Source organism: Anabrus simplex, chromosome 1, assembly GCF_040414725.1.
Source record: "Anabrus simplex isolate iqAnaSimp1 chromosome 1, ASM4041472v1, whole genome shotgun sequence".
Classification (NCBI taxonomy): domain Eukaryota; kingdom Metazoa; phylum Arthropoda; class Insecta; order Orthoptera; family Tettigoniidae; genus Anabrus; species Anabrus simplex.
The window spans coordinates 811,147,400-811,435,757 of NC_090265.1; the positions used below are offsets into that span (position 1 = coordinate 811,147,400).

At 39.0% G+C, this 288,358-nt stretch overlaps 1 protein-coding gene and 2 long non-coding RNA genes across 8 annotated transcripts; 2 read left to right on the forward strand and 1 right to left on the reverse strand.

Annotated features, from left to right (window-relative positions):
• Positions 1–13,521: 13,521 nt before the first annotated feature.
• bur (GMP synthase burgundy) lies at positions 13,522–203,966 on the forward strand. Of its 6 annotated transcripts, none has more exons than XM_067136338.2 (15): positions 13,522–13,617; positions 14,622–14,709; positions 50,387–50,595; positions 50,857–50,951; positions 59,840–59,957; positions 60,038–60,191; positions 65,651–65,794; positions 65,871–66,036; positions 98,558–98,709; positions 140,455–140,670; positions 160,229–160,408; positions 167,668–167,793; positions 185,047–185,277; positions 200,940–201,128; positions 202,737–203,966. In XM_067136338.2, the coding sequence occupies exons 3-15, from the start codon at positions 50,408–50,410 to the stop codon at positions 202,836–202,838; spliced, it is 2,061 nt and encodes a 686-aa protein (XP_066992439.1). In that variant the 5' UTR covers positions 13,522–13,617; positions 14,622–14,709; positions 50,387–50,407; the 3' UTR covers positions 202,839–203,966. The 6 variants fall into 6 exon arrangements, with proteins under 6 accessions (XP_066992439.1, XP_066992440.1, XP_066992441.1 ...); XM_067136339.2 differs by lacking the exon at positions 13,522–13,617 and adding an exon at positions 13,652–13,669; XM_067136340.2 differs by lacking the exon at positions 13,522–13,617 and adding an exon at positions 13,942–13,960.
• LOC137500915 (uncharacterized) lies at positions 138,423–139,911 on the forward strand. Its single transcript, XR_011018264.1, has 3 exons — positions 138,423–138,675; positions 138,997–139,062; positions 139,146–139,911. It is a non-coding gene; the product is annotated as an uncharacterized lncRNA (long non-coding RNA).
• A 32,239-nt stretch (positions 203,967–236,205) lies between the features above and the next one.
• LOC136873748 (uncharacterized) lies at positions 236,206–257,806 on the reverse strand. The gene is made up of 2 exons (XR_010860168.2): positions 257,541–257,806; positions 236,206–236,813 (listed from the first exon to the last, which is right to left on the reverse strand). It is a non-coding gene; the product is annotated as an uncharacterized lncRNA (long non-coding RNA).
• Between the last annotated feature and the right edge of the window lie 30,552 nt (positions 257,807–288,358).

Below are 288,358 nucleotides of genomic sequence, written 5' to 3' on the forward strand. Positions count from 1 at the left end.
AAACCATATGAAGTGTTTCTTGCAGTTAAATAGGTTTGGGCGTTCAAGGATCGACCACGAGCTGGATGAACAGAAACGCATCAGTGACCAACTTCATAATGAAAAGGTAAAGAAAAATCGTGACATACTTAACCGACTGATCGATGCAGTGTGTTTTTTTAGCAAAACAGGAGCTACCATTTTGCGGACATGACAAGTCTGCAACTTCCGTAAACAGAGGGAATTACATCGAACTTCCACAAATTATAAGTGAATATGATCCTCTTCTGGCAGCTCATTTGAAAGACTCCACCATTCTTAGAGGGACGTCGTCTGCAATCCAAAATGATTTAATAGCAGAAATAAGTTCAGTAATTGTGAGAAGAATAAAAGAGGAGCTTAAACAAGCAACTTTTGTGGCAATGATGTTGGAGGAAATGTCCGATATTATTAGTAAGTCACAACTCTCTACTTTACTCCGTTTTGTAGACGAAAGTGATGACATTCAAAAGAGGTTTCTTGGTTTTGCTGACGTTAGTAAAGATCGCATTGCTGGATCCTCTTAAATCATGTTCGTGCTATTTTAAGGAAAAGATTGTGGCTCAAACATATGACTGTGCTGCTATCTTAGCCGGTCATGTGAATGGGCTTAATGAACTACTTCAAGACCAGTATCCATATGCGACATTGGTGCATTGTTATAGCCACCTATTGAATTTAACACTACAGAAATCTGCTTCAAATATCAAAGATTGTACAATTTTCTTCCAAACAATGTCAGGACTTGCTGCTTTTTCTCAAAGTCTACAAAAAGAACAGCTGCTCTTCGAGATTTTGTTCAGAAGAAGTTGCCAGCAGTAGCACCAACGAGATGGAATTTTGCTTCACGTCTTATTAATACTGTGAAGGAATATTATGATACGCTGGTGAAATTCTTTCAACATGTACAGGATACTTCAGACGACTGGGATGAAGACACTACATTTAAAGCACAAGGATTTTTCTTCTTCTTACTTAAGTTCAACACTAGATTTCTGCTGGCAGTGTTCTCCAAGATTTTTTCATTCTCCGATACTGTGTTCAATATTTTACAAACAAAAAGTCTGGATATTCAGTACTGTGGCAAGAAGGTTGAGGAGCTCTTTTTAAATATCCAGTCTATGAGAGATGAAGATTTTGATAGTTTGTATGGAAATGTTGATACTGAAATTGACGTTTATGGAGGACAGCCGTGCTCTAAAAATCGAAGAATTAGTGATGAACCAGAAAAATCAAAATACAAACGTCTATTCAATGAAATTATTGACAATGTACTTCTCCAAATAGGAGAGCGTTTTAAATGCATAAAGAAATTTGTGTTCTTCGCGCTGTTGGATTGTGATTTGTTTGAGAAGCACAGAAATAGGTTTCCAGACACTAATGCTACTGCCTAGAAAAGACCTATGGGTCATTTTTCGATATTGTTCGCTTAAAAACCGAATTAAGTGTGATGTATTCATTTTCTGATTTTAAAGAGAAAAGTGTTTCAGACTTAATGCAGTTTATGCATACTAATAAATTGTACATGGGTATGCCAGAAATTTTCAAGCTCATCAAACTTGTAGCAACAATTCCTGCTACTACATCCTCTGCAGAACGTTCTTTTTCAACACTGAGAGGCATTAATATATATTGCAGATCGACTCAAGGTCAGGAGAGGCTATCCTCATTAGCTATGTTGTCGATTGAAAAAGGATTGCTTGAAAAAATTAGATTACAGTCCTCTTTCTATGATTAAGTTATTGATGGTTTTGTAAAGAGAAGCCGCAGAGTAGAGTTTGTTTTCAAGTAGGAGGATCTAATAAATAGTTGCAATTTTTCTGTGTATATAGTTTGACGTTTACTTGTTTAAATTATATAATCACTGGCTTGTCATGATTTGTTAATGATTATAAAATGTGTCTGTTTGTTATTCTTTTGGCCATTCTTGAAGGTGTGACGTAACCAGTTTGAATGCATGTTCATGTGATTTAGCGATTATTGGGTTTATAAATTTTATTCATACAGAACTATGCATGTCCCACCCTACCAACTTTCACGAATGGAAGAGCAAGCCTGACTTTCATGACCAGCATTCGCCCCTGGTTTTCTGTAAATTTCGTATTCTATTGATGAAGGAAGTCTGTTCAATGTGAGATCCAGAAAATGTATGCTTCTGTTGGTCTCAGATTCTAGAGTGAACTTTATCTGCGGATCAATATTGTTTAAATTGCTAAGAGTGGTGGCTGCATCAGAAATTCTTTCGTCAAGGATAACGAGTGTATCATCCACAAATCTGGCCCAAAATTTTATGTTTGCAAAGTCACTGCTGTTGTTAATTGCTGTATGCTCTAAAAATTGAATAAAACCCATGCGTCAAAAACGAAACCACCACTTAACATTGGAAACCAAGATTATTCTGTAGAAAGGTAACAGATAATTAACCTCAAAAAGAAAATTAAAAATATGAATCTTATTGTCACTAGAGCAGATAAAGGGAACACGACAGTAATAATGGATAAAACTGATTACATTGAAAAACGGAAGAATTTTTCGAGAATAGCTCTTTTTCATTGATATAAAAAGTTCCGACCCAAAAATTACAACGTCTCCTGAAAGCAACCCTAAAGCTGGAATTACGGAAATTTGATGGTGATGTGAAACAATGGTTACAGTTCTGGGGACAATTTGAAAAGATAGATAAGGACCCAGACATTGTACCAGCGGATACATTCCGGTATCTAGTGCAAGCTACTGTTGAAGGTTCTCGTGCTAGGGAAGTGGTAGTGAGTTTTCCACCTACTGGCGAAAATTATATTAAAGCTGTTGAAAGCCTGAAACATAGATTTGGTAGAGATGATCTACTTGTAGAAGTGTGTGTTAGAGAATTGTTGACTTTATTTTTGAAGAATGCTTCCTCTTTTCCACTTCATTGTGCAGTCTATATGACAGTCTAGAATCACAAATTAGGTCACTTCAGATAAGTGTGCTGCTATGCTATATCCTCTGGTTGTATCATGCTTACCTGAGGAACTGCTGAGGGTATGGCAAAGAAGCAGTAATTTTGTAACCACAGGTGATGGTAAAGATAGGTTAGAAAACATGAAATTTCTGAAACTCGAAGTTGAATCTGAAGAAAGAATCAGGTTAGCAGTAGCAGGGTTTGGTATTCACGATAATGGTTACAATAATGCTCAGACAGTATTGTCATGTAATAAGCCTGCCACTGCTACTGAGTTGCTAATAAACAGCAGGGTAGAAGATAAAAGACAGGGTTGCATTTTTTGTGATGGCCGGCATGAGGCTTCAAGTTGTTTTAAGGCCCAGAAGCTCAGCCTAACAGATAAACAAAGGTTAGTGAAAGATAAGGGTGGTTGTTTTCGTTGTTTTAAGAAGGGTCATTGCATAAACAGATGTAAAATTGCTGGGAGATGCTTGGTTTGTAGCAATAATCACAATGTTTTAATGTGTCCTGATGCACCTAGTAACGGAAAGAAAGATTCTAAAAATAGTTCTGACTCACATAGTTCACACCACAAACATAAAGATCAAGCGAAAACAACCTCCCTAAGCAGTGCCACTAACCGCCAAGTTCTTTTACAGACCTTAATTGTAATTATTAAGGGTCCTAGATTTTCTGTCTCAGAACGAGCTCTGATTGATTCAGGATCACAGAGATCCTATGTCAGGAAAGAGATTATGGAAAAATTGGGTTGCACACCACTGAGGAATGAAACTACTAAACACAGCCTCTTTGGGGGTGTAAAAACTAACGTGAAAGAACATTTATGTTATAAAGTAGAATTACAAAATTTTCAGGGTGAATTTCAATGTAATTTTGAAGCTCTGGATCAGTCTGTCATATGTGATGGTATTCCTTCAGTCGAAGAAGGGACGTGGTTGACAGAGATTTCACAAGCTAATATTTCTTTAACTGATGTAGAAGGTGGGGATAGACCTGTCGACTTACTAATCGGAGCAGATGTAGTAAGTAAATTAATGGCAGGGAGGCTCAAAATGTTAGACTCGGGACTAGTGGCTATAGAAACCAAATTAGGTTGGAAGGTGATGGTTAAAGTATCGTGCCAATCGGCGAACAACTTAGCAGTAGAGGTTACCTCGCTGCTCATCAATGACGTCAGTGACCTCTGGAAGTTGGATACAATCGGTATCTCAGATTCGGCCATTCAGTAGTCCAAAGAAGAGAGAGAATTTGAGATCCAAACAAGTTTTCAAACGTGCATTGAAAAAACTGACGATGGACGCTATGAGATACCTTTGCTTTGGAAGGAGGAGCATTTACCTCTTTCAAATAACCGAGATTTGGCATTGAAGAGACTTGAGTCCACGACTCGAAAACTGCATAACCAGGAATTATTTAATCTCTATGATGATGTCCTAAGTGAGTGGGAACAGCTTGGAATAATCGAAGAAGTTCCTCCTCAGGTATCTATGGTTTATGGGCACTACTTACCACACCGGGCTGTAGTGAAGGAGAATAGCACCACTAGGGTGCGTCCTGTATTTGATGCCTCTGCCAGGAAGGGGACCTCACCCTCCCTCAATCAGTGTTTAGAAAGTGGACCTAATCTCATTGAATTCATTCCCTCTGTCTTGCTCAAATTTCGAGAAAGAAAGTTTGGTGTAAAAGCAGATATAGAAGAAGCTTTCCTGCAAATTAGTATTAGAAAAGAAGATAGAGATAATGTCCGCTTCTTCTGTTGGGCTAAAGAAGACAGAGAAAAGGTTAGAGTTTTTCGACACAAACGTGTGGTGTTTGGATTGAGATGTAGTTCATTCATCTTGGGAGCGGTTCTCAATTATCACATTAACGAAACAATGCAAAGCCCTCACTATAACGATGGAATCATGTTGAAACTGAAACAAAGCTTGTATGTTGACAATGTGGTCACTAGTGTTGAATGTGAGTCTGAATTAAAGCAGTTCATCAGTGAAGCCAGTGATACTATGAAACTTGGGAAATTTAATTTAAGGGGATGGCAGTCTAATCACTTCAGTTTTGATTCCACTGCAAAAGTTGGGGTGTTAGGAATGTATTGGGACACTGGTTCGGATACTCTGACTTTAAATTTAGAATGGATGGAAATTTTTTTAGTAGGTGAGGTGACGAAACGTACTATCCTTTCTGTTGCTCAAAAGATCTTCGACCCAATTGGTATAGCCAGTCCCGTATTAATAATTCCTAGGCTATGGTTGCAGAAACTTTGGAGGAATGGGGTGTTGTGGGACGAGGAGACTGATGCTTGTACTCGAACTGAATTTTTGACGTGGTACCAACATCCTTCACTTCTTAGGAACTTAAAGATACCACGTTGGTTCTTTTATGTAAGAAGGGACAGTAAAGTAAGTATCCACACCTTCTGTGATGCCAGTGGGCTAGCCTATGGAGCGGTTGTATTTATAAGAATACAGAATAATGATGAAGTGAAGGTATGTCTTCTAGCTGCCAAAGCACGAATAGCGCCTATTAAAGCTGTCTCCATTCCTCGATTGGAGTTGATTGCCGCGGTGGTAGGAGCCAGATTATGTAAATCAGTGCGAGATGGGCTTACATTGAAGGATATTGACTTTTATTTCTGGACAGATTCTTCCACGGTTTTGACCTGGATCCAAAAACAAGACAATTGGACAGTGTTTGTAAACAACCGAGTTTGGGAAATACGAAGGCTGACTCTCCCCGAATCCTGGAAACACGTGCCTGGTCACCAGAATCCAGCAGATCTTGTCTCGAGAGGGTGCCGGGCAGACAAACTGTTAAGTTTGAAATGGTGGGAGACACCAGATTGGCTGAAAGAACCTCTTCGAGATTGGCCTTCGGGAAAGATAGTTGTGAACGAGCAAGTGATTCGTCAAGAAATAGACGAGTCGACACAGGTGGTGAGCTGTCTTATGAAGGAATCGGTTGTCTGTGAATGGTGTCAAACGCCCAAGGAGACACACAACAATCAATGCAAATATCATGGTTTTAGCTGGTACTATAGCTATTTTTCAAGCTACGATAGAATCGTAGGAATGATTGCGTGGATGAGGAGGTTCATCCATAACTCACAGAAAACAGGATCAATGAGGAGGGGAGAATTATCAGGTAGAGAAATCCGTATGGGGGAAAAAGTAGTAATACGTCTGACACAAAAGAGTCGTTCATCTGAGAGGATGACAAATGCCTCGCTGCTTTAAAGGTATTTAAGGATGATGAAGGGATTCTGAGACTTAAAAACAAAACTAGTTAATAGGCAAGATAAGGAATATTTTTGTGCCGCTGCCAACCTCTCATCCAGTGGTTCACCGGTTAATTATGAGTGAACACAAGAAGAACTCGCATGTCGGAGTCCAAACGCTTATTAACATTTTGAGGGAACAGTTTTGGATCTTGAAAGCCAGGAAAGTCATCCGAAATGTATTCTCAAAATGTGTGGGACATAATCTGAATGCCCCTACAGCATCGCCGCCAATGGACCGAATTAAGGATTCAGCTGTATTTGAAGTGGTAGGAGTTGATCTTGCAGGGCCACTCTACCTGCAAGGTGCTACCAAAGCCTGGATTTGTTTAATCACATGTGCCATCTATAGGGCAGTACACCTTGAATTATTGTCTTCATTGTCAACAGAGAACTTTACGCTGGGGTTCAGACGATTCATTGCACGCCGGGGGAGACCCGCAATAATGTACTCTGATAATGGTCGGAACTTTACTGGAACTTCGAATGAGCTCAATGCAGTTGATTGGAATCGCAGTACAGTAGTGTTAGGAAAATTGAGTGGAAGTTTATTCCTCCAGCAGCCCCCTGGTGGGGGGGGATTTTTGGGAACGGTTGATTGGTGTGATGAAACAGATTCTCCGAAAAGTCCTACGCAGAGCCCTGCTTTCTTATGAAGATATGTGTACGGTTCTCTGAGACACAGAAGCGCTTTGAATTCCAGACCCTAACATATATTTCTGAGAATGATGGTGAACTTCTTCCCTTGTCACCCTCACTGTTTTTGCAGGATGTTAAAGAAACTCAAATGCCGGATTGTGATTTTATTGAAGAAACGTCTCTCAAGAGAAGACTGAAATGTCACCAGAAAGTACAGGCAGATTTACGTAAATGGTTTAGATCAGAGTATTTAGGTCTGTTAATCCTGAGGCCAGGAGTAAAGGAAGAAGAGAGCAACATCAAACAAGGAGACATAGTCCTTGTAGGGAGCGATAATGTCAAGCGTATAGATTGGCCCCTGGGACGAGTTATTGAACTTTTACCGGGTAAAGACAATGTCACTCGTTTAGTACGGTTGCAGACTGCAACATCTGTCTTACTTAGGCCCATTCAAAGGGTATACCCTCTATAAGTCTCGTCTGACTGGGTAGAGGAAGTTAGGTCATCAGATAAAACTGATGAATCCCAGGATCCTTCTGAGAGTGAAGGAATGCCAAGGACTAGCAGGAGTGGCAGGCAGATAAAGGTGCCTGAGAGATTAGATTTGTAATGGTTGAGCTTATTGTTCAGTAGGTTTTCATAGTATTGTATACACCCCTCATTTTTGTATGTATTCCGACTTGTGTGTATATACATTTTTACATGCGTTTTTTTGATTTGTTAACCACCAAATCAAGGTGGGAGGATGTTGTGTTTTCAATGTACATATGCTATGGTGGGATAAGTGTGGATGCACAGGGTTGGCAGCAGTGGCCAAGCCGCATCATGATGCGAGAGAGTAAAAAATGGCTTCCTATGTTTATGTTGTTATGGTGACGTGTTGTTCACATAGTTTGAATAAATATCGGTTGTAAGTGAAATGTGACTTATTATTTATGAACCTTCGTTTACTGATACGTGGTTAACGTAAAATTAACAGAGATATTCGTTAAGACACTGACGAACCAATTTCAGAGGTAATGCCATTAAATCATTATTAAATGTAAAATATTTCCTACGAATTTATCACGTATTACTTTCGAAACAAGGAACACTATATCCTAATTTGCACGAAGCACAGATCGCACATAAACACAGTCATCGGCCAGTAAAGGGAATGCACATTCCTGCAACATAACAATAATCAACACACGGTTTTAATTTATTAAACGATAAATTCCGAATTAAGTCACATCACATCTCATTTAAAATCACATGTTCAGGGACAGCTGATCCCCGTTTACCTACACCAGCGCTCCGTAGTGTAGGAACATATCAAACAGCAGAAGTCGCCACACTATGTACTTCTATTCTTCCTGCGCATGCTATCGCCAACTTCGACTATCGACTTCGACTAGCGATAATAGCAAATACAGTAGAGACATTACGCGACTCTTTCGGATTTAGCCTTGTTAAAATGGGAGACAAATACCAAGTGACGCTCCTAGTGCCGTGACATGAAAATTCGCGCCAAATTCAAATATCAATGGAAATGTATATACGGAAATGGATAAATAAATTACGTCTAGAAAGAAAGTGTTGCTAAAATATTAACTTCAATGTTGCTTAAGCAATTCTGGATACATGAATGAAGAATTATTTAACAGGTTATTATTTAAAGACAGAAATTAGACATATAATCAAGATGTGAAATTGACTGATGTGAAAGGGCTCGATCTTTCATTTATGCATTACTATTTTAGCTTTAGCGTACATGCCTGAACTTTCAACGGCTAGATTTGTCTTTTTTCTCACTTAAAAGCATTGTACACCACATTAGGACACTTGTCAATATAAATATCGGCACATTCCTTACACACGCGATTCAATTAACTTACATTTAAGAGCTGGACAATTTTCCTTTTAACTTGAAGCCTGCTAACAGAAAGTAAATCTATAAATTTAGCCGCAAAAACATTCAAAATTTCCCTATAAATAATACTTGCCATTACATTAGAGTAAAGCAAATTTGCATCATCATCACATTTCTTAAATCACCCATATTTTCTTCAGTGCCTGACAACACATTACGGCATTCCAAATGGGGTAACTTGGAACACAACCAGCCTCAGAAATTTAGCCGCAAACACATTCAAAATTTCCCTATAAGGATTACTTGCCATTACATTAAAGTAAAGCAAATTTGCATCATTATCATCATCATCATCATTACATCTCTTAAATCACCCATATTTTGTCAGTGCTTGACAACACATTACGGCATTCCAAATGGGATAACTTGGATTATAACCAGCCATACAGATATGCATATGCATTTTTCTGAATTAAATCAAAACCCACAGATCACACCTACACCAGCACATCGGTATTGAAGGTTAACTGCTGCACTAATACAATAAAATAGGCTAATTATATTTTAAGCCAGTTAAAATATTGGTCGTGCAGTTCAGATATTTAGGAAGTAGGCTTTCTAGAAAAATATCTTTGCAACTGGAAGAATATATATGCAAACACAGTTTTTACTTAAATTTTCTTGTCGCGAGGGAAACGGAAGAAAGACCGCGAATCCTTCTGCACTTCATAGTTACTGCAACCAAACGCATCACATATATTTCCACTCATATTGAGAGGAGATATAAAGGAATGACACGCGCTACTATTTACTTATGTCAACTTAATGCAAAAGCTTATATAAATCCAACAACTTCACAAACAAATACACGTGCTCTTATGACAGAATCAGTAACTCTCAGGTCACTCCGCTAGGTAGAGCTCTAATCGCTGTCCCTCGATATCTCGCAGAGTGTCGCGATTTGTCTCTACTGTATTTGATAATATACTAGTCAAAGACTACAGGTATTTAAAAATTTCAAACTGCAGCTGAAGTCAAAGGTTGTGGAATAAGCGAGTCTAAGTTTACGGAAATGGGTTTTCAGTTAGAAAAAGTTCATTTTAACATTATGAGACGAAAATACGGACAATCAGCAAATAATTAAGAAATAAATACGGACGCCAGGACAGACGCTAAAATAAGGGCATGTCCTGGTAAATACGGACGTCTGGTAACACTAGATAGTTGTAGCGTTTCTATTGTGCTGTATAGATATTCCGTCAAACCATTGTTTCTCTGTTCTGGTTTTTGTTCTAGATTGTATGGTTTGCTTCGTTAAGGTTGCTTTGTACCATTACCTCAGATATTAATGATTACACTAGCCAAAATGATTTGGCGGTAAAATAGAAAATATGTAATTCCTGTGGAAATCGCTGCCCTCATTCCGAAAAGGATGCTATTTTTTCCTATCACGTCTAGTTTTGACGCAATTCGGTGTTTTAATATCTGCATGAATTCGTAAGATGTAATGTTGAGGGATGTTCTCGCGCAACTTTTTTCAGAATACAATTATGTGATTTGATTTGTTAGTGTTTGCATTGTAATTATAGGTTTATTGCTGTCTAAATTTTCATTTTTAGTAAAGTAAAAACAAAATTAAATATCCGAATCTCTTGTCAGCTTTTCGACCAGTTTCTCATGGACCTGACATACCTGTACCTACTCCACCTACTCACTTGAGTGAGGAAAATAGCAGTTCATTGCAATCTGACGTTGACGAAATAGATTTCGAGCGACATCAATATGACACTCCATCATACCAATTCACGCAATCCGAATGGATGATCTTATAAGGGACTTAGAGCTAACCAAAGAAAGAAGTGAATTACTTGGTTCAACATTGCGTGAAAAGAATATGTTGGCACACGGTGTTACATTTTCCTGGTACGGAAATCATGACAACGAATTCCGAAAGTATTTTATTCAAGAAGATGTACTTGTATTTTTAACGGATGTTTCAAATCTTCTACGTCAATTGGGAGAGAAAGAGTATGGTCCTAGTAACTGGAGTTTTTTATTGACTCTTCCAAAAGATGTTTAAAGACTGTTTTGCTTCATAATACAAATGTTCTGGCATCTGTACCACTTGCACACTCCACAAAATTGTCTGAAACATATGGGACCTAAAAGTTGGTGCTTGAAAAAAGTAAATATCACGAGCATGGGTGGCAAATTTGCGGTAATTTGAAGATCATTGGATTGTTGCTGGGACAACAAACAGGCTATACAAAATTTCCCTGTTTCCTAAGCGAATGGGATAGCAGGTCACGGGATAAACATTGGGATACAGTGAATTGGCCAGAAAGGAAACAAATACAACCAGGATCCAATAATGTCTTGAATGTTAGTCTTATTGACCGCGAGAATATTATACTTCCACCCTTGCACATCAAATTAGGATTGATAAAACAGTACGTCAAGGCATTAGATAAAAGTAGCCTATGCTTCCAATATTTTTCCACTAAATTTCCCTCATTATCAGATGCAAAAATCAAGGAAGGCGTATTTGATTGACCACAGATTCGTAAACTGGTGAAGGATAAAACTTTCACTGACACGATGACCAAAATTGAGAAAGAAGCATGGAACGCATTGAAAGATGTAGTGACTAAATTCCTTGGCAACATTAAGGACCCTCAATACAAAGAAATTGTAAGGAAAATGTTGGTAAAGTTTAAGGAACTCGGTTGTAATATGAGCCTTAAACTTCATTTCTTAGCTTCGCATCTGGATTATTTCCCTCCAAATTTAGGACCTGTCTGTGAAGCACAAGGTGAAAGGTTTCACCAGGATCTCAAAGATGCAGAACGACGCTACCAGGGACGTTGAGATGTCAATATGATGGCCGATTACTGTTGGTCGATTGCACGAGACGACCCTTCTAGAGTTCATTCAAGAACTTCAAAAACCCGGAAATTCCACGGAAGACGGAAGAAAACGGAGGTGTGAGTCTAACCTACACGTAATGTAAGTAACAAAACTATGTATGTTTAACCATGCAATTTTTATTCAAGGTAAGGTTATGTTAATTTAAAAGCAACTGTACAGCCGAAACTAAATAAGCGCTTTATGCTTCATTTTCACGAATTTCAATATACATTAAAATATAATACAAACCATCTACTTGCTTGCAAAGCAGCATTTGTGTGTATTTAATGCATGCAAAATATGATTACATCTTGCAAGCTGAAATTTACATCAATATATCAAATTTAATCAATACTAAGTATCAACAATTTTACGTAAGAACAAAATAACATTTTGTAAAATTGCCACTAAACCAGACGTGATACGCCAGAACTAATTTTTTTCTCCTCGAATTTTACGTTAAGAAATTCAGAAAACCCACCTATTTTCGTTTTTACTGCACGAAAAAAGCTTTTTTTGCAGGCTAGTTTTATAACAGAAATGCTCACAATCTGCAAAGTACGTAAGTTAGTTTGGACGAAATTATGAGTTACAGTGTCACAGTTCTCTCTATACACTTTTCTACCTACAGTGTCACAGTTCTCTCTATGCACTTTTCTATTTGATATAGTTCACATGATCACTCAGCGAATAAACGGAACCATTATTCGGTGTGTTATTATGCTGTGGCAGAGCCGTGCGCCGCATTCCTGTCTGAGATTTACAGACATATTTCTGTTTTTAGTTCTTCTATATTCAATGGAGGAACGTAACGTTAACGTAAAGAGTACACAGCTGCCAATCAAAACACTGACATGTTATTTAGCACGGAAGTCGGGTTTTGGGCTATCTCGCAGTTTTATATTTCAATACCTCGATGGAATCAAAGAACGTGGTAGCGGAATTCACATTTCTTCAAACATATATTGCTTTGCTCCTGGGAGCTGTGTAGGCCTACGGTACCTGAGAAGGCGATCTAAGCAACGGTGCAGAAAATGGGTTCATCCCTTGAATCAAAGAAGGTTATCTCAGGGCGATTTCGGTAATCTACTGTAAGAAATGACCCTCATCAGTTCGTTTTGGACATGCGGATGAAACCTGAACTGTTCGCCTTTCTTACGATTCGCTTCCCATTTTCTAATAAAAAGTAATGTAAGGTCTCCTTTACCGACATCTATGACCCTATCTATCACACCCCGATGAGATATTTGGATCTATTTGTTTGGATGATGTCATTTTCGTAAACTAGTAGTGCGTCATAACGTTAAAATATACAGGGACACTGTTTTATTTATTATAGGGATTGTCTCGTCCGTTCGTCAGAGCTGCGAGCTTGTCTTCCCCCATTTACCGTCAGATTTCATTGCCAGAAGATATTTATTGCCACCTATTACTTTTTCGGTACAGCGTATTTGTAATTCTTTTTCCTTCTATCATACATACACTCAAAGATTATTTTGAAAGAGAAGTACAAGCGTTTCGTCGAAAGAACTCATTATATCGTTTACAACACGCAATGTTTACCTCTGCTCTGATTGGCTGGTTCTTAAAGTTTACGTGAAATTAACCGCAAGAGTTTGGAGTTTGCAATCCCTTAATTTTACGGACTCGCAGTTAAGTTTATAATAATTTATTTAACGCGCACAATGTGCGCAGTTAAGTTTACGTCGGCGCATTGCGAATGGTTCCATTAGATAAGATGGCCGCTAACTTCTAAGTTAACGTTAATTTTAAGTTTACGATACGTTACGTTTGCATTGCGATTTGGGCTTTAATGTCGATCCTCCTGGAATATCTTGTTATATGCTTCTTTGGTTGTTGTTCTTACTGCCCTCTGTCGGTAAAATTCGGTGGTGTCAGATAAGTGCCGTTCGGTGCCGTTGGTTGGATTGCTTTGCTAAACCAAAGAAGTTTTGTTTTCTGCTGGTCTGTCCGTTTTATTTCGTAAGTATGAATTAGGGAATGTAGAAGACCGAGAGAATGTGGAACTCCTTATGTTAGTGTTTCTTAACATCTATTCATAAATGTGTTGTTACAGTTACGCGCCCTTTAGATTTATTATATTGCCTGAAACGTGGACACAAGTCACTTCTTAATTTATAAATTATTTGTATTAGCATTAAGTGTATTAAGTAATCGATTTTCCTAAAATTATTGCCGGTTTGTTATGTGTTGAATATTAATATGTACGGGGTGTGATAATTCGTTACTTACTGCTGAAGAGTTTTATACAGTTTGAAAATAATGTTACAAAAGGACTGGCTGTTAATGAGGATTTCATTTATTTGTTTGTGGTTTTTTCAAAAATATTTACTAGTTGTTACGTGGTATTGAAGTACCTGTTACATTTTAACCACTTGACAGATCTCGGGGATTAGTGTTGTCCTTGTGTCATCTTTGTGGTTCTTTAACCTGTAACCTATTTTGAAGATTAAAAAAGAGGTCGTGTTACATTTCGACATTTCTTGTTTTAATTGTAATATTATTTGGCCTTTTGAGTGAAAGAAGTATTTTGCATTTGCCTATGAATTAGTGCGTCCTGTTCGATTTTTATATAATTGGATGCTTTTATGCATGTTACCACTTGATAAAATGTTTGTGTTAGCATTATTTTTTCAGTATAATGTTTGATTTTAAAGAAATTTTCCATTTTTTTCAAATTTAGGTAACTAGATGTCCTTACCAGATTCTTGCTCTTATGTAAGCAAAGTTGATAAACTTGCACAATAAGTTATCAGTGTTTTTGGTTGTTTTTTGTTTGCATATTTTTATGTGATAACCTTGCTTGAAAGATTGGAAGTCTTAATGTGTAACTATGTATGTAACAGCTCCTCATTAAAAGTATTTTCTCACCTTTCTTCTGATAAAATTAGGCTATGGATATATCTCAGCATATACAATGGTTGTTTTGTTACAGTAGCATTTATGGTACTGTTGATTGTTCATAGGTCTGGAAAACTGCCAACAGCTGTTTTACAAGTGATGTGATAAGAGTGGTATGGTGGTTCATGTTCAAAATTTCAAAGGATATTGAAGGTAATTCATTTAAAACATTTTTAATAGGACTATGCTTTATATTTAATCATCTTATTGTGATAAAGTAATGTTATGCGCATGTGTATGACGAGACTGGGTGATAATGTTGGTAGACTGTCTATTGATCGTAAAGAAGTTTCCTTTTACATCCTGTTGGTTTAAAATAAATGTAATTAGTAGTATATTGAGATAATTAATGGCAAACTACCTCACTATTCATCTTGCCTGGTATATTATCTGCACACTTTTTAGCGATAGATTTACACCCTAGTGCTGAATCGGTCGACTTCAGTTATCTTCAAGATTCGTATTGGCAACCTTTGAAATACAAACTAAGAATCGCTTATCATCGCTGTGCGACATGTGGTGTACACTTTAAGTACTCGTACTGTAGTTGTTTACACAGCAAAGCCAAACTATAGAATTCATGTTAGGAACATGTTTCGCATCGGGAAATGTTGTATAGCATTATATATTATGTGTGTGCACAGTTGTTGGCGTAAGATAATAAAGGTTTAGAAAATTCATATCGATCGATCATATTATTGATTCAGTTCATATTTCTTTTTCATTCAGTTGGCAGTACTACCGAAACCGGCAGTGCTCCCTTCTTACTCCACAACCGAGTACAAAAATCCATCACTAAAGAGTGTGCATACTATACCTCACTTTGGCGCCACCATTACTTATTGCAGTTTTCCTTCATCCGCATAACCTTTGGTGGTGCTAATTGAGGATCTGCCAGCCTCTGGGCTGATGACCTAACAGGCAGACATACTGTACATACAAATCTTGATGAATCTTTGTAAGTCATCAGTAATGTTGCAGCAATGTGAAAAGAAGTTCCGGTGATTCAATACAATGTATAATATGAAGAAAAGATATTCAAAATAGTTATTAAACACAGACTTTAGATTTTCCAAATCGACATACCGTACGCGCACCTTTTAGCGATACATGGACCACCCTAGTGCTGAATAGGTCGACCTCGAGTATCATCGAGATTCGTATTGGCAACCTTTGAAACACAAACTATGAATCGCTTATGCATCGCTGTGTGACATCTGGCGTACACTTTACGTACTAGTACTGTTGTTGTTTACACAGCAAAGCCAATCTATAGAATTCGTGCTGGGGACAAGATTCGCATCGAGAAATGTTATATTAATGTTATATAAAGTGTGTATGACACAGTTGTTGGCTTAAGATAATAAAGGTTTAGAAAATTCATATCGATCGATCATATTATCGATTCAATTCAGATTTCATTTTCATTCAGTTGGCAGTATTACCGGTACCATGAGAGCTCCCTCCTTACTCCACCCCCATACAAAGAAATATTGCTAAAAGGTGCACGGATTATACATACATCTGTAAAGTCTTTCAGCATTCAGTCTGCAAGTCTGTGAAAATACTGGCTCTCTCTGTGGATGAGTAGTAGTGTGTCGGCCTTTGAATTTCAATAGTGAGTTCATACCCAGCAGAGGTAGTTGAATTTTTGAAGGGTGGAAAAAATTCCATTTAATGCTATGTTGTACAATGTCGGCATGCAAAAGATCTCTGGTAACTCATTTGGTGTTTACCTGACAAAGTTTGTTAGAACTTAGCCAGAGATATCCAAGAGAGATTCGGTTTACTGTGCCATCTAGTAGGCGTAGAGTAAAATGGAATGTCAAAATTGATGACTAAACAGTAAGATGACGTCAAATTAAAATGCTACCAGGTGAGTTGGCCGTGCGGTTAGTCGCGCAGCTGTGAGCTTGCATCCGGGAGATAGCGAGTTCGAATCCCACTGTCGACAGCCCTGAAGATGGTTTTCCGTCGTTTCCCATTTTCACACCATCCAAATGCTGGGGCTGTACCTTAAGGCCACGGCCGCTTCTTTCCCAGTCCTAGGCCTTTCCTATCCTATCGTCGCCATAAGACCTCTCGGTGTCAGTGCAACGTAAAGCAAATAGCAATATAAAATGCTTGCACATGGTTGCTGGGTACAAACTTAGTGTCGGTACTTCAGGGAATAACACACATATTCGTGAGGAAATGTTTATGAATCATAGCTTAAAATCCTTATAGAAGAGAGATGTGCTCATTATGAATACCAGGGACCCACCAGCCTGCCCATAAGGGTAGCCTACATTTACTTATATAGCCTAATGAAACATTTTGCGCACCAGTGTCCATTAGCTACTAGCTATTAGCACTGCCATTGGCTGACACGACGTCATTCCCAGAATTCGTAACTCATAGCTTCTGTTACCAACCTGCGCAGAATAAAAAAACAAAAGGATTTGTTAGTGGATGTAAACTATCTTTGCAAATCCAGGCCAATCTTTCTCTCTGTCTCCCTTCGAGAGGCTTTATTCTATCGCTGCGGCAGATACTGCCCGCTTAGTTTATAACTTCAGGGTTGAATCTGTATTGACCTCCAATCAAATTAAATTGAGAGAGATTGTCCACCTATTAAATACTTTATTTGCCCTGCATTTTCGTAGGGCTAACACATATTACATTTTAGTACTGTTTCATCTTATATATGATATCTTCTGCTAATAATTCATTTAAAAATTGACACAGACCATTGATCCTATAAAAACTCTCTTTAAAAAGTTATTAAAACATTTAAATCACTGATGTTTGCTGCTTATTTGTAATGATTTGCAATTTCTTTTCTTCTAATTAAAAAAAAGTTCTTCTAGTTCTCACAGGTGTTGTAAAATGGTGTATTATGATCTATATTTAAGCTTGAAAACCTCTTAATATGTGTGCTACTGTTACTTATTTCACTTAAAGAACGTTGTAGTTGGCTGGGGAAACTCCTCTCTACCTTGGTTGATGTTTTTGTATTTTTCCTTATCTGCTGATAGGATCACTATCAAAGGGTAGAGAAATGTCCACCTATTCAATACCATTAGCCTAATACAGTGTGCTGTATAATTGGTACTAGTTTCGACTCTACATACATTGGATCATCTTCAGCCATGATCTAATTGGAAACATATGTTTACATACAACCAACAATAAAGAATACAATTTGGTATGTCTTAATCTAAAATGTAAGTCTAAAACATTTATTTATTTATTTATTTATTTATTTATTTATTTATTTATTTATTTATTTATTTATTTATTTATTCTTATCAGAAGCATACATTTTACATAACATAATGGAACTTAATGACATTCATATCAAATAGTGTCTGCCCAGAATTTTGCCAAATCACGGGCATTAGGTGTCGCAGCCATCAAGTTCTCTATTGTGCAACTTAAAGGACATTTACTACAGTTCATGAAATGGGCTGTGGTTTGGTCTTCACCACATTCACATTGTCTGGATGTGCCAGGAAAGCCCCACTTTACCATATTGATTCTTGATCTACCAACCCCAGTGCGAAGCCTGTTCAACGATTTCCACGTAGACCAATGTTCCTCGTGTCCTGGAGGGAGATGTTCAATTGGTAGCATCCAACCAGCAAGTTGAGGATTTCTAGTTCTCCATAATCTCAACCTTGTGGATTGAGCAGATTTGTTTAAATCTTCGGTTGTATTCAGGAAACTCCTCCTAGACCTCAATCTTCGGTGGGCAGGTTCATATCCATACAATGGGTGTGCACACGAGGCAAGTGCTTTAGTTCTCTCATTCATGGATGCAACTTCTTTTCTTATATCTGGTGGGGCGATTCTAGCCAAACAGTAGATTCTATCTCGGGTCTAAAACGTTGATAAAGTCAGACTACACATTTAAAATTGAAACTAAAATAACTCATTAAAATTGTGGTTGGTGTAGAACTATGTCAATGTCCTTATAGTACTGAGCTCGATAGCTGCAGTCGCTTAAGTGCGGCCAGTATCCAGTAATCGGGAGATAGTGGGTTGGAGCCCCACTGTCGGCAGCCCTGGTTTCGTAATTGATGAGTAAGATGACATCAAATTAAAATGCTACCGGGTGAGTTGGCCGTGCGGATAGTCGCGCAGCTGTGAGCTTGCATCCGGGAGATAGTGGGTTCGAATCCCACTGTCGACAGTCCTAAAGATGGTTTTCCGTCGTTTCCTATTTTCACACTAGGCAAATGGCGGGGCTGTACCTTAATTAAGGCCACGGCCGCTTCCTTCCACTTCCTAGGCTTTTCCTATCCCATCGTCGCAATAAGACCTATCTGTGTCGGTGCGACGTAAAGCAAATAGAAAAAAAAAGTGTCCTTATAGTAACGAAGTGTTCTTGAGTCGATCTTGGAGTTGGTATTCATTATCTGTATAGTTGACCCATTTGCTTTTATAAATTATGTCTTGTTGAATAGTAACATGAGTACTGGTTTATATGTAGCTTGAAGGGGACATTTACAACTTGAATAAGTGTTCCTTTTCATCAGATGAAGTGATCTATTGTTTAATTTGGTTTGAAGTGAATCGTAAATTGTGTGCACTCGGCACAGACACAACACCAGACTGACTGTCAGTAAACTATAGCCTACTCCTGCTCCCTCTTGACAGTCAGTCTGGTGTTGGTGCCTGTGTCAGATGCACACAATTTACGAGGAACATAGGCACATTCACTTCATACCGCTACTTATAAACCGTTACTCATGTTACTATTCAACAAGACATAAGTTATAAATCAAATGGGTTAACTATCGTCGGCTGTAACTTGATCAGAGTATATATAACTTCTTCCTGCATACATTGACCAGTACAACTCCAGTTTATGGATGTGTTTACTATAACTAAACAGACCAATTCTGGCATAAAACATACGCCCACACAAATCACACTGAATGGATGGAGGAGGGGGGGGGGTTTGTAATTACAGAGTTTTCTTGATGTCTGCGGCGTTCTCTTTCAAACAGGTTGACAGCGGTGGATGTAGTGTTCCGCCACACTGAGCGGTCCACAGCACATTCTTCCCATGTCTGTATATCTACAGTATACCAGTTGTCCTCATGATGTGTTTCAGCTTGTCCTTAAAACACTTGGGTTGGAATCCCACTGTCGGCAGCCCTGAAAATAGTTTTCAGTGGTTTCCGTTTTCACACTGGGGAAATGCTGGGGCTGTACCTTAATTAAGGCCACGACCGCTACCTTCCCAGTCTAGCCCTTTCTCATCTTTCATTGCTGAAAGTCTTTGATGTTTTACTGCGACTTTAAACAAGTATGAATAAAAAGTGAACAATATGAAGTGGCTGACTATATTCCTTGCCAGTGGCTAAAATCGAAATTTTTGTTATACGACCTAAAACAACTGGCGCTAAGTTATGTGGAGATTATAGAATGATAAGCCGTATGTGCCATTTGTTGAAACTTTCTTAAGGTCATTCACAGAAGAATACACAAGCTCTGCGAAGAACTAATTTTGCCTACACAGTTTTGATTCTGAAATGCATTTGGCACAGCATATAGGTACTACATAGCAATGCAGAGACATAAATTGGCATTTTTACCTGTTTTATTGAGTGTCAAAAGGCCTTTTGACAAAGTGCAACATCACAAGATGATTGAAATATTAAGAAGTATTGGCTTAGATGACAATGATCTGAGAATTATTGCCAACTTATACTGAAATCAGACTGCTTCTGTAAGGTTGGGAGTGGAGCATATGGGAGAGCAAAAGCTCTATCTACATGTCATCTTGTGAGTTAACATTGTCACAAAAGTGACTTCTTTGCTGCTGTGTGTTTTCTGTTCTCTACTATGTTGTTGAAATATACTTTAACAAAGGTGCTCAATAAAGGATGTTACCATCGTTTATGCAGAGCAGAGAGGAAAAGAAGTGTGAGGGGTGAATGGCTTGACAAAGCATGAACCAAAATTTAAGTTAGGATAACAAAAATTTACTGAAAATTTTATTACTTTCTTTTATCTTTAAAAAAATAAATAAAAAAAAATAAATAAATAAATTATGATGTAAACAATGGACAGGGGAAGCTTAAGGTTTAATAAATTTACACAAGAGGAGAAAGAACTCCCGTTTGTAAAATTTAACAAAAGTCAGACCAAGAGGTCTTATAAATTTGCAAGTTTTAGAGATAGGTTAGCCTTTACAATAGCAGGAGGTGGAAAAAAGGGGGTCAATCCAGTTCAGAGGAAGAAACCGTAGCTTCTAGAACAAAAATTACATAGGACGGGTCTCGAACCCTAAAGTATAATTTACAATTTGTAGCTTATATGCACCCTTTATGGGCCCAGGAGATTACATTCATGTTTATAGTCACGCACCTCTGACACTTGAAGCAGCAAATATATTCTGCTTTAAAAGCCTAAACAGCCAATACCATTGCTACCCTTATCAGATATAAAAGCCACTTTCAAAGCATAAATCGAAAGATCCAGAAAGTTCTACAGGGACCAAAGCTTATACTTCACGGCCATAAACAGAAAAGAAAAGAACGGAGGTTACAAGAAAGGCCAAGGCGTCTCCGAAGACCTTACAAAGTAGTTAGTGGGACGTAAAACAAATAACATTATTATAAGAAAGGCCAAGAATAAAATACGAACAATGGAGGCTGAATATACTAAGCATTCTGAGTACAGTACCAGAAATAACACCTAACAGTGCATAAGGCCCAAAGACTCAGTGGATAAGTCATACTACTTTTTGACTAAGAAAATTAAATCAAGTCCAAAGGAGGAAGCAGGAGAATTAAGAATATTAAACCTTACTTTACAAAGGTGAAAACCGTCAATACGGAATGATTCTAATATCTTGTAATATTAAACCTTAGTCGCCAGCAAACAAGAAGTAGCTAGGGAAACAAAGGTACACACTCGTTTGTTCATGCATTTTACAAGATCCCCATTAAGGGTGATTAACTGAAGTCCAAAGACTGCCAAGAAGACCTACATATTAAATTTGAATCAAGAAAACCCTACATTATAATCCAAGTAAACGCAGATCGACCTGGAGTCGTCCCTTAATTAAATGTAGAACAAATTCATGTAGTTAGATATAAGTTTTGCCTTTACAGCATGCCACCTCTTTACTCCAACCCCATCCTCAGCATCTCCCAAGGAAGACCTCAGTTACATTGCACCCTTTACAGTTGTGATTTGATATTTAGAAATTTCATCATGATCCGTATTGAAGTGGGATTACAATAATTGAAATTATTAGGAGTCCACCTATTCAATACAATGACATTTATTAGTGTGAATCACATGTTGTTTACATAAGGTACTAGTGTCGGCACTTATATCGTGCTATCATCAGCCGAAGAGTCAAATCAGGCAAACACAAACAGTCTTAAAACAATTTAAAACACATTATATCGCTTGCATAGATGAATGTTAAATAAAATTATGGTACAAGATGATATTGCACTCTAATATAAAATCCTTTTAAAAATGATGACTCCGTTTTATACACACACTGTATAGTCCAGCTTGTATATGTCTTTAATCTTGTTGCATATACACTGACGAATTTTATTGTCATGTGAGGTTGACACTTGTTTGAGCTGTGGTTTGGTGGTTCCGAAAGAATAAACAATCATGTGGTAGACTTAGTTTGATCCAAAAAAATTTGATTCCCACTTCAGTATGGAGTTTGGAACCTGAAGAAGAAATTAAAAGTCGAATTAGGCAGAAGGAAAGAACGAAAAGAAATGACTAGAGACAAACTCACCTTGAGCAGCCTGTTTGACCGGCAGACTGAGCAGGACTGATGGATGCGATCATAAGGTTAAGGGCCGTGGAGAAGGGGAGGGGCAACTGTCGGGGAGCTAGGGTGACCTAAGTTGACAGCAAGCCTGGCCGTTGTGGCTGAGGTCCGGTTTCGAGGGCCGGACCCCCGCCCCCCCCAAGTACCCTAAGATACCAGCCCCCAGTATAGTGAGATGTGGAGGCAAGGCACAGTCAAAGTCCATGGCAACTGACCGCATGTGAATAGGTTCCCTGGGTAAGGAAGCTGGGCGAATAACTTGTTGGTGCAGATGCACATACTGGACAGATCCGGAACAGAACTGCATATCACCACGCTGGATGTCGACAATGCCCATGGCATTGAAAAGGGGAACTGCAACATAGCACCACTCGACGTCCAAAAATATGTTTTTCCATAGATTTTATGGAAGTTAGACGTGGCTGCTTAGGTGGGAGGAGAGGCACCTTCAAGTGCCTAAAGTTTAATTTTAGGGCGGCTTGGCAGAAGAACAGGAAGATTTTATAAATTATAATTACTTTTAAATTGGGTGCACCCTGACTATGAAAATTTACAATGATCAAGAAATTTAGCACATAATTAAAGAGCAAAAAAGGGCTAAGAATGGCTTCAGTAGTAGAATATAAGGACGCATGAAGACAGCTACATTTAATTCAGATATACTTAACACTAGACTTACTGGCTGTGCATAAATAGGGTTCTTCTAAAGTCAGTAAAGAAAGTAGAATAGTGCAGTAAGAGAAGCAGTTGAACATAATGATGGCTCTACTGACAGTTTGCTTAGACAGAACGTGGCAGAAAAAGGTGCACATCTCTCATCATGGCATGGTTGCTGCAACATCTATGGACACTGGTAAAGTTATAGATATAGAGATCATGACCAAATACTGTCATATTTGTAAACAATCTGGTGATCAACATCATGCTGGTTGCAACAAAAATTTTGAAGGCGCCAGTGGAGGAGTGGAAGCAGCAGGTGCAGTTTGCATTTTCCAGAGGTCTTTAGTGAAAAGAGGGGTACGGTACAGTGAATATGTAGGGGATGGGGATAGTAAAGGATTTTTTGAGAGTGGTAGAAAGTGAACCATAGGGGGATGATGTACAGTAAATATTAAAAAAATTAGAATGCACAGGTAATGTGCAAAAAAAAGAATGGGTTCATAGTTGAGGAAATTAAAGAAAGATATGACTGGGAAAAACTGTCAGGTGGAAAAGGAATAGGTGGAGCAAACAGACTCACAGATGCCATGATTTAAAATTGCAGAACTTTTATGTTAATGCAAGTTGAGCCAATGTGCACGATCTTGAAAGCATGAGATGTGCACTGTGGGCTTGAAGTGTACAGCTTGAAGAACTGGATTCTATTCGTATAAATAAAGCAGACAGAATGGTGGAGGAAATCGAGAAGTGTTCAAGAAGGAAGAGAAGAAACGAGGATAAGGAGAGTATGGAGCAGGACAGTTTTAAAATTAAGATTTCTGTTGCAAGACTTTGAAGTCATTTTTCTCAGTTCAACGTTTTTCTAATTCTAGGTACAGATTTCTCCTACACTATTAATGCTACAGGAATTAAATTTGTACAGCTTGTTCCTACATTACAGAGCTACAAAAATAAGCCAATTTTCTTATAAAATGTATACTTTTAAAACTATGGTAATTTAAGTTTTTTGGAAAAAAATATGACTTCGGGGAAATATATCGTGGCAACTAATAAATATTTTAAAAACTGGTTATTATTCTTGTCAAGGAATGTTCAAGCTAAAGTTGGTAGGAGTTTAAAATAAATACCTTTGCTCAATTTCAAGAAAATTGTACCTGAAAATAGGAAAATTAACATAAAGCGAGATATGGCAGGCTTACTCCCCTTAGCGGGCTTAACTTGGAAAAGAACCCTGAAAATGTACCGATTTTAAATAGGCAATAATAAGGTAACGGCAACAAAAAAAAAAACCCACAAGATACAAGAGGCCCCAACTTGGGAGGTGCATTAACTGCAGGTAATCAGAAGCAGCCATAAAAAAATAAAAATAATAAAAAAAAAAACACAGGATGACTTAGCAATAAGTAGGCAGGCCTTCAAATCATGATAAACAGAAATATGAAAGCAAGAAAATAAATATGTTATGAAGAACTAAGAAGAGAATAACTGGCAGCAAACACAGGATAAACTGAAATAAAAGATCAGCAAATTGATGAAATCCTACCCGAAGATATTATGTAAACAATGTCAATATCGAAATGGGCACACTCCCAAGGAGTGATAATCTACTTACAGATCTCAGCTGATAAAGGATAAAAAGGCATAATAAGACCTCATACCAGAAGAGATGTCTGACGTAGGATCAGGATTCTTAAGATTTAATAAATTTACATGAGAGGAGAAAGAACTTGAGTTTGTACAATTCAGAGGCCTTTTAGATGTGACTTTACTGAAGGATGCTAAGAGTGTCGTGGACAGGTCATGTCTTAAATGCAGAGATCCTTCGAAGGATGAGAAAGGATAAGGAAATACTGATCCCTATAAAAAGGAGAAAGCTTCAATACCTCGGTAACATAAGGAATAGAAGCAGATACTATGTACTGCAAGAAATTCTGCTAGGTCATATACCCTGGCTAAAAAACACAGATTGGACTCTCAAGACATCAGCAGAGTTATTCCAAACAGCTCACAACAGAGAAAGCACAGCCAAGATGGTTGCTGACATCTGGGACAGATAGGGACTGGAAGAAGAATTAGCAAATTAATAGTGTATTAACATATATGTTTTGGTATTCAGTGATCAGTACCTTGATCACTTTTTTAGACCAACCTACACTGCCAATAGTGTTCATTATGAAGCTTCTCCTTCTTCACTACCTTATTTGACACAGCTGTTTTTGTCACGTTGAACTGGACCTGTTTGATAGACTGTTGAACCCTACCTTGATTGACCCCAAACAATTTGGAGGTACAAAACAATCTCAGATAAAACATATGAGCTTATGAAGTCAATTCAAGAAACTGCAGGTGATCAGTTAGACATGTCTTCAGAAAAGACAAAAGATTGTAAGAACAAGAAAGAGGTAATGGAACAATGGAGAGTTAACAAAAAGAAAAAAAGGTGGCGTGTCTTATGCAAATGTCCAAAGAGTTATTAGAAGAAGCAAAATAAGAATGGATATATGAAAAATGTAAAGTAAATAAATATAACAGACATGGCAGATTCAATCTGCATACAAGAGTGAAGGAAATAACACTTGCCAGCCAAAAATGAACGGCTGCGGAACTGGTAGATAGTGGCAATAAACTTATGGACAAGCAAAGGCAATTGGAAGAATGGAAGATCTCTTCAGAGATGACTGTTTAGGTCTTTGATGTTTGAGAGGAATTGAGAAGTTTAGGTATTCTCAAGAGTGACTGCGGAAAGCCTTAGCCTAAATGTAACCTGGTAAATCTGTTGTACCAGATCATATAAATGCAGAACTAAATTGATACATATGTATAATGATTTCTTTTTGAAACTTTTCAACCACTGGTAACACCCCTGTGGACTAGCTAAAATGCACCTTCCTCAGCCTCTATCACATTATGTTCTACATGGTGTAGTGATTACAAGTTGATAAGTCTAATGTGTCTTCCCTAAGTATGTTTTTAGAATTCTATACTCTCGATTATGAATAAATGAAAGCATAATTGAAATTCAGTTTGGCTTTATATACAGTCTAGGTACAAGGAACACCCTCCAGTCTTTGATATTTCTCAGCAATGTGCCATTTACGTTATGGAACAGTAAATGTGTGATATTAGTATGATGATGGAGAAATTAATTTGCTTATCAGTGAAGAAAGTTGACAACTCTGATGTCACATTGCTGAGAATTCACCACAGGTATGTTGTGTGGCTTGGTACTTAGATAGCCACCGTTGGAATTGTGGATCTTAATTTGATAGTAATGTGTTCATAAAATCTATTTTGAACTGAACATACAAATTTTACATTATATCTGTGATCAAGAATGTCTTGCTTATACTCTACATTGTTTGGTAGTATCTCTATACGTATAATTACAGGGTGTCTGCTTTGGAGTTAACAATATGTGCTTATGTTTTCTACTGAACATGTTTCTCAGATTCATCAATGGGGCTGTTAATCTCCTTGTTTTGCATGTTGAAATCATTTAACATTTTCAACATCAAAGGAGTCACAGGTTTACATGTTCCTTGTGATTCTAGGCTTCTCTATCAAAGGGTAGGAAGGGTCCACCTATTCAATACCATTAGAATGTATATTGCGTTATAAAACTGGGACTAGTTTCGACCCCATATGGATTGGGTCATCTTCAACCACGCTCCAGTTGGAAGACATAAGCACACATGTAACCAATAATAATATAAACACTCTGGTTATGACACAATTTACAGTCTTAATTTAAAACATTGATGAGGTCCGAACAACATACCCAAACTTGAAACTAAATGACCCTTCAAACCTGCTGTGGTTGATGCCGAACTATTTTGTCGTTCCTACAGCAACCAATGTTCTTGAGTTGATCTGGGAGTTGGTATCCTTATCTGTGTAGGCGAGCAACTTGATTGATAATTTATGTTTGTTCATTAGTAATATGGGTAATGACTTATGTAGCTTTAAGGGGAACATTCGTAATTTGAATAGGTATTCCTTTTCATCAGATGTAGTGATCCATTGTTTAATTTGTTTTGAAGGGATTGTCCTCATGTTCCTTGTAGGTTGCGTGCACTTGGTGTTTTACCAACAATGAAGTAATTTTAGTAACACCCTGTTATAACGAAGACAAAGTTTCGAGGATCTTACTATTTTCTGCTTCTAAGAATCTCAGCATAACAGTACGTATTGTTTGTTAAACCTCTTGACCTTCAGTGCTGTATTCTTAGAAGCTTCCCTACATACTTTGCGGGTTATGTATACCCAAGTTTGCAACTCTCAAAAAGTTGCGGAAAAATTTTTACACGCGAAAAACGTCTCTAGGAAAGAAAAGGTCCTCTCTTTGGCAACGCCTACAACCTCTATCAAGATCCACAAGAAGAGAGTCACTGTCGAGCCACTCACCATCTTCCAGCGCATGTGTATCATGAAACAGACGTACAGTTGATATTTTTGGACTTCTTTCAGATTCTGGTCTATATCTCCTAATCCATGCAATTTTCGTCGAAAGCTACTCTATACGTTTTTTAAGAACAAAATTTTGGTCAGATCTGTGGACTGGCTTGACTATTCAACACATATTGATGCGTTCAATGAAGAGCCAGGGTGGCCTAAGCCATGGCAGAGTTATCTCTACAAGTGTGCTCTCTCGTTGGACGGGCGGGATGGTATATATGCTGAATGTATGTGAAGAGGTAGAAAGGTATTGTGATATTTTCTCTACAACAAGTGAACAGCGTGTCTATATGCGACCTACGCAAATTGCACGAGATACCTCTGACATGAAAAAACTGAAAGAATGGTTCAATAACCATCCACTGTTCCTATCGATAGGTAAACTCGTATCCATTAGCAGTGGCACTGTAGGTGGTCCCACATAAATTGCCATACTGCCCAAGAAGTAGTACTGAAAGGGGTGAACCGAATTATTGGAAAAACTTGTGGGAATGTTAGCGTCTCTAGGAAAGAAAAAGTCCTCTCTTTGGCAACGCCTACAACCTCTATCAAGATCCACAAGAAGAGAGTCACTGTCAAGCCACTCACCATCTTCCAGCGCATGTGTATCATGAAACAGTAAGACGTACAGTTGAAGGCCCACTTCACATACGAGCTCGCTCCATATCCAGTGGCCCTATTTTCCGACGAAGGGATGTGTAAAGGCACAAAATCAGCTTTTTACGCTGCCTTCACTCAAGCCACAGTGAACGTCAGTGTGCCGGGAGAAATGTGTGTGTAGTCTTCGACGGGTATCCAGAGGATGGCGCCTAAAAGAGCACCAAATTTGCAGAGCGATCACGATGGTATTCTGCAGCATCAGCGGAAACTGTGTTTGACGCATCAACCATCATTACAGTCCCCCAAGAGAACATGCTCTCGAATGACAAAAACAAGGTATAGATAAGAAATGTGTTTTTCCACCAATCAGTACACAATTTATTTTAATAGATTAAACTAGTACCGGTTTCGGCTCTTTAACGGCCATCATCAGCTAGTACATAATTTGTTTTAGCCATTAGACAATTCGCAAGTTGTTGTTGTATTAGGCATCCGGGTGTCTAATGGGGGATGGAAATGTATACAATAGCATATAATTACTACTGATATTTTAATTATGTGTAAGGCATGACGGATGATGTGTAGGAAGTATTAGGTGTAACGGATGTGTACTCCAATCACTGGAAGGAGTAGGAAGTGCTATTTCAAACTTCCGTTTGTTGTGGAGTTATAGCTTGTTCATGCACTTTTCATATGGTCAGTTGTCTTCCCACACCCCTTTCCCCTGTGCACTGTGAAGAGAGATGCCAGCAAGACGGTAGAGTAAAAGCACTGAAAACTTATAACAGACTACTGAAACATTTTAACGGCTGTGTGCAACTCCGTTGTTTTAGCAGTTTTGGAACACTGAATTACATGATATATCCATATTTGTGCAAGACTGATAATGATTAGTATTCGAATGGGTTGAGGTGCTATGTGCTATTCTATATTGCCAAAAATACATTACAAGTCCAAAAGTTATTCACAGGGAAAAACATGCCAAGTCTTTTCTTTTCATGAACTGCCATGTGGTATGTAAATATTCCTTCTTATTGTGACATTTTTTCATCTTTATAAAGCCGTTGAATTTTAAATTACTGCTGAGTTTGTTTCCCATAGGGTGTATTATTTTATTTTATTAATATTAATAATACCCTCGCGGGAGCCAGTTAACCTCTAGAGGGCACGTCTCCAGATGGCGGATAGGGGGTCTAGAGCAGTGTGGGCTGGTGAAAATAATTCGGAAATGAACCTGCGGACCAACAGGCAGCCCAACTCCTGGGGGCTTCACAATACTGGCACACCCTCTGTCCAGGTTTCATAAATATGGGGGGCTCCTAACACAGGGTGATGTGTGAAGACCTCAATGACATCAACAGCAGAGAAGATAGACTTCGGTATGGTGGTGATGGCGGAAGCAGCAGCCCTGTACTTGGGGATTAATATGAGTACAACTGGTCAACGGCTTCCAAGGCGGAGGAAGATGTTAGTACCATCTCAACGGCAAGGAAGGCGGAAGAACCACAACGGGGAAGATGGTCTCCATAGCTAAGCAGGCAACTAATCTAAGGGAGTGGACCCTGAAATTAAACCCACTGGAGCTCACAACCTCGGTAGAAACATGATTAGGATGTAATAACCCTAATCCACCTAACACAGTTTCAAACTAAAGCATGGATGACAAACGGACGGAAATGATTACCCCAGGTGGTACCCGATCCACAGTCACTTTCATTGACGTTCGTGGGCCTTCGGATTCTGAGGAGCCCACACTGACATGCTACAAGGATGAGTCGGAGCATCCTGAAACCTCTTGGAACAAGATACAGCATAAACAGCCCAACTATTTTGCCACTTTGAATGTCAACTCCCTAATCAAGGTAGGTAAACTGAAACATCTAACAGACACTTTGACACAACACCAGATTCTGATCACAGCAATACAAGAAACCAGATATTCCAATGATCATGCATTTGAATCTTGGGATACTGGATCTTCAAGGGAAAAGTGGAGCGTTGGAAGGTAAAGAACATCAGTCATTTGGGGACTGGCTTCATTGTCAGCCACAAAATACTGTATTCAGTTATCGACTTCCACTCGCCCAATAGCAGAATATCTCTATAAAGATTTCGGTACACCAATAAGGTCTACACAGTTGTGAATATACATGCACCCATTAACCAGGACAAGTGAAAGAAATCCTGAGGACAGACAAGTTTTGGGAAGAACTTGAAGATACGATTAACAAGATTCCAGAGTGCCTTACAGTCATCTTATTGGGCGATTTTAACGCTTAGCTCGGAAAGGAGCTGAGGTATAAACACATAGTGGGGGAATACCCAGCTCACACGCAGACCAACAGTAATGGAGAACGACTTGTTGGACTCTGTAAGAACTTTAAATTAGTAATTAAATCAACGGGTTTTAAACGTCTGCCAAGAAACCAGAATATATGGATTTCACCAAACAAACTCCTTGGCGAATTTCAGATAGACCATGTGGCCATTTCAAGAAAGTCCTGCAGAGATATACAAAATGTCAGTTACAACTAGGACCAACTACGGGACAACTTAGAGTTACCACAGAAGTCGCCCCATTAATGAAACAAAAGAAACACACCTGGTGGACCAGTATCTGCGACCCGGCAGTCTCACAGAGACAGGTAGCTTCGATACGATGGAACTCACAAAAGTCCCAAGCAAATAGAGATAAGTTCATAGAGCAGCTTCGACTAACTGCCGGGATCATTTGACAGGTTAAGCGTCAATACACCCAGGACCAATTGGATGAAGACTTTAAGAAGAACAACTCCAGAAACTTCTACAAGACCTTCAAAGGGAACCTCAGACATGATACCCCACCCAGCCAACACTTCAGGGGACCAGATGGGAACTTAGCCTATAATGACAAAGACAACTGTCACCTACTGGCCAAATACTTTGAGAATCTCCTCAACTGTGAGTCCCCTAAGACTTCCTTTGTCTATCAAGACAGACCCAGACAACCAAACTCTCTTCCTCCAACAGAAGAAGAAGAAGTAACAAACATCATCCAATCTCTGAAAAATAACAATGCACCAGGAGAAGACGCAATAGTTGCCGGAGTATGGAAGTAGGCCGGGGACAAAGCAATTAGCAAATTGACAGAGATCCTATGGAACATCTCGGAAACTGAGAGGCTATCAGGTGACTGGACATCTGCTCTTATCGACCCCTTACACGAGAAGGGTGACTTGATTGACATGAACAACTATAGAGGGATCTCATTGATACCAGTTATCTACAAGATATTATCTAAGGTCTTATTGAACAGAGCCGAACTTCGATTGGATCCACAATTGGGCAAATACCAAGGTGGTTTCAGAAAAGGACGTTCTTATGCTGAACAGATCCTCCACTTGAAGTCGATACTAATGCAACTTAAACTAGCGGGCAAGAAGTATGTAATCACCTTTGTTGACTTTACGAAAGCATACAACTCAGAAAAGAGAACTACCATGAGAATTCTGCAGGAAATGGGCCTGGACCAGGAGACCCAGAGCCTTATTCAAAAGACCCTGAGTAATATTTGATGACGAGTGAAGTTCAGAAGGACACGTTCGGAAAGTTTTGAAATAAAAACAGGAGTTAGAGAGGGAGATGGACTTTACCGGTACCCCATTCTCTTCAGCTGTTCATTATACACGGTCATCAGAGAGTGGCGGAAAGAACTGCAAGAACAAAAGATACCAAGTGGTATTTACCTGGGACACAAACGGAAGGGGCTACTAGTTGACTGTTTGGCGATTGCAGATGACCTGGCACTTCTGGCGAACTCTGTAGAAGTAGCAGTGAAACAACTCAGTGCACTTAAACACCAGGCTGCCAAGATGAGATTACAGGTATCTCTAGAAAAGACAAAATACTTCACCAATTTCACTGATACTCCCACAAAACCAGTTGGAACGGGGCCAGATTGAGAAAGTCAACAGATTTAAGTACGTGGGAGAATGTCTGGAACCCAGCATGTCAGAAGGGATAGCACTAAAACCCGGACTAGAGTTAGAATATCGGCTGACCAAGAACATTTATAACAAGAAATGTGTCTCTCATAACACCAAATTGAGGCACTACCAGGCAGTTATACGCCACAGAATGCTTGATACTGAACAGGAAAGGATTGTTGGACAAACTGGAGGTCCAGGAGAGGAAGATCTTGAGAAAGATACTAGGACCGATCAAAGTAGATGGCGAGTGCAGAAGGTGACCAAACCAGGAGCTATACAGTTATACTGAAAAATAGACGTAGCCAGGAAGAGGCGTCTTGACGTTCTATGTACATGTTACGAGGATGAACCCAACTAGGATGACCTACTGGCTTCTCGACTACTGGGCAACGGTTGTGAAGAAAGACATACAGGAACTGGGAGTAACTGCAAACAAAATCAGAAACCGAGTACTTCTCAGAAGAATAATCAAACAAAAGAGGTTTCAGGACAGACCATCGTGTAAAAAAAAAAAAAGAGAGGCGCCCTTTGGCCAAAGAAAGAAGGGAGAAGCATAGCCAGAGAATGCGCGAGTATTGGGCGAATATAAAGTCCTTCTACAAGCAGAAAAGTGGAACATCGTGGTCCTTAGTTGGCCTATTTGACAAAAGAAGAAAAGTAATAATGATCTTTCTTCCTTCCTTTCTCAACCTGTTTACCCTCCAGTTTTGGTTTTCCCTCGGACTTAGCAAGGGATCCCACCTCTACCGCCTCAAGAGCGGTGTCCTGGAGCCTGAGACTGTGGCTTGAGGGGATTCGGTTGGGTAAGAGGACCAGTACCTCATCCAGGCAGCCTCACCTGCTATGCTGAACAGGGGCCTGTGGAAAGATTGGAAGTGATAGGAAAGGAAGCGGCCGTGGCCTTAAGTTAGGTACCCGGCATTTGCCTGGGGAAGTGGGAAACCATATAAAAACTTCAAGGATGGCTGAGGTGGAAGTTGACCTCGTGAAGCTTAGTGGACCCCGTTCCAGCCCTCGTACCACTTTTCAAATTTTATGGGAGAGCTGGGAATCGAACAGTTGCCTCCGGGGGTTGCAACTAATCACACTAACCGCTACATCACATAGGCGGCAATAATAATATATGTGCTCGTTGATGCCGAAATATAAATAGGCCTATTATATGCCAGAAAACTGAATCTTAATGAGGCTCATTACAGTTCAAGTTTCATTATGATACAGGTTCTCCACCAGTCAGATTTTAGAGTTTCATTATGATACAACTGTTTGAACATCGCACCTGCGCTCAATGCACTAGCTTTGCACTTGTTTCCAAAATCAAACCTGTCTGATGCACATATTAACATCAATGCACCTTTTACTTCCAATATTCCACAATCACATGGCACGTTCCCACAAATTCTCTTCACCAACTGTACAATAAACAGTTTGTATTTGAAATAAAGCTAGGTTATGATAACCTTCTATCAAAGCTTTGAAAACACGACATTGTCAAGGTCTCTGATCCACTCACGGAAAATCAAAAAAACGGAAAATTAGTACGTATTACCTATAAGAAGAATAAAAATTGAGATGAATTTTTTGATAATGTCCTTTTTACAGGTCTAAATTTTGATCGGCCCGAAATAAATTGTCGACAAGGCCTATTTTACAGTTCAGGTTTTGGGTTACATTTCAAGTGATTGGGGAATAAGTAAGTTGTTATAATTATGATTGTTCCATTTTTTGAACAGTAAATTCATGGTGTCAACGTCCTATTAATCTTCCACACTGTCTTCTTCATCCGTCTCAATTAATCTCTAATGGTTGATTTATTAGGCAGTCCAAGATATTCCTTTCGGCATCTTTCAGGTACGATCCCCTTAGTGCAAAGTCCTTTTAAGTCTCTGTACTTCTCCAATGAAATTGGCAATCTGGCATTATACAATCTGGTAGGATTAGGTTCCTGGCAATGCAATCTTGGTCGTCCTGTGGTCTTTGTTCCTATGATTACTTTATATTCTGGTTTAAAGTTAAGAACTTCATTTTGGTCCGTATTGAATTTAGATTTACACTATAAATTGAGGATAGTTATGTCCACCTTTTCAATACAAAAACAATGTGAGGTCATTAACACATCACATATTTATTACCTTTCAAACATTGGGACCGGTTTCGGCATTATTTGTATGCCATCATCAGCCATAGGAAACTTAGTGACAAGGCCTAAGTACAATATTAACATAACTTACAACATACATATATGTATATATAAAAATGAACATATTCTTACAATGCCTATTAAAAAATTTTTGTTGTACACCATAAAACCTTATATTAAAATTGGTAGCATATTTTATGCGATATATTATGACTTTATACAATTATTTGACTAAAGTTAAAGCTTATTGTCAGTTTTTCTAAATATTACCAAATGTTAAAAGAGTTCTTAACTTTAAATATTTGAAGAAAGTCGATGATAGAGGAGATGTAACTTCAATTGGTTTTTACTGCGACAACTGTCCTGGACAGAATAAGAACAGTTTTCTTTTTTTTTTTTCAAAATGATAATGCATTTTTTAAAGAATTCCATGCATGTGGAAAATGTAACTCTCACTTTCCTGTTATATGTTCATTCTTACATGCCTGCGGACTCAGTTCATGCAAATATTGAACGGCACGTAAGAAAGCAGTATGGTCACCATCTGAATGGCCAACATGGATTGAGAATTCTAGAATCTCGTCAAAGCCATACAAGGTTGAAGTGAGAACTTTTAAAGATTTTTTTTGGGGTGGGAGAATGTTAAGAACAGTTCATTCCCTAAGACAGTAACCATATATAAAGATGGCTCAAAATTATACATGAGCAAAATTATATGTGTATGTTTCAAAAAGCAGGACCCAATGGTGACAGGAATACAGACATGCCAACTTTCAAAAGTAAAAAAAAAAAAAAAAAAACAAACAACAGGAGAAATTTGGCAGCGAATCGCGACGTATTATGACACACCACTGATGGCAGAACATGTACTAATTCATTATAATTCAATATATTAACCTATTTGGCCTACATACAAATATTATTCATCATTCATATGTGAATACCAAATACTGGACATATCTGAACTGTAGGAATATGTGACTTCTCATCCTTCAACATGGTGATCACATTACGACTAACCGTTGTTCAACACACCAGTAGCTGGCTTAGCCCTCTTCAGAAACTCGGAACGGAATTTTTGCTCAAAGCACTTACCTTGCTGAACTGATTTCAAGGTTAAAAGTTTCTCTAAAGTTTGTTCAGACAGCAAGGATCTGAACTGTGATTTTGTCTTTGTGACTCTGCTAAAAATCCTTTCACATTCTGCATTGCTATGTGGAATGGATAAAATAGCAAGCATCACCTTAGAGCAGGGCCTCTCAAACGCCCAAACTCTCACGCGTGCAGAGCGAGGTGCATAGGCCCTGTGCACTGTGCATCGGTACGCTTCGCCTCAACTCGGATGGGGTAGTGTGCTGAGAGCGACGAAGCGTTTAGTGGTAAACGACGTGTTTATCAGTGAAATAGATAAGCGCACGACAACAACATAATAATGGAGCAACCTGTTTCGAAGAAAGCAAAGACTTCCGAAAGTCCATTTCAATCGAACTGGGAACTTTAGTATTTTTTTTTTTTGTTTGTTTGTTTGTCGTGACGATAACGCCAAATGCTTAATCTGTGGGACGATAATTACGTGCATAAGAAAATCGTCTATTGAAAGACACTACAACAGACTACATTCGGAAAATTATTGTGAAATCATAGGAGACGTCAGAGAGAAAGAATTAAGGAAGTTGAAACAGCTTGAAGAAGAGCATTCTATATCCACAAATGAGGTTTGTTCCAGTACTGTAGCATTTTCATTTTGGTTACGGGTTCTGCATTTTTTAAAATTATGTTTACATTCCTCTCAAACATGTATGTGTATTTCTAATTCACTTTTTAATTTTTTTTAATAACACTGGTAACCTTGTCCCATACAACTGTGCGTCTCCGCTCACCACACGTAAACATTTCGCAGTGGGGGAGAAACAGCAGTGAAGGTGAGGAACGCGGAGACAGGCCGAACGGGGAGACAGGTGTAGGAGAGAGGAGTGGGGGGGTCTGCACTCTGATCAACCAAGCGAAGTCGTCTTTTGCACCGTGCACAGTGCATGCACCACGCGCATGCACCCTGAGAGGCCCTGCCTTAGAGAGTCTGTCATATTTAAGTACCACCATCAGCTGATTTCATCTGACCTACCGATAATGCCCATTGAACATCAATTCTTTCTTTTGCCAGGTCTGTTTCTTCGAGCTTAAAATTACAGAACTGGGAGTGCAGAATATCAGTTTCACTAATCAAAATGTTCAGACACTTGTTAATGAAAAATCTAAGGCTAGAAAATGATGCCTTACTTATAGCAGAAATATTTGCAACTTCTACATTAATTAAAACTTCATCTTTGAATGGAAATTTGTGTACCATGTAGTCACAGGATGAAGAGAAATACTTTAACAGATTTAAAGAATATGCACTTTTCCTCAGACTTCAAGGTGTTCACTGAAACAAATACAGAGTTCCCTATCATCAGATCACTATCATCCTTTTGATTTACAGGAGTATGATCATCTACATCAAGGAGAGAGGAGGAGCTTTTAATAACGTGTGGTTTCACAAACCTTGCCATCAGATACTTTATTAGTTCTTCCAAAATTGACCTCAATAAGTGGATGTGTGGCATACTTCACTGAAGACCTACATTCTAAAAGATATCCATAAAACTTGAGAGAAAAAGGCAAAAAGATTTATGTAAATTTGATTAAAAAACATGAACAGTCGTTCTTCATGTGACAATGCAGTGTCATCAGTAGTTTCATTTTTTCATTTTTCATTTTTTTAGTGATACTGAAGACTGGGTTTTCCTTTTAATTGAGGAGTGAGGTGAAATGTTATGACAATCCTTCACCTTTTCAAACAAGACATATCTGCACTTAAACTGTGCTTAGGAATTTTGTAAGTCTTCAACAGTTCCCATCTGAGAATCCTTACTCACAATTTTGCTCCTGAATAAAGTAACCAAAGGGTCCCACTGCAGGAAAATCCTACCTAAACACCTTCTTAGTGATAACCAGAGTAGGCACATGCTTCAGAATTTTCCTGGTCTCTGTGTTGTGTAAAGTCCTGAAATTCTCTGAACTTTTCTTTCCTCTTTGCACTCCTTTCCAGATAATAGAATATATCAATTACTGGTATACTTTCATCTACATTTACGGGCACCCTTCTCTTCAGCAAGATTAATTAGGTGACGAGCAGCCTACAATGATTATGTTACTATTTTCCCGCTTCAAAAATCCTGCCACACCATTCTTTAATCCTACCATTACTGGAGCATTATCAGCACCAAGAGTTAGGCAGTTTTTTTATGGAATGCACGATTCCCGAAAAGATGAGAGCAAAAAATTGGCATCCCCTTCTAAATTAGGCACAGAGAGTAGACAACTATGAATTTCATTGAATTCAGGCCTAAGAAATGTTACAACAATAGGATATATTTTCAAGTCACTTTTATTGCTACCATCAGTAGCAACAGAAAATGCATTCACCTGCAAATGTGACACAATTTTCGCCCTTTCTTCCATGCATATTTCTGTAATGATAGCCAGTGTTTTCGGTCTAGCATACCCATATCGTTTAGCGATTTCCAAAACAGGAAACAATTTGCGAAACAAAGATCCCACATAATCAGCACAATTTACAGGCAGGTTATGTTTTACTATAAATGACGTAAATAACGCCTGGGCATTCGTCACAGGATTTACATCTTGGTTTTTACGTGAAAAGTTCAGTTTCTGGTTTCCTTCTACACACTGGACACTCTCCTTATGTTTTTTCGTTTGCATATGCTCGAGTATATCGCACATCCCGCCATGCGCAACTAAAAAAAAGACACCTACATACAGTACAGAATGTGAACGTTGGTCCCTTTCTTGATTCACTCAAACACGGAAACTCTTCCCTATAAGCACTTTTAAACACTGCATCATATTTCTTTTTGACATTTAGGCCAAAACAATAAGACACAACACAAGCACTTCTGCAGGTCTTGGCCCGGGTAGAAGAACTATGGTGTGCTACTTCTGAGGTTAGGTTACTCCAAAGAGAATGTTACTCGCTTGCAAAGAGAATGACTGTATTATAGACCAAAGAGGAGCACATGACTGGTCACCATGCCCCGTACTGCCATCTGGTATCATTATTAGATCTACTATCGACAGGCCATACTCAACCATATATAGACAGAATGAGGAAATCCGCGGGAGTTTAAAATAATATGAAAATTACTGATACTGCTCTGAAAATCGGGAGATCCGTCCCGGCGATCGGAAGGAACGATGAAAAATCGGGAGTCTCCCGCTTAAATCGGGAGACTTGGCACGTCTGTCCAGAATATGGAATGGAAATTTGTGTACCATGTAGTCACAGGATGAAGAGAAATACTTTAACAGATTTAAAGAATATGCACTTTTCCTCAGACTTCAAGGTGTTCACTGAAACAAATACAGAGTTCCCTATCATCAGATCACTATCATCCTTTTGATTTACAGGAGTATGATCATCTACATCAAATAGTCATAAAAATTGCTGGCAATTTCATTTCCTCCCCGTTTTCCACCACTTTTATCCCCCTACACATAAGAGTAAGCTTCCTTTGTGTTGCATTCATAGATTGTAAAATTGTAAACTGCATACTTCCTGGCGTAGTACAGCAGTTGGTTATCCCCATGGGGTGTATTTAAAACCTTCTGTAGATCGAAAGAACAACATAAAATCCATCATTGCCACTACATTTCTTATCAGCCAAAAAACAATCAAGAATGTATTTCTTCTCATTATCATGCTCATCATAAGCAAATACATCTTGCTCACTTCTTTCTTCAGCTGGTTTTTGCTCATACGCTAGGCATAAAACGCACTTACCTTTCTTTGGTAAGTGAACACAGTTGGTGAAGCACACTTAATACGTTTTTCCTGACATTCTTTCTTGTAAATTCTGTAAATGTTTTCATGAGACTTGAATTCTAATGGTTCATACTTCTTTAAAGTAGGTGAATTTCTGCTGTAATGTGATGGTACTGCAGGAAGGCCTTCAATGAATATTTCAACAGTTTTGTGAATTTCCTCTGGAGTTTTGTTTGCGGAGGGCTTTTTACCCCCTTCATCACTTTTTGAAGTTTCTATTGAGTTTTATTGTCCCATGTATACCGAAATAGCTTTCTGGATACGTCCAATGTTTTCACTAGAAACTGAAGGCAGACTTTATGCTGTATTTCATTAAGTCACAAAACAATGTTTAGTGCACCTTTGCTTGTCAGTATTTTTAGTAAACCTTCTTTCATTAGGTACACTTCGGATACATCTCAAGAGCCAATCTCTTTGCCTAGTAGGGTCACTTATAGACCAGTATTCATTCTTAAGCGACTCTCTTTCGTCTTCTCCTATTTTCGAACAACTGTTCGGACAACGCTTACCTAGACATGGATTCGGTTGCACCTTTTTCTCTAGTCTTAAGAGGCGTGTCGGTGACAACCTCTACGACACAGGGGCTTTCATCTTAACTTTCGATCTTGAGAAACTGCCCAAACGTATTAAGGTATCCATGTACACACTCGCTGTTCAACCATATTTTCCTTCTCCTATGAGGTGCTACAACTGCCAGGGGTTTGGCCACACTTCACCACGCTGCTAGGAATCAGCAATATGCGGGGCATGTGGAAAAGTGGCGCATGCCGGTGCGGAGTGCACACCACCACCAGTGTGTGTTAACTGCACTGGGGCGCATGCCCCTCAGTCTAAGGAATGCCCTACATTTAAACAGGAGAAAAAGATCCGTTAGATTATAGATTAAGACTCTGGATAAACTTTCTTATCCAGAGACATGGAAGAAGTATAAATCAATGGCTCCTCCAGAATTCTCAGTCTCCTTTGCAGAGAAGGCCGCTAGTGTACACATTTCTCCCGTAAGTTTTGAACCCTCTGTCCCACCATCAATTCTGCAAACATCAAGTACCCAGCAAGTAATCGTCAAACCACAGGTTCAACAGTCGGCAAGCACGTCATTGCTGAAGATGTCCGGGAAAAACTCTTCCCAGACACATTCCCCAACAAAGGCTGGAAAATCACCTTCCAGCCATCCTTCAACTGGCCCAAAAAAGGAGGAGAAAGGGAACTCCCAACAAGCTGAGATCAATTAAAGAAGACAACTACCATATGGCGGTCCTTTTTCTGACCTTCACGAAGAGAGGCCATAGTATTGTGTAGGCTGAGGATAAGTCATTTATGATCTAGCCATTATTATCTCCTAAAGAGGGAAGACCCCCCCCCTCGGTGTGTTCTTGTGGTGCCGACTTCACCGGGGCCCACATCCTCACAGAGTGCGCTGATCTCTCTGGCCTAAGACGGAGCCTCTGCCTGCAGGAAACTCATACTAGCCGATTATGCGATTACTGCTGATCTCGTCATCCGCTTTATGTGCGACAGTGGACTAATCATGGGTATATAAATTACTAGTGTACTGTCACTCAGGGATTGCAGGTTTCCGTTTGATTCGTTAGTAATTTTTTGGCCTAATTCAATAATTTTTTGTTTTATTTCGTACTGCATTTCCTAATTCCTTTGTTGAATAAATAATTTTGTTTTTATTTTAAACTTCTTTTCAACTAATTTCTTCAGAGAAGATGATTACCTCGTTGTACTTCCTCTTAAAACAAAAAATCACCACCACCACCTCGTCAACACTTTCACTGCCACTGCTCGAATAGTCCACAAGGGGTTTTGCAGGTATTTAACTCAATATCATAAAAATTGTTGTTAAGGCCCTTTTTACAAAACACCATCGATACATAATATCAGAATCATTGAGGGAGACTATTATAGCAAGTTTCTGCTGGTTTTAGTTTACCTATAATATTTGTCACATAATAATAATAATAATAATAATAATAATAATAATAATAATAATAATGAAATCTTATTCTGTAACCATTTATTGTCTTCAAGACCATCTCTCTCGAGTAAAAATTCATATTTTTTTTCATATGCACGGGTATTTTACCTGTAAGCGCATTAAGAAAAAATGACCCCTTTATTAAAAAAAAAAGTAATGAAAAACTGTCAGTAAAGCTCAGTTTTTCTCAGTTTCATGTTTTGTGTGACATAGCTCCCTTTCTCACTGGGTGCCTGAATTTTTGTCAGAGATCCTTAGTGTCTTTATTCTGCTGTTTAATTTCATTAAGTAAATGTCTTCCCGCAAAGAAATTATACGATCTTCGGTAATAGCCCGGAAAAAAAGAAAAGAAAAACACCACACTTCTGCATTATGGACTTGTGGAGTTGAGAATAGAAGTTTAACTACACATTATTGCTTGCAGGGTATTCATGGATAACATCTACATACTCACTATTGGAAAATATCCCTTTTATTCCATTTTCTTAGGTAGAAATGTTGTTTTGTACTGCCATGCGTAGCCATCCTCCAGCTGATTTTGGCATATGCTGCTGTGATGTATAAATAGCCTGCCTTGTGTGTCAGCTGCTTCATGCTAATTTTAGTAAGTTTTCTCAAGATACGTCTTGGAGAACTGACTGAAGTGTGTGAACATTAGAGATGGAGGTAGGAAGCAGTATTGTGCTGGGGCTTGCCTGATGAGGCTTGTAAGTAAGGAAATCACAAATAATAGATGGGACATTGTTGAATGTTCTGCAATGCTGTTGGACAGATGTGTGCTGCTGTTCGCAATTAGGACCAAACAGCATTCCTCTATACTCGTTAAGTATTGATCATCTTTGGCTGTTGACAGTTGAAAGTATAATTATTTGAAAGTGAATGTATAACTCTGTCCCTTCTCCAAGTAAGGTTTTACTATTTTGTTCAAGGAATCTAAGGGTCCAGTCAGTTGAATGGTGGCTTCTTTGGAAACTCTTTTTTCTCAAGGTTATTCAAGTCGCAGCTTTTCTGCTTTCAACATTGTGAGTTGTAATGTCAGTGACATATTTTTTTTGGAGGACAGATGAGATGGGATTGTGCTTAGCAATGCTGAATTATTATTTGTGGAACTTAGATATCCTTCATGGTAGTTGTGTATTGAGTTTATGCAAATATTTTATTATCTATGATGTATCAGATTTTTAATTAGTGATTGAAATATTGTTGTTAATGAAAATCAATACAAAAGTACCAGTTAATAATTAATGTGTGTGGAGTGATAAAATATGTATAGTTGAACTTCGCATGTAATAACTTAACTGGCTTATTAAGCAACTTTTTAAATACAAAAGTCTTTCAGCACAAAGAATCCTGTGCTGTACCTTTCTAATTTGAACACACATTGGAGGGTATTTTGAACATTTTTTCTAGTTTGACTCCATATTACCTGATTTTGTGGGGTTTTTTTTTTTTTTTACATAGTTTATGCCTCCATTGGAGCACTTTAATCAGTCATATACATTAAAAATATGGTAGTATTAGTCATCTTTTCAGCTTCTTCCACTCCCAAAACTTCTTCATCCTGTTGGACCTGGTTGCCCTTTGGTTGTCAATAATGGTGTACTTCCTTCGTTCAAATGTTATGAGTTTGAATCGCAAGTGTTTATTCCTTAGAATTCTCTTTTCTGCCTTCAATTTGGAGCATTGATAAATTTAATTCTTCTAAATCATTTATGATCTCTGTGAACCAAGTGGTGTTTATTTTGTTTTTCCAGAAGTAGCTAAATAACTGCTTCACCAGTTGGGTTTCTGGCAGTCTGAATACATGACAGAAAAGGCAGTTCTCCTTTTTCGCATTGTATCTATTATTGATTTGCTTTCACGATATACCACTTCATTAGGTAATAATCTCTTTTGGCCATCAACTTGGTGTTTCTTATTGATGATTGTCCTGATGATTCTTCTATATACTGGCTACAATTTATCGGTTGTTGATTTAGTGTTCAACTTGAAGAGTGTTTCACTAGCATAAGTTGCTTCGAGTTTAATAAGATATTAGTGATTTCATAGTTCATTGATGTATTATTTTAGCGGTGCATGTTTAAAGAGATGTGAGAGATGGGGTTGTGGTTAATAGTGTACAGATAAGGTAAATTAATTGTGTTAGGATCGAGCTCGATAGCTGCAGTCGCTTAAGTGTGGCCAGTATCCAGTATTTGGGAGATAGGTTCGAACCCCACTGTCGGTAGCCCTGAAGATGGTTTTCCGGAGTTTCCCATTTTCACACCAGGCAAATGCTGGGGCTGTACCTTAAGGCCACGGCCGCTTCCTTCCCATTCCTTCCCATCGTCGCCGTAAGACCTATCTGGGTCGGTGTGACGTTAAGCAACTAGCAGTAGCAATTGTGTTAGGAATTCAGCTGTGAATGATGCCTTGTTTGTGATATTACATATCTTTGTTAATAGTTCGAATATTATTTCTGATTTTTTTACTTTCCAAGGAAATTTCATTATTCTTTTAAGGATGCTGAATTGATCTTCATTGTAGGCCTAATCATGTTGTTTTTAAAATTCTCTATGTGTACTGATCTGTCAGTCCTAAAATATGGTTTATTCATTGCTAGATGCGATTGTTTCTTCCATACAGTATGGGAATTGAACTTTTGATTCGTCAGAAATATGAATTTATTGCAGTGTTTGGACTGGAAGAATAACAAAGTTCTGATATTGCGAGAAACAGTATTAGTTAGGGAAAGTTGGATACTTGAAGTAAACTTTCAGCAATTTTGTTATGTTCGGTACGTACAGTAAATGGTATGTATTGAAGAGATATTAAGTACAGAATGAAAATGCCAACCAGACACCAGTGGAATCTGAACCCACAACTTCCCGATTTTGCGTCAGCTGCTCTATACAATATAGCTATGGTAGGCCAGGTCAGACGAGAAAACGGCTGAAGAGAATTGAATGAAAATCAGTATGTAAAGTCGGGGAATAAGTCGATATAATCTGGGCTATAAATAACTTTATTCCTGCCGAATGAAATGGTAGTTTAGGGGAAGGCCTAAAATTTAATTCTCAAATATTTGTTATTAGTGGTCCTATTGATAAATACTACATAACTACAGTTATATAGAATTAAATTTTCGATCACTTATGTGTTACACATTTTTAGTCTACCGCCTATAACATTTTTTTCTTTTTTTACAGTTGGCTTTACATAGTACCGCCACAGATAGGTTTTATGGCGACGATGGGATAGGGAAGGCTTAGGAGTGGGAAGGAAGTGGCCGTAGCCTTAATTTAAGTAAAGCCTCAGTATTTGTGAAAATGGGAAACCGTGGAAAACCATCTTCAGGTCTGCCGAGAGTGGGGCTCGAACGCAAAGTGTGTAAACAGAATTTATTGAAAATCAGTATGTAAAGTTGGGGAATAAGAAACTGCAGCGCATGCTGTAAATAATCTTGTTCACCCTGGTTGAAATGGTAGTTTAAGGGAAGGTGCCTAAAAGTTAATTTTTAATTGATTTAGTCATGATTGTCTTAAGGTGTAAACACGTATAGTCATCAGTCCATATCGACAAGGAAAATTGTGAAGATGATTATAAAAGTGACAAGTCGTAAAGGAATGATAGCTTGAATAATAAGACAAGAGGGAGTCATGAAAGAAAGGACTCGCTTTAGATTAGATGCCCCAGTATCACAGAGTCAAAAGAAAACTAAATGTGAAGGTCTATAATATAGAAATTTTCTAAAATTGATCAACAATAACAATACATTGACCATTGTTTTTTGTTATGTGCTTTGTGTCTTCTGCTGCCACTTATCTCCGATAGATGGTATTACTGCTGCACACCGAGTGTAACAGTCTGACTGAAAATTGGTGGGAATTAGATGGAGAATTAGATAACTCTCTTCTTTAGCATGTCATTCCTCTGGTTCATAATTTTCTGATGCTACTGGTATGTAACTCACTGGTTCATCATAGTATTCCAGCTATTTGATTCCTACTCTGAGGCAACTTTACTTCTTAAAGAAGAATCCAAAGTATGGAAAGAGTAAAGTATTCTATAATGATAATTTGCATTCTCAAACTATGCAAAATGTAGTGTTAACTTATTACTGTAACACGATGAATCACAACACTGCATTTCTAGGAAGGACAAGTTCAGGAATGAAAAAGTTTGAGAGGAGGTGGGAATAGGAGACTCTCTACTGCAGATGATTCAGAAAGCAAGACTGAGGTTGTTCGTCCATATACGAGGGATGAGTGCAAGCAGGACTGCAAGAAGAGAATATGAAAGAGAAATAAAAGGAAAAAGACCAGTGGGCAGACCCCGAGAAAAATGGACTGATCTAGTGTAGAAAGATGTTGGGGAGAGAGGAGAAGATTGGGAGAAGGTTACGAGAGAATGGTGGTTCACGGACAAAGACGGAGGGAGCTCGTACACCACACCCGGGCAACTGGAGATGGTCAACGATGATGATTAATTTATGGGCATTTCCGTTTGCATAATTAGTAAAATAATTGAAACAGGGTATCTTAATCTTGATAAAAGAACTGCCTGTGTACAGTACATTTTAAAATCTTCTGGTGGTGGTGGTGATTATTGTCTGAAAGGGGAGAACAAGATAATTGTCCTCTCTGAATTCTAATTTGAAGAGAAGGAATAGACTTTCTTGAAGCTTGTTAAAACAAATGACTTCTTCTACTGTTGGGGTCGTTAGAGGGCAAGAGTTGACCAAGGGCAATTACATAGAGAAGAGTAACTTGAAAAGCCTGACACAAGTAAGTTGAATCAATATCAGATTCAGTTAGCAGTTCCTCTGGTTGCTAACACTCCAACACACACTCCCAAATTGAGAGCCCTAAAGGAATCTGACATTTCAGCCACATCTTATGTCTGAAATATGCACCAAATCAATGTTTGGCCCATTCTAAACATATTCATCCATGAACATTTTTCTTAAAAGAACATCATCAGATTCTATAAGGTCACACTCAAATATTTAGAAATAGTATTTATGTTTATCTCTGTTTAATACTTAGGAACTTGCCGGGCTGATTGGCTCAGACTGTTCAGGTGCTAGCCTTCTGACCCCAACTTGGCTGGTTTGATCCTGGCTCAGTCTGGTGGTATTTGAAGGTGCCCAAATACATCAACCTCGTGTTTGTACATTTACTGTCCCATAAAAGAACTCGTGTGGCACTAAATTCTGGCACTCAGCGTCTCCAAAAACCGTAAAAGTACACTCATCTTCATAAAAAAACAGAACACCGTGAAAGACTAGAGATAGGAAGTTCATATTCACAAGATGTTCATTGGTATGTTCTGCAGAAATGATTAGCATTTGTCACCTAGGTTCAGCATGTGTCATGTTGCATAGTAGGCACTGGGTCCTCCATCGGCACTGATAACTTGTTCCGTGTGTGACGCGTCTAAGGCGCGAATGACGTCCTGGGGTTATAGCCAGCCATGCTGCATTCACCTGGTTCCACGGTTCATCTTGGGTAGTTGGCATTGGGTTACAGCGCCGCACCTGTTGTTTCACCATATCCCACTCATTTTCAATTGGCGACAAGTCCGGTGATACAGCGGGCCAGGGCAACAGTCTAACATTCTGTGACAAGAAGGCACGTGTTCGTGCAGCAACATGTGGTAACGCATTGTCCTGCTGAAATATGACGTCTGGGGTATCGTGTAGAAAGGGCATGGCTACGGGTCGAAAGATATCGTTCACGTAGGTCAAACTGGTCACAGTGCTCTGGACATGCACAGACTGTGATTTGTGGTTGTACCCAATAGCACCCCACACCGTAAGGCCTTGAGTTGGTGGTGTATGTCTTGTACGAATGCAGTCATTGTGATGCCTCTCCCCCTGTCTGCGGCAAACCAAAATGCGGCCATCATTTTCAAATGAACAGAATCTGGATTTGTCTGAAAATACTATATTCTGCCATTCCTGTCCCCAGTGATGACGTTCCATACACCATTGCAGTCTAGTATATTTATGCACATTACTCAAAGATAGGCATAGAAGTGGACGATGCGCCGGTAACCCAGACCGCAATAAATGGCGACAGACTGTCACTCCTGATAGTGTAAGATGTGTTACACTGTTCCGCTGTTGTGCCAGAGCCGAGGAGGACGCAGATCTGTCCTGCAATGCCATTCGGGTGAGATGTCGATCTTCTTGGCAGGGTGGTCTGGGTGGTGCGGCCAGACCCATCTCGTCATGTTCTGCGGCCTTGTGTGAATCATTCTGTACACACCCGTTGCACTGCCGACACACTTCGTCCCACACAAGCAGCCATTTCCCGGATGGATGCATTATGTTCTCTCATGCCAATAATGCGCCCTCTTTCAAACTCACTCATTTGACGGTACGGTTCTCACGTAAGCTTCAAGGCATCCTGCACATCACCTCAAGTCACACTGATCCATTACCTTCGGTTTATAGCGACAACAAGAGCCGCAGGCGCATTTTACCAGTCGGTGGTGGTGCACCAAGATATCGATGTGGACCTTGAATCTTGAGGGCCAACATAGTTCAAATGCTAATCATTTCTTCAGAACATACTCATGCACATGTCCTGTGAATGTGAACTTCCTATCTCTAGCCTTTCAAGCTGTTCTGATTTTTATGAACATGAGTGTAGTTAGTGGGATGTAAAGCCAATAACGTTGTTATTAATTATTACTCCTTAGGAACGTATATTCTGGAACTTATCTTAATGATATCCTGCTTTGTCTCCACTCCAGCATTTACTGCGAGGTGTTTGGATAACCGTTGCTCTGTCATTGGTGTGGGTCCAATGTCTGTACTCCCTTGACCTACTTTCACCATGTCAAACCCCACTCTTTGCCACATAATTGACAAGCTGCTTTTTATTTTTAGTTTCTTGTTTTGTTATGCCCATTCATAGAGCGTGTTGGAACTTGTTCATTGACTGATGGCTTTCGCCTTCCTATTCTTCCAAAATCTCTTCATGAACTCACTGTGTTGCCTCTGCCGTTCTTCTCACCACTTTCTACCAGTCCTGCTGCTAGTTTTGACCACACGTGTGTTTATTTACTGAGGTCCTGAGGACTTTGTGCGATTTTTCATTAGTTCTATTATTATTATTATTATTATTATTATTATTATTATTATTATTTCAATTCCTTATGTAGACTATGTAAGGGTTCTTTAGAGGATGTAATTTATGTTTACGTGAATGGCTTTCGAGGAAATATATTAAATTAAATAAATTAAAAGAAAACTAGCAACCTGTTAAAAAAGCTCATTAGAATATCCCAAAATAAATCAATAAAATAAAATACATTTATGATAAAAAATTAAAATATAAATTTAGTTCCTCGAAAGCCATTCGTACTTGTTAAGATGCTCATTAAGAACCCTTGCATAGTTTACATAAAGAATTGAAATATGAGGAAATAATAATAACAATAACAACAAAAATAAAAAACAGTGTGTCAATGGCGTGGCAAGGAGAGGGGCATGATATGGTGAAAGTAGGTCAACGGACTACAACCATTGGACTCACGCCAATGACAGTGCAATGGTTATCCAAACATCTCGCAGTAAATGCTGAAGTGGAGACAAAACAGGAAATCATTCCAGAATTTAAGTTCCTGTGTACTGAACAGAGATAAACATAAATATTATTTCTCAATATTTGAGTGTGACTTGATAAAATCTAATGATCTTTTAAAAACGAAACATGTTATTCTTTGTTTAATAGTATGTTTTTATCCCTTGTTTAATAATGTGTTTTTTGCAGGTATGTTGTAGTATAATGTTTATATTTAACTTGTTTGTTCGACAGACTGAAGAGCCTTTAAGTTACACTTAACTGAGCCGACACTGGAAGGTATGGCTTCCTTCTAAACAAACAAAAGTGAAGAGTTGGCGTCGAATGACATAAGTAGAAGAATAGGCTTGAGTGGAGCTTTTAAAAGTAGAAAAGATCATAATATGCAGATAAAGTTTGGAATTCAAGAGGACAGATTGGGCCAAATATTAATAGGATGAGGAGTAAGGGATTGGAATAATTTATTAAGGAAAATTTCCAAGTTCTCTGCAGATATTTAAGAAAAAGCTAGGTAAACAATTAATAGGGAATCTGCCACCTGGGTGACAGCCCTAAATGCAGATCATTGATTGACTGATTAGCATGCAAAATTTTATATTTGAGTACTTATGTACTGGCAAGTGGCATGAATTGGAACTGTTTGTTCTCTTTCATCACCTGCTTATGTGAAGGACATATTTGTATACACATATAAACAGTATTAATAAGCTGGGAAGCCTTGATTCAGAATATAAACAGCTGCAACATTCTGAAACAGGAGGAGAACCGATATATTGAAGCTACCAGAAACATAGACGAAGAAATTAACAGATGTTTAACTGAGTTAAACGTAAATGGTAAAACTAACGATATGAAGAACGGACACAGTGAGTATGACGCCAAGAAACTCAGAAACAAACTACGAGAATCTGAATTTGAAAAATTGTGCCAGTTGAGAAGTAAAGGTCAGGGAGTGTGTCTGTACAAGCAGTTCCCTCCTGCAAACCACTGGGTTAGAAACCATGATGGCCTTTCTAGCACGGAGTGGAGAGATGCACTGAAAATGGCATGTAACGTTGCACTTGTAAGAGCTGTAACAGGAAGGTCCCTTGATGGTAGCCGCTGCAGAAGATGTAGTGAGACCGAAACATTACCTCACGTCTTGGGTTCCTGTGCCTTCGGTGAAGCTTTTCGAAACGCTAGACATCATAACGTCAGGTCATCCATAGCGCAGACGCTTCGTGAGAAAGGATATCAAGTGCATGAGGAAGTCCATGGCATCGGAGTAAATGGCAGCACAAGAAGGATTGATATGATCACAATCAAAGGGAAGAAAGGATATATATTAGACCCCACAGTAAGATTCGCAACACACACTGACCAACCAGACAAAGTGGACCAAGAAAAGAAGTCTATCTACCAGCCTACAGTGGTGTATTATAAGAACAAATACGAACTGGACGACATAGAAGTGAGGGGTCTCATGATCGGTGCAAGAGGGACAATCCCTAAGAAGACGATAGAACTGATGAAGACCTTTAACATCAGTACCAAGGAGTTCATCGACTGGGGGCTGAAAGCTCTAAGGGGTTCTCTTTTGATACTCAGACACCACCTATACTCACCAGATTGAGACATAATTTACTTATTTTATATTTGAACGAAATTGTTTGTGTATTCTTTGTCTTTGGCAGCCTCCAAGTGGAGGAAGATTTTGAAAATAAAAATAAATAATTCATGGTGATTTTCCAAAAGAAAATGTGTTAATTGAGATGTTTTATTTGCAGTGTTGCTGGGGCTCTGGCGAGATGCACAACACGAGTCCTGAGGGCCAGTACCGTGCCAATGGCGCACATAACCCAGAGCGTGTAGCTATTTTGGATGCTGGCGCTCAGTATGGTAAAGTGATTGACCGTAAGGTGCGAGAACTATGTGTAGAAAGTGAAATTTTGCCTCTCGATACACCTGCCTTCACTTTGAAAGAGAAAGGTTACAGGTAATATTTTCAATTTTGCAAATATATTGAATTAAAAATTCCAGTAGGGAGACAAAAATTGTACAGAATATAAATAATCATTACTTTTACTACATTTGTTTGTGGAATTTCCTTTCACTTCTGATGCATCATTGCTTTAGAAAAATTGGATTTATTTATTCACTTAGTTGGAATTCTATTTGTAAAATATGATGAAATTTATTATCTTCTTTTGTGAGTAAATTGCTTGCCTTTCTGCACTAATGTATCTCTGTTTTTTAGGGCTATCATTATATCAGGTGGGCCAAATTCAGTTTATGCAGAGGATGCTCCACGCTATGATGCAGATATATTCCGAATAGGCATTCCCGTCTTAGGTATGAATTCTTTTATAAAATGTGTTTTTTCCTTCAAAGTCCTGCCTGTTTATCTAGTGAGTGGCTTAGTTGATTACTTGCTTTCAGTGCTTGAGGTCATGAGTTTAGTCCCTGCTCACTATAGAAATTTTTGAAAAGTAATCCTGTGAAGCAGGAGAGGAAAAGGGCTGATCACTCTGCTTCTGACAAATCTGCTTCGGGAAGTTTTTTTGAGAGGATCCAACTGACCTTTGTGTTGTTGATTATGCTGACAAGATCTAACACTGCTTGAAGGAAGGTGAGCATAGATCAGTGATGTGGTCATTGCACACTGTATGATATGTGAATTGTAATCACATAAGAAATGGGGGAAATATTTTCTGTTTCAGTTGAGCCTGATAAAATTTGAGTGAATTGTCCTCATTGAATTGCTTTCTAGACTAACCACCTACTATTGTTATAGTAATCAGGTTACACTCCATCGTTGCTACAGTTAGCTGTTTATTCTAAATGTTTGTTTATATCTCAGAGTTTATTTCTCATTGACCAGTTACATAGTTCTGGTAATGTGATAAACCTAAGCCGATAATCAGTTTAATGATCACTTTCTGTTAGGTTGTTGAGGAAATTCTACCTTCAGTTAATTTTTCTTGCAAACAGGATAGCAAGGTTATTGGCTATGTATTGTTCAGCATTTGAGATCTTCTGAGTATCAGGAATATTTCAGAGGTACAGTTATTATAGTAGTTGAAGGTTTTGTATTTGTAAGTAATAGAATTGGGAAGTGTCCTCATAAAGTGATTTAACCACTCAGCTCATATCACAACTGTCTTGGTTTTGAATCTGGGCATTTCAGTTTGGGACTTCCTATGAACCAATGTTCACTAGAAGAGTCTGTTTTGGAACTTGTAGCTTAGTCCCAGATCATGTGGGTGTGCTATTAGTCCCATGCAAATGAATTATCAAAAGGATATTTAAATGAACCTTTGTACAGACATCCTTAAAGATATGTAATTTATTAGGAAATAACATGATTAATTATGATTTTTTTTTCTGTTTTTGTTTGTTTGACCGTTAAATTAAATGCCAGTCCATGTACTAGAAGAGACTGTGCATCAAGGAAAAAGAAAAACAGATTTGCAAGTCCTCATTTAAATGTTAGAGACCTAAGAAATTGTTGACATTACTGGATGCCTAAAAGTCATACCATTGAAATAGATTTATTATTTTAGCAATACTTGGTGAATGAGTGAAAAGACAACTACCTGGAATAAGACAGAAAGGCTTTTGGATTCTTCACCAGAACAGTGCTTAGCATACAACATATTTTGGCAAAGCACAAAATTTCCATGGTGGAGCTATCTTAGCATAGTCCCATGTAACTTCTTGTTTCCAAAGATCAAGTCTGCATTAAAAGGAACATATGTTGAGTCTATAGATACAGTGAAAGCCAAAGTGACAGACCTCATGCACAGCCTTTCTAATGAGATCTGCAGCATTCTTTCCAACAGTGTAAAATTTGCATGGGTTAGGATCTGAAGATGATTTTCCATGGTTTCCCATTTTCATACCAGGGGTTGTACCATGATGAATAGAAGAACCAAGTGTGATGACTCATTGAGTTAAAGCGTGCCCTGCCACGCAGCGCTAGAGTGTGATAGGTCTGGCGTACCTCAATTTCACAGCATCTTCCTGGTGCCTACGATGAGAAGTTATTGTCGTTTCAGCGTCACATACATCGGTTGCGGAAGGAAAATGCATATTTGCTTTCCCAAATTGGCAATGCAGATCAGACGCCAGTCTACTTTGAAATGCCAGGGGCAGGACTGTGAATATTAAGGGTGCGAAAAGTCTTACCATTAGAACAGGTGGTAATGAAAAACAACGGTGTTATGTATTCTTGCCGACGGAACCAAATTGCCGCCATACATTGTTCTCAAGCGAAAGACGCTTCCTAAAAATCTACCCGCTGGTGTTATCGTCAGATCTCAAAACTCCGGATGGATGGACAGTTCACTTGTGAAAGACTGGGTAAATTGTGTCTGGCAGCGTCGCCTTGGTGCATTATTGGGACAAAAGAGCTTGCTTGTTCTCGATAGTTAGCGCGGCCACACAACAAACGCTGTGTAGAAACATATCAAGGATGGGAAAACTGGGCGGGATGACTTCTGTGCTACAACCGCTGGATGTCTGCGTGAACCGTCCATTTAAAGCAGCCTTGAAACAGCTCTATACAGAATGGATGGTGGCTGATAATCGCACACTGACGTCAACTGGTCGCATTCAGCGCCCAGAAGTTCAGCTGCTGTGTTCGTGGATTTTGACGGCATGGAATCGTATCCCTGGAGACCTCATATGGAAGAGCTTCAGGAAATGTAGCATTTCTAATGCTATGGATGGCAGCGATGACCAAAGTTCCAAAGTTGTTACTGGTGGTGATGATGATAATGAATGAATGAACTCATTGGATATCGTTCTGGAAATGTTTGTTTCCTTTAATTTGTACTTTCTAATAATTTGATGTGTGGTAGCAAAGATTGTAAATAATTTTGACTTCGCTTCTTTTTAATTATTTTTTTTTTTAAAATAAGGGTGCGGGTCTTATTCGGTTGCGGGTGGTATTCAAGATTATACGGTGTATACACTGTCGTTTTTTTTTTTTAAAGTGAGAGATTGTAATTAAAATACCACGGCAGAGAACAATGGAAAAATATCATACACGGAAATAAGAGCTACGACCTTCATCACATGTTGCGAAAGGCACAAGTAACTCAAGTGTACATATACATAAATAACACATACTCCCAGCATATTAAAACAAACACCCATCAGCTATTTAAGGGTAATACTCTACTTACCAACTCAGTTTATCGGTTTATGGGCTTTGGCAGATTTTCGAGATTGTAAATCTCGCAGGATTTCTTTCATTCTGAAGAAAAATTGGCACATCAGATATTGATAAACAAGTCTGGGGATTACAGTATATCCATAACTTGTTGAAGACAACAGCCAGCTCTTGAAGGATCAACTGAAATTTTGTCTATAGAATCGATACAATAAAAAAAAATTTCACCCCACATTGATTTTGAGTTCAGTTTTTCATTAATTACTTTCTCGGCCTGGAAAAGAATGTCACATATACTTTTCAAAGGGCGTGTTAAAAACACTTCATTATTGCTTGAACCGTAGTCTGTTATTTCGAAGAGAACTGAAAATGTACTTTGATTATTGTCACGTAGAAAATGGGCACAGGGCGAACACTTAATGATTTTAGAAGGGTGATTAACAACGTACCCAGCCAAGGTCTGGAGAAATTGCTGAATTGTATGGACGGAATCTTGGGTAAGGCATACAATATTGTAAAAAAGTCTAAAACAAAAGTAATAGAGTGCAGTCATACCTAGCCAGGTGATGTAGGTAATATTCGATTAGGAATTTTTTTTTTGCTACGGGCTTTACGTCGCACCGACACAGATAGGTCTTATGGCGACGATGGGATAGGAAAGGCCTAGGAGTTGGAAGGAAGCGGCCGTGGCCTTAAGGTACAGCCCCAGCATTTGCCTGGTATGAAAATGGGAAACCACGGAAAACCATTTTCAGGGCTGCCGATAGTGGGATTCGAACCTACTATCTCCTGGATGTAAGCTCACAGCCGCGCGCCTCTACGCGCACGGCCAACTCGCCCGGTGATTAGGAAATTAAGCCTTATAGTAAGTAGATGAATATTGTTACTTGAGTAGTAAAATAAGTAACGATGGCAGAAGTAAGGACAAAATAACATGCAGACTAGCATGAGCAAGGAAGAGATATCTTACGAAAAGGAATTTACTCGCTTCGAACACTGCTATAGGTGAAAGGTGATGATTGTTGTTAAAAGGGGCCTAACAGCTAGGTCGTCGGCCCCTAATGGTACGAGGTGCAAGGAAATACAAATTAAAATTAAAACTTCAAAATGTATTGACTAGAATCTAAAATGAATGGTGATGAAAAGGCCTTTTCGGGATCAGAAAGCACACTAGAATAATAACCCAAATTTTGATCAACATTAGACTGACCTTTTAATTCTCCATTTGCTGATCCACTCCTGTCTTCAATCTTCTTTCTTCTTTTCAGTGTCTCCTGTTGGGAGTTTCATGGGACTTAATCTCACTTGAAAGGTATTTCGGCAAATTAGGGAAATCTGAGACGCTGCTCCTGGACGTAATTGCCTTCTCGCACGAGATATAACCACTTTTTCACCATTCACTATAAAATTATCTGATTTTACTATCAAATCATCAGAGAAATGAACTTGAAAAATTCTACTATTACGCGTTAACACAGTATCCTTTTGTGGAATAGCTCTGGCCCATTTTTCAAATTAATTTATATCCTTTGGTGGTGAAAAGAATCTTAATACCATTAACTACTCTACCATAGCCTGACTTACAGCCAGGCACAAAACAGTACGGCATGTTGAACTATTAATTTAATCAAGCCACATAACACAGCAAAGAAAATTCAACTTATTGACTTGAAATATCTCGCACAATAACGTCTCATGCACTTTCCTACACATGGCTTCCCGGCACTACTGGAGCACGTGTTGGACACCGTCGCTTGCAGCGGCGGGTCCACAAACTACCGTGCTATAACGGCTGAGTCATCACACTTGTTATTCTATTTGTCATGGTTGTACCTTAAGGCCATGGCCAGTTCCCATTTCTAGCCCTTTCCTATGGCATCGTCACGATAAGACGTATCTGGAATAGGAAAACTTAAAACGGTCCACCTTTTCAATTGAAGTTTTCCTATTCCATTCTCAGTTCAATACGGACAAAAATGAAATTCCTAGGTTTAAAAGACATATCTGTGTCTGTGCAACATAAAGAAACTTGTAAAAAAAAAAAAAAAAAAAAAAAAGTATTTGGATCAGGAAGGGTAACTACATTGAAGGTAGTATAACATGTCCATTGTTTCATCTCTGGAATACATATCCTGTTTATTTTAATAAAAAATAATAATGTTATTGGCTTTACATACCACTAACTACTTTAATGGTTTTCAGAGATGCTTAGGTTGCAGAATTTAGTCCCTCAGGAGTTCTTTACATTCCAGTAAATTTACTGATATGAGGTTGACGTATTTGAGCACCTTCAAATACCATCGGACTGAGTCAGGATCGAACCTGTCAAGTTGGGGTCAGAAGGCCAGTGCCCCAACTGTCTGAGCCACTCAGCCCTGTTTATTTTCTTCTCACTCCGAATGCCCAGTTTCATCAACAATTATTTATTTAATTAATTAATAATATTTATTTTCAGCACATATCACAAATAATAATAAAATAAGATTACCGTATAATCCTGAATACCACCCGCACTTTCTTTTTGAAAATATCCCTTCTAAAATTAGGTGTGGGTCTCATTCAAGCCTTTTATTTCGCGGTGCGATACTTCATGCGTCTTAGGTAATGTTATGTTTTTTTAGTGTATTTTGTTTTTAAGGGTTGGCACTGGATTCAACCACATACAGTGTTTATTTGAAAACAAGAAGTGGACGTGTGTACTGTATTGTTCTCCCTTACATATTTCATGTGATAATGGAGATTTGTTCTATAATAGAAATGTGCGTAAAACTTTGTTAAAAGTAGACTGTAATTTATAAGCTCAGTAAAATTTTTTCTAAGTATGGAACAACTCTAAAATAAACATTGGCACTCTCGTGGTCTTACGATATAGATGTTGATTCCCATCGCCGTGACTTGGCAACTGAGCTTCTCAGCGTGCGCTCCCCCAACTCCAAACACACTTTTACGCTTATTTTACCGTAAGAGCTCGTTGGCAGCCTGTCTACAGTCTCATATTCTTAGTGCTATGTGTAAACATGAATTCAACAAATTCTGATTAAGTAAAAGTGGAATAGCTGACAACAGTGCAAAATGAACCAGAGCTTGCTAATATAACAGGGTTTGCGCATGCCCATTGTGTCTAAATGTACATTAAGATACATATGATTTTAAAATAAGCTTTCTAGGTTCTTATGGACCTTCACCTTCATTTCTGTATCCTGAAATTCTTGATATATGGACTGTTGATATAAGAACACAAACAGATTTAACTTACTTTGCCACCCCAAGATGCACAGAAAGTAGTAAATCTTGCAAGCCAGTACTGAGATAAATCAAGACCTGTGACTATTTCCTATTCTGTATGTACCAAATCAGTAACAAACCTGCTGCTGTGAATAATTAGTGAAATTGTGTTCTGTATACTGTTATTATTTATATAAAAAATTATTTACCTAATTTATGTTTCCTGTGCCTGCTTGATATGGGTAATGATATATTAAGATATGATTAGTAAGTACACAAGAACCTCGATTATCCGGATTAAGTGGGATCGGAACTGATCCGAATTATCGAAAATCTGGATAATCCGAAAAACTAAAAAAAAACCAAATACAGTACATGTTATATAATATATTAACATAAGTGGTACAGTAATACCTTTTTTCAGTTGTAAAAAAAAATATAAGAACAGTTTTTGTACATTTTGTTTTATGCACTAAAATAATATGCGAGTTTTTTCTGCTTTATGTTTGTATAGAGTTTGCGCGCAGCACGATCATGAAGATGTTTAACTAACAGATCTGCCAGTGTGGTTTCACTCAAGGATTCTTAATAGGCCATCAGTTTGTCCAACTGCATTTTTGCCTCTCCATGAGTCATTGTTTCTTCTAATGGAGTGGCGGTTTCATTTTCAAATTCACCATCAGTGAATTAATAGTGCGTTCCATTCAGAAGAGCGTGGGTTCGAATCCCACCTCGGCTGTCGTGGAAATGGTTTTCCACGGTTTCCCATTCTCAACTCCAGGCGAATGCCGGGACAGTACCTTTGATAGACTGTGGCCGAATTACTTCCTTCCTGTCCTTAACTATCCTTGGCAGAACAGACATTCAAGAAGAGTTGTCGCCGTGAAAGAAATCCTGTACAATTGAAAATAAATGTTTATTATTTTCGATCGGAATAAACCGAAGATCTGGATTATTGAGGGCTGGGTAAAGAAGGTTCTTGCTTACACTGATGAGTAATGGAATTAGAGATAGCTACCATTTTGACGAAATAGTGCTGTGGTTGGCCCAGTGAATGTAATAATCAGTCAGTTGGCATTGATCTGCATTGAGGGCTATTGCCTAGGTGGCAGATTACCTGTCAGTTTTTTTACCTAGCCTTTTCATATATGATTTACCAGGCAAGTTGGCCGTGCGGTTAGGGGCGCACAGCTGTGGGCTTGCATCCGGGAGATAGTGGGTTCAAACCCCACTGTCAGCAGCCCTGAAGATGGTTTTCCGTGGTTTCCCATTTTCACACCAGGCAAATGCTGGGGCTGTACCTTAATGAAGGCCATGGCCACTTCCTTCCCACTCCTAGGCGTTTCCTATCCCGTTGTCGCCATAAGACCTATCTGTGTCGGTGCGACGTGAAGCAAATAATAATAATTTCTTATATGATTTGGTGTTCTACACGGCTGCTATGTCTTTGGACCTTGCATTGTCTGTGTGAGTAACAGGTGAGCACAGGGTGGGTAAGATATGAGATCTCAGTGCGCTTGTTTGCGGCCCGATTGTCGGTGCCACACGTATGGGCTATTCCATCTCTGAAGTTGTGGAAGCAGCGGGCCACCTGTGTCCACTGTGTACCTGGAGTACATAGATTCGGATGAAACCTCTTTAACCAGGGTCAGCTGCCATGAAGTATGTTTCGAAGAAGTCACCGTCGACTGACTTGAAAGATAAAAGTGGATAGATGGGCCACAGCTCAACAGATTGCCCTCAAATTCTGGTTAACTATAAAATGTAAACAGTCGTACCATCCAGGATGACTTCCTCACAATGAAGTACAGAAGCCATTGTCCCACTTGGATACCACTGCTCACTGCACATTACAAGGCATAAAGAATTTCATTGCCACAGGAGCACTCCCATTGAATTCTCAAAGCATAGATAAAGATTGCCTGGACAAATGAGTCATGGTACCAGATTGTACATGCCGATGGAAGGGTATGAGTGCGTCACTAAGCACTGAAGACAATGGATTCATTTGTCAGCAGTGTAGGGTTCAGGCTGGAAGTGGTTGTATCATCGTATGGTTGCTGTTCACATGGGATGAAATATGACACCTCACCAATATTTTACTCACCTCTGGATGGAACTGGACACCATATAGGCGCATCTTGTCATTTGCTATTCCAGCAGGGAATGAACCAGAGGCTGCACGTCCCTCACCAACGAATGATAGTCACTTTTTGTCAGGTCATGTCCACCCATTTTGACACCACCACCACCACACTGCAGGAGACCTGTACGTAGAGGACGACAGTGCACCATCCAATTGCTCCCAAATTATGGTTGATAGGTTCGATGAACATTCCTTGGACGTAAGGATACTTGCCTGGTTGCTAAGGTCACCCAACCTCAGTCCCATTGACTCAGACAGAGATGTGCATGTCATTGACGCAGCTCCAAACAATCTCCAATCATTATCGGAAGCTGTATAGTGATCATGCAACAGTATGACTTCCCTCTCTTCTGGTAGTTTGTGAGTCCGTCACGCCACTTTGTCATAGTGATTAGGGTGAAAGAGAGTGTTACATGCAACTAGCCAGGTGTCTCTAATCCAATTGCAATTGCTCATCAGTGTTTAGGTATAGCCTGTATTTTTCAAAATATTTTGAGGTGACAAGTTTTATGTAATTCATAAATCATATGACCTTGAAAGCTGAAAAATTTCAATCCTAGTTGTATTGCATGTAGAGTATGTAAGGTTGTGGACCGAGTGGTTTGGCATGGAATGGTTCTATTTTCCAATAAGTATTTTACTAGGTTTGTTCATGATTCTAATTGGTTGTTTTAAGATATTTTCTTCTTGCAGGCATTTGCTATGGTATGCAGATGATGAACAAAGAGTTTGGAGGTCAAGTTATACGGAAGGATGGAAGGGAAGATGGTCAGTTCAGTATAGAAGTGGATAGTCGGTGTTTATTATTCAAGTAAGAACCTCTTTTTCATATATCATTCTTACTACTTGGCATTGATAATGAATATGTAATTACTTTATTTCTGGCCATAGAGGTTTGGAGAAGGTGCAGCGAGTTTTGTTGACACATGGAGACAGTATCGAAAAAGTGGCAGACAGTTTTCGTATTGTTGCTGCCTCTGGTTCATTCCCTGCTGGAATAGCAAATGACAAAATGCGCCTATATGGTGTCCAGTTCCATCCAGAGGTGAGTAAAATATTTGTCATTCAGTGAATAACATTGTCCATAATACTCTTAGATACTATTCTTTCAGCTAAATATAATGATGATGATGATGATGCTTGTTGTTTAAAGGGGCCCAACATCTAGGTCATCGGCTCCGTTTCAGCTAAATAAAGAGTATATTTGATATTCTTTTTGATTTTTTTGACTAGCTGTGGTATGGCTGGTTAGATGCTCATTTCCTGAGTCCAAAAATATTTTTGGCTCAAATATTTGCATGTTGGTTTTCATATGAGAGTAATTAAATGCAAAACACGTATCACAAATTGTTGACTAGATGGTTAAGGAATTCCTGTAGGGCTAAAATCTTGCAGTCAGACATCTCTTTTTAAGGCCCATTACGCTCTTTATCGTCTGTAAATCACACTTACTTATGATTGAGATGCATTTGTTATATACCGCATAATCCTGAATACCACCTGCCACTGAATAAGACCCAGACCCTAAATTTGAGACGGCAAAATACGGAAAAATATAAAAAATCAAAGAACTTACGTACCTATTTAATTATCTTCAAATATACCACAAATATAAATTCAAACAGCTTACAACTAATAAAATCATCACAAAAATTGAAAATAAAATCTGTCCAATACTCGGATCATTCACAATTCACCGTCGTCATCTGAAGTTTCACCATAGGAACTTTCATCCCTGGCATCTTTCCACAAATAGTCGTCCTCACTATTGTCCACTGAATTTGAAATTCCACATTTCTCAAAGCTTTTGAACACTATATCGTTGGGAAGGCGCGCCCATGCGGTCTTGATCCAGCTGCATATTAGTCCCACTTCGGGCCTCTTCACTCCAGTTGGTGTTAACGCATGATCACCATCAGACATCCATTCAGTGTAAAACTGTTTCATTGCAGTTTTGAAAAGCCGGTTCACGCACACATCCAATGGCTGTAGAATAGAAGTGAGTCCTCCGGAAATTATCGCAAGATCTGTTTTACCTTTCCTCATCATTTTTTTTACGGTGTCGGTTGTATGTCCTCGGTAACTGTCCAACACAAACTTGTTTCATTTTTGTAACAAAGCTCCTGGGCAACGTTGCCAAATGCACTTCACCCAGCCCTCAAATAATGCACTGTCCATCCAGCCGGACTCACGTGTTTTAACAATAACACCTGACGGCAAGTTTCCTTTCAGAAGTCTTTCCCTGTTCAGAACCACATGTGGAGGGAGTTTGGTTCTATCTGCTAATACGCACAACATTACCGTGCATCGTTGCTTTTCGTTACCACCTGTTCTGATGGGTACACTTTTAGAACCCTTCGTATCCACTGTATTTTCCAATGGCATTTCAAAATGGACAGGTGTCTGGTCAGCATTCCCAATTTGCGATAGCAAATAAGAATTTTGCTTCCTCAAATGAATAATGTGACGCTGAAAGGCCGTTAATTTTTCTTCATACGCCCCAGGAGACGTGAAATAGGCGTACATCTCTGAATGCACAATCCCTTTCTCCAATAAAAGTTTCAGATCCATCCGCGGCTTGCAGTAAAACCCTGTTTTGAGTTCATTTGAGATCTCTAGTGCTTTCATTTGACACATTTCACTAGAAACACCATATCCTAACTCACGTTTTTCTATCACAAATTTGTGGAGTCGTCGTTCAATTTCCGGAAACACTGCGCTCCGCCCACGGAACGCTCTGCGATCACTGTTACTTTTTAGAATTTTTACCTTCTTCCGCTGATCATGAATACATGATTCATCAATATCGTACTTTCTTCCGTATATTTCAGCTTCGCTTATAACTTTAAGTTTTTCATGCCAGTAAATGACCGCAGGCACCGTTTTGAATCCATTGCTTACTATCGAGAGCACTTTCACTGGACAGATACGGAACTTGAATGTGAGCGAGGTAGACTTATGTAATCAACAGTCTTGACTTTTGCAAAGTACTATATCCCGCGAGATCAGCTATTCGCACACACTTGTGAAACAAATGGCGATCGAGCATTCGCAGCACCGGCTTTCATATTTACCGCATATTTACCCATATTTGATTTACTGTATTTCATTATATTTCGCGTTTACATGCCACTGTAACCTTATTGAGAGAAAATCAATCTTGTTTTCTAGAACGCAAGTAAAACACAATAAGACCTGAATGCCCATTTATATGTGGTATGTTGAGTACGGTAACTGTATTAAAATCTATTTCAAGACTCTTTGTGAACGTAGCAAATATTTACGAGAATGAACGGCTTGAATACGTCCCGCACTCAAGATTTAGAAGCAATATTTTGGGGAAGAAAGTGCGGGTGGTGGTCAGGATTATACATGTATGTGTGAATGTGTGTGTGTGTTTTTGACCCGTTTTGGTGTAATGTTTATCTTTGCTTCTCCCTCACGTCTCTCTAGCCTGTCATTTTTTTTTTTTTTTTCTCTGGTGTATGCAGTGATATGGGGCACTTTCTTCTCCCCACCCCCATCACAGGAAAATAAACTTAAATAGCTTAGGTACAGCTCCCTAATAGAAACAAAACTTCACAAAATCATTAACAACAGGCATACACTTCAGTAAATGAATACAAATAATAATTATTTTAATAATACTGTTACTTTCAATAATAATAATAATAATAATACTGCAATACCATGCTATTATTACGTAGCATAGAAAAAGAAGTTGCAGCTTTGCTGCTAGGCATTGAACTATCTCTCCCTTGTGGCATTTATATAGGCAAACTCCTACCCTGCAAACGACATGCAGTTCCTTGGGTGGTGGGGAAACTGTGATACATGGGCGACCAGTATCCAACATCATGAAGGTGGGCATAATCTATATTATGACCCTGACAGGAAAGGCAGATGAAATATTGAATTTTATGGATAAATAAAAATTATGGGATTGAGTGAAATTAAATGGAAGGCGAAAGGAAAGGATATACACAATACCAGGAGTGCAGAAATCTCTGGTGCCAGGTCACCACAACGACTGTGCTTTTGCTACTGCGCCTAGGTTTCGGCCCCTCTAGTAAGTCTATTGCCTGTTTTTTCATACTTACTTTCTTCTCCTACCCATCAATCTGATGATATTGAGGTAAAAGAGCTAGAAATTGTTGATTCCATGTGGTCTTAAGTGACACATTTGCGATTAATAATAATAATAATAATAATAATAATAATAATAATAATAATAATAATTTAGGAGGAAGTTGACAACCGTTAACTATTAATTTTATATCTTTTTCAAGTTTTTTTGTTTTTGTTTTTAGTACCCAGCCCAAAGCTGATTGTATCTGCAACAGCTCCACCATTAATTTTTATAGTTGGCCTAAGCATCACTGAAAAGGAATACTACGGAAATGAGGAGCGAGGTTTGTTTGCTGTTGCTTTTAGGCTGCTCATCCACTGGAAGAGACTACACATGATTACGAGATGAGGCGACTACAGGTGACTTTAATTCATGCGACTACACGTGACTGGGGTCGTCCACTGTAGGTGACTTCGCGCGGCTGTCAGTTGGCATCTGTACTCTGTACAGGCTTGCGTGTGTTTCCTTAGTAGACGCCAAGTTATTAAACGTATGAAATATTCTGTGAGATGGATGATGAGGATTTAGTTTACATTCTGGAGAGTCCCTACCGGATGAGGCGTTAGAGGAAAAATTGCAAAAGAAGACATCGGTGCTCGGTAAACCCAATACTAGCTAAAAGGCAGCCAATGGGAGAATTTCATCATCTGCACAATGATCTGGATCTGGACAAAGACCCCCAGAAGTTCTTTGATTATTATCGTACATGATACAAACCCCCAGTCCTCTGGCCAGGGATATTAATCATTTACAATTAAAAACCCCTGACACGGCTGGGAATCGAACCCGGGGTCGTCGGGTGACAGGCGGACACGTTGCCCTTTACACCACGGGGCCGGACTGTTTTCAATCATACTCTCTTAGGTACTGTTTCCACTTAAATTTGCTTTTTTTTCGTTTCCTTTTAATTTTATATTACAACAGGAACTGCATATGTTCCCGTATTGAAATTATAAAAATAATATATTATAAATAGTAATAGTTATTTGTTTTATGTACCGCTAACTACATTTTTATGGTTTTTGGAGACGCCGAGGTACGGGAATTTTGTCCTGCACGAGTTCTTTTACATCCCAGTAATTCTACCAACACGAGGGTGACGTATTTGAGCACCTTGAAATACCACAGGACTGAGCCAGGATCAAACCTGTCAAGTTGGGCTCAGAAGGTCAGCGCTCTACTGGCTGAGCTACTCAGTCCGGCATATTATATAAATAAATAATAATTTAATAAGAGTACTTACCATTATCAACACCCACTTCCTCTGCAACCTTTGACCATAGTTTGCGTTGTATATCTCGAAAATGATAGTGTTTATCTTGCATATTTCATTGTAGTGTTCTTTCACAAACTGCACTTATCAACTTTTTCACTATCTACATCCATAACAAATAGAGTATTGATAAAAATAATGTTGCATATGATGACAGACAACCAGATGCTTGCAGGAACCGTGGAGTACAGGAGACTACACGCGGCAAATCCCATTCGAGTAGGATCTGTAGCTTGTCGCCTATAATCGCTGCTCGAGGTCGCTTGCAGTGGACGCGGTTCGGTCACAATCTTCGCTTTGGGATCAGTCGCGCTAGTACGCTCGTAGTCGCCTGATCTTGTAATTGCACGTAGTCGCTTCCAGTGGACGAGCAGCCTTAGAGTTAGATGCTGATATTACAAATCAGTCTGCCAAGTCTACTAAAATGCACTTTACACACTGACCCTATGAGAGACATTTTCATATCATTCATAACAGGGACTAGGGGCCAATGACCTAGATGTTGGGCCCCTTTATGCAACAATCATCGTCGTCATAATTATAATCATCATAACAGGGACTGGCTGCATTAGGAATGGCATTTCTACCATCTGTCATACCTCAATCCCTTTCATATTGTCAAAGTCAAGGATGAGACTGAGACAGGTCAGTGAATTTAACAAATTTGTTCTAGTCCTTACCAGAGCTCATTGTATTGCGTCTCTCTGACAAGGGCAGGTTTTACGTATAAGGAACAAAAAATAAATCTGAATTCTGACACAAACCACATGTTGACTTACTGTGCTCAGTATATTATCTGACATATTTTATCAGTGACATACCAGTTGAGGGGAAACTGCATGTTATTGGAATTAGATGCTGTTATGATTTGTGCCTTAGAGAAGTATCTTATGCAGGTGAATCCATTTATGATAATGGTTAGTAAGATGTCTTACAATGATGTTTGATGCTAATCAGTATTGTCATGAATTACTTACAATATTTTGCTTGAATGAGGGTGTTCTCAATGAAAATTCTGTGGTACTTTCATTTGTTTGTCAAGACAGTTTACTTTGTTATACATTTGTTAATAATTTCCTACATTTTCGTTCAATTGAAACAGGTGGATCTGACCACTAATGGGAAGACAATGCTCCGTAACTTCTTATTTGACATAACAGGCTGTACGGGAAATTATACATTACAAGGCCGTGAAATAGAGTGCATCAAATATATAAAGGAGACAGTGGGCAACAGTAAAGTTTTGGTAAGTGGAACAAAAATCTGTTGTTAGAATCCCAGTGGGATTGTAGCCATTCTGTAACATATTGTTATTTGTGCAGTTATTGGTCAGTGGTGGTGTTGACTCCACGGTGTGTGCTGCTCTTCTTCATAAAGCCTTGCGCCAGGATCAGGTAATAGCAGTGCATATCGACAATGGCTTCATGCGGAAGACCGAAAGCCAACGAGTGGAGCAGTCATTGGAGAAACTTGGACTAAGGTTAAAGGGTATGTGTCCTTTGATTGTACATTAACTGAACAAACTATTGGACACAAAGCATAGGTCCTATTATCGTGATCATCATTGCAGCAAAATCTTGCTTCTTTGAAACCAACCTCCCCCTTCTCTCTCTCCAGCCTATTACAGGGTGAGGGTGACACACACACACACACACACACACACGCACACACACATACACCCACTCACTCTCTTTCTCACTCGCTTTCTCTCATGACACAACTACCTAGACCAGTGAGCAATGAAATGCATATGAGACAATTTTATATACAGTATAATAGAATGATTAGGTTTAAGTTCTGGTGAACTTCAAGTAGGTAGGAAGTGAATTCGTTCCTCATATTCTTAATTTCTTCCTTCTGAGTCCTGGTTCCAATTCATCATTCCTTAACACACCCCTGGGTCTCTTGCTTTCAGTCGCAGTTTCCTGCCATTTTCTTACTGTTCTGTGTGGTTCCAGCTCTTTGACATACCAAACCACCTTTTCCTGGCCTTTGACAAGGTTTCACTCGGTGACTGTTTAACATGGGCTTGTTGTATTATCACTTTCAAATCTTGGCATTTCTTGGTGTTGTTTTTATTCTTAAATATTTCATCTCCACAGCTTGGAGCTTACTGGCATCTCTGCTGGTTAGAGTGCAGGTTTCAAGGCTACAGTATATGTGATGATCAGTATCAAGAAACTGTTTTCATTTTTTATTTTATTTTAATTTGGGCATTCCGCAGGATTTTTTGCACATTTATAATTAAAATGTGTGCATTTTTGGATTAGACTGGTAATCTTAGCATGGGACTGATTGTCTTCCATAACCATACGGCCTAGATACTTGAAACGCTCTACTTGTAGCGTTTCCCAATCCAAAGTTATGTTCACTCCCCGGGGGGCTCATTTCCGACTCCTGCACTTTTCTTCCCACATAACATCGCCTCATGCTGACGTCACGTGGAGGGCTCCTGTCGGCAGCTGTTGTGGTGAACGATAAGGAACTCAGTGTAGGTCTACATTGTGACACACAGTCTTATAACATTTTCCTTATTTTGTAGATTGTTATCTTGAACATCAATGAGGATTCTAGATGTGGATTGTGAGAGTGGCTGCGCAGTTATTTTCCAGGTGCACAGCTCTGGCAGTGGAGTATTCTTTAACCTTTTAAGTCCTGAGCTACCAAGTTGACTGTTTGGTACCTCAGTGCTGAGTTTTTTCATTCGTACGTAAAAACATTTGTAGAAGCCTCAATTTTTAACTTATCAATGGGGTGATTAGCCTAAAATGTTTATAAATGTTGGTTGTTTATAAATCTAAATGCAAATGGAAAATCCTACACTTATATTCAATATTATTTTGAGAGAAAACAAAATTTCGCTTATGTGCTCATGCGTGCATTATCTTTATACAAAGTAAAGACCCCAAATTAATATTATTTCCTAAAATCTGTAGGCAACTAATACATGTAACTTCTTAGAAGTATATAAGTTGATATTTTAAAATACTTTCCAAACCTGGAAGGTGGTGATAGTTAAATGTTTTCTACTGGTTGTTTGTGATGCCGAATTGTTCAACTATCTGCACCAACTCCACTGGCACAAAAGTTTCCAAAAAATCAATGATTTTTGGGTTGTCATCAAACATTACTTAGCCCTCTGAGCCTGTCACAGTTACCTGAAATTCTGGTGAAGAAAAGTAATCCATCCGCCACAAAATTAGCGATAAAATAGCTTTCGTACTCCCTGTGTTTTTCTTCTTTCGTTTAGAGGGAGGCTCTGTTTCTCTCTCACATACAATATTTTCGGCATTCTCTCTATCACTCTCACTTTCAAAATCGCTTGACAATTCCTTAAAAATGATTATCTCCATCATCACTTTCCGCTGTGGTTAATAACTGAAAGATTCTGTGATCCGAAATAACATCGCTGCAAGAGCAAGTAAATTGTTGTTCCGCCATGTTTGTTTATATCACAGATGAACTCCACAGACGTCTACAAAAAGCTCTGTAAGTTACTTCCCGAAGCTATAGTCTCTGATCAGTTACTTCTAAATAATGTCCAACAGATGGCAGAACATGTCAGAGATCAAATTCGGACTCGAAAGTGAACCGGGAAACAAAAAAAATTAAAATTCTCGCGCACCGTCTATAGACGGGCGTAGCACTGGTGGACCAGCTGCGTCAGCCCCTCTATAGGCGGGCATAGCACTCATCGGGTTAAACAAGGATGTTGAAAGCAACTTCATTGAGCTACTCAGTTACACCTTCGACATGTTGAATTCCAGGGCCCCTAAATATGAAAAGAAGTGGATATGGCTTAAACTTAAAGAGCCAGGAAAATACTCTGAAGCACTTTCTGGAGGTAATAACACTTTATAAGTAAGTAATCTCAGTTTGTTCTGTACTGAAGATACAATAAGTAAACTTTCAAGAATAAAATTACTGTGTCCACCTATTCAATGCAATTATATTTTGTAGTGATTAAATCCTACTTGAATTATTAACACTAGTTAGGAACATGTTTTGCCCTAATTTTGGGCATCTTCAGCCTAATACTAATCTTAAGGTCAAGTCTTAAATCTATTAATCATTGGAAGTTATGAAATTTGCATAAACTTTCATCCATACAGTAGGAGAAATCCATATTACATTTTGGACGTTATCTAGACATTGTAAAGTAATTTAGTTGCTTCCTTGTTCACAAATACTGGCTTTTAATTAATGTACTTGTAAACTATGTAAATATCAACTTTCGTAAAAATATTTTTAGCATAAGACCATTGTATTTAGTATTGCACCCGTCCACCTCCCAAGTCCCAGACTAGCATTTATCTCAGGGGTGTCGGTTCATTATTTAAGTCATCAAATATAAATATAGCGGCATAATAGAACACGGGAATGAACGGAGCAATTTAAAATTAAAATGGGGAAAGCTCGAGTGTAAACTTGAATTTAAGGACTCCATGATAGGACTAGGAAGTGACTGTTAACTTTAAAAAGGGTACCATCTAACTACAATGAAAAGATTATGAGAATGGTTTCCTTTGAAATAATTGCCAGAAGGAGCAGTTTATTACGCCATCCGACGTACGAAACTTTGATACATTTGGCAATGATATTTAAATTTCCACACATGTTACATAAACAAATCACTTGCTATACCGCAAGTGGTATCAATATCTTGCTGGGTTGCTTCTGAAAGAAATTACAATTGGAGTATAACTTATGGGTCGATTCCATTTGAATCGAACCGTTGTTCAAGGATATAGCTTCCTTCTATCGGGAGCCCGAGCATAACCCATGTTACGGTCGGCTTCCCGATTTAACCAAGATGATGTACCCCGGCTATATACATTTTTCCGAGACCGGTACTCGGACTGGGTAATGTTTCTCGTGAATTACGAAAAATGGATTACACGGACAGTTCCTATCTTACGATGTCCAGCTGATGCCATACCACTGAATTAGCATTTATATTTTATTTACACATGATCTGAGATGTTACAAAGTAGCCTCAGTAGACTACTGCCGCAGATGAGATAATGAGAAGCGGTGGGAAAAACCGTGCCGATGACCCCCCTCGCATCGCGGGCGAAGTAAACAAACACACCAAGTATTACTGTAACTCGTCCCGTGCGGAAACCGTATGATAACGAGGTAACAAATGACTATAATATTTATCATTCTTATTATTCAAACATACGAATCGAGGGATGTTGTTACCAATTAATTAATTAATTCACTATCGTCAGAATATTCATTTATCCACGAAGTCATCATCATTGAAATTATTATTATTATTATTATTACTCAACGGTTCCTGGCACTGCCACGTTTGATTAATATCGTCATTATTATGTGGGACGCAAACACAAATGGTTATTAATATTATTATTATATCCCTCTTGTGGTTATTATTATTATTAAATAGGTGACTTAAGATATTATTATTATTATTCACGTCACTCAAGAGGTTATTATTATTTATGAACCGGTCACTTCCGCCAAAATATATTAAGATATCGGTCGCAATCACAATTATTTCACTGATCAACCAACGTCATCATTACTGTTATTATTATGACAATTATTACTAATTTGACCGCGGCGATTTGACATCGTCCTAACATTGTTACAATGATTATCGGTTGCATATTATTTAGATTCCCGTTTAACATTTTTATCAACGCTCATTTACTTAAGGCGGTCCAATCATTTATCTGCAATATTTATTATTATTATTATCACGACATCATGATTGTCATCGCTCGTCATTACAATGATTACAATATACGATCATTTATGTGGACTCTGAACTCTCATTATCCTTAGATCCGTAGTATCTCGACGAATAGCTGTGCAGTCTATTTATTTCGTACATGCTGTCACGGGTCCGAATTCTACCCGCTACGTAACTCAGTATTTCTCTGTGACACTGCCCGTACATTTTACACTCATTTCAATATCCTAAGTGTCTCTCGTACGGAATTTATATCCCTTTCTATCTCAATATTCCTTGATTCATTTATTTCTCACAGAATTATCAACTGACTTATTTATTCCACTTTTGACATCGTACGACCTTTTATTATCTGACTGCAGATTCTTTAACATTTTCTATCTCATTTTGATCTACGCTGTAGTTCATTCTCCACAAATAATCGTAACATCTTGAAATTATATTTACCAAAATTTGACAATCATGGTTTCGTAATATTAGTCCTACGTGTTCCGGCTACTGAATTGCAAATTTAAGACACGACATTTATACGTAAAAAATATTGGACCGTAATTTAAACCACACTTTCATTAACATGTACGGACTATTAGCACCGATCTACATTTCAATATTATTAATTTATCAAGTTAAATTACCACACACTTTAATTCCGAATTAAAAACGACCTCCCGTCATTAAATGATTCCCGATAAACTCAACACCTGATCACTTAAATTTATTATTACACACGGCTCACTAAAGTTCCAATATCACATGAATTATTATTATATCCAAATTTTAAAAAAAAATTCTTCTTCAAAAAAAGTAGTTTTATTTTTATTTATTATTAGTATTAATTTAAAAAAAATAATAATTTCCGCCTGTTACACGGTAGTCCACGTTTACTATGTTTAACGCATAACCCCTTTTACAATTTCGATTTATTCTGGCACTAATCAATCCAGATATGATTTACTTGGAATATTATTATTATTATCGCTTCTCACAAATTTTATCAACTTCACTTTGAAAATATGAACATACTAATCAACAACAAAACACAACTGGTATGACGAAGCTGGACTTTCCTTCAATGTCATTACATAGCTCGTTAAAATGACTAACAGAAAAGGACATATCGGGTCTATGTGACTAATATAACCAAAATCAAATGTAAAGAAAATTATTCTTGAATACAAAGAAAATAAGAATACATGCATGACTTAACGTACTACCCTATATCTACAAAATTTACATCTACAACAAACTGAATACATAAAAAGACCCGATTATTTACATTGTTATTATTTACTACTGTCCGTGCTACAAATTTAGGATGGGGTCGTTAAGCGACTCATCTTGTTACAGAAGGTAACCAAGTCTAATCAAATAATCCCCATTTTTCCCATCACGATAACATTTCCCAAGTATTATTTACATTATGTACTCATCTTAGTTTCTCGGTATTCCATTACAGCTTTGCAGATGAGAGGCTCCTTTCGGCCCCTCTCTGCATTTGACTCCTCCATTCTTGATGGCGTAGTTCCACAAAAGATTTCCTGGCACATTACCATTTTACACTAATACCTTAATTATCACAAAACTTCACCATTGACAACGTTAACACTGAACACTTTAACTTTTATACAACAAATTAATATCCTAGACCCAAAAATTTAATATTTTACACTATTTTAATCTTCGTCCAATTACCGCACAATGGGCCTGGACACGTACGACGAGGTGTCAAATTTTACGCCCGTCGCGATTTATGTCGTCCGACGCGATACGCCCGTTTCATACGGCCTTCTTGAAGTGTTCATGATAGCGGTTCGATATTGCAAAGTACAGGCTATTATTCCCTTAAAGTACTATTCGTCACACAGTCTGTTATTTATGTACTTATTGCGGTGCAATTTATATTACTCTCTTACAGTGCAATTAATTTACCTCACTGATATTTATAACTGACAAACACTGTCCTACGTTAACTATTTCCAGTTCATGTTGCTTGAGCGCGATCACATTTTATAAACACTTGGCGGATGCTCGCGCCATTAAATGTTGAGTTACTGTACGCCCGTAGAATTCTAAGTTAGCTGCGACCGACGGTTCAACTCCAGAGATTCATTTCAAGTGTGTCGGCGAGGATCCCTTGTCCCGTATATATGGATGAAGCTTTCCCTCGCGGATTCATTGACGTCATACCCCTGAGGGAGGGGGTGGATTTTTAATATCGGCATTTGCACTCCGAATTGGACGTTAAAATTTATATCAAATTAATCCACTCCGCTAGCATATTTGCTGGATTAAATATGAACTCCTAACGATCACAGATTTAGGAGATACGGGTGGATTTAGCTCCTCACGTTTCGCGCCTTTGGACGCGTCCCTTACAACGTGGTCTTCGTCCAGCCAATGACATTCAAGCTGTCTGGTTTCCAAGAAATCCAGCCTCCAATTTATTTAATTTGCCAATAATTATTGATTATTTTTCCATGCGTGACATCTAATAAATTCATTACATCGATCCGTGTACTCACAATAATTTATTACTGATTACTTTTGAAGTTACGAGAATATCTCATCCATCATTCCTTAACACGTTGAGTGCCGAGCCGATTGTAGCACACTATTCCACTGGTGCCAGGCATGTTTTTGAATTGCATTCCGCTGGTGCCAAAGCAATTGTACGCGTTGTAGACTGTTTATATAATCTTGGGATGTATTTATATGATGTACTAAGTAAATTTTATCTCACCATACCATGGTCATGCGTGACGCCATATGGTGTCACATCAATTTTTAGGAAAGATAAAATTTAGCGTGACGCCATATGGTGTCACAGAATTTTTTGACATGGAATGTTCAATACGAATTTCCAATACGGGATATTTATTTCCTAATTCAAATTAACGCAATATTTATGAAAACCTAGTAAAATGCAAAACAAGTACTTATATTGCATTACATATTGTTGTGAACAGTTTTCTGATAACTCTAAACAATGAAAATATGCGTCTCGGCATGCCCGAGTTCTTGTTACTCGTTGTAATTTTTCAAACCTTATTGGCATCGTTGTTCAAACATCGTCCTTTGTACACTTGTTTCATGTGCTGTTTTCATATTTACGTTTTGCACATCTGATCGGGAAGTTAAGGGAAACGCGCTAACTGTATGCTACCTGGGTGCTGGCGCAGCTCGACGCAGCCCGGTTGGTTCACGTCCGATGCTTCGCTCCTCCCTACCTCTCCGCCACACCCCGATACTCCCGTGGTACTTCTAATTTTATGACTATTTATTTGCTCAATTTTGGCGTTTAAACTTGCGCTGGGTACATGCAGTTTTCACCTTGGCATTCTACTGCCTCCCACGAATATTCCTACCAAATTTCAACCGAATCCGAGTGTAACACATGTATGTGTTCCCTCGTAAGATTATTACCAATATCTTCCATTTTTTATATTTGTGCACAACTATATAAACTGAGTGATAATACGTACGTAAACGAGGAATAAACAAAGCCTGGCGCGCTTTCACCTGTGACAAAGACCACTGGCCAGACAGTGGCTTCGGAAGAATACTGTGGCGCCACATGGTGGCATACAGTAAAAATACATAGCTGGAATAGACCCTGAAGTTCGCCCTTCACGTAGTACTAATTTTACGCGCATAGATGTCACAGCTGATTATCTACGGCGCATCGCCTGAAACTCAACTGTGCCGCCATATGGCGTCACGCCAACTCTGATTTTAAGAACGGTGTGCCGCCATATGGCGTCACGCCATCTCAAATTTGTAGACCACCGTGACGCCGTATGGCGGCACGTGGCACCCAACGTGTTAAGATGGTATCCCTGGGTCTTCCATCAAATTTTAGCGATTGGCCGGCAAATGGTCACGTGATTTAAATCTCCACCTGCCCGAACCTAGGCTAGCGAATGTCCTCGCAACCGCTGTAGCTTTCCATGACGTCACGGGAATCTCCGTCCTGCCAAAAATATCCCAGCGCATTACTCATGTTGCGAGCTTCCTTTGTGTCACCTGCCCCCTTCTCTTTCTGACCAAGACTTATTTGTGGACTTGTATTTCCCTGTTCGCCAACTAATGAGATCCCCTGCTGTGAAGTAGCTAAATGTTGTTGTGTCGAGCTAATCCGTCAGGCTCCAGTCTGTCGTCCTTCCTCGCTCATATTTCGACATTACACAGATGAAATATTTTCAACTACACTTCTGTATTTCAATAAATGTACCATATATTACTTTATCAATCAAATCATGACTGACTATGGACCTATGTCACTCGGGTTCAGTATTAAGTTCCAATGTTTAATAGATTTAAGACTTGCCTTAAGATTAGTATTAGGCTGAAGATGCCCAAAATTAGGGCGAAACATGTTCCTAACTATTGTTTATATTTCATGTAGGATTTAATCACTACAAAATATAATTGTATTGAATAGGTGGACACAGTAATTTTATTCTTGAAAGAATTTTACTTGATTACACTAGCGAGAGTTGGTAAATGGAAAACTTAACAACTTCATTTCAGAAGAGGTTCGTAATTTCTATAAACTCTCCCTTGGGACTGTTTGAAGGTATGTACAATACAAGTATGTCTTATATATTAACTGCTGGATTAAACCAAGTATTCTTGGAAGATTTTTTTTTTTTTTTCACGTGTCTGTGGCTAGGAATTTCTTATAGCAGTCTGTCCCTTTGAAGTTTACAACAGAATTTGGCTTCTATTACTTACAGGCAGGAATGAAATACCTCTCTCCAGCAGTGTGTCAGGGAAACTGAAAATAATTAATCGCAGAGTGATATGGGTAATTTTCATCCTCGGTTATATTTTGAACTTCGTAAGCAATGAATTGTGCATCAATGTTGTTGAGGGCCCCTTAACAACTGGACCCTTAGATGAACTGGAAGATGTGTCAGAGTTGTTCAGGAAGGAAGACTTGAGCCAGGATACGTTTAAATATTTTGCAGTCTACCTGGCATTCAAATGTCGCTCTCTTGATGACGGCTTGTGTAATAAACTGAGTATGGTCTCCGGAGAGGCCTGGTGCTGATTATCAGTCATTTCAAACGAAGGCCTTACTCGTCCCACCGAAGAACGGTGTCAAAAAGTTATGCAGTTTGAGGTACTGTTTGGCAGTTTTCATATGGGCTTTATATTTATAAACGTGAAAGAGGCAGAGTTTTACTTCTATACTTCAATCAGTATTTCCCGAACATGACGGGAATATTATCTTTCTGTACATCAGAACTAGGTCTTTCATTAGAATATGTCACCTCAACAAAAAAACAAAAAAAGCGTCGATTGTGCACAGCTTCAGCTTCTTCAACAACTTCCTAAATGAGTTCTAAATACAATTAAACTAACTACTAGTCCGGTTTTTCTGTGAATGCTTTGAACTTGCAGTCGGCTTTTAAGATGTAATATCTCAGAGGTTTTTCTATTGTTCATCATATGACTGACTGCAGGAGATATGTAAAGTACCATTTTATTTTAATAAGGCTAACCTTCTGATTATTTATTAAAAATTGAACTTATTTTTCTTAATTAGCAATGTTAATGCTGCATGCAATCGTGCACTCTTAACGCTCCAGTCTACGTTACGCGCGGTCGACCAATGTGAGCTCTGTGAGCGGGAATGGCCTACCTAATATACTCTACCTACCTTGTTCACTTGCATTCTTTGCTGACTGACTGACTGACTGGCTGGCTGGCTGGCTGGCTGGCTGGCTGGCTGACAGCACCACTGTTTTGGAATGACCAATTTTGGAGTCAAATTCGTAGAAGACATAATTCCAGACATTTAGTTTCTTCTGTGCTTCTGTTTCAGTTTTGCCCTATATTACTGCATCTGGGAAAATAAGTGAATTTAATTCATTGTTGGTGGTCCATTATTTGACCCTCTTCATTATTTCATCCATCACAGTGATACTGGTAAATAATAATGGGGTTAAAACACTTCATTGTTGACTCGAACTCTAGTCGTAAACCATTTTGAGCAACCATCAACTATTTGGATTCAACTCTGACAGTTTTTATACAGTATTTTCACTTTATTTTTTTAAGGATGATGACACATTTCTTTCTTTTAGGCATTCCCACACCTGTCCCTCTGTATACTGTCATAAGCCTTTTCATTGTCAAGGGAAATGAAGATAAGATCCTTTGCTTTCTCCCAATCAGTCAATCAATTAAATCAATCACTACTGATCTGGATTTGGGTTGTCGCCCAGGTGGCAGATTCCCTATCTGTTGTTTTCCTACCCTTTTCTTAAATGATTGCAAAGAAATTGGAAATTTATTGAACATCTCCCTTGGTAAGTTATTCCAATCCCTAACTGTCCTTACTATAAATAAATGTTTCTCCTTGATCATTCTAGCAGTAAAAATCAGGTCTATTGTTGCTCTGTTAGATCTGAAGTCTTACTGTTCTTCAAGCTGTGATTGAGTGATAGCCATTAGACGTTGTTCATGATGATCTTTGCAATGTTTAGTCTGTGTGACAAAAGTGTAATGCCCCTGGAGTTACTGCATTTTTGTCCGCTTCTTTTCTTCTGGGATTTTGTTTTCCTTCCAAATGGCATTCGTTAATCTATATAATCGCAGCAGGCCTTGGATTCCACCTGCTTTGATCATGTCGTCGCTCACTTCCTCAAACCCAGGTGACTAGGTTTTCTTTTCTGTTTTTTTTTTTCCGGAGTATTTTCAACTTCTGCCCATTTTAATGGGGATTTATCCCTTGCAAAACCTAGAGGCAGTGGAATTTCAGATGGCTTTAATTCATATAAGACAGAATTAACATTTACAGAAAGAACCTAGGACTTCTAGACACAAATTTCCAAGGTCCTTAAAATGGAACATCAGGTAGAAGGTTGCATTTACTTTTATTCCAAGACTATATAGCATCACTGTTTCTTGAAAAATCCTACTGTAAAGAACGCAGAGCACAGTAAAGAAGATAGGTGGGTTATAGGCAATAACACAATTAAATGAACAGGATTATGATTGAAATTTCATTCTTAGCTGTCTAACTGGATGGAATGTATCCCACTTTAAGCCCATCCAAACTACAAATACACTTTGGTACCATTGCAGGTAGTTCAGGCTTAATCTTTGTGAGGGTTGAAATGAATTCCAGTTTTTGTGTCGATATATAAAAGCTCTGACCTGATTTTCTTCCATTTCCTTTTTTGAGTGAGTGATATTTGTTCACTAGTAATCCTGTCTTCAACAGTCAAACTTTGTGTGAATTGTAATTGGAAATTTGAAACAAACATGTTAATGTATCTTATCCTCAGCTGAAGTTGGCATGAGAAAGAACATCCAGCCATAAAAATAAATAAAAAACATGCTGTATAAGTTCGTCTCGTCTGATCAGGAAGAGGGACTAATGGGGTGACATACCGTTCATACATGTTAATGTGTCTTATGAACTTGAACTTCCCACTTATGTACATGTCATTTCAATTGAATCATAATGGGCAGTATGGAATGAACCCAGTATGCAGAATTCTACTTTGTCTGAATCATTTCTTTACCATGGAAATATCTACAACGAAGCATCCACGACCAAAATTTGTTAATGTCACTTCTAAATCCTACCATTAAGAGTTCTATCTTGCACTTGTAGATGGAGTTAATGTAATTGCATACACCAGAATGGTGAAGATGATTGATTACTTCACTGAAAGAAGGTACTTTTCACTAAACGTTACAGGTATGATAGCCATCATTGTATTGTTCTTGTAATCATATCTATTGTAGTGTCAATTATACCCTTACAAAATATCTCATTTTCTCAGGTGACAACTGAGGGATGGACTCATGCCAATGGTTGGAGCAGTGTATGTCAGCATGGTTAATATGACACAATCACTTTGATGAAAGAAACTTATTTGACTTTAAACAGTACAAAAATTATGGTCGTGGGATGTTCTTTGTATTTTTAAAAAAAAATTTTTGTAAAGGGGAGATGCAAACCTACTATATCTGGTGCCAGTTTCAGCTGTTGAAATTTTCTCAATAACACCAGGTAAGACAGATGTGAGGATTTTATATACCGTATTTATGCAAATACTCCACACATATTTTTTCTGGAATATAGCAGGAAAAAACTTTGGTGCGTACATTATTTGAAAAAGTTGGTACTGCTTCGCTTCAAACAATGGATCCAGTTATTCTGTAACGTTGTCCAGCTTTGATCTGTATGGCGTCAGTAGCACATCAGAAGTGAAGTGTGAACCACATATTAAGTATGGCTAAAAGTTCTTGTAATCATTCGTTCACGGCAGTGGCGAGGGTCCAACAGAAGAAAAGAATTTCACCCTCCCCCAACCTCCACTCCTCAGCCCCCCACCCCTCCGCGGTCATTGTGCTGCACAAGAAAGTCTTTATTCTCTTCAGGGTTTGAGAACCACCTTTCTGCTTCCGATGTCATGGGAATAGTAATAACTATATTTAAAAGTTTTATGCTTTCGCCAAAGACACTCTGCAACTTATTTTCTAAAAGAAACTGCATCAAAGTCGTAGCCCCAGAAACCGTTTGAAAATAATTTCTCATGTGTAATATTTCAAGTTCGGTTCTCAGTTTTGGTTTGTCAAGAAATGGATTCACGCTTTGTACAAAAGTGAGTGGGGAAACTGCTCCTCGAAGCTGCCGAAATTCTCAGCATGAAACACGTTTGCTGCAAGAAGTTTGTTTGTGACTCCCAACGGATCTGAATTTCGCTTTTGTAGCTGACTGTATAAAATGTCCACATGAGGCACTATCTGCTGGAAAACAGCCAACCAGAACTGCTCCAATTTTAAACGCAAACCTCTTGCTTGCGATGTGGTGTTTGGCTATTGATGGCTGTTGAGAGGTAGTTTCCAGTTGATCCAGGCATTCGATGAGGGCATCTCTGTTCTCATAAACTACTTCAACAGTCATTGATTTAAAATTCCACCTTGTGTTCGAAGCATGAGGTACTCTTCTACCAACAACTTTGGTCAATACACCTGCTCGCTGTGTGGAATTATGAAAGAAGCTGGCGATTTCACTTAAATCTGCAAAAAATATGCGGACATCCGTATTCTGGCTTGTCGCATGTGCCATGACTAAGTTCAAAGAATGGGCATAAGGATGAACATAATGTGCATGTTTAAAATCTTCCCTGATGAGAGCTTGCACTCCAGAATGGCGACCACTCATTGGGTTTGCCCCATTGTAACAGTGTAACTTGTCGGGGTTATGCACAACTTCGCTCAGAGAAGTTTTAAATACTCTGCTATTGTCGTTGCATCACGACTAGCGGGTGAGAGGAAAACTTTCAACTGGCTTACTGTTGGGGAAGAATGTAGCGTAGTACAATAACTACCATATTTACTCGCGATTAGACCCACTTTTCCCCCACTTTTGCAGCCAAAAAAAGTAAAAGAAGGGTCCAATATGCAATAACCTCAAATTTTGTGCAGTGAACAGATGATTTCTAGGCTATAAGGAGCTATAAATTGTACATGTAAACATACTACACTATTCTTTAACAAACTTATGAATGTATTTGAGTTACACTGGCTATTTCTAATGGAAGGCAGTATTTCTAAATGTAAAAGGACAATAAATGGAGACATTTTCACATTAAATGGAGAACACGACCATTAGGCCTAGGCCTATATATAAAATAAAAATAGTCAGTTTTAATTATCACGTCATTCGTTACATCTCATTAATTCCCCTGATGAGGTTGTCGTCAGGAAGGGCATATGGTCATAAAAACTTGCTGCGAAGATTCGTCTCGCTTCATACTCGACACCATAGAGGAAAGGGATAAGGGTATCATGTCATGTTATGCAATATTAATACAAAATAACTTAATAGCCAGTCATTTGTCTCTGTGAGTTGAGCAGTAGGTTTACCACACAGTAAACCTGATCACTGCTTTCATTTGAATTATCACCTTGCGCATAGATATCAAGGATAATTATCACTTGTAATTATCACCTTGCGCCGGCAACTTTCCTGCTAGCGGCGTGTCATCGTTCTAAGTGATGTCGTCTTCACTGCCATCTCGTCAGCCATAGCAGCAGCAGTCCTGCAATCGAGAGCATTTGAGGTACCATCTTTTTGAACCTTTTTAAAAATAGTTTTGTTCCTGACTATAGAGTCCAAACATTGTGAATATATTCCCAAATGGTTTCTGGAGATTGTATCTTATATTCCCAGTTGGTGTAGGTGTGACAGAAACCACTCCTTTTTAATAAAGCTGTGCAGAAAGCATGCCAAACAACCAGCTGATAACTAGCGTATGTTAGGAATTGTACTTCTGAATTTAATATGTAGTGACTGAAAGCATTCTTTTGATAACTGGGGCTGTTGAAAGCCAGGCCCTTATTTTTAAGTATATTTCATGCTTGTTCTCTACATTTATCACATCAGGATTTACCTGAACAACTATAAATGAGATAAGAGAGACCGTAATGTTTAGGTTAGGTATGCTATTACCTGGATAGTGCCAAAAGTTCCAGGCGGAAAGAATAGATAACAGGAAAGTTTGCCGCATTTATGGGATATCTACAGGTGTGGTGGTAATGCGTTTTATCATCATGTTCAATTTTGTACGTTCATTGCCTCCATTTTTTGTGTGTTTTGTTTGGCGTCTCCGAAAATCGTTAAAAGTAAGTGGAAACTTAAAATTATTATTTATTTATTATTTGCTAATGGGCCAAGTAGGGACCACAGTAAGTTTCATTATACATTCTGGCGTTTACTCAGTTTTTGATAGATCCAGTAGGTTTTCATTAGCTCACTGTGTTGAGTACGGCGTTCATCCGACCACTTTGCACCAGTGTCCTCTTCACACCCCAGAAAGTCCCAAAAGTCACAATGCTTTTCCTGAAAAAGTCTTATTTGTGCGAGTCATTATTATTATTATTATTTGTTAGGTACATTACAGAGTAAAACAATCATTACGATTGGATAGTTTTTATCACGTTTTACACCTTCTCTCAAAAAAATACCTGTATTAGCCTGAGTTACGAGATATTAAACTATCACTTTGTTAATGATCTACTCGTTTCCTCATCCTGAGATGGTGCAGCTCTTTTTTTTTTTTTTAGACGCCCCAGGAGGAGGGGAGTTATATGTACAATTTTTACCGCATATCAACCTTCCTGGCATTCATAAATCTCTGGCAGTAGGGTACCAGGAATGAAACTCAGAATCCCGAGAACAGCAGTTAATTGTGCTAACTATCACACTGGTGGAATTTCTTAACCACAAGACACAGATATGACTGATACATGCCTGCAATGCGCGGGTTGGACACGAAACTATTAACATATTTGTGAGACGTCATCAGAGCTGCAGTATTCCTACGCTATGGAGTTGGACATTTCTTAACTATGAAACATGGATGTACCGCATGACTTCGCATGTTTTCATTGCGTGGGTCGTACGGACGAAACTCTTCACAAATTTGTGTGATGTCATTAGAGCTGCAATAAGACTTGTACCCGCTTCGAAGCGGAATTGTTGTTTTCTGACGAATTATGTTGGAGGGGGGTCTTGAATGCAAGATTTATTATTTTATTTTCTTAGTCTCGAAAAGCCGGGGAGGGGTTCTAATACGGTAACTGTGCTGTAATTGATATATCGGTGGTCTCGTCTGCGATTACCGAAATGAAGTGCGCTGTGGTGGTTTCCTTCTTTATTTTCTCACGACAGATTTCAAACATGCACATAAGCAATTCATTCTGAATGTCTTTCGAGATGTCTTAGAAAACAGTAGCTTTGGACATGTGGTCCCTTAATGCAACGTTAATTTTGGAACTAAAATTAACGAGGCCTTGAAATATACCAGGATTTGACAATTCACTTGTTTCGTCTTGCCCGCACAATGCCGATTCAAACGCGCCACAGAACTTTAAACAGTCGATAATTTTTGACAGCACATATTTTTCCGTACTTGATCGTTGTGTGTCTTTCTACAGACTGCCTGTAAGCACAGTCAAATTGCTGCTGGATGCGTCTTCCCAGAAGATCGAATTCTAACCAGGCAAGCATATGAGATTTAGAACTTTCATGTTTCTTTATTTTTTGGGACAAATGTCCTAAATCTACCACTCGGACTTTGTTCCAAGTTCCTTCTCTTTCATCACTTACGAAACATTAACAAGGAAATTTAAACAACCTGTTTGTAACATCGCACCCACAAACCACTCTGTTCTTTTGTATATGTCCATTCGAAATTTACGCACAATTTGTTTACTTTTACTTTTAATCTGCCTTGTTATATCAAGATCAGGCATTGGGCACCCGGCAATCTTAATCTCAAGTTTTCGCTCAAGAGACAGACAAGAAAAGTTTGTCTTCTTAAGTATCTGGACACTGCTCAAACTCATTATGTAGCTCCTTACCTTTCCCAGGCATAAAGATTGTGGGCACAACTACAATGCCCAAAAATACACATACGGACAAAAAATTGTAACTTCTTTATATCCTAAAAATGAGTTACTATGAGAACCCTTTTACTGATTCATCCGTTATTACAGACAAATTCAGGCATGTTAGTTTATATCCGTTATCAGTGTTCATACCCTCTACTCCAGCATTTATATTTAATGTGATCGATCATCTGCCGTATCGGTTCCTCGCTACGCACGAGCGAGTCGAATTGAACGGGACGGCTCACAACTCCGACTGGTGTAAACAAACATTAGCGCCCGAATGTTCACTTAGCCTTCCGGTCCTTAGCGCCCAAAAGCGTCCCGCTGCATTATCTGCACACGTCTGCGATCTGAGCGATAGTTATGTATTTTTTCGGCAGTGAAGTATTTATAAGGCTTTTGTGAACACTCACTACAATCTACAAGGCTAGTGAAATAAAAGAAGAGCAATTATCTCTCTTGACGTTACCTAGGCAACAGTCTTGAACTTCCGTGGGCACGGGTCAGCTGTTTCGTTCATAAACATGGCAGGATTGATTACCGCAGATGTTGAAACTGATCTGAATATAGGTGAAGAAAGTGACACAGAATCATTCAGTTGGGGTGGAGGTGAATTTTTAGTGAGTGAATAACATAAAAATGAAGATAATTTCAGTGATAACAGTGATATAAGTGAAGATTAATATTGAGAAATCGGACCTGATGGCGATGCCGCGGTAATTCAGGTAACACAATCATTTCGTTTAGTTACTCTGAATGATTATATGGACGATGTTGAACCTGTCCATAATTCGGAAAAAGTGTTACGAGAAACAGATTGTTTTCTTTACGTTAGGTCGAGACAAACTATTCAGTGATATAGCCTATTGCGTGTACAGTAGAAGTCTGATATAGCGAGTATGGCATATAACGAGAATCCCGTTATAGCGACAATATCTTTCTGTCCCTTAAAAATTCCTATATTAAACTGTGTATTATCCTTTGGTTACAGCGAGAGCTCTATCACTGACGCATCCGTTATTACGAGCGGTTAAGCGCGCACAAATTTTTCAGTTACCAATATTTATGCACCCCAGCGATTATGTTGCATTCGATTATCTTCCGTATCGTTTCCTCGCTATGTCTACTAGAGAGTTCTCTTGTCGACATTCGAAGGCAATGTCGGAGTCTATTAGTAATACCATTCGACTCCTGTTCCGTAGAGAAAATTTGAAATGAAAGAGAACATATTTTCGTAATAAATGCATTAATAACATGTCCGATAACAGTTAACTCGTTAAAAAAAAGGCTGACTAAACAATCGCTTAATTTTAATGCTAAATACTGCAATTAAGTAAAACCTGGGATACACCTCGAGATATGGCAGAGTGCATAATTGATTTCGCAGGATAGTTTGCATTTATCGCATCTGGTTAAGTTATGGAAAGGTTATCACTAAATTTATAGCGAGAAGGTTATCATTTCTCTGCTGGTGCTTGAAGTATGTTTTCATCATATGTAAAGTTCACAATTAAAATATCAAGGAAGGTTCAACCTTTTCAATACAAAACGTGTTGCATAAGATGTTCACAACATAATATTTATTAAATAGTTAGAACCGGTTTCGACGCTCATTGCGTCATCATCAGCTACAAAAATCACAATGGGCAAAGTACATGTCATAAAAATTGCATTAATAACTCTTGCATGGCTGAATACAAATGGTAGGCTGCTTTTTCTTAAAAGCTAGAAGAAATTGAGTAAAATATGATGTGATGTGATACGTAAAAGCATAGTAGTTTGATGGGTAAGTATTGTGCATAAAATTGAACTGGTGCTTTGAACATAAAAGTCTGAATATGATGATAAAACGATGTGGTAAAAACAAAGTAGTAAAATAGTCCACTCTTCTGATGTTCAATTCAGGCACAAAAGTCCAGGTCCGATGTTATATAGCAATACCAACAAAAAGATTTTGTCGAGGCCGGGACACCTGATGTTGGGCGATTGAATAAGGCTGATCTTCGAATTAGTCTCAGCTCAACAGGGTGGTGAGTCTTAAAAGAAAGGAAAGAAAAACTAAGTTAGTGAAATGGAAGTCTAAATGGAGTCGCGGCCAAGGATGATAGGATATGAGATTCACCTTGTTTGGCGTGCTGAGTGTGTGGTGTAAGAAGCTAAACAAGGTGAGTCTCATATCCTATCATCCTTGGCCGCGACTCCATTTAGACTTCCATTTCACTTAGTTTTTCTTTCCTTTCTTTTAAGACTCACCACCCTGTTGAGTTGAGACTAATTCGAAGATCAACCTTATTCAATCGCCCAACATCAGGTGTCCCGGCCTCGACAAAATCTTTTTGTTGGTATTGCTATAACATCGGACCTGGACTTTTGTGCCTGAATTGAACATCAGAAGAGTGGACTATTTTACTACTTTGCTTTTACCACATCGTTTTATCATCATATTCAGACTTTTATGTTCAAAGCACCAGTTCAATTTTATGCACAATACTTACCCATCAAACTACTATGCTTTTATGTGTCACATCACATCATATTTTACTCAAGTTCTTCTAGCTTTTAAGAAAAAGCAGCCTACCATTTGTATTCAGCCATGCAAGAGTTATTAATGCAATTTTTATGACATGTACTTTGCCCATTGTGATTTTTGTAGCTGATGATGATGCAATGAGCGTCGAAACCGGTTCTAACTATTTAATAAATATTATGTTGTGAACATCTTATGCAACACGTTTTGTATTGAAAAGGTTGAACCTTCCTTGATATTTTAATTGTGAATCTCAGTTCAATACGGGAAAATGAAGTTTTTAACTTATAATCATATGTAAAGTACGGTTAAGTTAGGATAGGTGATGCAGTTTGAATAAGGAAACTGAAACGTTAGCCACAAAATGCGATTGATCATCTTTGGTACGGTATAGTTTTCTCACTGTGCATTTGCGAGCTCTCTCATCGACTTTCGAAGACGATGTTGGAATCGATTAGTAATACCCGACTGCTGTTCTCTAAAGAATATTCGAAATGAAAGAGTATAACAAGTTTTCGTAACAAATGCGTAAATAACGTGGCTGAAGCAGTTATAACAGCTGAAGTAAACGATTTCTTAATTTTAATGTCATCATCATTATCATTCCGTGTCCGGTCAGCATTTCCAAAATGTAGCAACTCCGATGGCCTTGTTGTTCGCCTCGATCAGGTCCTGTGTAGTGCAGGGATGTTCTAGTAGGGGACAGATGAGCAGGTGGTTCGGATCTTGTGTTACACCACACTCGCAGGATGCGTGTCCATCAGCTGGAAGCATGGCCCATTTTTGCATGTTGGTCTTGCAAAGAGGTACGCCCACCCTATGGCGATTAAGTGATCTCCAAATAGGGTAGGGCAGGTAATTTCCTGGAGCTAGCTCTTCCTTTGCAGGAGTATCAGGCGGCAGCACGCTCTTCCACCTGGTGATGCGGTTAGACTCAGGTGTTCCTACCAGTGGTTGAGTCCTGGTGATGAAGCTCTTTCTCGACTTCAGTCGACAGGCTACAGCCTGGTGATCATGCAGTGGGTGGCGAGAATCATTAGTCTGCTTTGTCCTCTCTGCATCAGCAGCAACAGCCCTTCTGATAGCGGGGGGAGCTATTCCAACAATCGGGTAGAGTTTGTCAACTGGGGTTGGCTTCAGACATCCCGACAAGATACGTACAGTCTCGTTGATTGCAATGTCAACCTCCTTGGTGTGAGTGGATGCACTCCACACAGGTGAAGCGTGCAGTGGACACACACAAAGCAAGAGCAGAGGTTCTCAGGACGTGAGGGCTTGCTCCCCAGGTGGTGGCTGTGATCTTTCTCAAAAGATTGTTCCGTGAACTAACTTTCAGCCTGGTGTTGTGGCAATGTTTCTTGAAGGACAGTGTCCGGTCAAGAGTAACACCCAGATAGACAGGTGTTGGACAATGTTCTAGTCGTTTGCCTTGCCATATAATGTCCAGTTCCCGCCGAGCTTCTCTATTCCTTAAGTGAAATGCGCTCACCTGAGTCTTGTTGGGATTTGGCTTTAGATGATTGCCTTCATAGTAAGAGCCAAGAGTATCTAGTGCAGAAGTCAACTTTCCTCCACCTCTTCAAATGTCTCTCCTTGAGCAGCCACTGCAGTATCGTCGGCATAGATGAAAAGCCTGGTATGTTCCATTATGGGGTGATCATTAGTGTAAATGTTAAAGAGCACAGGGACTAGCACAATGCCTTGAGGTAAACCGTTCTTTTGTACGCGCCATCTGCTCTTCTTACCATGGAGAGAGACTTTGAATCTTCTATTCTGCAGGAGAATGCCAATAAGAGATGTTAGTTGATAATCATTAGTGATCTGGTAAATTTTCCTCATTAACTTCCTGTGGTTGATGGTGTCATAGGCAGCTGTTAAGTCAACAAAGGCAGCTCCAGTTACCTTACGCTGTTCGAAACCATCCTCGATGTGTTGAGTAAGGTTCAGGATTTGACTGCAGCACGACTTTCCAGGTCGAAAACCAGCTTGTTGAGGAATGAACTTTCCTTCGAGGATGCTACTAATTCGGTTAAGGATAAGGCGCTCGAAGATCTTGAAACAATGACATAACAATGATACTGGGTGAAAGTTTTTGGGATTGTTTGGCTCCTTACCGGGCTTAAGTAGTGCAACCACTCGAGCTTTCCTCCAGAGCTTGGGAATATAAAGCTTAGATACACACTCATTAATCATTGTAAGCAGACATTGCAGAGTAGTCCTGCCGAATTTCTTGATCTGTTCTACTCTGATATCATCCATGCCAGCAGCCTTATTTAATTTCAAGGTGGAGATGACAGACTCTAGTTCATTCAAGGTGAAAGGTTCTTGGAGATTATGGTTCTCACTTCCTGGGGTTCGTTCCAGTTGCTCCCGTGTACTTCGACCTTTAATCTTCCCGTTCATGAGTAACTGGGTTGCAATCTGGTCTGCTGTAATTGTGGTGAAGTTTCTAGGTTTTGTTGGGTCACCGCTGAGGTTTTTCAGGAGATTCCAGGCTCGCCTACTGTTCAACTTCATGTCCAGATTCTCTACCAGTGAGGTCCACTTAACTTTGCGATTTGCTGAGATAGTTTGCAGCAATTCCTCACCAACCTGGATAGTTTCATCAGCAAATGGGTCAGCCTCAAAAAGATCTTTGTAATGGTTCATCAGCTGTTTGCTGTCATCAGTCATTCCTGGTATGTAATTTGTTCTACAACCTCTTGGAATGGTCCTTCTAGAGGCTGTCTGGACGCATTTGACAAATGCCTCGTACATCTCAGGTTTCGGTGGGATCTTGGCAACTTCTATATCAAACTCGTTTGTGAATCTTTCCCAATTGGCCTTCTGAAAATTAAACCGCTTGAAAGGTACCTCCTCTGGCACTACCATGGCATTCACTTTGCAGATTACAGGTCTATGTTGGGTAGATGGGATGGGCTTACCCATCATCTTCACACAACTCCCAGCAACTTTTGATGACACAAAAATATTGTCAGGGTTGTAGCCTCTCTTCCACTGACCGCTATTGAAGGATGCTGGTAGCTTTGGATCATGAATTAGATGAAGAACATGATTCTCTGCCCAGGTTTCCAGTTTATCTCCATTGGTATCTGAATCTGGGTATCCCCAAAATGTGCTTCGGCAGTTGTAATCACCAAGGATGAAATTTACGCCCTGGTACTTAAAGTTAGTAGGTTCTTCAAACGTGAAGTCAACATTAGGAGGCTTGTATACAGAAGTAACGCTAAAGTGTGGCGTACATACAGAAAGAATCTCGATGTCATCCCTTTCAGTTAGTGAGGTTGATGTGATATTTAGGTTTGGTCTGGTGAAAATGGCACTACCGTATTTATCATGGGGCCTTTCCAGAACAAGCTCCATGCCTGCAATTTTGGGTCGATGGCTGTTGTAGCCCCGGTGAGTCTCTTGCACTAGAAGAATGTCACATTTACATTCCTTACACAAGTCAGCCAATAAGGTCTCTTTGGCACACGAAAAACCCTCAATGTTTATCGAGACTATAACAAGTGGTCTTAAAAAAGACCCTTTAGGAGGATTACTACCTCTGTGTTGACCGGTAGTGGAAGAATCCGCCGCTGCTAATTTGCAACGTTGCCCAGGGTGCGCCCGATTGTACTGATTTTTCATAGCGTAATTTATACAATCTTCGGGGAGGCTTCTTCCGTGCACCCCATTTTAATGTTATATACTGAAATTAAGTAGGAATGTGATAAACCTCAAGATATGGGAGAGTTCATATTTTCTCGTGTCTATTAAAATTTCGGAAAGGCTATTCACATGTAAATTTTTAGTGACGATAAGTCATTTCTCTATATGTGTTTCAAGTATGTCTTCATGACACATACGGTTAGGTTAGGTGATGCCATTTGAAGAAGAAAACTCTGGAGTGATACCGTATTTCTCTGAATCCAAGACGGCGGTTTTTCCTCAGAATCTCATGCGAAAAATCATGGGTCGTCTTGCATTCGCGGCCTAACAGTAATGAATACCACTCGTAACTCTCGCGGTAACCACGCTGCTTCTTTTCACCCACGCGCACACACAAAATTCGTTGACAATAACCGACCGCCTCTTTATTATACATCGCCAGCCGTGACAACCGGTTGTAGAGGGTCTGTGTGTAACGTCACTGGATTTTGGGAAATAGTGAAGATACAATGACATTCTTAGTGTCTACAAAAACGTTCTTCAAATCTGCAGAATGGCATCAAAACATGCGAGCCTTCGAATTCTTAGAAAGGCCACGGCTACTCAGTGGCAGAGTTATAGCGCATCTTCTGTACCTGACTCATAGTCAAATTTTTTATAGACAGCAAGAATATTATCGTGATGGATAGTTGTAAAGAAACGTGGAACAGGTATTGCCGGCAAATTTTCAACGGGTTCTCGTCAATATTATGATGCCACTTTTAAGTCAATGGTTATTAAATACTCGGAAATGTAGAATAATTGTGCAGCCGCAAGAAAATATGGCATAGGCTTAACTAAAGCCAATGTTTGGCGTCAGCGTGAAGACAAAGGTAGAACAGATGTAAGGCTTTTCAGGCGTTTGCTCTATTAACCAGCATTTTGTCTTAGGTCTGACACTAGACTCACCAGAGTGGGACGTGTCAGACCCTACCCGCTGACGCTGGGGTGCATGCAGGTGACATGCTCTATTGGTGAAAAATATCTAATTTCCTCCATGGGAACTTAGAATTTTCCATTAAGACAAAGATAGCTAAAAAATATATATACTGTACAAAAAATACATTGTGGTCCGCAACAAGGGTGCTTTAAAGAAGTCGAAGATGAAATTGTGAGGTATGTGCACGAAAAACGCAAGGGCGGAATGGCCCTACCATGGCGCAATAAACTCGTTCGTTGACCTTCAACGTCCGCGATTAGGCCTATACATTGCTAGCCGCTGAAGTTGGCCGAACGCAGCAGGCGAGACGTGCATGTAGCTGTAGCCGGTTATATCTGACGCTGAGAAAATGTACCATAACAGTTTTATAGATTAAGGGTTATAAATTTCATGTTCTTAGGATTTCGTCAAGAGTGATCTTTGCTTTGATGTGGCTGATGATGACCCCTTAGATGGGTCGAAACTAGTTCCATGTAATTTTAAAATATTGGGGGGAGATAGTAGGTTCGAACCCCACTGTCGGCAGCCCTGAAGATGGTTTTCCGTGGTTTCCCATTTTCACACCAGGCAAATGCTGGGGCTGTACCTTAATTCAGGCCACGGCCACTTCCTTCCCACTTCTAGCCCTTTCCTGTCCCATCGTCGCCATAAGACCTATCTGTGTCGGTGCGATGTAAAACAACTAGCAAAAAAAAAAATATATATATATATATATATTGTGAATATATTTTGTATTGAATAGGTGGAAACCTTTACTGTGTTGTTTCTCTTATGTTAGTTTTATAGATGTCAAGAATATTTTCCTGACGGATCGCCGTATTGTAGAAACACATAGAATACGTATTGCCATCAAATTTTCAACGGGTTCTCTTTGATACTATGATGCCAATTTTAAGTTAATGCTCATTAAACCCACGGAAATAAAGAATAATTATGCCGCCGCAAAAAATGCTGCGTAATGAAAGCCACGTACACTTTCACATATAATCGGATTTCAAAAAATAACACGTAAGCCGTAGTGTGGATATCATCCGCGGAAACGCAAGTTTTGAACAAACGGATTGCCATTTCATATCGGTTTTAATGTGTACGGGGGTTTTCCGACTTTAATAAAAGATGTAGGATGCTAAAAGGTTAGTTTTTTCCACCTATTCAATACATATAATATTTTATAAATTAGGAATTTATTATTGATTCCACTTGAGACATGTTTCGCCCTTCATTGAGGGCATCATCAGTCAAAATATCACCTCAAGGTAAAAAATCAGGTAACTGGTTAGTAGTTGACATGAACAAATTAATACATATTATTAATACAATTACAAAAATTAAGTATAGGAAATAGTTGTACAAAAGTGATGGTTGAACATATAGGTTTATAGATGAAAAGTCGGCACCAATGCCTAAAATTAACATAGTAGAGTTCGGCAGTGGTGCTCTGGAGAAACAGTTGACGCAATCATAGGAAAATAAAAAGTTAAAAAATATTTACATTAAAACAATTAAGGGAGAAAAGGTGTAGTGTTCGGCGTCAATGTTTGTAACCAAAAATTAATGTCAAAGGTTGATAACTATACAGTATTTACATTGTTCAATTGAACAGTAGAGATAAAGTTTTAAAAATATTTACATTATAACATTCAGCGTAAATGTTTGTAATAAAAACTAATGTCAATAGTTGGTAACTATATAGTAATTACATTATCTAATTGAATAGTTGAGAATTTACAAATATACATAATTACACAAGAGCAGCTGGTGTGCAAGGATAAAAAAAAATTTAGTACCAAGTGCGTCCTGATGTTTTAGAGGTTGGAAGAAGGAATTAATATTGACATTTCAGAAATATGTAGGGCAGTTTATTTTAGTTAAAATCACCGGGGGTAGGGAAATATTTCATAGGCAAATGAGGTTTTATAGGCATCAAGCTGGAAGTTTTTCAGTTGCAGTGCCGAGATCGGTACGGAGACTGATCAGTGTGGATGGAGATTCATGGGTATTCCGTGCGTTTGAACGGCAACAATGGTGACAGTTATTAGTGGGTAATTGCTAGTTATATGGGTAATTGCTAATTAGGAAAATGTTGCGGGTTGAAACTTTCGCTTATTCTTTTAGTTGACTTCTGTAGCATCGAATGTGATGTGAAGACATCGGTGTGAAATGCCGGTGAGACAAATTGATATTGTTCCGTGGAATAAAGTATGGCGGACTTCGGGATGAAGTTGTTGTTCTTTTCTGGTCTGGTGAGATAGAATAGAGTTGCTTGTGTTGTGAACTGCTGTGGAGAGATTAGAATGTATACGGCAACTGCAGAGTCAGAGCTTTAAAGCTGGGGTGAGGCATCTTCTCATTCTGACTGCGAAGAGGAGCCGTAGTGGCACGCCATACTTGTGCCGATATGCGCTGGGTTCCGGCGTGTTGTTGGAAGTTGTATTGTATGCAGTGGAAGTTATCTGATGTGTCGCTGAGAGGTAATTGATGAGTATTGGTGGACTAAGGAGGAGGCTCAGTCGCACATTGCTAACCGCTTTAAAGCTCTGACTGTCACCATTGTTGCCGTTCAAACGCACGGAATACCCATGAATCTCCATCCACACTGACCAGTCTCCGTACCGATCTCGGCACTGCAACTGAAAAACTTCCAGCTTGATGCCTATAAAACCTCATTTGCCTATGAAATATTTCCCTACCCCCAGTGATTTTAACTAAAATAAACTGCTCTACATATTTCTGAAATGTCAATACTAATTCCTTCTTCCAACCTCTAAAACATCAGGACGCACTTGGTACTAAATTTTTTTTTATCCTTGCACACCAGCTGCTCTTGTGTAATTATGTATATTTGTAAATTCTCAACTATTCAATTAGATAATGTAATTACTATATAGTTACCAACTATTGACATTAGATTTTATTACAAACATTTACGCTGAATGTTATAATGTAAATATTTTTAAAACTTTATCTCTACTGTTCAATTGAACAATGTAAATACTGTATAGTTACCAACCTTTGACATTAATTTTTGGTTACAAACATTGACGCCGAACACTACACCTTTTCTCCCTTAATTGTTTTAATGTAAATATTTTTTAACTTTTTATTTTCCTATGATTGCGTCAACTGTTTCTCCAGAGCACCACTGCCGAACTCTACTATGTTAATTTTAGGCATTGGTGCCGACTTTTCATCTATAAACCTATATGTTCAACCATCACTTTTGTACAACTATTTCCTATACTTAATTTTTGTAATTGTATTAATAATATGTATTAATTTGTTCATGTCAACTACTAACCAGTTACCTGATTTTTTACCTTGAGGTGATATTTTGACTGATGATGCCCTCAATGAAGGGCGAAACATGTCTCAAGTGGAATCAATAATAAATTCCTAATTTATAAAATATTATATGTATTGAATAGGTGGAAAAAACTAACCTTTTAGCATCCTACATTCAGTATCTTCAATACGGATAGCAATGATTTTTATCACTTTTAATAAAAGAATCGTATATAAGGGCAATCCGCTAAAGCGAGTAAATTTCCACTGTTGTGAATTCCCGCTATAACGGACTTCTACTGTATATCAATGCAGCCTTCAAACAGGCATATTCCGGTAAAATAGATACAGAATGGGAAGACATTTGCCCAGATGGAATAATATCTTATATACATGGGCATCATTTCACTTCCAAATCACGTGATTTTCGGTTTAGAGGGATTCAGACATGAGAATGTGACAAATGCAGCCTACCTCTGTGTCGAGTATCACCAGAAGGGGGCGGTTTGAACCAACCACCTTATGACTCTATGAATAGAGAAATGGATGTGATGCCAAATTTTCTAAAATTATTGAAAATTTGAATTCATTGTGATCAGTAGTTTTTACTATATTCAACTTTTTCTGAAACAATGTGGTCTGTTTCATTTGTTCCTAAAAAAGAATAGGTTGAAACCTGGGGATAAGAGGAGTGAAAATGTGGATGGGAAAGGATTAATTTTAATAGTATGCACTGAAATAAAATAAGGATGTGATATTTCTCATTCTCAAGATACAGTGTTGTGCATAACTAATTTCAGAGGTTAGGTTATGTACTTTCGTGTCTTGTTGAATTTCAGAAAGGCTGTTCCCATGTAAATTTATAGTGAAAATGTTATTATTCTACATGGAGCTTGAAATATGTTTTTATAATATATGCGTGGTAAACCTGGGTTAGCTGACGCTGTTTGATGTAAGAAAATAGAAATATTTGCCACAAGCCTCTGGAGTGATGCTATTACAGTTTTCAAGAATGAAACTGAATATGTGTGTTCAGAGTATTGTAATTAAAAAATACATGCTAATAAGTAAGCCGCTGCTTGGAAAATTTCCGTGAAGATGTTTAAATAAATGGATTGTTTCATTCCGATTTTAATGTGCTTTATGCGAGTTTGGTATTTTTCAATTTCTGTGAAACACTTTTCTGCCTTGTCAGTACCATACATTTTATTATAGTTATTTTGTCCTGCTGTTCTGTTTTATATCTAAATAAGTCTGGTACTTCCATATTGATTTTTGTACAATTTGTCTTTTTTCAATATTGCACTTCTCCAAAAACCTTACCTATTTCAGATATTCTCTTGTCATCCCTTCTCACTACTGTGTGATTGGCTTTGGAGTATAATTCATTAGATGTGCTTAAGCTAGAGCAAAATTTCAGCACTCTGGTATCTCTGAAGATGAAAAGTTGTTGAAGGAATTTTCAGCACATACCGTTGATTATAATTTCTCTCTGTGTGATTTGTACCTTACAGTAATTATCATCCCTTTTTACTTCAATATGCTATCTGTTTTTCAACTTAAGCAATTGAGAAATTTGCCATTCTAACTTCCAATCTTTGTACTAGTGCTTTGAAAATCAGCATTGTCAAAAATGTTGTCAGACCTAGAGGAATACAGGTAACTTTATAAGGCTAAAAACCATCAGAAATGTAGAAATATTTATTGCTTACCTTCAGTTGGGCAGGATAAATTTGAATTCTTAGGCTGCTTCTTCTTTTATGGCCTCATTGGACTGCTTCAGATTTAAGCTTACTCATTATTTTGTATGTATGTGCCATCTGAACTCCTTTCTTTTCTTTTTTTCTTTTCCATTGGTATGTATGTGTATATCTTTATTGTATTTCTCACCGAGCGAGTTGGATATGTGGTAGTAGGGATAAAAAGGGAATTCTGGGCCAGGGGCTAATGCGCAAGATGGCCGCCGCGCGCAATCTACCTCTAGGGCTACCGCGCAAGATGGCCGCCACGCGCAATCTACCTCTAGCTACGCGCTACGTCCTCGGGCATCTTCAGAAAATAGGATGTCGTTATCTTATGGAATACTGTCAAAAGAGGCTACTAAATGGGATACCTGACTTAAAAGAGCAAGTGTTAGCGAACTACGGGTCATTAGCTGAGCCTAGGAATGATGTATGCTAAGCTGTTGTGTATAACCTCCCTTGGCCAACTCCTGTAGGTCACTTTATTCCGAGGGGGGGGGGGGGTTGATCAGAGTAAAGCTCCTCCAGGGGCACCGAGCAACCTGTGCTGTTGTTGTGTCTGCAATGGCGAACTTAGGTTTTTTTACCTGAGTCTAGCTATGATGTGTGCTAAGCTGTCGTCTATTTAACCTCCTTGGCCAACTCTTGTAGGACACTTCATTCTGATGTGGTAAGGTTCCAGCAGAGTAGCTGTTAGCTTGTGGGAGATACAGTAAACCATCATAGTAACGAAAATCAGTTTAACGAAATGTTCAGAATAGCAAAATAATTTTAGGCCCCTTCCCTTTTCCCTATTTAACGTGTGTTAAAATATTTCAATGTAACAAATTTTGAACTTTCAGTATAATGAATTAAAATGTAGCCGTTTTCTTCAAAATATAATTTAAATTCACCCTGTTTTAATCGCCAGGTATTTCGCACAGCATGTCTCTATACAGCTGTGATGTTTGGAACATCACAGCATGTACTAAATTATTGATCTGGGTAATTAATTGAAAAGATATATATATTTAATCACTGGTAGGTCATTTTAAAATTATTATGTATATATATATGGTTTTAATCATCCATTTCACGTCATCACTTCATTTCATCGCGGCTATAACGTATTCTGAACGAACGACCTATTGTGTAAAGTATTGAGGTGCGCAGATTGGATTACAGTATTCACATTTACAGGATACAGTTCAGGTAGCGAATGCACTTCGGGAAGTGGTGAAAGGAGGAAGAAAAGGAGAAATAGTGAAGAAGTATGGAATCAGCCCTTGAACATTATCTACTTTTCTAAAATAGAAAATTAAGATAGAGCAGAATATTGATGCTGACGCCCTTGGCCCACAATAAATGAAGACGTGTACAGCAGGCTATGAGGAGGTGGACAAAGCCGTTCATACGTGGTTTGTCGAAATGCGGACCAGAAACATTCCTGTCAGTGGCCCACTGTTATGCAAGCGTGCACGATACTTTGCACGTTCGCTTGGAATTCTAGAATTTATGGGGAGTGCTGGTTGGCTTCATAGGTCCCGGGAATGATATAGATGGCATTTCCCTCAAGATTGTAAATGGTGGAGCGACCAGTGTCCCAAAGGAAGTTGCATTTTCTTTGTGGAAGGATACAAGGCCTTGATAGAATATTCGCCAACGGATATTTATAATGCAGACGAGACTGCATTATTCTACAAATTAATGCCAAACAAACCCTTGAATTCAAGGGAAATAAGTGTTTTGGGGGCAAAAGAGCAAAAGAACGGATAACGGCTCTTTTGTGCATCAACTCCACAGGTACGGATAAACTGAAGCCTCTCATAATTGGGAAGTTTGGGAAGCCAAGGTGCTTCAAGGGAGTACAACAAAAAAGCCAAGGTGCTTCAAGGGAGTACAACATCTGCCCTGTGAATATAGGCACAACAAGGCATGGATGACATCCGTGATCTTCGAAGAGTGGTTGTTGTGCCTGGAACGTTGGATGAAGTCTGAAAACAGGAGAATTCTTCTCATCTTAGACAATTGCTTTTCTTACAATTCTGTACCTCACCATTTGGAGCATTGTGAAAGTTTTACTTTTGCCTCCAAGTACTACCTCAATTCTGCAGCCACTGGTTCAGGTGATAATTCACATGGTGAAGCGGCATTACTGAGCTCGTGTTGTCCAGTGTATGCTATGTAACATTGCCTCGGAGAGAGACATTAATGTCAACTTATTGGAGGCAATGTAGGTGTTCATTGCTGCATGGAGTTCACTGAAAGAAGAGGTAATCAGAAATTGCTTTAGAAAAGCTGGAGTGGGTTATGGAGAGGACAACATCGCAGAAAATGAAGATTTGGATGCAGAAACAGAGGAGACTGGAAGCATTTGTGTGAAAAGTTGGATATGCCATCAAGTGTAAATCTGACTGATTATGTCAATGTGGACTGTGATGTGTTAATGGAAAAGCAAATCACTGAATAGGAGATTGTGGCAGATATTAATAAGTGATAGGAATCCGTATGATGATGAGGTGGAAGAGGAAGACGTGCCTCAAAGTTGACTCTTGTGCAGGCAACAAACATGGCATGTAGTCTTCAGGATTTTCTTCTGTCACGAAGTGATGTGCCAGAATCTGTGTTAAATTCAAATGCAGTGGTTGCTGACTATGTCGAATATTCTTTTGTGTCTGGGAGTGTTCAGAAGAAAATCACAGACTTTTTCAAAAATAAAGTCGAGGAGATAATGTACCAGTACAAGGTAAAATTTGAGATGTTCAAAACTTCTTGCAAGTACCTATACTTATATCATTACTTCATGTAAATATATGTATCCTAATTTTCCTGTCATTTAATAAATACAGTGTTAAAGTTTATGTCTCAATTCATGTTGAAATAATGTAGATTCTTCAACAGGCTTAGCAGTAAGAGAGTTCTTAAGAATTGACACATTTCAGTATAACAAAATTTCACTATAACAAATTAATTCTTTGTTGTAAATGGTGAAGCGACCTGCAGTGTTGTCTGGTATTTTACTGTAGTGGGTTTGGACCCCACTGGTGGCAGCTGTAAATATGGTTTCCCATTTTCACACCAGGCATATGCTGGGGCTGTAACTTAAGGCCATGGTTAGGTTGCTCCATTCTCAGTCCCATTATCGCCATAAAACCTGTGAGTTTTTATGTGATGTAAAACAAATAGTAAAAGATTGTTTCGTTGGATCATTTCCATACAGAATGCAAATATTTAACAACCTCAGTATATTAAATTATTCAGATCTAATTGGTACATGATGATAAAGGAGACAAATGAAAGCACACAACTTTAAGATGTGTTCTTCAATAAAATATATGTTTGCAATGAAATATTAACAAAATACAGTATAGCTATTACAAATGCATTCTTTTTTCCTTTTCCTTGGTAATTTTAGGTGCACATTTCTTTGTTCTTTCTTCCCTTTCCATCATTTTGATAACATTGAATATCCCCATTGTGTGTGTATTAAGTTGAGTGTAAAATATGTCAATCTGTGTGTACATTAAAAGACATGGTTTGACAGAATAGTAGGCTTTATAGCCTGAGTGATGCCATGTAAATAAAGGCATAAAAAATAATAAGAAATAGGCACATTCCTTACAGATACATTTAAAAGAATGAATATTTATTTATTATATTAATCTTGCTTCTAACTTACTGGAAATATTTCTTTATATTCACAGTTGTAAAAGCCAGTCACCAGTTTCTGCATGGGACTACCACTATTCCTATGGACAAGAGAGAACCAAACTCACGAACTCGGGTTACTAAAATGCTTTGTATGACATCCAACCCTGAGGAGAAGCGAAAAATAATTGGCGATGTCTTTGTAAAGGTATGTTATGATAAATCATTCTTCAACTCTAAAATTTCTGAGATCACAAGGAACATAATTTTATTGTCATGATATGAATTACAAATTCAGTGCATACTATTATTACATTTAAGTAATGTAGTTAACATAAACAATGCTATGTGGTACACTTCTTAAATCTATATATATAAAATAAGAGTTTTGTCTGTACATTGCTCAAAATTTGAAAAGGATTGTATTTCTGTATCAGTCATGTCCATAGTAACAAGGAAATGCATTTTTTAATTTTCTGCAATTTCTGTATGTATGTATGTATGTATGTATGTATGTATGTATGTATGTATGTATGTACACGCATCACGAGAAAACCGCTGAAGAGAATTTAATGAAAATCGGTATATAAAGTCCGGGAATAAGTCGCTACAATCTAGGCCATAAATAATTTTTTTCACTCTGAGAGAAATGGTAGTTTACGGGAAGGCCTAAAATTTAATTCTCAAATATTTATATTATTAGTGGTCCTATCTTAATGAAAACCGGTATGTAAAGTTCTAAAATAAGTCGCTACAATATAAACTATAAATAATCTTATTCACTCTGAAAGAAATGGTAGTTTAGGGAAGGCCTAAAATTTTATTCGCAGATATTTGTTATTAGTGGTCCTATCTTAATTAAAATAGGTATGCAAAGTCGGGGAATAAGTCACTACAATCTACGCCATAAATAATCTTATTCACGCTGAGAAAAATGGTAGTTTAGGGGAAGGTCTAAAATTTAATTCTCAAATATTTGTTATTAGTTGTCCCATCGTAAATAAAATCAGTATGCATAGTCGGGGAATAAGTCGCTACAATGTAGGCCATAAATAGCTTTATTCACGCTGAGCGAAATGGTAGTTTAGGGGAAGGCCCAAAATTTAATTCTCGAATATTTGTGTTATTAGTGGTCTTATTGACAATTACTATATAAATAAAGTTACATAGTATTAAATTTCCGATCATTTATGTCTTATACATTTTGACCGTACCGACTATGATAACGGAGATATTCATGAATATGGATTTTTGTTGCTAAGATCATATCAGCGCCGTCACGAGAAAATGGGTAAACAGAATTTTAATGAAAATCGGTATGTAAAGTCGGGGAATAAGGAACTACAGTCTACGCTATAATTAATTGCATAAGACGGCCTTATATTACAGAGTTGAAAGAAAATTGAATGTGAAGGCCTACAATAGGGCCTACAGAAAACTCATAACTAGAGTTTGTGATTTTTAGCATTTGCGATAAATGCGAAACGTGCCGAAACTTTGTCAGTGTATGTGCCTTCATCTTATATGACCTGTACGGGTGGTTTTTAGCGATTTCGAATTCGCGATAAAATGCGAATTTGGTTCAAAATGCGAAATAGATGCGAAATTCTCAGTTTTGTACGAAATAAACATATATTTTTAAAAACTATGCATTTTTCTTAAAAATAAGATATAAATGTTGTTATTTATTTCAGGAGAAATAATTATCACGGCGCCCATTGCGATCGTAAAGCGGTAACATGCTTTGACGGACACTTCCGTCTTGGTGCACGGAACATCTGTAAGTTCATTATCGCAGTTAGCTGGTCGGAGAGATTTATTCTCTTTGTTTTGTAGCCTAACCGATTGATGTCAAATGATACCTGAAGCTATTTTCTCTGTGTAAATAGTTACTCTGAGCTGAAATACGGAAAATAAAAAGCACCTCATTTTGCCGCTCGTTGTAAACAATCATGGCGGCATCCAAGCGCGGCATGGATGAGTTTATTCGTAACTGGCTTGAAAATAGTGATGTTGAAAGTGGAAAAGATTCTCTGGAGAGTGAAAATACTTCTTCAAATGACAGTGATGAAAGTGATTCCGATTTCAGTTCCGAGATAATAGTGCCAATTGAAACTACGTGACAAAATCAGAATGCAACAAGAGCGAGTGAGAAGTCTAGTTTTCCTTTTTTTTTACGTCGCACCGACGCAGATAGGTTTTACCGCGACGATGGGACAGGAAAGGCCTAGGAATGGGAAGGAAGCTATTTTTTTTTTGCTAGGGGCTTTACGTCACACCGACACAGGTAGGTCTTATGGTGACGATGGGACAGGAAAGGCCTAGGAGTTGGAAGGAAGCGGCCGTGGCCTTAATTAAGGTACAGCCCCAGCATTTGCCTGGTGTGAAAATGGGAAACCACGGAAAACCATCTTCAGGGCTGCCGATAGTGGGATTCGAACCTACTATCTCCCGGATGCAAGCTCACAGCCGCGCGCCTCTACGCGCACGGCCAACTCGCCCGGTGGGAAGGAAGCGGCCGTGGCCTTAATTACGATACAGTCCCAGCACTTGCCTGGTGTGAAAATGGGAAACCACGGAAAATCATCTTCAGGGCTGCCGACAGTGGGGTTCGAACCCACTATCTCCTGGATGCGAGCTCACAGCTGCACGCTCCTAAGCGCACGGCCAACTCGCCCGTTGAGAAGTCTAGTAAAATGATATTTGGAATTATGATCTTGTTGACAATAAGCCTCTTTCTGTAACGTGTAAACCAGTTTTGGAAATTCACTTTATAGTGAGGAGGGGGTTGGGTAATAATCCGAAAGAAATGGACTTAGGGAATGAATTTCTAACCCCACAGTTCTGGGATCACGTTACTAAGGAAACCAATACCTATCCCTCTACATTTCTTGCTAATTTATCTGCTTCCCTTGAAACCAGTAATACTTACGAACAAAAACATTGGTTTCCTGTTACTATAGACGAGCTAAAAGCTCATTTAGCTCTGTGTATTCTTATGTAGCCTATGTGATTAATCAAATTTATGTTAAAGTGACGAAAAATAAATAGTATGTAGGCCTAAGGGAATATTTCCTTTCACAAGTAATGGCAGGCCAAAGGGTTAAATCATTCAATGTGTGGAATTTCTTTCACTGACTAAAGAGCACTGCAAAGACCAGTCAATCAAACAGCAAATACACTTTCAAGCACCACGTTCATTCTCTTTGTGTGTTGACCCTTGATCTTAGTCGGTTATTCTTGACATTGGTGTTGAGTAGTAGTTCTGTTTAAAAGTACGGTAGCGATTTATTTTATTGTCTGTTAGCCATGGGTAGAAGCGAAGTGACGATCAAACAGCATGCCGAAAGTCACAAATCAGGACATTTTTATGTAAGGATACAGATGGCCTATATATTTATGTGCCGACTCTGCAATCAAAAACTTGAAGAAGAAAAAAAAGTTTTGCAAGCTTTCCTTTGCCTTGGCAGCACTTCTGTGCATTTGGGCCTCTACGGACAGTGTCAATGTAGAGGTTTGTTTTAGCAAGTACAACATAATTGTAACTGATAGGCGGTCTCAAATGAAGGAGGACACCTTTTAAATAATTGGCATGTTGTACTTAAATCATCATTGAAATTCCTCTTCCTTGTAGGTGTGTTGTACTGTGATAAATAAATACGTTCAGAATAGTATTTTTCACTTTGAAATTGTGTTTGTAAATTTGAAAATAAGCATATTCCTGTGTGTTCGTTAATACTTCTTGCAGTCTTATGTTGATGTTTGTCTTATTTTCCATAGTGAATTCAAAACTGCATGACGAGCAATGTGTGATTAAACAGTATGATTTTACTCCCAAGTGTTGTGTGTGCAATTTAGCAAATTATGCCTATTTTTAACCAATTTGCTACAAAATGCTAAATTTGAGAAGTTTAGATGCTACAAAACGCTAAATTTGAAAATCAAAACGCTAAATCACTGATTTTTAAATGCTATAAACCACGAACTCTACTCATAACATTGATCAACAGTAACATTACATTGACCATTGTTTGTTGTGATTTGCTTTGTGTCTCTGTTGCCATTCATCTCTGATAGATGGGATTACTGCTGTATACCGAGTTTTTTTTAAAATTTGCTTCACGTCGCGTCGACACACATAGGACTCATGGCGACGATGGGATACGAAAGGGCTAGGAATGGGAAGGAAGTAGCCCCTATGTAAATTAGGTTACAGCCACAGCACTTTCCTGGTGTGAAAATTGGAGACCACGGAAAACCATCTTCAGGGCTGTCGACAGTGGAGTTCGAACCCACTACCTCCCGGATCCAAGCTCACAGCTATGCGCCCCTGACCGCACAGCCACTCGGTCGTACCGAGTATAACAGCCTGCCTGAAAATTGGCGGGAAGTAGCTGGGGAGTTAGATAAATTTCTGATACTACTGATACGTAACAAACTGGTTCATCATAGCATTCGAGCTATTCAATTCCTACACTGAGGCACTGATTGGAATGAGCAGTGTGCATATTTAACAGAATAATGGCAGAGAAGTGTTCACGGCTGTCTGCGGTCTGGTCATTGCAGCACTGGGACTTTGGACTGTTAGATCAGCACCGTAGTATTGTTCGTTAGAAGTGAGAAAATTTGCGGTTTACTAATTTGATTATTTTATAAAACATTGGTTTTAATCACTACATTCCTTCTGACAACTTCAGGTAGGAAAACCACAAAGACAGTCTTTCTGAGAATCCTGTAGCGAAGCACGGGTACTTCAGCTGGTACTGTAATAAAAAACAATTGAAGTAAATACAGGATAGTCACAGCTGTAACATAGAGAAATGGAGGACAGGCATGGATTTCTTATGGAAAGAAGGCAAATATTTAACAACCCCAGAAAATTAAGTGATTCACATTTAAGTATTATATTATGATATAGTAGTCAAATGAAAGCACAAAATATAAAAATATGATCTTCAAGAAGATAATGGGTGCTGATAAAATGATCAAAGGTGCACTAAAAGAAATATTACAGATTCTATCCGTCACACCCGATCGTATGATGTCCACACATCAGAAGTTCAAGGGTTTGGGATTATTCAGAACAAGATGGTAACCTGCCCTTCGACAATTAAATGTACTGTGACATCTCAAGTACTCTCAAAACCTATACATCCAATCAACAATATAGATGATGAAACTGAACACTGTATGCAAACCCTTGATAAAACAACTGATCCAACCCTTCTCAATACAAGGCACAACTGCATTAATACAAAATAAATAAAAATAAATGTAGACGCCCTTACCAGGCACTCTCCCACTCCTCCTTGATAGGGGAATCATTCCCTACATCTGTGCGTTCCTCACGTAAGAGGAAAGCTCGCTACCGATGTTAATCACCTCATCTTCTGATGAGGGAATGGACATTGAACATTCATCTACGGCCACAGATATTGGTGTTTAAGTTTAAAGTGTTTTGATTCATTAAGCCATTCTGGATGTGTTACGAACTAAATATGTGAAGTAGCTTATAACCTGAAACTCTGAAAAAGTCCACATTATGGCACAGTTGCTGTGGAATTGTGACGGTTATGACAGGCATCGTACTGAGTTGCACCAGCTAATTAGTCAGTTCACGATGAGTATAGTCTGTATTCAAGAAACTAATCTCTGACCAGGTCATCATACGGTCTTTTGGATTACTCAAATTAACGAGATTGTGCTAACCGGGCTTCCAGTGGCATTCGTATTTTTGTTCGTTCTGATAATCTACAGCGAAGAGATTCCACTAAGAGCCCAGCTGGAGGCAGTAGTGGTGTGTGTTTCCTTGCCTGTCATAACTACACTTTGTAATGTTTATTTCCCACCAGGCCATCCTCTTAATACCAGTTATGTAATTGATCTTCACTTTCCGCTTCCCAATCTTGAAGCGATGAAAATCAATGACATTTTTGTTGAAATCGCTCGTCATTCTTTGGCATAATGATGTTCTTTGTTGAAGAGGAAGTAAATGTCTCTTCACAAAATTATTGTATTTCATCGCATTTCATACAAAAAATTTCAAAAATATTGTAGGGTGCGAACATTATGCAGAGAAATTTTTAATGCCAATGTTTTTATTACTCAAAAAATGTATTTGTAACTGAATTGTATTTGATACAAGTTGAAGTGTTACGTAATACGTATATACATCAAAATAATTAAAATAGTCCAAATCAAACTCATAAATAAATACTGCTATACATACGACACATGGCAATTAGAGTATGGTTCCAGTGTATGAGACCCTCATGAGGATTACTTGATTTGTGAACTGGAAAAACTCCAAAGAAAAGCAGTATGATTTGTAGTTTGACAATGTTGTCGCAAGACAATGTACAATTTATACACCAGTGATATTATGAGTTCTCATTTGAAATTCGTAAGGCTGTAAGCTATTGCTTGTCGGCAACGTCTCCGAGCAGTACCGGCACCTTACACTCTTCTTTTCTAGTACGGCTTTCAAGGCCTTGCAACTAGGGGTACAGTTGATCATAACATGTAGGCAAATGACATCAAAATGAGTCACTGAGAATCTAATTCACGAAAGAGGAGTTAATATTTGTTCTTATCACTGCTAAACATCGGAATGAATGTGTCCTTTTCTCATAACTGTCATGTAATTTATAAGTAGATACACCCCTGTTTGCAACACTTGTAAACACACAAGTGGGCCTCTTCATGTCCTGGAGGTACAGTGAAACCACGTTACTGCGTTCCTCATTAGCACGTTTTCCCCCTTAGCACGTCGGAATTTTGAAGTTCCGATTCTCTTTGTATTAAATCTGTATTAAAATGACCTCGCATATCATGTCACGAATTTTCACTATTGCCACTTAGTACAATCCCATTCCTAGACCTGAAAATGTTACTGTATTTGTCATCCCTTCTGAAAGAAACGTGATTTTTCAGCTTGGGTAACAGCTGTTACCACAGTGCTTGATTACGGGAAAAGTCCTTCCTGAACTTCAAAGGATAAGTTGCACTTTCAGAGAGCAAGCCGAGCCTCAGGAATGTTCAGTTTTGCTTGCCGGTTAGCAGCGAGATAGCTCAATAGCAGATTGAGTCTGTTTGTGCTTGTATTTTGTATTCCATTCAGAAGCTAGAAATGTATTTTGTGTTGAGTGGTACGTTGAAGAGTAGCTAATATTCCTTAATAATGAAGACAAAATTGAAATCTGTCAGAAAGTGGACTGGCATAAGTGCGGAGAGGTCGTGAATGTTGAAATTCGCATCTTCGAGTTTTGACTCGATCACTCAAGTTGATCAAAGTTTTTCGGTAGTTAGTAGCAAACCTAGCAAATGACTTATTACTAGTTACTAGTAGTACCACAGTACAAAACGTATAGGCTATTACTATCGATTTCAAACCGAATGAAAACTATCAAATGTTTTCATTCACAAGCCTCACAATCGGTAGTCTACCGATAGTTTGAATCATTTGATATTCCCATCACTAGTTCAAGAGGACACTAGTAAAAACTGCAGAGGAAGTTTGTGGGAGAATTATTGCCAGGAAAAGATGCAAGGAGACCCCATGGTAGAACGACAGAGCCAAAGCGGCAGTTAGGGAGAAGAATAAAGCTTTCAGAGTGCGGTTTCAACAGAGGACAACAGAGACAAAACAAGAATATAAGACGAAAAAGGTAGAAGCTATAAAGGTTGTAACAGAGGAGAAAAAATGGGTGGAAAAGTGGACTAGCATGATGAAAGAGGATAGCAACGGAAATAAAAAAGTACTGTGTGGAATGGTCAAAAGTAAGAGGAAAGGCATGAGGGAAGATGTTATAATGATAGACAAAAATGGAAATGAAGTTCAGGAAATGGAGAAACTCAAAGGAATGTGGAAGAAGTATTTTGAAGATTTACTGAACCCAGAAGGATACACTGATGAGGAAAGTAGAAGCAGGGAAGAAGTAAGAAATACGGAAGAAGAAAAAGACTTATCATGGGCAGAAGTGGAGCTAGCACTGGACAAGGTGAAAGGAGGGAAAGCCCCAGGGTTAAATGAGGTGAGTATTGAGATGGTGAAGGCAGCAGGAGAGGTAGGGAAACAGTGGCTTTATCGTATGTTGAAAGTAGTATGAAAGGAAAGGAAGACCCCCTGAAGATTGGAAGAAGGGGGTAATCATACCCATTTTCAAGAAGGGGAACAGAAAATAGTTTAAGAACTATCACATTGATATGCCACTGTGCAAAGGTGTATGAGAATTATTATTATTATTATTATTATTATTATTATTATTATTATTATTATTATTATTATTATTATTATTATTCTTTCTTTCTTCGTTTCGGCCTGCTGTGGACCACGTTATTTCAACCGTTTGCATCCTTGAGCTTTGATTCTTCCCCAGTACTCACGCATTCTCGTTCTGTGAGCCTCCTTCCTTTCATCAGTCCACTTCTTGCCTGTTTTCAACTTTGGCCTTTCTTGGAACCTCTTGTATCCCTGTAGCTTTTCCTGGAGAGGAGCACGTTTCTGGATGTCTTCGAGTGTGATTCCTATTTCTTGAAGGTCTTTTTCAACTTTGATAAACCAGGGTCCCTTGGTTTTCTTGTTAAGAAAGTAGGAAAAGATCCTATTGGTTTGTCTCTGTGTGCTCATGCGTGCTATATGGCCATAAAAATTAATCCTCCTTTTCCGAATCGTGTCCGTTATCCTCTCCATATGCTGGTACAGATCGCTGTTGTGTCGTCTCCTGTACTCACCATTTTCTTTGATTGGTCCAAGAATCTTTCTCAGGATTTTTCTTTCTTTAGCTTCTAGCTTCTCCATCAGACCTTTTCTGTTCATTGCAAGGCATTCTGCTGCGTACAGTGCTTCCGGGCGTACAACCGAACAATAATGCCTAAGCTTGGCGTTGATAGACACTGATCTTTTGTTGTAGACATTCCTAGACAGCTGATATGCCACCTCTATCTTGTTGATTCTGCATATGATTGCTTCTTTCTCAGAGTTGTTAGGTACTATCTACTCGCCTAAGTACTTAAACTTTTCCACCTGCTTGATTTTTCCCTGTTCCACAGTGAGCTCTCTGGGGGCTGGCTTGATGTTGGTTATAAACTCTGTTTTTTGGAAAGAGATTTGGAGGCCAGCTTTTGCTGCTTGGATTCTCAGTTGGTTAATTTGTTTTTCAGCAGTATCTAGGGAATCAGAAAAGATCGCTAGGTCATCTGCAAAAGCTAGGCAGTCTATGATAAGATCATCTTTCTTATATCCTATTCTAAGGCCATTCTCAACCTCTTCCTTGCACATCTCCTTGCGCCATTCCCGAATGATTTTCTCCAGAGCGCAGTTGAAGAGAAGCGGTGATAGTCCGTCCCCTTGCCTAACACCAGTCTTGATTTCAAAGACATTCGAAATTTCTCCCCTGGATTTCACCCTGGACGTAGTGCTGGTTAAGGTCTGTTGAATGATAGCTCTCGTTTTGTTGTCTAAGCCCATTTCCTTCAGAATGCGGAGGAGTGTGTGTCGGTCTATGGAGTCATAGGCTTTTTGGAAGTCAACAAAAGTAACTACAAAATTCTTATTCCTGGATTTTAGGTACGACAGGACAGACTTAAGGTTCATGATCTGCTCTGCACAAGATCGTCCTTTTCTAAAGCCTCCTTGGTATTCACCCAACTGTGAATCAAGTTGCTCTTCTGCCCGAGTTTGAAGGGCTTTGGAGAGAATTTTGTATGTTACTGCGAGAAGGGAGATGCCGCGATAGTTGTTTACATCTGTTTTGTCACCTTTCTTATGTAGTAGTATTTAACGTATGGCAACACATGGGAACATACAACAATATAAAAATCATATACTAAAATAACTAGGGCCTTATTACTATTAGACATGAAACAGAGTATACAATGACAATGTATGCACTTATATGGTGAGAGTCAATTTGCCTATCCATTTAACAACATCTGGAGTCAACGATAGAAAGTCCTTCAGATCTCCCGAGTATGACGAAATACTACAGGTGTTTGAGAAGATTCTGGAGAATAGAATCAGAAAGAGGGTGGATGAAAAGTTAAGAGAGGAGCAGTATGGTTTCAGATCAGGAAAGTCCCACAGTAGACCTTATATTCGCAGTACGTCAACTACAAGAGCGGGGGTAAGGATCTTGTGATGGCTTTCATGGACTTTGAGAAAGCTTATGTGTAGAAAACAAGGTATGGGAAGCCTTACAGAGAAAAGGTGTTGAGGAACAGACAATAGAAAGAGTGAAGGAGATGTACAATGGGAGTGTCAGTTGTGTGAAAATAGGAGAGAGAACAGACTGGTTTGAGCAAAAAGGTGGATTAAAACAAGGAAGTGGTCTGTCATCTTTGCTCTTCGTAGTAACAATGGACGAGATAATGACAAAAGTGGCAAGGAAAATTGGAGAAGGAAAAATGAAAGTGATGATATTTGCAGTTGACCTGTTAGTTTGGGGAGAAAGGGAAGGGGACATCCAGGAACAGTTCGTTGCTTGGATAGAGGGATATTGCTTGGAGGGGAACAGCTTAGGAAGGTGGAGAGTTTCAAGTACTTAAGAAGTATCATAGAGTAAAGTGGAAGAAATGATAAGGAAATAATCGAGCAGGGAAGACAAGCAGGAGCATTCCTGAAAAGTATCAGAAGCCTGGTTTGGAGCAAGGATGTCCCTCAGAGAAGCAAAAGGGTGATATACAGGATGTACTATATACCTATTCTGACGTATGCAGCTGAGACTTGGGTAATGAGGCAGAGAGTCGTGAATAGAATAAAGCAAGTGAAATGAAATTTCTGAGAAGCACGATAGGAGTGACAAGATGGGATATGATGAGAAATGAGAAGGTTCGAGATATAGTAAAAGAAGAGCCACTACAAAATAGGATAGAGGCATGGACACATGAAGAGAATGACAGAGGAAAGGATACCACAGAGGATGCACGAAATGGAGATAACAGGTAAATGGCCAAGAGGAAAACCAAGAGACAGGTGGATAAAAGGAGTGGAAGAGTGTGTACAGAGAAGAGGAGAGGACTGGGCAAGAGTGACTTGGGAGAAGTGGTGGGAAGACAAGAGGAGATGGAGAGGCTTGAAACATGCTACTGTAGCATGTTCTCTAAAATGATTTTACCCATGTTTCAATGAATATGTATCTGCCTTGCTTAAAGTGGCTTATGTACTTCTGCTTTCAATAGATAGAGGGCAACTCCCTCAGTCGCGAGTACGAAGGATCATTATTTCGGCGAGACTCTTTTAATATCATCTCCTTGGAGAGAATGATGATGTGTTTATGCATGCTAATTTAATCATGGAGCCCTCACACGCAGGAGCGGCGTTTTTACATTTCAAATGGGTGTTTAATAGATTTAAAGCTGTCCTAAGCTACCGCATCTTTATTATGCCTCGATGATTGATTTTGAAGGTACTGTAATAGTTTGAAATGATATTATTTCTGCATTCTCTGTTTTCTTTTTCCTTTTCTTCGTATAATGGCCGACCGATACTCATCTTTGTACTCGGGGCGAGAATGGTTGGTGTGTCAGTTGTGGACGTAATTGTGGTGCATCAATAGCTGGGTCTCTGTTTATTTTGATGAGCTTCACTATGAAATATTTGCCATCGTTTGGAGGTATGCCCTGCGTGTCGGCTAGGAGATCCATTCTGGTCGTACGAAGTGTGTATGTGATGGGTCTACGCGTGACCGTGGGGTCCTGCTGGCAATTGCCCTGGCTGAGCTAAGTATCTATAATTAATGTGAGACCTGTTTTGTGAAACGATGAGTTGCACTGTACGAGTTGTCTTGATTTATTTACTCGTACCAATCTGCTGGTATTGTTTGCCTAGGAGGGCAAAAAGTCGTATGTTTGAATGAATGTGATGACGTGTCGATCAGCTAAATTAATTTTTATTTATTCTTTACCGTGCTTTGTTATTTCTTGGGTGCGATGTCGTTTGTTTCGTATCCGTCCTGGTCGTTTGTGACCTAGAGAGCGTCATGTTATTTTGTTTCTTTCGTCTGCGTGCGCAGGCCCATGTTACTCTTTGAGATTGGCATTATATTCATTGCTCCAGAGAGCTTTCTCTCACCCTTCGATGAAATCTTCCTTGGTCGTACACTCTCTGGTTTAATTTATTATTATTATTATTTTATCTGCTCCTTGGTGTGGGGAATCTTTTAACGAGAGGAATTGTTGAAAAAATGGAAAAGATAACAGACGCCCACGCTTGGATTTAATTTTTTCTCGCTGATGGAATGATCAAATTAGCCCCGTGCAAAAGATATTAACATCACAGCATTATGTTGCGAGGTCACTGATTGTTCGATGGAAACATTATATGAATAACTATGCCTGGTGTTTAAAAGAATTGATGAGGTCACGTAATGTTGACACGTTCTCCATTTGGATCAACATCAAACATGTATGTATTGCCCTGTTTCAATGCTAGTATTTTCCCTTAATTGATTTATTTGATTTGCCTTATATTTCAATAAACCCTCATTTAGTATTTATATGGATTTTTACTCGTAGTATTAGTCATTAACTTGAATTGTGTTGATAAGAGGGACATGTCCAGTTCAGGGCTGCGTCGTTCGCCCTTCCTGGTCGGGGATCTACGCCTCATTTTTGTTTTCGATGCACGCATTTAAAAATGTATGTATAGTCTTTGGGGTTATACAGACTCAGGCTCAGGCTTATGTTCCAAGCAGACTCGGCCAACAGCTGGAAACTGCAGATGATGATGATGATTATGATGATATCATGTAAATAATATTACATTAGTCTTGGGACTAGTTTCAAGTGGCCATCATCATCATCATCATTTCCCTTTATCCAGCTGTAGCCGGGTAGGGGCAAATATGGTTCCTCTCCACTTTCTTCGGTCTTTCCACCACTCCTCCTCCAACACTGTGTCCCAGTCCAGGTTTCTTTCTATAATGCTGCATTGGATGGTATTCTTCCATCTCAATCGTGGTCGTCCACGGCCTCTCCTTCCTTGGATTTGCATTTCCATCACCTTTTTTGGCATTCTTTCGTCGCTCATTCGCTTTATGTGCCCAAACCATCTTAGTCGGCTCTTCTCTATTCTATCATTCATTTTTTTCACTCCAATTTCTTCCCAGATTTTCTCATTCCTTATTTTGTCTCTTCTACTCGTCTGTATCGTACTCCTCAAGAACTTCATTTCGGCTGCCTGTATTCGACTCTCATCCTTCTTTGTCATTGTCCGAGTTTCTGCTCCGTAAGTTGTTATGGGTACGTAATACATCTTGTAAATAGTATCCTTTGCTTCCGTTGGCACATCTTTGTCCCATAACATGTTTCTTACAAAATAAAATTGAACAGATTATGTGATAACTAAAACATATATCTACAAGTCAACGGCGCTGTTGCAGGAATAATTATAACATTAACATACATATAAAACAAATTACGGTTTTGATCTTGTCATAATATGATTGTCTTTAAGTAGAGTTAGGACCTCAGGCAATGAAGTAAATCTCTGTAGTGAAATGAACAGTATATCTGTCTGATGTGGAACACACACTGACATGCTGGAGGAATCAGGCAGGTTTTATATATATTTTAATGATATCATTATTTGTGCAACTTTGTCTTGTATACATACAGTTGTTGGAACGCAAAAATCATACTTCGAATTACATGATTTTGAATTAACCTCCAAATCGTAATTCAGAAATGCCAAACCTCGTGGCATCACAAAGTATTCTAAGACCTGTTACTACATGCAATTAACCTTGATTCACAGTTTAAACCTTTCAAATGCTATGGAAAATGTAAAAAAAGATTTCTAAAATGTATCCATCCAACAAGGTGTATTTACAGTATTCAAATAATGCACTTGGATAACTCACCGGCGAACATAACCTCACACAATGAAATTTAAAACAAAAAGAATAAATGATTCGAAGATGAGGAGAAATCTATACGGGCTCCCCTGTGCAAGTGCTTTATTCATTGGATTACTGTACTGTATGCATTTTACGAGGACGGTTTGAAAAGTTCTCGGAATCACCGCTACATGTCAGTGCTAGAGCGAGGTTCCCGCGCAATAATCACACATCCTTTGTGAGTGAACACGTGGCGTGTCAGTGCTCTAGCTGCAGGAGTGTGGTAGTGACGACTCTTTGTCGTTGTTCCCGCGTAGTGATTTGTGACAATGGAAAAAACTGAGATTCGAGCCGTGATTAAATACTTTGTAAAGAAAGGTATGAAAGCAAAGGAAATTCATGCCGACTTTCAGAACACACTGGGGACTCTACTCCTTCATTTTCATCTGTTGCCAAGTGAACCAGCGAGTTTAAATTTGGTCGGGAGAGCTTGGATGATGATCCGCGTAGTGGACGGCCAAAAAGTGTTACGACTCCAGAATTTATCACAAAAAATGCATAAAATGGTCATGGAGGATCGTCGACTGAAAGTGCGGAAGATTGCTGAAGCTGTAGGGATGTCTTCTGAACGGGTATATTATATTTTAACCGAAGAATTAGGTATGAAAAAATTATCCGCAAGATGGATGCCGCGGCTCTTGACATTGGACAATAAACGCGCCAGATTGGAAATGTCCGAACAAAGTCTGGCCCGTTTTCAGTACAACCAACAAGATTTTTTGCGCCGGTTTGTGACTACAGATGAAACTTGGGTCCACTACTATACCCCAGAGACAAAACAGCAGTCAAAGCAATGGAAACATGCTGATTCACCACCACCAAAGAAAGCAAAGGCCGGAAAGGTCATGGCCTCAGTTTTCTGGGATGCAAAAGGCATTCTGCTGATAGGTTATCTTCCTACTGGCCAAACAATTACAGAGATGCCAACTATTACGATTTAATCGTAATAATTACGACTTACCCATCTTAATTACGCCTTTACGAATCACACACCACAAATTACGATTTTTTGTTGATTTTTAAATCTAAGTGTATGAAGTGTTCAAAAGAATGCACAAGGCGGCTTGAATTCTCAGAATATTATTTTCGGATTTCTCAGTAATAATTTATACCCCTTTCCTGTCCCTCGTTTAAGAATATTTCGAGTTTTCACGCGCCGAACGCAGTGTACGCAGTGTGCTTCCAGTTCCGGAAATATAGGCACCTGTGAAGTGGTATATCTTGCGGAGTTGTTGTCTTTGTTCGTCACATAATCAGACTTCCATGCAAGTATGCGAGTTCTTTTGTCTTTGTTTTGGCGGTAAAGTGGTGACAAACTCCGTTTAATTGTGAATACTGTGTGCGTGACTGTTGAAGACGTATTTATTGCGATTTTGGTTGCCAAATTTACATATATTGCTCTTCTAGGATATATGCTATTCGTGTGTTACGAAATGCGAAATAATGAAATAATGAAGCGATTTCTTGTGCAGGAAAATACGTGTGATTACGTTACCGCGATTAGTGACGCTAGTAATAAATATAGTTGAAAAATTTAGGGAGGTATACTCGGAAGAATGGCATTGTTTAATGCATTCCTCAAAATCTCATTCACATGTGTTTTGTAGTGTGTTTCGGATGCGCATGATGAAGAAGAACAAGACTGAATTTCGTGCTAATATGAACTCCGAACTGTTAAGTGCTCTGTTAGTGCAGAGGATGCGCATGATATGAAAAGAAAAAGCATGTCACCAATGTACGTTTACCAAACAGGAACTACAAGCTTTAAATTAAATGATATGTAAGTTAGTAAGATTACGGAAAAAAAATATATATCTGCGACCGCCCCCCGCCCTAACGGCTGCATTACGAATTATCTTTCTTGAAAGTTGGCATCTCTGCAATTATGGGGCAATACTATGCAAACCTCCTAGACTAACTACAGGAAAAGATACGCGAAACAGTGCCTGGTTTGGCAAGGAAAAAGGTCATCTTTCATCAGGACAACGCTCCGCCGCACACAAGTGTTATCGCCATGGCAAAACTTCATGAACTGGGGTACGAATTGTTGCCACATCCACCTTATTGACCTGATTTGGCACCATCAGACTTTCATCTATTCCCCAAGCTGAAAATTTTCCTCGGTGGACGGAGATATTCTACAAGGGAAGAACTGACAGCCGAATTGAAGAGCTATTTTGCAGGCTTGGAGGAATCTCATTTTTGAGATGGGTTCAAGGCATTAGAACATTGCTGGACCAAATGCATTAGTTTACAGGGAGACTATGTTGAAAAATAAAAGCAGTTCCACTGAGAACTTTTCAAGCCACCTACGTAGATGCCTTGTACTTGCACGGAAAGTACCCAGTGCCCTTAAAACATCGTGGCTTATCAAACTTTCCTATGACGAGGAGAGAAAGTCTTTCGCTTCCGTCTGCATTACAATGTCCTTGTACGATTTCCCGCTATGGCGCTTGTCCATGGCCGCCTTGTCCCGTAATTTAGGAATAGCAACTCTTGCCGCATCGCGAAGTATTCTAAGACCCATTAATGCATGCAATCACCTTGATTCTCAGTTTAAGCCTTTCAAATGCCATGGAAAACACTATTTTCGAAATGTATCCAACAAGGTGCGTTTACATTAATCAAATAATGCACTTGGATAAAACACCGGCAAACATAACCTGACGCAACAAAAGAAAAAAATTCCAAGTTGAGGACAAATTATACTGGCTCTCCTGTGCAAATGCTTTATCTCTTGGATTACTGTACCATTTGCATATTTAGCTGCCTTGTACTTCTATGGAAAGTGCCTGACGCCTTAAAAAAAAACGTGGCTTATCGAACTTTCATATGGCAAGGGAAGAAAGTCTCGCGCTTCCGTGTGCATTGCAACACAGTACAGTGATCCGTCCCCTTGTACGATTTCCCGGCTGCACTTCTCTCCGTTAAAACCGAAAATCCGTTTGGGCTCAACATAAAAAAAATAAAAAATGCAGTTTCATCGACACTTTGGTGCGTATGAATTGATTATTTGAGCCATGGTTTTTCGCTGTCGACATCGTGATTGTTCATGGAGTATGTTTCTCCACACACTGCCTTCTATGTGATAGTTATTTATTTATTATTTTTTTATTTATTTATTATGCTTTTGTAGGTGGTGTTCCTTAAAACGCTGAACACAAAAGAATTCAGATTTCACTCAAACTTATCACATAAGAAGCACACTGTAGACCCACCAAAGTGAGTGAAAGTGCAGAAAGCTTCCCCTGCACATTCTGGAAGACAAGTTCGTTCATGGCGCGTGGAAATTTTGAACTTAAATTACTCTCTTTTTGTAAAATGTAAAGGCAGTTTTGAATTAAGTCTCAATTTTGGTAATGGGATTGACATTGTTCTTCAAATTACGAATTATCCGTATTTTGAATTAAACAATTTAAATAACATGCAAAACCGTACCTCATGTTTCCGGGAACGTGAGTTTCTTCGAATTATGTGAGATTTTGAATTAACCCATTTTGAATTACCGAAACAGACTTTCAACGTATTAGGTCGTGTTACGTACATATAGTACGTGTTGAAGAGATGTTAAGTACAGAACAAAAATGGCAAGCCGGACACCAGTGGGATCCGAACCCACAACACCTAGCAGCAGTGCCAGACCTGTAGCTCAGATCCTTTCAAACAGAACAAAGATGGCCTAGGCCACCATAGCTCAATTGGTAGAGCAACCGACGCGAAATTGAGAGGTTGTGGGTTTGGATCCCACTGGTGTCCGGCTGGCCATTTTTGTTCTGTACTTAACATCTCTTCAACACGTACTACATGTACGTAACACGACCTAATTGAAAGTCTGTGCGATTACAATGCGGTCGTGAAAATTCAATATTCTTTGAATTACCGAGGTTATACTGTAAGTTTTAGTTATCACATAATCTGTTTAGCCTCCATGGTTCAGGCGGCAGTGCGCCGGCCTCTCACTGCTGGACACCATGGTTCAAATCCCGGTCACTCCATGTGAGATGATTGAGATTTGTGCTGGAAAAAGCGGGAGCGGGACAGATCTTTCTCTGGGTCCTCTGGTTTTTCCTGTCATCTTTCATTCCAGCAACACTCCATTGACAGGCTTCGGCATCAGGCGCATTTCCTGTCCTCGCCGCTAGATAGTTGCTTCATTCATTTCGTTCCTGACCCAGTCGAATGACTGGAAACAGGCTGTGGATTTTTCATTTTCATAATCTGTTTACTTTTATTTTGACTGAAGATGGCTACGAATTGGCTGAAACTAGTCCCAAGACTGATGTATTATTATTTACTTGATACAGTAAAACCTCGTTAATTCGAAGTCGTTGGGATTAAAAAATCGGACTTTGAATTACGTGATTTCGAATTAACCGCCAATCCGCAATTCAGAAGTACCAACCCTTGCCGCGTTATAAAATATTCTAAGGCCCGTTACTGCATGCATTTAACCTTGATTCACAGTTTATACCTTTCAAATGCCAAGAAAAAAGAACTATTTCCAAAATGTATCGAAGAAGGTGCATTTACAGTATTCAAATAATACACTCGGATATCTCACGGGTAAACATAACCTCACGCAACGAAAGAAAGAAGAAAAAAGCATGATTCAAAGACAAGGAGAAATCTATGCTCGCTCCCATGTGCAAGTGCTTTATTAATTGGATTACTATAGTGTATGCATTTTAGATGCCTTGTATTTACACAGAAAGTACCCGATGCCCTAAAAATCGAACTTTCCTATGACTCTATCCTTGTACGATTTCCTGCCGTGGCACTTCTCTCGTACTTCAGAAATGTAAACACTTGCCGCGTCACGAAGTATTCTAAGACCCATTAATACATGCAATCACCTCGATTCACAGTTTAAACCTTTCTAATGCCATGGAAAAAACTATTTCCGAAATGTGTCCAACAAGGTGCATTTACAATGTTCAAATAATGCACTTGGATAAATCACTGACAAACGTAACCTCACGCTACGAAAGAAAAAATCGCACAATTCAAAGACGATAAATTATGCCGGTTCCCCTGTGCAAATGCATTATTTTTTGGATTTCATTACTGTTTGCATTTTTATTATACATGCTTTGTACTGGCATGGAAAGTGCCCGACGCTCTTAAAACATTGTGGCTTATCGAAGTTTCCTATGACGAGGGGATAAAGTATCTCGCTTCCATGTGCATTGCAACGCACTACTATGACCCCCATCCCTCACACTGTACGATTTCCCGGCTGGCAATTTCTCCTTTAAAACCATAAGACCGTTTGGGCTCGCATTAAAATAAAACAGTGCAGTTTCACCGGCAATGTTAATATTGTTCGGTGCCTACGAGTTTATTATATTTGCCACGTTTTTTCGTCAACTGTTGGCATCGCCAGTGTTCGCAGATTCTGTTTTCCCGCACACTGCATGTTGCGTGATATTACGGCGTTCCTTAAAAGGTTGAACTCAAAAGAATTCCGATTTCATTCAACTTAGCTATCGTGAAGCGCACTGTAGACCCATCGAAGTGAGTGTAAGTGCGGAAAGCCACCCCTCCACGATCCGGAACGCTCGTTCTATTATGACGCGGAACGGATACATTTCGAGTTGAAATTACTCTGTAACATACTATTGTTTTAAAATGTAAAGGCAGTTTCGAATTAAAAGTCTGAATTTCGGTAATGGGGCCGACATTGTACTTCGAATTACGAATTATCCGTATTTCGAATTAAACAATTGAAATAACATACAAAACTGTATCTCATGTTTCCGGGAACGAGAGCTTCTTCGAATTAGGCGGGATTTTGAATTAACCGATTTCGAATTATCGAGGTTCTACTGTATATTGTATTGAGAAGGTCTTCTCAATTTATTTCTTTATTAGGTGTTCTCGTGAATGTATCAACTGCTCTGGAATATACAGATGCGTTTGTTTGTGAGTAACGTGATTATTGTACTGTACACATGTTTGCATGAGAATTTAACCCAATCACTGCCAACCCTGTATATATACGTTATTGAGCACGTGCCACGTCCGCCAAACCCGTGTAAATACGTTTTGGTGCGGAATTGTCACTTCACCAATCTCACAAGTGAACACGATGTAATGTCATGCTTTGAGATACCGTGGAAATGCTCAAAGAAGTTCTGTACTGCAGATATACCACTTCATTTCGCGTGTTTTGAAAGCAATCTGGCTTTATTTCAGCTTCGTTGGAGTAGAACATCTTTCCCGCGTACGTGTAGCCATCATGGCGTCTTATTCATTATTTTCTCAACTGAGGTTTGCGTCGGGAAGGACATCCGGTCGTAAAATATGGTGCAAAATATAATCTTGCTTTATCCCCGACATCGTATTGGGCTGCAGGGCTAAGGGGACGATATGCATTCCATTAATAGTATCAGTAAATATGTATCTGTCAAAGTGCTTCTTCCTTAGAAAAAACCCGGCCCACAGGGCTCGGCTGGCCATCAAAACTCGCCAGTGAAAAGGTTAAGTTTTATTTTCTTTTTGGCGTGTGTGTAGAAATATTTTGTTTTTTAATACAATAATACTGTACTGAGCAGTTTCCAACAGTAATTTACATAGCAACACGTTGTGTGAAGCATTTACTTGTGACAGTAGGTAATTACGGAAACTGTTTTGCGGGTTTCAAGCCAAACGTAGTTGTCTTCACTGAATAACACGAAAACGAAGCTGAGGAAAGACTTTTACAGTGAGTGAAAAGTTGATGCATGACTGTCGAAAAACACAAACTAATGAAGATGGGCGTTTGTCAGCGGGAGTGGCACCTCTGTCTGATGTCATGTGATCATAGCTGTTCAACGTGGCAGGATCCCGGTCCTCTGAAGTAGTCTCCGCATTGTCGATGCCGATATATTTGGCGAAAGTTGTACCGATATCTCGCAAACGTGGCTGTGTTACTAAACTCGTCATAAGTCATAAACGTATTTTTATTGTGCTTTCATATGCAGTTTACATTGCAGTTCCATTTACCTTTCAAGCACCTTGAGGAATTAAATTTGAACATGCAACGATTATGCGATGAAATTTTAAAATCCAGTTTTTTCATTGAAAATGAAGAATGCGTCGATTATGCGGTGCTGACAATTGTGCGGTGAAATATGGTAATCATCCACCTAGAAATACAAGATACTCAGCCCATGCGCTTCAGCTATGCCTTGTCCTGTAAAATACAGCATTTCGTTGGAAACAGTATAGCCATGATTGTGTAACTAAATCACATTTCTGCAGATCCTCCTCTACTTTCTGAAACTTGCCGTCTTTTAGGCCAAGAAATGCTTTGCGAGACTTGTTGATTACTCAAAGTGGAGTTTTTTGTTTCTTTCGGTAGTGCACGTTGAATTCGGACACTGAATACTTGCGGTCCGCTGCCCTATTCCCATTTGTTTCGGTGTAACTGAGCACTGTGAATTTATACGTTTCAGTATTACTTAAATACTTGCTCATTGTGGATTAACAAACAGTATTGAGATCACAAAACACAATTGTACCTGAAACACTCGTAAAATATGTGCATACCAGACTGGACTAGAGCATCAATAGTCAGGGCTGTTCTGATTCACTCACTGAACTTGACATTTAAGAAGTAATAAAACATAGTGTTGGAAAATTGTGGCAAGGAATAGTTTCCATTTGCCAGAGTCAGAATTGCTTTCAGTATCAATGGTGGTTCGAAACCCACTGTCTGCAGCCCTGAAGATGGTCTTCTGTGGTTTCCCATTTTCACACCAGGCAAATGCTGAGGCTGTACCTTAATTAAGGCCACAACTGCCTCTTTCCCACTCCTAGGCCTTTCCTATCCCATCGTCGCCATAAGACGTATCTGTGTTGGTGTGACGTAAAGTAGAAAGAAAAAAAAGGTACCAATGGTATGTTTGCAAATAAGATAGTGAACCATGTGATGCACTCCACTTTGCACATTATTATATGATTTAATTTTTCTTGCATTTTTCTGTCATCCTTCTCTTTTCATGGTGGGAGTTTGCAAAGGACCGAGTGTGTGTTCATTCCTTATAGTATAGATTGTTCTGGCTGTTTCACTGACTACGCTACTCGCATTACTTCTCTTAAAAAAAAAATTCAGGAGACATTATAATAGTGTGTTCTTTCCCTTTGGGTTTACCTCAGGAACTCTCCCTCTTAATTTAAAGATCCATTGTACACTCTTATGTCTTCTTTGTTATTTGAACTAAGAATGCACAAGTACAAATTCACAAACTACACAGACACAATCCGCTTGTTCTCAAGAATTGTCCATTTATCACTGATTTTTATTTTATCAATATTATACTACCAATAAAATGTACAGTGCACTGCATGCATCTGTCTTAAGATTTAATTGCATACTGTTTATGAGATTCCTACTGGCAGTTCAGCCAGCTGAGTCATGGTGAAACCAACACTAAAGAGACGTTCTTCCTGTCGTCATAAATTATGAACTAAGCAAGATAAGAACGTGGGGTTTGTTTTAAAAATTACTTCCTTATCCGGGCCTCTGTTTGACCGTTTTTAGACTGTAGACGCCGAACACTGGCTTTAGTTATGCCGTATTTTTTGCGGCTGTAAATTATGCTTTATTTCATTGGGTTTAATAACCATTAACTTAAAATTGGCATCATAATATCGAAGGGAACTTGTGCAAAATTAGCCGGCAATACACATTCCATGCGTCTCTACAATACGATCCACCAGGAAAATATTTTTGCTTACTATAAAACTGTTACTTTCACTCAGCGTCAGATATAACTGGCTGCCGCTACACGCACGTCTTGCTTGCCAGATTCGGCCAACTTCAGCGGTAGCGATGTATAGGTCTTAATCGCGGACTTTGAAAGTCAACGAACGAGTTTATTGCGCCGCAGTATGGCAATTCCGCCCATGCATTTTTGTGCACATACCTCACAATTTCATCTTCAACTTCTTTAAAGCGTCCTTGTTGCGGGTCACTGAATGCATTTTTTGTGCAGTACGCATTTTTAAGCTATCTTTGTCTTCACGGTAACGTCGAATATGGGCTTTAATTAGGCTTATGCCGTATTTTCTTGCAGCTGCACAATTATTATACATTTCCGAGTGTTTAATAGCCATTAACTTAAAATTGGCATCATCACATCGACGAGAACCCGTTGAAAATTTTCTCGCAATACCTGTTCCACGTATCTTTACAATACGACGATCCATTACGAAAATATTCCTGCTGTCTATAAAATTTAATTTTACTAAGCGTCAGGTACAGCAGATGCGTTGTAACTCTGCTACTGATAGCCGTGGCCTTTCTAAGAAATCGAAGGCTCGCATGTTTTGATGCCATTCTGCAGATTTGAGAAAAGTTTTTGTAGAGGATAATAGAATGTCATTCTCTCTTCACTATTTTCCAAGATCCAGAGACGTTCACATAGGCACTGTACGACTGGTCGCCGTGGCTAGCGATGTAGGCCTATGATAAAGAGGCGGTCGTTTATTGTCAACGAGTTTTGTGTGTGCGCGCGGTAGGAGGGGGGAGGTGAAAGGAAACAGCGCGGTTACTGCGGTAGTTGCCAGTGAGGTTCATTACTATCAGGCCACGAATGCAAAATGACCCTTGATTTTTGACATGAGATTCTGAGAAAAAAAAGGTCATCTTGGATTCAAAGAAATACGGTATCACTCCAGAGGCTTCTGTGGCAAACATTTCAGTTTTCTTTTTCAAACAGCATCACCTAACCTAACCGTATATGTATCATGGAAACCTATTTGGAACGTATGTAGAGAAATGATGACCTCATCGATAACAACTGACATGGGAATAGCTTTCCGATATTTAATTAGACGCGAGAAAATATAAACTATCCTCAGAAATCAGTGATAGTACCCTGCCATATCTTGAGGTGTATCACTTTCTTACTTAATTTCAGTATACGGTATACTATTAAAATTAAGAGATCGTTTACTTCAGCCTTTATATTTAACAAGTTAACAACTGCTAACAGCCATGTTATTTACGCATTTATTACGAAAACGTTTTATCCTCTTTCATTTCAAATTTTCTTTTGAGAACAGGAGTCGACGGGTATTATTAATCGACTCCAATATCGCCTTCGAATGTTGACGTGAGAGCTCGCAAATGCACTTGGCGCGAAAACTATACTGTACCGAAGATGATCGATCGCATTTTATGGCGAACGTTTCAGTTTTGTTATTCAAATAGCGTCACATATCCTAACTTATCTGTACTACATGTATGATGAAAACATACTTCAAGCGGAAGTAGAGAAATTATAATCTTCTCGCTATAAATTTACATGATAATAGCCTTTCCGTAATTTAACGGACGCGAGAAAATATAAACGAACCTCGTAATCAATGACGCACTCTGCCATATCTTGAGGTGTAGGCCTATCTCATTCTTACTTAATTGCGGTATTTAGCATTAACATTAAGCAATCGTTTATTCAGCGTTTATCTTTAACGAGTTAACAACGGCTATCGGACACGTTATTTACGCATTTATTACGAAAATATGTTCTCCCTTTTCATTTTTCTCGTGGAAGAGCAGCCGACGGGTATTGCTAATCGACTCCGACACTGCCTTCGAATGTCGACGAGAGAGCTCGCTGGTGGGCATAGCGAGAAAACGATACGGTACCGAAGATGATCGATCGCATGCAGTATAATGACTGGGTGCATAAATATCGGCAATGGAAAAAGTCGAGCACGCATAATCGCTCGTAATAACGGATGCGTCAGTGATAGGGTCCTCGCTGTAACCGAAGGATAATACACAGTTTAATATAGGAATTTTGAAGGGACGGACAAAACGTATCGTTAAAACTGGGTTCTCGTTATATGCCATACTCGCTATAGCGGACTTCTACTGTACCTAGTAATGAATATAAAATAAAGGGTTATGGCATGATAAGTTCCATGCAATGAAGATTTTGCATTTGGCATAACTTTCCTGTTTATTAAAATTTTCACACTAATCATTTTTAACATTATTTTTGTTAATGGTATGAGATGTACCTTGAAATTGTGCACATAACTCCATATTTACCCATTTTAACAGTTGCCATTCAGATTTATGGACATTTGACAAATCCACTATATTAAAGAAGGGCAGCGCTAACCATAAATCTTGGGGGAAGGAAAGATGAATTATAATATTACTGCTGTACCACACTTAAAGGTCCGAATGCTCTGTAGCTGACTTCACTAGATTTAGTTTCCTAGTAAGTTCCTTCAATTTCTCCTTACTTCCACAACCATTTATAACTTTGTTTTGTTCCATCCTGCACAACCTCCTCATTCTCTTTACTTCTCTGTTAGAATATAGCAGGTTTTTACTATGTACATACCTCCTTTTACATTCCTCAGCAACTACTTTAAACCCATCCCACAGACTGTTTACACTTTTACCATTTTCCACTGATCATAATTATTTTTTAAATACTCCTTCATGCTTGTCTTATCAACTATATTGTACTACCCCATAGTCCTACTTTTACAACTTTTCTTTCTCTCGCATTTATTTTTAACTGTAACGAAGAGAACTTCGTGATCACCTATACCATCTATTACTTCAGTTTCTCTTGAGCTCACATACTTTTACCAGCACCATGTCCATAATATTCTCCCCTCTAGTTGGTTCCATCACTTTCTGATTCACCTGCTCTTTCCAAATTAACTTATTTGCCATTTGTTGGTCATATTTCCCGTCGTTCACATTATCTTCCCAATTAGCATTTGGTAAATTGAAATTACCCGCTACAGTCACTTCTCTTTGCATGTCATTTCCCACATAGCTGATTATCTTATAAAATTATTCCACATCAGTCACAGTGCCACCCTTTCTAGGTCTGTACAACCTGTATCAAGCTGCCTGATATCTTTAGAGATGATCCTTACACCTAGAATTTCATGTTTCTCATCCTTAACTTTTTCATAGCTTACAAATTCATCTTCCACCAGAATGAATACTGCCTATCTCTATGATAACCACTTCAATTCCATGAGAAAAGTTCATCCATAATTATCACCTCTCAGCCATGATTCAACTACAATGATATTATCTGCTAAATATATATGTACATAGGCAAGTCAATAAGTGTCTGCAGTTTTGTTCTAATTGTCTTTAGTGTGGGGTCTATGCGGCGTGTGCTCACCAGCCGCTAGATGGTACCGTTGTCTACGTCTGTGGTAGGTTTCAGCGTTATCAGATCAGTACAGCTTGCGCTTTTGCAACTCTCTATTTGCGCCATGGAAGAACAGCGTTCCATAATCCTTTTTTGTGGTCTGAGGGTGTACCAGGAGCAGAAATTCATAGATTTTCAGCATAATACGGGGACAATGTTTTACCACAGCGAATGTTTACCAGTGGATTGAACATTTCAAAAGAGGTTGCATGAGCGTGAAGGATGAGAAAAAATCCGGGCGTCCATCTGCAGTCGTAACTGATGCCAGTATTGAACAAGTGTGTGATATGATCCTGAATAACACACAAGTGACTGTTGATGACGTAGCAAACCATATGCACATTAGCCATGGTTCTGCATATGAAATCATGCATAACAGGCTTAACTTACCTTATTCACAAAGATGCACACATGCGATGCTGTGAATTGTGTACACTGTTTTATTTACAAATTATTTACACATTAAAGAACCTCCACCTTAAACTGATTAGAAGACGAAGAAGAAGACTGCAACATCAGCATGTCATCCAATTACCAACACAACAAAATCACATACTTGACTAACAATTTTCACTAACAACTCAAATACCCAAGACCGTCTCTTTAATATACCTTGCCAGGCCAGGCTTCTAAAAAGTATGACACAACATGCTTTCTTGTGTCTTCTTGAGTTTCCAATAACCTATGTACAAATGTATAGAAGATTCTATAAAACTCTAGTGGCAAAGATGCGTTGTTCAGGCTATTACCCTGTGTTGCACAACATTACATTGGATTTATACATCATATTTACAGGTAATAATAAATTAGAAGAAGAAGATAAATTGCAAATAGAAGAACTTGATAACATAGCAAGAAAAGTTGGATTGCAAATTTCATATGAAAAAACAGAAATAATGCCAACCTTCCCTGTTACAGCACCAACCATTACCTTAGCCAATACCAAACAAATTAAAATTGTGAATAAGTTTAAATATCTTGGTGGGAGTTCAGCCTAAGCCACTGGCGAGTGCAGACGTATTGGGTGGAGGGTCACTGGAGTGGGAGAAGGGAGTGTAGGTGCTGAGTGCAAGAAGGTAGTGAGGAGCTGACAGACAATGATTGGTGTGGAGCAATACAGGGCGATCATAGGAAGATGGCAGGGAAGAAAGAAGAAAGAAGTGAAGACAAAACGGTGTAAAATAGAAATGGAAACGAAAGGTGAATTAATGCTATCAGCTGTGGTGATTATGATGATGTTATGGATTGGGGGGGGGGGGGTAGAACTGAACCCAGGTCAGACTTCCAGTGGGAATATGAGCCGGGAAGCCATGGAAGCAATCAGAAAATTTGTAAAAGAGGTGGTTGTAGAAGTCTGCCCCTTTGAGCAACTCAAAAATATGATTCAAGAGCAAACGAGGGAGTTTGAAAAAATTAAGAGATGGTTCCGTGAAAGGGCAGAAGACACAGCATTGCAAGTAAGGAAAAATGCCGAAGAAGTTGCAGCATTAAGAGAAAAAATAGGACGATTAGAAGAGGAGTCGCTGAAACTGAGAGCAGAAGTGGAAGCCAACACTCTAAATCGTAGACAGAAATGTCTATTTATATATGGCGTGCCTGAGGAGAAGAGGGAGGATAAACTGCGTACTATAAAGTAGGGGAAAATGAAAATCAATTTTAATGAAGTGGACATAGATGATGTGCAGAGAGTGGGAAGAATTAGAGGCAACAGGCCTATCGATATTGTGGTCGGCAATGCTGGTAACATACAGAGTGAAAAAATATGGATCAAGAGGGACATAGGAACTGAAGCGGTGAGGAACCAAAAAGTTCTTAGAAAACATATGATATGAGCTAGACATCATGGGCTGAGAGCATTCATCAGAGGACAGGAACTAGTGATGTCAAGCAACAACTGGAGTAGAATCTGGTCTGTGAATGGACTGATGGACCTAGAAATGAAGATAAAACAAGACGAAGAGGCAGAGAGAAGTGTAGCGATTAGTGGGAAAGATAGGCAAGTGAAAGATAGTGATATGAGAGCAGAGGGGGAAGGCAGTAATGTTAGTACCAAAAGTAACAGTGTATTGTGTAATGAAAGTCAGGGAGAGGTGCCAAGTGAAAATGTGACCGTAAACAGTGAAGAGGAAAGGCGGGGAAGTGAAAGCAGTGAAGTAAGGGAAGCGCGGGGTAAAAAGGTAAGGGCAGAGGCAACCTGGGAGAGTCTCGATCTGAGTAGGAGCAGAGGGAGGAGCAGAAACTTTAGGGACATGTGGGGAGGTAAAAAAAGTGGTAACATAAAGCAAAAACTACAATAAAGTTAGTAAGTTAGTTATTAAGGGCATGGTTATCGAGACGTGTGTTTATGAGGTGGAGTTGGAGGTAGGTGTTGGTATAGGAAATTTGTCGATGGTGGTGGTAGTTTTGGTAGGGAAGGAAGTGTGCTTATTTATTAATGAAGTGTGTTTATTTATTGCTGAAATGTGGAGATGGAGAAGTGGTGTTATATGGAATGGCAGAATGTAAGTGTCGAGAGGGATAGAATTGAGAAGTGGTGTTCGTTTGTGAATTTTGGTTTGGCGGACGGGATGGCAAATTTAATGTGGAATATGGCTTGGTATTTAAATTGGTTAGGCATGGTTTGAATATGTAGGTAATGAAGTGTGTTTATTTATTGCTGAAATTTGGAGATGGGGAAGTGGTGGTACATGTAATAGCAGAATTTAAATGTGGAAAGGGATGAGAACTGAGAAGTGGTGTTCGTTTGAATAATTGTCTTGAGGTCTTTTATGAGGTGGAGTTGAAGTTGTAATTGGTGTCTCTGTATAGTGAACTTGATGGTGATGGTGGTATGTGTTGGTATAATAGGTATAGGGTAATAATGGAGTAAGTTGATGTTATTTGCATGTGAATCTGTGTTGGTATGATATAGGAACAAAAGGCGAATGTAAGGTACAAAGAAAATTGGTAAAGTAACTAGTGTATTGTTTATTGGATTCAGGAGAGAAGTATGGCAATTTTATGTAAATATGTGTTTGGTATGAATTGTGAATTGAAGGCTGAGAAAAGTGAATATTTGTTGCAATGTTATGTTATTCGTTGGTGATACATGTTTGCTATGAGCATTGAAATTGTAAGGTTGAGAAACACGTTTAGTTGGTGTAATGATGACGAAATCATGAAAGTAATTGATGGTGGAGAATTGAATCATTAGCGTAATGATAGATGTACATGTTAGATGATATTTGGTGCGTGATATGTGTTTGGTATATTATTAGAACAGATATATCAGATATAAGAGTATGGTATTAGAGTAAATAGAATAGTAAGTGTGGTATTAGGTAGAGGTGGATGGAGAAAATTATAGAGGCTAATATACCGTGATTTAAGGCAGATTTTGAGACTGATAAAATTGGTTTGTGATGTTATATGGTGGTTGTTATTGAAGAAGAAGGGGTGTAAGGTGATTGGGGGACATGTGTATACGATTATGGTAAGTAGGGGTATGCGTTTATTGGATTTACTCAGAGTTGCTATTAACTGCAGTATGGAACGCCAAACAGTGTAGTACTTGTGTGGTAACAGTGATAGTGCAGCGTAACTGATTAAGTAAGTGGATCAATGTCATTAAGGAATTTAAATGTTAGAGGACTGTCATGTGTAAACATAAGTCAGGACACTCAGCAGTAACGTGATCTTGCCTGGGTTTGCTAAGAGTGGAATTCTGTTACAGGCTAGCTTACTCAGGTAGACAAATATGGGGCATGGTTAATGTTGCGTAATCCCAGCGGCTGCGCAACATGGTCAAGTCAACCGATTACCAGCATTCGTCACTCATTTGATTTTAATTTAGCACCTCTCAGTGGCGCATTTCATTCCATTTTAATTTGTTCTATTGTATTTATGCCTTTTTTAGCATTTTAATTTGCCTGTTTATCCATTAAGGCCATTGGATCTCCGGTAAGGAGCTGTCAGTATATGTTGCTCATATTATTGTAGTTTAATCCTGGCTATAGGCTGGACATTGTTATTTTTCTCATTTATCAGATCAAATGGGTATTGTATACTGTAGGTCTGGAGAAAAAATAATAAATAAATACTATTACTAAATATCTTGGTGAAATTATAACTTGGAACTCCAATGAAAAATTATCAATAGAAAGCAGAACATAAAAAAAAAGCACATCGAATTACATGGCCAACATACAAGAAAAAATCTCTTTCAATAAATGCTAAACTTCAACATTACTGTTCCGTCATTAAACCTGAAGCGACTTATGCTTGTGAAACACTATTTAAATTGAACACCAAAGCAACAACTGATACACTGCAAAAGGTTGACCGAAGGATACTCAGAACAATCATTAATAAGAAACATCAGGTAGACGGACAATGGAGATTATTGCCTAATGCAGTGGTTTATAGGGAAAGTGAATCTATAATAGATACGATAAGAAAAAGAAGAATTGCCTTTTTCTGTCATCTTTCTAGATTAAATGATAATAGGATAATAAAACAACTATTTAATTACTTTTGGAAAAGTAAAACAAAAAATAATTGGTTTAAAGAAGTTCAGAATGATTTAGAAGAGCTGAATATTACAATGAAGCAAATTGAAAATAGAGAAGAAAAAAAAGGATTCTCAAGAACAAACAAATAAGATTGTCATTAAAAACTGTACAACACAAACAATATGTCATATCTGATGAAGAAAGGGCAGCTAGGTCAGCCAGAATGAAGAGGTTTTGGGAAAGGAAGAAGATGATGCAAGCTAAATCATCAGTTAATTCTTTGTTAACATAAATGTATTTGGGTTTGATTTAAGTGCTCCAATGTGGACGTAAACTATGTAAATAATAAATAAATAATAATATACATAGAGCAGATGTATCGTGACATAACCTCACATGTTTTGTTACACAAGACAGATCATACAACACACGAAATGAATGATACAACTACGATTGATACCCAATAAAGTCCGTACTGACAACCTGTCGTATATAACTACATAGATAATAATAGATGTAAACAACTTCATAGCCACACCTCACAAGTAATAATAATAGTAATAATAACACCTAATTGAGCTCAATATTTTCACTATCTACCCATGGTTTTTGAGAATTGTTTCCAAGTTAGTCCATTACACACTTGCATCAATATCCCCCCTATAACTTGAAACATTTTCAACAGTCTGTCCCACTCGTCGACTTTGCCTTTGTTGTAGATTATATCTTCTCTCTTCTTCGACGTCACTGAATGTGCTCTCCTCCTCTTGACCGGATCCTGCCGTGTTGGGGGTCTGTGTTGCCTTGCCGCCAGCCTCCTCCTCTGTGGTAGTCAATGTGTTCTCCTCCTCATGGCCAGATTGTGGTGAGTCATCAGTAGCCTCTCCTCTAGGTGGACCCGTGGCAGTACCAGGCTTACTCTGTATGTGCAGCGGTTGGCTGACTCGCCACAGGTCTGGTGCGTGGATCTTGACAGGAGGGTTGGTCTTTAGTAAGTGGACACCATGGCTCAGCTGCTTATCGACCTCGACAGGACCAACCCACTTTGGTGCGAGACCTGCGTGAAACCCTCCAATCTTATTACTGACTTGGTGGTTTCGTTGCAGTACTTCTTGGCCAGGAAGATCCGAGTCTCTTTCAATGCTTGCCTGTCCTTGATGTCTTACTACTGCTTATGCCGCCACTCTGCTAGGGTAACTGCTGCATCATCTTGACCAGAAGTGGGTGGTGGACGAATCTCAATCCCCGGTGCCATGTAACGGTCGACCAAGGAACAGCTCTACTGGGGAATAGCCAGTGACACAGTTGATGTGTCGTCGCAGGGCAAAGAGTGACTGGGGTATCTAACGGTCCTACAGTCGATGTTCCTTGTCTATTAAGTGGACCCGTAGCATCCTTTTTAGCTCCTGGTTCCATTGGATTGGTCCTTGAGTTGTATATAAGGGTGGTCCAGTGCTCCACACCCCTTTCGGTCATCATTTGCTGCCACTTCCTTGACGTGAACTGACTCCCGTTTTCTGATAGAATGCACCGTGAATAACTAGCGGCTGAATACCACATCATGTAGAAGACTGGTGATGCGTCTCATCGTGCCTTCTAGTTTCGGAAAGGCTTCAATCCATCTTCTGAAGAGCTCGGTGATTACTAGGAGTCCTGTTTTACTCTTTGGTGTTCTAGTGTAAGGACCCATCAAGTCCAGGGCTATGACCTCCCAAGGGCGTTGCGGCTGTCTTCCTCACTGACTGGAATCTGCCTTCCTGTTGCTCGCCTTGGTGCAGGCGCAGATGTAGCACCCTTTGACATAGTCAAGGATGTCTTTCTGCATGTTGACCCAGAAGAATCTTCGTCGGATGGACTTACATGTCTCTTCACCTCCTGGATGTCCGGCTTCGGTGCTGTCGTGGAACTTCTAGAGGATGTCCGTCGTGTACTGTCTAAGATTACCACTACTGCATGTGTGCCGCAGAGGTGCGATCTGTACATTAACACTTACACTGCTACGCACTTATACTGCTACGCCTGAGATATCTCGGGCACAATAGTATGTCACGTCCTTAATGCACCCGAGATATCTTGTCGGTAACTTTAGCTAAATTTCTGAAAAGGAAATAAATACCTTTGGAGTTTCCTCTGTGAGTGGCAAAAAGCTACATCTTTTAGCAGCATAATGGACCATCAGTCAAAACAGAGACTGCATTTTAACGCTATCTGCTGTCAAATATGTGAAATAATGCACTCAGCTCTAGTGTGCAACCTAGTTTGACAGTCCCGCAAAGCACCTGTGTCCAGGGTTTGTAAAAATTAGCGGACAGCGCGTTCTTTCAGAGTTCGAACTTATAGAAGCTGTGACTCTTGAATTGGAAGATGAGTACTCAGATATCAGTGATTTGGGTAGTGACAGTGGTGACAGTGATAGTGCTGAGCCTCAAATACCAGCTCCACAAACCGGGAAAAGAATTTGTTCCGAACCTGATACATTTCAATGGCGCACAGGTAATATGTTTAGTCCTGTATGATGACAGTTCATCGGGCACTCTGTGATTCATGATGAACCAGCGGCTTTAGACATATTTCAGTGCTCCTTTTCACATTCAAGGCTATAGAAATGAAGGGAAACCACACCTGAAGAACTGTACATTTTTTTCACCGTGACATTGCTTATGGCAAGAATGAAGGGACTTACAATTCTTGAATGCTGGTCAACTGTTCCTCTAATAATAACCCCGCAGTTCTCGGACTTCATGTCTAGACAGAGGTATCTCTTATTATTGCGGTTGTTACATTTCAATGACAACAACAGTCAGCTTGTAATTGACCATCTCGGAAACAAGTTCAGAGAAACGTTCACCCCGTTCGAAAATATTTGCATTGATGAATGTTTGACACTTTTGGAAGGCAGGCTTTCGTTAATTCAGTTCATCTCATCAAAGAGACACAGATTTGGAATAAAGACATCTGTTATCTGCGATTGTGAGACTGGATATGTGCTGGATTTTATTGTTTACACAGGGTCAACTACAGAAATAATTCCTGAACGTGAATTTGGGGTATGATGTGCAGTTGTCGACGCTAATTGAAAGGTACTTGGAGAAAGGACATACATTGTGGATAGATACCTAGTATTCAAGTCCACCACTGTACGATCACCCACACAAAAACGAAACCAACACATGTGGTACCGTCAGGAAAAACAGGAGGGGTATGCCGAAATTTACTACAAAATTGAAGAAAAGACAAACTGAATCAAAAGCGACAGATAACATGATTGCCATCAGGTGGTTTGATCGTAGAGAAGTTTGTATGCTGACCACATGCTATACTAACAACATAAGACCTACAGGGAAGACGGACAGACAAACGAGACCTTCTATAGAGAAACCCCATTGTGTTATTGACTGTAAGAAGTACATGGGTCCTGTTGACTGGTCAGACATGATGATCATTTCTATCGAGTGTGTGAGGAAGTCAATGAAATGGTACCGAAAGTTCTTTTTCCACCAGCTGGACATCACTGTTCTAAATTCTCATGCCCTCTTCAATGTCAAAACTGGACAGACCATATATCTAGCAGATATTCAGCTACAGCTTATAAGGGAACTCATCCAGAACTACGTTTCTAGACAAACTAGTAGAAGAGAATATCCTACATCTGGTGACCAACTATTCAGACTGACCGAGAGACATTTCCCGTCCCCTGTATAACTCATTCTAAAGAAGACATTTCCTACAAGATGCTGCCATGTCTGCTCCAACACAACTGGCGAAAAGAAGAGGTGAGAAAACCGGTACTCTTGTGTCAAATGTGGCGTGGCTCTCTGTGTTCACCCCTGCTTCGAAATATACCACACATTAGTGAAGTTTTGAAGACTGACACATTGGAGTGTCTGCTGTAAATAATGAAACAATTTGGTGTAAATTATGTGAGTTGATATTTTAGTACTTGGTGCTTTCTCTACATTTCTTATTTTGGTCAACCCTGACTTAAATTTAATTTTTGTTACACTATTAAATAATGAAATGTTCTTCGATTGCTTTTTATTAGGAAATAGATATACCCAATCTATTCAAGGTGATGGTCAGTGAGTACTTTGGCTGTCATGGACAACCCTGAAAATATCTCATATTCATAATTGTTGAAACAGAGCCAAACTTGTCCTCGGACACTCCGGCACTAAAAGCCATACGCCATTTCATTTCATTTTCAATTTCGTGAGAATTTAGCACTTGTGAAAGAGGAATACCGAACTTTTTATAGGAAAGAGTACTTTCGGCTCCAATGGACAACCCTGATTTTCTCTGTTCTTAATTTTTGTGGAGGAAAATAAAACTGAGAACTTTTCGGGAATTATTTTGCAGTTCATATGATATTTCGTATCATTTTTTCACACTTTTCATATATTTCATGTATTTTGAGGCATTATATTTTTTAAAAATAATTCAGCCCGGAAGGTTCTGATAGTTGCTCACAATATTAGCAGCAAAAAGGTTAAGAGTCCTCCGTCAGCCTTGAAGTTCTTGTAGCACATCTCGAATTCACTCAGGACGAGTCGACTATCGGTGTTCTGTCTCCTAATTCACTGCGTCATGGTCCTACAGGATTTGTCTTGTTCTTGCCTTTGCTTGATTACTCCCAAATCAAGTTTCTTCTTATTGATCATAAGAAAAGGCTCATTGGGTTTGCTGTGGTGTTTTTGTGGAAACTCCCTCTCGACAATGGTGCTCCTAACTTTGGTTCTCCATGCGGTTAGGGTGCACAGCTGTAAGCTTGCATCTGGGAGATAGTGGATTCAAATCCCACTGTCGGCAGCCCTGAAGATGGTTTTCCGTGGTTTCCCATTTTCACACCAGGCAAATGCTGGGGCTGTACCTTAATTAAGGCCATAGCCGCTTCCTTCCAACTTCTAGGCCTTTCCTGTCCTGTTTTCACCATGAGACCTACCTGTGTCGGTGCGACGTAAAGCCAGTAGTGCAAAAAAAACTTAGGTTCTAGGTTCAATCGCCGGGTGCCTAGATAAACTGCCTGCTCGCATGTTCGTCGGTCCTGGGACGTGACACACATCAAAATCAAATTCTGTGCTCAACAGAGCCCATCGCATCAGTTATGATTTTGAGTCAGAGACACAGTTAAACCATTTGAGAGCTGCGTTATCGATGTTCAGCTGGAACTTCCTTCCTTCCAAGAAGTCTCTGAATTTGCCCATGGCCCTCACCATGGCTAAGGCTTCCTTCTCGGCAGTGCAGTAGCGTTGTTCAGTGGGAGATAGCTTTCTGCTGGCATACTCGATGTCCCTCCCGCCATCACTCCTCTTCTGGAATAACATTGCTCCTAAGCCAGAGTCGCTAACATCCGTCTGCAGGCACATCTTCCGTTGAGGATTGTGATGGGCTAGACCAGGAGCGTTGCATATCACAGCCTTAATGCCTTGGAATGCTGCCTCTTCCTTGCTGGTCCATCGGAACGGGCGGTTGTTATGGTGTGGATCGATGAATGGTATTGCCTTCTCTTTAAAGTGTGGCACGAAACTGCTATACCATCCACACAAACCAAGGAACTGACGTACTTGTCGCTTGGTCCATGGGCGTTCAGCTTCTTCAATAGCTCGATTCTTCTCCGGTTGCCTTTCTAAACCTTCAGATGTTAGGGCATGGCCAAGATATTTTACGCGGGACTGGGCGAAGTGGCACTTCTCCAGCTGGCAGGTCAGTCCATGAATTTTCAGTCATTCCAGCACTTTCTTCAGATGTACAAGGTGTTCTTGAAAATTCTTGCTGTGGATTAAATTGTCGTCGAGATACACTTGGCAGAAATCTCCAACATATCCTGACAATACCTTATCCATCAGTCGCATGGAGATTGCAGGAGCATTCTTCAATCCAAAAGGCATTACTGGGATGAAGAGATTGAAAAGGTTATTTCAGACAAAAGAAATGCTTATAAAAATTTTTTGTCAACTGGCAAATTAGAAGATAAAATAGAGTATCACCACAAGAGAGCAATAGCAAAAAGGGAAGTGCGAAAAAAGCACAGAAAGAGTTGGGAAAACTTTGTTTCACAACTGGAGACTGATATAACAAGACCACAACCACAGACCTATAAAATACTCAAGAAACTAAATAATGATGTAAAAGAAGACATACGCATTAATGCAATACCTCTAACGGAGTGGCTCATTTATTTTTGGAACCTTTGGAGAGGTTCAAATATTGAGCCATTTCTTCTGCCAACATCTCTTAACAAGTCTTCGGAAATCATTACACTCGAAGAACTGGAGCTAATACTCAGAAAACTTAGAAATGGAAAAGCATCTGGAGAAGATTCAATAAATGCAGAATTATTCAAGTATTCCAGTGACACCTTCAAGCAAAGATTTCTCAAATTCATCAATTTAATTTGGAATGGCAACAGACCACCAGAGAATTGGCAAAAAGCTATAGTTATTCCTCTTCATAAGAAGGGCAGTGTGAAAGATTGTGGAAATTACAGAGGGATAAGTATACTCAACTCAGGTTACAAAATTTACTCAAATATTGTCAGAGAAAAATCATTCAGGTATTATGAAAATGTGATTGGAAATGAACAACATGGATTTCGAAAGGGACGCTCATGTGCTGATGCTTACTTTACCTTGAAAATCTTAGTCGAAAAACGCAGGGAATTTAACTTGGAAACTCACATAGCATTTGTTGATTTTAAGAAAGCCTTTGACCTAGTTAATAGGAACAGACTTCTTAATATCTTAGCAGAAGATAATGTCCCACAACAGTTAATAGATAACATATACAACATGTACAGTGACAACCTTATTGCAATAAAGTTAGGTAATCATCAGACTGAATGGAAACCGATCAGCAGAGGTGTGAGACAAGGTTGTGGACTTTCTCCTTTGTTGTTCATAATCTATATGAACAACATAATACAGGAATGGAGACATGAAAAGCATGGATCAATCCCAGTCAGCAGATATCTCACACATCTAGATGCCATACTCTTTGCTGATGATGTTGCATTGGTAGCATCATCAGAAGATGATCTTCAGTGGTCAGTATTTAATCTCCAGAAAGTCTCTTCAAAATTCGACATGATCATTTCACCACAAAAGAGCAAAATAATGGCCTTTAAGGGGAAGGACCCTATCCCAAGTAAAATCTGTTTAGATAATAAAATTTTGGAAAGAGTCAACGAATTCAATTATCTGGGATACAATTTATCTCACCAAGGGGAAATTGATATCTCTGCAAAAATAACCAAATTTACCAGAACAACAGGAATCATAAATCATATCATGAAGCCATCTCTTGTCCAAAAACACACTCGCTTACGTCTTTATAACACTTTAGCCAGACCAACGCTTTGCTACGGCAGTGAGGCATGGACAATAAGAACTCTAGACATTTCCAGAATTACAGCACGTGAAATGACATTCATGCGCAGAACAGCAGGCTATACGAAATGGGATCGTATAAGAAATGAAGATGTGCTTAAGGGACTGAATGTGAAATCAGTAATCAATTACATCTATGATTACCAAGAAAACTGGAAACGTCATGTTCAAAGGATGGAATCTGGAAGACTACCAAAGGAGATCCTACGCTATCAACCAAGAGGACAGAGATCTATAGGACGTCCAATGAAGCGATGGAAAGAAAATGCAAGACCATAACAGGCCACATGGCCCAGTACTTGGAAGGATGATGATGATGATTATGACATAACCTCTCCTGCCCAAACGCCAACCTCACCTTCCCGAGATGAAAAACCTGTTCCCAGCCCTGTTGACAGAGTCACGGCGGTATAACCGTTACATCCATTATGGAGGAAATGCTGTGATTTCAGCTAGTCCATTAGCTGAGAGGTGGCAGCCCCACCAATGGTCTTACTTCCTTCAGGCTAGCAACCCGTCGGAAGGACATTTGATTGCTTTCAAGTCTTGCAAAAAGTAAAATGCAAGACCGTAACGGGTCACATGGCCCAATACTTGGAAGGAAGATGATGATGACAATCCTCTTGGTGTCATTAAGGCGGTCAGTGGCCTAGAACGTTCCTTGACCTCCACTTGCCAGTATCCGGAGTTGAGATCCAGCTTGCTGAAAATCCTATATCCACTTACTTGTTTCAGTGAGTCTTTCAGGTCAGGCATGGGGTAGGCGTCACTAACGGTCTTCTCTCTCAACTTGCGGAAGTCCACAAACACTCCCCATTCTTCTTTGGTAGGACAATAGGCAAAGCCCAACAGGATATTAGAGTGTTCAGTGAGACCTTACCCTTCTATCTCTTGTATCTTCTGAATGAAGAAGTTGTGCTTATCTGGTTGATAGGATATGGGCGTTGCTTGATGGGTTAGGAAATGCTGCATTCAGAAGTTCTTTTCTTGGATGACGACGCATCCACATACCGCCGCCCACACCGCTCAAACTCTTCAAATGCTGTGTTTCGAGGTGTTGGAGCATACTGCGTACAGTCCCGATCTTGCCCCATTGGATTACCATCTGTTTGGTCTAGTTAAAAATGCTCTAAGAGGCCGTCGATTCAGCTCCGATCAGTGGTGAAGGAAGCGGTGCATATGTGGCTTGCTGCGCAACTAAAAACTTTTTTTGCAGAGGGTACAGAAAGCTTGTGAAACGGTGGACCATATGCATTGAAAAGCAGGGTGACTATGTTGAAAAATATCAATAAAAAGTGTGTAATTAATGATTGCATATATTTATTGACTTGCAGTCTCAATAAATTACTTAATTCTATTCCTTTCTGTACAATTCTTGTACAGTTGGCCCTACATTGTTGCTACCAACGTGAAAAACTGCCAGCTTCTACATATCCTCATCCTTCTCATCTGTTTTCTTCAACATCTACTTTAACCTGGATTACACTCTACCCCTGTTCCTTTCCCTCCACACTCTTTTCCCACATGCGTAACAGTGGAGTCCCCCATGACCTGAACTTCACCTTCTCCCATCTCATTTGATCCCCTCGCCTCTGTGTCTCCCATATCTTTCCTGATGGCTGCAGAACCTACTTTCTCCTCCTTTTTCTCCCTTCCATGACTTTGTTCCATCTCCCTTTACCTATCCTCTACTCTACATTTTCCTTTCCTACCTCTTCCTTCCCTCCTCTTTCCTCCTCTGCAACAGTTCCCTGTTCTTCTTCCCTCATCTGTTCTACCTGCAATGACTCACACCAATTTCTCACCAATACCTCTACTGAATTCTGCCTCTGAATAGAGCCCTCAGTTTTCTTCTCCTTTAATCATTGGCCCTCCTGTCTTCTATAATTTCCCCCTTCCCAATTTTCATATGAGTGGCTCAGCGCCATAGGTGCCTAACCCACAAATTTAAAAAATGCTGTAAATGTGCTATAATGGACTCCTAATAGTTGCCTCTATCAGGACCAGACTTGCCTACTACATTCCAGTAGCTTGATTGGTGCTGCCACCTGCAATTATGTTAGGCAACTTCCATAACCTTCAGTTCCTTTAGTGCCAGCTGTGCCTATCCAACATCAAGATGGCTGAAGAGAGCTGGATTGTGGAAATGGTCCTGGAGGATAATTACGATGGCAGTGGCAAGGACCAAGGTTATGAACGTAACTATGCTGATTTCAAATCCTCAGGTAATTTAGAATAGATACACATATTGATAATATTAGGTAATAAGTTGAATGGTTTGTGATTAATACGGAAAACATGTAGTTGGTTAGGCATTTCTAGCTCTGACTGAAGTAAATGAAATTGTATTGTGCTTAGGCATAACTGATTGATACTTCAATGGTGATTATGTTATGTATTAAATTTGGTACTAGTTCTAACATAATGAGTAACTGAAGAGGATAAGTTCTGGCTATAAAAATATTAATATAAGTAATTCAGAAAGTCCATTATAAATATTATGTTGGTTAGGCAATTCTGGCTCTGATCTACCGATGCATTTTCAGATGCAGGAAGACAAGATGGGCCTGCAGCTGTTACGTTTGTATGCGATTCTATTTCACAAACCTCAGGTAAAATTTCTTTATAACTATAAGTGCAGTGGAGATAATGTTCTAGAGACCTGTTGTTGAGAGTTAATGTAACTTGGTTACAGGTAACTCAGAACCACAAGTACGCACAAGGAAAACGTGGAATAGTTGAAGCTACGGTGGCTTAAGATACAGAGAGAGTACCCAAAGACCCTGTTTTATAGCTACAACAGCCATGGAGATATGATATTCCAGACAGCTGATCTCTCAAAGAAATCTGTTCGAGGCTGACCCATCCGCCAGTTACCAAGTTCTCTGGAGCTCTACCCCAAATGCAGGAAAATATCAAAAGGGAAATTAAAAGATTTATTGGATCTGATGAAATATATTCCACCACAACACCACCATTTCTACAGATCACTTAAAGAACAAGAACAAGAAGAAAGTGAAGTTGACGAAGATTGAAAATAATAAGGAGTTACCGTAGATTATGTATTGTCAAGAGCAGATTCAAATATTATTAATTTCTGTCATTTAAATTTCTTTAGAGGTAAATACTGAACTTATTTCAATAGTTCCTGCTGAAAATGAGCATTAAAAAGTTCCTTATATCTAAGTCCATTGTTGCCTAACCAGCAATTTTGTTTGTGAAGTGTGTTATAGTTCAGCGCCAAAACTGCCTATAAGTTTGTGATTTATTTTGGTTGGGGATAATTAGTGCCAATTTTTTTTATTGTTATGTATGTGAAAAAACAGTATTTGTACTAAGTAATGCAATAAAAAGTAATATTTAAGATGCACTTGTCATTTTTCAATCGTAGTCTAACTTTAACCTAAAATATCTCAAAATGAAGTAAATGTGGGTTAGGCAACTATGGCACTGAGCCACTCATATGTACCTACCGTATACTGAACATTGTTCGAGGGAGGCCTACCTTCCTTCCTGAGAATCCTGTTATCTCCCTTATACTCCTTAACATCTCACACCCACAGTCCCTGCACCTAGTGAGTTTAGTGAGATGTGCGAATCCAATGTAGAGAGACTATACTCATTTGCTCCTTTGAATTACAGCCACCTTTGGTTACCAGTGTACTATGGCCTTTCATGACTGATTTTTTTTCTCTTGAGCCTATGATGACAAAATATAAAAATATATTATTTATTTTTCTGTAGGAATGTTGGTGTTCTTTGAAACTACTACTTTCTCAGGTTGTCTGCTTTACATGTATTCTAGGAAGAAGGAAATAATTTTTGAGGTTGGGTGCAGAGTAGTCTTAAGATTGTCTTCTTTCTGCTGTGCTGTACTCACTTATGCCAACATTTCAAGTTGTCTAGATGGAAGCTCTTTTGTTTCTATATGAAACTTGATTTGTCAGTTGTTTGTTCCTTGCCGTTACTTACGTGTGTACATTTGTTTCATTTCTATTAATTAGGTTGCAAACGAAGTGATAGCAGAATTAAATTTAAAACCAGAGGAAGTGTTTCTTGGGCAAGGAACCTTGCGGCCTGATCTTATTGAGTCTGCTTCACACCTTGCCAGTGCAAAGGCTGATGTGATAAAGACGCATCACAATGATAGTGAACTTATTCGGCAGCTGCGCGATGAAGGTAGAGTGGTGGAACCACTGAAGGACTTCCACAAGGATGAGGTAGGTAGTGAATTATAAATCTCTATTAATGTTGTTTATTATCCAACATCTAAAGAAGGGTTACAGATGAATTTTAGGATTAAGAGTAACAATTTATCTGCTGATAAATTTTAAAAAAATCCAGCTGGTTATAAAATACACAGAAATATCATTGCCATGTTAATTACAAACAAATTTTCTTTCTAAGAAATGGGTACCAGGTTTACGGTCACTGTATGTGCACATGGCTGTACTTGCTGGATACCCTATCTAGTGCTGTGGAAGGGATAATTCCACAGAGGCCAAAAACCATCCCACTGAATACAGCATTTAAAAATACCCTAAATGAACATAGAATTAACTTGGCAGATTTAAATGGTTTAACTCCCAGCTGTACTGTTATCTGATTGACATGTAATCTCGTTGATCATTTCATCTGGTGAACTGGTCATATGTCCATTTATTTCATTGTGATTTAAACTTTCTAGTAGCAAGTTTCTAAATGCAGCAAAGTCATTGAGATCAATTTTTCAGTATGTGTGTTTGTTATTTTTTATGTTATTTTATTATATTATTTTGTCACCTCAGTATTCAATGTAATGCTTATAAATATCATATTCCGTTATAATTCCTCATGTTGAAGTTGGAAGGTCTGTTTAAAAGAATGAACAGTCTTAACCTACTATTGTATAGGCCATGCACAAACTTGAATTGTACAGCAGAGATAAATTGAAGTGAAATAAAAGCAAACTGTTATTTTGAATACTGCAGTAACGGTAAGATTGTTTCAAGGGCCAAAATCTGTCAATTTTAAGGCATTGAAAGGGATTGCTGAGTACATTCAGTGACAAATTCAAAGCAGTGGCATGGTGGTGAACCATGAAATGATACAAATGAAGGTTTGAGATATCCCTCCAGGTTATACAAAGGCAGATCAGAAAGTAACGCACAATCATTTTTCCCCAAAAATTTTAATATATACAAAACCAAACAAATCACACATTAACTTGCATCTTTGACCTACTTTTCCACATACAGTAGAAGTTCATTATAGCGAGAATTCATAACGGCAAAAAATTTACTTGCTATAGGCTCCATACGTATAGCAATGTGCTGCTGCGGGTGAAAATTACGAGAACTACTTAGAGGCACCTTCATGAACAGCTGACCAAGGAGCTGGAATGTGTGTGACGTTTACATACATATATTCAATCATTTTACATTGGCCCTCTATCGTTGAATCCATTTCTATGTTTTAGTCTGAAGCCATTGTTGATGCGGTCATGTTTGTGATGTGTATAGCCGCCGTGATGGATCAGACTGGCGTGAAGAGTAGAACCTTCTGTCCCTGTACATTCTCTATCCCTAGTTTTTTGGTTTTTTTTTTTTTTTTACACAGTATATAAGACCTACGTATGCTTTTTTCAGCTATTTTAATCCTTTCCCCCTTTTGCAATTAATATTTGTATATCATCCTTCATAGTTTTGGTTTTACTTGATAAAACGACTAGTAGCTGTGTACAACACAAAAGCAGAATTGAACCCAATAAATAAATTAATTAAAAAGAAGAATCATTTTACAATGTTTTCTTCAGATGATTATTTTTTTAATGGCATAACATTCGTGTAGAACTATATGCTTGTTGTTGGCTGCATTAATAGATACTGTGATACAACGGTTTCCTTCACCTCATGAAATGCATATGGAAAGACGGTGGATTATAGCAGTAAATTTCAAGAATACAAAATAACTTTGCAACTAGTATTTTAACCATTTTACAAATAGGTTGTCTAGCAGTGTCAGGATTCAAGCGCAGCGCAGCGGTGCATTTCTCCTATTAGCGCACGGAGCCTATAGCAGTTTATCGTTATATCCAAATGTTCGTAAAAATTGGGAAAATCCCTGAGGAAGGCAACCGGTAGCGCTAACCCTTATATCACAGAAGTGGACTTGATCATATAAATACAGACATAAATATAAATAATCTGTTATTGGCAACTTTAAGTTATTCTGAATTTTTCTTCTGATGTAGAATTTTTTATAGTGTACATACGGTTTCAATATCAGGAATTTCAAAACATCTAACATCAAGCCTCAGCCTTTTTATCAGAAAAAGTTCCTGTACTCTCTTCCCTCTGTTGTCGTTCTCTTTCCCTGCGTTTGAGATGCGAGGTCAAGACCATTCACAGGGTCGATCAGTACGCGAGGTGACATGTTCTGAACAAACTGCATAAATATTGGCTGAAGTATGCTTACATTTCATGGAAGCAGTTATCCACCTTCATGAAATAACAGTTGTTACCAAGGCCTTCCTCAGAAAACATGGTAATGTTTAAAATTTATTACAATTAAAATTTAAAATTAATCCCCCCCCCCGAACAGCATTAACCTACACTACCATGATATCACATTAGAAATGGACAAGGATATTTTTCTGAAGACAGCATTGTTGAATGTGTATATGAACATCTCATAATCACCACTTCTAATACCTAAATCAAAATGACTACCAGTACATTGCCTCTATTGTGAAATAGTAGGGTATCTAGTGATCCAATGTTTCTTTCTTATCACATTTGCAGTTATTGCTCTCTTGCTATTTCCTGCGAACTGTATTTCTTGTAAATTTAATACATAACCACTTTCGGCAAGTTTGGAAAAATGTGGCCAATTATTGTTGCATAAAACACTCTGAAATCCTGCTGTTATTTAGTCGGCCATGGCAGCACGCTGTGAGACGACAGCGGATATGTGCGCGGTGAAAGGTATTAACTTACAATGTTCGCCACTTGCAGCGCAGCGGTGCATTTCTCCTATTAGCGCACGGAGCCTATAGCAGTTTGTCGTTATATCCAAATGTTCGTAAAAATTGGGAAAATCCCCCATACACATTGGAATTGGTACAAAACGGCCGTCAGTTTGTTCAAAATTTGCTTTTTCACGGATGACATCCACACTGTGGCTTACTAGTTTATTTTTCAAAATCCGATACATGAAACTGTATGTTTCATTCTGAAAAAAATTATAGTATCTATTACCATATATGTATCGTGTGAACATATTTCAAGCGCACAAAGAGAAATGACAACCTCCTTGCTATAAATTTACATGGGAATAGCCTTTCCCAAAATATGCGAGGAAATGTAAACTATCCTCTGAAATCAGTGATGTACTCTGCCATACCTTGAGGTGTATCATATTCTTACTTAATTTCAGTATATAACTTTAAAAGTCAGCAATCTTTTATTTCAGCCTTTATTTCTAACGAGTTAGCAACTGCTATGAGCCACGTTATTTACGCGTTTATTATGAGAACCTGTTATCCTCTTTCATTTTGAATTTTCTTTTGGAGATCAGCAGTTAACGGGTGTTACAAATCGACTCCGACATCACCTTCAATTGATGATATAGATGTTGATTCCCATAGGGAAACAGAAATATTTTTCCCGAATGAGTAAATTTATAATCCCAGTATAAATGGTCTGTTATTGGACATTATAAATTTTCCAGCTAACTCATTCCTGGTTGCTGGCATTTAGCCCCAGTGTGCTAAGTTGGGCTCATCAGTTGGTAAATAGCACACCCACCAAGGCGCATGGCTAGTGCATACCGTGGGGGCCACTGCATAGGCTACTTGGAGCAATCGGCAGTGCCAAATATTTCGGGACAAATATTTGGTTTCCCTATGGGCATCAACATCTATATCATCTGATGGCCAGGCAGGCATCAATTTTTGGTAATGAGACATAGTGCATTGGCACTGTCGGTGGCTCCAAGTAGCCTACGCAGTGGCCTCCACGGCATGCACTAGCCATGCGTCTTGGTGGGTGTGCTATTTGCCAACTGATGAGCCCAACTTAGCACACTGGGGCGAAACGCTGGCAACCAGGAATGAGTTGGCTGGAAAATTTATAATGTCCAGTTACGAACCATTTATATTGGTATTATCGCCTTCGATTGTCAACGAGAGAGCTCGCAAGTGTACATAGCAAGAAAACAATATGGTACCGAAGATGATCAATTGCATTTTGTGGCAAATGTGGGTCAGCTAACCTAACTTAACCGTACTATTTGTGTCATTAAAACATATTCCAATCGCCAGTAGAGAAATGTTTTCTCGCTAAAAATTTACACGGGAATAGCCTCTCCGAAATTTAACCAGACGTGAGAAAATATAAACTAACCTCTGAAATCAGTGATACACTCTGCCATATCTCGAGGTGTATCATATTCTTACTTAATTTCAGTGTAGTGTATTAAAATGAAGCAATTGTTTACTTACCCTTTATATCTGACGAGTTAACTGCTATCGACCATATTACAGTGAAACCTCGTTAGGATGTTTCTGCAGGGGAAAAGGCAAAAGAACATGTTAAGCGAGAAAACGTACTAATGAATATACAAATAAAAACTATCCAACAGGTATATTGAAACACCAGATATGATTTTTTCCTACATGAGGGCATTTTACGTCATGTATCCGCGAGTACAGTAAAAACTATAGACCTCGTAATCTATAATCTTCATCTCTGTATTGAAGAACTACAAAATTAGAAATACACAACAAGCTCGCATATCAAACACAACTCAGCCACACCAATAACAATAATATAACATCACTGCACAGCTACAAATGGGAAAGGAGCCACTACTTTGAACCCAAAGCCACTCAAATTTTACGGACGTCATAGGACAACATGATTCGATTTTAACAAAGCTACAAGATTCAACACACAGCAGAGCTGAATATACATATTTTAGCCTAATTCTATCCATACGTCTGGCAGCCTTTTTTAAAATTGGAAAATATTTTATTCTAAGTATATACATAAAGACAAAATCTTTTATACATACGTGACAATTTTACAAGCAAATCATATCATTTGAACTCCAGAAACAGCAACCAAGTGTACACCAAATGTTCCACCTTTACAATACTAAGATTCTTTATTAACTAAATATTTACATGATTTTTAATTATATCGGGACATGTTTCGTCTACCTTGTAGACATCATCAGCCATAAAAACTTTTGAGAAAAAGCTACAAGGACAAGGACAAAGTAACACATTAAAATAATTCGGATAACCGAATATGTCATTTAAAATGGTGAAGAATTCAGAACTGTTTTGAGCACAGCACTTAAGAATACCGTTAACATTAAAATTAAAATTGTCCACATGGGATGATTCAGTAAAAACTTTGCGTTAAAATTCTTCCTTTTTGTGTGATGTGTTAATATATATAATATTCTGTTATAGATTCACAATTAAGTATTTATTTATTTTCCACCTAGTCGATACAATGATTGCTTAAGGCAATTTTTAATGGTCAAAAGTGGTACATGTTTCGTATATTATCAACATCTTCAGCCACATAACACTGTTTAGATGAAAAATATATAAAATTGACAAAGTAATGCTTTAGAGGAAGTGACCTTAAAATTAACACGTACCACTTTTGACCATTAAAAATTGCCTTAAGCAATCATTGTATCGACTAGGTGGAAAATAAATAAATACTTAATTGTGAATCTATTGAAGTGCGATACAGACCATGAAGCTGATTTTATGTAATATTCTGTTATGTCGTGAAGGCTTGATAATGAATTGCACAATGTTCATTCCAATAGGATAATAACGATTTATTTTATTTTATGTAATGAAGTGAACAACACTCAAGACATGAACGTTCATGTGCATGAAGTGTTCCTACATATATTGTATTTATCTTTTATATATATATATATATATTTATATATATAAGTTAGATTTTAGTAGAGATGTGTTTTATAAACTAATTTTAAGAACTAAAGCATATCATTATAGACATACAATTGCATTGTCGCACATAGTGACATACACGCCAGTTCCCGTTTCGACATGCCCCATTTGGATGTGACCAAATGTTTATCATCATATGGCATTCCCTAGACAATGCAATCGTAATCATAGCTTCATGATATCGATGTGAATGTATTGTTCAGCTGAAGATGACCCTATGTAGGGGGTCGAAACCAGTACTGTAAGCATAATAAGTGCAATAAATAAGTATTGATAGGTGGAAATCCTTTCCTATTTCTAAACTATAGACCTATCTACCATTTCTAAAGATGAGAGGAAAGTATTAAAAGGTGTGAAAAACTCGAGAGAACAAATATGAAAATCTTTTCCGGTGGGGATTATAACATAACAAGTACACTGAAAGTTATATAAAACACCAGACAACAAAATAATGTGAAAACGTGTTCACAGAGGCCAACAAAAATATTGAATTATTATTGCAGATCAAACTCTTTCTAAAACAAATGTTAGTAGAATCCTTTTATGATGGAGCAGTGGGTTATTTAACATTATTTTCTGGTCACACTCGTACACAATGAATTGGGGGTTACATTCAACCATGTGCAACTACAATGTGCAAAGAAAGTTTGGCCGCCATTTTGAATCGAACAAAACTTTGACCAAATTGAGTGATCGAGTCAAAACTCGAAGGTGCGAGTTTCAACATTTGCGACCGCTGCACGCTTATGTCAGTCTACTTTCTGACAGATTTTTATTTTGACTTCATTATTAAGGAATTTCACAATATTATCCGTATCCGTAACTGGGCTATCACAAGAGAAATGTGCATCACACTAGTCGATTTCATACGATTGTGTTCCTAGTCTACATATAGGCTACCATATCATGTGACAAATATTAACCACACTTCACTGCACCATTCAACACAAAATACAGCCTTCTGAATGGAATGCGAAATAAAAGCACGAACAGGCTCACTCTGCTATTCAGTGATCTCGCTGTTAACTGGCAAGCACAACCGAACATTCTTGAGGCTAACGGCTTGCTCCCCGAAAGTGCATCTTATCCTTTGAAGTTCAGGAAGGCCTTTTCCCGTAATCACGCAGCTTTTGCGAAGGCTCTTTCCCGAGTTGGAAATCACGTTGGGTTGATGACCTAGATGTTAGGCCTCTTTAAATATCAAGCAACACAAGGAAATCACATTTCTTTCACAAGAGATGTCCAATACAATAACATTTTCAGGTCTAAGAAAAATGCGATCGTACTAAGCGGTAATAGCGAAACTTTGTGACGCGATAAGTGAGGTATTTTTATGTAGTTTTAATACGGTAAGAATCGAGACTTTGAATTTATGACATGCTAACCGGGAAAACTTGTTAATGAGGAACACACGAGGTTTCACTGTATTTACATATTTACTACGAAAACACGTCCTCCTCTTCCATTTCTGATTTTCTTTATGGAACATTAGTTTGTTGACGTGTATTACTAATCGACACCAACATTGCGTTAAATATCGACGAGATAGCTTGCAAGTGCACATAGCGAGAAAACTATATCTTACGTAAGAAGATAAATCGCATTTTGTGACAAAATGTTTCAGTTTTCTTATTCAAACAGCATCAGCTAACCTAACTGTGCTGTATGTATTGTGAATACATATTTCAAGCACCAGTAGAGAAATAACCTTCTCGCTATAAATTTACATTATAGCCTTTCCAAAATTTAACTTATGCGAAAAAATATAAACTAGCCTCTGAAATCAATGATGCCCTCTGCCATATCTTGAGGTGTATCCGATTCTTACTTAATTCCAGTATTTAGCGTTAAAATTAAGTGATCGTTTACTTCAGCCTTTATTTTTAATGAGTAACAACCGCTATTGGATACGTTATGTACTCATTTATTTCGAAAACATGTTCGCCTCTTTCATTTCCATTTTTCTTTACGGAGCAGCAGTCGATGGCTATTACTACAGTAGAAGGCAGCCAGGAAGGCGGTTTGAAGAGGGTTGCACAGTAACATTTGCGCGTTTTGTAGTATGACGTGTTTTCCGCTGAGCCAATAGAATCATTTCAGTAAGAGGTGCATGTCACGAGTGAATGTTTAGAGTTTTATTTGTAAATATCATAATCAACGAATTTAGGGTATTATTTGCGTGTGTAAGATGGATCCAGGAAGAGCAAAAAAGACAAGCGAGACAGGCGAGGGAAATAGTATTTAGAGTGTATTTATATTTTGTAAGCATGTAGCAGCAGGGGTTCAGAGGCGAGGAAGGTGAGGAACGCGATGTTGCCACGGCTGAAAAGAAGACAGAGCTCGCATGTGGTATCGGCCTGCAAATAGTGCAGAGGATAACAAGCTACGGAAATAAAAATAAAACTAATGGAGTGTTCAGGTCGCCAGGGAAGAACGCTAAGAGGAAGACTCTAGTGACGGACCTGGACGATTTCAATAAAAATTGTCTTGTGTACAACAATATTTGATATGTATTAAAATGGCGAATATCCTATAGCATTGAAACTGGCCCGGGAAATGAAGGCAGCAGTGAGATTTAATCCGATGAGTGCTACGCCCACCTATAGACGGGCTGACGTGGCCGGTCCAGCACTGCTACACCCATCTATAGACGGTGCGCGAGAACTTTGATTTTTTTTTTTTTTTTTTTTTTAGTTTCCTGGTTCACTCTTGAGTGCCAATTTGATCACTGACATGTTCTGCCATCTGTTGGGCATTATGTAGAACTAATTGATCACAGATTATAATTTCGGGAAGTTACTTACAGAGCTTTTTGTAGACATCTGAGGAGTTCATCTGTGATGTAAACAAACATGACGGAACAACAATCTAATTGCTCTTGCTGCGATGTTATTTTGGATCAAAGAATCTTTCAGTTATTAACCGCAGCGGAAAGTGATGATGGAGATAATGATTTTAATGAATTGTTAAGCAATTTTCAAAGTGACAGTGCCGAAAATATTGTATGTGAGAGAGAAACAGAGTCGCCTCCTAAGCGAAGAAGAAAAACACGGTGAGTTCAAAAGCTATTTTATCACTATTTTCGTGGCGGACAGATTACTTTTCTCCACCAGACTTTCAAGTAACTCTGACAGACGCTGAGGGCCAGGTGGTGTTTGATGTCCCGAAAATCATTGATTTTTAAAAACTTTTGTGCCAGTGGAGTTGTTGCAGATAGTTGAACAAGTTGGCATCACAAACAACCAGTAGAAAACATTTAACTACCACCACATTCCAGGTTTGGAAAGTATTTTAAAATGTCAACTTATGTACTTCTAAGAAGTTGCATGTATTAGTAGCCTACAGATTTTTGGAAATATTATTTTGGGCTCTTTACTTCGTAATGAGATAATGCACGCATGGGCACAAAAGTGTAATTTTGTTTTTTCTCTAAATAATATTGAACATAAGTATAAGATTTTCCATTTGCATGTAGGTTTATAAAGAACCAACATTTATAAACATTTTAAGCTAATCACCCTGATGGGTTAAAAATTGAAGCTTCAAATTTTTTTATGTACGAATGAAAAAACTCAGCACTGAGGTACCAAACAGTCAGCTGCTAACTCAGCACTAAAAGGTTAAAGACAGTAAAGATTCTGTACTGCGGATTCTGAAAAAAATGCGTTTCTTCTTTAAGAAATACAATGATGGGAGGAAATTCCTGATGGAAAGGGTCGACATTGTTGCAGCTAGAATAACCTTGAGAACAATTCTTAAAATAAAAGAACCCGGGAAGTCTTTAATATTCCATCTAGACGAGACGTGGGTGAATCAGAATTGCACCAAAAGTGCCTCTTGGAAAATGAGTGATGGTTCTGGAGGATTGAGAGTACCAATTGGTAAGGGGGACACCTTATTGTGTGCCATGCCGGTTCATCTACTACTGGATTCATCCCGCAGTGCAAATTAGTATTCAGCTCAAAATCCAAGACATATTGAGACTACCATAAAGATATTAATTCTTTTCAACTCGACCAAGCTCCATGCACCAATACCCGGAAAGCTGATATACTGTCTTGGCTTTCGAGGCGCAATAATCCTTGAAATTCTTCCCAGACAAGAGAAGAATTACTCGCTGTGGTAAAATTATTTAAATCAAACACAGTATTTCAGGAAATAGACAGCATTGCCGAACAACATGGCCATCAAGTAGTTTGTGTCCCTCCCTACCACTGCCATTATAATCCAGTTGAGCTAATTTGGGCCCAAAGGAAATCATATGTTGCCGACAAAAACAGCACTTTTAAAATCACCGACGTTTAGAGACTGACACATGAGGCTAATGCAAGCATATCAACTGAAGCATGGGGAAGATGTGTACAGCACACTGAGGAATTACAAAAGGAAGATTATGCGCAAGAGATTCCTAGAGATAATGTAATGGAGCCCTTCATTATCAATATCCAAGATAGCAACGAAGAAAGTGGAAGTGAAGATGATGATGATGATGATGATGATGGAGATGACGATCTTGGCGGTATCTCTGCTTCTAGTTAATGCTCAGGTAATTTTGTATTTATCAATATATGTTTTAATTTTGTTTTAACATTTACTGTTTTCATTCTGTGTGGTTTTTTATTTATTTTTATATTTTCATCTGATAAAATTAGGACTTTAAAGCTTATCAATTTCAATATGGTATAGGTAAAGGTGTGTAGCTTACACATGTGTATTGTACCAGGAAAGCCTAGGTCCTGGCCCATATCAATCGAAAGAAACGTTATTCCAGCATAAAATATCCGTCCGGCGTACGAACAACTGAGCAGAGGAATGTTCCAGCATGTGCCAGACTCCACGAGTGCACTAGGCAAAGTCAAGTGACGTCACCTGTCGCTCGAAGCTCACCTCCCCTAGAGATATTTCTCGAAAAGAATTTTTCTTTTCGCAAGCTTTTCAACGGGACAAACGCTGAATTGTAGCAGACGTCATAAAAGTTAATCCCTGTGAATTTCGAATTAATCTATCCCATGGTTGTTGAGTTATAATAATTTAAAGTCTAAGAAGATTATGCACTCATGGTCACATGACCAAGAGAACCACCCCTCCCAGCGCCGGTATATATGTCAAGGCTAACAAGCAGAGCAGAGCAGTACAAGGACGAGTACACAGATGTGTGAGTGAGACAGAGGGGAGACCGACCCTCGTACAGTATGTCCGCGCAGTCACGGTGAAAGTACTTGCCGTCGCGTTTCCGGAATACGAAGTTATATCGCCGACAAAATTATAAAAACGTCGCACTGTATTTAGTATATCGTGTCACAACTACGGTCTAATTCTAAAGACAATTGAGAATACAATACGAGTGAACTTATTGAAGTGCAAATACCAAATATTTAACGTTCACAGAGTTTACCTCACATAATATTGAACTTCTACAATGAACAGAAATTAATGTGTAGAATTACCAGGACTCATTTCTTTTCGAGCATTGAACTGTGTTTCTTTATTCATGTAGTGTTCATGCCATATTAGTATACGACTTACAGTAGTAAACTGGGTGAATACTAAGAACTTTTTCTGAGGTAATGACATTATAATAACCAGATATACAGAAAATAATCCTTAGTGACTTAATGACCGTGTTCAAAGACTGTGATTATAGACTGTGATTTGCCTTTTTCAGGTGTGAACTGTGTAATTATGGATATTCTCAGTAACGACTTTAAATAGCATTTCATACAGAAAGGACTGTGATTATTCATTTAACGTCTTAAAGTTCAATTACGCCATAAACTGTGTTCGACAGTAAATGACAGTGTCAGTGATAACTACTCGCACTAAGTGAATTTTCCATGTGCGAAAAATCACCCTAACGAGCTGCAATTCTACACGATCCAGTTCCAGCAATCATCACCTCATCGAGGGACGTCAACATGGTGTGTTAATGGAACATCGCCGATCCTGATTCTCCACGGAACATTCCAGACGTCCGTCCTTCAACATTTGTAGCAACATTAATTTTTTCATTAATTTTGAACAGTGGAAACTTCAGTGCCGCGTGTGAACAAATATTTCAGAGTTCTCATAATTTCTCAGAAGTTCAGCTTTTGTGATTAATTTTCAAATTTAATTTTCATATCTCATAGAAGAACTTTATGCTTTTCAAGTGTGCTCTACATCAAGGTTTACAAACTGAAAAACTGAAAAACTTTCAACAAAAATTTAAATTCCTATGTCAATTTGCAATTACAAGTGTGTGCTCATATTTAGAAAGACTTTAGGTGGAAATCTAATACCTCGTATTCTCACATATGAAAGACTTTGGAATCGGTGATATTCATTTAATTTTCATGAACAGAAATCAAGAAGATTAAGTTTAAACTTTTAATTTCAATGCCAGATTTGAGTCCAATAATCATATTGCAGGGTGAAGAATCAATAAATTGTTTTAAAAAAAAAATTATAACCATCTATTATTCGCTCTGCGAGTCTATCCTACTCTGTATCGGCTCCAAAAACCAAGTTCCACTCCCTGAGGTCCTACTCATTCCCTTTACCCAAGAACTTTTCCTGGTACAGTATTTTCTACATTAGTTTCGTAATTGGATAGTGATTCATTTCTACACGGCTTGCATATCTACCGGCGTTTTGTTTCTGAACTCCAACTTGAACCCCCCTCGCAAACTCGGCCTGCTCAGTGATTTTGGGGAGTTTTCGAGTTTTCCAGTGATCGTAGATGTATCAGCTTCTCTATTAGCAAGTTTTTAAGTTTCTAAGGAGCTTGAAAATGCCTCAGTAATACATGTACTGTATCTACTGTATCTATATCTCTGCACTTCGCCTTTCATTTCTCTGTGTCCATTTACCTTCCTTAATATCTCGATAATTTCCCTCAACACTTTCTTGGGATTTGATATTAAAAATGAATTTGGACTTTCAGGAGACTTAAGCCCACGAAAAATATTGGTCATCACTTTGGAATTAAAGATATAAGTAATAATAATAATAACTTAAATGTTTCCACCTTTTCAATACAATATATTCACAAATTTACAAAATTATACGGTACTAGTTTCGACCCATCTAGGGGTTATCATCAGCCGTATTGGAGCAAAGATCATTTGTGGCGAAATCCTAAGACAATATTATTTTAAAGAATAACAAGTGAAATGAGATGATATGGTAATAGTTAATAATACAAGGAATATACATAATAAGAGGTTTTTAACAAAGAATAAAGTATAAATGGGGTGTTGTAAAAATTATAATCATGGAAATCAGTAAGTTCTTGTATTGAAATGAAATATGGCTTAGGAAGAGGGCTTAAGGTGGGGCTGAAGGGTGCGGGAGAAAGTGTAATTGTCTTGGAAAAGTACCTTTGATTAAATTTAGGATTGAGTTTAGGTTGGCTGCATTATTGTTTCTGAGGAAAGTGATAAATAGATCGAAGAGTATGTTGGGTTTCTCTGAGATTTCATTGAGATTGTGACTGGCATTAAAGTATTGGTCTAGGTGTATGTAGTAATTTTCCATTATGTTCAGTAAAGGGCCCTTGTTTGCTAATATGAGGATGTCCATGTCTTGTTCAATATTGGTGAAATTATGGTTATAATCTTGCATGTGTTGGCCGATGGCTGAAAACTTGTTGTATTTTATTGCGTTAGTGTGCTCGTGGTATCTGATAATGAAGTTTCTCCCGGTTTGCCCGATGTAGGTTTTTTTACAGGTGGTACATTTGATCCTATAAACTCCTGATTTTAAAGATATAACTGGATGAAAAAATGTTTACACTTTCGTGCTGGTATGAGTAGCCCAATTGGCATCACCGCACCTCATACTTCTGTCTTTCTCTGCGCAGTCGAAGATACGAATCCGCCTTCCCGGCGGCATTCTACTCTAATTGACTCAAACATCACCTTCGAATGTCAGTGAGAGAGGTCGCAAGTGGACATAGTGAGGAATTATACCAAAGATAATCAATCACGTGCAATACAATCGCTGGGTGCATAAATATTGGTAATGCTAAAAATCCTGCACGCTTAATCGCTCGTAATAACGGATGTGTCACTGATAGGGCTCTTGCTATAACCAAAGCATAATGCACAGTTTAATACAGGAATTTGAAGGGACAGACAAAAACTGTCGTTATAATGGAGTTCTCGTTATATGCCGTACTCACTATAGCGGACTTCTACTGTAGTCACCAAGTTTCTCAACACATTTCTCCCATCGTGGTACCAATTTCAATATGTCCTGCTTGTAGAAGTCTATTTGGTTGGAGTACAGCTATCTGCTGACTGCCGATTTCACTTACACATCTGTCGCAAAGTGTTGGCCGGCCAGGAATTTCTTCGTGGGACCAAACAGATGAAAGTCCGGACTGTATGGTGGATGCTGGAGCACCTTCCACCTAAATTTTGCGACTTTCTCACGAACAGGAACAGCAACATGGGGACGGGCATTTTCATGAGGAAGTTTGACACCGTTGGTATTAATGTTGCGGCGTTTGTCACAAGGGCACAACGGAACTTAAACTAAAGTTTGAATATAGGCTGCAGCATTCGCAGTGATCCTGTTTTGACAAAGACAACCTATAACACACCAAACATAACCCAGAACACTGTCACAAGCACTTTCATAGCAGATTGAGTCACTTCAAAATCTTTTCGTACCGGGTAACCAGCATGTTTCCACTCCAGAAGCCTGCTTGTATTCGGGCGTGTAGTGGTACACCCACAACTCATCACCAGCGACTATTCATTTCAGAAAGTCATGCCCGTCTGCAGCGTAACGTATTAAGTGATCCCTTTTTTGTCATCATTCGCTGGCCCTTGTGGTTGTCTGTCTGGTTCGTAGGCTCCCAGCTATACGGCATTTCAGCGAGTCATAAACAGTATCGTACACCGCAACATGGGAAATGTTGAACGTCTGCAGTAAGGTTTGCAGGTGCACACGCTGGTCGTTCAAAATTGCTGCCTCAATGGCGCGGGCATTCTACGGAGTTAAAGCTGTTACTGGCCGCCTGGGCTGTGGTGAATTTCTACGGTTCACACAGCCCTCATGGAAGAATGACACAACCTGGAGATATTGCTACGGTTCAGCCAGCCACACATGGATGACAGTAACATGCGCGCCATGTTTGTTACATAGTTCAGGCTTCTCTCGCTAGAGCTGCACATGAAAACAAAATACCCTCTGTTGTGCAAACTTCTAAGTATATCGTCGCGATATTTCAACATTCCAGCTGCAATACCAGGGGAGAAAAATTGTTATTGTGCGTTACTTTCCGATCTGCTCTCGTACTTATTCTTTAAGGCCCGGTTGTATAAAAACATCTGACCAGAGATCAATTTAGAACCTAGTTCTGGAAATGAACTGATATTAGAACTTTGTCGTGTTGTACAAAACTGAACTCAGTTTACACGTGTAGTTCAAATGTAATCGGAGTTCAGAAAAGTGGACATTTCAACACCGCGAAACAATGAAATATGAAATAGCTTTGCCCCTTGGATAATACTTAAACAATGGGATTTACTTTTCCGTGACTGTTGATAAATGAAATACGAAGTTGTTTTGCCACGTGACTGCCGATAATATTATGATCTCGTGGGGTAAACATGCTTTGTTTTGTAAACTTGAAAAATAAATAATTAATTAATGTAGTATTATAAAACTAAGTTTTAGCAACGTGTTGGTATTGCAGTAGGCTATTGTTTATGTGGTATACACTTAACCTCACTTGTGAAAAAAAATCCAGTGATCTTTAGTAATACTATTTAACTACTAGCATTTGACATATTTATAAGGGGCCGATGACCTTCGATGTTAGGCCCCTTTAAACAACAAGCATCATCATCACATATTTATAACTCACCTCAATATAACTAATGTATTCTTATGCAGATAAGATACAAGGAAATGATTCTTCAAGGCTTCTGGTCTAGTTCAATGTTTAATTTGAATGATGATGATCTAAGTTCAAGGAGATCAACCGATGAATATTTGGCATTAAGAAATATTAGGTTTATGCTCCACCCAATCAATACACATCACTTTACAAGTAAAAACTAGTTAATATAAAATCATATTAAACATATTTTGCGACATGTTTCGTATCTGTTTATGACTTCTTCAGCCATAAAATCACGTGGTAGAGTACAAAACTCATTGTTCAGAAATGGAAAAAATAGAAGAACCCAATGCCGTTTTAATAACTATTTGAGATACGCTAAAGATAAAACATACACATTATTTACACAAAATTGTCCTCATTTCTTGCAAAAACTTTTGTTAGCTTCAATGTTAGAATTTAAATATGACATGCCAGCCATAACGTCTTGTTATGGAATACATTGTTCATTGTTGATGTCTAGTAATTTAAAACGATTTATGAACTGCTGAGAAAACACTGAAGACAAAATATACACATTATTTAATAAAGAAGTTTAATACTTCTTGCAAATAATCTTTCGACAGTGTTAAATTTGAGCGACCTTATTTGAAAATGTTACAAGCAGTGTTGATATCTGGTAGTTTTAGTGTGTTGCCTGAGGAAGATTGAAATTCTATCGTCGGAGTAGGATTGGGACCAAATCCACATCAGAACATTTAAAAACTTTTAACTCGTATTGAAATTTCTTTCAAAATTAAACTATTCTGATAGTAGAAATCTGAAGCCTTTTGAGATGACCCGTCGTATGGCAATGATCAGCACTGCATGACTGCCATATTCATGGCTTAAATCTTATGAATATTCCTTTTGAAAAAGACAAGGTCTGGAAATAAGAGATATAAAAATTAATGGGTTTAAAACCCTTGGAAATTTAAGAAAAGATATTCTATCACAAAGCGTGACGTAAAAGTTTGCCATCAAATTTTGTGAAACTCCTTATAGCTGGTTCACAACTGAGCCTCGTTCTGACTTGCTTCTCGCCGCGCTACTGCACGTTATAATTGTTTTCTTTCACCCAGTTGAACTTGGCTGGGGCGGTAGGAGGGGTGGGAGCAGTGCTATTAGTGGGGGGGAAGGGGAAATAGCTTGGCCTATAGTTGAAGTGGGTGGGTGGGATGTTTGTTTTAGAGGAAGTGACTTCAAATTATTAATTTTACATTATGATAAAAGCGATGGTACCTGTTCATAAAACAGATTTTTGTTCTCTTGTACGTCATTCAAATTTTTGTTTGCGTTAATATTCTTGTCCAAACCTATGTAAATATTTTTGTAATTGCTCATCAGGTTCCCTTTGCTCATTTAAAAAAAAAATGGTCAAGTCTTTACAGAGATGCCAACTATTACGATTCAGTCGTAATAATTACGAATTACCCATCACAATTACGCCTTTACGAATCACATACCACAAATTACGATTTTTTGTTGATTTTTAAATCTAGGTGTATGAAGTGTTCAAAAGGATACACAAGGAATGCCATTACAGCTTGAGTTCTCAGAATATTATTTTGGGATTTCTCAATAATAAGTTATACCCCTTTCCTGTTCCTCGCTTAAGAATATTTCGAGTTTTCACGCGCCGAACGCAGTGTGTGCTTCCAGTACCGGAAAAATGGGCACCTGTGAAGTGGTATATCTTGCAGAGTTGTTGTCTTTGTTCGTCACATAACCGGAATTCCATGCAAGTATGCAAGTTCTTTTGTCTTTGTTTTGGCGGCAAAGTGGTGACAAACTCCGTTTCATTGTGGATACTGTGTGCGTGACTGTTGAAGTTTTTATTTCGATCTTTTTTGCCAAATGTACATATATTGCTCTTCTAGGATATATGCTAATCGTGTGTTACAAAATGCGAAAGGTTTGAAATAATGAAGCGATTTCATGTGCAGGAAAATACGTGTGGTGACGTTACCGTGATTAGTGACGGTAATAATTAACCAAAAATAGTTCAAAAATTTAAGAAGGAATACTCGAAAGAATGGCCCTGTTTACTGCGTCCCTCAAAATCTCATTCATACGTGTTTTGTAGTGTGTGTAGCCGGGATTTTTCAGTTGCGCATGGTGAGGAAGAACCAGAGTGAGTTCCGTTCTAATATGAACACCGAACTGTTAAGTGCTCTGTTAGTGCAGAGGATGCACATGATAGCAAAAGGAAAAGCATGTCACCAGTGTACGTTTACCAAACAGTAACTATTATCTGCGCACTTTTTAGCGATAGATTTACACCCTAGTGCTGAATCGGTCGACTTTGCTTATCTTTGAGATTCGTATTGGCAACCTTTGAAACACAAACTAAGAATTGCTTATCATCGCTGTGTGACATCTGGCGTACACTTTAAGTACTCGTACTGTTGTTGTTTACACAACAAAGCCAAACTATAGAATTCATGCTGGGAACACGTTTCGCATCGGGAATGTTATATAGTATTATATATTGTGTGTGTGACACAGTTGTTGGCGTAAGATAATAAAGGTTTAGAAAATTCATATCGATCGATCATATTATCGATTCAATTCAGATTTCATTTCCATTCAGTTGGCAGTATTACTGGAACAGGCAGTGCTCCCTTCTTACTCCTCAACCGAGTACAAAAATCTATCACTAAAAAGTGCGCATATAATACAAGCTGCTAAGGGGCACCTGCAGTACTCAGCAAAAGAAATGATCATTCAACCTCCACTCAGATATGTAGGCCTATTGCAGATCACCTGTTACTTTAGCAGGTAACAATCATATACTCTTTATATGCCAGTCTTTGAATATTTGGTTGAATTGTATGATGTTCATTTATTTCCAATGATACGTAAGTTAGTAAGATCTCGAAAAAAAAAGTCTACGGCTGCCGCACGTGTCCCTCCCCCTCCCCTCCCTTTGGGCCCGAACGGCTGCATTACGAATTACCTTTCTTGAAAGTTGGCATCTCTGTCTTTATTTATGTCTGTGTATTGGTGACCAGTATCTCCTCCTACCTGCTTGCCCCACGTACATGACTAAGCAATGATCACACTTAAGTTTATAGATTCCTGAACCTACGAGATCCTCTTTATCATAATTTGCACTATGATGGTTATGAAATATATGACCATTATTGTTCTTAGTTGAAAATGAGACTTGACAGTCTTGTTTCATAATAATTTTGTGAATTGAAAAACCCCTGGGTAAATGTAAAATTTGCGTATTTTGAACTCTTGCGATTCTCTGGTATTAATCTTATGTTGTTCTTTCGTTTTACTTTACTTATAATTTTGTTAATGGTATTAACACTGAACACATTGATAATGGCTGTCATCTGTATTTGAGTACCTGTACATGTTGAATGTTTTCACCTTCAAGCTTTTTCTGGCAACCAGAATCTTTCCTAATCATTTTCAAAGCAACTGTTTTTCTTGTACTAACTTTCATCTGATACTGTTTGAACTTGGTTACCCATTCATCCAGCCTAGTTTGTAACTCCTCTGTCTCTCCCCAGGTGGCTACATTGTCAGCAAACACCAATATGTGTAGTTCTCCATCTCATTCTCTTTTCAGGTGTTTAAGAATACTGTTCATGACAGTAAGAAATAGCAATGATGAGAGTGCGCTCCCTTGTTGAACACCCTGTGTGGTATTATACCATTCTGAATGGCCATTCCCAACACGCACACAGCAGCTACAGTTGCCTATGAGATATTCAGGAACTCCCAGTTCTCTGTCTAGCTTATCTTAAGTATTTGAATAAGAAATACTGTACTGGCCTAAAAATTGTCTTTTTGGTAGCAGTTATTACTTTCAATTTACTGGTTCTAAGACCATTTAAACAAATTTTCCCTAGCTTTCCAGTAGCTGTTTTTATTGTGCATTTATCTCTGTGTATTTTTATTATGACAGGTACGAATGCTTGGTAGAGAGCTTGGACTTCCGTCCGATTTAGTTATGCGGCACCCATTTCCTGGTCCTGGACTTGCTATACGTGTGTTATGTTCTGATGAGGCCTACATGGAACGAGATTTTTCTGAAACTCAAGTCGTCGTAAAGATAATAGCTGAATATGACCAAATGCTGCAGAAGGTAAGGAACATTCTATCTAGTGACTTGTTATTCATCATCATCTCTCTGTCTTATCCGTCAGAGCAGGGCAAATATGATTTACATTACATTACATTGGTTCTAATACTATAGAATTACATAAAACACATGGAGCACTACGTGGATCCACTAGGTGGATAAAAATTATCATGTGCAATCAACGAACATTGTAGATCACAGTATTTACTCGCGTAATAGACCCATTTTTCCAATACTTTTGCAGCCAAAAGAAGTAAAGGGGGTTCCAATATGCGATGACTCAAATTCTGTGCAGTGAACACATGACTTCTAGGTTATGAAGAGCTATAAATTGTACATGTAAACATTCTGCACTATTCTTTAACAAACTTATGAAAGCATTTGAGTTATACTGGCTATTTCCATTGGAAGACAGTATTTCTAAATGTGAACACGACTTATTGGCCTACATATAAAGTAAATGTAGTCGGTTTTAGTTACTCATATCACGTTAGTTTCATCTCATTAATTCCTCTGATGAGGTTGACGTCAGGAAGGGCATACGGTCATAAAAACTCGCTATGAGGATTCTTCTTACTTCATACTAGACCCCGTAGAGAAAAGGGATAAGGGTATCGTATTATCATATTATGCAATATTGATACAAAATAACTTAATGGCCCATCATTTGTTTCTGTCAGTTGAGCAGTAGGCCTAGCACACAGTAAACCTGATCACTGTTTGCATTTGAATTATCGTCTTGCGCCGCCAACTTCCCTGTTACCGGGCATGTTATCATGCCAAGTGACTTCGTCTTAACTGCCATTTCGTCAGCCATGTCCTACATTCAAGAACATTCGAAGTCCTGTCTTTTTGAATCTTTTAAAAATAGTTATGTTCCTGACTAGAGTTCAAACAGTGTGAATCTATTCCCAGATGGTTTCTGGAGATGGTCTCTGATATTCCCAGTTGGTGTATGTGTAGCAGAAGACACTTGTACCGAATAAAGCTGTGCTGTAGAAAGCTTTCCAAACCACCAGCTGATAACTAGCGTATGTTACGAGTTGTACTTCCGAATGTAATACAGTGGAACCTCGATTCTCCGTTTTCGGAGGGACCCCGGGGGAAAAAACCGTACAACACGGGAAAACAGAAAATCCGGGAACGAATGAACCATCAACAATTTGGCTCAACATCACAAAAATGAAATATGTATACCTACTTATAATCTTACAAATGCCCCTAAATCAAACCAAACTACAGCCCCAATGGGCCTTCCACTTACCAAGCGACTGCCTTCGGTGCGAAGGCCTGAAGATTACAAGACGCATGGTCAGTGTGACGAATCCTCTTGGCCGTTATTCCTCACCCTCTAGACCAGGGTCGCCATATCACCATTAAATAGCTCCTCAATTAAAGGTAATCGTAGAATGACTGAACCTGGAACCATCCCTCATATCCAGGTAAAAATGCCTGACATGGCCAGTAATAGAACCCGGGCCCTCCAGATGAGAGGCAGGCAAGTTAGACCATGAGGCTGGCTTCAAACGTTAATTACCGGTAAGCGACTTAAAAATCTCGACTTTACATTCCGTTTTACCGGGAACACGCCAGTTTCCTCTGGAAACTTCATCATATTTCTTTGAAAACTTCTTTCAATAGGAACTTTGAACAGCCAAGCTCTTCTTCGAAAAATCTAACCCATAACGCCAGGCCAAACAACAATCGACCACAAGTAGTTTTTTCATTTTCTAATCTAATAAAATTAAGCACATTAGATACAAAAACGTCCAACATGATGGCAAAATCTTTTTTTTTAAATCTTCCATTGTGATTTGGTCGCCGGTATACTGTTCCCAGTCAGTTTATGGAAATCTTGTACTATGTAAATTAGGCCTACATTGACTTTTAAAGGTTATGTTTAACTCGAGAATATGGTTTCGAAAGTATCGATCCTCAAGTTCTCGAATGCATTATACGGTATTTAGATCTGCACGTCACTAATCACAATCAGATTGGAAAGAGAAAACATATTATTAACAATTACGATTATTCGCGACCTTGAGCTCAGCTGGAAAGCGCGATCGCTGTAAGGTCGCTACGACTACGAAATGATACAAAGTTTTTAAATGTAACATGCGTAAATAAAACAACTGCAGCTTTTATAACATTTTAACCCAAAAACATGAAATTGCCAGTCTTATATTAGGCCGAAAACAGTAAGAGGCAATCCCAAAACCGCCCATGGCTTTATGTATGTAAGGTACAACATCTGTTCTGGTCTCGATAACATAATCGTATACAATAATATTAAAATACTAAATTTGTGTTACTTAAGAAGGAGCAATTTCGATTCCTGCCTGAAAGCTCAGTGGCTATACAGTGCCCTGAAGGAAATGCCGAAAACCTATTTGGCGACACACTCGAAAAAAGTAAAAAAATAAACATCTTGCCCTGGACATAATGTAGAATTTTTGCAGCGCAGTCGTGGCGTCAAAAATATTTTACCAAACGTTCATTATATGCCAGATGTTCTTGAGGAACAAAATTATCAGTGCACCTCTCTTTCATCATGTCCACCATAAAATGGATTTTCCAGGCCTTGTCATTTTTGTCAATTTCAGAGTTGTCTGCACAGTGCTGAAAATGACTGATATGAAGAAACCTATCTCTTTGCATGGCCTGAGAGATAGCTATGTTTTCCATGTCTTTGTTGGTTTCGAAGAGATTTCAATTTCTTTGATTTCTGGTGTTGCCCTGGATCAGGGTTATTGTTTACTGGTGGTATGTCTTGGAAAGGATATAGCGAAAGCTGTCTCTACCATTTCTTAGATGATATGAGAGGTGCAAAAAAACATGGAAGAACAATATGACAACCTTTTCCTCTGGAGATAATACTAATAATAATGTTATGTCTTTGATGCTTGCTCATCTGTATCCATACTAGGTTCTGGTGGCTCTATGAAAATATCAGTATCTTCTTCAATATCCTCATTGTATGTCAGTAAAGCCTCATTAAGATGTTTCTGCACAGAACAAGAAAAGAGAACAAGTTAAACGAGAAAACCTACTATTGAATAACCGGGCGAGTTGGCCATGCGGTTAGAAGCGCTCTGCTGTGAGCTTGCATCCAGGAGATAGTGGGTTCGAATCCCACTGTCGGCAGCCCTGAAGATGGTTTTCTGTGGTTTCCCATTTTCACACCAGGCAAATGCCTTAATTAAGGCCATGGCCGCTTCCTTCCAACTCCTAAGCCTTTCCTATCCCATCATCGCCATAAGGCCTATCTGTGTCGGTGTGACTTAAAGCCACTAGCAAAAAAAAAAAAAAAACCCTATTGAATACGTCAATTAACTATCTGAACTATGAAAATTGTATTGATTTGAAAACACTTCATATGTTTTTTTACATGCATGCATTTTATGTCTTGGAAAGGATATAGCGAAAGCTCTCTCCACCATTTCTTAGATGATATGAGAGGTGCAAAAAAACATGGAAGAACAATATGACATCCTTTTCCTCTGGAGATAATACTAATAATAATGTTATTTGGTTATGCCCCAATAACTACTTTTAAGGTTTTTGGAGACGCCGAAGTGCCAGAATTTAGTCCCGCATGAGTTCTTTTATGTGCCAGTAAATCTGCTAACACTAGGCTGATGTATTTGAGCACCTTCAGGTACCACCGGACTGAGCCAGGATCGAACCTGCCAAGTTGGGGTTAGAAGGCCAGCGCTTCAACCGTCTGAGCCACTCAGCCCATCTTCCTCTGGAGATGATAAAATAACGACAGTGTATTAACCCCTCAGCGCCGACCTCTATACGTGGTATAGACCCTCTTTTCTTCCGTAGCCGCAGACCTCTATACGTGGTATAGACCCATACATGGTTTCACATTTACGGCTATAGTGCGAAGAGTTTTGGAGTTATTGATATGCAAATTGTTTTGTTTCCAAGACGACATTTTCGGGTTTATCAGCGTTGTAAATAAGAATTGAAAAATCGTTATAATGTAGTTGTTTTTGCAAGGATAATTATTTGTCAAATAAGTCTGAGCACTAATCTCTTGCTTTTTAAAAAGTCTGTTTGCTTCATTCTTTCCCACAGAATAAAATAAAGAAATGATGATCTGAGAAGTTTGTCTTTTCGTGTGATGTTCTTTGCTCTATTTGTACACTGGGAGGGCGGTTTATTTATTATATTTGTCTTTATTTCTCAGCTTGTAATATTTTCGTAACTCTCCACGAGCACTCTGTGTAGGCATCAGTTAGTGCTGCTTTCTGTCATACGATGCGAGAACCAGTTGTTCGTGGTATATATCTCGTTTGAAAGACGTTGTCTCGACCTTTTATCTGAAATATGTATCAAGTTGGTTTGTTTCATCATAAATGTTATTCCCCTCATTCAGTTTCGTCCTGTTGCTGTCGGTCTCGCTGCAGCTTCATCAGTCCGTGTGTCGCGCTGCGCTCAGCCGTGGTATGACTGACAGTAATGTGCTTGAAATATTGTATAATTCAGATGAAAGTTTAGTTGGAAGTAGTAGTGACAGTATAAGCAGCAGTGATAATGAAATAGATGATGTAGCGGTGGTAAATGATGAGATTGACGATGAGGAGGAAACAGTACTTGGAAATTTCGTGTAAGAGACTATAGATAATTATACAGGTCAAAGAGAAGTTTTCAACGGTGAATTCTGATTGCTAAATTCTCTAATAATACTCACACAGGTCACAGAGACAAATATTGAGCAATTACCTTATCAGGTTCAGCTGGTGAAAGGTTTGTTTACAAAATACGCTCGCTCGGGAGGGAAACGAAATATTCAAGGCCGGCGCGCATCAGATAATACAGTCCCAAGGTTGCAGGAAAGACATTTTATCAGGAAATTAGCACCCAAGAGTTGGAAATCCAAACCTCAGAGACATTGTATCCTGTGTTCAAAACATGGCGAAAAGAAGACGTCAGTGTACTGTTTCCAGGAGTGTGACTTGAGTCCCTGTCTCAAAGAGTGCTTCAAACTCTATCACACGGAACTAAATTACTAAGGAAATGGGAAACAATTATGTAATTATCTGCATGTACATAGTTCTGTCATAAGGAATTCCAAATTTCATGAAAATCGGGCTACTCCTATACTTGTAGTAACGCTTTAAGTGAATCGATGTATTTGAGTCGCGCGTAGTTCAAATCTCATCCGGCCGCGGGGTAGGAAGCTATTTAAATGGCTGTGACGCTGAGGGGTTAAAAGGTGTGAAAAACATAACAAATATGAAAACATTTGCATTAGGACCCATACAATTATCAGTGTATTATTGCTAGTTGCTCTCTTTTCTATAATGAATGTAATATTGAATCAATTTTTTGAAGCCTTATATTTCAGACTACAGGGTTATTAAACATTTTCTTGTTACACTCTTTGATTACATCGATTATATATTATTCGGAGGTTATACTCGCCCATGTGTGAGAGAATGACTTTGGCTGCCATCTTGGACACACCACTACCTCGGCATTTGCGCCACCTCTACGTGGTTAAATATGCGGATGCCTGTCCACTTCCTAGAGGATTTTAATTTTGCCTTCATTAGGAAGCATATTCACAAGTTTTTCAGTTTCCATAACTAGACTGTTACAAGACAGATATTCACCTTACTTGTCAACTTCTAGTAATTATACTCATAATCCATAGTAGACTATCATATAACAAATATTCACTACCTTCATTATGCCTCTCAACAGAGAATATATTTCTAACGTCTAACTGGAATGCAAAATACAAGCACAATCATGTTCATTGGGTTGTTCAGCAATCTCACTGCTAACTGGCAAGCAAAATTGAACTTTCCTGGGGCTAACGGTTTGCTCCCCTATGAAATTCGGGAATTCTTGTCCTTTTCCCATCACCGCACAGCTTTCCCCGACCTGCCTGCTGTAGTGAGGGATCTTATCTGTGTTGGAAATCACGTTCCATTCACAAGGGATGACAAAGAACATGTTAAAAATGTGATTGTACTAAACGTTAATCGCAAAAATTAGTGACATGGTAAGTGAGGTATTTTTATATAGATTTAATATCATGGGATTTGGGATTTCAGATTTACAATGTCCTAAGCGAGAAAACATGTTAATGAGGAACACACAAGGTTTTACTGGAATATCCAAGTCTTCAGCAATTGAAAATCCTCTCCTGATGAAAAGAAATGCATCAATGTATATCACTGAATGTAAGCACCTAACATGTCCATATGACAACTCTAAAATAAAAATAGGCTTAGCTCAATTAGTTTGTTATAACTTACATATATTTCATCAGAGGATTACTGAAATGTCTTGAGTATAAATATAAAGATGAAACTACATACGTTAATAATTACATACTGATAACAGTGAACTTGCTCAAAACCTTCATCCATTTCAGAATAATTATTCACAACACTTGAAATTTAATCATGTGGTCATAACACCAAGAAGGAAAAAAATAAAACTGGGATGATTATGTAGTGTACACATCTCCACAGCAAACAATGCTCTTCACGTATCTCTAGTAGCTCATTGAACTTCAGTAGGCCTATTTGAAAATTTTACATTTACCTTGTCCATAAGGCAACCATAGGCACTAATGCATTAAGCTCAAAATGTGAAACTGGCAGTGTGTCTTATCCACTGACATCATATTGTATAAATTGTTAGCTCTGATAGAAGAAACCATTGTTTTAAAATGTAGATTAGGTTACTCTGTTTAGAGATTTCTAAAAAAGAAAACAGATGTAATATCAGAAATATATTTCCAGATTTGTTTAGGTTACATAAACATAACTTACTCCAGATTTTTTTCTGTGACACTCAGAATCTGTGGTATTTTATTAATTCTGATAATACAAAAATTGCTGAAGAAATGCACAAGTATATTAGACTTAATTTCTTATTGCAAAATAATTTTATTTTCTGTATGGTGCTTAAATTATCTTAAACTTAACAACTTAAACATCATAGGTTTCAGTTTACATTTTCATAATTTGATAGATTTCTTGTTTAATGCTTACGGTGAAAGAAGTTGGTTATTGTGGAGCAAAATACTAGTGTGAATAAGCACTGGAAAGTTACAAACAAGTCATATTGTATAGACTGTAGTTTGAATGAAAGCAGCATACTTTCAAGGTTGACTTAAGCTTGAACTTGTGATACTGGAAAAAGAAAAGACAGTTTTGAATAAGATACAGTTTTGTTCTCTGTATGTTATGTGCAACACAGTTGATACTATTCTTCTTTTTTTTCCCCCCCAGAAACATGCGTTATTAAACAGAGTGGAGAGTGTAACAACTGACGAAGAGAGGCTTGAACTTCGCAAAGCATCTAGCAAGCAACATCTATCTGCAACCCTTCTTCCTATTCGAAGTGTGGGTGTTCAGGTAAGTTATGTTTATCTCTTATATTTGTAGCAAAGGTAAGTTGTCTCTGCTTAGGCCATAGAGACTGCTGGAGGAGTGGAAGGTAAAGGCTTCCATTATCTGTAATCGTCCACAAAGTGTTATTGAGTGGTTAGTTCTCCTTTGGCTGCCTTTGCTCTTAAGGAATTCACCTACTACTCACTTCCAGTGTAGGCTGAGTGAACCTCGGGGCCATCTGCCTCTCCAAGATGTGGAATCTTGTTTGTAAAATTTTCATTTCCGTGACAGGGAATTAACGTCGGATCCTTCGAGGTAAGTCAAGCAATCCTTTGTCTCTGGTACAAATTTCATAACCTATGTTAAACATATTTCCACACATCATAATTTTTAAAATATTAATGCCGTCAGCTGGCTGACCATGTTTGTTGTAAAAACCACCTATAGTTCAAAAGCAGCATACTTTCAAGGTTAACTTCAACTTGACATAGGAGAAAAATGTTGTCATTCACTATTGTTTCTTCTCCCTCCCTCTCTCTCTGTTTTACCTTTGGGGTACTGCGTACTCAATTTGCACTACTTAAAATTAGATGCACTCTAAAAATTCTTACAATTTTTGAGCGATTTAGTTTAGGTGCTAAACTAAACACGTCAAACTATTACATATACGAGTTACACCCGCTGCTGCCGGGAAAGGCAGAGTGATGGTGGTGGTGCTGATCTTTGTTTTAAGAGGAAGTAAGTTACACTACCTGAACAGGTGTCAGTAGAGTTCTCTCTGGACAAATTAAGTGGTGACAAAAATTAAAATAAAGGCATTTATTCAATGGAGGAATATGAAAGTGAAATTAAAAAAAAAAAAAAAAAACTATTTTAATTAAGGCAGAAAAGATGCAAATGGATCAAAAGGGAAGTTAAGTTCTCTAAGTAATAGAACACTTGAAATTTATATACTTTTGATTATTCACACACACACACACACACACACACACACACACACACACACACACACATATATGCAAAACGAATGATGAGATCAGCAGTATTCTCATCGGCTAGTATGAGTTTGACTCTCTCCTGCAGTTTGAGGTTCCGTTTTAGGCCAGAGAGATTTGCACACACTATGAGGATGTGGGCCTCGGTGAATTTCTCACCACAAGAATACACTGGGAGGACTTGGGAAAGGCAGAGGCTAGACTAATTATGCAGATTAAAGCAGTTGTGAAATCTGTAGGTTTTACTAAGGATAGTATAAACAATTAATTTCCTAGCTTGTTTCAGCGTATCGCCCCTGCCATGTAAGCTTATTCACTAAGGGTACAACCTTACTCTTTCTCCCATGTTAATACTAAAGGTAGTGGTTTATAGTTATTGTCACCTAGCTCGATAGCTGCAGTTGCTTAAGTGCGGCCAGTATCCGGTATTTGGGAGATAGTGGGTTCGAATCCCACTGTCGGCAGCCCTGATGATTGTTTTCCATGGTTTCCCATTTTCACACCAGGCAAATGCTGGGGCTGTACCTTAAGGCCACGGCCGATTCCTTCCTACTCCTAGACCTTTCCTATCCCATCGTCACCATAAGACCTATCTGTGTTGGTGTGATGTAAAGCAACTTTTTAATTTGTTAAGATTGAAGCCATTTTCCATTGTTGACTTAGTTAAATGCAATAAAAACTTTTCAGTCTGTCAAACACACAGCAATTATAACACTATAAGCATACCTGTAAAATACACACTAATATACAAAGAATGACATGTTTCGTTCTACAAGAACATCCTCAGATTTTATCAAATCACTTAAAACAGGCTTATATATTTACAGTATTGTTTACGTTGTGTAAACTTGTCAGTGATAGAGAATTTAGTGATAACATGAATCAGTAATGACAAAAATAAAATAAATATATTAGTGTGTATTTTACAGGTATGTTTATAGTGTTATAATTTATATTGTAATTGCTGTGTGTTTGACAGACTGAAAAGTTTTTATTGCATGCAACTTATAATTTCAAAATTATAGTTATTGTCTAACTTAAAGAAATAAATCCTGACCTATGGTTGCAAAACATGGACCATGAGAAATAAAGATGTTAGTAGAATCCAGGCCACAGAAATGAGATTTGTCCGTAGCATGATTGGTAAAACACGGGGGGGACAGCGTCTGTAATGAGGAAATCCGCAAGCAGGCTCAAGTTGTAAGACTGCAGGACAGAATAACAGCGCAGCAACTAAGATGGTATGGACATATGCGATGCATGGAGATAACAGATTACCGAAACAAATGTATGATCAAAAACTTGAAGACAAAAGACCAAGAGGGCGACCAAGACTCAGGTACAAGCCCATGGTGAAGATTGACATTAAACAGTGAGGACATACTTTGGAGAGCATTGAAGAAGGAGAGAAGTTCAGAGACCGGAACTGGTGGAGAAGCCTCGTTCTCCAGCCCATCGCTTAAGATGGTACCACGTGGGATATGTGTATAACTGAATTAAAGCCATCAGGGCATGTGAAGTTCTGCCTCCGACAGTGAGCAAAGAAATTCTTCGAAGGAACGTGGAAGTCATGACCGTACTATCCACGACCTACCACACTAACTGAACTCGAGGATCGTTGCGCTGTGCTGTGGTGGTTAGGAGGAAAGTTACTGATTCACCGCCTTCTGTCGACAGTTTCTTGAGTGCGTCCCGCTATGTCATGGTGGTGTTATGCATGTATTTCTGCAGTACAGGTCTCCGTGTATTTGATAACTTGAAGCAGTCTTCCCTGTTGGTGTTATTTGGGCGCAGATCTATCTCTATGGCTTCTCTTACCAGTCGTGCATAGAAGTCTTTTACAGGCATGATGACCTTCGCCTTTTCAAAGAGGATTTCATGGTCTGTACTGTAGAAGTGTTCTGCTATGGCAGACTAGCTTATGGCATTCTCCATGGAGGATGAAAGCGTCTTTACCGACCTGATGTGTTCTTTCACCCTGGATCTAACAAGCCTTTTTGTCATGCCAATATATGAGCAACCACAACCACATGGAACATACACACCCGGTATTTCAAGATGTGGGTTTTCTTTGAATGGTCGAAACAGGGATTTGAGCTTCCAGTCTGTGGTGAAAACTGGAATTATATTGTACTTCCTATGAATGCGCCCTATTCTGTCAGTGATACCTGCCACGTAAGGAAGGAATACTTTTACTGTAGTCCTGGTTCAATGGGTTCACCTGTCACCAGTGGCTGCTAATATTTTTATGGAACACTTTAAGTCTGCTGCATTAACTACAGTGCCATTGAAACCTAAGTGCTTCTATCATTCCATGGATGACACACTTTTTGGTCTGGCCACATGGAAGGAAAACATTAAATGAATTTTTGGAGCATCTAAGTTCCATCAACAGTAAGATCAAGTTCACAATGGAAGTAGAAAATGAAGGTAAATTACCTTTTCCTGATGTGTTGGTATACAAGAAGAATGATGGTACACTAGGCCATGGAGTGTACAAGAAACCTACACATTCTGAAAGATACCTTCATAAGTCCTCACATAACCACCTCTGCCAAAAAGCAGCTCTCCTTCGAACATTATTTACTAGGGTGAATAACGTTGCAGACGCTGATAATTGCTCAAGTGCATTAAGAGAACTGACAACATCCATGAATAAAAATGGTTATACGTCAGGAGACATAGCACGAGCTGTGAAGATTAAGGAGCCTAACAGGGATAGTACCAACCAGGACTACAGTAAAAAGAAGAAAGTATTCCTTACGTTGCAGGTATAACTGACAGAATAGGTGCATTCTTAGGAAGTACAATATAATTCCAGTTTTCACCACAGACCGGAAGCTCAAATCCCTGTTTCGACCATTCAAAGAAAAACCATATCTTGAAACACCGGGCGTGTATGGAGTTCCATGTGGTTGTGGTTGCTCATATATTGGCATGACAAAAGGGCTTGTTAGCACCAAGGTGAAAGAACACATCAGGTCGGTAAAGAATGTCCCTCTTTCATCCTCCACGGAGAATGCCATAAGCCAGTCTGCCGTAGCAGAACATTTCTACAGTACAGACCATGAAATCCTCTTTGACCAGGCGAAGGTCATCGCGCCTGTAAGGCCCTTAACACACGAGTGTTTTTTTGTTGTCGTTATCGACTGCTATATCGTCAGAAGAAAGACTCGCAATAACTTTAAGGTAAGCTTTTATTTACACATTCTGTTACACTAAACTTAGTAAGTACAATAAACTTTCATTTTCACTTTCTTATCACTCTAGAATAAGTCCGTAATAATCGACTCCTGACTCTCTTGGCTCATCACAGGACTGGGATAAGGTGAAGTGTCTGATGGTGAACGCACTGAACAACTGGGTGATTGTGGCTCAATTGCGCTCGATTGAGTGTGCGGTAAATGAGTCTGGGACTGTGCAAATTGTGTTGAAGGACGGTCATACGTTGCCATGTATGAAGGCTTTATTGCAGGGACTTGGGGTGTTTGTGAGTGAGTGGGGGGAAGAAATAAGCCATGGTAGTCTTGATTTATGAAGTTCGTTGCATTCGGGAAGTTTTGTGCGCACACGGGAGAACTCAGCGTTTTGTATTTCTTTAATACTTGCAATATTTCACACTTAGCATCTGATTTAAGATCTCCTGAAATTTTCCTAAGATCACTTACTAATGACAAGCAGAAAAGTGTGTTTTCGTCTTGAGTGCTTGTACTTTCGTTGTGTTTCTTAACAAGTCTCTCCTGAAGTATTCGTTTTACTTCATCTTGATCTGCTTTTCTTTTGCTTGGCTTCTTACATTTTGTTTGCGAAATGTCTTCACGTGTCTCGTCTCCTACCACTGTCGACCTCGCCTCAGCATCTTCACTGTTCTGTAATGTGGAAGTGGTTTCCCTCGGTTGATGAAGCGGTTCATGAAAGGAGAACTGATCGAAATACAAGTATTTCTTCTTCTTGGATGCAGCTTGTCCTGTCTGCACCTTCTTCCCACTTTTAAGCTCCTCCTGATTGTAAGAGTCTCTGAGGCTTTTCCACTTCCTTTGGAGGCTTGTAGCTGAGAACAATAAAAACAAGAACGCAGTGATTACTTGTGCAATACTTGATGGGTTCCTACATGTTAGTTTGATTTCCCTGTAAATATTACAATCTGCCACATTTCTCATAGGATGAAGACGTGATTGGCATTAAGACAGGACCCTACTTAGTTTTTTATTTTGTGTAATTACCATCCGATTAATATGAAATTTTATGAGTGTCGTTATTATATTTCAGAATATTCCAAAACTTGTACCCGATTTAATGGTTAGTTTTAGAAGTATGGCAATTTTAGAGGAAGAGAAAATTGATTTTCAAAATATGCCAGGTGTAACAGTTTTACATTTTTATTTCAAAACCTTCCGTAATGTTATGAATGTTTGGTTAATAAACTGTAATATTATTTTAAACTCTGGTTAGTACTTCTATGATAAAGGGGCATTTCTTTAGTGTATGTATAAATCGTACAAAAATGTTAAGTTTTCCATGATATAGCACATCATAATTCACAAAGTTACCAACCATCTTCAAAGTGAATACTACAAATGATAAATACTATAAGACTGCATATGTGTGAGATATTTCAGATCTCTCCGATCAAACCTGTTGAACACTGAAGTAATACATTTAAGAAAAAGCTATTTCAGTTAGCTGACACATTTCAAATGAAGGTTCCTGCCTCAGTATTTGTCAGCACCATACAAATACCTTTTACTGGACTTTTTTCTCTCCTTTACTGAAGAAATGAGTATTATCACTATGTACTCTGAAGTCTATCCTAACAACTCTTCAAATTTTGGACCGCTTTTGGCTCCCTTTAAAGAATACTGGGACTAAATTACAGGGAAAAAAAGTGAAAACATTGATTTTCGTTTTTCACAATATTAATACACCTTTAATTCCCGTGCATCAATTGCCAGTGTTATTATCTGAAGAAGGGTGTCACCTGTGTTATAGGAGTTATAAAATGTTCAAACAAGATGAAACTTAGTAAATTAATTAGAAAATTGCTTTTATCTCTGTTTCACATCTTAAATCATTCAAAATGTTGTACGGGACACGAATCTTATGATATTGTTTTGAAAATATGCATAAATAATTTTCATTGCCTCAACTATTAACATAGGGATCAAGTTTCAGCTTGCTTTATAGGTGTATCTGCAAAATGTTCGTGAAATTAAAAGGTTAACATTTGATTTTCAGATTAAAACTTGGATAGCATAAAAAATATCTCAAAAGTTATTGATGCAGTACCAAATAGGATCCGCAGGTTTCTTCTAATAAGTAAAACGCACTAAAATTTTACCAGGAATGTACAGTACCTTGACTGATAAGATAAGACACTGCTGACCTGCACAACACTTAAAGATTTACGTATGTAATAAGACAAATCATTAATATCTGAAATAGAAATTAAGTTACAATGGTCAAAAATTTCGTAGGGCTTATTGTAATGATTTTTCACGTGAATAAAAATGTTCGACGTTGTGTCTCAATTTTACGTGAGTTTGAAACGGCTGTAAGTAAATTAAAGTAAAATAAATCGTTGTATTTCATTATTATTATTATTATTATTATTATTATTATTATTATTATTATTATTATTAATAGCTTTATTATTAGAAATCTTTGATTTACTGTAATTCCAGGTACTTGGGGACTGGTTGCTCCTTTATGGACATACATTTTGCCTTCAGATGTGGAGTTACAACAGCTACACAAATTGTGAAAGAAACCTGCCAAGCCATCTGGAATGAACTTCACAACAGGATAATTCCTACTCCCAACAAAGAAACATGGTTGAAAATTGCATCAGGTTTTGAAAAACGAGCCCATTTTCCTAATTGTCTTGGAGCTATTGACGGCAAACACGTTCGGGTAATAAAACCATCAGACAGTGGGTCATTGTATTTCAATTATAAACATTTCTTTTCCCTAACTATTTTAGCCGTATCCGATTAAAACTATAACTTTGTTTATGTTGACATAGGATCCTATGGGAGGTCCTCTGACTGAACAGTTTTTTCTAACAGTTCACTGCATCATAAAATGCAAAATAATGAACTTGATGTTCCAAACTCCAAACCACTTGCAGAAAATGGAATAGTTTTACCATTTGTTTTCATCGGGGACGAGGGATTTGCCCTTTCAAGTAATTTGTTACGTCCGTATGCAAGGAAGAATCTATCCACTAAGAAGAAGGTCTTTAACTATCGCTTGTCTAGAGCTAAGAGAACAGTAGAATGTACTTTTAGGATTCTAGCCAATAAGTGGAGAGTGTTTCATAGGCCATTAAATGTATCAATTAGTTTTGCTGAGGATATTGTTAAGGCATGCTGTGTGTTACATAATTTTGTTAGGCTTCGTGATGGGTACAATTACGACGACGCCCTCACTTGTGAAGGATTCCTGGACTTGAGAGACGGCCTCACTATAGGTGGAAGATCTGTGAACACTACACGAGAGGAATTTGCGAATTACTTTGTTTCTTCAGAAAGGCAAGTTGACTGGCAATGGAGAAGGATTTGAACACAATGCAGTTATCAGAAATGATTGGAATTAAGGTGGCACTGAGTTTATATGCCATGTATGTAAGAAGTTAACAATCATATTGTTACTATCTTTAAGCCTGCTAAGCACATGTGGGAATATATAAACATTTTGTAAATAAATATATGTAAATCTTACCTATTTCATTTTTTTCCTTCGTGCTTAAGTCCTGGAAGTTACTGTGAAAGACTTCACAGATCTTCTCCCGTGCTCTGACCTCAACTCGGTTGCTGTATGTATCACTAGCGTAGTTCCATATAGTGGGTTCGGCTTCAATCTCGGCAATGAACGTGTCGGTATCAAACGACTCCATCACGAATACTGACAGCGGGAACTTGTCGCCAGGATGTCGCCCGTGTGTAGAGGAATGCGCTGCAGTCGGCATGTGGTCGGTGGCTGCGATCGGCTACAGCTGGCGGCATGTGGTCAAGAAAACGCTCGTGTGTAAAGGGGAGCTATTCTTCCCATTGCATTGTATGGTAACGGCAAAGTGGCAACAGCCGGCCATACATGAACCACTTTTTGTGGTCGACAACGGCGACAAAAAAACGCTCGTGTGTAAGGGCCCTAAAAGACTTCTATGCTTGACTGGTAAGGGAAGCCATAGAGATAGAGCTGTATCCAAATAACATCAACAGGGAAGACTGCTTCAAGTTATCAAATACATGGAGGCCTGTACTGCAGAAATACATGCATAACACCACCATGACACAGCGGGACGCACTCAAGAAACTGTCGACAGAGGGCGATGAATAAGTAACTTCCCAACCACCACAGCACAGTGCAATGATCCTTGAGTCAGGTTAGTGGGGTAGGTCGTGGATAGTACGGTCATGACTTTCACGTTCCTTCGAAGAATTTATTTGCTCACTGTCGGAGGCAGAACTTCACTTGCCCTGATAAAGGCCAATGGAATTTGGCTGAAAGCTCAGCTTTGTTAAATAAATATACATAGTGGCTTTTATCCAGTTATACATTTATTTCTTTACGTTATTGCAATGAGCCACGAAAACCTACGTTCATTAATTATTGTCTAACTGTTGAGTTTGATTCAGTGTCACTAACCATACATTTTATGGACCCTACTTGCCGATACAACGTCTTACAGTTACTGTTTACTCTTAACAGGTTGGCACTATGTAGTCATGATTTTTCCAAAACTTGTGAGGTTATACATACTGCCAGTGTCGTATTGTGAAAATCACTACTGTTACATTTGCGGTGTAAGGAAAGCGTAGGCTTATTTTCTTTTTCTGTAGGATCGTAAATCTGTTTGGGTAATACCAGGTAAGTAGAATCATGGCAAGTTTGAATAATACATTTAATAATGTAGTTGGTGTTAAATGACAAATGCAGGAATTTATTAATATGGTCTTATTTCATCCAATTCGTATGTATAGAATTCAATTAGGATTTATAAGAAGCAAGAAAAATCTGCAAGAACTCCTAAAAGGAAAGCATAGAAGGAAATTTTGTTATCAACCTAACTTTACCTTGTCTTGTCACGACTTTTGTATGGTTTGCAGACGTAGCCTTTGTGTATTCTTATTGACTTACGGCATATGTACATGTAATACCGTATTTACGCGAATAATCCCCGCCACCAAATAATGCCCGCACCCTAATTTTAGGAAGGATCCTTTTTAAGAAATGAAATGAACTAAAATTCCTTGCATCGAAGGAGTAACATAGGCATAAACAAACATTGTATATCACTCCACGATTTATTAAGGCTTAAATAAAAGATATAAACAGTACATAAATTACGGTAGCAGATCATCATCATCATCATCATCATTTCCCTTTATCCAGCTGTAGCCGGGTAGGGGCAAATATGGTTCCTCTCCACTTTCTTCAGTCTTTCCACCACTCTTCCTCCAACACTGTGTCTCAGTCCAGGTTTCTTTCTATAATGCTGCGTTGGATGGTACGGTAGCAGATACAAATTATAAATAGTATATAAGTTAGCGAAGTGCAGAATTCACACACGCACACACACACAAAAAAAGAGAAAACATATTATACTACAATTGTAGCAGAAGCGTCCGGCATCCTGCAATAGAAAAACCGCATTGTAATTGTGTATCTTAAAATTGTGCAGAAATACACAATATAAATGAAATAAGGATACTGTACATTAATGCTCCCTTACCTGTAATCTTAGCATTCGTCATCACTGGCAGAATCGCTGTCTTTCCCGTCGTTGCAATCATCGTTCTCCCCCAGTACATCGTCCTCGGTTCCATCCAGCAAATTAGAGATCCCGCGTTTCTTGAAACTCTTCTCCACCAGTTGCAGAAGAATGAAATCCCAAGCACGTTTTAACCATTCGCAAATCTTCCTCACTTCTGGGCGCTTGATTTTACCAGTAGGCATATATTCGTACGCTTCGTCTGCCATCCAACGTGTGTACAGTTGTTTCACTGCCGCCTTAAGAGGCCAGTTAATGCACACGTCAAGTGGTTGGAGAACGTTTGTTAGACCTCCTGGAATTATTAACAAGTGTGTTCCACTTCTTGTCAAAACATCGTGAACTTCTTGTGTAGTGTGTCCGTGAAAACTAAAACGAGCCTGCTTCTGAGATTTAGTAATGCTCCAGGGCGCCGTTTGGGTTGCGCTTTTACGATAACGCTTTTCACGTTTATTTTTGGAACTGTTTTTCGTTTAAAAATGACATATGGGGCAGTTTTCTTCCATCTGTGGTTACACAAAGCATTGAAATAATAACATTAAGTTATTTATTAGACCACCTAATCAATACAAAATCGTCTTGGATGATTTACATAAATTTGTTAGCTAATAGTGGGACATGTTTCGCCTTCTCTGAAGGCATCATCAGCCATAGTCTTAACCTTAAATTAAAAATAAGCGTCTAAATAACATGTAGTGATGAATGAATTTTAAAATCTTGAAGAGATTTGAAGTAAAATAACATTAAAAATAACAATGATGGTTTGAAAATACAATGTGATGAGATACAATAGTGGAAGTATTAACAAAATTAACCTTAGAAGGCTGCTAAAATAAGTACAATGGAATAAAACAACAGATTGTTATACAACAAGTAGTAAGATTGCATAAAAGTAAAGTTGATAGTAATGGCGGTTATAATTAGACGATGGCGAAAAATCTTATGTAATCAAAGTAAAGAGGAGAGAGTAAAAGTCAAAGTTAGTCGAGAGATCCGAAGTTCATTATGATCTTGAAGATAAAGGATGAAAGTCAGATGCATATGGTGAAGTTGTAGAACACGTTGAGGATATGAAGTTGGTGAATAGAAGTTGAAGAACAGTTTCAAATAGGATCACTATGGACCATCTCAAAATTTGAAGTGATGTTCAAATGTTGTAAATTGTGAGTTTGTAGATATTCTAGTTGAAAAAGCATATACAAGTGGAATCTGTAAATGGAAGCAAGAAACGTAGAGTTAATTGTGTGAAAAGATATTTGAAAAATCTTGAAGTAGAATCGTATGCACTTACCACTTGACGGTGACAAAGATAGCTTGTAATATTATGAGTAAGAAGTCTACTGTTGCAAATACTTCTTACTCATAATATTACAAGCTATCTTTGTCACCGTCAAGTGGTAAGTGCATACGATTCTACTTCAAGATTTTTCAAATATCTTTTCACACAATTAACTCTACGTTTCTTGCTTCCATTTACAGATTCCACTTGTATATGCTTTTTCAACTAGAATATCTACAAACTCACAATTTACAACATTTGAACATCACTTCAAATTTTGAGATGGTCCATAGTGATCCTATTTGAAACTGTTCTTCAACTTCTATTCACCAACTTCATATCCTCAACGTGTTCTACAACTTCACCATATGCATCTGACTTTCATCCTTTATCTTCAAGATCATAATGAACTTCGGATCTCTCGACTAACTTTGACTTTTACTCTCTCCTCTTTACTTTGATTACATAAGATTTTTCGCCATCGTCTAATTATAACCGCCATTACTATCAACTTTACTTTTATGCAATCTTACTACTTGTTGTATAACAATCTGTTGTTTTATTCCATTGTACTTATTTTAGCAGCCTTCTAAGGTTAATTTTGTTAATACTTCCACTATTGTATCTCATCACATTGTATTTTCAAACCATCATTGTTATTTTTAATGTTATTTTACTTCAAATCTCTTCAAGATTTTAAAATTCATTCATCACTACATGTTATTTAGACGCTTATTTTTAATTTAAGGTTAAGACTATGGCTGATGATGCCTTCAGAGAAGGCGAAACATGTCCCACTATTAGCTAACAAATTTATGTAAATCATCCAAGACGATTTTGTATTGATTAGGTGGTCTAATAAATAACTTAATGTTATTATTTCAATCTACATCATCAATACGGACCAAAAATGATATTTATTACATGTAATACACAAAGCATAACTGTACATCTTTGCTTCACATTCCCGCCAGTTTTAACCATGACGTTGGACGCACCTTTTTTGTTTACAGTACAATCAAGCGGCATTTTGAAGAAAATTGGTGTCTGGTCTGCGTTGCCTATTTGTAAAAGTGTATAAAAGTTTTTCTTGCGTAAATTGATCACATATTGATGAAAAATCAGAATTTTATCTTCGTAATCTGTTGGAAGACTCTGCACGATGGTAGTTTTCTTCGAAAAGTTTAGCCGTGTCGAACATAAAATCGTGAAAGCCATCCACGGCTAGCTTTGAATCCCGTAACACCTAGTTCTTTTGCAGTCGATTGGGTTTTAAGTTGGCACATTTCACTTGTAACGGCACATTCGAATTGTCTCTTTTCGTCAATATACACACACAATCTTGCTTCAATCTCAGGAAACTTTGCTTTCTGTCCATGAAATGCCCTGCGATTACTACTAGTTTGCTGAACCCGTAATTTATTTTTTCACCAGTTACGAATACAGCTCTCGTCCACATCGTATTTTCTTCCTGCTGCACGATTTCCAACTTCTTCTGTGTCTTTTATAATCTGCAGCTTTTGTTTGGCCATGAAAGACCTATAACTTAAATTAGTTGCCATCTCGAACACGTGATTCAATTCAACTGACGCACACAGAAGAAGCACACTATGGCCCATGCAAGATAGGCGCATTCCACCCTTTCCAGATGCTTTGACATTCTAGACTGCGCAGCCTGGAGGGTAAAGGCCGGCTAGCAGCATGCCAGACAGGAAGTGCTGTCATCTGTTGACAGGTCACTGAGACAGCGACCATTCATGACATGTTTCTGGCAGAGGCAGCGGCCACCCTGTCATCTGAAGTAGAGCCGCGAAAAGTGAAACAGATGATTACACCGGAAAGACTCCAGTTTCCTAATTTCCTATTTTCAGCAAAATAAGAAATAAAGCCATGATGCATCATTATGCAGACTTTTTATTTTCATTAACATTAAAATATAAAGTCTTGTTTACTAAAGTAGAACGCAGCCTGGAAGGCGGTTTCGTATCTTCGCCTGCGCAGAGAGAGATAAGAGTATGAGGTGCGGTGATGCCAATTTGGCTACTCATGACAGCACGAAAGTGTAAACATTTTTTCATCCAGTTATATCTTTAATTCCAAAGCGATGACCTATATTTTTCGTGGGCTTAAAAGTTTCCTGAAAGTCCAAATAAATTTTTAACATCAAACCCCGAGAAAGTGTTGAGAGAAATTTTTGAGATATTAAAGAAGGTAAGTGGAAGTTGAGAGAAATGAAAGGCGAAGTGCAGAGAGCATAACAGCACGAAAGTGTAAAAATTTTTTCAGCCAGTTATATCTTGAATTCCAAAGCAATGACCTATATTTTTCGTGGGCTTAAATGTTTCGCACCGGGCGAGTTGGCCGTGCGCGTAGAGGCACGCGGCTGTGAGCTTGCATCCGGGAGATAGTAGGTTCGAATCCCACTATCGCCAGCCCTGAAAAGGTTTTCCGTGGTTTCCCATTTTCACACTAGGCAAATGCTGGGGCTGGACCTTAATTAAGGCCACGGCCGCTTCCTTCCAACTCCTAGGCCTTTCCTATCCCATCGTCGCCATAAGACCTTTCTGTGTCGGTGCGACGTAAAGCCCATAGCAAAAAAAAAAATGTTTCGCAAATAATTCCCTAAATTCGTTGGTTATGATATTTACTTATAAAACTCGAAACACTCACTCGTGACCTGCACAAACAGGCACTTCTTACTGAAACGATTCTATTGGGTCAGCGGAAAACACCTCATACTACAAAGCGCACGAATGTTACTGCGCTACCCTCTTCAAACCGCCTTCCCAGCTGCATTCTACTCTAATGTATATGTGGGGTTGTCAGTACTATACTGATAAACAAAATGGTATTTAATAGCAATGATATTTCCCGCTAGATTCGAGCTTGACACAAATAAAACCTGCACCCTAATTTCTTACCCCAATTTTTTTTTTAATGTGCAGGGATTATTCGCGTAAATATGGTATATTTGCGTGTGTGTATTATTACAGCATGGTTTCACTTCAGTCCAACAAGTACCGGTAATTGCAAATTTCAAAAAGGGAGCTGAATCATTTACACCAGGCAAACACCGAAGAATATGGTTATAGTAATGCATATATCAAAATAAAGGCAGAAATATATAACATTAAATTGAGTGAGGGTGAGTGTTTATTTCCTTAACTCCTCATTGAGTTAGAAAACAGACTCAATTGTAAATATCTTGATTGATCATTTACTTGGTTAAGGAAACCTCCATTATTGTTACTTACCTTGAGGTTAGTTTCTTGATGGTTATGTCTCATGATTTCAATATGTAACTAGTAAAGTTGTCAGCAGTAATTAGCCATTAAAAAAAATAACAGGATAGAGATATTTGCTTTTTAGTGTATAAACCTTAACGTGCTGAATACTGTAATGGTAGGATTCCTGAGAAATATAAAATGCAAATTATTTCTTATGACAAGCCATTCGCTATTTCTTCATCAAGACAGATTTCAATCCCAGTGCTTGATAAGGTCAAGGAAAGTCTCCAAAAGATGGTTGGTGAGGGTGTAATCTTTCTACGAGGGCTATTTTTTTTTCAAGGTCCGATTGGTCATGAAATGAAACAGCAGTACAAATTTGACACTTTTCTATTAGTAACACTTACTGATACATCACAGCTATTTTTCAACATAGTCGCCTCGCAGATTGAGACATTTGTCGTAGCGTGGTACCAACTTGTCAATGCCCTCTTGATAGAACGTCGCCGCCTGCGCCTGTAACCATCTTTGTACGCCGGTCTGCAGCGCCCCGTTGGTGTCAAAACGCTGTCCTCCTAGCCAGCATTTCATGTGAGCAAAGAGGTGAAAATCTGATGGAACCAGGTCCGGACTGTATGCTGGGTGATCGAAAACGTCCCACTGGAAACGCTGCAGGAGGTTCATGGTGGCAGCTGCAGTGTGCGGCCGAGCATTGTCATGGAGGAGGACAATGCCTGATGACAACATCCCTCTCCGCTTATTCTGAATTGCCCGTCGTAGACGTTGAACAGTCGCACAGTATGCGGCTGCAGTGATGGTGGAACCACGTTCCATGAATTCCACCAACAGAACTCCTTTTCGGTCCCAGAACACAGTAGCCATACACTTTCTGTTGGAGAATGTTCGCTTGAATTTCTTTGGCTTACTCGGAGAGTGCGATTGCATCCACTGTTTGGATTGCTCTTTTGTTTCTTCCGTTTCAAAATGAACCCATGTCTCGTCCCCTGTGACAATTTTGTTCAAAAAATCCGGTCCTTTATCATAGTAGCGCTGGAGAAACGCTAAAGCGGCGCCCATTCGCTGTGTTTTGTGACGGTCAGACAGCATCTTCGGAACCCATCTCGCACAAAGTTTACGGTACTGAAGTGTCTCACTCACAATTGTGTAGAGAGCTGACCTGGAAATTTCAGGAAACGAAGCACTCAATACAGACATTGTGAACCGACGATTTTCTCGAATTGCCTGATCCACACGCTGAACAAGATCATCGGTTGACACACGCTTCCTTCCCTGGCCGCCTGCATCATGGACGTCTGTACGCCCTGCTGTAAAGTTCCTGCACCATTGTTGCACTTTGCTGTCGCTCATGCACGTTTCACCATACACACGACTTATTCGGCGATGAATTTCGGCTGCATTGCACCCCTCAGCCTGAAGAAATCGAATTACACCGCGCACTTCACACTTGGCGGGCGAAGCAATCGTTGTAGCCATGTTTACGAGCGCGCTGCACGTTCACTACTGACGGGACTGAGGTGAGGCGCATAACGGTCATTTCAGAGACGTTGCGCAACACATCTGCGCAGCGGTTCAACATATATTCACGGGCGTTTGACTGTCGCGACCGATCGGACCTTGAAAAAAAAAAAGCCCTCGTAGTTGATGTCCGCACTAAATGATGCGGCATTTCCTAGTTGATTAATTCCCAAGATTATGTTTAAGAATGATCTAGAATATTGGTGATTAAATGTGTAACCAGATGAAACATAAAAGAAAAAGACTCCTTTATTACATTTCTCAAATTACTTACACGGTTTTGGAGATCCCAAGTTGCCAGAATGTTGTTCTTCATGAGTTCTTTTATGTGCCAGTAAATCTACTGACACGAGACTGGCATGTTTAAGCACCTTCAAATACCCCCGGACTGCGCCAGGATAGAATCACTTATCTTGAGTGTGAGATACGTAGCCCGGCACACTCCATACCTATTGAATTTACAACCAGTATGTTTTATATTGTGGCAGTGAAGGCCGGGGGGATGCTGGCAGTAATGCTAGTGAGAGATGATAATTGCGGCGCAGAGGCAGACAGTGTGGACGAGCAAAACAATAATGCCAGCAAACTGCTGTGCCACGTGATAAATAGCCTCCTGGCAGAGACTGGAAGCTGATTAACAATGGACCGGGCACCTAGAATGAGCTGGAATCTGAAATTGCTAGAATCTTCTGCAGGCCTTTATGAAGAGCTCAACTGGTGTACTCTGTCAGTCTGGAGTCAGTCTTGAGTACATCAATTGCAAGTGAAAGTAAGCTATACAAGACGGTCACAGGTTGCTGGTGTTCGAGTTTATGGTCATGAGTAAAAGCTGTGTTGAATGGAAAACTCAAAAACATGAGTGAATTTGTGATCAGTAATTGTAAATAGTAGTTGAGTAAATTTTGTAGATAGTAAAACATGTTACCTCTGTGTAGTAATATAAATATATATATATATTTTTTTTTAAGAATCACAATAACTCGTGACAGAATGCTAACTTGTGTAATTTGGAGAGCTGGGGGACTTTCTCATTGTTTTCCCCTATATCCACATCCTTACCTGCTCAGCAGTTCTCGTCATGGGGAGTGTGTTTTGCTGACCATAGGCCCTTCAACTGAATCTGACTTTGCATCCATTTATTTGTCAGACTCCTCACCTTCATCTTTGCTATTCAGTCTCCCTTGATCAATTCTTGTCCTCTTCCGATCCCAGCAATTTTAGGTTTGCAAGACTTGGTGCGTCTTTTATTTCTGTGCCATTTGCTGCTTTTTTCTTTCTTTTGTCGATACCCTCACTTCTTTGAAAGGGTTGGACTTCTTCCATTTTTCCGTTGATGAATGTTCAGAGAGAATAGTTACCCAGTTGTACTTCCTCTGAAAACACTAATCACCACCGTCCTTCTCATTCCTCAGAAAGATCTCTGTTTCATACGTATTGTGATTTATGTATTTGGTTTTCTTTTTTTAGGGTGACTGTCGCAGCTACAGCTATGTGGTGGGTATATCGAGTGAAAAGGATCCTGACTGGGAAGACTTAATGTTCTTGGCTCGTCTCATACCAAGAGTTTGCCACAATGTTAATCGGGTGTGTTATATATTTGGTGGATTGGTGCGTGATCAGGTGCTGGACATCACTCCCACCTTCCTGACCTCTAATGTGTTGAGCACCCTGCGCCAAGTGGACCATGTTGCTACACAGGTGAGCAAACATTCATTTGGCTGTACAAAGGATGTGCTGCTGTTGCAGTTTGTTTTTACACTAAGCACTTCATTTTACATTGACTGACTGACCAACTGACTGACCTACCTACCTTTCCCCAACTGGAAATTGCCCCTTGAGGACAAACTACACAGAAAAGCAGGGAGAATCTTAGAATCATTGTGAAGAGGTCTGAAATCTGAACAATCCAAATTGGTGATAACAACCTGCCATCAGTAACTGATCAAGTTAAACATTGGGTTTACTGATACTTATCGATGAGGTGAATGGAAGGATTGATATAGCCTATATGAATTGATAAATGATGTCAAGTGTTACCTGTGATTGGTAGATGAAAGACCACCTATCTATCACACCATTGTCTACTCTATTGCATACTATGTTACTAAATGTTGGTGGACTGCAAAATAGGGAAAAGTGCCCAAGAGTCAGGAAAGCTCATCCAGCGTCTCCAAATTGGATTTATTTCCATTATAGATATAAAACAATTATGCATCAGGCCATTTCAGAAAAGAATGCATGAAAATCGTGTACGATGGTTTGGACATGTACTGCGAGCAAAAGCAGGTATTGTTGTTGAGATTAATCTACACACTGAGAGTTGCCATTGCAAGGCCCAGTAGACAACTTAAACTCAACTTTGCAAAACAAATAAGCATAACCTTACCTCTATTGCCAGCACGCTACTACCGCGAGAACAGCTGATACGAGCGCAGTAAACAGACATCGTAAAATGTAATACCATACTCAGAAAAGCTAATGAATCGGGATTGAAAACAAATTCACAAAAATTACACATACTAACAACATCTGGCACTAAAAAAAAAATACATTGTTAAGAATAAAAGAGAATGAGGAAATAACACATCACTCACCGCTAATGGCTGGCACAGGAAGGAGGTTATGGTCTACAAAGGGAACACTCCACTGATCTAAGTCACTTTCTTGCCACTTGTCTTTCCCGAACTACACTAAGATTTCTAAACTTGCACAAACTAAGTACACTAACCAATACACAGACATAAATAAAACTGCAGCTATTTTTGTACGCTGAACTACTAAATCTGTATTTTACTAACTTATGCTGTGCTAAACTGTGAACTACGCTATACTGTACCATACTAGAGAGATAAAGACTAATATAAAAAACACAAATTACTGAAGAAAAATACAAAAGATCTCGAACCGTACCAAATACCATACACGCTGAGTGAGATAGGTTAACCGAGTGGTGAATGTAAATATTAGAGTTGGCAACTAGGTTTTGAGATCGCACTCTGCTGATATTATAAGTAAGTATGAATGGCAGCTTGGGATTGGTTGGATGTGTATGTTTCAGTGCATAACCACCAGACAGAATCAAAATCAGCCAGAACGTCAATTTAGAAGTAAAGCAGTGTGGAGTATTCACCTTCTCATGGCCCATGACCACATGAAATGGAGACAAAGAAGCCACATAATGGTCCCTGCTGCTAGGCAGAAATACACTGAAGAACTTATCAGACATTTGGTCCTTTTATTTAAATAATAATATTGACACTATGTAAAATAAAGTATTGATTAAGTAGAGAACTCATCCTTCATACTTGTGTGCTTGAACTATCAATACGGACTATGAAGCTAATAGATTATAGGAACTTATCAGAATTGTGGGATCACTAAGTGGGGGTGTACTTTCCTTTCTTAATTAAAAAAAAAAAAAATTAAAATCGAAGAGGAAATACATTGGCTTGTTCTTTCTTCTATTTTATCCAGCTAATACCGTTTCTCGTCAGCAAGGGTATGTAATGAAAGTTTACCTTCCTGCTTAATCCCAGCAGGTTTTGTTCCAATATGGCAGATGATTCAATCATAGTAGAAATTTCTATATTAAGGAAACATTGTACAAGAATTAAGACTCATCATCATCTGGATAAGTACAGAGCGGAGTGGTTATGCATGTAAACATGCTACGGCTATAGACCCAAGCCCTGCATTCAGGATGCGAGTGGGTTTGAAACCCATCGTCGGCTGGCCTGAGAATGGTTTCCCATTTTCACTTCCAGGCAAATGCCTGAACATTTCCTGTTTATTGGCCACAGCCTGTTCCTTCCACCTCCTTACCCAATTTTGTTCATCATTATTCATTAGCTTAATTAGCTCCTCAACTGAGGTTAGCATCAGGAAAGGCATCTGGCTATAAAAACATGCCATAGAATTTCATCTTACCCCATCCCCAACCCCATATCAGGAAATGGAATTAAATGATAGACATAGTACGCCTCTTCAATGATGCCTAGGCCATCTACGAGAGCTGATGGCAGAGCTGTTGAGGATCCAACCAGCCTTCGGGCTGAGGACTAAACATACATGTACATCGTCTGAATAAGTGTTACAGAAACAATTCTAACCGTGGTGCCTGCTGATTTCTCTGTTTTCTTCCACTTTTGTTGTCTTTAGACTCAAACGCTATTAGTTTGCTTGCAAGGCCTGGTGTCTTTTTTTCTTCATGCTCCTCTTAGCCCTTCCCTTTCTTATTCGATCCTTTATTCTTTGAGAGGTAAAAATTTTCCACATCTCTTTTTACGAATATCATTAAAAGCCTCTTTACTTCTTTCTTTCCTATGTAATAAAATAAAGAAATGATTATCTGAGAAGTTTGTCTTTTCGCGTGATGTTCTTTGCTATATTTGTACATTGAGAGTGCAAATTATTTATTATATTGTCTTTATTTCTCGGCTTGTAATATTTTCGTAACTCTCCACGAGTGCTCTGTGTAGGCATCAGTTAGTGCTGCTTTCTGTCATACGATACGAGAATCAGTTGTTCATGGTATATATCTCGCTTGAAAGACGATGTCTCGAGCTTTTATCTGAAATATGTATCGAGTTGGTTTGTTTCGTCATAAATGTTATTCCCCTCATTTAGTTTCGTCCTGCTACTTGCGGTCTCGCTGCAGCTTCATCAGTCCGTGTGACGCGCCGCATTCAGCTGTGATTTGACTGTCAGTAATGTGCTTGAAATATTGTATAATTTAGATGAAAGTTTAGTCAGAAGTAGTAGTGACAGTATTAGCAGCAGTGATAATGAAATAAATGATGCGGCTGTGGCGGATGCAGTGGTAAATGATAATAGTGACGATGAGGAGGAACCAGTACTTGGAAATTTCGTATAGGAGACTATTGATAAATATACAGGTCAAAGGGAAGTTTTCAACAGTGAATTCGGATTCCTAAATTCTCTAATAATATTCAGACAAGTCACAGGGACAAACACTCAGCAGTTGGGCCTATCTTATCGGGTTCAGCTGGAGGAAGGTTTGTTTATAAAATAAGCTTGCTCAGCCGGGGATCGAAATATTCAAGGCCGGCGCGCATCAGATAATACAGTTCCAAGGTTGCAGGAAAGACATTTTATCATGAAATTATCACCCAAGGGTGAGTAATACAAACCTCAGGGACGCTGTATCGTGTGTTCAAAACACGGCAAAAAGACGACGTCGGTGTACTGCTGCCAGGAGTGTGACGTGGGTCTCTGTCTCGAAGAGTGCTTCGAACTCTATCACATGAAACGAAATTACTAAGGTAATGTGAAATAATTATGTCATTATCTGCATGTACATAGTTCTATCATAAGGAATTCAAAATTTCGTGAATATCGATCTACTCTTATACTTGTAGTAACGCTTTAAGTGAATCAATGTATTTCAGTCGTGCGTAGTTGAAATCTCATCCGGCCGTGGGGTAGGAAGCTCCTAAAATGGCTGCGACGCTGAGGGGTTTATTTCTAGCCTACTTCCAATGTTGAGTACGGTATCGTATGAATTTTGCTTTAATTTCCAAATGGGCAGGCAAAAAAATAACAATGCACAATAATAACATATAACATAAATTTTAAATACTGTATATGCTAACTTGATTATCCCTGGACATCTGCATGTCATTAATGTGACTTTGTGTTGTAGTCACCCCATGCGCTCGCATTTCTAGGTGAATTATCATGAATTACGTTACGTTATCAGCACTACTATCTTCACTGAAAGTTATAATAAAATTAACCTTTGTAGTACTCTCACACTGTGTCTGTACAAACAAATGTGGATTTTCTGTTGCCCATACCTGCATGTTGTGAATGTTCTTGAGGCCGTCGCAAGAAAAAAAGTGGCTTGATCGGTAAATTACATTAGTCTAACAAACGATTCATCTATTGAGCATCTCTTACATATCCATTCACAAAATTCCTGCCACCAAGGATTGTTACCGGGCATTAACTATGGACCCACTGTACGTGATAGGGATGGAATGTGTTACTACGGAGAGTGCGCCACACCATGTCCTGTGATATGTTCAAAGCTGCAGCAATCTAGCGAATCCTTCCTCCTCGCTCTTCGGTTACCATATGGAGAACACGTTGCTCATTTTGAGGATTTCTTGTTTGACGACCTCGATCGATACTGCAAATAAGTGGTCCATATTCCCACAGTCGCCTGTCCTGTGTTGTAGAAAGTTCATGCGTTCAGCGGCCTTTGCTGTGGGGAATGTTCGGCGTACAAATGCCGTGCCTCTTCTGCGTTCTCCTGGGTACATCCGTACAAGAGGTGCATGTCGGCATATTCCTCACCCAAAAATGTAGACGTTGAAGGTTTGACTTCCTGCAATCCGATACAAATGCGCGAGGTGTGAAAGAACTCCTTGCCTTGTGTTGTAAAGGAAGGTCGCTTACAAGAATATGTCCGGCTTGTCATGTCCCCTCCACTACATGTCTCGAGTCGCGCAACTGTGTTGCTTGCCAGCTGCAGGGTACGCGTAAGCAACCGGTACTATGTGGCCCAAAGTCGTGCAGTCATGTCAGCATTTTGTTAACTAGTTAATGTAACTAGTAATTTCTGCATAACCTATGTATTTACCTTGGGAATTTTTAATGAAAATATTCATACCCTTCACCACTAACGTTTACAAATTCAGCACTCTGCGTCACAGGACATAAGAAATTTAAAGCAGTTACGACTGGCGTTAACCAGGCAATTTAGAAGAAAAAAACATAGCGGATCCTCTGTTACATTATTGGGAATAATATGCTCATAAGTTTTCCGTAACTTATTTTCTGACAAACATCTGATGTTTTCACACAATATAATTTTGTCTCTTTATCTGACATTAATTGAAGCCCAATATTGCCTCCTGTGGATAGCAGGTACACAACCAGTGGGATTATTCACAGTGTAAAATGAACAATAGATAAGACATAAAAACAAATTTACATAAGTATACTTTCTTGCAAATACAGTAATTGTAATTCTAAAATTATGCAGATATGGTATGTAACACATGAATCTCTTCAATAGGGAATGCATTACATCAAAGCTTTTAGGAAACAAATATCTCAATTAACCATACACAACAATTTTGTGAAGTGGTATTCAGTATTTGCTAGACTGTGCGATATAAATGATGGTGATACTATGCCCTATCTCAAATAACCTGAGATATAATGTAAATACAAAAAACACGTTGTAAATGCGATGGTACTGTCTATCTTTTGGTAAAGCGTTAAAAATATTTTACATGTGTTAAGTAATATTATTTCCACATAAAAGTTATGTACATCATCTAAATCTGTTTATCTTCACTTTTCACTTTTAAAAAGCTGTTTAGTTGCAATTTACAATTGATACTCATGCATTAAAGTACCTTTTGAGAGGGGCGATGTGTCAACAGCGGAACAGCCATTGCAGCGGCTCATTTAGCTAACATACAACCCATGTGCTTTCTGTTCACTGCTGTGTTCTGGGTGTTACTGGTGTGCTAGTGACTTTGCATATTATTACGATTTTCTTTCATGCTAATATTTAGTAATGGAGCCGATGACCTTCGATGTTAGGCCCTTTAAACAACAATCATCATCAATATTTAGTTATATATCATTATTAATTAAGTTGGTAGTCAGTCTTTGTCTTGGTGTTTAGGATTTTGTTAACTGTTTTAATTTATGTTTACATAACCTTTGTTAGTTCTGTGTGGAGTGAAGATAGGTAAGCCTGGCCCTTGTCGCGTAAAGCATAAGAAGGGAAAAGCACTGAGAAGTGGAGAAAAACAATGTGTTCTCAACGTTTTTTAAGAAGTTTAGTGACGCAAATCCTGGCAGTACTCTTGAAAACGTGACGAGGCTAGTAGTCGCTACTACTGGCATTTCTAGAACTAGTATTTATCGTGTTAGAAAGGAACTTAAAACTGTAGGAACAGTCGTTTCACTGGGAAAATGTCAGAATAAAACAAAGTTAGTGGACATGTATGATTGTTTCACTAAGAATGCAAATCTCCAGACTCGGCCACATATACATTGTACTAATATCAAATGCAGGATTGTTTTTCTTCATGAGTTTTTCTTTAGAAGTGAAATACCAAATACAAGATCTCAGAGTCTGTGAAGAGTGATGAAACCTTGCCTTCGTTTTTGTGTGCAACGCTTCATAGGCTTTTAAAAACTTCAAATTTCAAGTTTATGTTGCGTAGTCACCAACCACTTCTTATTGAAAAGGAGGAAATATTTTTGTGGCAAAGACATTACAGTAGAACCTCGATAATTCGAAATCTGTTAATTCAAAATCCCGCCTAATTCGAAGAAGGTCTCATTCCCGGAAACATGAGATACAGTTTTGCATGTTATTTAAATTGTTTAATTCAAAATACGGATAATTCGTAATTCGAAGTACAATGTCGGCCCCATTACCGAAATTTAGACTTTTAATTCGAAACTGCCTTTACATTTTAAAACAGTAGTATGTTACAGAGTAATTTCAACTCGAAATTTATCCGCGTCATAATAGAACGCGTGTTCCGGAACGTGGAGTGGTACCGTAGCTTTCCGCATTTACACTCACTTCGGTGGATCTACAGTGCGCTTCATGATTACCAAGTTGAATGAAATCGGAATTCTTTTGTATTCAAACTTTTAAGGAACGCCGTAATATCACGCAACGGGCAGTGTGCGGGAAAACAGAATCCGCGAACACTGGCGATGCCGACAGTTGACTGGGGGGGGAACGTGACTCATATAATAAATTCGTAGGCACCGAACAATATTGTCATTGCCGATGAAACTGCATTACTTTATTTTAATGCGAGTCCAAACGATCATATGGTTTTAAAGGAGAAAGTGCCAGGCGGGGAATCGTACAAGTGTGAGGGATGGGGGTCATTGTAGTGCGTTGCATTGCACATGGAAGCGAGAAACTTTATCCCCTCATCATAGGAAAGATCGATAAGCCACAATGTTATGGGCGTCGGGCACTTTCCATGCCAATACAAAGCATCTAAAAATGCAAACAGTAAGAAATCCGAAAAATAATGCATTTCCACAGGGGAACCAGCATAATTTATCCTCGTCTTTGAATTGTGTGATGTTTTTCTTTCGTTGCGTGAGGTTTTGTTTGTAAGTTATTTACCCAAGTGCATTATTTGAACATTGTAAATGCACGTTGTTGGATACATGTTGGAAATAGTTTTTTCCCGTGGCATTTGAAAGGTTTAAACTAGAGGTCTGCATTATGTCTGATTTTCTCTGGCTCTCGGGAGTATGCGGCCGAGCATCCTGTGCAGCCGGTTGCGGGCTACCGATCATCAGCGACTGGCCGAGTGCGCCAAACGCTCGGTCGGTCGCTAGTAACCGGCGGACTCAGTGTTAGCCAGCCAGCAAGCTGCGCTTCGCCGGACTCGAGATCATAGGCCACTACTTTACGTTAACCCTCACCTATTTCTTTTACAAATGTCTTTCGTTTTTACTATCAGTTCTATAACCTAAATATTACAATTGTATATGTTACATTTGAAGTGTGCTAATATGTTGCAGACTATTGGATTTTCGTCTTTGAGGTGATCATGTATTCCAATAATTGTAACGTTATGAACTGTAATGTCTTCATATAGTATTTTGTTCCGTTCGCTAGACAAACGGGTACACAGTAATAGTGGACTATGTGTAGCCTATCTCCAGACTCGGCCACATATACATTGTACTAATATCAAATGCAGGATTGTTTTTAAACAAATACTCATCAATTTTCTTTTTACAGGCGTTAATTTATAAACAAATTATGACCTGTAAATAAAGTTACATGTGAATCATAACTATATAATTTGTTTTTCGTAATTGGTGCTGCCTGTTGCACAGGAGTCATTTGTGTTCCTGGAGCTACTACTACAGCTGGCGGTTTCTGCTTCTTCCTGTGAAGTAAATGAAAGTGGAATCATACATTTATAAAGTTTGAGGAATGTTTCCTTTCTTGTGATTACGTGGTATGTTCAGAATACTTACGAAATTGTGATGGATCAATAAGAGATCATCCACCTTGTCTGATTCCAAGCACGATCTTTTGCTGGACAGCAGGTGACCGGCCTGGCTAAAATTTCTCTCGCTGGCAGCACTAGTGGCAGGAATTCAGAGAACTCTTCTGACCACTACCAACAGCCTTGGAAATAACTCCGCATGCGTTTTCCACCACTTCAAAGTTTGTCCTTCGGCACGGCTACAGTCGGATGTGGAGAGCGAGAGGTACCTGTCGAGGTCATTAGTAGTATTTGTGTGTCCATCTTCGTCGTCCTCATCCGAACTCCAGTCCACCTTGGACTTTTTCATGGGAAGAACTTGGTCACTGTTTGCTTGAATGGGCTCTAAAAATGAACAAAGGCATCCGTAATGCATTCCTGTCACCGTTAAATATGTATAAAAGTTAGGATTACTGGTTACTAAAAAGCTATATTTCGAGTGAATTCCTACATATATCGCGAAAAATTACATCAAAACGCATTGTGAAATTTTTAGGCTGTGAAACCCTTCCCAAAAATTGTACATTTTAGACCGCATGATTGTTGATCTAACTAAAGGTGGAATATTAGACAAACAAACATTCGTTTACTAATTTGTTTCCGTGATTCGACCTTACCATTTACAGGCAGTTCCGAGCACAATAGTCGAACTTCAGCTTACGCGACTTGCTTTTCTTCTGCTGTGACTTTCTTCAAATGACGTCGTGATGCCCATAGAACCGTGGCAACGTAATGGATAGCCTCTTAATTTGCACTTCTCTCTGATGAAGTATGCTGCTCTCGTTTTTATTTTCGTTATTCACTGAAAAGAATAAACAATATATACATAATTAAATTCCGTTGATTCAACAGGTTTATAAACGATCGTAACTTTTAAAAATATTTCTTACTTCGTTAAAGTATAAAGGCTTTCACGGCCGGTGTCAATATTGGACCACGGCATAACAGCCCGGAAGAATTTTATTATATCTTACTTCGTTGTCACTCTCTTCTGGTTCACAATGCTGTAACAGACGCGTGTACCAAGGCAGAACACGTTCCGGCGTTGTTACTTTTTCACTTTCCAAATCCAAACTCTCTTCTTTAAAGGGGGTTAGAAAAGCGGTAACTTCTCATGCGCACTCTTCATGAAAAGTTTCTAAGAGCTTCGATTGCTCGCGATATTCTAGTAGATCTCAAATATCGTCGATTTGACTTATGATGGAATTGAGCATTAACAGTATACTGTTCCACCACGTTACAGATTCTTGCTTCACAGAGTGCTGCAGACGCCCCGAGTGACCCGATCTCTTCAAATAGCTTACTATAGCTCTCGCTGATAGCAGACACGACAAGATTTTAGGAGCTTCATTTTCTAAAAACGTCTCTTGAAATGTGTGACGAAGCGCAGTCATCAGGCAGTGATCAAAGCAAGGCAAACGGTCATAAGATTCAAGTGTCTTCTTCATATTAGCTCCTTGGTCGGTGACAAAGTAACATTTTGTAAGATCATTCTTGTTAATTGATAACTCAAGGAACCGCTCTTCGATTTTGTGCCGAATGTTCTCTCCTGTCTTAGGTATGTCCGGAAACTCAGTTGTTAACAATACAAGCGTTTCTAGCTGCCACTCATCGTTAACATAATGCGATGTCACAGTCAAAATATTTCTCTTATTGTAGTTATCAGACCACAGATCAGCGTCTAAAGCGCACATATTAGTTTGGGCACCATTGTAGCCCATATTTTGTCGGCCTTTTCTTTAACATGCCGCGATCGAGTGGTAGGGTGCAGAAGAACATCTTCTGTATTGACTTTGCCATAAGTGGCGCCAACATTGATGAGCTCCTGCGAATAGTTCTTGAAGCCAATCTTACTACAAGTACTTAACGGAAGCAAATCTATTCCACTCATATCGACCAACTTATCAACAACAACTTTCTTTACGCTGCTTGGTACTGCACGTGTTCGGTGGAATTCTGATCCGCAGTTACTTTTGCAGTGCCGAATCATACCTATTGTGCTTGACTGGTAAGGAAGTATAGTATCACATGTGGTACACTGCACGAACCCAGAAGAAGCCTGCGTAACAGGATCCACTAGAAGTGTAAACGATTTCCAAGCTTCACTCTTCGCCTCCTCTTCCGACATATCTTTTTTCTTGAGGACTAACGAGTCGCTCCTAATTCTCTCCAGAATACTTCTCTTCGTTTCTTGAATGCAGCTTTTATGACCTATACTTGGTTGATCCATAACTCTGTCTGCACTGCTCAAAGCCCAGTCACCAACTGATTTTACACACGATTTCTAATGCAAATCCGCACTGTTGAGCGCGTGGCGCGTTTTCTGTCACCGGCCGGGATTATGATTACACTCCAGCGCCCGGTAGTGCTCAGCAGTTGCACTGATCACCGAGAGGTGAAGGACGACCGGCCACATGGTTCATTAGACGGCCACAGCCTTATCGCAGCGTGGGCTTTTCCCAGCCGTCGAGCAGCGGCACCAAGTGGGCAATGCTCGAGCGGTTGTTTTCTTCCAAATGCAGAGCTCTAGTTTAAACCGTGAATCAAGGTGATTGCATGTATTAATGAGTCTTAGAATACTTTGTGACGCGGCAAGTGTTTACATTTCTGAGGTACAAGAGAAGTGCCATGGCGGGAAATCGTACAAGGATAGTCATAGGAAAGTTCAATTTTAAGGACATCGGGCACTTTCTGTGTAAATACAAGGCATCTAAAATGCTTACAGTATAGTAATTCAATGAATAAAGTACTTGCACTTGGGAGCCAGCATAGATTTCTCGTCTTTGAATCGTGCTTTTTTTTCTTTCTTTCGTTACGTGAGGTTATGTTTGCCAGCGAGATATCCAAGTGAATTATTGGAATACTGTAAATGCACCTTCTTGGATACATTTTGGAAATAGTTCTTTTTTCATGGCATTTGAAAGGTATAAACTGTAAATCAAGGTTGATGTAGTAACGGTCCTTAGAATATTTTGTAACACAGCGAGGTTTGGTACTTCTGAATTGCGAATTGGCGGTTAATTCGAAATCACATAATTCAAAGTCCGATTTTTTAGTCCCAACGACTTCGAATTAACGAGGTTTTACTGTATTTGCATCAGATAAGAAAGTAAAATTCTTTCAAAAATAAAATTTACACTGTCCACCTATTCAATACAATTATATTCTGTAGTGATTAAATCCTACATGAATTACAAACACTAATTAGGAACATGTTTCGGGAGGAGGGAAGACCAATTTATTACTTGGATGGGACATAGGTGAATTCGGGGCATACTTGTGCGAAAGTATAGAGTGATAAAACTATCGAATCCAGTAGAGATGCATTCTTGGAGGGATTATCAAGCAGCTTAAAGAATCCTTCAGGGAAGGGGAAATTCTAGATAACTACGCGTATCGGCAAAGAGAAAGGTTTCATGGAAGGAGGGTTACTGTGTTTTGAATCTAACTGCATGAAAGACTACCATGAGGAAATGAATGGAGATGTATTCGAAGAATGGTTTGTGAATGTTATTGCTCGTCTTGAAGTGAATGCGGTAATTGTTTTGGACAATGCGTCTTACCATTCGGTTAGAATTGAGAAACTGCCCAATCAATCGTGGAGAAAGGGAGATGTAATTAAGTTTCTGTACGGGAAGGGAATCCCTCACGAACGAGTTGGAACTTCTTAATGTCATCCCACAGCACATGAAGGACTTGTATGGCGCGTATTGAGTAGATGATAACGCAATTCAATCGGTAAGGCAAGTTTTAAGGTTACCTCCATACCATTGTTCTTTAAATCCAATTGAAAGTGTGTGGAGCCAAGTTAAGGGCCATGTGGCTAAGAACAACAAAACTTTCACCCTTGCAGAAGTGAGAAAACTGCTGCTCGAAGGGATTGAACTAGTGACCCCTCAACGTTGGAAAATGTGTGTAAATCACATAATCCAGATGGAAGAAAAACGATTTTCGGGTATCGGATAAAAATAGTGTAAAACAAAAGCTAAAGGTTTCCACCTATTCGATACTGTTTGTTGTAACCTTAAAAGTTACATATATTTTTTTAAACAAATATATATATTTGAGGTGCAGTCTTCCAATTGGAGGAAAGCTGGGAGTTGCACAGGACATGTGACTGTGATGAGTGTTTTTAAAATCTTTACTTGTCTTGAATTTCATGCTTGCTTCATATATATTGTATCAGGAAAAGTTCGTAGGTTTAGGGCATGAGAAGGATCTCAGGTAGTGGAAGTTGATTTTGGAGCCGATACAGAGCAGGATAGAATCGCAGGGCGAATAATAGATGGTTATACTTTTTCCAAATAATTTATTAATGTTGAATGATTCATCACCCTGCAATATTAATATAGGACTCAGATCTTTCATTGAAATCAACGTAAATCTTCTTGAATTCAGTTCGAGAAAAATAAATATCACTGATCCTATAGTCTTTCTAACTTTTGTGCAAACACGAAGTGTCAGCTCTTCACCTAAAGTCTTTCTAAGTATTAATTCATGAAATGAGCACACACTTATAATTGAAAATTGAAATAAGAATTTAAATTTCTATTGAAAGTTTCTTAGTTTGTTAGCCTTGAAATATAGAAACACTTGAATATCCTAGAGTTCTTCTATGTAATATGAATATTAAATTTTGAAAAATAAATTTATCATTAAAGATGAACTTTTGAGAAATGATGAAAAACTACGAAATATTGTTCACACACGGCACTGAGAAAATCACTGTTCAAGATCGATAAGAAAAAGTCAGTCAGTTTGTGACTACTCACTTAGTAAAGAAAATTTGGCTTACAAATGTTGATGTGGAGAATGGGAGTCTGGAACATTCCGCGGAGTGTGGACGGAGACTCGAACTCGATATTCCACGAAGGAACCACGTTGACGTCCCTCGATGGGTACCATAGATGAGATGATGTTTGAGGTAGCTGGATCTTGTAGAATTTCACCAAGATTTCCGTTGCTCGTGGAGGTGATTTTAGCACGCGGAAAGTTCAATTGGCGCGAGTAGTAATTACAGATGCTATCATTCATTGTCAAACACAGTTCAGTTCTTATTTTAATTTTATGACGTTAAATGAATAATTACAGTCCTTGCTGCATAAAACACTATTTAAAATCGTCACTGAGAACGTTCACAAATACACAGTTCAAACACTTGAAAAAGCAACGTGTAATAATTCTCATCACAGTTTCTGATCACAGTCTCTGAATCATTATCCTAGCAGATAACACTGATTTTCTGGTAGCGATGACACTATGTAAATAAAGAGAGAGACTTCAAAGATGTACTGTATTAGAAGAAATGAGTCCTAGAATAGTTAGAATTATTGTACACGACAGTTTCTGTTTATTGTAGTAATTCAATATTATGTGAAATTAACTAAGTCCACACGTCATGTTCTAGTCTGTGAATATCAAATATTTGACTTAGTATTTCAATGATTTCACACGTGTTATATTTTGAAATGTCTGTGAAATATATCGTTGTCGCGGCACGATAGACTAAGTACGGTACGACGTCTTTTACAAGTGGGACAGCGATTGATTATCCCATAATTTCGTCTCTGCGAAATGCGACGGAAAGTACTATCTCCGAGACTGCACTGACAGGCTGTACGAGGGTCAGTCTCCCCTCTGTCTCTCACACACACACACATACTGCACTGCACTGCACTGCTGCACTGTACTGCTTGTCTGCCTTGACATAGTGGCATATATATCTGCGCCGGGAGGGGTGGTGTTCTGAATCATGTGACCGAGAGTGCTCAATCTTCTTAAACTTTATGTTGTTATAACTCAAAACTACTGGACAGATTGCTTTGAAATTTACAGGATTTTAATTTTACAATGTCTGCTACAATTTAGCATTGGTCCTATTCAAATCGGTTAAGGCGTTAAAAAGTTCACGAAAGAAAAATTCTTTCGAGAAATGTCTCTAGGGGAGGCAAGTTTCAAGCGGTAGGTGACGTCACTTGACCTCGCCTGGCTCGCTCGTGGAGTCTGGTACGTACTGGAATGTTCCTTCGCTCAGCTGATCGCATGTCGGACGGAAATTGTATGCTGAAATAACGTTTTTTCAATTGATATGTGCCAGGGCCTAGGCCTTCCTGGTACAATATATATATTTATTTATTTGCTTGTTTGCTTGCTTACTTACTCACTTACTTACTTACTTACTTACTTAGACTGATGGTGTCTGGTAAGACCGAAACTAGTTTCAACAAATATGTGACTTTTTTAAGGTTACAACAAACAGTATTGAATTGGTGGAAACCTTTAGCTTTTGTGTTACACTGTATTGCTTTTCAGTACGGATTAATATGAAATTTATTACCTATGTGGGATATAGGCCAGTTAGTAGATGATGCCATTGAACAGATAGTTATAATAATGTGAACGACTCTGAAAGTGATGATGATATGGAGGGGATTGAGTAACCTATCTTTCTTCTGCAAGTGACATTGGTGAGTACATTAACGTTCAGAATTGTATTGAATATCATCTTAATTCATTCTGGTGATTGTATAAATGTTGTATTCTTCTTATAACATGTTAGTTACAGATGATTTGAACTAGTTATAGATCTTGTGGTTTCTTGACCAATGTTTTTATGCATCTAGTACTTTAACGCGCACATAGCTAGACTTGTCATTCTCACCTCCCAGGTAATTTGGGATAGGCTATATTGGTGGTGATGAACAACGGGACAGTTCGGGAGATCAGGCACTGTTTTGGTGTATACATCTAGACCTTGACAAGAAAATCATTATGACCCATGACCATCAGTGACATTGTTAAAGGCATTCGGTAGGATTTGGGCGAGAAGGATGATAACATTGGTGGTCAGCTGTCAAACACTCCTATGTGGTTTAATGAGGTTATTACTTTCCTAGAAACTATCAAACATTTTCTGATGCATCATAATGTGTCTGATGAAATAATCTTAAGACTTAACTGCGATTTGCAGGAGGAGTTTATGCCGTAGTAGCAGGCAATAGCAGTCTAAAATAACCAGTCTTTTTCTTTGTAGTTTAATACTGAATTTTGTACAACGAATGTTGCAACAACTTTATATTCATTCAATGCAATATACTTCAGTGTTGGTTTTTTCCTCTCGCTTGTACTGTATGCAAACTTTGTTACACATTTTCCACTCATATATGTTTTTTGTCTTCAGGCCCCCGAAAAAAAAAAAAAGTATAAATAAAGCTTACTGTAATTGTGATGACTGAAGACTATGGATAATACACAGTGTATAGTTATTGAATAAGTTTCTCTAGAATACAGTATTGGATCTCAACATGGAATTTTCTATGAATGCATTTTCCTCAACAGGTATTGACTGCCTCAGGATGCACCAATGCTATTAGCCAGATGCCAGTAGTGTTGATCCCTATTCATTTTGACCGGGACCAGGCATCAAGGATTCCTTCCTGCCAGCGGTCGGTGGTATTAAGACCTTTCTGCACCCATGACTTTATGACTGGAATACCAGCCGTTCCAGGCAGAGAAATCCCTCTTGATGTAAGTATTGCAATTGTTTTCTTAATTTTTGTGATGCCTCTCTTCAGCCTTTTCCTTTGTATGCTTACTGTCAGTCTTTTTTGCTTCCTTCTATTAAACTTCTTTTGATTGATCCTGCTGATTTTCTTGTACAAATAGTCATCATCATAATATGCAGTTTCCAGCTGTTGGCTAGGTCTGCTTGGAACATCTCCATCTCCTCTCGTCTTCCCACCACTTCTCCGTTGTCGCTCTTGCCCAGTCCTCTCCTCTTCTCTGTACACACTCTTCCACTCCTTTTATCCACCTGTCTCTCGGTATTTTTCTCGGTCATTTTCCTGTTATCTCCATTTCATGCATCCTCCCCGGCATCCTTTCCTCTACCTTCTCGTTTCTCATCTTATTCATTCTTGTCACTCATATCTTGCTTCTCAGAAATTTAGTTTCACTTGCCTGTATCCTAGTTACGGCTCTCTGCCTCATTGCCCAAGTTTCTGCTGCATACGTCAGAATAGGTATATGGTACATCCAGTATATCACTCTTTTGCTTCTTTGAGGGAGATTGTTGCTCCAAACCAGGCTTCTGACACTTCTCAGGAATGCTTCTGCTTGTTTTGCATGCTCGATTATTTCCTTATCATTTCTTCCACTTTCCTCTGTGATACTTCCCAGCTACTTGAAACTCTCTACCTTCCTAAGCTGTTCCCCTCCAAGCATTTTCCCCTCTCTTCGATCTCTCCTTCTTTCTAGTTGTGATCACAATCTCGCTCTTTTTGGTGGAAAATTTCATTCCATATTTTTTCCCCTCCTTTTCCCATGCATGTAACTGTTACTGGATATCCTCTTCCTTTTCTCCCCAGACTACAAGTCATCTGCAGACATCATCACAGTTATTTTCCTTGCACTTTTGTCATTAGCTCGTCCATTACTGCAATGAAGAGCAAAGGTGACAGAGCACTTCCTTGTCTTAATCCTTTTTTTTTTTTTTTTTTCTCAAACCAGTCTGTTCTCTCTCCTCCTACTTTCACACAACTGCCACTCCCATGTACACCTCCCTCACTCTTTCTATTGTCTGCTTCTCGACACCTTTTATCTGTTGAAAAATGTAAAATGAGTATGTCCATAGATGAGACTTCCTGGAAAATCCTTCTTTAGCCTACATTTTTAATACAGTTAGTAACAGTTCTTATTGTTATATACTCTTTCCTTTAATTTTATTTTTATTTAATGAATTTATGGTAATTTGAAGATGTCATTGTTGGCATTCAGCATGAATCAGAGCTATTTCTTCTTACCTAGGTATTTCAGAATTCGTCAACAAGGTGTTACTAACCTATTGATGTGTAAAATTTTCTTCCGGGGTATGAGTCCCAGTAATGTGCATGAATTGTCTTGAAAGGAAGATACATACAGTGGAGCATTTTGCAGGAAAGTAAAAGATACACACAAGAACTAATTTCCAGTGAACGCAACAGAATACAGCCTTATCAGACACAAATGTACTAGGCTTTGCAAATGTTGTTCCTTTCACAGACACTGAAAACTTTCTTCTATATTGGACATAACACTCTTGTGTATAGCAATGGACATAAATGAGTATTTTAAACATTTGTTTGTGTTTATATACAGGTGGTGAACAGGATGGTAGCAGAAGTGATAGCAGTGGCTGGTATTTCAAGAGTAATGTACGATCTAACAACAAAACCACCAGGAACCACAGAGTGGGAGTGATAAATATCTTGGCTCAACATTTGGTGACAAATCAGAGCAAACAAATCAGAAAAATCCTAACACAACTGTTACTTGGTGCACTGTGGGCGGTTAGTTCGATTTGTGCTGTTATGTCTTTGTGAGAGAATTGAATCTCGCGTTGTGTGTATGTGTACCGAATGTCACCAAGATTCTACTCATCATCACGAGACATGTTATTGGGAAGAGGGAACAGAGGTCTTGATTTAGAGAAGGCCGTATGAGGGAGAGTGAGTGAGGTTGTGAATGCAAAGCATGATTGTTGTCTAAATATTGCTGCATTGTTAAAAAAGGAATAAAATACAAATTCTGTGTGACTGACAATGTTATTTTTTTGAACTGTGCGACAGCCTTGGCTCTCAGACTCATGCCTTAAAATATTTGCTCTGTACCTCCATATTTCACTGTAATTTTGTGAGTTTCACTTGTTATTGACACTGGGATTATATTAATTCTCAGGAAATAGCTGGCCTAGCTCTTTCATATTTGTCATGCTTATTAGTTTCACTTGTTCTGTACAGACAAGTGACTGGGAATAATAATAATAATATGATAATAGCCTTCCATGGCTAAAGTAATTAGCATTCCAAAGCAGTGATACCTTGAATGCAAGTGGGCATTAAGAGCAATAATCAATACCTCCTGTTTGTTTTCTTCTATTTAAGCCTTATTTTGTGTGTTTAGGTTCAGTTTAATAAGTTTTTGAGTAATCGGTGAGCCATGAGTCTCCAATGCTGCATAATGAGAACGGATTTATTGTACACACATTCCGCTTAATTTACAAAATATAGACGTTGAAATAACTTTTTTTAATTCTCAGAACTTTTTTTATTTTTTATTCTCTGGTTTAGTATTTTCAGTGACAAGATTGTAGTTTTGTACTAGCTGTAAATTAATTAGTGATTACAGATCCAAATGAATGAAAACTTAAAAACTACAAAATAACCCAGTGATATTGAAAGTATTCCGTTGTTTGCGGTACTTAGTATTGCCTTACAGATGTTAAATGCTGACTGATGTATATATATTTTTTTATTCATTGTCGGTTAATTTCTGTTAACTATTGTGTAATATTAATTGTGCAGTTTTAAAACTAATATTCTTCTCCTGAAGTGCGTTGTGATTATATTTTTTTTAAATGTCTTACCATTTACACTGAATGCAGGTAAGTTCCATATTAATTTTTAGGGCGTGATTATTGTTTTGATATTCTATAAATCTATTTGCTAATCTGAACTACAGTCCATATCTGGGGACAGTAACAATTGTAAAAATTATCTTAACTATTCTTAATCTGTGGGTTAAGCATATGATGTTTCATATTGTACACAGGCAATAGTAGAGACTATGAATGGTAATATTGTTCAGGAATTGCCCTTCTATAAAAAGCAAATACAGCAAGACCTTATTAATGAATCCTTTTTTTAAACTGAAGCTGTATGATAGTAAGAATATGATGGGTTAAATGTTGCTTAAAGTCTTGTGTAATAAATTTGTTGTTTTATAAAAATAGGATTTTAGAATATGTATAAAATATGATCAACACTAAATGTTGAGCTTATTGATAATTCAAGGCTTTTTCATTATAAATTCATTATAGACATGATACTGTGTAAACTTTTGGGCTTATGTTGTGTCAAGAAAATAAGGTGAAATCCTTTACGTTTCGCAGAGCACAATTCTCTGCGAAACGTAAAGAATTTCATCTTATTTACTTGACACGGCATAAGCCCAAAAGCCTATACAGTATCATGTCTATAAGTATGGGCCTGAAAGCATCAGTGACAAAATTAATTATGAATTATCATCTGGAAACACAACGGAATGGTTAAACTATAGCCTCTGAAGTTTCTTCTGCATTTGATAGTTGCTTCACCATGAAAATTATTTTGTTTATCAATCAGTTTGTATGTCGAAAGTGTGCTTTCTGAAATTTTACATAATTTCACTTGTTTAATCACATATTGTTTAATGTTGCAGAAATAGTTCAGTCAAGGTTTCAATCTATTTAGCCAAGTCTCATATATGCCCTGCAGTGTACACCAGTAAGATTCAGAATAGCTTTCTAGATGATGATGTTGATGATGATGATAAGTTACTGGGAAATGGAAAATAGTTCATTGGGTTTCCTCACGGCTGTCCATATGAAATGATTTATGCTCCAAGTAGTTGTCACAGACTGTGTCTTGAGAAAGCTAAGTACAAAAGGAGTAATATTAGAAAATCTGCTACAGAAATCAAATTGTGACCTTGGTATGCTGCACCAATTGCCTTTTTTTTTTAAATTATTTAATGTAGTACAAGGCTGTGCAATACTATGTATTTCTATGAAAACCGAATAGTAACTTTTTAAATTTGCAGTGGGTCTCTCATATCATAGTGCACGAATCTTCATGAATTAATGCCATTGTATTATTTTTCAGAATAAACATCATTAGCTTCATAAGCTTACTATATTTATGACCAGCTGTTGCTGTACCCTTCGATGATGCGTTAATTTTTGTGCAGTTGCCAAAAACATATCTTCATAATCCCTTCAGCAGTAATCTTACTTTCTTCGCCATAAGACCTACCTGTGTTGGTGCAACTTAATCTATTAGTGCCCAAGCACTCATTTCGTGTGAATTTTTCTGTGATTATCATTTCAGTGGGTTAGTTTACTCTAATTATATCAGGAAATGAAGTATCTCCTCCGCAAAGTTTTTCATTTGCAAAATTTCACGTTCCTACATTTGTGTGCAGTGGGCATGAATGGGAGGGGAAATTTTAAAGAATAGATTCATAATAATTTGAAAGTTTACGTACCGTTTATATTTATTTATTCAATTTTCGGGGTCATATTAACAATTAACAAACTATTTAAAGGTAACAAGCATATTTTGGTCCGAAACTTCTTGAAATATATCTATGTGCATGACTGAAAGACATGGAAAAAATTGTATGAGGAGCCTCCATGGCTCAGGCAGCAGCGCACCGGCCTCTCACCGCTGGGTTCCGTGGTTCAAATCCTTGTCATTTCATGTGAAATTTGTGCTGGACAAAGCGGAGGCGGGACAGGTTTTCCTCCGGGTACTCCGGTTTTCTGTCATCATTCATTACTGCAACACACTCCAATATCATTTCATCCGTCAGTCATTATCATTGCCCTAGAGGAGTGTGACAGGTTTCGGCAGCCGGCATAATTCCTATCCTCACCGCTAGATGGGGCTTCATTCCATCCCTGACCCGGTCGAATGACTGGAAACAGGCTGTGGATTTTCGTTTTCATAAAATTATACGAAAAGTACACTATATGTTCATAAAATTTTAACATATGACACTGTGGTACCTGCTGCTATGGGATTGTGTAATCATCATCATCATCGCTGACCAACTCAAGTTTCCCAGGTACGGTATACGAGCCCCTTCCATTTTGTTCAGTCCATGAACCATTCTTCGTTCACAATCTGCTCCCAATCCTGTCCTCTCTCCTCTACATCCTTCTTCACTGTCTGTCCATTTTTCTCTAGGTCTGCCCACCGGTCTCCTTCCCCTTATTTCTCTTTCATACTCCTTTCTTGCAGACCTATTGGCACTCATTCTTTTCACATGACCAAACCACTTCAGTCTTGCCTTTTGGATCTTCTGGAGTAAGGAGTCTTGTAGACCTACATCTTCTCTAATTTTTACATTCCTGGTTTTATCCTTCCTGGTCTTCTGGATCATTGTGCGTAGGAACTTCATTTCTGCCGCTTGGAGTTTCGAGTTGTGCTTTTTTGTTAATGTAGCGATTTCCAGGCTGTATGTGAGGATAGGGGTGTAGTATGATTTATACAGTGTCATCTTGGTTTTGAGTGGTACTTGTTTATCCCATAGTAGCTGTCTTACTTGGAGGTAAAAATGTTTTGCTTTGCTGATTCGACTGTTTACTTCATATTTAACTAAGTTATCCTTGGACATTATACTACCCAAGTACTTAAATTCTGTGACACTGTCCAGCTTAGTGCCATTTAGCATGATTTCTGGCTGATTGTCACCCTTTTGTACCTTCAACACCACCGTTTTAGCCTTGTTGATGGTTAATCCATATTTCCCAAACTCCTGACTCCACCCCTGCAGTCCTTCTTCCACACCTTTCTCTAAGTTACCCCAAATTACTACATTTGCAAATGCAAATGCTTTTACGTCTTGTTGCCCCTTTTCTCTTAGTGCCTTTTGATATGGTATCCATTACAATGATAAATAATAGGGGCGACAAAGGACTACCTTGTTGTACTCCCCTTTTTGTCTCAAACCAGTCTGACAGTCCAGAACCAACTTGTACAGAGCTTCTGGTTTTCTCGTAAAGCACCTTAACTTTTTAAATTAGACTGTCTCGAACTTAGAGCTTTCTCAGGCACTCCCAAATAAACTCCCTTGGTATGCTGTCATAGGCCTTTTTGATGTTATGGAACAGTAGATATAAAGGCTTCCCTTTTTCCCAATGCTTATCCATGCTTCCCTTTTTCCCAATGCTTATCCATCAGCATCCTGACAGCAAATATAAGATCTGTTGTTGATCTTCCAGGACTAAAGCTATATTGTTCCTCTTCTAAAAGTGGTTCTACAATTTCTCGTAATCTATCCTCTATAATTTTTTCCAGAATTTTTAGTCCATGAGAGAATAGAGTGATGCCACGGTAGTTGGTACATTTCCGTCTGCTGCCTGTCTTGAATATAGGTACAATTATACCTTTCTTCCAGTCTTCTGGGATTGTATTTTGCTGCCATACTACATTTAGGAGTTTATATAGCCATTGAATTGCTGGAGTTCCTCCTGCTCACAACATGTCCCCACTTAACTCATCTATTCCTGCAGCTTTCTCTTTCTTCATACTTTTAAGGCTCTTCTCTATCTCCAGCCATGTGATTGGTGGCTCCATATTTTTGCTGGGCTCTTCACTTTTTACACATTCTTTTCTGTTTTGAATTACATTTGATGCCTCTCCATTCAGGAGCTTGTCAAAGGAGGTCTTGAATTCTCTCCTGATTCCATCTTCCTCTCGTACTACTGATCCATTGTCCTGTTCTATTACCTAAGAGTGGAAAATAGAGAAACAATGAATATGACAAGCCACTTTACACACTGTGCAAAATTTTTGTGCATTCTTTCCACACTGAGCGCAATGTTTTATTGTTGGTGATGACTCCAACACGTGCTGCACTGTTATGCTTAGATGGACACCAATAGACACCCTGCATTTTCCTGGTACCAGAAAGCGTCCAGACTTTTTTGGCTGTATCTTCCACTTATCCAGATAGTTACGAACTACTCTGTACATAAATGTCAGGTCCATCTCATCTTTGCCCTGAAGAGTATGTCTGTACAGTTGTCAGGCATTATTCACGGACACATTTAGTACGTAAGAGATCAGTGGCCAATACCATTTCCTATTTCGCAGATTTATATGGTACGAGGCAGTGTTCTGGTTCATTGTGTCAATGGCACCCGTATATACATTTTATTGACCTACACAGTGTGGTTTATCAACTTGAATAAATATTTTCTTGGAATTGTTCTAGCCCTTCATCTTTTCTATGGGCTGAACTCCACGGCATGTTGATGCAGTCGTAACAACATTGTTGTCATTGAACCATACGAGGGTGATGTTCTGTTTCTTATCTGTTACTTGATGATGAAAACCCTGTGTTAGCTTTTTCACTGCAGTAGAATCCTTCAACGGTGCTTTGTAAACTCTATTGGCACGAATAGTGGCTGTCGCATCGTGACCTTTATTTTGTAGATGGTCCAGCAGCTGGAGAGATGTGACAAAAGTGTCAAAATATAAGTTATATGTCTTGGGCAGTATGCTAACTAGATTCATCACAACCGATCCACCCACACTAAGCTCTGGTATAGAGTTCCCAGTCGCTGCTCCTTGGTAGGGCTTACCCTGAATTAGATATCCCAGTCGTGTGCATAGACACCAAATCTTGTACCTGAAACGGATTGGTTTTCCCTGGATATGCTGCTTGCACCCATGACGTCCAAAATATGGACACATGGATTCGTCAGACCTCAGGTTAGCATCATCAGAGAAATATCTTAACCATCTCTGGTTTAGCTGAGTCCAGAATGGTCAAATTATTGCAAACTTATCATTGCGATATAAGGCGGTGTTGTCACATACATGAGAATACCGTATTATCTTTCCAAATTGTTTTTGTGCCATTGCTTGGGCTACACTGTAAGGTAAAATCATCTCCACTCTCTCAGTACGTGCATCTACGTGCCCTGGTACAACATCCACTTAGAAAAAGAATCGCAACATAAGTTTTCATTTTATCTGCAGTCAACCGGAAATCAGAGTTTCCACTTTGTAAAGCGTAATTTACAGTACTATCAACAAGAAGGGTGATGACTTCATCACAGAATAATTCAAACATACCAACCAGTTTCTTGTCCTCTTCAGTCCACTGAGGTAGCTCCCATGTACGCTGTCCTTTGTCACATTCTACCCACTTCCTCACACATGCATTTTTTAAAATCTTTGTTTGTTTCTTCGAAACTGGAAACACCCCCACTCCTTGTGACGTCCCCGTAGGATTACCTGCAACCTCCAGGTTGAGTGCTCCAAGAGCTTCAATAGAATATCCGGCTACTGTGGGAATGCTGCTTCTATCCATTTGGGATGTGCTCTTGTTGCTTGGCTCTTTGAAATTTCCAGCACTGGTTCTACAATGTGGAGTTGAGCTGTAATCTGCACAACGCTGCTTCTTAGCTTGTGGTGGTGTAACAAGTGAAATATCAGTCACCGGGCGGGTTGGCTGTGCAGTCAGGGGCACGCAGCTGTGAGCTTACATCCGGGAGATAGTCGGTTTGAATCCCACTGTCGGCAGCCCTGAAGATGGTTTTCCATGGTTTCCCATTTTCACACCAGGCACCTTAATTAAGGCCACAGCTGCTTCCTTCCAACTCCTAGGGTTTTCCTATTCCATTGTCACCATAAGACCTATCTGTGTTGGTGCGGCGTAAAGCCACTAGCAAAAAGAAAAGATAGAAATATCTGTTGCTAGTGGAGAATTAATTTCAGCAGCATCTAAATCTAACACTCCGGCAGCACATTCGACCGCTAAACTCCCAGCTTTATTTATTATTATTTGTAAGTTTCATTTTCCGTATTGATTGGATTCAATGTATAGACAAGAAACCGCTACTAGTGTAATAATCCATTCACAGTAAATAAGTATTGATCAGTGGAACACTTTTCTTGTCTATACATTAAACCCCCAGCTGTCATTCTTTTCTCAATGAGCTATGCTTTAGCACGCAGCTGGTCGACAGACAAATGATTGATATCTTCTCCCCTGTCAACATCATCACTATCCCCATCGCTTAACAGGTGGTCCTCCGGCAGCAGGATGAAGTGATCACCGTGTCTATCAGGCTTTCATCTTCTTCGATAAATGTCATGATTTATGCTGCAGTAAGCGATTTGGAACTAAAAAAGAAAAAAAATAATCAAAAACCAATCCCACCTAATAGATACGAGGCAGAAGACAGAGCACACCTCAGTAAAATTGTTGGTTACAGAGAAAATTCATGTAACCTTCTTTGTTGTTGTTGATGTTGTTGTTGTTGTTGTAAGAAATTTAATTTCAAGTAAATGAGTTTTCTTTATCCATTATTGTCTTTTAGCAGGTAAAGCATGCCAGAGTCCAGTTAAATATTGCAAAATATATATATATACTGTATATATATGCCTTTGTGTGAACTGCATACTCAGACATACCAATTGGTCCAGTAGGTTTGTTGTGATTAAATAGAAAACTCAAACTCTCACATTAAAGCTATAAATTGATTCATATTTCTGGAGGTATTTGAAAGTTTCTGAAAGGTATTAATGTTGAATATTTCCATTATTATTCCTCGTTTGTTAAAAACGTATAAAGCATAAAATATTGGAAATTATATTACAAATTATTATGGACAGCTTTTCAGTAAGACAGCTAAAAAGGAGAAAATTGACATTTCCTGTTTTGACACCCTTAATATTGTTCTGTCCACTTCCTACTGCCCAGAAAGTATACAGCCTAGTTCACAACCTGGCTATCTCTAAACTTAAATACAGAGTTTCAAGAAAGTCTTTCAAGCTATTTTCCCATGATGTAACAACAGACAGGCAAAAATAGAACAGGACCTCCTTTCCAATATATATAATTTTGATACTTGTATACCTAATCCGAGATTAAAACGAAGTACATCGTCCCCACTCTGGCAAACTAGGGAATCTATACTTCTGTAGTTTTGGTGTAGATTTTATTGGTTATATATTGTCTACCCTCTGCCAAAGTCTCACATCTGCAACTCATTCTGTATGCCTAACACATAAAGCCAATCATTAAATATCAAATTGATTTGACATGAGTAATCACAACTTCTTTCAGCTCCTCTAACCTTTTGACAATTTGCAGATTAGCTAGTTTGCCAGAGTAGGGACGACATGGTAAAAATTTGAAGTGTGAAGACTACATCGGATTCGGTGGATAGTCGCCTAAAAGACAAGAATGAATTTGAACACTCAAAGACATATAACCAACCATACAAACATAGAATCAAACATAAGCATATTAACTACACTGCGATACTCAGTATAAACTCCTTACTGAAAACCGGAAAGCCCAAGAACTTCACAGATGAATTAGATAGGCAAAATATTCTTGTGGTAGGGCTCCAAGAAATGAGAAATTTAACAGAAGATCTGTTTGAATCTCAAAGTTATAGAGTGTACAGTGGGAAGCCAGGCCAAAGAGTCATGAAACATTGCCCCCAGTGTGGTACAGGAATTATAGTAAATTTGAAAATAATAGATTCCGTAATTGATTTTAAAGCCATCTCGCCGAGAATTGCAATTCTAACTTTACAAACCACAAACAAACTTACACCATCCTGGTGGCGGTGTCTGCTAAATGGATTTGTTGTTCCTAAAAACAACTCTGCAAGAAGTCGATAATTACTGGGATCTCCTTGATCAGACGAGTCTGAGTACTAAGGGACCTTTCTGCAATTCACCACAAAACAGCTACTTATCAAACTCAGTTGCAATGATTAATTATAACCTAAAAAGAAAAAGAATAACTGCTTTGGTGTTCATGCTACACAATATTTTATAATAAACACATTAAAACTTTATAGGCTGTTATATCTTCTTTTCTTTAGTGTTTGTCCCTCTTGGTAGCAGGGTCTGCTAAATGGATTCGTCTCCATTTAACTGTGTCAAGGTAGAGATTGTTGCTCTTCAGATCATTATGGAGAATATCTGCCCAACGCTGTTGAAGTTGTACCTTTGGTCTCCTACCAACGACTTCTAATATGTACCTTACCTTTGCAGTACTGTTGGCCCCTCTCTTTAGTACATGTCCAAACCATCATAGATGGCTCTCGCACATTTTGTTTAAAGCAGTGTAACTCCAGGTCTTTCCTTGATAGTTTCATTAGAGATGTGATCCAATTTTGTTATGCCAGCTGTCCATCTTTGTTTCCATGGTGCCTACTTGACTCTCTACATCGGTTATAGTTGGCCAACATTCTCAACCACACAGTGCAACAGGTCATTGGATGACAGTACAATAGATTTGTGATTATCGTTTATCCTCTGGTCGCCCGTGACTCTGGTTGTTGTTCACCATTTCATCCTGGCTGTGTTTATCTTTGCATTCACCTCTTTAACAAGTCAGCCATCATCAACGATTGAAATGGCATATGGTTTTTAGTGCCAGGAGTGTCCGAGAACAGGTTTGGCTCGCCAGATGCAGGTCTTTTGATTTGACGCCTGTAGGTGACCTACACGCCGTGATGATGACGACAACACATACACCCAGCCCTCTTGTCAGTGGAATTAACCAATTATGGTTAAAATTCCCGAGCCTGCCTGTGACCAAAGGCCAGCACGCTAACCTGTCCTTAGTACATGTCCAAACCATCATAGACAGCTCTCGCACATTTTTTAAAAAATCAGTGTAACTCCAGATCTTTCCTTGATAGCCGGACATCAGCGATTGTGGAGCCACGATGTTAGAATCTTGTCATTTGCAGCAGGTCCCTGACTGTCTACCTGAATGGTTCCGATTGCTTGTGGATCTGGCATCGTATATTCTGTTTCCTTGCTGTTGAGGTGCAGGCCATTCTTTGCGAGCCGTTCGCTCCATTCCTGGGTTTGGTGTTGCAGTTGAACCTAGGTTTCTGAGGCCAACATGACATCAGTGTGTAGAAGCATCCATTACAAAGGACGGAGCAGATCGGCTGTTAATGTCCACCGCAAAAATAAGAAGCAGTGACAGTGCAGAACCTTGGTGAACGCTGACAGTGATGGGATGTTTCTGCAGCAGCCTGAACTTAGCTCCTTGGGCCTACATAAAGCAGCTGCAGCCAGTTGACAAGGTATTCTGGTAAGCCATGTTCTGGCAGTGCTAGTCATATGAAGTCTGCAGTATGCAGTCTTCTCAAGGTCCAGGAAAGAGAGATGGTTTTTCCAAAATGTTTTCCAGCCAAGAGCTTTGCAGCATGGATTGCATCAGTTGTGCCACAATTCTTCACAAATCCAGCTTGGGTTCTGGAAAGCTCAACAATCTTCTGAATCCTTTTATCAAGAACAAACACAAAACCTTCATTGCATGGCTCAAAAGTCAGATCGGGGAGGTAATTAGATTTGGTGGGGGGGTCCCTATTTTGAAGATGCTCGATGCTCCATTGCATTCGGTCGGTGTTTAACCTTTTTTAATGATCTGTTTGAAGAGTCGTGCTAACCATTCTGCCACATCCCACTGTTGAGAGTACCAGAGTTCTGCTGGAAGATCGTCTGGGCTAGTGGCTTTCTCCAGGTTCATTTCTTACAAAGCAATCTTGACTTCTTCGATATCGATCAGTAGCGGCTGGTGGTATCTGAAGCTGGGTATTGCACCAACATTTTCAGTGTCACATTTTTATAGCTTACAGAAATAACAAGAAACTCTATTATCGTTAAGTAATGAACTACATTCCTGCAATATGTCTGGCAATTGTAACCCAGGAAATAAGAGGCTAAATATACACTGTAACTACAGTTACTCTTAATAATAATGTTATTGGCTTTACGTCCCACTAACGCCTTTTTACGGTTTACGGAGACGCCGAGGTGCCGGAATTCTTTACATGCCAGTAAATCTACTGACACGAGGCTGACTTATTTTACCACCTTTAAATGCCACCGGACTGAGCCAGGATCGAACCTGCCACGTCGGGGTCAGAAGGTCAGCGCCTCAATCGACTGAGCCACTCAGTCTGGCACAGTTACTTTTGCCTCACTTGAATTGAAAATTTACCATCCTGTTTTTCATGGAAGCAAGATGTTGGTAATATTGTGGGTGGTCTGGTATGGCGTGGAACAGAAATTACCCAGCAAGTTGGCCATGCGGTTAGGGTTGCGTAGCTGTAAGCTTGCATTCGGGTTTTCCGCGGTTCCCCATTTTTACACCAGGCAAATGCTGTGGCTGTGCCTTAATTAAAGCTACAGTCGCTTCCTTGCAACTCCTACCCCTTTCTTATCCCATCGTCGCTGAAAAACCTATCTGCGTTGGTGCAGCGTAAATGAAATTTGTAATTTTTTAAGAAATGGAAACGAATTACCTTTTGCGAAGGAGAGAAAGTAGGAATGAAGTAATCTCCGCAAAGTGGCGCAAGTGGTCTCCAGCAACTCCTTCAGACCGATACTGGCGAGCATGCTTACCTGATGCTATACAGGCTTAGGCTCATCCCTGCTGAGGTACATTGCGCCGTGTTGTCCGCTAGGGAGTTGCCTTAGAAAAATAAACCCCCTGAGATTGATTAGAAGCCAGCAACATTTGTTGGTCCGTTATGAAGCGTTATTATAGCGAACCACCGAAGATGGTTATTGTAACATATTTTTGAATACATGTTAGGTTTATTAAACTAAAACATTAGAAAAAAGACGACAGATGAAGTGAAAAATGATTGGGAGTTGTGCAACCCTGCAACAATACCACGCACCGCCCCTGATATCGATGTCTGACAGGTCCTTCCACAACAGCAGTGACTGAGATTGGCGGATGGGAAAATTACTCTGTTGAGGTCATCTTGAAGTAACTCCACCAGTACTCTCTTGCCGCCTTCCAATCTATCATTTTATCGCAGATGCCATAAAACCACTGGCTGTCTTCCATTCTGCAATGCCTTGATTTGGAGAGTCGATATAACTCCGCTGGTCTTCTCGCATGTCAAGTGTTGCATGAAGATCTGTAAAATATCCAGTTTTTTGTTGTAGCTTTGCATCACTACAGGCTATCATGTAGGATTCCAACGAGAGGGTGTCTTGTCAGCAAGAAACTCGTGATATAGCTGTTCCCCTTCTTTTGTGTCACATTTCTGACATCATTCCACAGCCATGCATCTTTGTCAGTTTTTCACTTTCCGAGCTTTGTTGTTCCAAGGAACAGTGCATGCAGTGTCATGAGCAGCCTCCTTCAGTTTGATCCAGCTTTCTGTAGCTGTAATGATCAGTGGCAATGTTATTCATGCGACATTGGCCTTTCCCCCCCCCCCCCCCCCCCCACCTTTCCTCTCCTTGAAATGTGCCACCATTTAATTCTCGCTGGTGCTGGCCGAAGGGCATGTTCCGAATTCGATAATTTGATATGCAACTTGCATAGTTGGTGTTGTTTTGCAATAGTTTCAAATGGCACAACCTTTGTATTTAACACATCTTTCAGGTCTCAATGCTTGGCAAGGCTGTAATCGATCTTCATTTTCTTTGTGCCACTGTAATATGGAATTTAATGCAAATCATGCTTTCTGAACCAGGTGTTCGTGATGACCAGGTTGTGGGCTTCTGTATATTCAAGGATTCGTTCGCCATTGTCATTCTTAATGAATTTTTTTGTTTTTAACTAATGAAGATATTTTAAATGTAACATTATAATGTATTGAACAGGTGGATTCATAATAAAACTTTATTGTTGTATTGTCATTCTTTTCCCTGGAACCATGTCCACTGTTGGCTGCATGATCTTCCTTTCCATGACCAACTTATCAGTTCAGATCGCCAGTGATAATGAGGTAATCTTCTAGAGGTACTTTGGCGGTCTTTTCTTCAAACATCTCCCAAATAGCAAATTTCATTGTTCATTGTATGCACTGAAAGAATGCCCTATTCTTCCATCCGTGTGTAGATAACCTTCATTAGACGATCATCATACCACTGCACATCAGAGATACAGCTGTTGAACTTTGCTGGTACAATACCAATGTCACTGGTTGTTCCTGGGGTACCATTGGATATCACTTTGTCTCCGCATCCATTGTCGTATGATTTATGTCCACTCCATTGTGTTTTTTGTACCATGCAGGCATGGATCTGTCTTTTCGAGAGCCTTTGACAGTTTGCTGTACCGCGCAGACATAGTGCCGATGTTGAGTAAAACAAGACTGGTTGTTTGGGTTAGCTTGTTTAGTCGTCGCCACATGTGCAACTGCAATCCTTGCATGCTTTTCATGTTGACCAGGCCTTGCCAATGTGCGTTGCTTACAGGGGACGCCCAAGCCTTGGTACTAAATTTGAAAGGCTTTCTTTCATGAGATTATGGCTCTGTGTTTTTACCACCGGCTTGTCACTCAGCCTGTTGCCAAGCATTTTAGAGCTGCTGCTAACATCTCCCCATGTGTTCAGAGCTGACGGCAGACATTTCCTCCTACCTCAGAATTGGTATGGTATTCCTGCTAATACTTGGGTGGCTGATTGCAGTGGTTTCCCACTAGACAGTGGGGTATACATATCTGTATGCTTCATACAGGCTGCCAAATAATTGTTATAAATATGTCGTACACGTGTAATTCTTTCATAACTACTTTATTTATGTGTTAAGGAACAAATAAGTGCAAATGAAATCACACATAGATAGGAGCAAGAAAAGGAACATAAAATAAAACTTAACACAGTGGTGGGTTAGTGTGGGAAGAAGGTGCAACGGAAAGATAAGACAAGGACAAACACAAAAGAACAAGGGGACAAGTATTGCCATCTTTGAATAGATAAGCCCTCTCTTTAGCAATCCCAGTTTTTCTGCATTCATCTCTTGTCAGCCCGTGACGAGCTTGTTTCTGCTTCCCAGCTTTATCTGTAGGGTGGGGATCACTGCTTATTTGAGGAGTCATCTTGACAGATCTTCAGTCTTCACTTTAACTAAACTGATGTTAAAAATGTATAGTATAATTAATAACAAACACATTACTACACATTATTCCAATGATCTTCCAAAGCTTAATGACCAAGTTTCAAACCAGGAAACAAAAAAATAGTTTCTTATGGATCATTTTGAAAAAAATACTTTTTTTTAATAAATAAGAAGCCATAATTCTGAAACTAATTCCCTGATTTAAACCAAATTCAGAACTTTTCTCAATTTAGACCATATTAACTTTCTACCAAATTTGGTGTAAATCAGGCTAAAATCAGTAATTTTTATAGTAGCTACCTTGTCATATTCAAGCTTATTTTGGCTTATTGCTTCCTACTGGAAACTCTAAGAAATGCTTAAATATAATGGAAACTTAATATTGCGTGTTGAATTATACTGGGTAGTGAATGAAACTCCTAGTAGGAAATTGTTGATATTCCGCTAGTATTATCTAGTTTATATTTGATCTGTGGAAGTTTATATTTTACCATGAAAATGATGATGATTATCTATTTCATATTTGATCTGTCAAATTCATGCAACTTAGAAAATTGAACATGTTATCAAAGATAAGTTGACAAATCTATTCAATTTTTTGTATATTAGAGATCTTTTTTAATGAAAGTATCGAGGATTTGTTAAAAAGGGGTGTTTTACTGTAAATGATACTTGATGATAACAGTGTATAATATTTCCATATGGGTTAGTATGAGCTAACTGCAAAAAAGATGTTGAATAGGAAGAGAATTTTATAAACGTAAGAATGAAGAGTCAAACTTTGATGCCAAACATCAAGGTTTTACGTCCATGTTAGTCAAAGAAGAAAACATGGTAATTCCAGTTAAACTGAACAACAGACATTTCATTATTTTTGTAATTATGCAATAGATTCATAGTACTGCTAGCTTTGCATTTATTCATTTTATTGTACATTGTCTGCTCTTGTTATTTAAGACACATATGTTCATAGAATACATATATAAAATGTTTAGTTCTGCTGTGCATCTGTAATGAGTTTGTTGAGATGACTTTTCAATACCCTTTGCCCATTTTCTCATACTTGTGTAAATGGAATGCAAGAGAAAAACCTGGAAGTAAAATACTCTCATGAAAAAATGGGCTGTGACATACCCAATTTTTAGAAGTCTTTATCTCATTATTTGTGGTAAAATAAATTTCAGGAACTGGAGCAAATTGCAATTTGTGTTTATCTTGAAACAAGTAAGAATTTTATGTTGTAATATTGTAGAGAAAAAAGTTATAAAAGAAAAGTATTGTAAAACCAGTTAGCTTTTGAGAATTGCTGGGATGCGAGTTGTTGCTTCTTACGGCTAGCGTGATCTTCCATTTATTAGCCTCTATGCATCACAGTTGGACTGAAGTTCATACATTTCCCTGACATCTGTAGTGTACAATTTGATGGAGTGTCGTGCCTTTCCTATGTAGTTTGACTGCTTCTTTACCTGCTGTGATGGAATCTACTAGAATGTGATATGATTTTTAAGGTTTTCTTCAAGGTCCGTATTAATGAAGTTTCTTTCATTTCGTGCATAGGCATTGTGGTTGTCGTAGCTTTAAAATATAAAACATACGGAATAAGTTAAACTTGATGCATTAAAGAATATATAGAGCCAAGAAGAGTTGAAAAGCTGTACCTTCAAGTTTACTGAATCTGAAGTAATCTTAAACAAATGTTTTATTATTATTATTATTATTATTATATATAATTCGCTGGGGCCATCAAGGACCACGTTAAGTCTTGTTGCATTTGACACTGAACTTGGCCTTCTTTAGAGCGCAAATTTCCCTCGTTCTTTGTGAGTGGGCCTGCTTACGCTCCTCTGTCCAAGGGGCACCGTGTCTTCTCTTCGGTTGCTCGTCTCGGTTTAGCCCGTTCGTCAATTTTCTTGCGGAAGAGATCTCTGTTAAAGGCGTCTTCAGCTGAGATATGTAGCATTTGCAGGTCTTCTTTGGTATTTCTAAACCAGGGAATTGTGGTTTTGGGGTTTCAATCAAAAAAGTGAAAGATTTCTTTAGTTAATTTTCTTCTGTCCATTCTTTTCAGATGAGCACAAAATCGTGCCCGTCTTTTTCTGATCGTGTCAGTAATTTTCTCTATTTTGCTGTAGACTTCCTTGTTGGATCTCTTTTGATGGATTCCATTTCTGTACTTTGATCCCAAGATTCCTCTCACAATTTTGCGTTCTCTTTTCACCAGTTCTTCAAGGAGTCCTTTGTTGGCATTTAGAGACATGGTTTCGGCTGCATATAGAACTACTGGCTTCAGAACTGTTTCATAGTGACGTATCTTGGTGTTTTGGGAAAGGCATTTTTTGTTGTAGATTGTGCGGAATGTTTGGTAGGCTATTTCCAGTTTGCGTACTCGCTCCTGAAGTGCTTCTTTGTCCAGTCCATTTTTCATGATGATCTCACCCAGGTATTTGAATTTGTCTACTCGGGTGATGTCCCCGTATTTTGTATGGAGTTTTGGTGGAGCCTCTTTGATGTTAGTCATTACTTCTGTTTTCTCAAACGATATCTGCAAACTAGTTTGTTCGGCAATTTCCTTTAAAATTTCAACTTGAGCTCTAGCAGTTTCTATGTCGTTTGAGAGAACAGCAATATCATCGGCAAATGCTAAGCAGTCTGTTGCTATCCCCTTGGATTTGGTTCCTATTCTCAATGGACTGTAGTTGGTTTCCTGTAATCTCACCCGCCAGGTTCTGATGATCTTTTCAAGAACACAGTTGAAGAGTATCGGGGATAGCCCATCACCTTGTCGGACTCCTGTTTTGATGTCAAAGGAATGCGAGAGACATCCGTGGAACTTCACCTTGGATTTTGTATCGGTCAGGGTGGCTCTAATTAATGCCAGCGGTTTTAAATCAACTCCAAATTCATTTAAGATGTTTAGCAGGACTTCCCGGTCAATGGAGTCGTACGCTTTCTTAAAGCCCACAAAGACAGACACATACTGCTTGGACCTTAGTGTACAATATCTGATGATCGTTGTGAGTTTTTGGATCTGTTCAGCTGTTGAGCGACCTTTTCTGAACCCTCCTTGGTATTCACCTATTTGATGTTCGACTTGTGCTTCCAAACGCTCCAGGATGGCAAGTGATAGAATTTTGTAAGTCACGGATAGCAAAGATATTCCTCTGTAGTTGTTGATGTTCTTCATGCTGCCTTTTTTGTGCAATGGATGGATCAAAGCTATTTTCCAATCTTCGGGTAGGGTCTCCTTGTTCCAAATTTCTTCTATTTGCTTTTGCAAGATATCAAGTGATTCCTCTGGGGCATATTTCCATAGTTCTGTTACTACTGAGTCTTCCCCCGGCGCTTTGTTATTTTTGAGACGGGCAATGTGGCGCTTGATTTCATCTCTGTCGGGTGGTCTGGAATCTGGGTACCTGAGTAAGGGTTCCTTGGTCTCAATGGCGCTTTGTGGTTTAGAGCAATTAAGTAAATTCTTGAAGTAATCTGCCAGAATGCTGCAATTTTCTTCATTTGACGTCGCCAGTGTGCCGTCCTTTTGCTCAAAGCATAGAGATGGTGGTTTATAGCCAGTGAGTTTGCGTATGAAGGCTCTGTAGTACTCTCTGCTTTCATTCTTCCTAAAGTTTTGTTCTATCTTTTCAACGAGAGAATTTTCGTATTTACGTTTCTCAGTTCTGAACACCCTAGCTGCTTGGGCACGTTGGTTTTGTAGGTTTCCCAATCATTTTCTGATTTCGTAGAGTAGTACTGTTTCCACGCATTGAGTCTTTCTTGGAGGACTGATTCGCAGGTACCATTCCACCAGGCATACTTTTTGCTTATCTTGATTTCTGCAACGTCTTTGGCGGCCTCAAAAAGGAGACTTTTGGCATTGTTAAAGTCACAGTCATTTGGTCTAGCCTTCTCCTGGTACTCCTCGACACTTTGCCGAAGTTTATCATTGTCGAAGCGTGTGATCTGTTTGGTTGTCTTCCTTGTGTTTTGCGGGAATTGGTTTGAATTTGATAAGAGACATATAATGATCTGAGGCCACATTGATGCCTTTCTTTACCTTGACATTCATAATCTCAGGGCTGTTTCTCCTGGAGATTGCAACATGATCAATTTGGAACTCTCCGAGAACTTGGACGGGAAAACGCCAAGTCATTTGCTTTCTGGGTAGATGGCGAAAGTGGGTCGACATGACCTGCAGGTTGTGATTTTCGCAAATGGACACCAGTCTTTTGCCGTTGGGATTGGTTCTTTTGTGAGCAGGGTAATTTCCTATAACTTTCTTGTACTTCTGTTCACGACCTAGTTGGGCATTGAAGTCACCCAAAAGAAGCTTGACATGGTGTTTGGGGATTTTGTTTAATTTTTCATCCAGTAGATCCCAGAAATTATCAACTTCGTCTGGATCAGACTTGTTCTTATCGTTTGTAGGAGCATGTGCGTTAACTAGGGCGTAGGTTTTGTTCGCGCATTTAATTGTGAGTATAGACAATCTTTAATGGTTATGAATTTCATGTTTTTGGTCCGTATTGAACTGAGAATAATATATAAGTAATAATAATAACAACGTAAACATTTCCACCTTTTCAATACTAAAATATATTCACAAAATTATAAATTACACGGTACTAGTTTCGACCCATCTAGGGGTCATCATCAGCCGTATTGGAGCAAAGATCGCTTTTGGTGAAATCCTAAGAAAATGTTATTTTAAAGAATAACAAGTGAAATGAGATGTTATTATGGTAATAGTTAATAATACAAGGAATATACATACTATGAGGTTTTTAACAAAGAATAAAGTATAAATGGGGTGTTGTAAAAATTATAATCATGGAAATCAGTAAGTTCTTGTATTGAAATGACATATATAAAATTATATATGGCTTAGGAAGAGGGCTTAAGGTGGGGCTGAAGGGTGCGGGAGAAAGTGTAATTGTCTTGGAAAAGTACCTAAACTCAATCCTAAATTTAAGCAAAGGTACTTTTCCAAGACAATTACACTTTCTCCCGCACCCTTTAGCCCCACCTTAAGCCCTCTTCCTAAGCCATATATAATTTTATATATGTCATTTCAATACAAGAACTTACTGATTTCCATGATTATAATTTTTACAACACCCCATTTATACTTTATTCTTTGTTAAAAACCTCTTAGTATGTATATTCCTTGTATTATTAACTATGACCATAATAACATCTCATTTCACTTGTTTTTCTTTAAAATAACATTTTCTTAGGATTTCACCAAAAGCGATCTTTGCTCCAATACGGCTGATGATGACCCCTAGATGGGTCGAAACTAGTACCGTGTAATTTATAATTTTGTGAATATATTTTAGTATTGAAAAGGTGGAAACGTTTACGTTATTATTATTACTTATATATTATAGATAATCTGTCATTCACAGGTTCGAAATTTGCAACCGATTGAAGGATCTTGGTTCTAACAGCAAACGCGGTTCCAAGCATCACAGCTCCATTGAGGATTCCTCTTTGCGCTTTGCTCTTGAAAAATCGGTAGCCTTCGGATTCAAAAATCTCTTCATCTGGGTACCTTGTTTCCTGTAGGGCAATTGTGGATATCTGATTTTCGTGAAGAGCTTTGGTGAGGGTTTTCAGCTTGCCAGTTTGTGTAACTGAATTTATGTTGAAAATTGCTAGAAAGGTTTCAGATTTTGGCCTGAGTTTTTGACTCTTCGGGGTACACCAAGACGCTCCGACTCGTCTCTTGCATGATGTCGAGTCTCCCCCAGAATCCGAACGAGACTCGTGCGCCATGGCATTCACGACGAGGGATTTATCCGAAGATTTACCCCCTGGGGTATGTTTCTTGAAATGTTGTGCCATCATGCTTTTTGACTTGACTTTGCTTTGGACGGGTAACCATCCTTTTACAACTAGGGTTGTTAGCCCTAGAGATTGCCTCAAGATGTTTTCTGGCTTCTGGTCATTTACCAGTCTTCGCCGTAACCCTGGCAAGGGACCATTTTTTTTTCATGGTGGTATTTTATTTCCCTACCACCCTCTGACTCTGCTGGCGGCAGAGCCAGCGAGCTTCCCCAATTCCAATGTGACGCACCCGATGGAGGTAACCGGTAAATCCCCACACGGGTATTATTATTATTATTATTATTATTATTCACTTCAGAAATAAATACATCGGAAATTCATTACTTATTTATCATGTGTATTATTTTTTAATCACATTAAGTTTACCAAAAGTTTTGGGGTATTTTTTAAATTTAAAAATTCATCTAATTAAAAGCTGATGTCTTGCAGAGTACCACCATATTGATTTCAAGTCTCATTTGAACCAACAGTGCTTGGTTTTTGTATTAGAAACATGTTTTACTTAGTGTGTGTTCAGTCTTCAGCCATATGGCTGGTTGGATCTTCAACAGCTCTGCCATCAGCTGTCATAGATGGCCTTGGTTTCACTGAAGAGGCGTACTACGAAAATGAGGAGCGAGGTAGTTTCCTGTTGCTTTCCTCACTGAGCCAGAAGTTGCTATTACATATCAGTCTGCCAGGCCCACTGAAATGCATGCACCAACAGACCCTATGAGAAACATTTTCACACCATTCAGAGCAGGGACTGGCTGCAGAAGGAATGGCATTACTAGCATCGCTCATACCTCAGTCACTTTCATATTGTCAATCCAAGGATAAGGCAGAGACAGGTCAGTGAAAGTAACAAAATTGCTCTAGCCCATACCAGAAGATATAGTGCACTGTAAACACTAGGTCCTGCCAGCAAAGGCATAATAAGCATCTTAGTAATGTTTTATTCTGTACATTCACCATTGAATAAGCAGGTTCATCAACAGCTCACGATAACCTATTTAACAGGTCGAAACCGGTAATGTCTTTTAATGTAATTAAAATTTTAGACACTTTGTAAAATAAAGTATTGATTACGTGGAAAACTCTCATCCTTCATACTTGTGTGCTCAAAATATCAATACGGACCATGAAGCTGATAGATTATAATATGCAGGAAGCATCCATTCTCATAGATACCACTTTGGTTGTGATGAGTTACGAGAACTAGTGGTGGCCGAGTGGCTTGCAGTATTTCTCCAGCTCTCCATACAGGTAATTGATTGTGACAGCCAGTTGCTATGTGTGATAGTGGCCTAGGAATCATTTCCATCTAAAACTTTTGGGCTGATCTGTTGACTTGACCATCCCCCTTGGGGATATGATGGCTGATGGTTAACACTAGAACGGTCAGAGCGGTCATTTTGACCGTTAGCGAATTTCATGGTATTTCCACGCTCGTAATTTTTTACGCACGAGGTTGTTCTTTTGTGACTTTTAATATTTTAGGGTTATGTACATTCACGCCAAAAATTACATCCGTAGATAATAAGGGAACGCCGATATTGTCCCTTATACCTAGGAAGGCCATAAGCGGTCATTTTGACCGCTTCACTTCCTTGATACGGAAAGCTCTATTCTGCTCACTGATTGCTTCCTGTGATATATTTACAAGTGGCGCTATAGGGGCGTATGATGTAACTAAATAGTATGCCTCTAGCAGTGGTTGCGAGTGGACGAGTTAGTGCCTGTCCCTTGTGTCGTATAGTGCGTAATAATGGCTCGGCGGCAAAAACTTACTCCTGTTCAATTATTAGCAGAACTTGAAAAGCTAGGAGAAGACGAATCAGGTGACGAAGATACATTATCAGATATAGACGCAATGAGTGACGATGAGGATTTTATAACTCAACAGTGTGATAATATGTCGGACAGTGATGGTGATTCGCCTGATGAAAATATGCACACAGTGGACTTCGCACCTACGATAGACGCAGTTACTCCTTCAACCAGCCGTGATCAATCTTGCAGCAGAGGACGATCTCTTAGCAGCAGGCAACCTGTTCGAAGAGGAAGGGAACGAGGTGGGAGAGGTCATGAACTGGTAAAGTCTTCTTCATTTGCACCAGGGGATCAGTTATGTGGTAATGATGGAACAACTATTTGGACTGTTGTCGACAGTAGTGGGAACCCCCCTGGAATGATGGCTGCTCAGAATGTACTGAAAGAGGCAGCAGGGCCTACTTCTCACGCTAAGCGTAACGTAGAGACCAACAGCAAGGTTAGTGCCTGGCGTTTATTCATTGACGCATCCATGTTGAAGCATATAAAGATGTGTACAGAGACCGAAGCTCGTAGACAGACAACGGATAATAATTGGTCTATTTCTTTGGAAGAATTAGATGCTTTTATTGCTTTGTTATACGCCCGTGGAGCTTATAAACTTACTAGTCTAGCTGTAGATCATATGTGGTCTTCTTTATGGGGTCCCCCTGTTTTCACTAACACTATGGCAAGAAACAGGTTCAAAGAAATTCTAAGGTATTTGCGCTTTGATCTCCGTAAAACTAGATCCACTCGTTTGCAGACAGATACATTTGCTTTGGCTTCGGCTATTTGGAATAGATTTATTGAGAATTGTTATGCGTGCTATAAACCAGGAGCGAATGTCACAGCTGATGAACAACTCTTCCCCAGCAAAGCTCGGTGCAGGTTCACGCAGTATATGGCCAACAAGCCAGATAAATTTGGCATAAAATTCTGGCTACTGGTAGACGTTGATTCTAAGTATGTGTGCAATGGGTTTCCTTATCTTGGGAAAGACGAAATGCGACCCGCCAATGAGTCACTGCCTGAAAATGTTGTCATGAAACTTATGGACCCATACCTCATGAAAGGACGTAACGTGACCACTGATAACTTCTTTACATCGGTAAAGTTGGCTGAGAGACTGAAAGAGAAGAAAACTAGTATTGTTGGAACAATCAATCGAGTGAGGAACGAAATCCCGGTGTCAATCAAAGCACTACGTATGAATCTGTACGAGACTGTCGTACTTCAGAAGGAAGATCACACCACTCTCACAGTATATCAAGGAAAAGTGAACAAGAATGTGCTTCTGCTAAGCACTCTACATCCAAGTGTTCAAGTCAGTGAAGATAACAAGAAGCTCCCTAGTACTACTGAATTTTATAACGAAACTAAGTATGGTGTGGATGTAGTTGATTAAATGGCGCGTAAATACTCCACTAGAGCTGGATGCCAAAGGTGGCCTGTACATGTATTTTACAACGTACTTGATCTAGCAGCAATAAATTCATGGATAGTCTACAAGGAAGTTACGGGACAGAGAATCTCTCGACATGATTATATTCTTGAAGTAATACAAGAACTAAGATCTGATTTTGTGAAGACAAGATCCCGGTTGATTGAACTCCCTACACTTCAGCCTGAGCCTCAGATTCAGGTTCAATATGCCAGTCGAAAGCGACGACAATGTCAAGTGAACTCCAATTGTAAACAGAACAAAACCTCTGACACATGTTCTTCGTGCAACAAAGTAGTCTGTGGAAAATGTTCGTGTAAGGTAATAACTTGCATGAATTGCTTGTCAAGTGCCTAAATAGGATTGTAAACAAATAGAGACCGTTATTTTTATCATAATTTTTCACAAAGGCATTCAATAGCAAGTCCGCCGAAATATTTCATTGTTACCTATCAGAAGTGAGATAATATGAACAATTATTAATATTTAACAATGGATTGACCTGTATACAATACATCCTAATGGTTAACTATGTTGTTTTAAAATAAATAATTGAACATTCGCATGTTTCTCAGATCCTGGATCCTAGGTATATGTCAGTAAGCGGCAGCGGTCAAAATGACCGCCTGCGGCCTTTATAGGTATGAGGAATGTTCGGCCGTTCTAGTGTTAAAACCAACATTTCGTTGACTAATGTTGCATTTATTACATCTCATTCTTTTCTTAAATATCTATGATTTTCAAAAATTGTTTCTGTTTTCTATTGCCCAATTCACAAAGTGCTCTTTTCAGTAAGTTGTGATGAATATCTGTATCATACATATATCGACATTAGCTCCATGGCGAACTGGTTAGCATGCTGGCCTTTGGTTAGAGGAGTCCCAGGTTCAATTCCCTGCCTAGTCAAGGATTTTAATCTTCATTAGTTAATTCCTCTGGCTTGGGGATTGGGGTGGAGGTTTGTGTTGTCATCAATACTAGGACCCATCATCATAGGTGCACAGGTCGCCCATGGGTGTCAACTTGAAAGACCTGCGTCAGTTCCCTCCAGAGGCCAAATGCCATTATTCTTCTTGTTTTCGAATAGGTCTACTATGGACCACGTTAAGCATCATTCATTTACGGTTCTTTCTCTTTCGATCGGCCCAGTACTTCTTCATCCTTTCGGAGTGGGCTTCTTTACGTTCTCGTGACCAGTTGTTGCCGGTCCGTTTTTTGCTACTTTGATCTTGGAATCCCTTAATTTTGTTGATGATTTTTCTGTATTCCTGTCTGTTGTATACTGCCTGCTGTGATATATTATTTTCCTCCATATCCTCCTTGACCCCTTTAAGCCAGCTAGTTTGTGTCTTCCTGTTCTCCATGTATTCCAGAATTCGCTTGGCTGTTCTCTCTGGTGGCATTCTTTTAATGTGTCCGTAGAAGCAGAGTCTTCTCTTCTTGAAGGACGTTGTGATTTTTTCGGTCCTTTTGTATAGTTCCTCATTTGGTCGCAGTCTAAATTCTTGACCCACTTTCCTGGGCCCTAGTATCTTCCTCAAGATCTTCCTTTCTGTCTTTTCAATGTTTTCTAGTAAGCCCTTCCTGTTCAGTGGAATACATTCGATCGCATATAGACTTTCTGGTTTGATGACAGTGTTGTAATGTCTGATTTTTGCAGTGAATGAAACTGATTTTTTATTGTAGACATTTCGACATAACTGGTATGCTGCTTCCATCTTTCTTGCCCTTTCCTGTAATGCTATTCGTGGTAGTCCTGTTGGGGTTATCCATTCCCCTAGATATTTAAACTTCTGTACTCTTTTAATTGTTCCATATTTGGTGACAATATTTTGTGTCGGATCCTTTTTGTCCTGAATCATTAGTTCCGTCTTTTCGAAGGATATCTGAAGTTCCGTCTTTACAGCAGTCTCTTGAAGTGTTTCAATTTGTACCTTGGCTGTTTCAGTGTCTTCTGCCAGTATTGCCATATCATCTGCGAATGCTAGACAGTCAATTTTGACTCCAGATCTTCCCAGTGATATTCCATTTTTCACCCCTAATTCCATCAGTCTCTTCCTCCACTCTCTGACTACTTTTTCAAGTATAACATTAAACAGAAGTGGTGACATCCCGTCCCCTTGTCGGACACCTGTTTCGATCTTGAATGGTTTTGACAACATACCCATAAACTTAACCTGTGATGTAGTGTCAGTGATGGTTTCTTTGATTAAATTTCTAGTTTTTTTATCTATCCCAAACTCTTCTAACGTGCTTATCAAGGTTGCTCTGTCGACTGAATCATAGGCTTTCTTAAAATCCACAAATACAATCACTAGATTTTTGGCTGTGAGTGCACGTAGTTGTATTATGGAGATTAGGTTGAAAATTTGCTCGCTGCATGATCTCCCTTTCCGGAATCCTGCCTGGTATTCACCAAGTTCTTTTTCTATTATCCCTTCAGTCCTGTTTTGTAGTGCCTTGGATAGAATTTTAGAGGCAACTGGTGGCAATGATATTCCTCTGTAATTGTTAACGTTTGTTCTGTCTCCTTTTTTGTGCAGCGGGTGTATTAATGACGTCTTCCATTCCTTTGGGATGCTCTCCGTTTGCCAAATCTCCTCAAACAGTGCTTCTAGCTGAGTCACTAAGTGTTCTCCGGCATATTTCAATAACTCTGCAACTATTGAATCTTCATCTGACGTCTTATTGTTCTTCAGTCCTGTTATTATTCCCCTGATTTCTTCTTTATTAGGTGGTTCTGAGTCCGGTGTCTGGTTCTTGGGTTTCTCAAACATTAGAGTTTCCTCAGGTTTTTTACAGTTCAGTAGTTTCTGGAAATAATTTGCAAGGTGTTGGCAATTCTGTTCATTTCCAGTGATTAGATTTCCTTCGTCATCTTTGAAGTATCTGTTCATTTCCAGTGATTAGATTTCCTTCGTCATCTTTGAAGTATACGGTTGGCGGTTTGTGTCTTGTTAAGTTCCTCCTGAATGTCTGGTAGAAATTACATGTATTATTTTTCACGAAATCTTCTAGTTTCTTTAGTTGCTGTGTGTCATAATGTTTTCGTTCACCTCTTATGGTTTTAGTTGTTGTTTTCCTTTGTGCTTTGAATGACTCCCAGTCTTCTGGTTTCTTAGTTGAGTTCCATTTCTTCCATGTCTGAGCCCTTCTTTGTAGTGCTTCTTCGCAAACTTCATTCCACCACGGATGTTTCTTCTTTTTACTTCGTAGGATTGTTTGTTCCGCTGCTTGTTGTATTTATGTTGCCATCTCAGTCCAACTGTGACTTTGAATCTTATTTATCCTGTTCTGGTATTCATTCACAGTCTGCTGATTGAACTTCAGATCTTCTATTCTGTATCTTGTAATTTTTGTACCACTACTTTTTCTCCTTTCTGGTGTTAATTTCATCTTAATTTTTGTCAGATAGTGGTCAGAGTCGAAGTTTGCTCCTCTAGCTACATGTACATCTTGAATTTCTCTGGAGTTTTCATAACTGATTGCAACATGGTCAATCTGAAATTCGCCCAATAATTTGTTAGGTGATATCCATGTTGTTTGTTTCTTTGGCTTCTTCTGGAACTTGGTGGTCATGATGTTCAAATTGAATTTTTCACACAACTCTATCAACCTCTTACCATTCATGTTTGTCTTGCTGTGAGCCGTGAATTTTCCTGTGGTTCTTGATGGTTCATTCCTTCCAATTTGTGCATTGAAGTCTCCTAGCAGAATTACAACATTTTTATTATTATTATTATTATTATTATTGTGTATGTTAGAGACGGTTGTGTTTCTCATTATTCAACCTGTTGTAATAATATTTGTATGGCCTTCACTACAGTGTGCAAGCATTTTAATTTCACGCCATCGGGCTGCTTGCTCATCAATTTCAATGTTCTGTTTTACTCTAGGTCTATTAGATGAGTAAACCGAATCTCTCTCGGGCATCTATGGCTGAATTTTAATTAATTTTGTCAGATAAACACAGTCACCAGAGACTTTTACATGCCAACAACGTACAACATGTAGTGTCATATGGGCTTTTTGCATCCTTCAAAAATCCGATTACCTCTGTCGGGAGGTGTGAGCTTGCATCCGGGAGATAGTAGGTTCGAATCCCACTATCGGCAGCCCTGAAAATGGTTTTCCGTGTTTTCCCATTTTCACACCAGGCAAATGCTGGGGCTGTACCTTAATTAAGGCCACGGCCGCTTCCAACTCCTAGGCCTTTCCTATCCCATCGTCGCCATAAGACCTATCTGTGTCGGTGCGACGTAAAGCCCATAGCAAAAAAAAAAAACCTCTGTCGGGTTTGAACCTGCTATCTTGGGATCCGGAGGCCAACACTATGCCACTGATCCACAGAGAGAGCTATTCATCCTGCGAGTCTTTATGAATGAACTTAGCACATCCACAATCTTTTGTTTGCTACTACCATAGTGGCTTTGTCTAATTCTAAAAATTTAAATGCAGGGATTGCCATAATTTTAAATATTCTTACTCTGCATCAACATTTGTAAGGTCAGATTCAGTAACTAATGTGAAATATACACTGATGATCAGTTGAATAAGAGATACCTAGCCAATACTGTGTAGCATTGTCATTTGCCCTAATGACTGTAACATGGGCTCCACAACACACAAGAATTGTTGGGGAGTCATAGTGATCCATTATCGCTGCATTGTCTCTCATAATGCGTGGCAATTGGTCAGAGCAGGATCCTGGTCGGGCACATAGTTCTCGACAGCATTCCAGATCTGCTCAATATGATTGAGACCAAGTGACATTGAGGACGAGGCAAGCATCGTCATGATCATAGAGTGTTACCGAACCAGTCGGCTCCAATTCAAGAGCCATAGGCCATTGCATTGTCTTGCTGTACGTACAGGTGTCTGCAGGGAGCTGGAGGCAAACAAATGAGTAGACAGGTTGTGACAGCAGGTTCCTATATCGTTCACCAGGGAGGAACGTTGGTACATGCACTAGGGTTCCCATTATTCCACGTGAACAGCCCCCATACGAGGATACCACCACCACCACCACCACCAGCAGCCTGAACAGCACACTGCTGGGAAGAGGGATTTCTTGCCTCGTGATACCTGTGCACTCTTATCCTGCCATCGGCGTATACCAACTGGCAATCTTTCTCTATGCTTTGAGAGACCAATGACCGTATTTCTTTGACCATATCAGTCTGTACCTTGTGACATTCAGTAAGCAGAAGAACTCTAATCGGACGGTGCCTACTATACCCCACTTCAGGAAGAAGATGGAAAGATGGTATGGTTGCTCCCTTCATTGTTGTCCAGCATTGAATTTGCAAGTTATACTCTGCACTGTGGCCTGTCTAACTGCTCCTAACATCCGAGCTAGCCAACGACCTCTGCCATCAGTACATTGTAAACCACGTTAGGTGACCCTGATGGGGTTGGTTTTACCCAAATCCACAAATTCACAGTTCATTCTAGACACGGTTGCCCATGAATAGCCCAGAGTCTGAACGAATTTCAAGATAGAGTGACCTGTACGAATGACACCAATAATCAGGCCGTGATCAAATGTTTTGAGATCTGAATCTTACCCATTTGATGCTTAAATATTATTTACACTTTCAGTACAAAGTCTAACGACATTTTCATGTGCCATGGCATATTACTACATTCGCTGGGCCGACCACAGTGCCATTTCGTCAAAATGGCAGCTATATCTAATTCAGTTTCTCATCATTGTACTTGTCAGGCAATAAGCACTGATATAAGCCTGCAGCTTACATCAAATCCAAACTACAGGGAAGAGACCTTTCATTTTAAAATCGTTGCATCCCATACCTGCAAAATTTATGTGGAGTAAGTAGTTCATGATGGTTAAACCCTGTGAAATAATAAGACCTGTTATGTTTTTTTAAAGAAAATTGTATCAAACTCAGAAATTAGCTTAGTTTCAAATATCTGGATCTTTTATCATTATTTAGAGCATCAGCTTCAGGAATGTGGAGAAAATGTGTGTTAGTAAATAAACACCAATAAAAGTAACAGTACCTCCAGTTTATGTAAAATTTTGAACCTCAGGGATGTGAATCTTCAAATTGAAAATCTTTCATCAAGTCGTACTCGATGATAGACAGTATTATAGTATGAGTTAATACTGCAAAACTTGTAATGACTAAAGAAATTGTATTTTCCAACTTTAAACCAATATTTTGGGTGATTTTAACACAAGAGGTTGATGACCTTGATATTTGAGCCCTTAAAACAAGTCATCACTGGCACATCATTGTCTATGGCATGCATTGAATTTCTACACCTCTTAGGAAAACTAAATTTTCATCCCTGTGTATTGTTTTGTGAAAAATCAAATCAAAGACATATATGAAATAGCTGGCATATAAGATAGTTTAAATATTGCAGCAACAGATAGAAATTTGACATCACGTGTAATCTGTGTGCTAGTTGTGTGTGCATGTTTTTTTATACTGAAAGAACAAGTAAATAAATATCCAAACAAACCTGTATTTCTGACCTTTTTTTTTGTATACTGTCAAATGGAAAGAAACATGGAGTATTACTTAACAAATGAAATTAATGGAAATATGTAGGAAAACTGTTTAACAGCATTATTATAATGCAACCTTAACAAGGAGGAGGAGTTACATATTATAAATTATTAAAAGAGAAAAGTTCTTGGTGATAGAAACATAATATATCCTGGAATAATTGTGTAATAGTATGACTTACAGAGTACAGGAGAACATTTTGATTCTGACTTGCTTTTATATTGAGATTAAAAGAAACAGCTACCATTATTGTTGAAGAATCTGTGAAGATCTGTCAAATTATTGATAACTAATATAAAGGAAATGAGTTTCATATAATTTCACCCCATGCAAGAGGGTAATCAATTGAAAATCTTGGCACTATTATATGAGGAACATCCCAAAAATAAGTTTACAATGTGTATATCTCAATATTATTTGATAGTTTGTGTGTATCATACCACACACTGTTTTTTTTTTCACTTAAATTTTCATCATACTCTCCATTATAATCGAGGCATTTTTCATTAAAAAAAAATATATATCTGGAACACTTACTAAATGGCAATTCCCATAGAGACATGGTGACCAGTTCTGTACTACTCTTTTAGGTAGGTAGAAATATTTGAAGTTAAGTTTATCAAAACTCCTCATGTACAGTCCTTAATCCTCGGGACGTTGCGCCGCGATCTTTTCGACCGCACGCATTCGTCTTTTGTTACTCTGTCTACGATTGTTACAGGACAGATTTCTCCCTCCACCATATCTACCCTGCAACCTTCCTCTAGTGTTTATAGCCAGATAGCGCTCCCTAATTGCTCTTCTGTTGTCACTGTGGATGTTTGTGTGAGTGCGCGGTGCTTTCGACTGCGGGCGACTACTGCCGTTTGTTGAATTTGGTTCTAAGCCTGGATGCGCAACTATTCGTATACACAAATTGTTTGATGGTTTACTTGTGTTGTGAGTGAAAATGGATTCCGAAGAAGTTGATAGGATAAACAAATTGGTGTGGAAAAGGAAACAGAAAGACGAAGACTTTGTGTGCTACCTGCTCTCTGTGCATATACCGGGAACACACTGTCTTCACCTGACAAGCCTGCAGTATGGGGACAGCAGGTGAAGATGAAGAAAATGAAGATAACCATTTTATTGTCTAAGGACACAGTCAGCTCACGAATATAATGAAGAATGACAAATTGTCTTTAGTGAACAGTAAATCTCTAATTGTACATATTTTTACTGATAGTTGAAAATTACTCGTACATTGCACTATACTTCTTTTACCAGTTTACTTTTGAGAATTCTGTGAATCTATGTTCATCCCATTTCACTGTTTTTTGACGTGTGTTAAGTAGAACGTAACGTTACTGTATTATTTTAAAGCACTATTTAAATGTAAATAAATAATATTTGCATTTTTTATTATGAGTAAACAAAAATATAGCAACATAACAAACTAAACAAAAATAAATAGCAAATTGAAATACAAAAACGATATGGAATTCTTGCGCGGTCTTTTCCACCGCACGCGAAGACTGACGGTACCCTGACTCGCGCGACGTCCTGAGGGTTAAAAGCATATGCTTGAGACTTGTTTTTCAATGCCAATCTCGTAAAATTCGGTGCCTGACTATTGAGGCAGCATTTCACCATTATTTTGGCATCACTTTGAAATGTGTTCCCTCCCAAGATGTTCTTTCATAGTTGGAAAAAGATAAGAAAAATCACATGCCACTACATCAGGATTACAGTATGTTCCAAAATCTCTCATTGAAGATGTTGAAGTTCTCAAATTGCATTGGCAGTGAGTGATTGAATATTGTCATGAAGGAGTAGTGTGTAGTTTTGTTAGCAACCTAAGACGTTTATGTTCAAAGGCAGCTTCTAGAAGTTCCAGTGTTGCACCATATACAGCTGCTTTAACTGTTGCTCCCTTCTCCAAGAAATTCACCAGCAATGCACCTTTTTGAACCCTAAAGACAATAGACATTACTTCACGAGCTGACTTAACGATGTTGAATTTCTTGGTTTACAAGGAACCTGAATGCTTCCATTCCATGGGTGCTCTTTTAGATTCTGGGGTGTGTTGAACTCATATCTCGTCATCAGTGATGATGCGCTGAAGAAAATTTGGTAGCAAATGCCATATTGTTGCCGTAATGACAGAGCAGAAGCCATTTTTGGTGCTCTGTGGCCTTTGGGAAGGTTTTGGAGGATGTATTGTGCACACATTTTGTGAAATCCCTGCTACTCAATCATGAGATGGTAATGTAATATGGTACCGACTAATATAGAGTTACCAACTAAAACGAGGAAATTTTCTCTTCAGTTTGTAATCTGTCTATTCCCAAGTTTAGGAATAATGTAAGCTCACTTTCCCGATGTCCCTCGTATTTAAACTTTTCTTGTTAATGATACAGGCTTTGCAGTCATTCAGCATATTATGAATTTTTAAATTAATAGTTTCAATAATGTAAAAGCAGTTGTTAGTTTGAATTGAACATAAAATTAACTACAGCAATTGTTTAAATATGAGAGGGTGTCACAAAATAACCAAAATGATTTTATTGCAGTAAAATACTGATGGTAGAATGAGTTCTTGGTTCAGGGTACTTACAGGGGTTAGACAAGGCTGTAATCTTTCTTTCACCTTTGCTGTTCGTAGTTTACATGGATCATCTGCTGAAAGGTATAAAATGGCAGGGAGGGATTCAGTTAGGTGGAAATGTAGTAAGCAGTCTGGCCTATGCTGACGAATTGTTCTTAATGGCAGATTGTGCCGAAAGCCTGCAGTCTAATATCTTGGAACTCGAAAATAGGTGCAGTGAGTATATGAAAATTAGTCTTTCGAAGACTAAATTGGTGTCTAGTAGGTAAGAAATTCAACAGAATTGAATGTCAGATTGGTGATACAAAGCTAGAACAGGTCGATAATTTCAAGTATTTAGGTTGTGTGTTCTCCCAGGATGGTAATATAGTGAGATTGAATCAAGGTGTAGTAAAGCTAATGCAGTGAGCTCGCTGTTGCGATCAACAGTATTCTGTAAGAAGAAAGTCAGCTCCCAGATGAAACTATCTTTACATCGGTCTGTTTTCAGACCAACTTTGCTTTACGGGAGCAAAAACTGGGTGGACTCAGGATATCTTATTCATAAGTTAGAAGTAACAGACATAAAAGTAGCGAGAATGATTGCTGGTACAAACAGGTGGGAACAATGGCAGGAAGGTATTCGGAATGAGGAGATAAAGGCTAATTTAGGAATGAACTCGATGGATGAAGCTGTACACATAAACCGGCTTCGGTGGTGGGGTCACGTGAGGCAAATAGAGGAGGACAGGTTACCTAGGAGAATAATGGACTCTGTTATGGAGGGTAAGAGAAGTAGAGGGAGACCAAGACGACAATGGTTAGACTCAGTTTCTAACGATTTAAATATAAGAGAAATAGAACTAAACGAGACCACAGAACTGGTTACAAACAGGGGATTGTGGTGACGTTTAGTAAATTCACAGACACTTGCAGACTGAACGCTGAAAGGCATAACAGTCTTTAATGATAATATATTAATTTATGAGTATGTAAAATACTGGCTACATTTATTCAGATTCACTTACAGACCTTGAAAGTATTCTCCCTCAGGCACAATACAATGGTTCTAGTGTTCAGTCCACTGTTCAAAACACTCCCTGAAGCCCTTTCTTGATAGTCTGTTGAATATACCTGAAGTCGCATTGTTTACTTCTTGATTATTTGAAAATGATGACCCCAAAGTTCTTTTCTTCACTGCAAGAAATAGGTAGAAGTCGCATGGTGCTAGGTCTGGTGAATAAGGTTGATGTGGCATCACCTCATTGCCCAACTCGGTTATTTTGTCTTATGTCTTGATTGAAGCATTTGTGCCACTCAAATCTTGTGTCTTTCCCATGGCTTCCTCTCTGTAAGTTTGCTGCAACATTTCCACTGTTTATGTTGGAGTTCTGTCATTCAGGAGAACAAAATCTAATTGAAGTGCGCTGCTGCAACTTCAGGTCAATGTTGGGTACGGTTAACACGGCACCCTTCTTCCGCTGATCCCCTGCAACTTAGAAGCCTGAGGCGAATGATATGCTTCACACTGTATCACTCAAGGTTAGACCTTTCCAGAACTACCACCTGCAAACTCCAGTGTGGAACTACTGAAACACAAAAAAATCATTCCGGTTATTTTCTGACACCCCTTCGTATCTTGCATTTTGGAGATGGTGGGTTCGAAGTTCAATATTGGCAGCTCTGGATGTGGTTTTCCAAGCACTATAAAAAAAAGTTTAGATTGCTGAAATGGAAGAGAAAGAGATAATTGTAAATTTAAGGGAGAGGAAAGGCATGATGAAAGAACTTAGGATTACACAGCATATCGTATAGATGGCTCTTTAAGTTCTAAGCCCTTGTAATCTCATTGTTATTTAATCTCTCTCTTCCGTTTGACATACAGGATAATTATCGAAGCAGTTGATGTGATTGATTTCACTTCATTCTACCTATTGAATGCTTTTACATTGTTTAAATCAGTTATGCAAGGTCAAATGCCACCACAGCATATACAACAATAATAATGTTATTAGTTGTACAGCCGGGCTGAGTGGCTCAGATGGTTAAGGCGCTGGCCTTCTAACCCCAACTTGGCAGGTTCGATCCTGGCTCAGTCCGGTGGTATTTGAAGGTGCTCAAATACGACAGCCTCGTGTCGGTAGATTTACAGGCACGTTAAAGAACTCCTGCGGGACTAAATCCCGGCACATCGGCGTCTCCGAAGACCGTAAAAGTAGTTAGTGGGACGTAAATCAAATAACATTATTAACATTATTAGTTGTACATACCACAAACTTTAACTGTTTTCGGAGACACCAGAACGTATACAGTGCCAGTATAAAAATTCAGGACAGATGATGCTACAGCAGCAGGTTCAGCTAGTAGGAACAAAGCATAGTAGTACAGCAGGTACAATTTATCTTGGCAACCATATGGCTATGTCAGAATGTAAAATTAACTCTCTTCCAGATGATTTTATTCAATAAATGCAATCTTAGGATAACAAGATAAAGGACAAAAGCTTGTACTTCATATATTTAAATAATAATAGCAATAATCAGAAAGCAAACCCCATTCTCTTTACCACGAGAAAATTAAACAAAATTAAATACTGATAATTTCTTTTTCATAGTAATTATCCCTAACAATAATAACCTACTGTCTCTTCTTTGCCCAGTCTGAATGTTATCCTGCATTGGTGTGGTGATCATTTGTCTCTATTTTACTTAATAGTAACATCAAGAAACATAAACTACTTTCCCTGTTTAACATAAAATTACAACACAGAAATAAAGATTATCACTTTGTTTTCTAATTACTATTATTATAGATATTATTATTATAGCAATATTAAAAAGCAAATCATATTCTCTTTAGAGTATGAAACCAAAATGCACAGCCGTTATTCATGCAGAAGTTCTGCTTACTGCCGTGGCAAGAGGACTGACATTCAGTCTCGAGGCATTGAAAAAATATGGGCCCAGGCTTGTTACAAAACGAGGGTAAAAGCCAGCAGTAGCTGTTTTTAATATATTGATTCAAATTGACCACTTGCCCAGTTCATTTGAAAATTCATAACGTTGACCAACTGAAAAGCCCATGTTAATATACAGTATTTACTCTGACTAGGCAAGACTGAAAGTTGTGGCTTCTGAACAAACCTAGTTGTGCATGTAGAGCAAAACATTTGGTTAATGCTCTCTTATTTATGACTGCAGAGAATCAAGATGTTCAGAGACATCTCGAAGTACCATTTTGTCGTGAAGAATAACATATTTTTATATTGACATAATTGTTTGTATAAACATCCATCAATTCTGATTTAGACAAGTCTCTAAAATACAGATGTGAAGTTAGGTTGGTTTAGAGTCTTCTAGTGGCTTGGAAACATCAAAGAATGGACTGGAATTCACAGTGTTGAAAGACTTTTCCACCTAGCTAGAGATCGTTCTGCATTCGCCACAGTGATCGCCAACGTCAGGGGGACCTGATACGGTACTATGAAGAAGAAGGAGAAATTTGAGTCCTCATACTTTAGTAGTGTTGCTGATTCCTTCTCTTGTGTGTGCTCAATGTTTGTTTGCTGTTTGTTTGTCCAACCCTTGTGCCGTTTCTCTACGGGGTCGGGTATGGGGTGAAATGAATCTTTTGTGGCGGTTTTTTTATGACCGGATGCCCTTCCTGACATCAACATTAGAGGAGTTAATGAGATGAAATGAATGACGTGATATATGACAGTAGAAAGGGAGAGGCTGAAACCCAGTGGCGGCACATAGCCTACTCCTGTCGAATAGCACCAAGGGGTTTGCCTGAAGGCTTAACGTCTCCATCCGATGGACCAATCACTATCAACATCATCATATGCCCTCACTCCATATGAGCACTGCGGAGAGGTTTATAATTTAATCCAGGGTTTTGGCACGCAATCTAGTGATTAAGAATTGTATACCACCACCTCCCCTACCCTGCCGGCCAACATTCTGATGGTGAAAATTTCTTCGACCAACGGGACTCGAACAGGCTAACCACAGTGTCAGACCGTTTAGACTTCAACGCTTAATGATCATGGCCACCAGGTGGGCGCATGCTCAATGTAACATTGATTTTTAACATTGTGATGTGATGAGAAATTACTATGAGCCTTTGTACAAGATGTGATGTCATACCAGTTCGTAGTCTGCAATATGAAGCTTTTTACTGTAAATTCCATAGATGTAAAATATATGATATCAGTATTTAATATAAAAGCTCTGTTAAAGATACTTAAGTAAGCAACTGGACTGTGTTTGTTGAAAGTTAGAAATAAATGGATAGATAATGTTTAAGAGCAAGCTACTGTAAAAAGGTAAAGAGTAAGAAGAGTCAGTAAAATGCTTTGTGCATACCAACAATGATTGACCATTGTTTAATCATTAACTGTGAATTGAAATGTCGTGCTGCAGTTTCTCCTTTTAATTTCCAGGAAGATCTTCATATTATACGTTTCTCTTAGACCATGAACTCTCCCCTCTCAGTTTCTTGAAAGGCCAGTTGTATAGCATATTTGGTTAAGCATTTGCCCCCTAAGTTGTGTTGGAGGATTGAATACTGATTGTTGGCATTTTAAAATTCATAAATGTGAGGAAGAGAGAAATGTATTTACCACTACATTAAAGAATCTCTCTTGAGGACAAAATTTTGATACTCCAGCATCCTATGGTGTATAGTAGTTTGAAGGATGTGAAGCACAAGTTATTGTTGTGCAGATACACTAACTTTGCTTGGCACAGGCATGTAAACACACTTGCCATTAGCCCACCCATTCCCTGACACTAGCGTATTCCAGTGCTCTGGAGCTCTCTCTCTTTCCTTACAGCTTAGAAAGTCGTTGACGATACATGTTTACTCTTTTTTTTTTTTTTTTTCTTGTGGGTCCGACTGCCTTCACTGCAAATCCGTTGGAACCCTCAAACAAGGAAAATACCTATCAAATACTTCACTTTCAGTTCACTACCACCATCGCTTCACGTAAGTCTCGTATGCAATTATCACACAAGTCTCGTCGTCGGCTGCAACTCTTATTCGGGTAAACATATTCTTCAGCAAATTACATTTTCACACTCGCAATGCTTTGTGAATATGTTTCATCTTACTTAGTAGTCCAATCTTGGCATGAAACATATGTCCACACAGATCACATGGAATGTCTGGGAGAGGGCGGAGCTTGACAGAGCTTTTATGCTTTACGTTTATCCTCTTCACATTGTTGTCGTCGTCGTTCCTCTTCAAACACCGTAACTGATATAGAAACAGTGTGGCGCCAAAGTGTACGATTCTCAGCAAGCATATCCCAGGATTGAGTGGTAATTCCAGCACTTTTCATAGTATGCTTTAGCTGATCCTTGAAATGCCTCAAAGGGGCTCCATGAAGTCTTGTGCCAGAGCAGAGTTCACCATACAGCAGTTGATGAGGAAGCCTGGTTTCACTCATGCGACAGACGTGCCCTATCCATCTGAGATGGTGGCCAATGATGATGACCTCAGTGTTTATTCTCGTGCTTTCTCAAGAACTGTAAGGTTGGTGACACGGTCCTCCCATTTGATGTTCAAGATGGATCTAAGTTTCTGTAGATGAAAGCTCTCTAGCTTATTGATATCCTGACGGTGGAGGGTCCAAGATTCACAACCATAAAGCAGTGTTGATATGACAACAGCATGGTAAACCATGATCTTGGTATGCATTGTAAGATCCTTATTCATAAAGACACGACGAGATAAACGTAATGCTGAGTGGGCAGCACCAATTCTCCTATCAACATCTTGTGAGCAGTTAGCGTTTGTTGAGAGGATACTTCCTAGATATAAAATTGGGACCTGCTCCAGTGGAGTATCCGCAATAGAGATATTGAAAACTAGGAGGTTCGACCTAGGTGCAGTCTGTGCGAGTACTTTGGTTTTCTGAACGTTAATGGAGAGACCAAAACGATCACAAGCACTCTTGAAACAACTGACGGATTGTTGTAGCTCATCAGGTCTGAGAGCAGGTGCGGCAGAGTCGTCTGCATATTGCAATTCCGTAACTGAAGAAGCTTTTGGGAGCGAAGTCTAGCCAGATTGAACAATCTCCCATCAAAGCGATATCTGACCTTTGCACCTTGGTTGTCTGTAGATGTTCCATATAGCATGGCAGCTAGACAAAGAAAGAGCGAAGAGTGTTGAAGCAAGCACACATCCCTATTTCAATCCATGAGTGATTGGAAATGGATTAGAGATAATATTTTGATGAAGGATTGAATGAATGATGTCTAAATACAACTAAAATCACTGGAAAAGACCTATCTCCGCCTTATCAATACTGTTAAAAAGTTTTTTAAATCTATATTAAAAATGTGTTAACATGTTTCGAGAACTCCACCGTTCTCTTCATCAGTGACTATACAATTTTTGGACTTGATACCTAATGACCTGAACATATATTCTAAACAAATTGTTAGTTAAAAACAAGAAACGTCATCTATATGAAAAGTTTTGAAATTACACTGTTCTAAATAAGTTATAATTGATCCACTAGACTTGTCAAATAAATAAATTACATTTAAAAAAACCATGAAATTTGTACATAAAAATAAGCATCTCTTTCTTCTTAAAATTCTAAATCACCCATTGTTGTGCATCTGCAATTCAAAAAATGGTGGGGCTCTCAAAATGTTAGACTTTAAATATAGATTTAAAAAACTTTTTAATAGTATTGGCAAAGCAGAAATAGATCTTTTCCAGTGATTTCAGTGGTATTTAGAGTTACGTCAATACGGACCAAAACCAAACCATAATGGTTAAAATAATAAATTCACATAAGTGTTGACACATTCCAGGTGATAAGCTCGAAAATGTATTTTAAAAATTTGCACTGGTGATGAAATTGGCAATGAAATGATGATGGAATTAGATGAGCTTTAATGAGGTCATACCTGGGAATCATATAGGAGTATATGAACATCCCGATTATTAAGGAATAATGGTTGATAGGACCATTCTTTAAAATTGCATGTTGCAAACTAAATATGTAATTACTGCAATTCCACCCAATTTTGAAATGTATTCATTTTTCAGTAGCCGTAAAGCTGTACTGATCAGGTATGAAAATACAGTAGATCCTGTTTATCCTAAATAAAGGGGGCGGAGCCACTTCGGTTGAGACATTTTTTCAGATGACACATGGCAAATATTTTCAAAAGTTAAATGTCAAAATAAAAATGCATATATTCTGTTGAGCAAAGGTGCATACTGTACATTAACATTAAAATGTTGACATAATGTAACTCATTGTATAGAATCAGTGATTTTCTTCTTCATTTTCTTGGTGCAGCGCTGTCGTGCAGCTATGTCCTCCCACCGTTTGATCAACAATACATCAGCTGGTGTAGATCCATTGCTTTGTTCAACAAAACACAAAGCAATCTGAAATAATGAAACAGGTTTTTTTTTTTTAACTTCTGAATTGAATACTGTATACAGTAATTTTATTACATAGTGTAATTAAAGCGTGTGGTACTGAATTTTAATAAAAATTCGAAATCAGTCTTGCCTCCAGTGAATTAAATCCATCATCTGCTGCAACTTGATTCTCAGAACTGCTGTTGTCAAAGTCTGAGTCGTCTGCATAATATTCATGACGAATAATACAGTAATAATAATAATAATAATAATAATTCTTGCTTGTTCAAGAAAAAATATATCATGGAACGAACTAGAGGGTTGTTGTTGTTTGAGTCATCAGTCCATAGACTGGTTTGATGCAGCCCTTCATGCCCCCCTATCCTGTGATAACCTTTTCATTTCTACGTAACTATTATGCCATACTTTTGATTTGCGACCTTTACCGGCATCTCTGTCTTATGTTATTGGAGTATTAACTGAGTATTCACATATTTAAATATTGCTCCGGCCACAAAATTCTAAGCATCGGGTCGTAAGTCATACAAAGATTCCAAACTGGAATTGTATTTATGAACATAAGTTCCAACATATGGCATATAATCATTTCTCAGGGCAAAAAATTTCGCTTCGTTGTTCCCATATGCATTAAATAAATCGCGGATTCCGTTGAAGAGTCGCCGTCCGTTGAAACAGTCATACCATATCCTTATGTCAAAAGAAATTATCCGATCTTCACCTAATATTCAGCGTAAGCTAACTCAATAATTCCGTATACTACCTACTACACCTTACTTAAAGAATAGAAATGCAAAATCAAATCTATATCTATTTTATTAGCATGCTAATGTATAATAAAATTGAAAAATATATATTCATTGGCAATAACGAAAGGAAAATCATGGAATTATAAGTATCACTCTCAAAGTGCTTGGTTTCCGGGATAAACATATTTGAAAGAACTTTAAATCTTCAACATATTTGCTTACATATTTGTTAAATATCAAAATATACCATATCTTCCATGTTTAATTGATATAAGGGGAAAAATAGGGATCAGAACTTTATTTAACCAAGGAGGAGTGGAATATCTTTCATTTAATGTTGTTTGGGATTTTCTTTGGGGCATAAGTTAAGTTTCATTTCGGTTTTCGGTCTATTTGACCAAAATTTATTTAGACACATGTTTGGATTCTTGTTTGTGACTCACCACGTTACGAGATAAGCATTAGCATGTTTAAATATGGGTTCAAAACACCCATACAGTTACCAATATTCCTATCATAACCCAAAATGAATAAATTAAATCAGTACATCACCATATGTACAAAATAAACCAAATAATATTAGTACAGAGTGCCATAGATTTGATAGTACGTCATTCTAACCTGCGAAGATCGTGCCAACAGTTCTCGTCATGTGCCAATATATTTACATACTCCCAAATATTTCTTCGCTGTGCCATAGTTTCGATCAAGCAAACCGTACTCCCTATAAGCGCTAACGTGCTGACCTTCAAATACGTAAATGTGCGAGATTCCATTCTATTCCCAAATATATATAACATAATGCATAACAAACACGTAACCTCTCCATATCCTCCTCTGAAAGTTACAACGAAACACAAACTGCTTGGCTCGAGACATGCATTCAACTCAACATGGCCTATATCCTTTACTTGCAGTGCTAATCCAAATCTAAATATAATATGTAACACAGGAATTCGCATTTCAGTTATCTATCCCATTCTTAAATAACGAACAGAAATATATCTCCTCATTCTACTTATAACATGCCACATTAACATTTCATTTCCTTTATATACATATATTCCTCCATATTTAAAGAATATTATCATTCAATTCCACTAAACTAACCTCTGTGTTACGGATGCAATATTCAATATCCTGATTATTCTCTTATACACTGCAACTTCGTAATATTTCAAACACTTTTTTACCATATTATTATCGTACTGGCCATGATTGGTATACATATTGACTTGAAGTTCTAGGTTTCGTCTTATATCTCGCTTATATTTATATATCCATAACTGGTTAAACGCTTCACGGTCTACACGTATTAATTGGCACAAATCATGCACAAATACTCAGTCAGATCTAGTTTCCAATAACCTTAAAATTATCACATTAGCACTGTAGTTATATAGCACAAGATAGCACATTTCATCGGCTAATAATTGGCATTTATATTCATATATTCTTTCATTGGCACCTGATCTCTTATATCTAGCACTCCTGTACACCTATAAATATTTTTTATCAATTGATTTGAAATTAATTACGATGCAACTCATAATACTTATCTCGTAACAGGATTTTGCTGCTGGATCTTTGCTGGACTACGGCATCTTGGAGTAGGCAACCACTGCGATCCGAAGATTACGTCATCTGCGGCTTCGGCTTGGGTCTTGGCTTCAGCTAATCAGTCTTGAGCAAACATTCCTTCTGTTTAAGCTGAGTCCATCTTGTCACCAGTCATCATGCAATCATAAAAGAACAAATACATAGTAGAATACATAGTATACTGGTGAATAATAGGCAATTCAACTCGCCATATTTGTTTTTTGGAAACTCGAGTTGGACGAAAATATTCTTTTCTTTAAATTTATAGGTTTCTCTAATTTGGCCTATTCCTTGCTCTTTCTTTTGCTTAAACAGATATTGTCTCCCTCCTGGAAACAATAAATTATGCCGCTATGGTATTAATTTCGGCAACGTGTAATTCGGCTGAAGCTTCCTTTCCGTTTCTGAATTCAGGTCTCACAGTGACGAATATTTCTTTCAAATCTAGACTTTTTCTGCCTTATATTCTTGCAGATATAGTCTTCTATGCTGTTAATATACTAATACTTCCGTATTTGATGTTGTGTTGATTTTTTTTTAAATCTTTCTATAAGCCGTGCAACTTCCCTTCAACTTGTAAATCTATCTTCACAAAGTAGTCAAGAATCGTTCTCTTTCAAATTTTTTCAGTCCATCATTACTTAACTCTAGAGATTCTTTTTCCTTTGCGGCCGGGCGATATCGATTTATTAGATCACTACTCTGTGTACTTGCACCTGTAGCTATTGTCCGCCATCTTTGTCCACTGTATCCATTACATTGACGGCCGCTAATGTAACGTAATGGTACACTATTGCATCCTACATCTGCTCTAATCTGCTTGTCATATTCATACCTTGGTCTACCCCTACCGTTCTTACCACCTACACTTCCTTCAAAAACCAACTGAACAAGTCCTGGGTGTCTTAAGATGTGTCCTATCATTCTATCTCTTCGTGATTCGATCTATCCATCTCACCTTCAGCATTCTTCTGTAACACCACATTTCAAAAGCTTCTATTCTCTTTCTTTCTGAGCTAGTTATCGTCCATGTTTCACTTCCATACAATGCCACACTCCACACGAAAGTCTTCAAAAACATCTTTCTAATTCCGATATCAATGTTTGAAGTGAGCAAATTTCTTTTCTTAAGAAAGCTCTTCCTTGCTTGTGCTAGTCTGCATTTTATTTCCTTCTTACTTCTGCCATTGTTAGTTATTTTACTACCCAAGTAACTTCCTTTAAGACTTTATTTCCTAATCTAATATTTCCTACAACACCTGCCTTCGTTCGACTGCACTCCATTACTTTTGTTTTGGACTAACTTATTTTCATCTTGTACTCCTTACCCAAGACTTCATCCATACCATTCAGTAACTTCTCGAGATCTTCTGCAGTCTCAGATAAAATAACAATATCATTGGCAAATCTCAAGGTTTTGATTTCCTCTCCTTGGACTGTGATTCCCTTTCCAAATTTCTCTTTGATTTCCTTTACTGCCTGTTCCATGTAAACATTGAATAGGAGAGGGGACAAACTGCAGCCTTGCCTCACTCCTTTCTGGATTGCTGCTTCTTTTTCAAAGCTCTCGATTCTTATCACTGCAGACTGATTTTTATACAGATTGTAGATAATTCTTCATTCTCGGTATCTGATCCCTATCATCTTCAGAATCATAAATAGCTTGGTCCAATCAACATTATCGAATGCCTTTTCTAGATCTACGAATGCCATGTACGTGGGCTTGTCCTTCTTGATTCGATCCTCTAAGATCAGACGTAAAGTCAGGATTGCTTCACGTGTTCCTACATTTCTTCTGAAGCCAAATTGATCATCTCCCAACTCAGCTTCAACTTGTTTTTCCATTCTTTGGTAAATAATACGTGTTAAAATTTTGCAGGCATGAGATACTAAACTAATCGTGCGGTCGTTTTCACACCTGTCAGCACCTGCTTTCTTGGGAATAGGTATAACAACATTCTTCCGAAAATCGGATGGGACTTCTCCTGTCTCATACATCTTGCACACTAAATGAAATAACCTTGCCATGCTGGTTTCTCCTAAGGCAGTCAGTAATTCAGAGGGAATGTCATCAATTCCAGGTGCCTTGTTCCTATTGAGGTCACTCACAGCTCTGTCAAACTCTGACCTCAAAACTGGGTCTCCCATTTCATCAGCATCAACAGCCTCTTCATGTTCCAGAACCAAATTATCTACATCTTTACCTTGATACAACTGTTGGATATGTTCCTGCCATCTTTCTTCTTTGTCTTCTTTCCCTAGAAGTGGCTTTCCATCTGAGGTCTTAATATTCATACACCTAGATTTCCTTTCTCCAAAGGTTTCCTTGATTTTCCTGTATGCAGCATCTACCTTCCCCAGGACCATACAGCCTTCGACATTCTTGCACTTCTCCTTCAGCCATTCTTCCTTAGCTACCTTGCACTTTCTATCCACTTGATTCTTTAATCGCCTGTATTCTTTTCTGCCCTCTTCATTTCTAGCATTCTTGTATTTTTGTCGTTCATCAATCAGGTCTAGTATCTCCTGAGTTATCCACTGATTCTTAGTTGTTCTTTTCTTCCTTCCTAACATTTCTTCCGCAGCCCTATTGACTTCATTTTTCATGAGACTCCACTCTTCCTCTATAGTGTTTCCTTCAGCCTTTTCATTTAGTCCTTGTGCAACATGTTCCTTGAAACAATTAGATCCCATCTTTTTGCATTCTTTCCTTTCTTCAATTTCTTCAACTTCAGATGGCATTTCATGACCAACAAGTTGTGGTCAGAGTCCACGTCTGCTCCTGGGAAAGTTTTGCAATCCAACACCTGGTTTCTGAATCTCTGCCTAATCATAATGAAGTCTATTTGATACCTTCCAGTGTCTCCAGGTCTTGTCCACGTATACAGCCGTCGTTTGTGGTGTTTGAACCAAGTATTGGCAAGGACTAAATTATGATCAGTACAGAATTCAACCAGCCGACTTCCTCTTTCGTTCCTTTGTCCCAATCCAAATTCTCCTACTGTACTACCTTCTCTTCCTTGGCCTACCACTGCATTCCAGTCTCCCATCACAATTAGATTCTCGTCACCTTTTACATATTATATTAAATCTTCTATCTCCTCATATATTCTTTTGATTTCTTCATCATCCGCTGAACTAGTAGGCATATAGACCTGCACTATTGTGGTGGGCATTGGTTTGGTGTCTATCTTGACGACAATAATTCTTTCACTATGCTGGTCGTAGTAGCTTACCCGCTGCCCTATTTTCTTATTCATTATTAAACCAATTCCTGCATTTCCCCTGTTTGATTTTGTGTTGATAATTCGGTAGTCGCCTGACCAAAAATCTTGTTCTTCCTGCCAACGTACTTCACTTATACCAACTACATCTAACTTTAGCCTATCCATCTCCCTTTTCAGATTCTCTAACCTACCACAACGATTCAAACTTCTAACATTCCACGCTCCGACTCTCAGAATGTCAGTATCCATCTTCCTGATGATCGCCCCCTCTCGTGTAGTCCCCACCCGGAGATCCGAATGGGGGACTAGTTTACCTCCGGAATATTTTACGCTGGAGGAAGCAATCATCAGTACATCATTCATACAGAGAGAGCTGCATGTCCTCGGGAGTTAGTTACGGCTGTAGTTTCCCGTTGCTTTCAGCCGTGTAGCAGTATCAACACAGCTAAGCCATGTTGAGTATTATTACAAGGCTGTATCAGTCAATCATCTAGACTGCCGCCCTTGCAACTACCGAAAGGCTGCTACCCCCCTTTCGATGAACCATTCGTTAATCTGGTCTCTCAACAGATATCCATCCGATATGGTTACACCTGCGGCTCGGCTATCTGCATCATTGGGACACGCAAGCCTCCCCACCGCGGCAAGGTCACATGGTTCACAGAGGAGGAACTAGAGGGTAAGAAACTGTTTTGTTTTATGCTACACATGCATTCTGGCACAAGTCATAATATAAAAATAGGGTTTGCCTAGTAGCTTTCAGCATGTATAGCAAGAGAATTACTAATATCAACGGCTAAAAATGAGAGGGTAAAAACAAAATATTAAAATACAATTTTGCCAGAGCATTTCGGTTAAGCAGGGTTCTACTGTATGTTTAATGTTTTCAAGTATTCATTAATACTTCAAACTTTTGTTTTAAGAGACTGTTTAGTACTAGTCTTAAAAGAGTAGTATGTTTATGCACCTTCAGGATTTGAAGCTCTAAACGGTCTGTCAGGATGTGGAAGGTATATAAATACCCTTCGTGCAGGCATAGGGCTAATACAGATAACTCAAACAGGGCAAGTTTCACATGGAGTGTTTTTCATGATTAAAACTTTCCTAGCTCATTTCTTAGCCCTTCAGGACATGTGATGTGTAAATATTAACCACCAGCAAAAATCCTCCCTAATTCTAAATTTGAATTATTGGAATCCATGTAAATGATGACAAATTTATGTCCTAAATCAATTATAGTAATTTTGGAGTAATAATAACAATATGCAGCTTGTGATAATAAGAATGGATATTGAAATAGTTATGTTCTCAGTATGCTTACTCATTCACTGGCATCACTCAGTTTTTTACATTAGATAATTTATATTCAAAGATCAGACTTGATTACACTTCACTGATGGTCCATTACTTCCTCTTGCTCATTGACTTGTTCCATGCTTACAACCTTCACATGTTCCTGACAAATTAGTTAAATATTAAACAGTCTTCGCATCTTCGTGCTTAATGCTTTCCAAGGACTACTTTTTTTCCCCTCAGTTTTTCCAGAAAGCCACTGAATATGACCTCGTAGATTTGTTGGGATGTTCCTTTGTGAGATCCAAGGGCAGCATTATCAAGAAATTTCAATGGAATGTAGGTTCAGAGTCGAGATTCTTTGCTTTATACAGTAGATGACTTGAGCATTGATAGCAGCAATGTTCAGAATGCCAAAAAAATATCTTTAGTGGCCATCGAGATAATGTTTGAGAGACAGTGTATTCTGGCTTCTTCTTTGCACCAGATTCTTCATCAATGGCTGCATCGCGATGCATACTGGACACTAGAAGAACGAATAACATCATGTACACTTTCACAGTCGCCACTCTTGTTCACTTTCCTTGACACTGTGAATTTCTGAATTATCACTAGTCACTAGCCTTGATATAGCTGTCTTTCTTGGGAACATCTCTATGAGGTCTGTAATTTTGTTCTGAGTCAGAGAGCAATACATCTTCAATTCCTGAAATTCACTAAAATTTTGCATAATGTTGCCAAAAAACGCACACATTCTATAAAGTACACTTGTCTAATAATAGTTACTGCACTGGTCATCTGTAAAATCAAAGCAGTTAACGATAAACAACAGTGGCATTCTGAAACGTATGAACGAGTGCACGGGTAAAATTTACCCAGTCAGTGTTTCTCGCACAATATGAGCAGAACTAACAGGGCTGTGCAATTGATTCATGGTCATGACATTTGGAAGAGTTCACTAGAAAGTTACTGAGAATGGAGGCCTATAACTGAAATATATGTAAATTTCAAATTTGCTAGGGTGATTTTTACCCATACGTGCGTCCTTACGGGTTAAGCAATAATGAATTGGATTGTTCTCGTTTGTTTTATTTAATTGTTGACATTTTTTTGATAGGTTAACGTGAATTATCGCTAGTCTCGTTAGAATGATGATTTACAATTGAATAATGTGTATTTTAACAGTAAATCACAGTCTACACCTGGTGTGAGAGTGCTGATCAGTTTTCTTGTTATAGTTGTGCAATGTATACCAGTAAGAATGGAATTTAATTCAGATTTGGTTGTGATCGTATTAGCATTCAAAGAGTAGAGCCCAAGTCCAAGATTTAAGAGTCAGTCATAGCTCAAGTCAGTGTAATTTTAAAAGGAATATGAAAGCCTTACTGACATGTGAAACATTGTACCTAGGATTTAAGAAATTTACATTCTGTGTATCTGAGAACTATCCATGGTAATGGAAGGTTAAATTACTACTATATAAAACTCAAGATGATTTGGAATCTAAGGTTGTGCATGATTTCCTCCTCCAGGAAAACTTGAAGAAATTTGGTGGACACAGGATTTTTCTCTCTAACCTTAAATTACACCTGTTTACCTGGTTCTTATTGAGAAAGGTTGTGTCCAAATCTAAACACCACATTCTTACTTTGAAGGAAACTGATATTGAACCAGAACGTTGACATTCTCGTGCATTTAATTTTGTCTGTTGTTTATTCAGTTGGCTGTACCAATTTGTAGCATGCCTAGTGCTTTCTTTTTACACATTGCAAGTTATGACTAGTCCACAGGTTCACCTGCTTACAGTGACTTCAAAATCAAGGTCTACAGAACACAGTTGAGATTGATAATCCTCATAAGTTAAATGTGAAGTTATAGTATGGTACTGAAGCACTTGTCTTCTTTTTTTTGTGCATTTCATTCTTGTGTGTTACATTTTTATGTAAATATCCTGGTAAAGTAGACCAGAGTCATCTTTGTACTGTACCCTATCTATTGGATACAGAACTTAGAATAATATAAAAACCAGTAACATAAGTTTGTTAAAAGTGAATTATAAAATTTAAATTGCCTCATTTGTTCATGTTCTAATTGTTTGGTTTGTGTGTACAATGTCTCTCTTGAATTATTCTGTAATTTCTGAATCATTTTCTATAAATGAGCTTTGCACCTTCCATAAGCCCTTACAAGAAAAAAGTTGGCATTACACTATACCAGCAGCTATGTTTGTATCTGATAAAAGCATTTGTGCACTGTTATTTGATAGCTTTAAAATAGATACTGTTCAATGTTGATTCAGATCAGTAGCTTTAATTCATCTACTGGAATGACTTTCTCATACATGTGGCATCACAAACTGTGATATGGGGTCTGTATACTCTTCATAATAAAATTAGGTCACCTTAATAATAGGCTATTTTAGGGTAACCTATATACATAGTGCCTATGTCTGTACTGCAACAGGGCAGTTATGCTGAATGTTTTTTGTGCTGTTGCATTATTGCACTATGTGCTAGTATACACTTTGAAAAATTAGAGTAATCTTTTTCCATGATATGTTATTTGATGCATTTATTTCTTTAGGTGGTGAATGAAATAAGAATTTATCAGGACTTCATGTCCTTAATAAGTTTTGTTCAGCTTTTCTTTAAAAGAAAAAATCTCTGATTTATAGCAGGGTTTGTTTAGAAATCTACAAATCATAGTGACCAAAATCTATGACATTGAATGGTTTCTTTTTACTTCTACAAATTTATAGATTTTCATCATATATGGTTGTATGAATGCTTTCTTAATAATTCGTTTGCTCTCATAGATTCTGATTAATTCCAGCAGGCTTTTTTTCTTTAATTCTACTTTTGGTAGCATACATTTCCTGATGTATGTTGCTTTCTAGGTGAAATAGGAGGGGATATTCTTTTGGGAATAGTTCCATTCATGTGGTGTTTGTTTAAAGTAATCATGGTGAGTTACAGAATAACTTTATTACTACTGCCAGTTGGGTCTCTTGCTTGTGATATTGGACCTCGCTGCTCTAAATGCATGACCCTATTAAGTGTTCTAATTAGTGTTTTTGTTACCTGTGAAGTTCAGAAGCTTAAATTATGAGACTTACTAATGTAAAATATTTTAAATTTGGCTGTACAAATCCAGATCTTGTGTTGTCTACATGTGCATGTGAGCTGCCTTGTGAATAAATTTGCTCTGTCGGCTGACTTGTTTTCATCTCTCTTTGGATTTGTTCAGGCAAAGCAGCATAGCATCGATTTCTGGTTCTTTTTAAGGAAAATGTAAACTTGCAAATTACGTGTTGTTTGAAATAATTATGGATTAAATTTATTTGGTCACTTGCATTTGCTTACAATTTTTTTGGTATTCTGAGAAAGTCATTCCTTTCATTCCAGATTTTACAGTTAATTTTTTTCAAAAGCTAAGTCCACACTAATTTAGATCTTTTGCGTGAACATGCCATTATAACTATAAAACTAAAGTAGAGAAATGTGTATGATAGAAAGAGGTGTAAGCAGTGGCGTGCACTGAACCCCATCTACCCCAGCACTGCTGGGGGAAAGAACTTTGTAATAACATTTTCTAATTATTCCTTAGGACGCTTTTTATAATGTTTAAAAAATTGTGACCATCTAAGCCAAGCCAAGTACAACTGTCTTGACAATCCGCTTGCACTACCGCAGTTCAGCTTTTCCAGCGAGCTGGGTTTCCTTGCCGGCGCGATAGAGAGCTACCCCCAGCAAAATTTAAGGTCGCTTGGGTGACGCATGCACTTGAAGCTTCCTCGAGGCAGAGCTGTGCCCCCTCCCCTGACAGCAATTTACGGCGACAGGCCAGCTAGCTTAGGTAAGGGGTGTTAGTTTTAATACTTGACACTCAAAGTCTTCAGTGCTACACACTGGAGACTGCAAGAAAAAATATCAACATATTAACAATATAGCCACTTGCACATCGTCTTGCTAATAAAAACAGAGCCAGTATATGAAATCAATTGTAATATAGAAGAATAGTCTTGGGTTTCGGCATGTATACAGTTTTTTCGAGCAGTTCATTGATGGCACGCATCGCACGTATAGAGTATGTGTTCCTATAGGCTCCGTGCGTATAGCAATGTGCTGCTGCGGGTGGAAATTACGAGAACTACTTAGGGACACCTTCATCAACAGTTGACCATAACAAGCTGGAATGTGTGTGATGTTCACATACATATATTAAATCATTTTACAGTGACCCTCTATCGCTGAATCCCTGTCTATGTTTTTGTCTAAAGCCATTAATAGAATCCAAGACAATATTTCCTGTGTGTGTCCCTGTACATGCTCTTTCCCAAGTTTTGTTTTGTTTTGGTCTTCACACAGTATATAATACCTACGTATGTTCTTTCAGCTAATTTCTTATCTCCCCCCTCCCCTGTTACAATGAATATATCATCCTTCATAGTTTTTGCTTTACTTGATAAAACGACTAGTGGCTGGGTATAACGCGAAAGCGAAACCCATTACATAAATTAAGAAGGAGAATACGTAGAAGAAGAAGAATCATTTTACAATGCTGTTTTCAGATGATTATTTTTAATGTCATAACGTTCGGGCAGAACTATATGCTTGTTGTTGACTGCATTAACAGATACTGTGATACAAAGATTTCTTCACGACCTCATGAAATGCATTTGAAAAGACGGTTGATCATAGATGTAAATCACAAGAAGTAATTCGGGATTTATACATTTCAATTAATACAAAATAACACTTTACAACTTTTATTTTAACCATTTTACAAATAGTTAACAATTAGAATCAAATTATTATATAGCAATGCCATATTTGCATAGCGAGCTGTAGTAGGCCATCTTTTTTAGAGCACACATATCATTATAGATACACATTGTATTGCCACAGTCCTAATTATAACAGTGGAATAATAACAATAAGTGAACGGTACTGTACTACAGAACAATGTGTGAAATTTTATAATATTTCGTTACAACCTAACGAAATGGATTTGAGAAAGCAACAGACAAATAGGCCTATAATTACACAAATAGGCCTCCATAAATAGCTCACAGAAATACCGTATTTTTCATCCGTAAACTCATGTCCTCGTCCCGAGGTGGTGCAGTTCTTTTCAAGCACACCGCTAATGGAAATGAGCTGCATGCACCGTTTTAACCACATCCGGTACCAGTTTCTGGCAGTGTCAGGATTCAAGCCCGGGCCCCCGAGAAAGGCAGCTAGAAGCGCCAACCGTTATATTACAGAGGTGGACTTTATCATAATATAAATACAGACACACAAAATAAATAATCACTTATTGGCAACTTTAAGTGATTCTTAACTTCTCTTCTCATGCGTATTGATAGTGTACATGCGGTTTCAATATCAAGAATTTCAATAGGTCCAACATCAAGCCTGAGCCTTTTTATCAGAGAAAGTTCCTCTACTCTCTTGCCCCTGTTGTAGTTCACTTTCTCTACGTTTGAGATGCGACGTCGAGACCATTCACACGGTCGATCAGTACGCAAGGTGACCAAGGCCCCACACCGCTGGCTGCGCAGAAGCATGTAACTGGGGAAGACATGTCCATGCGCGTACCGCCATGTTGCGGGCGCTCCTAAGCTTGACGCGGAGATCATATGGAATTCATCCTTTAACTTACATTTCGCACACATGAAAACAATCGCCTTATAAAATAATTGACAGCCTACACCGACTACCGTATACACACGCAATAAATATACATAATATCAAGACTGTGGTAATATTAAAATATACTTCTGTATAAAAAATGAACAGTCTACACAAATCCTTTGGATAGCCTATAGGTGGCGCACCTTAAAGATAAACCTTCAGCAGACTGAATAAGAAGACTGAAAAATACACTTGCGGTACCTCGAAAATGATCAGGTCGCTCACTTTAATATAAGGGCCATGTTTGTAACTGATGTGTTTGAACATTGTACGTATGGCAAGAAGGCCAGGCTCAAAGGGTGAGAATCACGTGGCAATCTGTCTCTTGAGAAACCTAGGATCAACAATTATTTAGCTTTATTGAAAATATGAAGACATGTTCAAAAAGCGGCCTACAACTTTAGTATGATTACATATCGTGAGATAAAAATTACCTGTCTCTCAGCAGACTGGAGAACACATAAATTAAATATTTTACAAACTCCTGTACCGATAACAGTAATATTCAATATCAACAAAAAAGGAAACCTGTGAAATAAAATCTTTCTATGAAAGCTACATAGCTTATGATTCCTCTCAGATAAGTCATTACAGCAAACTTTACTCAATTATCTGAACAGATTGTTTAAAAAGTACATGACTGCAGAAATCTTTCTAAAACAATCAGATACCGGTACATGTTTTATCATTTTCTGAATATGAAACGCCGGCTCTGCGGTGTAGGGGTAGCGTGTCTACTTCATACCGGGAGGCTCCGGGTTCAATCCCCGGCCAGGTCAGAGATTTGTACCTGGATCTAAGTGCTGGTTCGAGGTCCACTCAGCATACGTGATTACAACTGCGGAGCCATCTGACGGTGACATAACGGCCGAGAGGATTCGCCGTGCTGACCACATGACACCTCGTAATCTGCAGGCCTTCAAGCTGAGTCGCTTAGTAGGCTATGGCCTTTCGGGCCTATTGTGCCATAGGGTTTGGTTTTGATATGAAATAACGTAATTGGATGAGTAGAAGTTAAATTATCATGTTTGTGTGATTTGGATTTAGGTAAATGCTGCCTGACATTCGTTACACTGGTGCTAGCCTTTTGTTGTGTATTTCTTAAAATGAAATAAATGTCTAGAGTTAGTTTGAGTTTCTCTGCGCGGTTTAGTCCTAAGCTTTATTTTTTAACAATTTTTTTACGTCGTACCGGCACAGATAGATCTTATGGCGACGATGGGATAGGAAAGGTGGTGGTGGTGATTATTGTTTTAAGAGGAAGTACAACTAGGCAACCATCCTCTATATAACACTAATCAGACAAGAAAACTGGAAGGGGTCCGACACTTCGAAAAATGAAGGTATCGGCCAAAGGAAGGCAAGGGCCACGAAGGGCGTGAAAATGAGGATAGGAAAGGCCTAGGAATGGGAAGGAAGAGCATGTGGCCTTAATTAAAAGTACAGCCCAAGCATTTGCCTGGTGTGAAAATGGGAAACCACGGAAAATCATCTTCAAGGCTGTCAACAGTGGGGTTCGAACCCACTATATCCCGGATGCAAGCTCACAGCTGCGTGGTCTTAACCGCACGGCCAACTCACCCGGTTAGGCTTAAGTAAGAATGTTATCATTTAAGATGTAAAACCCTCCTCACAATATTATCTTCTTAAATATTACTGCTTTTACAAACTCATTCTGAATTAACATTATCTGATTACATAAAAAATTGAAAATGCGTTCTAATTTTTCTCTAATATGAGCACCATGGTTTACACCAGAAAGAAAATAAAATGAAATTGAAAGTAAAGCACTTGCAAACAAAAAAAGATTGATATCATAGTGAAAAGTTAATTTGATTAGCATTTTCTAATGCAGACTAGGATCGACAAGATTGTAATGAGCTTTGTTTAGACTTTGTACTGTCAGATTTTTCTGGAATAGCGTATTAACAATTGTATTCTTTTATTATAAGGCAAGTGGGAAAAATTGGAGAAATTAATACATACGATACTAGTAAATCATTTTTCAGATAATTGATAATTTGAAGCAATACGTTACCCTAATATTAGAAGGTTTTATCAAGTTGTATCAATCTTATCTTACGGATTGTAGGCCCAGGTTTATCAAATTTGTAATACCGCTACACAGTATGTATGAAAAATATGTAGTCTTTTTCAGAACAGCTTTTTAATTCTAAACAATTATCCCCGATGAATTGGAAAAAGGCAAAGAAGAAAAAGAAGCCCAAGTATTCTAAATTTCATGTCCATGCGTTCTCTGAATCAACCACCCTATAACCTGTTTAGTTCTCGATTATGGTAAATGAAAGTTATTTTTTAACAGTTCAATTTCTACTCACATGTGAAAAGAAATACCAGATTCCTTCTGATAGCAGTCTGTACAAATGAAGGATGCACACGAATTCACCCTCGTGAATATCTTTCCATTCCACAGGTAATGCTAACTTTAGGCCTAATATTGCCGATCAAATTAATCTAACGTAAGGTATCAGCTCCCACATTCCTTGAAAATATTTGACAATATATTATCACTCCGTCACATATAATACCAAACCAGATCCACCAACAGGCATGATTCAAATCGAAAACATGCAAGGGTCTTGCTGTAAACATTACCACGTGCTAGCCATGCATTCGAAGCTGAAGCGCCCGCAACATGGCGATGCGCGAAAGTGTTCAATATTCCGCTTAGCATCAGCGCGCTCTGTGAGTCTAGATAAGTAATATTCAAGTCTTTGAAGGTGACATGTTCTGAGCAAAATGCACAAACAACAGCTGGAATATGGTTACATTTCATGGAAACAGTTATTCGCCTTCATGAAATAATGATTGTTACCAAGGCCTTCCTTAGAAAACATGGTTATGTTTAAAACTAATTAAAATTTAAAATTAATCGCCTCCCTAGCAGCATTAACCTACGCTAACACGATATCGTATTAGAAATAGACGAAGTATATTTTTCTGAAGACAGCATTGTTAAACGTGTATATGAACAATAATCTAGTTATCACCACTACCAATACATAAATTACTACGTTGCCTCTATAGTGAAATGGTAGGATATTTAGGGAACCAATGTTTCATTCTGATCACATTTGCAGTCATTGCTCTGTTGTTATTTCCTGCGAACTGTTCTTCTTGTAAATTTATTACATGACCACTTTCTGCAAGTTTGGAATAATGTGACCAATTGTTGTTGCATAAAACACTCTGAAATCCCACTGTTATTAATTAGTGGGCCATGGTAGCACGCGGTGAGATGACAGCGGATATGTGCGCGGTGAAACGCATAAACTTGCAATGTTCGCCCTTCGCAGCGCAGCGGTGCATTTCTCCCATCCGCGCACGGAGCCTATAGCCGCAGAAAAATATTTAGGTTGCCCAGCATGAACACAGAGTTAAGCGCGAATGTTTGTCTGTGATGGTGGTATATAGTGAATTTTTGTAGTGTTCCTCTTCGATAATAGGTGAAGGTTTCGCAAGTTCTTCACGAATATAACGTGTGCTATACGTCGTGACAAATATTTTCCCTCGTTTGTCGTTGATGCACGTACACTCAGTATGCGAGTGAAACTATAAAACTTCAACGACTGTGAAATACCAGTCAAATTTTGCTGATTAGTTTAGATTAGGATTTTTAAGTAAAAAAACAAAATAATAGTCTCAGTGTATTTTTGTGAAAATCATGACTACTATCACGAAGCGTCACCAGATGAAACTGTTTCAAATCTCTAAAATGGCTGACTTTGCTCCAATTCTTTCGACAGATAGGTGTACATCGTTATCAGACCCCACATTCAATATCATATGACCACTGCTGTGAATATCAATTTGGAAATATGTGCGAGCGTGTGGTTGAAAATATTCCTGAAAGATCTCAGGTAGACCTTTCCACGAAAAATTCAGCCCTATAAAATGGTAAGGTCGACTTTGGAGTGTGTAGTGGGGCTACGGTGGTTTATATTTTAAAAACTTTTTTGCAGCTGGGGTAATGAATATGTTCACCGCACACCACTGGGTGTGAATGTGTGAACACAACGCCAACAATGTGGCAGGTGTAGCTCGTGCTTAATATATCATATTAGCAGTAGCGGCGAAAATGTATAGATAAGGAAAATTACCTGGATATGAATTTAAAATAAGATGGTATGTTTTTGATGCTGTCTGGGTGAATTTCGATAGAGACCACCGCCTTCGTGAAGTACAGGCTGTACTGTAGCAAGCGCGGGAAAGCAATCGGCTGGGGGAAGTTTAGCACGTGAGTTAGTTGAGTTACATGTGAATTCTTCGCTGTTTTGAGATTTTAAGTGAAAAGTCCTCAATTAGTGAAGAAAACTTAGTGTGAGCGTGTATTCATGTGAGGCTATAGGTTAAGAATATCGCTCTGCCATGTTTTAATTTTGTAGTTTATTTGTATAACTTTATATCTCTAGTGTAAAATGAATTGAGTTAGTGCATTCAGCGTTTTATTATCAACCACGATGTGTATATAATTGAATTAAGGTTATCAGTGAGACAAATCACCATGCTAAGAGTTGCTGTGTGCCTGGCTGCAAAGCAAATTATAAAGGAAGAGAGTATTCCAGTATTTGTGTTTCCTTCTGATGAAGAAAGAGTTGGGCAATAGAAGAAGGCTGTTCCTAGGGAGAAATTAATAGCTGATCACCACACAGTTGTGTGTATCAACCAATTTCCTGAAGACTAAATCCTGAGGGAAATAGGAGTGTCTCGTCCAGATGGTGAGTTAAAATTTCTTATTATGTCAAAAAACATGGGTAACATTAGATATATTTTCATGTAAATAGACTTACGACTTATTTGAATTCGGTGTACCTGAAAATTTAAGTCCAATTTATACATTTACCATTTTAGGTAGAAATGTATTGTGAAATAACACTGCTGAGATTTTCCTATCAAATTTCATATCATAGGCAATGAAACTGGGTTATTCCATGAAAATTGAATATGAAAATAATTGTATAGGCATTATTTGATGTTTAAAAATCTATATTTTTGAAACAACAACTGAATTTCATGTCAGTGACAGTAAGTGTTTTGTTATTGTTGGAGGTTAGCTACTCGTAATCTCTCGTGTAGCTACTGAAGTGGTGGTAAAGAAATAATTTAAATTTGTAGTATATTGTATTGCTAATTGGTTGCTTGTTTTCTATCAGTGTGTACGATGCTAATGTTCCAGTTGACTAGAAAATGGATAGAAGTCGCTAGAATATGTCACAAAGTGTTAGCCTGTACTCATGGAAACGAATGGATATACGCGAGAAATAGTACGTTACGGGAAAGGATATGCATTGTATCTCAGAACTAACAAATATTTATGCATAGTTTTTGGTTTTATAAGGTGTTAACAGTTTCTTACGTAATTTTAAACGGGTGTGTTATTCAAACGGAGCGGGATGCGTAACGCCCCCAAGTCCCACCCAAAGCGTGGCGTCATCAGAGCTACAGTACGGCCTGTATATCATGAAGGCAGTGATAGAGACATAAAGATTGACAGTCTACCAACTTATGTGTAGTAATAATAGTACTATACAATAAAACTTTCACCAATTACGCATGTATTACAATTACTAGAAGTACGGCGTGATTATACAATTTAAAAATCATTTAGTATTTGACTGCACAATAACAAAGAAACAGACACTATAGATAGAACTGAACAGATATATCGACTGCGTGAGACTGCCAAACTGACGAATGCGCGCGGCAAGCGGGTGACCTTGGCAAAATATATACCCCTGCTACCCTTCGTCGCAGAACATGCTATACATTGCTCCGCAGGTCTCCACTACTGTACTTGCTGTGGCGCTGTACAATTCGGTTAGCCGCGACGAGGTGATAAGGCAACAGGGTTTGCACATTTAGAATATAATTCCTAGTTTCAGGCGACTAAAATAGAATTTTATATATTTTTTTCCCCACAAAGTGGGCCAATCGCCATTACTGCGTGTTAGTTTCAAATTTCTGTAATTTTTTTTCACAAAGGAAAACATTTATTAGCCTACATAAAAATTGTACTTAGTTGAGGGGTGAGCTGGCGCAGTGGTCTAGTCTCTCCACTCAAGCGTTCGGGCCGAATACTCAAAATACAAAACAGTTGCTCAAAAGAAAATTGGTCCTTTGTATTGTATGTCCCTTACATTTAATATTTTATCAGAATATAATTCACCTCTTAAATACAAACCCTGTTGATACCCACAACATACAATACATCTATAGGTTCAGTTGTTTCTAAGAAGAGTGTATCTGCGAGGAACATGTACAATACCATATAGTTTGTGGCAACAACTTGCTATTTCGGAAAGTGCTTAAAAACTCTATGATAGCTGAGTAGGAAGAGTGATATACTGTATATCAATTACATTATAACAACTTGTTTTTCGTATAGCATCATTCAGATGCAGATTCTAGTGATGGGCAACGCTCGAGACTCTCGAGACCTATTCTCCTGTGCTGCGATCCTGCGGCGTTCCAGTAGCTACGAGTGTAAGCTTGATAGTATATCAGCTGTTATTGCGTGAAATAACGTTCTGATATGGAAACGTGTGTGCTGATGAATTTTGTCAAAAGCCTGGAAAAGTACTGCATGTTCAACTATGAACCCCTTAATACCATTAACGAAATGAAAACAGAATGTCAGTACCGGTATCTTGGAACTGTTCACGACTTATTTGAGGTGGACATCTTAGCTGAATAACCCTGTGTAATATGTTAATAACTGTAGATAGGATGTACACCTACCTGGATACCTCGCAATTGTCGACAAGGTAGCTTCTTGTGATGCAGGCTGCGTCGGAGGTGTTCTCTGTGACGATTCCCCTTCAGCGATATGTGTTTTTAAGTGCCGGATCATCCCAGAATTATTTCTGCTGACGTATTTCATTTTGTTGAACAAACAACACAGTGGACTGTGCTAGGCTATGTGGTATCTCTACAAAATAACCTACATCCACGACTTACATTGCGTTTCGGACATACGGTAGTCTGAAAGTTGTCGCGTATAATTAGGCACAGTTATACATTGGACAGTCATATACCGAAGTACCTAATTATGACGCGAATACTCTATAACATTATACGCAATTATGCCCTTCGTCATCAAAATATCGGTAAACTCAAGCAGTGGTCATATGATATTGAATGTGGGGTCTGATAACGATGTACACCTATCTGTCGAAAGAATTGGAGCAAACTCAGCCATTTTAGGTCACACATTCCACTAATGCGTGATGGTGGTTGCATATGCAGCAAGGTGCATCTTGCCCCACCTCGAGTTCGAATAATGCATGCCTCTTATAGTATCTGTCAGTTTCTGTACTTAGCCTACTCATTCATGTACTTACCGCTGCATACATTGCCAGAATGCGTATCCTTTATAATATTATGTTATACTACGTCAAACTTGACCTGGGTAGAAACGTCCTAATCGCTTCTTGACACGTATTTACGGAATAGAGAAGGCCCGTGGCTGGCCATTCGCATACTCGGCACAAACAACATTCAGCTTTGTGTACCTGTAGGCTTACCGCACGCTGCTCGCCATACAGTGTGGAGACAGCGCTCTCGAGATCTCTCGAATTTTCTTGCGAGAAACGGTGCCTGCGCTAATCTCGAGAAATCTCGAGACCTCGCCTCGGACTGCCCATCACTAGCAAATTCTTTAGGATGTGCAGCCATCTTGGTTCTTGCAGCAGCGCCCCCGATAGGAGCAAAGTCCCAGATAAGAGTGTTAACTGCCTCTCCAACCAGGGGCGTAACGATAGGGCCTGCAGGCGGGCCCTGGCCTCTAAGGGGCCGCGCAGACTCCTCGCAAAATAATATATATCCAGCCTAATGTTACTCTTCTCGGAAATAATCAGGGTGGTTTTATACAATCAGTCGAAATAAATGTTTTTTATAATTTGTACGCAGAGGAATAGCCATTTGGTTGCATCTACCGGCATGGGAAGGAAGCGCCGTGGCCTTAATTAAGGTATAGCCCCAGCATTTGCCTGGTGTGAAAATGGGAAACCACGCAAAACCATCTTCAGGGCTGCCGACAGTGGGATTCGAACCCACCATCTCCCGGTTGCGAGCTCACAGCTGCGTGCCCTCAACCGCACTGCCAGCTCGTCCGGTCTTTACATATTGTTGCTAAATCTGAACCTGCTGGCACCCCCAAACAATCGTCCATCTTTACGGTCATAGCCTACAGGATTTGATGGAAAGGAAAGAGCAGATTCTTTAGCAAAATTAGCCGCCACATCACACATCGGAATTACAAACGAAGAAATATACACTGATTTATCAAATGTCATGGGATAGTCACCTAATAACGTGTGGAGTCTCCTCTGGCCCTGCGAACTGCAGTGAGACGCCGTGGAAGTGAGTCGACAAGTCCCTGGTAGTCCTCTGGACGCAGCTGACACCAAATCGTTTGCAGAGCGGCCGCCAATGCTGGTCTGTTCGTGGGTGCAGGATCCATTTAACGGAGCCTGCGTTCCAGGACATCCCAGATATGCTCTATAGGGTTCATATCGGGGCTCCTGGGTGGCCATGGCAGTCGTTGGACCTCCACTGCATGTTCCTGGAACCATTCCCGGGCGACGTGGGAGCGATGTGGCGGCGCGTTATCATCTTGAAACACCGCAGAACCGTCTGGGCGCTTGAAGGCCAAAAATGGGCGGAGATGGTCTCCGAGCAGCTCAACATACCGCGTACCATTCAAAGTCTCTTCCAGAACAACTAGGTGGCCCATTTCATACCAGCAAAATGCACACCAGACCATAACAGAGACACCAGCGCCCTGGACTACACCTTCGGGGCAGGCGGGGTCCATCGCTTCATGTGGTCTGCGCCATACACGGTGCCTCCCATCGGCATGGTGCAGTTGAAATCGTGATTCGTCCGACCATATCACGTTACGCCATTGTTCCAGTGTCCATCGCTGGTGACTGGCGACAAATGCGCGTCGTTGTGCCCGATGACCTTGGGTTAACAGTGGCACCCGTGTGCGGCGCCGGCTCCCATACCCCATAGAACCCATGTTCCTACGGATTGTCCACTGGGAGACGTGTCTAGCACGGCCTGTGTTGAATTGAGCCGTAATTTGTTGCACGGTTGCCCGTCTGTCAATATTGACAATCCGTCTCAGATGTCGCCGTTCACGGTCATCGAGGGTGGCTGGACGGCCGGTCGTTCGTCTGTTGTGGACGATGACACCCGCATTCAACCATTCATGATACACCCTGGACACGGTTGATCGTGTGAAGCGGAATTCTCGCACCACTTCCGAAATCGCACTTCCCATCCGTCGGGCACCGACCACCATACCCCGTTCGAACGGTGTTAGCTCACGACGACGTTCATGTTACACCTGTCACATGCACAGCCACTGCTCACAAGGTCTCCTATACAACTGCCGCTGGCACAGGGGGCGTGTGGTGCGCAGACAACACACCTACGCATCAGTGCTCCGCTATCCCATGACATTTGCTCAGTCAGTGTATTGTAAATCAATGGAACAGTAGCTGGACATCTAGCTTGAAAGTGCACTATTCTTCCCCGAAGTTAAAGATTGACTTCAGAGTAAAATATTAGTGCCTAACTTTGTCCTAATGCAATTTCTATCGGGACATGGAAATTTTAAATCTTACCTTGAGCGATTTAAAATCCAAATTACAGATGGATATTTATGCTTTTGTGGTTCTCAAACAGTGGATCATCTACTCTTCTCCTGCCCCGCGTTGGGAGAGGAAAAACTTATATTTGGGTGTCACCTGAACAGTTGTGATCTTGTATTTTCTAAACCACTGCATGATATTTTCAAGAAGCCTTGTTGTTATACGCAATTCTTAACATTCATTGAGCACTTCCTTAACAAATTGAACTTAATCTTTCGTTTTAAAATATTTTATGATTATAAACTACAGCTCTAATGTACTTTTGTGAAATAGGGCTCTACAGTATGCTGTACTGGATATTCAATAATAATAATTATTATTTATTTATGTAGCGTATGACGCTTCATTTGACAATCGTTTGAAATGTATTTTGCATATAAGTGTTATTAGAAAAATATAAACACATTTAAATACATGGATGTAGAGTATTTACAGACTAACTAGGAGGTAAACGCGCACACACACACACACACACACACATACATACACACACAACTGCAGGTTCTGAGATTTCATCACAAGCTGATGTCAAGTCCTTCCAGCCAAGTGAGTGCCTTAGGGGTTACTTGATGTATCTCCTCCATAGGCCCAGTGAATGCTCGTAGAGGACATTCTTTCACGATGTGGCTGATGGTTTGTACTTCAGCACCACAGTTGCAGGAAGGAGACTCCAACCACCCCCATTGGTGTAGTGCAGAAGCAGTTCTTCCAACACCGCAGCGTATCGTGTTTAATCTAGTCCAGATGGTGCGTGGGAGGTTGAACCCAGGAAGTTTTGCTGTTGGGTCATCAATGTTGATTAGATCATGTGGGTGTAATCTGGCCCATTCTTGCTTTCATGCTTCGTCAGGTCTAAAAGGTATGTCAGTTAGTTCCCTGGCCGTCTTCCAGGCAGGTTTCCGGGATTTCAGTCTCGCAACGGCGTTTTCTTCTGCATCCTGGTGGATGGGAAGTGAGCTGTTCATCACCTTAGCCCATAATCTGACAAGAGCATTTTGTCGTCTGATGTGAGGAGGTTGAATGTGGCTCAGTACGGGTAACCACTGTACAGGAGTGGAGTGCAGGGTGCCAGATATGATTCTCATTGTATGGCGCAGCTGGACATCGACCAGACGGGTATGGGAACTATTCGGCCATACAGCAGAACAGTATTCAGCTGAAGAATATACTAGTGCTAAAGCAGTTGTTCGCAGTGAATTCGCATCTGCACCCCCATCATGTTCCAGCTAGTCTACCCAGAAGATTGTTACGACTTTTCAGTTTAGCTGCCAGTTTCTGAAGGTGATGGCGGTAGGTTATCTAAAGTTACACTGAGGCTTTTGGGGGTAGCATTATACCGCAGTGTGTGATTTCTGAACTTGATTGTCGGTTGGTAGTTTGCATTCCTGTTACTGAGGTGAAACGTAGCTACTTCTGTCTTTAGAGGGCTAGGCGTCAATCGCCACTTTGTGAAATAACCGCCCATCTTCTCAAGGTCCTGGGATAGGATTTCTTCAGCTTCACTGAAGTCTGCTCTTTGTATGGTGAGGTTGATGTCATCTGCATAGATGAACTTGCGAGATGTGGTTTCTGAAAGGTCGTGTATGTATAAGTTGAAAAGAATTGGAGACAGCACTGAACCCTGTGGCAAACCATTGTTGAGTTTGTGGAAACGACTGCGGACATATTCTGTATGAACCTGGAACAATCTATTTCCCAGCATATTTTGTATTAGAGTGAAGATCTTGAGACATGGTATTGCTCTGCTAAGTTTCAGGAGGAGGCCTTCTTTCCAGACTGTGTCATAGGCGGCGGTAAGATCGAGGAACACAGAGACACTTTTCTTCTTCCTCTCAAATCAATTTTCTATAAAGGAAGTCAGAGCAAGCAACTGATCGCTGCAGTCAAGGCCATGACGAAAACCAGCTTGTTCAATCGGAATGAGGCATTCAATCGTATGAGGTATCCTGTTAAGAATCTTTTTTTTTTGTTGCTAGTTGCTTTACGTCGCACCGACACAGATAGGTCTTATGGCGACTATGGGACGGGAAAGGGCTAGGAGTGGGAAGGAAGCGGCCGTGGCCTTAATTAAGGTACAGCCCCAGCATTTGCCTGGTGTGAAAATGGGAAACCACGGAAAACCATTTTCAGGGCTGCCGACAGTGGGATTCGAACCTACTATCTCCCGAATATTGGATACTGTTAAGAATCAATCTTTCCAGGAGCTTGTAAGTTACGCTTAGTAGGGCTATTGGTCTGTAGCTTTGGGGTAATTTGGGATCCTTGCCTGGTTTCAAGATAGCGATAATTTTAGTTTTCTTAAAAAGCGGAGGCAGTCGGCCAGACTGCATAACATTACTAAAGAAAGAGGCAACCCAGCGCTTGGTTGCAGGACCACAGTTCTTTAAAAGTTCTGGGAATATGCCATCAAGTCCGGCAGCTTTACCACTACGAAGGGAGTCGAGACTATTTTGTATCTCTTCTGATTAAACGGACTTGAATATTGGTCATTTGGTTGGATTTCTTGTTTTCTCTGCCTTAGTTCCGATTTAACTTGCTTTGTGAATTTCTTATTCCCCTGAGCCCGTGATACAGAGACCAGGTGGTTTGCTATGGTTTCCACATTAATGGAGGTCTGCATCCTCAGTGGTGTGGTAGTTGGATCTAGTTTACGGGTGAGTGACCACGCTTTTCTACTAGAGTGTGTGAAGTTGAGATCTTGTACTGCTGTTATCCACTTCTCTCTTCTAGCATTAACTAGACATTTCAGAAGTTCAGTTGCTTTCTCCTGACTGTTTTCTTCTAAGTATTCAGCAACCAAGTGACTTGTTTCCTCGTTCCAACCAGGTATGTAATCCTTCCTATAGCCACGAGGAATGGTTATTTTTGCAGCTGATTTTATTAGCCCAACAAACCTCCAGTAATTTTTTGGCGTTGTAGTTATCCACCTAATGTTGGCATTTGTGTGCAAAGCATATGACTTCCAGTCAGCTTTCTGGAAGTTCCATCTAGGTATGGGTACAGAGCTAATAACGGGGATCTGAAGACCAACTCTATAGATTATGGGTCTGTGTTGACTCCGAGGGAAATTGTTCAGTACCTGTCTGTGTATTGAGGTAGTTGTCATAAGGTTGTGGGAGGCAAAACAGAGATCTGGCGAATAGTATTTTTTCCAACGACCAGAGTGGAAAGTTCCTTTGTCCTTGGCATCGTACACTAGCTTAAGATCGCTTGCATCCATCCATTCAAATAGCCTGTCTCCATTTTCATCGCACTCATCGTATCCCCACAGCGTGTGGTGGCTGTTGAAGTCTCCAAGAATGATGCTGTTTTCTGGAGGTACCAACATTCTGTGCTCTGGCCAGCTGACGCTAGGTGGCTTATATACGTTAGTAATAACGACATTATCTAACTTTATAGATGAGGAGAAGATTGCTTCGTGTGTAACGTGTTCCATTGCTTCAGAGTTTGCTATATCGTTCTTGACATAGGTGGCTATGCCATACTTAGGGTCATTCACTGCTACCGCTAGTTGGTATTCTAGAATTTTACCCCTATGTTTCAATTGCTGGTCATCTTCAGTGTGAGTTTCCTGGAGTATAGGGAACATGCATGATCCGGGGTTTTAATTAAAAATATGCTAATCTGATACAAAATTGCATGCAGAATTCAAAAATGTGATCAGAATGTACAAATAATAACTCCAAACATGATAAAAATCTACGAAAATGTCACGTCACGCAAGTACGCGATCTCATTGGCCTGACGTCATCGTACAGGTTGACTGAATTAGCAGACGAAATAACACGCAGTGTGCTGTGAGAAGCAGGATACACTTCGCGTATTTCTACTTTACGTTGGTGTCTAGTATGGTTAAATTCGAGGTCTATACATTGGATAATAATCTGAGTGGTATATTTTAGACTTAAAATGAATCCTGTGCAGACAGTGAGGCAGAAAACTTATAAATGGTGTAGAGTTCCGATGTGCAATAGCACATCGCATACCATCCCAAACAAATTGTTTATAAACGTTCCAAAGACGCTAAAACTAGGGAGAAATGGATTTTGGCGAGCTGGAGAAATGCTGGTGATATATCGGAAAAGTCTACAGTTTATTTTTTTGAAAATTTTAACGTAAGATGAATTTGTTTGAATTTTCAAATCACTTTTCCATGTCAGCTGTTCTAGTGGTAAAACTTTAAATTTTAATGTATGATGCTTTATTTAAATGCTTCAATTACATCTTGGAATATGAAAGTAATAAACGGTGCATTAAATAATGCTGATTATTAAAGTATTCTCCAAACCTAACCTATGTTTTGGGTGATCCATGTCAAGATAATAAATCAAAGGGGTTATGAACCATTTTGACAGCTCTAATTCTACCAATATATCTTGGCATGGGACAGTTATGTATGTCTTTATTGAAGAGCTTAATTGGTAAAGAAATTCAGGCTATATCTAAATACCCTATAATGTAGCAAAGAATAGGCGTGTACATCATGAAAGGAAACGACGTGAATTTAACAAATGTATAACTCTACACAAAACCAATGCTTGTCTGTTGGAGTCTTATAAGTTAACAATGCTCAATTATAATAATTATCATAATATTAATGAAATAAATAACATAATTGCACACAGGTGAAAATAGTGATGTAGGTGTTTAAAATATAATCCAACTTAGCCTAAGTTTTAGGTTATACAAGCCAAGTCAATAAACCGAAGGGTAAAAATACCGCGCGAGTTGGCCGTGCGGTTAGGAGCGCGCAGCTGTGAGCTCGCATCCGGGAGATAGTGGGTTTTGAACCCCACTGCCGGCAGCCCTGAAGATGGTTTTCCGTGGTTTCCCATTTTCACACCAGGCAAATGTTGAGGCTGTACCTAAGGCCACGGCCGCTTTGTTCCCATTCCTAGGCCTTTCCTGTCCCATCGTCGCCGTTATGTGACGGTGTGACGTAAAGCAAACAGAAAAAAAAAATTAAAGTCACAGCACCCAAAGACATTCCTGTATTGAACGACTAAAATGTCACCAGGACACTTTTCTTTCCTGATATGCTCAGCTTGTTAAAAGCCAAATGTAATTAATGTTATTGGCTTCACGCCCCGCTAGCTACTTCTACGATTTTCGGAGACGCCGATGTGCAGGAATTTAGTCCTGCAGGAGTTATTTTACGTGCCATTAAATCTACCGACACGAGGCTGACGTATTTGAGCACCTTCAACTACCACCGGACTGAACCAGGATCGAACCTGCCAAGTTGGGGTCAGAAGGCCAGCACCTCAACAGTCTGAACCACTCAGCCCGACTTGTGAAAACTAGATGAAGTCATATTTACCTTTATCATGTTTAACTTTTTCCCTCCACAAAGATATTTAATTCTCTTTCATGGGCCCCGGAAGTGGGTAGGCCAGTTGTCCCAACCATAAATATATATTTTTTGGGGAATGATAGATTATAGCCCTATAGTACTATGATCTTTCTTTCTTTCCTTCTTTCTTTCTTTCTTAATCAGTTTATCCTTCAGGGTTGGTTTTCTCTCGGACTCAGCGAGGGATTTCACCTCTACCACTTCAAGGGCAGTGTCCTGGAACGTGAGACTTTTGAGTATGGTGATGCAGCTGGTGAGGAGGGCCATTACCTCGCCCAGGAGGCCTCACCTGTTATGCTCAACAGGGGCCTTGTTGGAGGATGGGAGGATCGGAAGGGATAGACAAGGAAGAGGGAAGGAAACGGCCGTGGCCTTAGATGCCTGGAGGAGAAGTAGGAAAATACGAAAAACCACTTCGAGGATGGCTGAGGTGGGATTCGAAACCCTTCTACTCAGTTGACCTCCCGAGGCTGAGTAGACCCCGTTCCAGTCCTCGTACTATTTGTTTTCAACTTTCATGGCAGAGCCGGGAATCGAAACCGGGCCTCCGGGAATGGCACACATTAACCACTACACCACAGAAGCGGACTAGTACTATAATGCTACCTATAAGTTTATGTTAGTGCTGAAATCCGATTTCTTACTTTACTAATGCTGAAAGCCCGAAAATGTAATGCTATTCTTTAATAGGGGAATCAGTCTAGAAGGAAATGTTGAAAGTGATGTGATATCTATCCAGGTTCAGTTGTTATCCTAATACTATGGGTTACAGTACATTGCACGTATATAAAAGATGCCACTTACAAACTTGCTTTTTATCCGCGAAATTCTGCGGCCACAAAAGTCACTATTTTTCAAGAATGATGACATCTACACATGATAGATTGTCTGATTGTGCTGTTTTGAACCTTTCTTCTGTCATTCTGAAGTTATTCGCGATCATGAATAATAAACAATCGGCTTTAGCAACGGCTGATGCACAACGGCTGGTAGAGCTCCATGCGATACGGGATCGTGACGTCACAGCGCGCCGCTTACGTCAGAGGCCGTTTCACTCGCCTTGCGGAAAGGCACTATTAAATATTTTTTTAATGGTAGAAAACAAGGCAACATACCACAATGTAATACGTTTACGTACTATTTCATTGGTGTACTTTTCAAAAAAAAATATTTTTGAAAATGATGCATGTTCCCAATTACCACATCCACGGAGAGTTCATGAAGGATCTTGGATAAATATTCACTTTTTGCCTTACTAATGCCTTCTGTGTTAAGTTGGCAGATGGTTAATACAGAGCCGAAGGTTCGGGTGTGTGAATGTGAGTCCTCAGAAGGACTATTATTTAAGCTCGTTGCACGATTGTCATAGCCGTGAGGCCCTGTAGGGCAGTACGGCGGCATCTTGCTGTTGTTGCTCGATTAGCACCACCAGAGGACACGTGTAGGGTACTTTAAGGTTAAAACCTACGGACGTTGAGCAACGCTGTCCCCCATTCAATAATAATAATAATAATAATAATAATAATAATAATAATAATAATAATAATAGTCTACAGGATCTTTTTCATGAATGTCATTAACTTGAAGATTCACGACTTTCGCGCTCTCAGAAAGAAATGTGAATTTCCATTTCGCGAATAAGGAGATACTTCAATAGGAGCGGATGATTTTCTCAAATATCGGGCGGGCGGGGGGGGGGGGAGAGGAATGGCAAACTATTACTTAATCTTAAATATAGTCCGACTCATTGGCTGAATGGTCAGCGTACCGGCCGGGTCGGGGGTTTTAACCTTAATTGGTTAATTCCAATGGCTCGGGGGCTGGGTGTTTGTGCTGTCCCCAACATCTCTGCAACTCACACACCACACATAACACTATCCTCCACCACAATAACACGCAGTTACCTACAAATGGCAGTTGCCGCCCACCCTCATCGGAGGGTCTGCCTTACAAGGGCTGCACTCGGCTAGTAATAGCCACACGAAATTAAAACAAATCTTAAATATGAATTTATAACTGTCGGCTTTTTCATAAATATGAAACCAAAGTGATTACATAAAATGCCAGTAACATTTTTAGGCAACTATACTATTATAAAAATCTGTGAGAAAGAAAAGCTGACTCCCTTCTTTAACTAAAAATTATCATGTTAGAAGATTTATCTTGTAAAACGTTATTCGTTACCTTAGGCAGCTACAGTTCACATGCACTTACACGCCGAGATCACTGTCATTCTCACAAATGGTGTGATCACACTTATGGAAACATGTCTTTCCGTCCATATCGATATATTTTGCAATAAGCTCAAGCCACTGTCTTGAAAATGTTTCATACATACCGATTTTCTATTTGTTGAACCGAACGAATCCATTCACTACGAAGATCGGGTCCATAGGCAATCGGAAACAACTTACGTGTTCTAATTCTACTGAAAAACCCCTGCACTACACATCCATCTGGCATGATTATAAAATGTTCACGTTACCACAGACTCCAAATGACGGAAATACCCGTAAAAATATACAAGCGACGAGTGTCTGTTCAAAAGGCGCTATATCTACCCTAAGAAAGTTGTAAAAAATGCAAGGAAGTGTATAATAAAAAAGCACATTGAACCAGAGGCATGCGGTGAACATATTCATTTCCCCAGTTGGAAAAAAAAAGAAGAAGAAAAAAATCGTAGCCCCACTACACTCTCTAAAGTCAACATTACCATTTTATAAGGCTACGTTTTTCGTGGAAAGGTCTACCTGAGAAAGATCCTTCAGGAATATTTTCAACTACACGCCCCCTCATACTTCCAAATTGATATCAACGGCAGTGACGACACCATTATAACTTAATCTATAGCATATTTTAAACAATGTACTTTCCGGCTCCATGGCTAAATGGTTAGCGTGCTGGCCTTTGGTCACAGGGGTCCCAGGTTCGATTCCCGGCAGGGTCGGGAATTTTAACCTTCATTGGTTAATTTCGCTGGCACTGGGGCTGGGTGTATGTGTCGTCTTCATCATTTCATGCCCATCACGACGCGCAGGTCGCCTACGGGAGTCAAATCAAAAGACCTGCACCTGGAGAGCCGAACATGTCCTCGGACACTCCCGGCACTAAAAGCCATACGCCATTTCATTTCAACAATGTACTTGCAGTTTCATCCGGTGACGCTTCGTGATAGTACAGTTATGGTTTTCACAAAACTACACTGGGACTATTTGTTTTTTTACTTAAAAAGCCTAATATAAACGAATTAACACGATTTAACTGGTATTTTACCGTCCCTGAAGTTTTATAGTTTCGTTCGCATACTGAGTGTACGTGCATCGACGACAAACGAGGGAAAATATTTGTCACAACGTATAACACACGTTATATTAATGAAGAATGCCATAGAACACAGGGCTACGGGTCACTCGACACACGCCGACTGTATTTGTCACGACGTATAACACACGTTATATTAATGAAGAATGCCATAGAACACAGGGCTACGGGTCACTCGACACACGCCAACTGTTCGTTGGTTCGACTCCACAAATAGTCCAGTAATTTACACAGTCACATGCAGCAAACAACTAAACAGCTCAACAGTATTCAATAGCAGGACGATGCTCACAACAGCGAACATTAACTCAGGTCCATTTATCCTCGCACTCACGATAGCGGGTTTCCTCGTGGCTTACGGCGATCCTCAGTCCACAGAATTACACGAACACCCAGTACAATCTTCCGTTCTGTCGTCTCCACCCCACTCACTGGACTCTCCGACACCACCACAACAGCTCCTGGTTCAGACCTCGGTGAGACACTAGCGACAGCCAACACTTCTGTCGCCCTCAGCCCAGCCACCGAAACCTAATTCACTGAGTCTCTCACTGATTTCACCACGCAGTCCAACACTGACCCGAGTCCAGCACTGCCTCCGAGTCCAATACTGACTGAATGTCCACGGCTATCATCCCTTTTTATAGCTCGCGTGATTTGACCCAGAAATTTCGCGATGTCACTAGAGGCAGAATATCCCCGTTGAATCTCCAAGAAACTCACAGCCGGCCGACGAGAACTATACACGGAAAGGCCGGCCCCACCCCACAAGCCGGGTGAGAGATCCCAGGTCGTCTGAGTCACCAGCCCCTTCCTGGAAGTACCGAAAGGGGCTACCACGGGACTGGCACGTAACATTATTATTTCTGCTATGGGATACAAGGGCAATAGAGAGAAAATAGCGGCACGTCCAAAGCTACTGGACAAATGACCACATCAAAAACTTAAAATTTTGAATATATAACGTGTTTCCTAAGTTATTTTTCTTCTACGCTCTTTTCAAAGATAGCAACAACAACCATTTTGATAAATAGCAAGAAGTTACAACCAGAATAAATGTATATACGTGGGTATACGAAAAGGTAACAATATTGGAGCTTTGAAGCTTCATAATACGATTGGGGAAGATAAACCCCCAGTTTTCAAAGCACACCTTTGATATTTTGTACAGTGAAGAATCTCAAGCTTCCAATTCATGTTGTACTTCAGAGAGAGATCTAACTCTCAACTTTCAATGGCCGAACGGGTCTAGAATTTATATCTAGGTACCATTTTTTGCACTTGAAACTTTATCAACTTTATCCAATTTGACACTCGCTGTCCTAAAGGGGAAGCAACAACAAAGTTCGGGACCCGAAAGATCCAGAAGAGCAGGAACAGAAGCTCATACTACATGGCCAAAAATGACATGAAATGGAATGGCGTGTGGCCTTCGGAGAGGACTGGGGCAGGTCTTTTGATTTGACGCTCGTAGGCGACCTGCGCGTCGTGATGAGTATGAAATGATGATGAAGACGCCACATACACCCAGTTCCCGTACCTGGGGAATTAACCAATTATGGTTAAAATTCTCAACCCTGTCGGGAATCGAACCCGGGACCCTTATGACTAAAGGACAGCACGCTAACCGTTTAGCCACGGAGCCGGACAGAATGACATGAGTAAAGTTAAATAGAAAAAGCCGGAAAAGAAATAGAATCGTATGCTGAATCCACTCAAACAATCCCGTGACATGACTTGCCATGAAACCTAATGGTGCAGAAGGCCCTGTGACAGAGTATAAGACGGGAAAGAAAAATTACTGGCAGAAATGCAAGAAGAAAAACTAGAAAACTGAAAAGTTTAGTTACCACAATGCACAATGAACAAGGGAAACGAGGGTCCACACTCGTACATTCTTAAGACATTACACGACACCCGTTTTGGGGGTTACACTCCGTCCGAATACAGCCTAGAAACCTGCATGTTATAAAATTATATAAATTAAGATACGGTAGCCTACGTTAAAGTAAAGGTTAACGTGGGTCTACCCTAACATTTACATGCTAGAGAGAGGAGAACGCCGGTATCTTCCCGTCGCCACACGCAAGAAAATTCACTTGAAAGAATAAAATGTAGCCGCCTACCTCAGAACTGCCCCAGTTCGCCTGTAGGAGGACCTCACAGCCCGTAGAACTGTTCACGATCCAATCAAGATAGATTCAAAGGTCCAAGGTTACGACTAATATAGGTGCAGGCTGAGCAATAATTGGTTGTGTTAATTTGAAGTCACAGTAGTGACAACATAGAAACAGAAGACGAAAGCTTTCTTGTGGCAGCCCCTAGACAGTAACATTACTCTACTAAACAGCGTTCAGTCCAAGCCTCTAGGTGGCACTCCAAACCAAAAGTAGTGGAATTTGTTAATAAACTCGAAAATCAAGTTTTCTTCAGAAAGTGCAGCATATTTCCGCAAGATTTCACCGCCATCTTGCGTTTAAGGTGTTATGTTGTCTACCGCTAGAGAGAGGTCTTACTAATTGTACAATTGTTATTATTATTAGTACGGTATTAATTCTATTTTTCGAGTACTCTAAAGATTTTGTCAGGCAGGTGCATAATTTGTTTTGAGCTGGCACATACTGACGTTTTCTTTCCCATAAATATGGCATGCAGATTAGTTGAGTTACGTTTAGCTCCAATTCCCTAATCGCTTTGTATGGTTATTTACATATTTAGACATTTTCGTAAAACTAAGTTTTCAGCAATTTTTATGGGGAACTTGGTGTAAGAAATCTAACTAATTTATATTTTGCTACAAATACCACTGCCAACGGCCGTAGCCGTGTTGAAACACCGGATCCCGTGAGATCTCAGAAGTTAAGCAACATTGGGCGTGGTCAGTAGTTGGATGGGTTGCCACGCGCTGTTGGTGGGGGTAAGGGAATGGAGGAGCGACAAGGAGCTGGCCACCCTACCGCACGTAAACTCCGGCTCAGGATCACCTCTGCGGAGGTTCGGACCTGCCTTCGGGCAGAATAACCCTTACCTACAAATACCACTGAGAACTATAACCATTCACAGCCATCTATGTGTCAAAGATAAGCGTTTTTGACGAACCCAATTAGCATACAACTTGTTCAGAATTTTCCACATTTTTCCAGGGGAAAATGTTTAATCTGTCAAGTCAGTTCACCAGAACATCTAACCACACTGAGGGAAGTTCATGACTTCAAAAACAAGCAATAAACTTAGGAACCACTTATCGCTGAGGAAGTCTCTTCACTGACCAACAGCCTGACAGCAAAGGGAACGCTTAGGACTTGAGTTGACTCGCAGTATAGAACCCACCGGCCATTACGCGTGGAGCGGTCTCGAGAAGGCAAAATCACCCTGTAGTTTATGTATTAGATGCAATTTAGATGGTATTTGTCCAAAAAACACGGTACTGTAGTTTAACATACTTTTTCTCATTGTCGACCTCCACTGGTCGAATACTTGTGATTTCGAAAAAGGTTGGTGGGGTCGATAATTTCCGATTTCCAAATTAATATTTACAAAAGAAATGAACTTCGAAGTACTGTACACCAGGGAAAGATTATTTCTTTCACACTGATGGTTATAAAAAATGAGTGGTTAATTATAATTTGGAATTGCCTCGAACTCCTCCTCCTGCCAAATTTTCATACCCAGTAGGGTTAACGGTCGAAGATCTCCACCCCCGCTCACCAAACTGCTTTTGGATCCGTCCCAGTCCCAAATTAAACTCGCATGAGAAAATTAAAATTTGATAGAACTGACACGAATCTCTAAATCATAAGATCATAGTCGAAACTTATTATAAGGCTGCTATTACCGTCACGATTTTCCATGGTTGTCCTTAAACATTTCGCCGATACATTTACATATCTTTTAAACATATTCACAAAATAGAATGAATTAAATCTGACTGTCTTTAATGTTCATGAAAAAAATGTGATTTGAAACGAAACTTAGTTTATGGGTAAGTTATGTAAAAGAGAACATTTTCACCTTTTCCATTTCAGGATAATTTTTAGTGGAAAATCATATAGTATTAGAAATAATTAGGTCATGACGTATGTTTCCATATCGAAGCCCTGAAATCATAACTTGAACATTATTTTTTTCAACTAGTTATGATGTCTCTTCCTTTCCACTGTGATACTGAAAATAACAAATTGCCATTGAATGAAAGGCTCTGGAATCACACTGGACTTAAAACGAATTTCGAAACAAAAGGTATGGTTAATATCTGGTCGTCATCGCCTGTGGTTTAAAATTGCAATTCAGTTTACCTCTGCATATCTATGTGAGAACGTTTTTCATTACTAACTGAAATGAAAACGAAGTACAGATATTGACTTGACGTAGGTGATGATCGCAGGCTTGATCTCGCCAGCGAACATCCAAATATTGAACAACTGTTAAAAAATCAGCAGGCTCATCCATCTCATTAACGTAAGAACCAACTATGCTTTCACATATTTTCAGTCAAGGTACAGATGATGCAAAAATCATATTAATCTTAATACGAAGTATAAATGTTCCACATCATTCCTTATGTTTAGGTCAGGTAACTCGTCTTGATATGCTTGTCGCAGTCATGTTGTTTTGCCTGCCCTTTAATACCGTACCGATATATAATAACTGATTTATTCGTAATGTAGTTTATAATACTTCTTTCCATGCAATATTCTCTGTAATTCGACCATTCGGCCGTATCTGGATCTTAACATTTTCAAATGATCTTCCCCGAGATAGTGCAACATACAATTGGGCGTGGCTGAATACTGGTTCGGCTAAGTAGACTGCCCACTTTTTCAAGAGTTTGTCCCTGCGCTTTATTAATGTCATACAGAAGGCTGGACGACTTGATACCTTCCCGTCTGTACGTAAGTAGACTGTTTTCTCAGCACCATGTACATTTTGAGGAACGCTCTGCCATCTATTGAGTATATTCAGAAGCTGGGGATTGTCAGAGAATCAAAGAGTATCCAGCAGAGAATAGTATTCTTCCATGGTCAGAGGAAGTGTATACTCTCTGGCTTGACAGGTAGTAAACAAACATGGCTGCATGCAATGACATTACTAAGAATGAAAATATCATGTATCAGAATATTAATGAAAGTGTTAATAAAGTAGAGAATGTATCGCGGGTTAGGGTAAGCCTCCGCCTGCAATTATTGGAGTGATCATTTAATGATTTGATTTTATCATTACTCAAAGTTGACTGAACTTAGAGACCTATGAATGTCTCATGATTCACCGGCAGGTAATTCTGGTAATAATAAAACAGAAATGAAGCAAATCGGTCCAGTAGAACGGACGGACGGATTTGCCAAAGCTGTTTTAGTGAACCCTCTTAATATATAGATGACGGAAAAAGTATTTAATACAGTTTAGGCCATTCTGTTTTCAAACAGGGCGAAACTATGCTGGTTCACTGGATATTTTAACTTATTTGCCTCTCACAATATTTTAACTTATTTGCTCCCCACTTGAAAGAAATTTGAGAGTCGCTGTTTTAGGGTAAGACTAGCACGTTTGTAACAGTCCATCTCCCTTTTTTACCTATCCTAACCTGCTACTCCGTCCTCGTGTTAAAAACCCATTTCTCGTTTTCTCTTTGTGCCAAAAGTCACCAAGACATAATTCAGACTGTCATTCTCTCAATTTATTTAGCCCGCTTGATGGCCGTGATCGTTAAGGCGTCAAGTCTATAAATAGTCTGACACAGTGTTTAACCGGTTCGAGTCCCACTGGTCGAAAAAAGTTCGCCGTCAGAATATTGGCCGGCAGAGTAGGAGAGTTGGTGGTATAAACATTTCTAATCACTAGATCGTGTGCCAAAAACCTGGATTCAATTCCATTGCCGCAGTGTTCACATGGAGTGATACGCTGCCGATGGTGATTTGTCCGTCGGAGTGGACGTTAAGTCTTGGTTTTATTCGACAGGAGTAGGCTATGTTCCGACACCGGCTTTCACCCCCCTTCCTTCCTGCTATCATATACTGGATCACGGCATTCATTTCATGTACTCTTCTCATGATGTTGACGTCAGGAAGGGCATTCTGTCCTAAACACCTGCTGCGAAGATTGATCTGATGACAAACGGGACAAGGGGTTGGCATACTTTCTCTCGATGTCTGTGCTATACAAGATGGCGCCAACTGCTGTTGTGTGAAACGTCTCTCCAATAAATCTCGTCAATTAGCAAGATTAACAGCCAACAAGTGCCATTTGTGACATTCAAAGTATAACTAATATATCATTGATCTGAAGCATCTTTCAGTATGTCCGCTAAAGAAGCTATTCGTCGTGTAGTGTCTATTGAAGATATTTTGAAGGACTTCCAAGGCCGCTTGGAACACGTCGCAAGCTGCACCTGCTGCGCATAAGAGCTGCAGCGGCTGAGTTCCCCCAGATCCAAGAAAGGGTATATGAGCTGAAAGACATAACAAAAAACTAGAATATGTGGAAGCGCCTCGAGAAACCGGCTGAACTGCTTGATGAAGCTGAACAGTACAGCCGGCGGAACTGCTCTGTGCTGAATGGTATTCCAGAGGAGCCGGCAGAGAACGTTTACGATAAAGTAATCGTCACGGTGACGGACAAGTTAAATGTAGATATAACTATGTCTGATAAAGATCGTTTCCATCGATTAGGGGTGCTAAAACAAACCGCAGCTCAGGTTGTTGCTACGGGTAAGCGCCCTATAATCATAAAGTTTGTGCGTTATCACGACCGGGACAGAGTTTGGAGGGCTAAGCGGATGTTAAAAGGAACTGGCCTGCTACTGACAGAATCCCTGACAGGTATCAGAAAAACTATTTTAAACAGGGCGCGTGATCACTTCCGGCTTCGACGGGTGTGGACACAGGACGGCCGCATCGTTGTTTTGAAGGACAATGGACAGAAAGTGTTTATTAGCAGCATGGCACAATTAATAAGCCTTATGTGAGCGAGCACGAGATTGGCCGGGAAAATAACAATGAGTTACCGTATATAATAGCGTGTAGTGTTTGTGTATGTGGAAGTGATAGTGTGTGTGAACGTGATTGTGTGATTATTTCTTGAGGTGCTTATGAACAACTAGGATGAGTAGTTTGAATGTTTCTGTTGACAATGGCTAACGTAAATGATTCAGTTATGTGTTATTTACATTGTTCTAAGAGCAACTTAGTTAAGTCGAATTGCACGCTATTACCGCTAGTGAAATTAAACATTGTGCATAAAGTGATAGAATGTCAAGGAAATACGGAGTAGCGCAAAAGAGTAATGGTCACGATCGCAGAGGCAATGCATAAGACAAATTACTGTTCGAATTGTTAACGCCAACACTAATACAAAAAATTACCAATGAATACACACCGATGAAAAACGGACGAATTTCGATCAAGAAAGAAGCAAGTCGTTAAAGCATTGAAACTGATATACCGTAGCAGCGGAAGAAGAAAAGGATATATTGCAATTGTACGCAAGAACAACGTATAGTTACAATAGTAATATTAATAAATTCTTGCAAAATACGTGAAATACTGCAAGATTCAATCAGCCAAGCGTTAAGGAGGTGTGGCGGCATCTAGAAGAATGTACTCGCCCCACATACAGAACACACCCTTGTGCACGATGCAACATTGCATCAGGGTGTAGCTTCTTGAACTAGCGTCATTCGGCGTCGAGTCAGCAGGAGCATCACGTCTCTTTGTTTCTCGTTGGTGTCATCAATGTAGCTTATCTCACATGCAAAGGTGTACTAAAACTGTATGTGGTGTCCATGCAAATAAACCTGTTATCCATGAGGGTTGATTTATTTATGGAAACGATGTGGAGCCGCCTACAAACAAGACTCCATAGAGGCATAGAATAGGCCTTGGCTATAAAACTATAAAACGCCATTTTTATAAACTAACTTAAGTAGCAATTACATTCAATATAACGAAATAAACTAAAAGCGTACGTATTGACGGTATGCATAAAATTAGAGAGATAAACGTCTATTTAAACTGATTCTCGATATCATTGTTATGTTAGAAGGCTTTACTTATGTCAAGATGTTTCAACTATTCTCTTCTATGCATATGTATCTTCAAATTGCGCAAGACGACTACGTCATGGTCCTGTAAGGAAAATGTGGGCCGACTGTTCGGAGAAAATCCAGCCGATATGACGAGAGAGCTGCATTCCCGAGAACATCCCAGTGACTGGCGGCGGAACATCGAGGCCGACCAAGGCTACTGAAGGCTAGCCTGAAATAACAATCCCGGTGGCCAAAGGAAATGATAAGTTTCGTAAAGATATGAATTTAATTGCTTGTTTCTGTATATGGTAGATTTCTTGCATTTGATTAATAGATGGTAAATCGTATATGTCTTTGAAAAGAATCAAATTAAGATAGTTTCTCGCGAGTGACCTAATAGTGTGCCGTTATAATGAAGGAAATAGGCGGTCTTCATAAAAAGAATAAGACCATCTCTAGTTAGGGAAGTGACTTAATAGTATGATAGTGTAATATCTACGATATCAATGACTCGTTTGATGGAGACGTCCACCACTGCTTTTCTTAGTCAACGAAATATTTAGTTACGAGTCGGGTCTTTCTTTACACATGTTAAAATACTACGATGATTACCCTGAGATACTCGCCGACCCTACCTGGAGTTTTTTTGTACGCCATACATCCTGGACGCAGGAACGGCGCAGTTATTTATACCGAACACCATGTCCGTGATGTCATTGACGTTTCCTTCTTCATTGTCGACCACCTTCACCCCTACCTTCCCTCTCACCAGCTGTGGCAGGAGACATTCTTAAGGAAAGGTTAGCTCCCCGCCAACAATATTTTCAGTGTCGTCACACCAATGCACAGTCGCTTGTTTGTCACTTTGACGAAGTACAGGCGCTATTTAGAAACAGTAACTTGCATTGTATTTGTGTAACAGATACATAGTTACAGCAGTCACTGAGGGGGTGAAGTTGATTCCTGCTCGTGGTGCCCCTGCATAGGTAGTCGGAATTGAATTTCCGTTACTGAACTGAACGTCAGCATTCCAGAAGCATCATTAAAGTACTGTCTGAAATGATTCATTCTAGTAGGGAAAGGCTCTTATCAGAGCCCAATTTAACAATTATTTCTCTTAACATTGAAGGACTGTCTTCTTGTAAATAAGATCTTTTACATGAAATATGCCTAAAACATAATTTTGATGTTTTATGTATATAAGAAACTCATATGGATGTTAATCAACGACGTCCTAAAATCCCTGGAATGAGATTGGCAGTCGAACGTCCTCATGGCCATTATGGAAGTACCATCTTCACTAAACCAGATATCAGGATTATTGCAACCAACATCACAGATGAAAATGACATAGAGTTACTCAATTCTATCGCAATCATTTCTATCATTTTTTCCATTTATAAACCCCCAAAGGTAAGCTTTTCATTCAGACAACCTGATAATCTGAGTTTGCAGAAACTGTCCATCTTCGTGGGTGATTTCAACAGCCACAGCATTATATGGGGTTATTCATATGATGATGAGAATGGAGAAGCTGTTATGTATTGGGCAGAATCACACCAACTGTCCCTCATTCATAATAACAAACTGCCTTCATCCTTCAACAGTGGAAGGTGTAAACGTGGATATAATCCAGACCTTATTTTTGTGAGTGAGCGGATTGCCCATCAGTGTGTTAAATCTGTCTGCCTTCCTATTCCTAACACACAACGTCGTCTCATAATGTGCCAGATATTAGCCGCAGTCAGACCACAGAGTGTTGACTTTAAGAGAAGATGTAATTTCAAAAAGGTAAACTGGGAATGTTTCACTTCCTCTTTAAATGAAAGGATGAGTATGATCAGTCCCGTACCTGAGGCATGTGACCAATTTATTGATGCCATTAGATTGTGTTCTAAAGAAGCCATTCCAAGAGGATGAGAACTATTTACATACATGGTCTTTGCCAGGAACCATCTGCCCTCTGAAAAACTACTTCATTTTGTATGAAAGGGATCCTTTTAGTGCTGAAACTATTGCAAGCGGACAAAAACTTCTCTCTACTATTTCAGAGACTAAACGAGAACAGTGGTTAAAATTAATGGAAGAGGTTAACATGGATGGGAGTAGTCAGAAGGCCTGGAGGCTACTCAGGCGTCTCAATAATAATCCAAATAAAGCATCATCTCTTTGTAACATATCTGCAAACCAAATTTCTCACCAACTCGTCCAAAATGGCAAGTCGGTAAACTCCAGTTCTAAAACAAACGTGGATGTTACTAAGAAAAATTCCATACCAGAGACCAGTATGCTTTCTAATCCCTTTACCATGGCAGTTTTGAATGAGGCTATAAATATAAGTAAAAATGGAAAGGCTCCTGGTGTAGATGAAATCTGTATTCAACAAATCAAGAATTTTGGACCTGTTACTAGAGAATGGGTAATGAAACTACTTAACAATTGCATTCGAACATGCAGAACACCCAAAATTTGGAGGAATCTAGTTATAGCATTCCTTAAACCAGGAAAAGATCCACATGATCCTAAAAATTACAGACCAATTTCCTTGCTCTGTCATTTATTGAAGATCTTAGAACGAACGATTCTGATAAGGCTTACAAAAATAGTTGAACCACTTTTAATCCGAGAACAAGCTGGTTTTAGAAGAGGGAAGAACTGTACATCACAAATCCTCCATCTGACGCAATATATTGAAGATGGTTTTGAAAATCGGAAAATAACTGGAGCAGTTTTCATCGACCAGCTGCGGCCTATGACACAGTTAGTCACCAAATTCTGTTGAGTAAACTTTATAAGATGACAAAGGACAACAAGCTGACTGAATTTATTCGATGTCTTCTTGAAAATCGAAAATTCTTTGTAGATTTCCAAGGGCAACATAGTCGTTGGAAGAACCTCAGAAATGGCCTACCCCCAAGGTAGTGTTTTGTCTCCAATATTATTTAATATTAATACTTGAATGATCACCCTTTTCAAAAGGACCAAAACGCTTCATTTATGCATAAGATCGAGCTATTGTCACCCAAGGTGATCAGTTTGAGAGTGTTGAACGGAGACTAATCGAAGCCTTAGATGAACTGAGTCCATGCTACAGAGAAAACCATCTTAAGCCCAACACCTCAAAGTCGCAAGTTTGCGCTTTTCACTTAATGAATATACAGGCAAGAAGAAAATTGAAGATTTTCTGGGGAGGTGTTCTCTTGCATCATTGCTCAACACCTCGTGCACTCACGTATGAACAACATTGTTCACAAAGTATCTACAAATTCTATTCTTTGCAAGTTATTCGGTACCAGCTGGGGAATGCAAGCTCAAACGATGAGAACCAAGGTCTGTCTAGGGAGGTCAAGTCACGAATGCTACTTATGGAGCCGCCATATTGGGTCTTTAAGTGAGCGTAACCAAAGGCAAGTGTATTCAAATTTAGAGGATTTCGGTACCGTAAATTGAAATAAAAACTAAATACCAACTGTTTTTCATAAAAAAGTTAATTGGGCATCTACTGGTCATGTATATATAACTGTATAACACTTCAATTATATGAATACATTCACAGCTATTTGAATAGGAAGATAATTAACAGAGCTTGAAATTCTTTTTTGAGAAACAAGAATCAACAGAAAAGCTCAAGTTCTTCTGTTTTACTTCCTTACAGTTTGGTCTTACTGTGTTTCTTATTAATATCATCTGTCAAATACGTAATCTTATTGACAGAAACATAGAAATCTGTACAGTACCTGTGTCATATTATGATTACCGGTACATGAAATACTGAACTTGAAGTACTGTATTTAAAGTACTAAACGACGGTTGTGATAAATTACCTTCAGCGTTTTATTTATTAAGAAAGTAATTTCCGATATCTACTGCGTTTCTAAAAGGTTACACCAGTATGTTGAGAAACACTGAATGCCTCTTGAGTTGAGTGCATTAAATTATGTATGGTAACTGTTGTTATCCATTCATATGGTATTTCTTTGGGTTTTAAGGCAAAAATATTCTGCACATATGCAAGAAGAATGATGTCCTTAGCCACTCTTAACTAGTTTATTGATAACCCATGCAGCTTTATGTGGTACAAATTGGTGGTGGTGATTATTGTTTTATGGGGAACTACAACTGGACAACCATCCTCTATAAACACTAATCAAAAGAAAACAAATGAAAGGGGACCAACACTTCGAAAAATGAAGGTATCGGCAAAAGAAAGATGAAGGCCACAAAGTGCGTGGAAATGAAAAACTTCCTAGGCCTCGAATCCACTAATGCCGTCGTGGTCGGGAAAGAACAAGTGTCGACCAGGGTAGGTCGGATGGGCTAGAATAGTAAAAGCCATGCCAAGACTCAGGTAAGGGCCTCGTAGTCACAACCCAAAATAGATTTTCCCCCGTGGGTGGGGCAATAGAACAACACCCACGGTCTCCCCTGCCTGTCATAAGGGGCGACTGAAAGGGGCGTCAGGTGCTCCTAACTAGGGAGCGTGGGTTGTCGACCACGGGGCTCTTAGACGAGTCCTAATATTCATGCATATAATAATAATAATAATAATAATAATAATAATAATAATAATAATAATAATAATAATGGTTAAGAAAATTAAAGCCACTTGTAGACACGATTCCATCAGAAATAGAAATTCAGTCGCTATTAAGTTGAGTTAACCTTGGTTAGGCTATTTTAGGGATAACATTAGGATATTATGTTAGGCTACGGTACATTAAATTACAGTAGTTGGTTAGTGCGAGTGAAGCGAGTGTTGTGATTTTTAAGTATTTGTCCAGCCATATAATGTACTCTATAGAGCATTTAAGATTAATGAAATTTAACTGTAAATAATAACTACAGTACAGTATAAGACTTATTGACAGAAACATAGAAATCTGTACAAAACCTGTGTCATATTATGATTACCTGTACATGAAATACTAATAATAATTTCGTGTGGCTGTTTATAACCGAGTGCAACCCTTGTAAGGCAGACCCTCCGATGAGGGTGGGCGGCATCTGCCATGTATAGGTAACTGCGTGTTATTGTGGTGGAGGATAGTGTTATGTGTGGTGTGTGAGTTGCAGGAATGTTGGGGACAGCACAAACACCCAGCCCCCGGGCCATTGGAATTAACCAATGAAGGTTAAAATCCACGACCTGGCCGAGAATCGAACCCAGGACCCTCTGAACCGAACGCCAGTACGCTGACCATTCAGCCAACGAGTCTGACCATGAAATACTGAACTTGAAGTACTGTATTTAAAGTACTAAAGGACGGTTGTAATAAATTACCTTCAGCGTTTTCTTTATTAAGAAAGTACTTTCCGATATTTTGAACTAATTTGAACTTATTGTCAATAAAATTGTTGTAATGATGGCCAGCTGGACATAAATTGTTGGTTTGAAGTAATAGGCTTATTCTTTGTTGTGATTATAATTGATAAATGAACAGGAACAAGCATTTCAAATATCTGTGAAACAATTCTATGTTGCATGTAGGGTTAGAAAGATACTGTCTCCAGTTTACATGAAAAGGAATGGAATGAAATGGCGTTTGGCTTTTAGTGCCAGGAGCGTATGAGGACAAGTTCGGCTCGCTAGGTGCAGGTGTTTTGATCTGACTTCCGTAGGCGACCTGCGCGTCGTAATGAGGACGAAATGAAGATGAAGACGACACATACTCCCAGCCCCCGTGCCAGCGAAATTGACCAATTATAGTTAAAATTTCTGAACCTGCCGGGAATCGAGCCTGGGACCCCTGTGACCAAAGGCCAGCAGGCTAAACATTTAGCCATGGAGCCGGGCACATGAAAAGGAAATTTTCAGAAACATCGATACTACTATTACACACTTCCTGTTACTTTTCTTGCTTGTTTTGAAAGACAATTCTCTTTCTTTGGGAGGTTTCCTATTAAATGTCAAAGACTTAGGTGGATTAGGGACGTTGAAAATTGTTGGGATGGAATTCCACTTGAGTAGTTTCCGTCCATCTGCCCTCTTTAGTTCAAATTGCGATTCTTCAAAATGATGCTAGAAGAAAATACATAATAAGACCTATAAATATAAAACATCGTTCATATAAACATATTATTATTCAGGAATAATACGAATGTATAACTTCACTAACCTCGCACAAGAAGAATTATCTGTAGGTTGACATTTGTCACGCCTACAGTTTTGTACCCACTGAGCTCTCCTCTGCTTATCTCTCGGGAAGCGAAACACTAATTCCGTCAGTTGTCTTATTTTGACAATTTGGTGCGGCGCAGTATCCCGTTTTCCTTCAAAATACAAGTAATAACTCGCATCATTACATCGGGCACGCCCACATAGCAACGATATTTGAGACCCAATATGGCCGCCACCGCAAAGGATTGTGGTAGCGTGACCAGACCTCCCTAGACAGACCTTGATGAGAACTACTGCTTTAGCACTGAGCTACTCTGCAGCAGAATATACATGCCCTGTTTGGTATAGTTCATGTTATACCAAACAGGTAGATATTGCTTTAAATGAAACTTGCCGGCTTATAACTGGTTGCCTAATATCTACATCTTGTGATAAGGTATACTGCTTGGCTGGCATTGCTCCCCAAGAAGTGAAGTAGCTGCCAAACATGAAAGATCTAAAGTAGATATTTCCCAAACACATCTATTACATGATTATCATCCTGCTCAACAACGATTGAAATCGAGAAGTAGTTTCCTTCATTCTACTTAGTGCCTTTCGGAGTCACCTCAATCGTCAAGACTAACTGCCTGGCGATCCAGAAACCTTCATCTCAATGGATGGAT

What these genes read in the sequence shown, in the direction of transcription:
- bur (XM_067136334.2), top strand. Translation starts at nt 42,000, where the DNA reads ATGGTGGCTTCTTTGGAAACTCTTTTTTCTCAAGGTTATTCAAGTCGC. An exon ending in TTGAAAGAGAAAGGTTACAG is followed by an intron (nt 50,596 to 50,856) that starts GTAATATTTTCA and finishes TCTGTTTTTTAG; the next exon opens with GGCTATCATTATATCAGGTG. An exon ending in ACTTGGACTAAGGTTAAAGG is followed by an intron (nt 66,037 to 98,557) that starts GTATGTGTCCTT and finishes TTATATTCACAG; the next exon opens with TTGTAAAAGCCAGTCACCAG.